The sequence below is a fragment of the Centroberyx affinis genome, unplaced genomic scaffold (genome assembly GCF_046629955.1).
Source record: "Centroberyx affinis isolate AG114_WGS23_722 - 3 ecotype Tasmania unplaced genomic scaffold, CSIRO-AGI_Caff_v1 ptg000824l_1, whole genome shotgun sequence".
NCBI lineage: Eukaryota > Metazoa > Chordata > Actinopteri > Beryciformes > Berycidae > Centroberyx > Centroberyx affinis.
Window position 1 is genome coordinate 204,771 of NW_027279424.1, and position 224,512 is coordinate 429,282.

Below are 224,512 nucleotides of genomic sequence, written 5' to 3' on the forward strand. Positions count from 1 at the left end.
TACAAAAATGAATGGCAGCCCTGATATCTCCGACTCTGCAGAGACCACCAGGAATAATGTAATGCAGCGGGGCAACCTAGACAATTCTAGACAAACACTGAAAAAATACACTGGGATTATCCTTTGACTGATTTTAAAAATGGAGGATATTTGGACTAGTGAGATTTCTGATACAAATACTGAGCTAAAGCCATACACACATCTTCCTAAATGCCTAAATGCCTTTTGATGAATCAACAAGGGATGTTCAACAATTTTACACAATTATAGAATATATTTTCCCATGTTAAATTACTTCAGGTGTCTGACGTTTGGATAAACAAAGTTGTCGTGTACTGGTATTTCAAGTTGTAGCTGAGGTGTGTCTGATGTCACATGGTCTGTGCAGGATCTGAGTTCGGCGCTGCCACAGGGGCAGGTGTGTCATGACGAACAGCGGCTGGAGGTGATCTTCAGCGACCTCGCCCGACACCGGGACGATTCGCAGCAGCGTAGCTGGGCCCTTCATGAAGACCACGCTCTCATCACCTGCTACCTAGAGGAGCTGCTGAAGATACTGGTATGATGCAGTGCAATATTATCTGATCTTTCTCTTACCTTTAAAGCTTCATGTTTATATCAGTTGGCAGGGTGTCTGTCTTCTGATTGAAGAAGACTAAGACTGGGAAGGCACTAGAAGACTTTCCCAGCATTGTTATCATTAATTATTATCATAATTAATGATAACAATGTCATCATATTATCATTGTTGTAGATATCAGACATGTTTCATATGATTGGGCTGACTTAGATCAGTCTGAGAGTCGAAGGGTGTGGTTAAGATTGACTCTTCAAACCCTTCACACTACCAGATATTCTTAGCTGACAATCCATCCTGACCGAACCTCAGACGGCGGGTTCCCCTCCTGATTGTCGGGATGTCCAAATGTGGCGTTAATCGTCCCGATAATCCTCTAATCTGCCCAGGGCCTAAGAGTCTCCAATAGATTTACTGTTACAAAGTTTGTACATGTTCATGTTTCCCCAGACTGATGCAGATCCTGAGGTGTGCAAGAGGATGTGCAAGGCCAACCACTCAGAGCCAGTGCTGTCTCTAGTGTCATATTATCAGATGGTAAGATGCAATAATAACTTATAATAACCTATAACTTAATAATAACCTTTTATTTATAACACTTTGCATTCAACACAAATCTCAAAGTGTTAAAGAAAAACGATTAAACACAACAGCAAAGATGCAAAGCAGTGGCAATATAATAAATCACAGATGAGATGGGTTTTTAGGCATCATGTTCTGTTTCTGTTGCAAAATTTATCAAAGTTTCACCATGACCATCATCATCATCATCATCATCATCATCATCATCATGTCGGAATATATCAGTATGATACTTATGAAAAACAGTGTTGGTTTTATAGTATGCCCTTTTAAAATGGTATTGTTGTTTCTTTCTATTGTCATATCATATTGTATTTATGTTGTTGGTTACATATTCGATTTTGTGAATACTTCTATCTAAACTTCCTCACATGAGTACACACATTATTCATCATGGGTGGCCCAGTGGGGATTGTTAGTGCTACACCCCACCTGTTGGTGATGTGCAGTGTGCAGTCGGTTGGCAGTGGCTCATTGTTGCCATGTAAACCACACAGGAGCATCGTGTTTCTTTGCGCCTGCTGCTGCTCAAGGTGTTTGGGGCGATGTGTAGCCTGGATGCCGCCCTCATCTCCACCCTCCTCAACTCCATCCTGCCTATGGAGCTGGCTAGGGATCTGCAAACTGACACACAAGGTGAGAACATCTGCTTTTTACCCTCTCCCCTTGTCTTCTCTCTGTTACAACTCCCTGTATTCCTAGTTTCCTCACTTTTCACACATAATGCCAAAGCCAAATGTAACCCCTGTTCTGTACAATTATTCTCATGTTTTCCATGTTTTTCCTCTCCTCAGAGCACCAGAAGATGTGTTACACCGCCCTGGTACTTACCATGATATTCTCAATGGGTGAACAGGTGCCATATCATCACTATGGTACGATCTTTCTGAGAGTATATGATGCTGCTATGATACTATAGCCTGTAACTTTGCACAATAACATTGCGGGTGAAAACCTTGTATCAAACAAAAATTCAAAATGTCAACGTTTCAGCGACTAAGAAAAACAGCCTTGTTTGTAGCTTGATGACAATGATATTTTGGACATTATCCAGTGGGTTTTGAAAGGGTTCCATAAGCCCAAGAGGTCAGAGAATTTTCTGCATGTAATCCTTAAATTGAAATGAAAAATTAAAATCACCAAAAAATTTAGTTATGAGGCTTTCACACAACAGCAGTGATAGTCACATAACGCACAAACACACACACACACACTCACACACACACAAGCTCTAGACGTTGAAGTGCTTGCGTTAAAAGGCGACACAACGTACCGTACTAAACACATAATCCTGACCCTCTCTGCTCTCAGTACACTTGAATGCTGAGTTTGTTGAGTTTCTCCTGGGTGTGGTGGAGGACGGGCTTCCCTCCGACCCCACAGAGCAGCTTCCTGACCTCTTCCTGAATCTTCTCCTGGCCTTCAATCTGCACCACACAGGTGAGAACCAGGAGCGGAGAACAGCTTTCTCCACTGCTAAATTTTTAGTCCCCAGCTTCAGTTTACCTACAAAAAAGGTTGGAAGAGGGTTTATTGTTATACTGTAATTAAAATATGTGTGTTGCATGTGTGTGGTGTTTCCCGTCTGTCTCACCCAGTGCCCAGCAACAATGTGATTATGCAGGAACTGATAAAGAAAAATGTGAAGATCCTTTCGGAGAAAGTGCTGCTGCTTCTAAACAGAGGCGGTAAAACACCATTCTTTTGTCTTTTTTCGCCTTTTTTCATCTGTATATTTCATCAACTTTCATCAACTGTTTTTTGTTATGAATTCACTCTCTGTCCTCCCCTCTCCAGACGACCCTGTGTGTGTCTTCAAACACACCCCACCTGCCCCACACTCGGTACTTAAGTTTCTGCAGGATGTGTTTGCCAGCCGAGAGTCTGCGGACATCTTCTACCGCACGGACATGATGGTGATGATTGACATCGCTGTTCGACAAATATCTGACCTCTCACCTGGAGACAAGGTGAGACCTGGACACACTGCAGTGAGACCTGTTACATCAACAGCTTTAAAGTCACAATGAAACGGCATTTTGAGAGCAGCTTGCTGCCTTAATTTGATGCATCTCTTGTTGAAACAGGATATTGGATATACAGATTTGTACACTCCTGCCCCTCTGCCCCTCTGACCCTCTGCCCCTGCCATCAAATAAAACTGCCTTTCTCTCCCTGATATCCCATTGAATGATCCCGCTTTATGTCTCGCCCCAACATCCTGTTTCAACAGGAATTATGTCAAATTATTCCAAAAATGACGCTTCATTGTGACTTTAAAGATGCACTGTTTTCCAGGAATATAATGGGATTTTGATAGTAAAACACAGGAAAATAAAGAATGTTGTACATTTTTTTGGCATTTAATGTTAAATTGGTATATATTATGCCATGGAAAATTAGCTAACAAAGTGAAAAAGTCCTTTTTTATTACATTGTGACTTTAACCATAGTTGAATCTGATGCCTTGTGTGATTCTGATCTCCTCTCCCACCTTTCATATGTGAAGCTGAGGATGGAGTATCTCTCCCTCATGCACTCCATCATGCGCTCGACAGACTACCTGGAGCACCAGCACCGCCTCTCCGACCTGCAGGCCGCCCTGCAGAGGATTCTCAGGGAGGAGGACGATGCAGGAGAGGAGGAAGGCAGCGCCACAGCCAAACAGATGGATAAGCTAGTTGTAAAGGAGATCTACAGGGAGTTCCCACAGATCAGTGAGAATTAGGACTAACCATATCAGTATCATGCTCCCACACTGTAGTCTGCTCCCGTCTATTGCAGGGTGGTACAGTCAAGCTTGAAAAAAGAAGAACTGACATTTACTAGGATGCTCTGTGTTCTGTGCCAATCCATACTGAGAAGAGCAAATCCATTTGAGAACATTTTCTCAGACTCATAGTCTAAGGCTGCAGCATGTGCTCACTGCTTATGATGGTGATGTAAAAAAAATCGAGTTTCACAACTTTTCCCATCTCAAATTATTTATTTGATCAAAGATTGTGAGGTTTTCTCCTTCAGTGCATTTGGAGAAGGCAAAAATAATAAATGCACGAAAATAAGCTTTTGAAGTTCAGTCATACTTGGAGGTTGAGCGTAGCTGAAATCCACGAGGCCGACCCTTGATGTGCTCCCTTTAGTGGGACCAAACTACTGTGTGTTACTGAGGGCATGTTTTCTTCATACAGCACTGTACTCTTAAACTGACTTCTTCCACAGTATTCATGTTTCTCTGTCCCCCACTCCCCCCCTTTGTCCTTATGAACTGGCATGGCCAGTCAAATAGAACAAGTCAAACAAGTTAACTAATATAGTGAGAAAAGCAGATCCTGATTAATTAGTTACAAGCTTTTAGCTGAGTAAATTGAAATTACTGGCAGTGCTGCTATGTAATGAGTCTCCTTTATACCTACGGCCCTGTCTCTAATTGACCTTGTATTATACATGTTGTCCTCATTGCTGTTTAACCAGTGATCACTTCAAAAATGTAATTTAAGATGAACTTCTTACTTGCATATGCAAAATAATCGGTTACTAAAACATCAGAAGTAATATACTGTTTACAGATTTCTTTCCAGGTTACTGTCGGTTGGACTTAGGTGTTTTTTTATCCATATGCTGCATTGATATTGAAACTAACTGTGCTGCATTAAGGCTTTATTGCAACTAATAGCATTGCTGTAACATACTAAGTCTTGACTGACATGAGCTGCGGCTTTCTGGAAGGGAAAGATATTCCAGTCTTATTATCAGAGATAAATTTGTCAATATTGGTTAACTTCCTCGTGAAAATCACACAAGAGGAAACACAGGGTGTTCAGTTTATCTCCTCATGGTCTAATACTTAAACAGCAAAATGTGCCATTGTACTTATCCTTGTTTTCCCCCATTATCTATTGCTTGCTTTTGGTAATTTATTGGTCACTTCCCATCTTTCACTTCTTCTTATCTATTTTTGTCCCTGACATGGCTTCTGCTTCTGGAAACGGTTCTGACAAGACAGACACACACACCTTCTCCAGAAGTGATAGCAGTGTAGTTTGTTTTTAGTTAGTGTCCAAGCATTGACATTCATCTGTGTGTGTGCCTGTTCCTTTATTGTTGGTTGCTTACGGTGTGTGTGTGTGTGTGTGTGTGTGTGTGTGTATGTGTGTGTGTGTGTGAGAGATGAGTGTCTCCTCATTGTCTGCAAAACTCACTTTTTTCCCTCGAGCTACGACTGTGTTATAATAAAACTAATAAAACTATATTTTACCAATGGAAGTGGTTGGAATGGTTAAGAGGGTGGTTGTATGAAAGTGTATTTTCGTAATGTTTACAATATAATAAAAATCTTAATGAACAGTTGTGTGATGCTGTTGTAGTTAGTACTGTATCCAGACACAGTTTGTTGATTATAACTTTGTTTATTATAAAGAAGCATCTAAATGGGAGGCATGATTATACTGATGAGATGAATTAAAGATATATTTAGAAGACTTAAAGGGGATTTATGCTATAATTTATTTTCTCAATACTTGAGCAGGATTAATACATAGGATTTAAGAGTAGTATAGGTTTTTTCATTATTATTTTTGTTATTATCATTATATCCATATACCATAGACTAAAATGCTACATCCCCTTTGGTCTTCATATATATGGAGAGCATATACACTCACAGAGCACTTTATTAGGAACATCTGTACACCTTCATATTCATGCAATTATCCAATCAGACATTCATGTGGCAGCAGTGCAATGTATAAGATCATGCAGATACAGGTCAGCAGCTTCAGTTCATGTTCACATCAAACATCAGAATGGGGAAAAAATGTGATCTCAGTGACTTTGACCGTGGCATGGCTGTTGGTGCCAGACGGGCTGGTTTGAGTATTTCTGAAACTGATGATCTCCTGGGATTGTCACGCACAACAGTCTCTACACAGAATGGTGTGAAAAACAAAAAACATCCAGTGAGCAGCAGTTCTGCGGACAGAAACACCTTGTTGATGAGAGAGGTCAGAGGAGAATGACCAGACTAGTTGGAGCTGACAGAAAGGCTTCAGTAACTCAGATAACCTCTTTACAAATCTGGTGAGTAGAAAAGCGTCTCACAATGCCACACGTCAAACCTTGAACCGGTTGACACTGAGCTGAAAGCTGATACCTACCCAGTATTAGTATGGCGTTCCTAATAAAGTGCCCAGTGAGTGTATATATATATATATATATATATATATATATACATTTATTTATTTATTTTTGTAAATAAACACAATTAAATAAATGTAATTTTACAGTATATTAATTTGCATAATAAGAATACAAATAATAAATAGATTTTTTTTTGGAAGAAGAAGAAGAAGAACACCAAGGGGGTTGTAGCATTTTATAATACCTCTGAATAAGACGATTGGAAGAACACAGTTCAACCCGGACATCCAATAGAGGCGTACCAGAGCAAAGTTGTGTTCCTGCCTGACAGGTCCGGGTAGTAAATAATTGGGTGAAAGGTCTACCTGCCTGCCAGAAGTGACAGCTAAGAAACACATTATTTCAGACAGCGGGAACCGATCAGGTTTGTTTTGTTCGTGCTTTCTGGTTCACCGCCGCAGACGCCGCGGTGTGTCCCGCTGTGTCCCGGTGTGTCCCGGTGTGTCCCGGTGTGTTTCAGTCTCCTTCACCGCTGCTGTTGTCTCTTCCAGAGCAGGAACTATGTCCAAGCAGCCGCAGCCGATAAGTCCGGGGAAGAACTTCTTCGCTGGGGGGTTTGGAGGTGTTTGCCTCGTCTTCGCCGGGCATCCACTCGACACCATAAAAGTAATCGACTTACTGTTGTCCATTTTATAGCCTACATCATGTTACAGTACAAAACACAGGGAGGGAAACACTCTGCAGAGTGCATCCGCCTAGCGCTGCAGCCCCGGTGACAAGGGGACAAACGTTAATAGCTGTCACATTTGGGATATTTGATTGTGGTATCAGTCAGAGTTAGGCAACGTGGATATTATCGGCCTACATTTGGTGTTAATATATATATATGTTGGGCCTGCAGAGTACTCAGAGTATTCGTTCAGATTACTGTAGCCCTTTGACCCACATTCAGCTGCTCGTGCCTGGATGACTCCATGACTCAGGTAAAGGAGGGCTGGTGTTACGGCAGAATATGTAACCTCTGATAGCTTCTCCTTAGTACCACACATTATCATTAGACCTAATTTTCTCAAGTATTCTTTATTAAATCCATACAATGCAGAGGTGGAGTCACATGACTTGCTTGAGACTTGACTTGATGCACGAAGAGAACCCTTGAGTCTTGACTTGACTTGGGTTCTGGTGACTTGGGACTTGACTTTGACTTGTACTTTGATGACTTGAAAAAGTTTCTAAAGTTTTGACAAAAGATCTTGTGTTTGTGTAAATGACTTCGATTGAAAGTGATGAAATTTGTTCTTCAATTTATTGAAGTTGAAACATCTGGGATGGCATGGACCTCTTCCTGCATCATGGCAACATATTTTCTATGTGAGTTGTAGAAATATTTTCAAACACTAGCCGGTTTTATACTTTGGCCTGGGTATAGGATTCTTGGCTGCAGGGCTTCATTACATTCACAACAGCAGTTTTTTTTCTTGCCACTACTGGAACTACAACTACTTCAACAGTAGCAGTAATAGCAGCAGCAGTGTTTTTTTCTTTGCCACTAGTGGAACTACTACTACTTCATCAGTAGCAGTAGTAGTGGTAGCAGCAGCAGCCTTGTCAGTAGGTGAAGCTCTGCCTCTCACAACTTACTTAGGTAAAGCACTCACCTGGTAAGTTGTGAAACTGAAGACCTCCAGTGGGGCCTTTTATACTCCAAACTGGCCCAGCCAACGACGTCAACATTCTAATTAGATTGTGGCGTGTTATAGCTGCAACAGGCTCTGATTGGTGTAGCAGATACAGAGTCCTGGTCCATTATGACGTCATAATCAGAAGAAACACAGGGTCAAGCCGCGATTCCACCACTTGAGAGAGTCATAGGCGCCCAGGGATAGCATGGACCTCTTCCTGCATCATGACTACATATTTTCTATTTGAGTTGTAGAAATAATTTCAAACACTAGCCAGTTTTATACCATGGCCTGGGAATAAGATTCTTGGCTGCAGGGCTTGATTAAATTCACAACAGCAGGTTTTTCTTTTTTTTGAGAGTCATAGGCACCCTGGGATGGCATGGACCTCTTCCTGCATCGTGACTAGATATTTTGTTTCCTTTAAGATATTAAATTGACACTGGACTCTTGGTTTCTTCTACATTTAGACTTGAGAGTTGACATTAATGACATGGACCTGACATGGACTTGACTTGGGACTTGAGCAAAGTTGACTTGGTCACAGCTCTGATACGATGTAATAACACTAACACTAGTTATGTTTACATGGTGAAGTTTTTGTGTGTGAAGCATATTAAATACAGGCGTGCATCCTCTTTTCTCTCAGGTGCGTTTACAGACTCAGCCAAAACCTAAACCCGGAGAGATCCCCTTGTATGCCGGCACCATTGACTGTTGCAGAAAAACCCTTGCGAAAGAGGTGGGGGTGCATGGTTGCCTAAATCTGTTACTCGGGGCAATGTTTTTGTGATTTTGTTCAAAATATCTTTCAAGAAATTTCTTCTTCCTCCCTCACACCCACATTTCCTTATGATCTCTTTCCTTTACAGGGTGTGAAAGGACTATATAAAGGCATGGCAGCCCCTATAATTGGAGTTACACCCATGTTTGCTGTGTGTTTCTTTGGATTTGGCCTGGGCAAGAAATTGCAACAGAAAACCCCTGACGATATCCTTACGTAGGTGATTGCTCAGTCGTAGGTTGTGTTACTGTTCACTTGTTCTAAGCGTCCTGTGGGTGATGCTATGTAGGCACATTAGCATCTTTTATTTCCCTTCTGCAGGTATCCACAGCTGTTCGCTGCGGGGATGTTGTCTGGTGTGTTCACCACAGCCATCATGGCTCCAGGAGAGCGCATCAAATGCCTCCTACAGGTCAGAGGCACTTATGTTTATTTGCATACACAGGATCTAATGTAACTTATCCCCTGTGCTATTACACTAGCAAAATAAACTACATAGAAAGACAGTGGGTATGTCATGGGGCTTATAAAGTAGGCACCTCCCATCACATCACAGATGTAGTGGCAAACTCATACCAAACTCTTACTTGTGCCACTCATGCAGGATGGAGAGTTTTTTGACTCGCTGTGTTTCCCAAAAATATTCCAGAAAGTGTTAGGCTAATAATCCAAGCATAAAACGAGGCCAGTGTACAGATAAAAAGGGCCTGGTTTATACCCCAAATGTTGAAAAATTACAACAATAAAACAAAGCATCTCCACACTTTATAACTGACCAATTCAGCGTAAAACAGAGTAGCATATGCGTGCGTGCAGTCAGAAAACTGTAGCTCCCCATCCTTCTCCCTTGGGCATGTAGTGGAAAATCATGCTTATAGCTTATAAGCATGATTGCCACACTGACAAATGGACCGGCTTGTTAATTTTTCAATGAAGATTAAGGATTCAGTGTTTCAATAAAGGTTAGACTAGCAGAACACAATTGTAAATCTTACACAGTAAATCACAGGAAAATATCGCAAATTATAGACTATTCCAAACAATGAAATTGTATTAATTACTACAAAAACTACAAATCACCTAAACAATGTCAAATACTTGCTGCAACAAAGCACAATTTTAATCATCACCTTCAATATGCAAAATAGTATACAGTATGGCTCTTGACAACAAATATTTTGTTGAATTACACCGGCAAAATCTGCAGTAGGTGCAAACTGTGGGAATGGCTGCTGCTGTTGGAGACAAATCAGTGTAACATGATGTGTGTCTGTGTGCAGATCCAGGCAGCATCTGGGGAAGTGAAATACGCCGGACCCATGGATTGTGTCAAACAGCTGTACAGAGAGAATGGGATCAGGGGAATCTACAAAGGCACGGCTCTAACTCTCATGAGAGGTACTGGTTGTCTTGTAATGAATTTTACATGTGAGCAGAAGTCACAGCTTGTCATTAAGTTTGATTTACGTCCCGCCACCATGGTGCATGCTGCGGGATGGTATGTTGTCATAATGGTGTGTGTGTGTGTGTGTGTGTGTTTCTGTCTGTCTGTGTGTAGACACATTTGTGTGAACACAATAACTTAAGAACAATACATTCATGTGGAGCACCTTGCTGCATTCATTTGCATAATAATGAGGGAAAATAATTTTCTTGAAACTACTGTAAGTCTTTAATTCTTTAATACAGTTCGTATTAATACCGCCCATGTGTTATGTGTTGAGACAAGTATGTTGACAGAAATATTTGCTAATTAATGCATTCATTTGATTAATTAATGACCTCATTAGCATAATGTGTTTCGTTTAATATATCATGGTGATTATGGAAGGCCATTAAGTAGCTTAAGTGCCTCTTGTTCTGTAATGCAGATGTGCCAGCAAGTGGGATGTACTTCATGACCTATGAATGGCTGAAGCACAGTCTCACACCAGCTGGAAAGAGGTGAATGGTTTTTGTTTGTTTGTTTTTGCAGTAGCATTTGCAGTTATCTATCGTATTGTGAAATTATTCATATCATCTGTTATTGATTGTTCACTTTTCCCACAGCCCTAACGAGCTCAGTGTTCCCAGTGTGCTCTTTGCTGGAGGGATGGCTGGAATCTTTAACTGGGCGGTGGCAATTCCACCCGACGTTCTCAAGTCTCGTTTCCAGACAGGTATGCTTTTAGAGTCTGCAGTATATTAAGGCTGAAAATCGCCATGTGCATGGAAACTGTTTAAGCTAAGAGCTGCAGAACAAAAAAAAGGAACAAAACTGAAAATCTGAAGTATGCTGTGGGGGAAAAACATTTCACATGAAGACACTGAAATAGCCCCTCAGAATGGTCTCATGCATCTGGACAGAGTTTACAGTAATCCATAGCAGACATTTCTTGAGTTTTGTTATGTTGCAAACTATTGATGAGAAACTGCCTTTTACAGGAAGGTTTGTTTATCTGTTAACGTGTATATGTGACTGATTTCCATAATACATTTTCAGCTCCTGAGGGAAAGTATCCAAATGGTTTCCGGGACGTTCTACGTGAGCTGATCAGGGAGGAGGGTGTGGCCTCTCTGTATAAAGGTTTCACTGCTGTCATGCTTAGAGCCTTCCCCGCCAACGCAGTGAGTGCACTACCGTATTTTGGTTAGGGGATTCTGTGAACCGTTTATATACAGTGTAAGCTAGATGGTTTGTCTGGGCATCAAGCAGTCTTCAGTTTGAGAAGTTATGAAAATGTTGTTCAGCGCCTCAGTCACCATGTAGGTATGTCAGTGGCTCAAATTTGTTAGCTGTGCTTCAACAGACATTTAATCAAAACTTGAACAGAGAGAGTGAAGAAAAGAAATATTGTCATGAGCAATTCTGCAATATAAGGTATACACACATACACAGGCACAGACACCTTATCACTAAGCTGTAGAGTTCAGTGTAGCCAACATGTTTTCTAGTGACTGTGCTTTAAAGGAAACATGAAAACACGTGATTAATATTCTTTATACAGTACTGTGCAAAAGTCCTAGGCACCCTTTTTTATGTAAATTTTGTCTTAGATGTTTATTTATTTGTTTTCTGCATTAGTGTGTCAGTAGACTGCTCTTTATAGTAATTTCCTTTATATTTAGAAACTTTTCTTTTCATTATTTTTGAAAGCATCTTCACTTTATGGATTTTTTTTTACATGTGCCCAAGACTTTTGCACGGTAATGGATCTGGTCTGCTATGTATATTTTAAGACCTTTTAAGATCTACGTTTCCCCCTCCCACCACAATCAGTTTTGAGTAGATGTGGTGCTTTATGGAAAATGTAGGTGGGATCAAAGTATGTTGCCAATTTCCAAACCAATAAACTTGCACCTTGCTCCAATTATTTCAGGTCAAATTTACTTAAGTACTTTCAGAAATATGCGTTCATCTGAAAGTGCTTTACAGAGGAACAAAGGACACAAATGGATGTAAATAAAAACATGGCCACAAGTATTGTTTATATAGCTCTGCTTTGTTAAAACAGTACATTTTACATTGTACATACTTAACTCTCTCTCTCTCTCTCTCTCTCTCTCTCTCTCTCTCTCTCTCTCTCTCTCTCTCTCTCTTCTCTTCTCTTCTCTTCTCTTCTCTTCTCTTTCTTTAGGCTTGCTTCCTTGGATTTGAGGTTGCTATGAAGTTCCTGAACTGGTTGGCACCTAACCTGTGATGAAGGCACAATGCAGATTTGTATCCGGATCACAGGAGCAGAACTCTCTAACAAGACAGTGGAGTGGCCACATACACAGTCAACAGTATCTCTCACACACACACACACACACACACACACACACACACACACACACACACAATGTCAAACATATCGACAGATTCTAACACACAAATTTACACCAATGTGCTCATTTGTGTTTGAGAGACTTGTGGTACTACAGGGCACATGGATCATTCAGACCTGCAGAGAAGCTATACTGATGATTCTGTGCAGCCTACACACACACACACACATGAATGTTCTCACTCCCTTTGTTTTACTTAGGTTTGTTTTTTTTTGTTTTTTTTGTTTGAAGGAGTGAACATGTGCCTTACCTTTGTTATCTGCGAGCAGGTGTGCATATCAGGGAAAAGGTGCATTTTCTTGTACTGTGTGTGTTCAGTCTCTCAGCAATAAATGCCTTTCAAATTTTCTGCTCCCTGTATGGTCACATTCCACTCAGTGATCCAGTTACCAAATGCTTACATCACTTTCTATCTGTTTAATGTTAAATGATTAGAGCCTAGCTAAGGTCAAACTGATTCAATGGTGGATCATGTCTGTGAATGTGAGAATGTATATAAATAAAATGCAGAATCCGTCTTCAGAAATCAGATTATCCTGTGCACTTTTTTCCCCCATAAACAGTTGAAAAATCCTCCCTCAAAGTCAAAAGATAATTAGGACCTCAATTATTTTGCATTGCCAAATCATCAAGTTCCAAGGCCTTTAATTATATGTGATGTGAAAAGTCCTGGTCAATACTTTCCGATAGGCTGTTCTAAATAAAGAAATCAATACCCTGCTGAATGTGAGAGGGAGTGGGACAGGAGGAGGGGATAGTTTGGATAGTTAGGAGGGGGTAGTTTGCTTATGGGACGATGGTCTAGGCAGAAGCACAGACAGTATATCAGACGTGTGGGACATATAATGTAGCTGATGACCAAAAGTCAACTGCTCGGTAGGCGTAGGTTCTTTTTGTTATTTGTGCAATAGCTGAAATTCAGTATCTCAGGTATTAATGACTGAGTTTCTAATAAGTGTCATAGACCTAGATTTAAGGGAGATGCAAGTCTCACTATTTTCAAAATGGCATACACAGTTTTGATCTAGAAATTAGTACCTTAAAGTATTAAGCCTTTTTTTGTCACAGGTAAATTCTAGACTGGTTTGGCCTTCAAAACTGAATGATGAGTAGTGCTGAGATACCAATTGGTTTGAAAGAGTTGTTGCAAGGATATACATTGGAAGTACTACGCCGCAGGCCACCAAACTTGGTTGAATTTGCCGTGCAACATTTCACACGTATTCAAGAGAGCCAAAGGAATGACCAACATGCTAAAAAACGCACCGTTAAATCTGCTCGGAAAGGGGTAACTTTTGATACAAATCCAAGTAAGTCCACAAAGGATGATGAAGAGGAGGAGGAGGCCATTATCAGTGAGTAATATTCCATAATTGTCACAAAAAGTGTTGCGTGTTTGTCAAAAAAACTTGGTTTATCACTGCTCCCTCTACTTGTCCTCCCTCTGCAGTTGATTAAAATTTTGTGTCACAGATATTCCATTCCCTAAACATATCTGTGTCATGGTACCCCTGCAACACTTGAAAATGTATAACTAGCATATGCCATTTGCTAGATGCATTTAGCCAAAGTGCATACATTTTTAGCATTAGTTGCTCCATTGGGAATCAAACCCCTAAGCCTGATGGTGTCAGTGCCACACTAAGTTCACAAACCCACAGCAGCATATATATAATAAAGAACGTAGCAATAAAGCCGTTGCCCACAGGACAGTTTGCTGCATGATGGCCTTCCTTACTCCGTGATTGGCTTGTCAAATCCAGTCACACATAATCATATGTAGTGTGAGCTGCTGTATTTTTTATTTCTTATACACACCTTTTTTTCTTCTGCAGAGTCCACTTCCAGTAAATACAACCGCAGAGTATCAGGTCAGCAACTGGAACAACACGTATAATGAATTCCAAATAGTGTTCATGTATCATGGTAGAGTGTTTTGTTGTGTTTGTGCTGCTGCAGTCTGCGCAGAGGCTTATAACCCAGATGATGATGAGGATGATGAGTCGGAGCCTCGTGTTGTGCATCCCAAAACAGATGAGCAGCGTCAGAGACTTCAGGACGCATGCAAAGATATCTTGCTGTTTAAAACCTTGGACCAGGTAATAATAATAATAATATGATAATAATAACTTTATTTGTATAGCACTTTTCTAAAAACAATGTTTACAAATTGCTTTACATACAATAAAATCCAAAAGCAGCAATAAAAGAAAATAGGCATAAAAGGTAATGTATGAGATAGACAGGTAAAACTAAAAACACACAAACAAACAGAGATACAATTAAAAACAGATCGAACTTTACATAAAAGTGCGTCCCGAAAAGAAATGATAAAAAATAGGAATAAAAGGTAATACAAGAGATAAACAGGTGCAACTAAAAATAAACAAACAGAGATACAATTAAAAACAGATTGAACTTTACATAAGTGTGCCGAAAAGAAATTATAAAAAATAGGAATAAAAGGTAATACAGGAGATAAACAGGTGCAACTAAAATAAACAAACAAACAAACAGAGATACAATTAAAAACGGATGGAACTTTAAATAAAAGTGTGTGCCAAAACACAAAAAGGCAATAAAATGGACATACAGGTACAAGTACGCTACACTAGAGCAGTTCATATGAGCATTTGAAGCAAGATATTAAGAAGGATGTAAACAACTGGCTGTCCCCTTGATGATGATTCTTCTTTTTTTTTATGTAATGTCCTCCAGGAGCAGTTATCTGAGGTGTTAGACGGCATGTTTGAGGTGCTGGTCAAACCACAGGAGCACATCATAGACCAAGGGGACGATGGAGACAATTTCTATGTCATAGAGAGGTGAGTGAGAGATTGTGTTCATAATTTCAAACTAGATGCTGTTGTCTCTCTCTTGTGATGTCTTCTCCTCTCCTTAAGTAGTTTACCTTTCTGTCTCTGCCTTCTCTTCCAGGGGTGTGTATGATATTGTTGTGCAGAAGGATGGAGGGAGTGTGTGTGTTGGACAGTATGACAATAAGGGTAGTTTTGGTGAGCTGGCTCTCATGTACAACACCCCGCGAGCTGCCACCATCATTGCAACGCAGGAAGGTGCCCTGTGGGGCCTGGTAAGTTGGACAAAGGACAACAGCTTTCTCTGCTCTATTATATCATGCAGTATTTACAAGCGTGGATGAAATGTTTATAACTATAGTCCCCACTCATAGTGTTATTGCAGGAGCACAATGGATGAAAACTTAAACTAGCCCTGTCATATGATTTAACTGTAGTGAAGCATTTCTGAAAAATAAAAAATAAACTAAACTACAATAGCAAACCCACTCTGAAAACTGAAACAAAACTAAAACTGAAATCAAACTTGGAAAAAAAAGAAAAGAAAAGAAAACCTGAACTAATATTACCTGGGTGGGTCTCTTCCAGGATCGAGCCACCTTCCATAGACTCATTGTGAAAAATAACGCTAAGAAGAGGAGGATGTATGAGGCCTTTATCGAGTGTGTTCCTCTCCTAAAGTCTCTTGAGGTATGCATTAAAAACACTAATTCTAAATGCAAACAAAGTAATAATCAGATATCTCTGTATATCACCTTTCACCTGATCTGTGTAACATGACATGGCATATGGACATTATGATATTGTTAGTTACAATATTATACTTCAGCCATCCTTTGGCAAAAACAATAAATGTTTTTGTATTTTTTTTACTATCACTATGTTTCTCGTTTTCCCCTTCATAAGCTTTCTGAGAGAATGAGGATTGTAGATGTATTGGGAGCAAAAGTGTTCAAAGCTGGGGAGCGCATTTTGATGCAGGTACAGTATTGGGACATTTCTTACATTATCTTTGGATGCTATTACATTTACTAATGGTTAGGATGGACTATAGATATGGAGTTTCTGCTGCTTTCTGTACTTGCAGGGGGAGCTGGCTGACTGTTTCTACATTGTGGAGTCAGGAGAGGTGAAGATTATGATAAAAAGCAAAGTAAGTAGGCTGTCTGACATACTACACATTGAATTGCTCATTTAAAATTAAAAAAAAGTTTTATCTTATTCTTCACCATGTCTTATCTATTCTAGTTCTTGCCGTAGGTGCCTGTAAAATTTTACATTTTTGTGTCTGGTAATGTTTGGTGTTATTGTTACGATTGCCATTGGTTCCTTTAAAGCTTTTTCATCTGTTACAGACAAAGGCTGGCCAGCAGGATAACACAGAGGTTGAGGTTGCTCGTTGCACTAGAGGCCAGTATTTTGGGGAGCTGGCACTGGTTACCAACAAACCACGAGCAGCTTCAGTTTATGCTGTGGGAGAAACTAAATGCTTAGGTATGTTATACACTCACCATCATTTTTCAGAAGTTAGAGCACATTCACATTCAGCTTTCTCCACCTCATTTTCAGTTTGAAAGATGCAAATGAACAGGATTGGTCCATTGTCAGAGCCAGGAGGAAAATGCATCATCATGCAGCAATGAAACAAGAAGGAGTTCACTGCTTCCTTGCTGCCACTAATGTGAAATCCATATATATCGCACATAGCTACTTATATGTAACCAAATATTCTATCAAATAATTAGCACACCAGAAATACACTTTCATGTTTAGAGCACAGCAAGTTAAATTGGCTCCTCTTACTCCTACTGAATAGGCCCGACTCCCCAACAAAACGACTCCCACTTTATATTAAGTCAGACAAGGGGAGTTCCTGTTGAAGCTATAATCCCTTGTTGATTCCCTATGTTAACTCTAGTTAAATTAGTTTAAATGCAGGGGGGGGATGACATAATAACAAACAAACATATAATAAGAACAAAAATTGCATGTGTGCCATTTAGAAGATGAATGACTGAGCTTTAAGTTTCTTTGACGGTATGGTAGTAGGTGCTATGTGGCTGGTTTGAGTGTCTCAAAAGCTACAATGCTGCTGTTTTTTTAGCTTGTGAATGAAGAATTGACCATCACATCCGGCCAACAGCAAGGGCCATAGTCAAAAATGGCTCATTGATTAAAGAGGCCAAAGTAGGCAGGAAATGTGACAAGCTACAGTTAGTCAACTAACAAGTGGACCAGTACAACATTGGTGTGGAAAGACCAGTATAAGAATGCACAACCCATCGTACTTTGACACGAACGGGGTGTAACTGCCGACAACCAGAGATCCACTTCAGTGGGCTATAGAACAAAAACTTTGGACGTTGGACAAATATTGCTATCTGATATTGGTTCCTGCTGTTTAACTGATGGAAAGATTAGGGTATTTAAAAAAAAAAAATCTGCATTGATCATCATAATTTGGGTATTTTCCAAATATGGTGTTTGATTTCCCTCTGCTGAAAAATGATTTATTTATAAACTGTTTTTGTTTTTTTTACAGTCGTGACTCATTTTTGGAGGCTGCTACAGGCCTTTTTTGAAAATTATGTATTCCAATATATCCAACACACTAATCTGTTTAACAGAACAAATAAATATGAGGCTGCAGTGGGTTAAGTTATTCTTAATGTACTCCTTCCCCCTCGTCTCGTCTTCTTTCTCAGTAATAGACATCCAAGCCTTTGAGCGTTTGCTGGGCCCCTGCAAGGAGATTATGAAGAGGAACATCTCCCAATACGAAGACCAGCTGGTGGCACTGTTTGGCTCCAGTGTAGATTTGAAACACTAGTAAATTGACTTGTAAGATTAATAGCTTGATAATTAAATCAAACATAGAGACAGCGCATGTAACACGAGAATGATGCCTTTCCTTTGAGTTGTAAGATATACAGTGTTTCTTGTACAACATTTGAGGTAGAATGTATAACCTGTGAGTAGGATATTTTGTGTTTTTTGTATGACATTGCTCATCACCACTGAAAGGACATCTAGGCTAGTTAGTCAACTGACAGTCCAGTACAACATTGATGTGGAAGACCAGTATAAGAATGCACAACCCATCATACCTCAACATGAACGGGGCATAACAGCCGACAACCAGAGATCCCCTTCTGTCAACAACACTACAATTTACACTTACAGGACGATAATTACCTTAAGAATACGTTTTGTAACGGTTGCTTCGAGTTGAAATCCACCTGTTTATGGATTCTTTCATTGGAGATTTTTTTTCTCTAGGCGTGATCTGTTGCTGTTGTTACTGATTTGCCAATTTTATATTGGATTGAATGTTTTTTAGAAGTTGAAACAGTACTTAAAAATTAAGTTTATGCTGAAATGTTCAAATTAGATTTTACATCCAAGCTATCATGAGAATGTTGTATACCGATGAATCAAATTATACATTTAAACTGAATAGATGGACTTAATGTTTTACAATAGTTTAACACTGTTCCATTAACATTATGCAATTACTGTACAGTTCCATCACCAAATTATTGAATATAGCTTCCAAATTATATATTTAATTTGATGGACATGAATTTTTTTTTTTTTTTTAATTGTTGCTGCAGAGTTCCATTCATGTTAATAGGTAATTATTATAAATGTCCAAACCACTTTCATTATTTAAGTGATATGCTGTGCCATCAAGAACATAACATTTCAACATACCCAAATCTGCTACACTAGAAAATCCTAATTGCCTGATATGCAATGCAAGGGTAGAAGACCTATTTTTAATAAATGCAGTGTTTTGAAAAGTGCACCACAAATAGTTAGTTTATGATAAACAAATTTCTTGCCAAAAATGCATGTACATGTCTTCCCACATCTCTTCAGACTAAATTTTGGCATTCTCAATATCCTACAAAATTGAAGCATCAGCTGCAAACAGCTTTCCAAAGATGAACAACAATCATATACATGAAATAAAAGATTGACTTTAATATTCAAGTTTTCTGGATTTTTTTTTTATTTGAGTTACAAAATGTGAAGTGCCATCAGCAGACTCCACAGGAGAGCTTGCCAACCTGCTGTGTTACAAGTATTTACACCCCAAAAATCAAGGATATCCATCTAAATTTCCACACTTTGCGTTCCTGTGTCCATGAGTTGAAGTCTCTGTCAAGTTGTCCAAGTTCCATTGTCAAAGTTTAAATATTTAAAATATTTACAAAGTCCAGTATTCCAAAACTCCCAAATCACACTGTAGCTTGTTCAATGCAAAGGCAGGTGCAAGAGCTTTATCTGCTTCAGTAGTGTGTGAAAATGAGCAGAGCTGGTGGAATTAAGGAGCTGTTAATGGACACGTTCCTCTCTACAAGGTCTGAGTTTTAGAAGTTAATTCTTCCTCCTCTGAAAGGACAGGCTGGGCAAGGAAGTCTGTACAGAATTACTTAAAATTACATGTTGAAATGTCTTTGTATGATCCCTCTCTATGATCCTTTCTTGTGAAAAACTGAATATGACAATCATTAAAAAGACAGATGAAAGAAAAAGGCCACCCAGATCATTCGTCTTCAAACTTCCTGATTTTTTTCTTCAGAGTATCTCCGGACATTAAAATAAAACTTCCCAATAAATACAAATACAGCAGAGAAATGGTCATATAAGACTGCACAGAGTTCTGGTTTGGTCCATCCCTGAGTTCTTTTGAGAAGGACAAAAATACCAGACAGGAGTGACAAAAAAAAAAAAAAAAGACTGATATGGAAAAAGCAAAAGTTCTGATAGGGCATTTCCTACACATTCCCATTGTGTCCAGGAAAAACAAATTATCATATTCCTCTCTTTTCCTGAGGCTCATCATTGAGAACATCCACCGATGAGGCAGTTCCCAGCCGTGAAGGTTACACAGAGGTGATGACAATCATGAGGTGGGGCGAGATGCTGGAGATCCGGTTGAGGAGGTCGGGAGCTAGCTGGGATAAGTGGCTTTCTGAAAATTCGCACGGTGGGAATATCTGTAGCACATAAGCAGGCTAGAGAGAAAGAAAATCATCAATTAAACACACAGATTTAATATTTAGTCATTTGGAGCTTTTGCTTTAGATGAGCAATGACAAAGCAGCACTAAATGAAAATCTGCCACTCACATCCTATTTGAGATTAAAAATCTAGTTTTAACTATGACTTGCACTTAAAGATCACAATTCAAGATAATTTATGAATTTAATATGTGCAAGTTTTAACTTCTGTACAAAAAAAAGCTCCCTATGAATCAGGCTTACAAGCCATTTCTTCAAAAGCAGTCTCTTTTCATTTAATTAAAATCAACTAATTTTAATATCCAAAAGGAAGAAAACATGTATTAAAAACATAACAGAGCAGAACTTATTCAAACAGCAACAATCGTGTCTTACCTGATTGGAACCTGGGTTGGGGATGTTGATGATACCAGCAGCCAACTTGGCCTGCAAGTAGTTGATGAAGGCAGCCTTAAGAGCCTGGGTCTGGTTTAGGACATCATCTTGGTCTCGTCCACATGGCAGAGCTAGGAGAAGACAGAACTCTGTGTCCCCCTGAAGAAAAAGGAAATTGTGTTAGCAGACCTCCCAAATTCAACATAATGAAAAGTGACAATAATAATAATACAGACTTAAGGACATGTATACTTCATGGCAGCTTACTACACAAACTTATATAGAACACCTAAATTCAAGGAGGGCAACTGAAATGTACCGTCATTCTTCTGGCTACACTCTCCAGTTGTGAAGCCTCGAGCCTCATTCTCTGGACAATTCGAAGCAGTGCTCCTCCCTCTTGTAGGGGCAGCGATCGATGAGCCAAAGCTTTATTGCCACAGACAAAATGCAGCTGGACTGCAGCTGTGTCGTTTTTCAGCGCCAGCAGGCCTTGCCACACAATAGGGTACTTCTGTTTAAATGGACAAAAAAAAAAAAAAAACACAAAACAATTAGACATGTCAGAGTTTCTCAGACATACCAGACTCTTGTTCAAACCTTTCAAGCTTCAACACTGTTTAAATTCTCCCATATTTCTTGATGAATTTTATCTTACTTTGAGTAGCTGCACCATGTTGACTGGCTGCGTCATCTTGCCATCAGTTTTTGCTTGGAGGTCTGTACCCTAAGGATCCAAGAAAAAAAACATTGTTATGTTACTTACAAATACTTCCTGAAACATGAAGACAGACACACATACTAGCATATGCAGTGTATAAACTCACCATGGCTGGTGTGACATTCAGTGACGGCTGGTTAAGTCCAACAGGAGATGTCTCTGTCATTTGAGAATGGATGCCCCTTGGGTTTGAGTACATCCCTGAATACTCCGGGAAGGAGCCACTAGGTCCCGGTGGCATTAGCTGAACTCTCTGGGGAGAGGCAATAGCAGGCCCAGATGGTCGAATCCCCATTATTCCATCCTTATTAAGAGGGGAGTGTGGCCTCTTTGCTTCCAATGGCTTTGTAATATCCTTCTCAGACACACCTTTAGCCAACACGTGCGCTCTCGGAGACAAGGATAAAGGGATGCTAGAGGATGTTGACGAGGGGGGAAGAGCCTCTTGAATGTGTCCAGCATGTGGGTCTGGGGCTGAACGCTCTCCCTGTTGGTGCAAGAGCACACGCATATCTCTTTGTGTCATGTATGTGTCCAACTGTAGGCTACTGCGCAGAGACCCACGGGGATCTGACTGTATAGTCTCTGGTTTCAGCTGTGTGGCAGGTTGTCGCCCAGCAGCCTGATGGAAGCGTCTAGCATCTTCCTGTTCTCCCTCATGGCTCCTTACAGAACTGGGGTTGACCTTGAGAACCATGTCTCTGCCAACAGCCTGGGGTGAGGTGGGCCGTTGCTGCATGGGACCAGACCAGGGAGAGGCATGAGGCTCACTATGCATTCCAAAACCCATCACAGAGAGAGGTGGAGTATTGACTCGAACATCTGCTTGAACAAGATGCCCCATGGGAATTGGTTGGGTAACACGGTGAGGAGACATCCGTCCTAAACCACCATGGGTGCTGTGAGGAGGCATGATAACTGATTGTTCTGGGTGATGCACACCAGTAACATACTGTTGCATGGCAGGAAGGCCAGAAGGCAACATCACTGGGATGCCTTTGGGGGATGAGGAGCCTATGGGTGAAGACACTTTAGCAAATGGAGAGTGTGGATGACCTGACTTGCGGGGGGAACGCGGTTCCTGTTTGGCCCCACCGAGATGCGAAGGAGCTCTGTCACCAGCAGCTGTAACAAAACCTACATGGTTGCCAGGTGGAGACGGCAAATGGGGGCTTATTGCAGGACTTATGGCAGAGGTCCAAGATGGTTTAGTACCATCTGCACTGTGAGGATCAGCACCCTCTACTTTCTTTTGATGTTTCATCAGCATGTACTCTGGATGATGGTAACTCATTACTTGCTGGTTACCAACTCCCTGTGGCAGACGCTTCACTACTCCTTGAGGCCCAGATTGGTAAGGAGAGTCCATCTTTTCCAAACCTGTGCTTTCTTGTTTAATAGAAGACGAAGCTGACTGTGGCTTACCAGGATGCCCATGGTCTGTCTGTGATGGAGGCCCCTTTTGTGTTCCAGACTGAGAATGAGTGTACAACTCCTGTTTTATCTGGGGCATGGATACCAACTGCTGAGATTCCATGTCACCTGCTGTTGCTTGTGGGATCTGGCTTATTTTTGCACTGATCCGCTGTGGTCCCTCAATTTTCTGGCCTGAATGGCTCAATACTACCACTCCTTCAGATGTATTTACCCTCAGACCTGGGCTAGATCCAGTACTTAGAGTGGGGCTCTCAACAATGAAGCGCCCACCCTCCTCACCGACAGATGGCCCATGATATGATCCACTATCATCAGTGCTAGGCCTGTAGGTCTGTTTGGGAAGACTCATGTCCACACAGGGATTTCCAGTGTTCATGTTCAACTTCTCTTCAGGGTCAGGAGGATTGCAAACACGACTGATAACAGAAGTAGCAGTGGATGCAATAACAGAGATGACAGACTTTGTCTCAGGAGATGGTAGTGAGGCTGGAGGTCGGACAATAGGTGGAGTTGGATGAGTTGGCATTCTACTATCGGGTAGTGGTGACTTATTTGGCACAACAGCTGATGGAGTATTACTTTCAGATAGGTGTTCTTGGGGGTGCTGATCTCGGGAGGTGGGTAGGTTACTAGGAACAGAACTACTGCCTGGCAGTGAAACATTTTTGTGTTTCATTAGAATCCGTCGCAAGTCACTAGTGCCATGATCAGTATCCATGTTTTCAGTGTCAAGGGGTAAAGACATGTTCTCAGATGGTGCTACTTGCAAGACAGGTGAAGAGGGGACTCCTGTGTCTTTAGAGTGATTGAGCCAATCTGGTGGGGATACAGGAATTCTACTTGGTTGAATGGGCCTGATATTTGGCCGGTTTGGAGGCGGAGACAGGGATGGGGAGATGCACTCAGGTGGTAGCTGTTGAGGCTTTGAGCAGGTTGGACTCTTAGACTGGGGGCAGACAGATTTAAGATTTTGAAGCTGCTCTTTGGGAGATGATTCCGACTCCATGTTCACATCTGCAACCTTTACAGCCACAGGCTCAGGTTCTGGCTTCCATGTAGTGGCAGTAATGACAGCAGCTGCAGCTGCTGATGGAGCCATCTCTGGAAGAATCTTTATATTGGAAGGTGTGCCATCTGATGAAGGATCTGAGGATTCCTCAGGTAATGACTGTCTTTCCTTTGAGTCTTTTTTGACTGGCTTTTGGCTTTTAGAACGCTTAGGTGTTTTAGGTCTTCCCTTGGTGCCCTTCTTGGGTGTGGCTGGGAAGAGAGGCCCCTCCGGTATAGTGGATGCATCCGTTTCAGGTTCATCTTCCTTGTCTGGCGGAATGAATACTTGCATCTCTGGTTCTGAATCCACATCTGCACTAATCACTGGAGCTGCTTGGGGTAAGGCTACAGTTACTTCCTCTGCAGTAATGGAATCAATAGCAGCCATAAGTTCTGTCTCGCTTGCAGGATTAGATGGTTTTTCTTCCTCTGTGTCACATTTAATCTCCGTCTGTGGGACAGGTGGTGTCGGTGGCTCTGCTGGCAAGGCTGGGTCTGTAAATTTAGCAATATTCTCCACAGCCTGCTCTAATTCCAGCTCTTGAGAGAGCAAGCTTTTTGGTGTATCCAGTGGTTGCTTGTTTTCAAGAGTAGCATCCTCCTTATCTTCATTGCCAGAGCCCACTCTGTTACCACTACTAGACTCCAAAACTTGATCAGTGTGGTCACCAGGTTTGACCTTTTTTGAGCAATCCTCTTGATTCCCAAGCTCTTCATCCCCTAACTGAAGTAGATCTTTCACCTCTGTGACATTTAGTCTGATTTTGAGGTTCTTGAGGACAGGAGACTTTGGAGTCCGTGTCAACTTGGTTTTTCCTCTAACAACCTTGTCCCTCTCTAAAGTGGGTTTCTCTTCCAAGACTGGGGAATCTGTTTCTTTCCCATTTGATTTACCTTCACAAGCCTTCTCAGTGAGGATATTTTTCTCTTTGCCCATTTCTCTTCCTTGTTTGTCTTTCTCCTCTTTCTTTGGGTCAACCTTTATCGAGAGATCTTCTTTACATGAACTTGATGAATCCTGCAAAGCTAAGCTGTCTTCATCTGTAAAATCCATTTCCTGATCATCATCCTCAGCCAGCTCAGTTTTATCCCCCTTTCTAGTTGGTCCAGTTCCTGTGGACATGGAGATTTGATTTGATTGACCCTTCGGGATATAAGGAGAATGTTTTCCTTTTAACACTCTAGGTATTCGCTCACCACTTTCTGATTCATTTGAGTCGATATCTTTAGTGTCCATTTTGGATTTTTCTACTTTAACTGTTGAACTCTCTTCACCCTGTCGGCGATTCTTAGGGGGACGGCCTCGTCTTGAGGACGAGACTGGAGCAGGTGAATCCTGTTCCATATTTTGTTGTAGGCTTGCATCTTTATCTGTACCACGTTTTCGTGCAGAGCGTGGTGACTCAGTAATTTCCTTTCCAGGCCGCAATGGAGCATCATCTTCAACTGGGGTGGCATACACAGATTTGACATTTCTTCGTCTTGCTCTGCCCACTGATATGCTCTGCTCTGAGACATTATCAGAATCTGGTCCATGAATAGGAGATTTACCTGTCGACTTAGAATCTGAACTGACCTTCAAAGATTCAGCTCTTGGGGATGACCCACGTTTGAGCTTCTCTTTGTCAATGCGTTCACTCTTGCGGGTGGCTTGTTTCTCAGAAGTAGAGCCACCATAAATGACATAGGCGGGAGCAACTTGAGCAGAGGATTGTTTATACTTTTTATTCTTCATTTCTTTTGCTCTTTGTTCTTTCTGAAGTGATGCTGGCTCCTCATTTGTGTCATTGTCAACAGGCACCTGCACTTTATTGACTTGATGTTTCTTTTCAACTTCCGGTTCGGTTATTGCTTTGTAAGTGTACTGAGCCTCTTTCTTTAATACATCCATCTCCTCTACAGGACTGGGTGGTGTGGGGCTTGTGGTTTCAGGCAGTTCTTGTTGGGTTATCTCAGGATCCAGCTCTGGTTCAGAACTACTGACAAACTCCTCATGAGCATCGTTGTGACATAGTTGTTTTGTACTCTGAGGTTTTACATCTTCGATAACATCAGATTTTACTTCAAATGGAGATAGTTTAACTCTACCCACTGAATAACTGGGCTCTGGAGCTGCTAAAGATACAGGATCAGAATCAGTTGGCATCTCAACTGGTGGGTAGCGTGTGGATAGAAGATGTTCATTTTCTTTTACCTCTTCCTTTATCAAAGATGCAGGCAGCAGTGGCTCAGGGGATGGATTCAACACAACACATTTCTCTTCTCGTGGAGACAATTCCTTGAGCACAGGTTCGGGAACAAAAGGGGGTGCTAGTCTGGGTTCAGAACTCAGCTCCTCAGCAGGGCTAATGGGTTTAATTTCTGGCTCCATGACAGGTTCTGTGGTTCCAGGTGATAGCAAAGCTTGTTGCTCTTGATTAGGTGCTTTTTCAACTTTATTCTCATCTGTCAGCATTGCATCTCCTTCTTTAGCTTCTTGCAGCAACTGGTCTTTTCCCTTCTGTTGCTGCAGTCGTGTAAGTTCCAAAAAACGACTGTGGAAAAGGACAACTGGCTCAGAGTCAAGTTGGCCATCTGTTGTCCCTTGTTGACCAGTTTGTTGGTTTTGTGTATGCTCAGGTTCTTCATGCTTGCGTTCCAGGTGTTGAAGCCGTCTTGAGTCCTGCTCAAAGATAGAGCTGTGGAGGAAGCGTGAGGCAAAAAGTTCCCTGTGTTCCTGTTCTTCTGACTTGGGCTCCTCCTTCCTGTCATCTAGCTTGTCTTCAGATCCACTTCGAATTTTCTTCTTTTTCATGTACCAGGAGGGCATAGCTCGTGGTGCTGATTCTACCTTCTCAGTATCTTTTCTGTTGCGAAAACTTGCAAAGTGAGAATCATAGTCCAAGAATGACCAGTTGTCTTCTCTGGAGGATGAGAGGGATTTTGCACGTTCGAGCAGAGCCTTTGTATCTGGTGTGATGGTCTGGTCAAGTGCAATGGAATAGAATTTGTTCCTCTCAAGATTAGCTAGTTTGGGGTCTGAAAACCTGTCACCCCTTGGCCTCTCAGAAAAAGGCATAGATGTGGAGGGCATAGGAGAGTGGGGTTTGGTGTCTCTGTCCTCTTCCGAGTCTGAACGTACCTCCCCAGGTTCCAAGTCATGCCAAATGCCGTACTCCAAACGCTTGCGATTGTGAATGTTTTTGCTCAGACTTCTAGAAAAGTTTAGGACAGGTAATAAATCTTGCTTGACTCTGCTCTCCCAACGCTTTTGTTGCTCTTCGTCACCACCAGGTAATGGAGTGTTGAGCTTGTTTATCTGTGTGTTGTGTGTCCGTTTGACTGATAGCTCCAGATCTGAGTGAATTTTGTCATCATTTCTACTGAATTCTTTCTGAAGAGAAGGATCCACAATCTCCTCATCTGCATGGTGAGGAAAGTGCTGGTGCCCTGGAGAGGAAGTGTTGTTCCAGTCAGGATCCTCACTTTTTTGTTTAAAGCTCCTGTAGACACGCTCCCTCTTGACTCCTGAATCAGTGTCAAATTGATCTAGTTTCTTGAGTTTATGAGATGGGAAATTATCTGTGACATCTTCAGGTGGTTTACCCACTTCATGGACAAGACTGCGGTGTTCAAAGTCCTCTGTTTCACTTCCTTGGGGACTTCCAGGTTTATCAGGTTTGTCAGATTCCTGCTGCTGCTGCTGGTGGAGCCTTCTATTTTGCTCCATTTGCTTGCGGTAACTCTGAGAGAGGTCAATGTCCACATGGTCTTCCCTGTCCTTAGCACCTCTGTCAATATCAGCAGTCGGAGCACCATATTTGAAAACATGTTGTTCTTGATCTCTTGTACTTCCTTGGTCTATATTCCCCTCATGTGAAAACCTTCTCGATGAATTGTGCCCTGGGTGTCGTTTTGCTTCCAATGGGTCCAAATACCCCTCTGATTTCTCCCTCTGTCCTCTCAGCTCCTCTTGACCATCCTTCTGAGTGCCAGTTTTTTCAGTTTTGAACCTTGAGTCCCTACGTTGAGAATCTTTCTGTTGTTTGTCAGTATCCATCTCTTTCAAATATACTGAACTACCGCCAAATTCTGAGGGTGGATTACCATCTTCCTCCTCAAGCCTACTTCTCTTCTGTCTAATGGTCCTTCCACTGGCATCAGCAAAGCGCCTTTTTCTTGCAGCAAGGCGATCAGAATCCACCGACGAATCTTTTCCATCATTAATATCAGTCTTAAGATGTTTCTTGGGTCGATTTTTTCCATCCAGGTCTGAATTGTCACCTTTCCCCATTTCAGATCTCTCATTTTTTAGTGTGTCATGGTGAGCAGTTGATAACTGATTTCCAGTGAGAGGGTCACTGTCCCCTTTATATTTCTGCCTCTCGTGTGTATCTTGGTCTGATCCCTTTACCCGTCCAGACCCTCCATCAAAACCGGTGTCAAGCTCTGTTTCAGGGAGCAGGTTGCAGGGGGACTGCCCCTTGACTTTTCTTGATTTAACCTTGTCAGCTTTGTCTTTGTCACCTTTCTCTTTCCGTTTGGCACGCTTGGTTTTCTCAGCACCTGCCACACGCTCAGGTTGAGTGTTCTTATCAGTTTTGTCACTCTTTGAGCCATGTTCCAGTGGGGTTTTTTCAGATTTGTCAAAGTGAGGTGGTGAGAGCGAGCTCACACTTCCACTTCGCTCAGAGGACTGGCTATAAACCCGTCGTTCCGAGTCTCTGGGGGCACGTTCAGATGGTGATGGGGAGACTGTAGGAGTAATAGGTCGCCGTGGATGGGAGGGGCTCCACCTACTACGGTCAGCCTCAAAACGTTCTCGCTCTCTTTCACGCTCCCTTTGAATGTATGTGTATTTTCGAATGTCCTGCTCAAAGGGGTCTCTGTAATCCCTGTACTCTCTAGGGTCTTCGTGGTAACGTGGGTCAAAGTGATCCCCTTGATAATGTTCCAGTTCAGGAAAACGCTCTCGGCTGCGAGCAGGATAATCCCTTCGAGCATCTTCTGGATAGAGGCCAGGGGTTCGTACATTCTCATAGTAAGCCCTTTCTGCTGTAAATTCATGGTATGGAGGTCTGCGCTCCTCTCTGTAAAGAGGGAATTCAGGGAATGGGAAGAGAAGAAAAGAAGCAATGAATTCTGTGCTCATCAAGTCAATTTATTTAGATTTCAGTTGTACTGATACTTCCAGATTCAGTACAATATTTATCTATGGGATTGTAATTCTAAGGATTAGCCTACATCATACAAATCTTACCAATATACACCTGTACCCATCAGTTGACTAATTGGTCATTATATAATGTAATTTTTGCATATGAATCATTTTCCTTCAAATAAACACATCACAACAATGTTATTAAATATTTAGTGGTCATTGATGGTCCTTTTGCTGGATTACCTTTATTTGAAAAGGAGAATATTATATATATTATGGTACTAACAGTTGTCTTGTTGTAATTGGTAATTCTAATTTTATATACATGTTTAACTTTGACTGTTTTGTATTGATGTTTTAAAATGGACCCCAGGAAGACTAGTCGGTCGCTTGTGCGTCGAATAATGGGAATCCACAATAAACAATAAAGTGCAAAACAGCATTTTTACACATTTGCTGGTTGAGTGGCCTAATTCATTATTTGACAGAATTCCAACTATTCCAACTGAGTTTCTTTAGTTGTGGACATTACAATTCATTACATGCAAAAATTAGTATTTTACCGTCGTTCAGGAGGAATTTCATAGAAGTCTCTGATGTCTTGTCCTGATGACTGCATAGACCGGTAGAATGCCATCTGACTCTCTTGACTGGCAAAATCCACCTATCAAGAGAAACAACATTGAATCAAAATGATTCCAACTGAATGAATCAAAAGTCCAAGGCACTTTATTTCATGGGCTCATAGGGACATGGGCTCGCTAGGGACATTAAAAACACTTACAATACTCCCAACACATTTTGGCATTGGCCTTCATCAGGGAGCTTCAAACAATTCATGTTCAAAAGTAAAAAATACTTTTGCTTCATCAACACAAGGATTTTTGTTTTTTACCTTTATTTTATTGCCACCAATCTTCCAGCCTTTGGTCTCCCTTACAGCTGTCTGAGCAAAATCTGTGTTGTTGTACAAGATGAGAGCCATCCCTTTCAATCTATCAAACACAACCTAAAAAGGAACAATTCAAATTTGGTTTAGAATCTTGACAAATTAACAGCACCATCAAATTCAGAAGGAGCAAGACCTTTGGCAAGAGAGAAAATATTAACCTTGACTACATGTCCATAGCGGCAGAAATGTCGGGTGAGGTATTGCTCTGTAATGTTGGAGGCCAACCCATCCAGCCAAACACATGTTGTGGGCATACTCTTCCCAAAACCAAGCTACAAAGGAGAAAAAATGATATGCAGATGATATACACTGATTGAATTTGATATAAAAAGGTATGCAGATCGTGACAATGTTTGTATTGTTCACTGTAAAAACACTACCTTAAGTCTGTTGCTTCCCAGATACTCTCCATCCATCTTCTTTATGGCTTTGCAAACGCTGGCAATATCAGAATACTGCACAAAAGCATACTGAGGAACTCCATTTACTTTCTTGATGTCAATGTCCTTAGTGAGAGAAGACAAAACATTTAAGAGGCCATACTCAAATGTAAAATGTATGCATTCACTTGTACAGTACTTTGTACCATAGTAACATACCACAATTTCTCCAAAGCGCTGAAATATGTCAAGGAGTTGTTGATAGCTGGTGGTCTTCTCAAGGTTGCCTATAAACAGTGTCCTTGTGGCCTTGGGGTGGAACTCGTCTATCCGTCCGTCCAACGGCCTGAACTCATTTTCACTCTCCGTTTCTGAGGGGAGGAAAGGGTTTATCATAAATATCACATATACAAAAAATACAACTAAAACCCAACCTTGTAACCCCACCAACACACATACATAGTCCAGACAATTTTATTCCACAAAAGTTGTTCGACAAAATTTTGGATATTCATCACAGTAATTAATGTATTTAATTATATTATATACATTATATTACAGTTATCACATACCAGGACCGTTCCAGGCAGTGACCTCAATGAGCATGCCAAAGAACAGCTTTCCTTTGGAGACTGTAAGGGCTTTCTCTTGATCCTCTTGTTGTCTAAAGAACACCAAACCATAACGGTCCTCTGATGCTCCATGAATCTGCACAGATGTCACTTTCCCATGTTTCTTGAATTCATGGAAGAGTCCATCTTTTAAACTTGTGTCTGAATAGGAAAAACATGCATGCGTGTTATTTTAATGTTCCATCTTTAAAATAAACAGAAGATTATGAAAACATAGCAAAAAGTAACTTTTCCACATGATGCTAGATCTTAATAACTATCCCAATCTGCGCCCTATCTATATGCATCTTTTCAAAAGAACTTATGTTTCCAAATTGCACCAAAAACAAAGCATGTTATACCCAATTTAAAAAATGGACTACAATGGGCCAAAACCTGCAAATTTCAAACGCTCTTATTCCCTGGTGGTCACACATCATGTGATATGAACATATGGGAGTGTTTTTCTCTAAAATTGATTTTCATTCTTGTGTCAGTCATTTTTTCATGTTCTGCATGTGCTGAGCTTAATAGATTAATAAAGTTATTTTGCTCTCATCATTGAGAGTTTCTGAGTGGCAATGTCACTGATAAAAACACAAAAACAAAACACCTTTGAGTTAAAATTTTACAGAGAAGGACAAAAGCCCAATTTAATTACTCTTTACTTAGAACAACATATCCATACTGCATCTTTTTGTAGGGCATGAATAATAAACTCACAATTTGGTCAAGTATGCATAAAATGGGGAAGGTTTAGGCTTGGAGGGCACCATGAGTCACAAACTGGATAAAATATGTATTATTTTACCATACAGGAATTTATAACTCAGCCGGTGATGATTAATAGCAGCTCACTAAGGCCGTGGACAGTTACAATTACTTGCATAGATTCTTAGACAGCATATTAAGCTTCCCTTGGAGTACAGATTACATTTCCAAGAAAAACATCTACACCATAACCTTCTTGGGAGCAAAATAGCTCTGGGGTGAGCTAGAAACAAGCTGCATAAATCCTTGAATACAAATGTCAAATCTTAGAAGATAATATTTTTGTATGGAAACGTTCGCTGTAATCACAGGAGTAAACTGGCAAGAGCAAAATTGTGTGGAAATCTAAGAATTAGGGTGACCTGTAATTTTGAAATTGGGTCCAAAATTAACACCCGCCAAATGCCGGTAAAATTTGTCTTTGGTGGATAGAGTCACCAGCCACACCTGGACTATATAGAGTCTTTGCAGGGTTCAACAGTAACGGTTGCCTGCGACAACCACATTTGGGCCACTGTCAACCATTACATGTCGTATGGTTGTCCCTGTTGGCAAACACGTTTTCTGTGTAAAAAAAATCGTCACTACAAGACAAAAACTGGGGCTACATTGTGTTCATGTGCAGTAAACAATTTTGTAACACTTGAACATTCTGTAGCTAGTTAGTAATTACCTACTCGCATGTTAGATGTTTTAAGTTATCCCAGTAATTCTAGCAAACTATCAAATGTATCATTAATCCTTCTCAACGGCTGACTGCAAGACGTGTTGCTTCTTTTTGCTTATTATGAATATTCACACAGTACCTGATTCCATCCATGATAGAGCATTGTAAAACGATAGGGCAATATGTTTCTAAGAAAAATTTATTATATTGGCTATTAAAAAATATTCTTGGCAGGTATATTTTTTTTAGTTTACCAGCCCTTAGCAGGCAAGTCAAAAGTTAATTTCGGAGACTGGGTGTAATGAAAAACTGCATACAGAGGGCACTCAATGGCACATGGTTGGAGACCACTGTTGTATAAACTGCACATTAACTATTCCAGATGATGAATCATACCTCTGTTCCCACAATTTTATACTGGAAAGCACTACAAGCTGCCATGGGCAGTTAAAGCCCATAACAAGATTTTCACTCCAAATGTAAACTTATATATGTGTAAATACCACAGCTGAACTTATTAAACATGGCCAAATTTTGTATACCACTCTGGAAAATGATTTTGTTTTATGTTCAATGTGTATTTTGTGTTGTGCAGTTACATCCACTTTGTATCCCAATTTAGTGGCACAATAATTTGTCACTGTGTGTGGACAAGGAAAAGTCTTCTACTCCATTCAGAACATCACAATCTACTGTTAGCTCTGTGTAAGTATGAAAAATGAAATGGGTTACTGGACTGAGCAGTTGAGATGCCGACTTACTTAACTGTTACCCAGCCCTACACAACAGTAGGCTACTATATACATGGTACATTCCATCTTAGAAAATGCAAACTATATTGTTTAAATATCAAATTCCTGCATTAATCAAAAGTTTATAATGACGGGAGTATTAAGTACAGCCACTGGGCAAGCTAGCACAGCATAACAGTCATGTTACACTGCCGCGTTTGTTACCACCATAGCCCTTAGAAACCCTGTCGAGGATGTAAAACTCACCTGTGGAGCGCACTGGTAGGTTTTGCACCTTAATTCCAAAGCTTCTACGTGGCTCATCTGAATCCAGCACCATAGAAGACTGGGTAGGTGCATGTGCGGCAGATGACTGAACAGAACGTGCACGAGATCCATCACTTGAGCTGCTGTTTGAATCACTGCTGCCAAACATGAGAAAACCAGAGGACAATGATCAGAGACTTCAGTCTGAATCAGAGTACCATTTGCTCATATACAATGTTTGAGACTGGGGTTTCTCCACCGATAGAATTTTTTCCATCCAGTCAATAAAGCTATGAAACGCAAAGCGCTAATATCATATGGCACATAACAAATCAAAGCATGTCGAACCTGCCACTGCCTGTACTGCTGGTGCTGCTGACTGAATCAGAGCTTGAGGATCTGCTGCGGGATCGAGATCGTGGGCCTCTCCCAGGGGACAGAGGAGCTCTTTTAGGGGAGTGGGGAGCTTTGGGGGTTTGTCCCGTGGTCCGTTGTGGGGAAGGGTGTCGTGACTGTGAGGAATGAGACGATCGGCTTCGTCGGTGATGGTAAGTTCTATCAATACGTCGGCCTCTGTCGTCTCTGTAGAGGTCACGCCGTGCGGCACTGGTAAGAGTGAAGGGGTCTCGGATTCTGGAATCAAAATGTGGGTCTGATGCCTCAAAGCTTCCACCCATAGCACTGCTTCCAGGCCCGGCAGCAGCAAACATAGAACGATCACGGTAATAATCAGCGTTGTAGTGACGTTGTCTGTCAAAAGTGCCACTGCGCTCATGGTGTCCATACGGGCTGTGATCATAAGCACGTTCCCGGCTTTCTGAGCTACTGTAAAATAAGAACAGGATAGAGGGGAAAAGGGGGAGACGCAGTGTTATTTTGATTCCAAACAGAAATGGCAAACAACTTATTTTTTGTCAAAGATTTTTTTTAAATAATGCACAACAGTGAAAATCCAAATGGGTAGTAGTCTGTTAAAATGTCATCTTTTCATGATAATGCAGAGGCCCAGCTGAGAGCAGGCCAGATAAAAAGTGGGGTCAATTAAAGTAGCTAAATAACTGTGTAAAGTGCAGGGTAACTGTTGTTAATGTGCAGATCCTGTCATTTGTGCCTTGACAAGAGTTAATACCTCCGGCCATTACTCTGCATCTTTGTCCATTTTTGAAGAACATTCTTAACCGTAATGTGCAGATTCATAATTTTTCATAGCGTTCCAATGTGTCAATGTACTTTAAATTCCCTTAAACCATAAATACCACATTTAATGTAACTACCATGCTCAGCGGGGTCACCTTTTGATTAAAACTTGCTCCATTTTCATTTAGTGTAGCATCTAAGGAGAAAGAAGTGGTCCTCTTCCTGGGGCTAAAGCCCTAATCTTCTAACAACACTTCAGAAAGAAGCTGACACCGCAATGTTGGTATGGTATTTTCATTAAAATGTGGTTTGGAGGTTTTCAAGGTTTCTGAAGGCACAATGGAAGCCTATGATAGCGATGAATTAACACAAAAAGACTACCAAAATCCTCACAACTGGAGAAAGAAGCAGAACAGTTTGATTAATTTACTTCTATCAAGACATGAATGACATAGGTAGAAGCTGCATGTCAAATACTGGCATTGTCTTTGTATACTGAATTGGTCGACTTATGTGGCGCTTTTCTGATATCTAGACTGACAGTAAACTAAAATTACCTTTTCACTTTCTAACAACATTAACACTTAGCACACACAATTCCACATAAGTTCATAAACAGTCATGTGAAATTAGCTGCCCTGGACATCCAAAGGCACTAGAACCCACTTGCATCCATTTTGAAAATCTACAATTCAGCATCAAATCGTACAATTCAGCAATGCTGAATTGTTTTATTCTGTGTCTAGAGCAATTACTCTTATTTGCAATCATCGATGGGAGTCAAAAATAAAACCCTGAGCACTTTTGGTGCCTAGGGATGTCCAGGGGAGGTGATGTCAGAGGTTGACTGTTCATTAACTCTGCTAGTCAAAAAGACAAAATGTCAAAATGAAATAGTGCTTTTAAAAAGGACTCAACTGGACAAGTCTGCTATCAAGGAGCCCCTTGGTTTTGAAGCTTAAATTTAATGCCATGCAGATATTCAAAAAGACCTATCTATTCTACGTGATGCTGGGAAAAAAAGCGCTTAGATAACAAAATGACAAACAGCACTGAATTTCTAACCTAAGCCTACACCTAAAAAACAAATAAATCAATAAGTAGAGTATTTGTCTGACTTTTAAATAAAGCAAAGAAAAAGAGAAGAGTGACAGATACTGAGAGAAAGAGCGAGCTAAGAGTAAAAGCCACTTAAGAAGCATTCTGAATCAAAACATCTTCCCTAAAAGCAGTGCAAAATGTAAGAAAATGAGACAAGGTGCTAAGTGAGGTTAGAAAAAGAAAGATGCAGAGGGCAGAACAATACCAACCTTTTTGAAAAGAAGTTACCGAACCTAATCCAAATAAAATCTAGGTGGTCAGAATGTGAGAGCCCGAATGAAAAACAAAAGGGAAAAATCATTTGATCTAATTAGGCAAAAACTGTTCCCTTGAATCGTACTGCACGTAATCTTCAAATATTGAGTAGAGCACCAGGCCAGTAGGTTGTTGATGTATAATCCACAATTAGGCTACTTAATTTTCTTCATTGGATGGAAAAAGGGAAAACAAAACAACCAAAGAAATGGATCTCTTAATGGATTTCAGGATATGCAAAAAACACAGCAATATATGGTTTTAATACATAAATGTGAAAAAAAAAAAAAAAGATGACTTAAACTTCTGGGTATTTCAGCACATTCCAAGTGGGACATACAGTAAGTTGTCAGCCGGATGGAAAATATATCCACCTGGGTCAGTCTTGTCTTCTAGTACGAGAAAGTAGTAAGCTCCAATAGTTATGCTTCACCTTCAAAAAGGTCAAATATTTATTCCTCTTTGGATAATGTCAATGTAGTTAAATGGCACACAAGCTTGCAAACCCTCGAACACTATGATCACCGGCGTATATAAAATCCCTGCTCATGGGCATGATATAAATTCCAATTTCATGGATCCTATCAGGCGTATGGATTGGCAGGCTTCATCTTTTCGCAATAATTCAAATTACTTTGAAAAAGCAGACTTCAGCTCTCTGTAGCAAGTACATATTTTGAGTTTTCTTTTCTTCAGCCCAGATATTGAGGCCTGACAGCTAAATCCACACTTGAGTAGAGTAATCCAAAGGAATGGAAGTTACTCCTATCCATACTATGGTCCACATCGATACATCCAACATGAGGTATCGTATTGCGTACTTCCAAGAGGATACATCCAAACAATGTCGTCTTCAGGTGTCTTCATGGCCATCAAGCCAAAACAAAAATAGCTCCACAAACTCTGGTGGTTCGTTGTTTGGATCCTCAATGTTCTTGCAAATTCTTCTTGGTATAGCCTCCATACTTAGGACAAATAAAATTTAAATCTTGTCATAAAGTGATTGAGATAACCTAGGCAATATTCACTAATGGGCCTTGGCTATGATGCCTGACAAGTGTAAACTTCTTCCATCCATTAGTTTAAAACGTTTAAATCCAGAACAGCGCGTATCCAAAGGTGCAAAGCTGGTAAAAGTAGTCCAACCATCAAATGGTGCCAAGAGGAAAAACAATTCTACACATCGAGATGTGAGGTGATAATATTAATGATACTACCTGAATAGATTTATCAAAGAAAAGTGTATCCTTCAACAGTGAAGATTTGCTTCCAGTTTCAAGCGATCCCAGGTAAAAATCAAGGTTAGATCCCATGTTGCGGAGGAAAAAAATATATAAAAATCCAATAACTGACCAGGATAGATTCCCACAAAATGTAATAAATCCAAAACTCACCAGGATATTCCTCATAGATGTAATATCCAAACCAGAAGCCAAACCTTGAATTATAGTTACCTTACTAAATGATAATGTGTAGTTATTTTACTTAGATCCCGTGGGCAAGGTGAGCCGATTAGGATGAAAAGTGGAACGATCCCTAGATTACCTTTGCGTAACCCCTTGAGGCATCTATACTCTAATAACCCAACTATGTGATTAAAGGATAACACCTATCTGATACCTAGATTCCCCAGGACTTTAAGGGGAGACCATGTCCACTTACCCATCTATTCTCCGTTCATAACGTCCCTCTCTGGTGTGGAGGGACACAGGGGGGCCAAACACTGGACCAACTGTTCCCCTAGAGAATCCTGTAACGTCTCGACTGCTCGAGGGGGGGGTGTCTTCAAGGCCCCGAACAGCACTAGGGACTGACCCAGGTTCATTGTAGTCAGTTCGGAGGTCCCTGTCTCCCATCTTGTTGACAGCATTGTGAGCCTTCTGAGCACTTTTGATATCCACAAAATCCACAAAGGCTGCCACGCCACCCTCTGACCCCCGCTTCCGCAGAACTTTAACACTCTCCACACGCCCATACCTAAGAGGGAAATGCAATGAAACAAAGAAGAAATTACATACACCAGCTAGGAACAGAAGGAACAGGAACAGAGGAAGTGCAGTTGTTTGCCATCCATCCTGCTTGCTAAAGTCTGGCAAATAAGAGCAAGAAAGGTAATCACTCTACAGGCAAACAGTAATGAAGCACAAGCGATAATGAATCCATCCAAGAATAAACCAAATCCAGTCTTCCTTTAACTATTGTTTCCTTTAAGGACACCAAGCAGGACTGAACTGTCTGAAACGTCTTTTAAAGTGGGGCTGCATCTACAGTGAACACACTGGATGATTATGTTTTGTGTTATGAGTAGTACCGGGAGGATTCCTAACATTGAATTTAAAGTTATACTAACGTTAGCTAAACGTCCTTCCGGGACCTAACACATGTCAAAGGTCAATGTCTGACAAGTGCAAAAAAAACATATTTTCAAATATATACCATTGGCTGGCTAATGTCAGCAAGACACTGTTGACGAGGCACTGTGATTGTTGCCATTAAAGCGAGACAGACTGTAATGTTAGTTGTGTGTAGTTTGTAGAGACTGCGTTTGTTGATCGGCTGCTCGAGCGGCCTTTGCTTTACTTAGCCAGTAAACGCTAGCGAGATGAGTTAACGTTAGCTTTCAATCGCGATTTCTGTGAAAACAGAAACACTAATGACAAGTGTGCATTGATGGCTCCATTTAAAATCAGTTACTTTATTTTAGCGAAAGCTAAAGCTGCTTTGCAATTTCGTATCCTGGCCAGATTAGCTACAAAATAACACTGTCTAGCTGAAGTTACACAGCGATGGCTACCGACGTCAGGCAGCTCTACCACTTGCTAACGCTAGGTAATTAGCTACGGTCGCCGTCTGTAGCTGTTTACGTACATCAATGTAATCCTCATCACATGGCTGACTCGACATATATATGTCAGATGATTTCACGGGATCAAATAACTGTTTACACAAGCCATTTAGCTAACTTGCTAACAAGCTAACATTAGCTAGATCTTTACTGAACATGGAAACGTCTTGACTTGAGCCTTCCCACAAAATGGTTGGTTGGGTGGTAGATAGGTAGCTAGCAAACGTAGCTAGCTACTTGCCTCTTGGCATTAGCAAAAGTTAGCTAAACATTAGAAAACGTAAACATTTGTATTTTGGTGATTTGTTTTTCGTGCAGTACACGTTACTTTATAAATACAGTCTAGCTGCAATCTTAGATAGGCAGCGCACCTGAAACTCCTTTGACTAGAAAACTCCAAAGACAGCTAGATATATTAGCTTAGTCGCAAGCTAGCCATTGGAACTAGCTAATGTTAGTATTGAACCTAGCGCGCGCTACCTCACCAAAAGAACCCTCTTGCGTAACCTACCGTTTAAAATGTTCGACAATTTTCTCCTCTCGAACATGTTCGGGTAAATTTCCCACCCAAAGGTGTCTGGTTTCCCGAACCATCTTGCACTACACTTTCCCCCGTTATACACATATGCTCTCGCACGTTTTAATCCCCGCCGGTCGGAGGTCCGCCTCACAAAATGAACGACGATGGATTCCGTAAATGTTCTCGGCCTGGTTGCCTGGCCGTTTAGCTGCGTCCCCGATCTCTGCGTGTGGATGTGTGCGCTTCCAGATGGGGTGCGAGCTGCGCGGCTCCCGGACTGATCTACCGTGAATTTGCGCGTGCTCGAGAATAAGCACAACAGTCAACATGCATGCGATTTATTGGCAGCCTGAGACGTTGCAGTGTTCTTCGATAGTTAACGTTACTGATTAGAATAACTGCCTTTAGCCTAAAGGTCCATTCGTGGAAAACATCTACTGATATATGGATTAACATTAGTGTCTATACCTCAAAGCTGGAAATATAAAAAGGCAAGACAAAATTATTATTTGGCTGTAGCTCACTGTACTGTTTATTTCTGTGCAAGGACTGATGATGATCAACAACCACAAAATGAAATAAGTTTTACAACCCCAAACTATTTTAAAATGTTTTTCACGTAATTATTTACACGCCAACTGTACCGTAGTCGTTTTTTTATGGATTTGATACACAGGACAGGTCTTTGGCCAACTCTGATGAACAATTGTCCCAATGCATTACCTCAACATTACTGCTTCAGTAACATAGGCCTAGGACTTCCCTGTTGTCAGGAAACATTTGAATACATTTTGACCATGTTGCTCACTTTGTTGCCTGTCTGTTGCTAGGAGTGTTGCCCATCTATAAGCTATTGGACAGTTGAATATCTTCTATTTTGGTTCATCAAAAAGCAATGCAATAGGCTATTAGATGCCCTGTCCAAATTGTCCACTATGCCATGGCATGTAGATGTACCTGCTGTTATAGGCTGAAGTTTTCTGGACTGGGCTGAGTGTAAGGTATCAGGTTATGTCCAGTTAATCCACAACATATGTTGTGCAGATTGGCAGTAGACTATATGTTACTGAATGTGAATTTAGTGATATAGTGGGCATATTTCCTTACATTTAACTTACATCCATACAATATCAATGAAACCAAAATGCTGATGCATATCTTGCTTTAGCTATATTGTTGTTTTCTGTAATTTGTTAAGTATACCATTAATTATGTCACACTGAATTATGGGTACTTGTTTCTTCCACCATTTTCCCAGTGTAGGAAAAAAACAATACTTGCTGACACAGATGGAAATGAATATCCTTTGAATATTTAATATTTCCCACTGACCCCTTTAAGAATCAGTTGAATTTTAAGCTTGGCATAGACAGAGAAAAAAAGTTTTGGGTTTTTAAACACCATCAAACCATCAAAAAAAGTCATTTTTGGACCATATAAAGACATAAAGTACAGCAGGTTAGTTAACCATTCCAGCAATATGTGGAAATTAATTAGCACAGGCCTCTTAGCTGAGCTTGAAGCTCAATAAGAGATTTAAAAAAAAAAAAGATGCATTGGTAATTGTCAATAGGGCAAAGAGGTCAAAAATGTCATTTTCTGAAAACATAGACCAAATTTATATGGGACAAACATTAATTTTTTCCAGAACAATGTTTTAATAAATGTTTCTTTTATACATGGAAGTATAATTCCAGAAAGGAGTCATTTTGAAATACAAAACATAAATAACAAAATTCAGTTGGGGTCTTATTATAGTCAGAATAAGACTGTGACATCACAATGACAAATTAATGTGTTGATAAAGCCTATTATGGGTGAGTCAAAAGACAATAAAGGCCATTGGGTTCAAAGTACAGGTGTAATCACATTTAAACCTAAAACACTTTAGAGCATTGGGCGTTAATGAGTTCTTTGGAACGTGTTATATTATGCTCTGTCACATTATATTTGATGAAAACACAAAGAAAAAAAACAGATTCATATCAAACTTAAAACATTTTATACAAATTTATGGCATCATTTTTTATCATCATTTTTTAAGCTTCATAGGAATATATTGTTTTTTTAAAGATCTTATCTCAAGTTTTCATTTTGGTGCCAACAACCTGAAACTGCAAGTCCTATGTTTGGCCAGGTTTTGTGAAAGCGTGGAGCAAATTTATCCTTGTGAGGACTATAGCCTACAGTTAAGTGAATTGTTGAGTTGAATCAGTGGCCTGAAGGTTATTTATTTCTTATATCTGTGAAATTGTAATCTTTTTTTTGTAAACTGATAATTATTGATATTGTATTTGCAACCTGAAAGCAATGTTATTAAAAAATGGTGCCAGACTCTAGATAAAATATATTAGTTTATTTTTTATATAAAAGTTTTTTTTGTTGTTGTTTTTTTTTATAAAGGTTTATTTTTTGATATAAAAGGCTATACTGATCGATATATATTGGTTGAGATTTACAAAATTGAGCTTAAAATGCTTACCACATTGTTTTTGCAATTTTTGTTGCATAAATATAGGCTATTTGGTGCATTTTGTAGTGTTTAATGAGTGCAAAATGATCAAGTACAAAAGAAGAATAGGATTTCCATTAGAAAGCATGATATATTGTAAAAAAATAACCATATTTAGTTATTATTTCTGTTGAAAAAGGAAGACTGTGACATTCATATTTGCTAGTGTTAAACGCACATGGACTGTCCCCCATCTTCTTGAATCAGGACTCTTGCCACTTTTCCATTGGCTACATCTCATCCTGGGCTACGAGGCCAATGTTAGTGCTGGCCAGAAACCAGGGTCAGATGACAAGATTTGCAAAGAATCTTCCCATCCAAGGGATAGCAGCCATGGTCGTTCGGTTCAGAAGAGAGCTGGATGGCACAGATCTGCAGACAACATGGAAGAATTTCAGACTATAGCACTGAATACCTTGTGAGTTATTTTTCACTGAATGGCTGAATGGGGTGTGTGTGTGTGTGTGTGTGTGTGTGTGTGTGTGCGCGTGTATGTGTGTGTGTGTGTGTGTGTGTGTGTGTGTGTGTGTGTGCGTGCATGCGTGCGTGTGTGTGTGGGTACATGCATGCACACATTTGTAAATGTCTCCCTGCATTGTATGCATGCATGAACATCTGCACAGCATGCGTACCTCACAGCGGTAGCAGTCCTCATGGAAGGAGCGTCCCACACACTCCACAGTGTAGATATCAGTGCCATCTTCTTTTGGAATGATTAGCTGTTTGCAGACGCTACACTGTGGAGCGTATTTCCTTCATGGACCAAATTCCAGAGCAAACAGAATATTAGTTTTATCATTACAATTAAAAAGGTAATTTCTATAAATACAACACATTTTGCCATTTTTTTAAGCTCATAATTGCATTTCCATTCAGTGTGTGCTCTCGTAGATTGATTGCTCAAGTGTCAATTTTATTTGGTGGTGTATTATCCCAAGCCTTTCGTGAGACCTCTCCCTTACTGCTATGTGGTGGATTGTAAGGAGGGTTTTTTATCTTGTTGTGCTCATCATTTTTAATTCTAATACCTGTAGTAGTCCTGGAGACAATAAACTTCCCCAACTTCTCCCTGAGCAAATTGTTGCTTTCCAATTTGTTGATTACATGTTGTACAGGTGAAGCAAGTAGGATGGTACGCTCGCTCCAGTGCACGGATCATCTTGTCCTTGATAACTTCACCACATGCCCAACAAAGTTCCAAACTGGCCTAAGGGAGATATACGGTTATTGATAAAAAGTTATGTGTTAAAATGTTATGTGTGTATTATGTATTGGCAACCTTGATTACGTCCTGTTGGGAAAGTTGTATTGAAGTCGTCCCTACCTGGTGGCAGTCTTCACACAGAGGGATTCCTGCCTTGTTGTAGTACTGTTTACCAGCCAATGGAGTGTGGCAATATCTACACTGGAAGCAACTGTCATGGTAAGTCCTGTTTAAGGCCTCTATTGCAGGTTGAGTAAGAGCCACAGTCTTCCGACAGAAGCCACACACGTCTGCATAGTACACAAACATCAAATGCCAGAGCGTGTTAGAATATGTGTGCTGTCAAAAATGAATAGTTTAAAGCCTGGTTGGTAAAAATGCAAATAGAGATCATGTTACCTTTACTGTCTTGACTCATGTCTTGGCCATTTTTGTGGATCCCATGGGATTGTTCATTTTGATCCACCCCACTAGATGGTGTTCTTGTCTTTGGCTTGAATGTAAAGCATCATCATTAAAAGTTAACGCTGAACTGGAAAATGTGCCAACAAAGGCAAAATATTAGTCCACATTTTAGTTTAGCCTCATAAGGTGCACAACACAATTTTGCAATGATTGACTTGAACATTCAGTTCAGTCAAGTTTGATGTTAGAGGGGAAATGGATAGAGAGTGGGTATGCATTAGGGTTAAGTGGCTTGCCTATTCTTATCACCGTTCAAAATCTGGTCCAGAAGAGGCAAAGGCTATCTCTTCCACACCAAATGTTTTATAATATTGAAGACATCTGACAGAATTAGGAATGGGGTCACATGTCAATTAGGGCTGGGTATCGTTTAAAAAATTACGATACCAGTACCAATACCAGTACCCTTAAAGTGATACCGATACCAATAGAGTACTTCATTAGATACAATTTTTTTTAACGTTTTGGTGGCATCTCGGCACGCTGAACTGCCAACTCCGTCACATACACCGCGCTCAACTTCACCACCACAGACTGTATGGGTTGTAGCTGCTGCGGTAGTGGGCCAATCACACGTCGCATTAAATCGAAGAACGCTTATGGTGATTGGCTGCGAGCAAAACCATACAAATAGTCATTTTTTTCTAGATCTGTGCACAAAAAGTATCGAATGCAGGTATCGTTTGACTGGAGAAGTTTTGATACTACTTGGTACTTGGTTATTTCGGTCGATACCTTAAAGGTATCGAGTACCGATACCCAGCCCTAATGTCAATAGAATCTCATGGCATGTAGGCTTTTTGGGGCCTTGAAGATTGTGGAGATGGTTAAAAAATGTTGCTGAATTACTTTGCTCCAAAAAAAACCTGCTACATACCTTTCTACACCTTTGATTAAGAAAACCTTTTCCACTAAGTCTTAAAGATCATCTTTTACAGTATTTACCAGTCTAAAAATGCCATCAACTGTGGATGCAGACCTTGGTCTATCAGCTTAAAACTTAATAAACCAATGTCAGATTCATAGCTGAGCAAGCTCGAGCTTTTCCAAGGTGGAGACACAATGTCATTTACATTTTTACACTCTCTATACTCAATATTTGAATTAACTAATATTGTAATATTGCAATATTTTTCCATAATGATCCCTATATGGCAACTAGTTACTAATATGATTACACCTCTAATAAACTCAGCAGAAATCCAAAAATGTGTCGCCTCTTAATTAAATATAATATGATAATCGGGATATGCAAGTAATCCGCATTAAACTCCATTATTTAATACAATGAAATGACAAGCAATAAATATATGGATTATGGTAATCATTGTAATAGGTATTAGATATTTTGAAGCACAGATAGCTATTAATATTTATTTTCTACTCCCTTTCTGGATAGAGATGGAATACACCTCATGCTATTGAAGGGGCCCCATCCATTGTGAGTGCTCTCATCAAAATACATAAATTCCCCTGTGACCAAGAAAGGGAAAGGCTGCCTATATCCAAAGCTCCTGCTCCAACTCTACCAGCTTTATTGCTCTGTGTTTTCATTGTTTCTACAGAGGAGCTGTACTAGAGGCAACAAAAAGGCAAAGTGTATATGTGATATCAACAGTTTGGAAACATTCTGGTTTTGAAGGGAAAATGTGTATAGGTCACAATGTGTTTTTGTTTCATTTAGCCATATCCAAAAGACAGCTGTTTTTTTCTATTAATGTGTTTTGCAGATGATTCCTTACAACTGCTGCCCAACACGATACAACGTTTGTGAAAGTTGTGGAAAGTTGTATTCCTTCAGAATGAGCAAGCTACAATATTAAAACAGCAACTTATTAAGTAAAGGTTAATAGCAGTAAAGATTAAGTTATAGGTGATGTGATTGAATTTTATCAGCATGGCAAGAGAAGTCTGCATACCTGTTTGTTATAAACTGTCAATTGGCCTGGGGGCAAAGGGTGGGAGAGAAGCTCTTGGGGAGGAGGAGGCAGTGGAGGTGCTGAATCCTCAGATGGCGTTTTCCCCCGAGATGAGAGCAGTGAGGGAGGTGGAGGGAAGGGCTCTGTTGGTCAGGGAAAAGACACAGCAATTTCAAGTCAATTTGTAGTTGCTCACACAGAAAAACAGAATTTGTCATTAACACCTGTTCCCAGTTACCTTCAGTACGCCTGTCAGCTTTGCCCCTTTGCTGGGTGGCGGTGGGGCTTCTGTCTGAGGCTCTGGCCAAGCCACCTGCATGAGTCCGACCGATGCTGTCTGTGCTGCCGCACGACTCAGACGGTGAGCCACCCTCTTTCTTACGTCTTTGACTGAGTGCATAGGTGCTGTCTCTTGGGTTAACGCGCACAGCAGCATGCTGCTTGTCTCTCGCAAGGGCATCGTGAGTTTGGAGGGCGTGCTGCTGCTGTGTCACAGTGGCTCCGTGAGGAGATGCCAGAGTGATGACGACAGAGGACACCATCCTCTTTGGTGATGCTGCTGATGCCATGTCTCTGTAACACTCACATACAGACTAACAGAAACACAGAGAAGTTAGTCTCAAGACTCTTTACACCACATACTGTTTTGTAAAACTACCACACATCATAGAATCAGCACCTGACCGTATCTTTTTTAGCAACATTACAATGTAATTCTACAATAAAATATTTTAATAACAGGCTAGAGCTAATTGCAGCAAGGCATGTTGTTGAACATGACATTTAATCCCTATCATCTAAATAATATTTAATCAAAGCAAACGCCCTCTCAGTCAACTTTGTGGGAGCACTCACTCTCACTATAGAGAAGAATACACACACACTCACAGCTCTCATTACCCATAATGAATGGTTTTAGAGGCATTATAGCACAAATCTGAATCATCTGTTTTCTTTAAACCCACTCAGAATCATCTCGGCTGTTAGGTGCCATTACATACCTGAGAGAAAAATGTGGTTTGAGGTTAGCTCTTTTCTTCTTTCTCTTTCTCCCTCTGTATCTCAACACTTCTGGTTTGTTTCTCTGTTTTCCCTCCTAAGCTGCCACTGAGAAGACTTACTCCGGTAGAAAGGGCGACTATCTACAGAAAGCCACTCCTTTTCCTTCTGTACCTCCCTCCCCAAATCTCTCTCCCATCGACCCCTCCTCCTTCTCTGGCCGAATGACAAATCCTCCCTCCCAGCCGTAAAAGGTGAACAGTTAATCTCTGGCAAAGTGCAGTAAAAAACATGACACATCTATCCACTAGGAAATCTTGGGCAGGCCCCCACACACACAGACACACACACATACATACACACACACACACACACACAGACACACACACATGCAAGTCATGCAACAGTTGTGCAATCTAATCACAAACACGTAGTCAAACTTTTACAGTTGTAATATACAGTATCACACAAAGTGCTCACCCATAAATAGACAGAACACACAGCCCCTCCCTCTTTCCAGCTCTTTATCTTTTGAAAGCTAGAAGGATGTGACTGTACCTGCCTTTTCCAGTAACCCTCTATCTCAAACTGTCCTCTCCCTCTCTCTGCCTCTCTCTCTCTCTCTTCCTCTCTCTCCCTTGCAGCTCTCCCTTATTGTTCTGTCAGCTTTATTTTCCCTACCTCCCTCAATGAGTCTGCCTTCTTTTTTCTTCTCCCTCTTTCCTTCTTCCCTTCCCCCACTACATTATATCACTTAGTCTTTAGCCTTGACTTACTATCAGTGTCACAGGCATTGCTTTCATTTATGACTTACTGACATGTAGATAGAGCATTCTGAGCACTGGCTGATAATATGAGGGGGACTTCTTGCCATCTAATGAAATTCTCAATGCTTGATAAACCTTTGTATTAAAAGTAACTGTAAATGGGCAACAGCATTACAGTACAATGAATCAGGGCATTGTGCAAGAGGAGATGGTGGTACATGAGGGAGAGGGGGAATGGTGAGTGATGTCTGTGAGAGCTATGAACAAGCTGCTTTGTTGTGTTTGCTGCTCTCCACAGAGCGTCTAGCAGTATCAGCTCTACTGATCAGCAAATATTTAGGTATTTTCTGGAGCCGGACCTTGTGAAGTCTACTCCCTCCTAAGAGTCAAAAAGGAGGAGGAAGTGAATGTTGAAGAGGAGCGCAGGACAATGTTAAATAAAAGCTTTCTGTGCAGGAAAAGATCAAGATGGATGTAGGTCAACATGAAAGAAAATTGAGACAGGAATGTGTGAGAGAGGGTTAACTGGAGAAGGGGATACAGAATGAGGGAGGCAGATGGGGGTCTCTGTTGTTCCAGGCTCTGAGGAATGGAATGCTGCAGTGATGTCACAGCTGCAGGAGGGAGCATGCCTAGTGATGACACAATCCCCAGAGTTCTAAGCTCCTCCTCCCACAACCAAAATCTTCATCAAAACCTCTAAAACTCAGGAAACAGCATAACTTGTCATTTTATCAGCTGTTAGTATAAACTGATGCGGCGAGAATGTGCATGAGTTTTAACAATTTGTTGGACGGAGAGTACAACAATGAAATGTATTTTCAAGGTCAAATAAGATGAAGGAAAAGGAAAAGGAAAAGGAAAAGGAACAGAAAGGAATTGGGAAGGAAAAACATGTTCTCAAATACTGCTGATGCTGATTTCTGTAACCATAAAACAATAAAAAAGATAAACAGATAAGAAGTAGCTTGAATGCAAAAAGTAAGTTTATTAATACTTCATGTAAGCCCACAAATGAACAAAAGCACATAAGTGCGCAAGGGACAAACACAAAAAAAGGCTTATATACATTCAGCTATGTGAAACTAACTGTAACCATACCACTGGTTATTTTATAGGTTTTCATACTGACTTTGTTGACAACACGTCACTCTCTCCTCGTGCGGGTCCAAAGCCATTCACTCTTTTTACTGTATAGCTACTTTTCACCATCTTTCCACTTTAACTTGGTTTGGTTTAGTTATCTTGTGTTGGTACAGAAAAACGTATGTATGCAGTGTTATGCAGTATTTTTTTTCTGTTGGTAGAGTAGTAGAGTAACAATGTAAAATAAGGTAAAATTACTCACTCAAATCACACTTGCTGAAGCGAATAATGACCCCATTAATAATGCAAAGAGACCTGTGAGCAGGGCAGTGAGCAGTTGCTATATGGTGAAAATGGTGTGTGTGGTGGTGGCATATTCTTCATTGTTTCTTTCTGTTCAAAACAGCTGTGAGAAATAAATAAGTCAGTATATGGTTTATGCCAGGTATAGCGCCAATTTTATTAATGGTAACGATGTGGTATGTATACAGTATGTTTACATTAGAGGTGGTCATTGGTATTTGAGGTAGACCACATGTTTACCATCAGCTGCCGTCTGATGATGTTGTGGCTGTTCTTCCCCTTGTTATGTGACTGGAACTCGAGTCCAATTCAGGTTTGCTCGGGCTTGTGTCTTCTTCTTCTTCCTAAAGATGGAGAAAGACAATTAAACATCACCTCTCATTTTCACATTCCTCATCATTATTAATAAATCATAACTATATGTTGAGAGTATTGAAGCAATCAGTATGTAGAAACAGTAATATAAACAATAATTACATAAGTAGAGGAAACATAATGAAAAGACACTATGGTAAAGGGAAGAGGTGTATGTTTCCCACAGACCTTTAACATGGCTTGCTGTAGATCCCGAGAGTTCAGCAGGCAGACTGCTTCTCCCAGGAATGTGATGAGGACATGGAGAACATCGGACCAGTGACCCACCGTCAGCAGGAGCACCAACAAGGCCCCGAGCCGCAGCACCACAGAGTGCAGCAGGGCCTCTGCACCAGTCTGCCGATGTTGCTCCTCTGTGTAGCAAAATGAAAAAATATATATATTTTAATAGCAATGCTAAGAGGTTTTCATGACAGAATTCTGTCTCTCCCCACAAAGTCTTCCTGAAAAACCCTTTTTCCATTCCCAAATTGTTGCCCTCACCCTCACCTTGAACATAGACCACCAGCATAGCGTAGCAGAGAGTCAGAGGAGTCCAAAACTTTAGGGCATCCTTTTGGGACAGGAAGTGGTCATACACAGTAGCAGTGGAAGCCACAGTTGCTATTGCAAAGGCCAAGACAACCACCCTCTGCAGGGAAGCCAGGATGGTGTGTCCAGAGGTCAGGAGGGTGATGCACTTCCCACAGTAGCGCTCTGTGCTGTGCAGAGGGTAGAGCCTTTCCACATGGCTCCAGAGCTGCTGGCAGACGCCCGCCAGCGCCCAGCTGAGCCCCGCTGCCAGCAACAAGCTGAGGGAGCTGTGTAGCGCCCCCTGCTGGAGGAAGACCAGAATGCAGGTGAGGGCACAGCCCAGGGAAAACTGGCATTGGATCAGGAGCAACTGTGGGCCTCTGCCAGGGGCATCCTGGGTAAAAATAGATTGAAGAGGCCGGGTGAAAATGGGTCAATTCAGTATTAGAAAGATCTACACGGTGAACACAGAGAATAAATGCCAGAAGCACACACTGATATAGGTGTATAAAAAGCAAAATCCATTCACAGCTTGTTTGTCAACTCGTCTGTTCATGTGTCCGAGGAACTCACCAATCCTGCGGTGGCCCAGGCAGAAACGGCCCTGAGGGAAAACTCCAGCACTATCAGTGAGGAAACCCGCGAGCCCACCAGAGACAGGAGGGCAGTGAGGCACCAGAACTGAAACACTGTTCTCCAACGCTCTCTCAGCAGCCGGCCTGTCCAAGATGACCTCTGTTTGCTCTCATTTTCAGAATCAGAATCACTGTTTGGAGAGAACAGGGAGAGAATCACTGCATAACTGCTACCCGCAAACCTACATATGAACACACAACTAGAAAATATGATCTGACATTAAATTTTCTCCTCTCAAACATTCCAAAATAAACTCACCTGCATGTTTGAATGAATAGATGAACTCGCATGATATTACACAGCACTGAGATTCCACATGCACCCACCAGACCTAAAAAACATAGACAACACCACAGTGACAACACAGTGCAGTGCATCCCACTTGGAGACATCTATGGTATAAGAACACTATAAGTGTACTGAGAATTTAATGATCAAAAATATATCTTTTGTTTTCTTGCCAGAAGAAAGAAAAACATGTTGTTGACTCACCTTGAAAAAAGCAATCGATTGGGCTTGATTCAAAAGGCGTCCATTCAGAAGTTCCCAGGATCCAGGAGAAAGGGAAAAACATTTTTATGTTTTCCTTGCAGGACACACACAATGTGTTATGATCTGTTGCTCATGCTATTTCAATTTGAAACCCAATTAAAAACTACAGTGAAGAATTCTGCTTTGACAAGACAAGTGAGTTTATGTTGAATTCCTCTGAACGAAACCTTTGGGAGAGATTTCAAGTCGTCTTTATTTCCTCCAATTGATCATGTCTGAGTGTTCCCCATGCTCAAGTTCCAAAGGTCAAATGTGATTTGAGTTGGGTTGCTAGTCTAATCAATCCCTGATGTCTTTCATCAGGCTGATAGTCCTGTCAAAAGGATGATTAGGCCTATAGAGCAATCACACACATTTTTAGATTATTCAAAATAAAATCAGACTTTGGTTACAGTGACTCTTACACATCATAGATTTCAGAGATGTAGTGCTTCTGTCCCTCAGTGTACAAAATACAAATTGAGATTTAATGCACTTCTTTATTAAATTGTCTTTATTAATTGCTGTTCAAACGCTTAAAATAACAATTGTTCAAATTTCAGAAAATAAAAAGATCGTTCACATCAAATCTCATTCTTTACATACAACAGTCAAGGCAATTAGACTTACAATCTGTAAAATCAGAGCAGCCACAATGTTGGACTATAAACGTGGAATACAGAGCATGTGCCTTATAATCCAAACTGGATCTTCAGGCCATCAGCATTCCATCGATAGGCATGTCATATGGGTCTCACAGCTCTAGTTCAACTCTGCTGCAAGTTGAAAAGAAAGCGCAATGGATCCAGATGCCTTGCAAACTCATCCTCTGAGGTATTAAGGTAAAACCTGACAGTTCAACACTACTCAACAACTTCATATATTTGAGAATTTCACAGAAGCTCATCAGGCTGTTTAAGAGTCTGTGCAATATGTATCCATTTCTGTCAAGTAATTGAATGTCCATCCATCATCCTCACTTTCTTGGACAAGACAGTTAGAAAATTCAGTGTTTTTCTTTTATTAATGGACCATTCAGATGGCGAAAACTCAGCCCACTCAATCTGGTGAATGTATTTGGGTGTTTTAGGTCCTTCCCTGGCTTTGGTTGTCCTGCAAGGCCTGGCGCCTCATCAGATCCCAGAACAGCATGCTGAGTACGGTGTGTGGGGCCAAACGCAGAAACACGGGGCCCATGCCTTTATACAACCCCAGCAGGCCCTCCATTTGGCAAACCTTCAGCATACAATCTGAAAATCCATGGTACAGACGACCCTAAAAGGCAGACACGGAAAACAATAATGCTTCACAACCTTCATTCACCAGTGTATGTATTTACCAGTAAACTGTCTCTGACAACAATCTCTTGTGCTAGAATTTAGCAAAGTTGGGGGAAAGAGAATGTAAGCAGCAAGATGGTGGCAAGAGTAAAAGCAAGGAACTGGTTATACAGGTCACTTAAACTCACCCTACGAAACTCATCTACTGGCTGGTTGTAGAGCCGCGTGCTGATGACGTCAAATGGTGTCATAGTGATCGTCACGGCAACTCCACTGATCATGGCAGCTATCAAAGCGATGAGCCAGCTGTTTGGACTAAACCACTACAAGGACAGAGAGGAACTATGATTAACTGGATGGTGGAAACATGGGAGAGTTTTGCCGGTTCAACGTGACTGTCACACACACTACAAATGTCAGCTGTTTGTCACAGTTACCTGGGAATGTGACACCCAGTCCTTGGCAGAGCTGAAGGTTGCCAGTTGGGCAGCTGATCCCACCATGACCCGAGGCACAGCCCCATTCACACCCCTCCACAGGCCAATGAGGCCCTCTCTTCTATAGATAGTAGCAAAAGCATCAGACACCCCCTGAAATGGAAAAAAACAATAAAAGCACTGGTGAATTTGAAGTAGCAGATAATATTACCTAAGAAATATTTTGATTTGATTTGAACCTCCCTCCCCAACAAAAAGGTTTGTTTTTCCATTATATGGTAAATAGTGTGAGACAGTGACATAGAGTGACAGATAGCTGACTTTCTTTTTGTCAGCAATTTGCTGATATATTGTTAAAAGGCTTTTTGATGCATATAACCGTGAGGCATACCAAAGTAGTAGTCTGCTTATCTCCAAGTGTAATGCTGTTAATCAATGGTATGTGAATGGGGATAAATGTATATTGTTGAAGCCTGAGAGGCCACTCCTGGTCTCTTCAGTGAATCTGTATTGCATTTCTGTGTTTGTATTCATCCACCCCTCCCAATGGGATTGTCTTATTGTGTAAATGTCACACCCTACCTATGTTTGAATACAGCTAGTTGGCCTGACTTTGGTGGTTACATTCTGGACACGTGGCACACAGTTCAAACACCTGAAGCTGTCCTGAAGCTGCTGCTCATCCATTGGCTGTAAAATTCAGATTCAACCCAAAAAATCTATGTATGTATAAAATGAAAGAATTCCAGAAAAAAATGTTCAGAATGCCACACATGCCCATCTTACCACATGGTTATGCTGGTGGCCTACTGCTATGGTTTCAACAGACTGTGCCTGCAGATGGGTCTTCACCTATGAAGGAAACAAAGGACACACGGTTCACTGTGTATTCTATATATCACTGTACTAAGTACTGTAACAAAAATAATCTAATTAAAGAGAAAACAAGACTTACTAAATAGGACAATGTCTGAGTCAGACACCAGGTGTGAGTTATATAACAGTTACACTCAGCTCTGTCAATGCACACCAGGTATGACATTTGCTTTGTGAAGAATTCATCTAAAATAATTTCTCAGGAAAACATTTGCACCACACCTTGACTGTCAAACTAGTGTAGAGGTTCACTTTCATCTATCATTGCATCTCCAAGAATGACCTTTACTTAAGGTGACACCACAAGTCAGTTGTGAAACAGGAGTTTGGCTCTCATGTTACACATGCACACACTTAAGAGCCGCTGTACAGTGTAAATGAAATAACCTTCACCTTTCTTTCCTTCATTCATGCCAAAGAGGAGGGACAAGATATATTTTTGGCAGCAGTGAGTAGCTTGAAGCTACGTGCCGGGTATATTTAGCGACCCTAGATATAGACAAATATGTCATTACATGTATTGTGTTTCTGTGACGCTGCAAAACGTTAGATGGCTATAATGATGTATGGACTGACAGCTGAGGAAGAAAAACAACAACAGTGCCCTAACAGTAAACAAGGGGACATGAAGGAGACATTCATAAAAGCGTACAGTACATGGGCAGACTGTGAAATTTGACTCTGGTGTGACGTCAAAACACGTTAAACTTTAATATGAAGAGCCGATTTGCATCCATCTTGACTATGAAATGAATTTTTATAGCATAGCATCAGTGGATACATTACTCATCCATCTGCACAAAACATGGATTGACCCAGTTAAAGGTCATACATGTTGTATTCTTTCAGACATGTGTTCAACATTACATCCTATGTGTGACTAGTCTGATCCTGCTATTCACATCCATGCTACTGTATGTTATAGTCATTCCCTAGCATGACCCCTTACTAGATAAAAATAGATTTAGGACCTTCAGATGGCTTTGAAACCGAGCCATGTGCTTTATTCTCTCTGTTTGGACTGACTCCTCTTACAATGCATCTTCTGTTTTTAATTTTAATTGCTGTTGGCTCAAAGAATTATACTACTGAACTGGAAATGTAATAGGGTTAGCACACAAAGATGGCTATAAAAATCATCATGTACTTTCAATAACGGGAAAAATGACATTTACCTTACAAAATAGATCTGTTTTATAATGCATGGGAATATTTTATAAAGTATGCCAAAGAGCAACTGTCTGATGTAAATTAACTGTGAACACCTCTCTGCTTTGCGCTGTTGTATAAGCCTTGGGGTGTGCAAGTTAACAATGTAATGTTCATTCTCTTTGTAAAACAAATATCACCTGTCATAATGCAAGTTGATATATTGTCACTTATCTATTGCCACAGTAGGGAAGCCTTTGTTATGCATGGTCCCATAGAAGCAATTATGGTCTTGCTGATTCATTTATCACTACAGGGAATGCTGACCTTAATGATGATCTGTGTGTTTTAATACTGTAGCTACATTGAAGGTTCATAGTCCAGGATCCAGTGGGTGTAAACATCTGAATACTTTATGTTCATGGATGCATGTGCTTTGGCATTATGCATATTACAGTCTGGTTGCATGACAACAGTGTTATGCTGAAACCTTTTGCATTATGTATCAGACTGCTTCCCTTGGAAGATGACAATGTATCTCTCTTAGCCCTATCATATTACCACAGTAGCTCTCTATAATGCAGCTGTCTTTTTTATTTTTAGCTAATGTCAGCTGTTTGGCTGTTAATTATCCTGTTTGTTTTTCTTTCAAATGTGTGAGTGAGGTTGTGTGTGCTGGGTGTATTTATGTTAAAGGCGATTGCATTAAGTATATAATCCCCAAAGGTGATCTGGATGTGAATGTAACCCCTCAATCTGACATGATTGTACACTGTCAAGTGCATTTATGTTGCATTTATCTTCAGATTAACTAAAAGGTTTTTGAACTGCCTAATGTCCTGCCGTAATCTGCATGATATATTAAACATAATGTATGCTAATGAGGTCATTCAATAAGATAATTAATGCAGTAATTAGAAAATATTTGTTATACTTGTCTTCATATAAGAAATGGGGCAGCATTAACATTAACTCTATCTTAAAGCATTAAGGAGACATAATAGTTTCAAGAAAACCAGTCAAGAAAATCAATTTTCCTAATTAATATGCAAATTTATGTAGCTAGGTTTTCACCTGTGTTCTGTGATGTAAGTATGGAGTTTCTACCATGTGTTGTTCTTGCGTTACTGTGTCTACAGACAGACAGACAGACAGACAGAATGACGACATAATGTCCCACATGATAAAAACTTATCTACCATAAAAAATGCATACAAGAAAAAGGAGGACAATACATAATCTCCAAGACTCACATACAACACTGTGCACAAATGGCCTTGACTACACAACCTGAACACAAAGTGAATTTATAAAATGTGTGACTCTATTCCTTGGATAGATCTTTGTTTTGTGATTAGGCCACATTATTAATAATCTACAGATACTTGTAGCACCATAGTGACTCAGAGTATCCCTCAGACAAAAGACTTAGAGGACGCAATATAAAAAGAAATCTTAGACAACTTACCAGATAGGCAGGAGAGGCAATGAAGGCACCCAGCGCCCCGGCCGCCGCCCCGGACACCAGACTCCCCCCATGGACTGTGGTGAAGCCCAAAGCTTCACAGCACGAGTAGGAGCCGAGCCTCACACCGTTCATGAGGCCTTGGTATATCAGCCCAACTGAGAGCCCCTTCTGCAGGCCCCGGAGCCCGTCTGTGCGCCCCACCACCCAGAGGGCCTGCAGGACGCCGCGGTAGTGTCTCTGGTAGGATCCCTGCGCACGCAGCTCTCCCTGGAGCTGCAGCCGGGTCTTCACCACCTCCAGAGGGTTGGTAAAGACACAGGCGCCGCAGCACGCCAGGGCACCGAAGGCAAAGTCCAGAGGAGGCCAAACACCTGGAGGAGGTGGCGAGGAGCTCCAAACGCCAAACGGAGAGTCTTTGGGGGAATATTTCAGGAGCTGTGTGCTGGTCATCCCTGAGAAGTGATCTTCACAAACTGTGCTGGGAATCCTGGTGATGACTTTGTCCACCTTTCTCAGTTTAGGAGGGACTGGGGAGAGTGTATCTTACTCGGTATAGAACACACTGAGAGTTGACATCAACTTTTATGGTAAGACATTTTAATATCTGTTATGTGCTTGACTGATACGACTCCACATGTCACTGTCCTTCCTTGGGTGATTAGTGCTTTTTGTGTTAGTTTCCCTGAATGTCACTCTGGACAAAAGAAGCAGTATCTGCAAGAGAACTTATTCATGTATAATTTAACATTTTGGAGCTACATTGAGAAAGTCCAGGCGAGTTGTAGAAAGAGCAAAGACAAACCAGGAAAGAGGAGTGTTTGTGTCGAGAACAAGAATCAGTGGAATCCTGTTGGGCAAAGGAAACATTCCGGTTTTAGTTCAGATAACAGGCACGTTAAAAAAACAAAACAAGTCAGAGAGCAAAATATCTTGGTGTAACTCACTGAACAACACTGCATTTAAGAATGCCAACTATGGGACATAATATAGGGCTTTACTTGATACTAAATCAAATATAAAAGGTTGCATCCTCAGAGCACAAACCCTCACGCACAAAGTCACTTCATTCAGACAACTCACACACCAGCCCCAGTCAAATTCATTCAAACCCACATACAACTTCGCAAACAAGCACGGCACATTTAGCGGAGACACGCACACACACACAAATCCCTTCTCACGTAGCTGTCCTACAATTAGAAAATCTCGTGAATTTGGTTACTTCAGTCAGAAACTCACAGTGATTTGTGATGCAGTTTAGCTCCATTCTTCCTCTCTCCCCCAACATTGTAAACATGTGTCCTCAGCGCGTTCATTGTCGAAGTCTCCGCCCACAGCCTTGCGCCAGGGCCAATACAGATCCGACCCCGTCTGCCACCTCACCACATCCCTCCCTCTGCGCCAATCGCACGGCTTTGCTCTTACTGCCCCCTGCCTCGCTCCTATAGGATCTCTCTGGGTAAAAGGTTATTGTTGGTCAGAGAGGGGGTGGACTGTCTCGTGGAAAATGGAGAAATTGTCCAAGCTCTAATGACTAAAATTACACTGCATGTGATTCATCTACCAAATTTTGACGTTGGATACAACTAGCATGTGCCTGTTGCCTGTACTAGCTGGGTCTTGGCCACAAAGCTGTCAAAAGAAACAAAACAATGTAGGCTATATTATGCTACAGTGTTTGTTTTTATTTCCGACCGAGAAGCACATGAACGCGCACGTCGTGTGTCCCACTTTGCACGTGAATGCGCCATGAGACAGATGTCAGAACAGGGTTAATCTGACATGGGTGTAAATTGTTAGTCTGAGAGCCAAAACAAAGAACTACTATAAATACTTAAATTAATGGAAGTATTTTCTGCTGGGAGAATAAACATTTTGTACATGAGTGAACTAAGTAGCCTATCCCATTACCCACATTTGCGGTTTCTTAATTATTATTACTATTATTATTATTATCAATAATAATAATAATGTCCAAAAGATACAACATCAGGCAGTACAAAAACATGACAGAAAAATCATTACATCATTCATCTGTGGTTCACAAAATAAAAAGGATAAATACAAGGGATAAACAAACTGGCAAGTACAAAAAAGGAATATAATGGCTATGATACAAAATTCATTGGAAAGTTTTCTTTCCCGTCATCTTGGCAATTCTCCCTTCACCGTTTAGGAAGACTGGACTGCGGACTCCTGAACGTGATGAATTGTGGGATACACTTAGCACCAAATACCGCTCCGAAGCGGTATTATGGGTCCATTAAATATGGGATAAGTGTACTGCGTGTTGCCATTTTTCAGACATGGGACATACTCGGTGCCGCGTGAACACGCACTTCAGTACCCAAAACCGCAAGTGTGGGTAATGGGACAGGGTCTCTGTCTCAGTTTTCTTCCTGTGTTATACGCCTAGAACCACTAGAGGCTGATATTCTTCAGCTAGAAACTAATGTCACTCCCAACAGCATCATCCATTACTGACAGCACAGAGTTCTGAATTCATGTATCTAAGTACTATATCATGCATTTCTGTTTGATAGACAACAGACATTGTGAGACTGTGACAGAGAAGACATGGAGGCCTTTATTGTTTAACTATGTTTATCGTACAATGCAACATCTCTCACCCGCCATGGCCCCCCTACACACATTAGTCAACAAACAACTTTTAACGACCACCATGCTCACATAATAACACACACACACGCACACACACTCTCACACTTTGTTGTCAATGTAAACAATGCAGGCTTAAAGAGTGATAAAAAAGCAAGGTAGTCATCAACCGTTCCTCTTAACAATGTCCATTCTTCCAACTTTTCTCTCTTGAGAGTTCAGAGCAGGGAGATACAGAAAAACAAATGTCACTCTATGGTAGATCACCTTTTGGGAACAACAAAATAGTCCTGTCCTTTCTAATCACTGCATACACACACTCACACAGATGCACACACACACGGTCAAGTCAGGATGCTCATTCAACCAAATGCTTCTTATCAAAGTGTAGTTAAACTGTATTATTTTGAACGCTTGCAGTAGGCAGAAGGGAGAGTAGTGTAAGTCTGAAGTGGAACATCTAACAATGATTATGTTCATTTCCCATAATCCTTTCTACAGGAAAAAGGCCTTGTGTGTCAATTCCCTTGTGTGGCCACAGGGTGGAGCGTCTGTCATCCTATTCCCGCCTGTGGCTGCATTACCTTTTAGCACGAACAAAGTACAAGGCATTGGTTTTAGGGTAGTACTTCACATTCTGTTTTTTGTCCATGAGGCCCCCAAAAATAATGAGCTCCCCCCTGCCCTGCACCACCGTGTGAAGGCTGGTCTCGGGTGGGCCTGTGACGGCAGCGGGAGTCCCGTTCCCGTACACTCTCCAGGAGACCACGCCAACCGTTTTGGCCCGGGACACGTCCAGAACATACATCTGCATAGGCTTGCAGTTGAGTGACTGGTACAGTGGTTTCCCTACGTTCAGGCTCTGAGGTGGGTGATGGCCAAGACGCCGTGCAATAGGTGGAATAGCATGTCCATCAGCTCCAGCAGCCTGCGGAGGACTGGAGGATGATGAAGGGGGCGTTCCAGGAGGAGCTGCCCCTCCTCCACCACTTCCTCCCTGTGTCTGGAGGGATGATGATGATGATGATGAAGATGGTAAAGATGAAGAAGATTTCACTGCCTCCAGACCCCGTCGTAAGGCAGCAGGGGACACTGCTCCTGGGGGAGTGCGTGGGGAACCTGTAGGAGGTGTGTGTAGGCCGTTGGTGCTGGGCACCTCAGGGTGGTGTGTGGCAGATGGGGGAGACTCCCAGCCATAGTCCGAGGAGGCAGGCGGGTGAGGGCGAGAGGGCGGAGATGCAGCCTGGGCTGGGCTGGTCCGGGGTGAGGGGGAGGATCCATTTAGTAACGGGGGAAGTGGAGGGAGAGGCGGGCTATCCGGCCCCTGGGAAGGAGAAGGCTGCTGGGAAGAGGATGGGCTCCCATCTCTGGCACTTCCTCTGGCCGAAGGCCGGGGTCTCAGGGTGCCCCATCGGCCGTTTACACACGGAGCCTCCTCAACGGCTCCCAGGACCACACCGGCAGCCCCACTCCGTACAGGAGACTGAGAGCGCAGGGAAGGCGGTTCGGGACCCAGAGGGGCAGGTGTGGCACTTATGGGGGAGGGCCGAGAGTTAAGACTTGGGCTGAGCGGTGCGCGACCGCATGGAGCCTGTGAGAAAACCACCACACACTGGCCAACCTGGAGGTACAGTTTAACATAAGAGAAGCATGTGAGCCATGGACTTAATGATCATGCACAAAAAAGAAGGAACAGTAAGACCCACACTTACCCTACAAGCTGGGTGACACCAAAGCTCAGGGGCTCCATGGTCGTCATTTTCCACCTGCAGCTGCTGCCACGTCCAAGGTGGCGCACCCATGTGGAGGAGCCAGGCATCCTTCAGGAGCTGGGGGAGACAAGACCAGAGACAAAGTCCAAATTAAAGTGTCTTTGCATATGCAACCTTTGCTGGCAGATACAAATTAAATTGCTCTGATTCTACAATAGAGGAAAAAAAAAGAAACTTACTGCATTAGGGCCACCACAGCCTCCCAAGATAAGCAAAGTCTCATTGTCAATCACAATCTAAGAAAAAAGGGAGACATTTAAAGGTACAATTCTATTTCATGTGTCACATAACACCCAACATCATTTAATTTATGGAAATGGTCAACATGTAGAATACACTGTACCCTGATGAAGGAAGAGACCTGGTAGCCTAGTCCAATAAATGGTTTATTTCTTTTGCATGAGATGTTAATGGCCTGATACCTTTCTTTTGGATTTAACTGGACCTGCACCTTCTTTGGGTGTGCGTTCTCAACATTTCAATATACATGTAGAATACTCAGAGATTTTGTCTTTATTTTAAGAGTAGTATTTACAGTATTTTATATATTGCCTAGCCTAATTGTTGACGCCTCCTTACTTGAGACTGGCCTCCTCGTGGGTGGGGGGATGGACCAGATATGGGAGGCTTGGACCAGGACCACTGCTCCAGATCCAGAACCCAGACCTCGTTACTCCTGATCAGGGACCAGCAGAGAGCACAGTAACATGGTAAGGTATGACAGCAATTGTTTACATTCACTAATAAGCTTATTAGTACAAATTAATAACGGATTCTAAGCTTTAACTCAAGCCACCGAGTTTCCTTAATTATTTTGTATAAAATGTAATAAAATGCAAAGAATGGCATACATTTGGCGTGCGCCTAGTGATCCCCCAAACACCACCATGGTGTTGCCAATTACAGAGGAAGAGTGGCCAGCCATGGGTGGAGGTCCATGAGTTGTTACTATACAGTTCCACCTGAGACAACAGACAAACAGATGAATCACAGAAAGACTGAGGAAAAGTACTAATGAAAAAGCTAAACATTGAGGTTCAACTTCTCCATCAGCAGGTACGAGCACATCCTCTAACTTCCAGCACTGCGTTCTCCCTCACCAGTTCTTTGAAGGAGAGTATGTGTGGATTTCGTCAAAGAACCTCTCTGGCTGATGCAGTGGATAAGGGCTAGGGCGAGTCCAGCCCCCAAACAGCACTAGCAGGTCTTTGTGCATCACCAGGGTTGCTCCCGCTTTAGGAGATGGGTAAGAGCCTGTTTAAGAAAAGAGCAAAAGTGTGATTCTTTCTATTTTTACCTAAAAATTCAAATATTTGTATATGCATCCATAGATACTGGTGTCTATGTATAATTCTTAAATCAAGCTAAATATAGTACAAAATATAACTTTATTGAAAAAAGGATTTGGGAAATCCATAAAAAAAATTTTTATCGAGACTTGAACTTTGCTTTCCTAATGTGAAAATGATCAAATGGAAAAGGAAAACTTGGCAGACAGCCACAATGTCAAGTAATGCTTTTCATCTCCCTTCATATAAAAGTGACAAGGAATCGCATAGGCATCATGTTTAAAACCCTCATGACATGAAAATGTACTTTTTGATGACATCAGCCAAAAACAAAAACATTTGCAAAATAATTATGCCTACAAAGAAGTTTGCATCAAATCCAGCCCTCTCACGGTAAATGCTGTTTGAAGCCAACTCATCCTGCATTCGGAGTGCAACATTTTCACTGACATCTCTTAGCAGCTCTGGGTTTCCATGGTGACATATGTACAGTGTTCTCTTAGATCATCTTTAGCATGCAATTTCAAAAGAGGCACAATAATCCAAAAAGGCTCCAGCAATAAAATGCAAGTGCACCAATAAAATCTGTTTGACTACAATCTTATTTCACCACTGTTTCTTCGTTTTTTATTGCCACCTCCTCAAATGCTGTGTAATCATTTGCTGCCGTTAAGCATTTCACTAGCAGCTGACAGTACAACTTACATGAGTCCCATGCTTAGTTACTTTTTACCAGAGCCACATATCATGAAATGAGCTCCTGGGGTCTTTAAACCTTGTAAAGCACTCGTACCTGAGGCTAAAGGGCGGATCCACTCCTTGCTATTGAGGTCGAGTCTCCAAAGATCGTTGAAGGCAGCATTGCAGCTACTCTGAGTGCAACCCCCAAACACATACATGGACTGGTTTGAGTCATAATAACATGCACCTGCAACCAAAAAAGATAAACATCAGCCATTAATGGAAAAAAAATACAATTTCTCCATATACAATCAGCAGTAGAAATACTGGAACAGCAGAGTAAATTCTTGATTCTGAGGTGAAAATCAAAAGGTGTGCACAAGGCAAAAGTATGTAATGTTTTCTAGTGATTATATCCATATATATGACCACTGTTCAGCATATAAACTAAATTGCCTATAAACCTTGAGGAATGGTGGAAGAATAGGACAATGTAACTGGCTGATTCACAAGCTCAAACATCTGCATCAACATGAAAAATATAAAAATGCCAGTGTGAAAACTCTCTCTCTATGTTAACACAGTTGAAGTCCAGCTGATTAGCAAACTGATTGCATAAATATACATCCTTCACACATGCTCAAACATAGCAAAAATTGAGGAAAAACAGTTTCATTCTACACTGTGTAAATCAAATCATGAAGTGTTGTAAAGCAGCATATACTGACTGTGTGAAAAGCGCTGAGTGATAGGTGTTCCCGGATATGGGTATGTGCGACTTTCCCATTGAATATTTCCCTCCTGGACTGCCCTCAGGAAACCATGGTAGCACTGATAAGCAACACCTAGGTAGGAGAAAATATTAATATGCAACAGAAAAACATTTTAAAGTATTTACATTAGGAGGTCTGCAAGTGGTCACCTGCAAACTATCCAGGGTGAAGGATGAGCAGATTTGATTTGAGTCACAATACTTTCTGAACTCTCCTTGTTAACGGTTTATAAATGGCCTTTCAACACCTACTGATAGTAGTATAATGTCAATGCGCACACAATGGAGTTCACCAGTCCACCTCCTGACTTAAGTTCATGCAAATATGACTGGCGTACCTTTGATGAGGCGATACCACTGCTTGCATACAAGTGCAGCAGTCTTGTGCTCCTGGTAAGGTGAGAGGAAGGATAGAATGTATTCGAGAACTTCCTCTGGCAACTCCACCATTGTTCTCCCGCCTTTGGCACCACTTTCCATGTTCCCCTCTTGTCTGCTGGACCCCATATTTGCCTCTGCTTCTTCTGTTATCCCAGCAGGCTCTGAACCATCTTCCTCTGTATCCATGGCAACAAAGTATCCATCCTCATTGTCAGAGGAGTGGGACATTATTGTCTGTTGAGATATAAAAGAGATATGGTAATGATGGAGTCACTAACGTTCATGATGATGGAGGATGTTCAGCATCACCCACCATCAACTATATTCAGTTTACCAGAGAGATGAAAACAGCTCATTGCAACTCTCATTGCAGATGAGCAATTCCTAGATTACTTGCCTATTTTATTTCACACCTAAACCATATGTTCTTTGTTGGATTATTGCGCCGGAGTTGTCGTGGATAGAAGGGTTAAACATACATTTGGAACACATTTTGTCCCAGCTAAACTAAATGAAACTACAAAGCGGTACTAAAAGATTTAGTGTGCATAACTCTTCATTTTTTCACCCTTTGTCTGAGACGGGTGGTGCCCTTTCTTTGGACTGAGCAGCTGCCCCCTCCACACAGCACCTAGGTCTGAGCACGTCCCTGACATATCGTTAGCTACAGCTAGCTGTCGTTAGCTGCCACCTCATGAACGAAACGATGGATGGCTAATGCTAGCTAACACCCAAAGCTAACTAGCTAGCAAATACATGATTCCTGTGAAATTTCCTTGGCCAAAAGACGCAACTAAAATAACATTTCACTGACTAGTCGTTGTTAATCGGTTGTATAACACAACATATGGGGCTTGGTCCTTAGAGACGAACTAGGACTAGCGTTAGCTGACTTAACGTTAACATTACATCGTCAGCTAACATCAAATGGGTCTTTAAAGGAGTTTATAAATTACGCGTTTTCTAGTTAAAGATTCTGCGTTGCAAAACTTGGCAAAACGTCACTTTTAACGCTAGGTAAATGTGCCCATCATTGAACATGACATGATATCCACCCAGGAAACAGTCAAAATCTGAGTTGCACGCTAGCTAACGTTAGCTATATTGGCTACTGCTGATAATCTTTGCTAACGTTAGCTAGCTAAGGCAGGTTGTGTACAGTAATTAGATCCTCTAACGTTAGATACTTTGTCAGGCATTCTCGGTGTAGTGTTATCCATTTAAGTGTACAACTATGGCAGAGTTAATAGTCACCGTTATTTTAGACGTGGTCTTTTACGGGCTCGAAATGTGCGTCTTCCCTCTCCTCCTCCCCTATATCAGCTTCGGTGGTTCATCTGCAGACTCCAAACAGTCGCCATCTTCCGCTCTGGAACAGCATCCTCCGCAACATGAAGGGCGCGCGCACGCAGGCAGAAGTCGCCGTGTCTGTGACGGTTGGTGGTACCAAGGTGGGTCCCCTGGTCCCAAACACTGTACAGCTTGAATTTACTTACTATCATCACCTGGACCACCCCTCGCCACCTCTGCCTGGTAATTCATTAAATCTTTAACATAATTTAATATCCAGATTGATTTTTGTTTCAATAGGTAGGTGTCTGTCACACCTCATTTATCTCTGAACCCTGGAATGATGTCCAAAACAGCAAAGTCCGTTGAAAAAAAATCAACTTGCAATTATGATGCTTACACATGCTACATGGGTTCATTACGGCCAACCGGGCACAAGCCCAGGGGCCCAAGAGCTCAGGGGGGCCCCTAAGCCAGAGCCTGATACACGATGATGCTGTCACTAACTTTACATTTACTGCCCTGCAGTCAAAGGGCCCTGCAGCCCCAAAATCCCCCCTATAATAACCTAAACATTTGTTTTGAAGGTGTCACCATTGCACTGTCAAAGTGAGTGTTCCCCCTCAGTCTATAGTGCAGCAGTACAAGCGCTGGATTATTGTCCAAAGGCCTCATTATGTAAAGTCATGGTTTACGAAGACCCCAAAATGTTGTTTTCCACTCCTGATCTGTCAGAATAGGGCCCACTGAGTCATAAACCATGCAGCTACTGTGTGGCCATACAGTAGATTTTAGGGCATTGCAGGCAATCAGAGGCACTTTGCACTTTAAAATATGTTTTTTATGGCTAGAATAATATGTATTTGCACCTTGTAATTCCTTTGTAATTGTTTATTTAGTTTTCTCTCCCATAAGTGCAATAACAAAAAAAGATAATAGGCATAGCAATATTATATATGCAATGAGGGCATACAATAGTTTTTTATGTTCATCTCACTTTTGTATTTAAACATTTTGAATATGAATTTGAAGGGATAGGGTTAGGGTTCCCATCACACTAAACACTCACCTCCCACTGCTGCTTTTAACGTTTGTTCATCTGGAACAGTCAACATATAGAGATGTGTAGCCTCGATCTGAAAATTAAGCTAACATGGACCGTAGACTCACCTTGCTAAAAAAAAAAAAGTGCAACTCAGCAAAGTGGAACTCACTGTGTTCCTTTGCTTTCCCTCTCTTTCTTTCTTTTCTCTTCTGATACCAGATTATTAACTTTTTAAGTATTTCTGCTCTAAGATTTTCCATTTCTGATGTGACAGAGTTGCTGCTCCCACCGGAAAGACACTGCCGTCGACCTAAAAAATAACACTGCTGACAAACAACTTGGTGGCGGGTTAGAAGTCATGGATATTTTGGGCATGATTAACATTATGTTATGTTACATAGGCGGCATTTTAGCCATTTGAGACAGCCATATAACTTCACTGGAGTTAAAATTGTGCATCTTTTGATTCTTTGGAATCTTCCCAACTTTTCTCAACTGTCACTGACATCACACTGCCTGCTCACGCTCTTCTTTATGACACAATTGGAACTCAAACATAAAACAGCATGCAGCAGTGACAGAGGTTCATTTTGTGCAAAGACGGTGACCGTTTACATTGAGAAAAGAGAGAAGCGCGCTTTTCTGAGAAACAGGATATTTTTAGAGACAGATTATTGCTGAGGCTTTACAGATTATTATTTGAGGCTTCCTCAAAGAGAAGGAGGTTCTTCTCAAGACATGGAGCGGAAAGAACAACTCAACAATGAGGAGACCATGGATCCCTATGAGCTAGCCAGGTAGCTGAAGGCGTGTGAAGCAGAGAAGGCAGGCATCCGGCGAAACTATAAGGAACTTGCCCCCGAACTTGAGGACTGTGCTATGGAAAATATGGGCCTGCAGCAACAACTGAAGGCACTCAAGAAAAGAGATGGCCAAAAGCAGACGCGGGCAGGAATATGAGTTCCTCTGCCAAGAGAACGAGGACCTCCGCAGGAAAATGAAGGAGCAGGCCATTAAACTTGAGGCCTGCGAGAATGAGAATATGGCTCTCCAGAAAGAAAAGGAGTGGCCAGAATTCCCCAGAGAGAGAGGAGGCCTTTTGCAGACATGAGCAGTCTAAGGCAGACAAGGAGAATGAGTTCCTCTGCCGGGAGAATGACGACCTCCACTGGAAAATTAAAGGGCAGGCCATGAAACTCAAGGCCTGTGAGAAGGAGAATATGGCCTTCCAGAAAGAACGTGAGCAGGCCACTAACCTTCAGGCAGAGAACTCCTCTGCAGAGAGAACGAGGACCTCCGCAAAGAAATCGAGGAACTCAGAGAAAGGCTCCGTAAGGGCTGATTCACATACAGCGCTCTAAAACGCTTGGAAAATGCGAGGTGCGCTGAGTGGACAGTGAACACCAAACTTTTATCAAGTGTGCTTGGACGGTTGCACTACAGGAGCGCCTGCCGTTGCCAAGCAGCCAAAGACAACAACTTCACACAACGTTTGTTAGTAGTTATCTGAAATAATGGATTACCATCACAGTAAAACTGTCATAGTAGCTTTACTTCTTGATCTACATATGGAGCAGAAAAAGATCTCACCATGAATGCATCCCTCTCTCCAAGCCTGCAAAAATACAAGAGTGCGGAAATATCACCGGTAGATCCTGGACGCATGCGCGTCGCTACCGCTTCGCCCTCGCATTTGCGTGCATCTGCCACGCGCCCCCATTGAAATGAATTTGGATTGGATTGGATTTGAGCGAGCAAAAGACGCAGCATGTGAACCGGCCCTAACACCGACGAGCTGGCCAGGAAACTCCAGACATGTCGGTTGGAGATGATTGACCTCCACCAAGTGATATTGGATAAGAGACTTCTCCTGAGAAGGATGGGAAAAGAGCTTTCCACCAAGCTTAAGTCAGAGAAGGAGGAGAAGGAGGTCCTGCACCAACAGAATGAGGACCTCCACAAAGAAATGAAGGAGTGCCAAGAAAAGCTCCAGAGTGCCCATGAGCTGGCCATGACAAACAAGATCTGTGAGATGAAGCAGGCACACTGGCAAGAAATCGATGATCTCCAGACAGTTTGTGACTGAGTTCAAGACACAGAGGGAGGAGACGGAGGCCCTCCACCAGGAGAAGGAAGCCCTCCAACGAAAAATGGAGGAAATACTCAAGAAAGACCATGAGCAGACCATGAGGCTCAAGGCAGTGGAGAAGCTGGTGATCAAGCTGAGGGAACAGAATGAGGAGAAGGAGGCCCTCCACCAGGAGATGCTCGAGAAAGAGAAGGCAGAGGAGGCCTTGACCACCCAGAATCTTTTCAGCGATCTCAAGGCTGATGAGATGGAAAAGGAGGCCCTCAAATCTAACAACAGAGAGGCAGAGGTGGGAGGCTCTGGAGAAAAAGATGGAAAAGAGGTGGGAGAAAAACTCCACAAAAAGCCCAAGGAGCCTTCCATGATGAGGAGATTGATTAAGCTCGTTACCGCCTTTACAACATTGCATCCAGAGAATTTAAGACAGCTGGACATACAATGTTGTAGAGAAAATACAAAAGCTGTGTTGGATCTATAGTTGTTGTTATGTTTTTATCGTATCAATTGTGTGTTTTTGCAATTTATATACTGTTGTCAAACTCAGAAATGAAAGTGGAACTGGTGTGGTACATTTACCTCATCCTGATGTCACATCATGACCTTAGAATAATAAGGTCGCATTTGACATTTTAGTCAAACATAAGTTATTTATATAATGCAGCTCTAAACATGTCTTAACATATTGCTGAATATAGATAGGATAAGTATGTGATTGAGACAGATTTAGACGGAGGATGGTATTGTTCCTACATTGTTATATTTTACATAAAACTCTGTCTGACCATGTAACTAATGGTCAGTTATCTGTTAGTTGTTGCAGTGGGTCTGATGTCAACCACAAAGCTGCATTCAGATCATTATTCTGTACATCCACTGTTGAAGAAATGAGCCTCTCTCTGGTTAGGTGTTGTTCAGCAAAGTCTTTATTATTACATCTATGGAGAACAGCATACAGAAACAGAACAAGTGAACTGAACTTGTGGGAAACTACAATAGTTTTATACAAAGAGACAAACAAGGGTGGAAACAAGTTTGGGGAGTATAGTTAGACCATTGGTATAGTTAGAGCCGAGTGTGTGTGTGTGTCTGTTATGAGTTGTGCCTCCTTCTCTACCAGGACAGAGATGTCCGCCTGTCAAAGTCCATGTCCCACGCTCTGTGCCATGGAGTGAACTAGATGGGTCTTCAGATGAGTGCAGGTGAGATGCTCACAAACTGGTCTAGGTAAACACCAAGATCACTTTGTATTGCTGGTGCTGCTTCTGACACAATTTTGATAGCAAGCGTGGGTCTAAGACGGTTTTATTTTTTCAATTGAATACCTACACACTTAATGAGACATAGTATTACTGCACCACACAACTCTACCTCGTTATACTAACACCAAAGCTTAATAGAGGCTGCCAGCTTGTAAACTATGAAAAGATATAGCGTAGGCCTACTGTGCATTGAAAGGATTCCAACTGGGGGCCCTTACTAGGTATCTGTGCCCAGGGGCCCTTGTCTGAACTTGGGTGGCACGGTGGCGCTTGCTGTGAGGCGACAGCCCCTCCCCGCCTGGGTCGCTGTTGGCACTGGGGGCATGCCTTCGGTGCCTAGTGCCCAGGTGGGTTATCTCGTAAAAAACAAGGGCCTTTCTGTGTGGAGTTTGCATGTTCTCCTCGTGCTCACCTGGGGTTTCCTCCATATAACACCGATAAAAACATGCAAGAAGATTGTCGCCTGACCAGCGATGGTCAAAAAAGGAGTTGGTCCCCGGGCGCTGCGCTGCAAGCTGCCCACTGCTCCTGGCCTGCCTGTGGAGGAGGACGAGCCAGGATGGGATAAATGCGGAGGAGACATTTCATGGCGCCATTGGAAAGAAGTGTGTGTGTGTGTGCAAAGCCGCCATGCACATGTATGTGCATGCATTGTGAAAAATGGTTGCTTATGACAGTAATAAATAAATAAATTTTGCCTCATCTCTTTTTTCTCTTCATTGTAATCAAAACACTGTTACAAGGTGTTTCATAAACAATAAAATAACAAATAGGCTAGGACAAAAAGTGACATTTGATTTAATTTAGTAACGCTTACTCAAGTAGACAAATGTGACAAGCACAAACAAGGGAAAACCAATTATATGAAAGCCTGTCTGTCAAAATGCGTTGCAAGAAGCTCTTTAAAAACATTGCTAAGATCAGGACGTTTCAAACGCCAGACAGCATAAGCACGATCGGCCGTTTAATGGTTTACATTCCAGTTGGTGGCGGTAATGCCCCGAGAAGTTACTGACCAACATAACGTATTAGTAAGAAGAAGATGGCTGGCGGTAAATTCCCACTCCCACAGAGGACCGTGCGCGCTCTCGACGCCGCAGCCTCGGTAACCCAATGCAAGCAACGACTCTGTGTTGTTGACAGTGGTGATGTGTGTGTCACCTAGTATTCAGAGTCACATAAACATACGAGTAGGTAGTGAAGTTGAGCTTCGCAGGCACTCGTCTCCTAAACACTGTCAATGTCAGTACTACAACTATTTCAGAGTTTGGACGATAACCTCATGGTTGAATGCGAGCTGTCCGTTAATAATACACTAGCTATGTCCAACTCATTTTCCTTGCGACCGTTTCGGCAATAAGTTCTGAAGATATCAGAAAGCCAAATCTAACCAACAACAATCACATACGACAATGAGGAACTTTTTGGTCCGCCTGAACAGTGTGTAGACGACACCAGAGACCATTTTAGAAATAACCGAGGTGGATGTGACGCTGAATTTAAAGTAACAGGCATTTAGGGAGACAGCGTTCAGCGGAGCAGTAACACAGCGAGACAAACCTTTGCAATTCTGTTCATTTAATATTCAGCGGCCTCCTGTGTATTTTTAACATAAAAGTTGTCTAGTGAACCCTCACCCGCAGGGCTGCTGCGGTCTCCATTGCCTGAACGCCGAGGACCGTCCTCTGCACGGATGGGAACTAACGTTAGCCAGAACCGAGGAGGAAACAAACCAGTGCTGTAAACATGGAGGACGAAGAGGTTGCAGAGAGCTGGGAAGAAGCGGCGGACAGCGGGGTGAGGAAGGCTACGTGTTGTGCTTACTAGATTGCAATCTGACTTTAGTTTGGCAGCCGGGTAGCTTGTAATGCTCAAAGTGCTGGGGCTTTCAAAGGCATAAATAGTGTTTTAGTAGCCTGTTCTCTCATCAAAAACAGTCGGCTTGCTTCCTGGCTGTGCCTTGCGGGCCACTCGGCCCCACAGTGGGGTTAAGGCAACCGATCCTGCGTTCATTTCATGTGCTGGAAAACGAGTTCCCGACTTGGAAAACCCGACAAAACACCTACCAAGTTGCATTTAAATTAGCTGGCAAATTTGCGAGGTTTTCGATATCACAATTTCTCTCCCAATTGTTTGGACCCGCCCATTGCGGAAATGACAGCCTGAATTTCAGCGTAATGTTACTGAGTGTAATAGGCTACATCCATGAATGTTACCTTTACAATGTAGACTTGGCCCATTAGGTTAGGGTCATTGAACAGAGACAGTTGAAATATTACTCTCATTTAGATCCAATAGATATTTCCCTGTGCAAAAGATTGAAGATCAAGACATTTTGTTTGATTTCTGACACATGAAGAAAGTCTTCTGTACTGATACCCTGGTATTTGAGTGCATGGTGCATAAAAGACCTGAAACCTTCAGTGTGTCACTGAAAGACAAAGTTTGGTACTCTTTACAAGATAAAGCATTTTGAAGTAGTTGCTCCGAGATATCCAAACCACATTGTGCTATACCAGTACCCCATATGGTGTGAATAGAAAGTTTTTTTCATACCCATTGATAAGTTTTGAAAGTTTGAAAGGTTTTGTTTGCACTCCAATATCACGTCAATATTTGGGATTTTCAAGTATTCCATATTAGAGTTGCTGCATGTTAACATGATATCCTGTTTTTAATAACCCAGATAAGCTCTTACCTGGGTCATTAAATTATCCTGATTATGAGAAACCTGAATCGGATAGCTGGGATAAGCTTATATTATCTGATACTGAGATATTCATGTAGCTTGTCCTGTTCACTGATTGTTTGTTTCCATGGTGATCTTTTGAATACTCATTAGTATAAAGAGATTGTTGTGAACAAGATATGACATGAAGCTGCATGTAACTGCTTACCCTAGATAAGACATTGAACTACTATCAGAAATATTATGTGAAAGTAAACACAAAGAAAGAGAATCACAATTTTAAGTGTTCTTTTAGTCCCTGACTAAAGAAGCATGTTTGCATAGAAATTATGCAACAGTCTGTTAAAAAATGTACAAAAAATGGTCCAAACTGCCTACAGATAAAATCCAGTGTAGATGCACACTTGATGTGAAAAAGAAAACATCTCTTAGTAAATTAAATTTGTTTTCTTCGTGAGCGCCTCCCTGTGGTCCTATGGGTGCAGTTTGTGGCTATTTCTGAGCACCTAGGGTGCAAGAAACACATCAAAATATCAGCACATTTGACCTGCCTAACTTTGCTTAGTAGCTGCTACTCTAACAGGGACCAGAGATTTAATGGGTGATTATCCCCTACCATAGGTAATTTGGTATTTTTGGTTTGTGATGATTGAATTATGTCCTAACCGCTTTGAAATGTATGTTTTTTCAGGTGTCAGCAACTGATCAGCAACTTAAAAATCTTGATTTTGTCTTGTTTGTTATACAGAACAGTGAGGCAAAGCTATGAATATGTTACAGTCATTTATAGATGACACGTCATACATTCATTTCAATCTCTCTTTCATTGCATTTGTTTTCTCTGCAGGAAATAGAGAGACGACTTGAGGCTAAGCTGAAAATAAATCAGGAAGCAAAGTAAGCAAACAGAAAATAATTTATAAGCAAACAGAAAATAGGTAAGGTGTAGATGCAAAGTTTTTCACCATTAATTGTATTCTTCTCGCACTTTATTCTCACTTCCCCACTATGCAGGAAGTCCAGCTTGAGTTCGGGTGGCTCACCTATGCGGACTGCTATTGTAATCCAGGACGACTCTCTGCCTGCAGCCCCCCCACCGCAAATTAGAATTTTGAAGCGTCCTTCAAATAATGGCACTGCAGGAAACCCTGCATCCTCCTCCCGCCCTTCTCAGCAGATGAAGTCTTTGGCCCAGAGGGAGGCAGAGTATGCAGAAGCCCGAAAACGAATTTTGGGTAGTGCGACTTCTGACGACACGCCTCAGGACAAACCATGCCAGGACAGGTAAGACATTATTTTTTGAAAATCCCCAAAAAATAACCTCCACGTCAGTTCTAAGTTAAGAAGAACAGATCTAGATTTACAAGTTCAAAGTAGAAAAAGCACTAATTTATTCTTCATCTCCCCTCCTGTCGTCAGGCAAATTCGTGTGAGTGCGCAGCAACAACCATCAGAACCAGTTCGTCCAAATAACCATGTGCTCCGCCAACCGACTGGCCCGGACGGCACCTCAGGCTTCCGCCTCTGCAGATAAACACGAGCCGGCTGCTGTGAGGAATCCGTCTCTCCTGAGAGGGCATGTAGGGTGGCAGTTACAGGGGCTGTGTGAGCGGCATTGTGTATGAAGAGCAGAGTGGTGGGATGACATAAAGGTTGACAGACGTTAGAGATATGGACATGAGACAAACTATTCTGTCCTCTCCACTCTGCTCACTGGCATGCGCTTTGCCATTCGCCTTGTCTCCTCCCTGTGTGGAACGTTGCAAGGGGCTGGCGGAAATCAGCCGGGGATCGTAAACCCCTTGTGTTCCACACTGTGAACAGGGTTTTGCCTCAGGTCCCTACACACTGTGATACTTCCTATGACGTACCATGAGGTGCCCTATGATTCCCCTTCTCTGTCATTGGCCTTCTGAGAGCCAGGGCATCGGGTTTCTAACCCTCCAGGGAGAATAAGAAGAGTTAGTGAATTTGTGGGAATTCTCTGGAGACATGAAAACGAATGAGCTGGCCTTTCCGCTGATGGAAAGTGGATGATGGCTGCGTGTCCACCGGGGCTCTGCCTCCACAGCGCTGCCTTCTCTGTCTTCTTTTCAGTGGAAATGAAGTGCTGAAGTGCTCGACAGTGCTGACAGTTTACTATGTTTTCAGCACTCAGAGAGGAAGGCGCTGGAAACTCAAAGCAATTACACTTTTAGTAAAAGTGCACCGTGCTCAAATGGGTTTTTTTAATAGTTGCTTAGCAACAGCAGTGGCCAGAACCAGCACTTTCCACAGGCGTCTGTTTTGGCACTGCTGGCTAGAAAAGAAACGCCCGGTGGGCACACAGCCTGTGGCCAAAGATTATGGACGAGAGAGACAGAGTGTCACTAAGTCTAAGCTTGTTCAAGCAATAATTATTACATTACTCCCGGGATTATTTTTACCAATTGCCTAACTACCTGTGCTGTGTTTTGTTTCGAATTATCTTTTGTTTTAAACAGTTTACATTGTTTCTTAATGTCTGTGTCAGGACGTCAGTGGTGTATAAGAAACTAGATGGTGTAGCCTGCATAGAAAAATTATATTGGTAGTGTCATATTGAAGTTTTTACAGATTGGAAAAAGTTGAACTGATTAATGGAGTGAAAATCTCAAGTAATCCTTTGCAAATGTCTGCATTTATGTTGCCTTCCTGTTTTTAATCCGTCTAACCGGGCTTGACCTCTTTCACAGCCAACTGTAACGCATCTGTCTAGCAAAGAAGAGTCTGATCTCTTTTAGCAGCAGTTATATTCCCTTTCTTGTGTGTTATGGAAAAGATGGTTAGTAAATTATTCAAAAATAACTAGTTGGTGCCCAGTATGGAGGGTGATGGCTGTGATGATGATGGCTTCATTGAGTTGGGTGCTTCAATCAGAACAAAATTAACCTTATTACTGACTCCAAACTGTTGGTTGCATCAAAGAGGCTTGTCAGGCTCTGTCTTTTTTCGCAAACATTCTGTTTAGGGTCAGGTAAATCTGGGATGAAAACCGAAAAAATTGATGCAAAAAATATTGGAAGGCCAAAGTAAACTTTTTATCAGTCTCTTTTCGAATGAAATCAAATTCTCCACTGCCAAGCTTTGGTGCATGTCGTTCCTGTGTTGTTTTTCATTTAACATGATTAACACCAGGATTTCTTGTTGTGGAAATGACTTGGAACAAGAGTTGGCAAACCATGAATTCAGCAAGAGGGGAGTCTAATCGAATACTGTTGTTAGTTGGCAAACAAAGTGCCAGCTTGTTAGAAAACCTAATAGGAGAGTAATAATTTTCAATTTGGTAGAAATTCAAACTTGAGGGATCTGGAAAGTAATAAACTTAATGTGTTGAGTCTTATATGCCTTAAACGATCTCTGTTTTAACAACAACAGTTACAAATGTCATTCAAGCTGGTACTCTTGGATGTTATGGTTTTTACTCCCCCACTACACCCTACTATTCCAGCAATACGGCAATAGAATACCATAAGAAATATTTTTTTTCAGGTACTTTCGAGTGGACAGTGATGGTAGTGCTGGTTGAATGTTGCACTAGTTGTATTTCTTAGGGCACTAGTGGTAGGTTGACCGTTTGGAATAACTCATTTAATGAACCCAACTTGATTCAGACACTATATTTAGAGCTGCACTAAGCAAGATTAGTAAAAATACACCCATCTTGTTAGCCTAAATCACAAAGTGGGGCTGCAACTGAGAGTAGTGTCAGTTGTTTTGCCCTATTTGCCCAAACTAATTTCTGGTCACTGATGGGAAGTCTTATCAGTGCACAGGGAGTGAAGAATCAAAACTTAAAGAGTGGGTAAAAAACTCTCAATTTCCACCTCCTCCAGCCACTAAGAATGAGAAAGTTAGGGTCAGAGGAGTGCACAGATTACTGACATCACGTCACATGATTTCTGGGTATTGAAGTCCTCAAAATTCAAACGGTTACCTTTTGAGGCCACTAGTGTGCGAAGCTGCCAAGTGCAGCTGTGATAGTATTTTTGCTTTAGATAATATACAATGAAGAGAGACAGCAACACGAGAAGGGGGGTGACATGCAAGGTTGTAAACTGGATTTGGACCCACAATGTTATGGAGAGTGCGTGCTCTGGAGCCACCAGGATGCCCAGGGGTCAGTTAAAATACTGAGATTAAAAGGATTTATAGTCATTTAAATTGAGAATTGGAAGTAGATAACCATCATGATCTACCTATTGAGCTCTGTTTCTGTCCAATCTGAAGCTGAATTGATGTCATTTTCTTGTCATTTTGAAACTTGAAAAACACTAATGAGATTTGAGTACCCTTTAATAAAGACACTAAAAATAAGAGATACAACTTTGCAGGTGTTTTTGTTTTTATATTTTGTGAAACAACCTGGGATGTCTTACTGTACAAACATGAGACCTTGAGCAGAACACAGCAGCTGTAGGACACGTTTAAATATTAAAACATTTTGTGTGTGATAAGGCAGATATTATCAACATTCAAAAAGGATGTGAGCCAAACATCCACATATGAAATATATATAATTGCTTGTCTTTCTTACCATTAATCCTATTGGTGATGAGACCTGCGAATAACTGATTGGAAAGTTAAAATTAACACATATAAGTTAACCTCATTTAGATTGAGACATCACTGAATTTATTATAGAGTTCAATAAAGATTTGAGATAACCTCTTCATGTTTCAGAGTGAAATCAGTGTGAAGGGGGCTTAAAGAGAGATTGCTAAATGGAGAGAGAGAGGGGGAGAGAGAGAGAGAGAGAGAGAGAGGGAGGTGCACGAACCATCCTCACCAGGTGAGGCGCTGTTTTAACTGAGAACCTCACCTCGTCTTCTCCCGTCTGTCGTCTCTCCAGTCAAGACGAGGTCGTCCATTGAATTTCGGGAAGTTGGTCTAGTTAGTGAAACTTGACAAAATGGCAGAAGACAACAGTTATGAGTCGATACTCTGTGTAAAGCCAGAGGTTCATGTGTATCGGATTCCGCCGCGGGCCTCTAACCGGGGATATCGGTAAGCTGATCGGGTTCGCTCAGAACTAGTAACGTTAGTAACTGACAAGCGTGCAAGACAAGTGTCGATCAGCAAGCTAATTTAACAAAATGCGTCCAATATCGGACAACCAAAGCTTTCATATTCCCCACAAAATGTGGACAAACACCTCCACCCAAACAGCCAGTTTACAGTATTTAACATAAACAGGTTTACCAATGTATAAACCAGTTTTTGTACCGATGCAGAAACGAGTACAAATTAAATTGATTTGCTTACCAAAATTGGACAGGCGCATCCTAGCCAAATGGCCATCTTGTTAGCAAGTAGTTGTGGGAAAAAAAATTATAAATTATACCATTGATGTTCTGGTTGGAAAAGGTCCAAAACGATAACAGGCACTCAATAGCCGCGTCAGGACTTGTGTTCTTGTCCGATAACGGACCCAGGGTCTCTGCTCGAAGTTTATTCGGCATCGGCAATCGTCCACAAAATATGTGTAGGTTACATAAACGAACGATAAACACACAGTTTAGTGCGATTGTTAATTAGCTGATCAGTGGTTTGTTTGCGGATACACTGACAAAATTGTTGGGCTTCCTGGAAAGGTTGAAATGTCACCCGAGCCAGCAAAAGCGTGTCCGATAATGGGCCTTGGGACGTTAAGCTAACATGTTACGCTATCTAACTTTAGCTAACCGACTGTGTGACTGAGTATCAGGAAGCTATCTATCTAACCTACCTATGTCGCTTGCTTACTGTTAGTGACCGTGTTTGTACCTGCAAGTCAGGCAGCTAAGGTTAAAGGGCATCATTATACAGTTCATATACAACTAATTAGGTTACACAACATGTTCAGTCTTTGAGGGTTTAACCGCGTGCTTAATGTCACATGAAATATGTTTTCTTAAAATCGGCTAATTTTCCATTATCATGTGACAGGCCCAAGTGATAATGTCATCAAGCCTAAACAGGAGGCGTTTGGCTCATCTGACGTGTGTGTGTGCACCAGGTTGCAGCCTGCTTAAGATTTTATTTTGTTCTTTCCACCTAAAGGAAAATCCACACTGTCATGCAACCATTTAATATTTGTTTGCACACAATTTTCAGAACAATGTCCAGGAGTGTCGTTTCCTTGCAGGCTCAGTAGTTGTATGTCTGTCCCCAAAGGTTGTTTTTGTGCTCCAAGAAAGTCTTGAAGCCCTGTATTCCCATGCAAAACCTACCACACTTGTGACCATAGAAAGATAATACTATCAAAAATCTTGTAATTGAATTCTTTTGTCCAGTACAGAGAGAGTGCCTTGGGTCTTGCCATCCTTAAGTGAACCACATGTTCCACACTATACTCATGTTTTTGAACAGAGTCTCCTGCTCTATATCTAAATCCCAATGAGATATATTGAAAGGACCTAGTAGCAGCTTTGCCTGCAAAAGTGTAGAAATAAAACAATTTTGAATGGAAATAGTTCAGTAGTTCAGACCTTCTAACTACAAGCTAAATATGAAGTTACCTCAAGTGAAACGAGAGGGGTCTATTCTGTTGGTCACTAGATTTATCTTTGTTTTTTTAGTTTTATACCTTCAAATATGTAGAATTTTCTTTTTACATTGATAGAATCAAATACTACATGTAGATCTCAGACAAAAATTCCAAATCGTAGAATTTTTAAAAAATATTTTCTAGCACAGCAAATTGTAAAAAAAAAAAAAAAAAAAGGCTTATAGGCCACACAACTGTATAATGGCACTCTAAGAGATCATATTGGTGTGCAAAATTATTATTTGATATAATTTGTTTGTCCACACACAATGGATTAAATGCTGTCAGATTAGAACTTGACCATATGTACTTTGTTCCCAGTCAGTTTGTGATTCTGTCTCCCATATTAATGGAGTGCAGAGCTGCAGCCTCAAAAAATGGGTCCCTGTCCAAAAATTTGAGGGCTCACTGTTCAAGAAAGGGCAAAACAAAAGAAGTGAGGAATTAAAACAGTTGAGACACACCTATTCTCCACTGTCCACACTCTAAAGGCTTGGTCTACTCAAATAACATCAGAATAAAAGAGATCTTTGTTTCTGTGGATCTCTTATTTAGCCATCTTGAAGAGCGTGACAGACGAGTACATTCCCCTGGATCTCACTTCCTCTTGTCAAAGGCTATAGGCGCCTGACTGAAAATAATCTGAATGACAGTCACATGAACTACTTTCATATTCAGATTTGGTTTTTTTTGTGGTTTTCTAGGGCTGCTGACTGGAAGCTAGACGAGCCTGCGTGGAGCGGTAGGATGAAAATCACCTCCAAAGGCAAGGTAGCCTTGATCAAGCTAGAGGACAAAAACACAGGTAAACAAACATGGCATCTCCCTGCTGTGTGGACCACTGAATGTCCTGTTATCTCTGTGCTATGTGTGTCAGTATGTACTGAAGTCACCACATGAATTGTTGATATGTCTCTTGGCCAATGTCACCAAGGCAATTTCCTATAAATTTATTGGAGTTGGTGAATTGGGGCCCCCTTTATACCTGACATTAAATGTGTCATTTATCCAGATTGTGTCTCTAAATGATAGCCACTTAAACCTTGCATTAATATACTGTATGTCTCTCATGTTCATGGTGAAATTGGTTAGCTCTTTTCCTTGCAAAACAAAGATTCCTGTGCACATCACCTCCTCATGTATGTTGATCCTTTAGAAAGATGACAAGCACAGCGAAAATGGCATTATGTGCACAAAACATAGGAAAATTACATGTTTACAAAAGGCAACACCTGAGCAGAACAGTTTTATCCAGCTGTTGTCATTACTATTAACAGTTTCATCAGACTAATTGGCCTTGCTTGTTTCCCCTTCACTAGTTTCCTGATTGTCCTTTTCACCTGCCACCTGTTTGCTCAGTGTGTGCTTCTTTGCTTCTTAGTTGGATGTGAACATTTCTTACCATTAACATAGCTGAATGTGGATTGGAGATGCAATTGCATTTACACATTCTTAATGTGGCCAAATGTGTTTCTGGTCACCTCCAGAGGTGGTTTGTGTGATGAGATTGTTAATGGCTTGTGGTTGCATTTACACCTGGATTTTTATTCTCTATCCGAATACAGTCTGAACAACCAGGATGCGTGTTAACACCAGATGTAAAGGGGATCAAAGTAAATCAGATTTTGGGAGCATTGTACTCACTCTAGAAGATAATCCTGCATATTAAAATGTATATTGCCTGCCCACATCTACAGTCATGATGTAATTATTTCTTAAAAACCATAAACAATTTTGTTATACTTATACAATGACAATAAAAGGAAATCTTTAATCTTAACATTGGAATGGCTGGCAAGTGACCATTTCCTTCACATTTATCACAGAAAACTCTTCAAATCCTTTAAGAGAATAAGTACTACATAAATCAGCACATTTTTATCACAGTTCAGTGTGATCAACAAACTTGTTATCACAGCTTTGTCCTTTTTCACCAACCTTTGCACTTGCCTGCATATAATATAGAAAATATTCTCTGAGGGACTGATTGGTATAACTGTTTTCTTTGCAGGAGAGCTGTTTGCCCAAGCCCCAGTCGAACAGTATCCTGGCTGTGTTGTTGAAGCAGTCACAGACTCCAGCAGGTATTTTGTGGTCCGGATACAGGATGACAATGGTAAGACACTTTCATCAAGAATTACATCCATTGAAATCATATACTAATACAGCGTGGTACTCTGTAACACCACAAAAATGAAAACCATCAAAACAAAACGATTTAATTCAAATGTGAGGCATGGAATTGCTTTTATTTTGAAAACATTGTTCGAAAAAGGTGCACTTATAACATGTACATATTATGGCAATGCCACCCAAATTGTCTTTTTTTTTTTTTTCGGCATTCTGTGACAAACTTTATTCATAAGTTTAAATGTTGGACTATGAATTATCACAACAGCTAATGTCAGATGTTGACAGTTCTATAAGTCATACTGAGGTATGCATGCTTAATAAATGTGATACTGAATTGAAATATCACTTTAAGGTCTTTTCAGCTGCCTAGTTTAATTAATACTCATTTGCGTGAGGCCTATTGATATAGGATTATTTCTGTTCAACATGCGATCCAGTAGGCAAGAAGTGCTCTAATGTGTTTGTGTCTCTGTAATGGCTTTGATTAAAGGACGGCACGCTTTTATCGGCCTGGGTTTTGCTGACCGTGGAGACTCCTTTGACTTCAACGTGGCTTTACAAGACCATTTTAAGTGAGTTACCCTCTCTTACATAGCCTTTTGATGACCTGATCTGCATTTATGCACATGACCTGTACATGTTTCTATGCATACCTTTCTACATGAGCCGGTTCATATTTGGGGACACATCTCTGTACATTTGTTCCTCCATCTATAAGTGTGATGAGGTGAACAAACTAATAACAAACTCTCTTTTGTCATTCCTACAGGTGGGTGAAGCAAGAAGGTGAGCTTGCAAAACTAGAAGCTTCTCAGAGCGCAGCACCGAAGCTGGATCTTGGCTTCAAAGAGGGACAGACTATCAAGATCAGCATTGGGGTGAGCGTTAGCCCTAACATCACAGACAGAGACATGAACAAGGATGAAATAATACATTGAACAGCAAAATATCTTAGGAGGAAGAGAGGAACTAATTTAGGAGGACATTTTAAAAGCTCCCATGCCTTTCTCTGTCCCAGAACATCAAAAAGAAGGATGCAGGCGGTGCAAAATCGCGGCCCATGGGTGGGGGTCTTCTCCCTCCGCCACCGGGAGCGAAGGCTGGAGGCCTTGCATCGCCTCCTGCAGCCCAGCACACAGCCCCAGCTGCACAAACAAACACTGGTGATCACTGTGTTTTTCTACCCATTCTTCAAACTTCTTCGTAGCTCGACGTAAACGATATTCATGGCTTTCATATTAACACCTAATCTGATTGCCGTCACCAACTGTGTCCCCCCCCCCCAGCCCCAGCCCCAGCCCCAGCCACTCTTTTAGACTTCGGGTCTCCTGTCCCTGCAGCCCAGCCCGCTCCTGACGTGTGGGGAGATTTCACATCTGCAGGTTCCAAGTAAGTTTTGTAGCAGCTGCCACCTGTATTTTGTTTTTGTTTTTTTCTGTGCAGTAATCCATCCTATAAATGTTTGTTTGTCTTGATTCGTTTTTGTGGATTTTTCTTCCTCGCTCCATCATTACTCTCATCTTCCATCACCTCTTCTCCACAGCTCCAGTAAAGACACTGTCAAATCAGGATGGGTGCAGTTTTAGTTGAGTCGTGGAAAAAACACATTCTCACACTTGAGCTCCATACATTCCACGGACAGAATGATTGTGGCTAAAGAAATAAAAAAACGGTGAACTATTAGCAAACTTGACTGGTTCATTCGCTGCACTAGTTCTGAAAAGAGTTGATTTGTTCAGATAAACTGTAGCCCAATGACCAACAGAAAGCAAAATGTTCATGTTTTAGAAACTTTTTGATACCCAGCTATGCAACAGGAGCTGTCTTTTTACTTTAGTAGTCAGAATACCACTAAACTTGTCATCATTTGCCTCTAAGAGTTTCTGCTCTCTTAGAGACAGGTGAGCATATTAATGGTGGAAGTGAAAGGTTGTCTTGTCACGCTAATCAGGTGAAAAGATCTATGAGTTTCCTTAAATTAGAGGTTCCCTTGTTTTCTTTGTATCTAGTCCTTTCTCTGATCTTTTCCCTGTTTAGCTGTGCAAAATTAGATCTGATTGTGTCCTTCTGTTCCTTTTCATTCCTACGACTGTTTTCCTCTGTTATCATTGTACAGATTTTTCTCATCATACCAGCACTACTCATCTCAAGGTTTATTTTTGCCATTGGTGAAAGTTAAATGGTTTTACTATTGAAGTATCCATGTTTTGTTTACCTTTCTATGTGTGTTGTATTTTCTGTTCATAACTAGCTTTCTCTTCTTACTTTTGCTTGTTAAAGATTGTGAAGGAAACCTTACAAAGCTGAGATGATTTGAAAAATGTTTTTTACATTAACCTCTTAAGCCCTTATCAAATATACTAAGATTTTTTTCATCATGGTGTTGGGAAGAAGACATGATTACTATTTTGTTTGAACATTTTTTGGTTGTGTTTGTTTTAGTTTTTATATACCCCCTTCATATGATCTTGCCTCACGTCTGTTCTTTCACATTTCAAAATGTGCCTTTTACCAAATTGAAATTTTTCAGAATCTTGTGTCTATAATTTGCAGTGAATATTTGCTTAAGTGCCTTTCTGAGAAACACATAAATAAAAAGTATAAATGTAAGCCTATGCTCTCTTGTAAATAAACAATATATTGTTATTTCGGCCTTGTTTTTATTTTGCTATAACTTGACAATCTGCCTGTGACATTGTAGAGAGGAGAAACCATAGACCTTTAAGTAACCAGCATGCTCTTGTCTCCATGGCTCTGTTGCTGTTGCCATTGGACAAATGCATCAGCTCTGCAGCAGTTCTTCCTCTTCTCAGCTGCAGCAAGTTCTCCAAGCATCAGACAAATAGCCTGGTACAGCTTTGGTGGTGCAGGAAAGGTGTTGATACTGCATGGGGATCCGGTGGCTTTTAAAATGTATTCCATTACAGTTATTAGTTGCCTCATCATCCAAGGGATTACCCAAACTCATGAATGCATTTTGAAAAGAAGATGAACACCTACCACTACTGAAATAATTCTGAGTTCATCCCTTTCACTTTAAAAGTAATCCTGTAGTTTTTCTGTCTGCAATCGCATTATTTTGTTTTAGGTAGTGTAACACATACAGTTACATTTTTGGCTGCTCTGGCAGAAATAAATGGTTACTATGGACACTCACACACTTTAATAAAAACACTGACACTTAATTGTCACGTCAGTGCACAGTACATAATTTGCACTGCATTCTTATGCTTTTTTTCCCTCCTGATTTTTCTATTTTAATTGGATTTCTTATTTTAATTCTTTATCTTTGTGAATTATACGTTTCTATTCTTTTTAATAAGAGGACCCAGCATACAAGCATGCAGTGTATATAACAAATATACACACTTCATCTTGATTTTTCTGTAACGCATACGTACATAACGCCTTTACAAGTATTTGCGTAATTACCCAATCCCGCATAGAAGCTTATTTAATGCCATAATCGTCTCTAATGCACAATAAAAACAGAAACATGTAGGAAACGAGTAGTTTGGAAAGCATGGCGGGGAGATTTTTTATTGTTTATTTATTATTATAATCTTTGGCGACGTGGGTTCTCCAATACAATATAATAGCCTATAACTGTATTAAGCTACTAAAGATGTGATCATATGACAACATGATGACAAACCTATCATCATGCTGTGTTCGTTACTGTGCTTGTGGTCAGACTGTTACTCGCTATGAACTGGAAGTCCCTCCCCGGAAAAAGCATGGAGAAGATTTCGGAGCAAGGCAACATTATGCCTGCAAACTGCCGATACCACTAACTACTGTGTGTCTTTTTTTCCCCTGCTGTAGCTAAAAAAAAAAAAAGCCCGTTTTGAAGAATGGAGGGAAGACAGAATAATGCGCAACAGGCCGATCAGTCGAGGTGAGGATCTAATAATAATTCACATATAGGGAAGTAAGTGTGTATCGCTGCGTAGGCTGATGTGGACATCTCGATATGATATTTACATCCAGGATGTGATTGTGATTTACAATGACGAGAGATCATGTGAGCCTGTCCGCTGTTTAGGTTGCAGCTGTTTGTGTTAAACCGAACAAATGTCTACATTCACCCTCAGTTTCATTGAGTTGGGTGCTGTGTCCACCCCCATCCTCCCCCGACGTAAACTTTTTAAAAATTGGGCGTGTCCTTTCTGTTAGTCGGGAGTTGTAGGATTTAGATGATGGGTTGATGACAGAAATTGACACAGTATACAATAAAACCTCCTTGAGTAGACACCATAGTAAGTGGCATCAAAGTGTTGTAAAGAGGACAAAAAGGGGGAGGCAGTTGATTTTGTTTATATTGATGGCTGTTTGTCTTATGATGGAGTGGAGGTCACAGTTCACCCAGCTGTCTATTTATCACTACATACTGGTGATGGACATTGGTTGTGAAACACATTACTGCTCATTCATTCTAGCAAGTACAACTCAGCAGCAGCAGTTTCGGCTATAGTCCGGTTTAGTCAGGTCATGATGATGATGAGCCTGCAACAGGTGTCATTTACTCCATTAGATGGTATAATATGAGTTCAGACTGTGCGAGTCTTGAATTCCCACTGTTGACCTCTGACCTCAGCAGTACAGAGCTCCGCTATCTAGGATTATATTTAGGCTATGTCAGAGGAGCAGCACTTTTCATATTACAGTATTAGCAGGCTATCATTACATAATGTTCTCTCACACATCTATCTATCTATCTATCTATCTATCTATCTATCTATCTATCTATCCATGCATCCATACATCCATACATGCATCCATCCATCCATCAATCACTCAGTATGGTCACGGCTATCTCACACATAAATCAGTGCTAACCATGATGTCAACAGACCAATAGGGGGCGCCACATATGTTAACAAAGTGAATCTGGTTGACCGAAAGATGGGGCATAAACTATGCAAGATGGTCAATATATGTGATATAATTGGTGCATGAAGGCAGGTCACATCACATAATAGCTTGTAAATCACTTACTTGTAAGGTTGTGTGTGTGTGTGTGTGTGTGTGGTGAGGGATGGAGGAGGGGGTGCTGCTTTGAGGCAAGGGGGGTCTGGTACTGACATAATGAACCTCTTGTCTGTAACTATGGCAATCCAAACAGACAGCCTCATGCTCTAGATGGGTATGTATGAGTCTGTACTACTCAGTGCTTGTGTTATAGTTTTTCATTCACAACTGTTTAGACTTTTATAAATATGAGTTTGGAATGATACGTTTCTATCTGGGTGGAGTGCAGTTCTGATCTCTGAACATTTGACATCTCAGCTGGCAACACTGTTATATACTTTCATTTTCTTTAAATATTAGGCTATAGATATTAATATTAAAGAACCCCAAAAGCGTATTTGAAAAACAACAACAAAAAAAGCAAACAACAAAAGCATAAAGTAACATTCAACGATCACAAATAGCCTATGTGGATAACTCAATTTTGATTAAAAAAAATAAAATAAAAATCAGATAGAACCTTATAATTCCAAGATCACGATTGGCTAAATTTGGCTAAACCATAAGCTTCGAGTTTATTCGATTTTAATCACATCAGCTAACAAGACCCAAGAGCAATCTGACAAGAAAAAGATGAGAAAAACATCAGAAAAACATCAGAGAAACAGCATGACTGACTGAATTATCTGGCTGCTTAGCCTAGGCTACTGTCGATGCTTGAGGAATGTCACTTATTTTACAGCTGCACTCACTGTAAGTCGCTCTGAATAAGAGCGTCTGCTAAATGACTAAATTGTAAATTGTAATTGTAATAACAGCGCATTCTACTTGGTAAATCGTGGCGTTTTGTAGAACTAGCTTTTAAATCTGTCTAAATGAAAAATCACTATAATCCCATGTGTGTTTGAGCTACTCGTTTAGTTTAATATCGCACTTTATGGTAGTTTTAACCTCCTATGGTATTCCTATTCCTATTTTTTACTTAAGCAGCGTGATAAGGAGTTGCTATATTTGTGTAGTAGCCTATCCTTTTAAAAAAAATATAGGATTGTTTTTTTTTTTGGTGAAAGCATATTTAGATATTGGTCGATTTCACCTCCCCCTTCTTCTGCAGCTGAATAGCGGTAGTCTGCCCCTTTTTACACGACTGGAGGTGTTTAAATGCGCACAGCGAGAGTGGAGTGAGGGGGGGTGCATCTTAAAACCTGCTAATCCTGCTGTCCCCAATCTCTCCCTGGCTCTGTCTTGGAGCGGAGGGGACGCGCGCAGGACGCTCACTTGCTCACTTTATTCAAGGCGAGCAGGACCAAACTTTCTCCGGTCCACCTGCGAGCGGCAATAGGTTATGAACTTTTTTTCTTCTTCTTTATTACCCCGGTTGGACAACAAAAGTCGGTCAAACTCGTTAAGGCGTTGTGTTAATCGAGGGGTTAATCCTATTTGACTACAGACAGGCAGCAGTGACTGTAGGAGTTGAGGATATTATTATCTGCTGCCACCGCGATGAGCGCCGCGGAGAATTCAGACACCGACTCCAAACTGGAGTCTGTGATACAGGTGATGTAGTTTGCACTCCCTCATCACTTATAACACATACATTAAGTGCTATCTGGTGTATTGTGGCGCACTGTGACACACACACCTGCTGATGGCTGTGTCTGTGTGTGTGTGTGTGTGTGGTAGGGGATCAGTATTGTATTTTCATTAGGCAGCAGTTTTGGTGTGGTGTGACTGCTGTGACGCCACCTGGTCTCACGCTACTGGCTGCGTAATGAAAGCTTTTGTATCATATCATCATCATCTTTCAGTTCATCGAGCGTCATTTCCATTTCTTGTGTATGAACTTTGCTCTGTGTTTGACTCAGGTGTAAGCAGCAGTCTCTCGTCCCTCTCTCTCTCTGTCTAAATGTTAACGGCCAAATGTCTGTGTTTCTTTTAAATATCAGAGGTTGGAGGAGAGTGTTCTGTCTGAGGAGAAGAGGCTGACGGTCCGAGGCCCTTCACCAGATGCCACTCCTACATGTCTACCAGCACGAGTTCGAGAAATTGTGACAAAGAACCTCAACGACAGCTGTGAGTTGCCGCAGTTCCCTCAGATCCAAATAACATGATTTTAAAAGTCTGACGGTAACACTGGCATGGCCGAAGCAAGAATGCTTTTGACTCTTTTCTTGCCTAATCTCTGTCTCTCTCTCTCTCTCTCTCTCTCTCTCTCTCTCTCTCTCTCTCAGCAGCAGGAGCCATGTCCTCCGTCATGTCGCTCCAGGAGGAGAACCGTGTGCTGCAGGGAGAGCTGGGAAGGCTGGAGGACCTGCTGGCTCACAGCAGAGCGGATCGAGACGAGCTCGCCATCAAGTATGGTGCCATTAGCGAGAGGGTAAGGCAGACACAGTGACAACAACAACAACAACAACAGCAACAGGCAGAGATGGCTAGAAGAGCAGAGGTACATAAAGACCAGAAACAGTGAGAAGTTGTCATTACCAGTTGGATAAAGGGTTTTTATGAAGGACTGGGTTAGAGAGAGAGCGAGAGAGAGTTGTCAGATATGATTGGGGTTTAGGTCCTAGTCTATTACTCTATCCTGACTTCTACACATGATTGACCAATGTGCGTCATCTGCACTCTTTGTACAGATAGCGTTAATGCAAGACTTTTTGTTAAATACACATTGGAAAGACAAGGTTGGCCAGGTAATACAGACATTTACATCTAAAGGGAACACTGTGCCGCTTTCCCCCTTTTTCCCGTTCCAGTATTTTCTTTGTCTGTTCAGGAGAGATTTGTTGGTCTCCCTGGTGACGGGGGCTGGAATGAACTGAAGTGGCATGTTGCTATGGCGTTTGTCACCCTGGGTGATTGTAAACAGGGGCTTCAGTGGAGAGGAGACGTGGTCTAGTGGGTGGGTGCTGTACGTCATTTAGATTGAACATTACTAAGGTTGGCGTGCAAGTCAGCGTTCAAAAACAAACGGCAGCGCTAATGGAGAAATAGTTTCCTCCGAATAAATGAGTTTCTTTTAAAATTCTTGACCCGTATGAACGCAAACTAAATGAAACAGTCTTACAGGTTCATGGCGACAGCTCTGTGGTACTGTAGCTCCTCCTACAGTATGATGTTTGAGATGTTTTTCTCAGCAGCTTTCTCTGCAACATCTTTGTCTTTCTTTTTCTAAAGCTTCTTTGACTTGACTAATCAACGCCAATCATAAGTTCCCAAAGTGTTTAGTATGCCAATGCAACTTCACAGACATATCCATTACCACAATAAAGACTTTGGTATTAATGCCATACTGTGTTTAACTAAGCAGCTTTAGAGATGCTTATCAACTGAAGAGATGGGTCAGGGACTTATAGTTACTTCTTATAGATATTTACAGTGAACATGGTGTATGGATCGTCACACACATGTTTGGACATACAGTATGTATCATGTATCATGAGTACTGGGGCCGGCAATTTTTTTCTTCTTTTTTTTTTAAGAAAAAGTAAATTAAACCAAGTGTAAATAGTATCAAACTTTATTTATTCTTTTAAAAAATGCACATTTCTTTTCATCATTACACATAATTTTTGAATAAAATGGAGTACTGAGTGAGAGCAACGATTTATACAGAATCAGTAATAAGTCACTGTAAAAGAACAATAATGAACTGCCTCTGGTCTACTGCCTTCGTGTACACTAGTCAGTATGTTGGAATTTGCAGTACATTTATGTGTATTGGTTGAATTCAGACAGTGCCAACACATCTATGTACTGTAGGTCTATCAGGACTGTGACTGCCCTGGAAAATGTGCAAAATTAAACATCAACCCCCCCTCTTACTTTTAATTAAATCCACAGCTGGAGCAGGCGTTACGTTTTGAGACGGGAAACAGGGAGCATGATTCACCGGAGTCCCGCAGCCTGGCACAGCAGAATGTGGATTTGCGCAGGAGACTGGATGAGGAACAAGCGGCCTACAAGCGCAAACTCACTGCCTACCAGGAGGGTCAGCAGAGGCAGGCGCAGCTTGTGCAGAAGTTGCAGGCCAAGGTATGCCTGTTTCATTTTTAATTTGGCTGAGACGTGGTCATCTAAAGCATCACAGACTGTAATATTTTTCTTGCCATTTCAGGTACTTCAGTACAAAAAGAGGTGTGGAGATCTAGAGCAGACCCTGCAGGAGCGCTCCTCCGAGTTGGAGCAACACAGGCTAAGTGTAAGTGCCATTTATGAATTTGTCATAGCATTAGACAAGGCTGCCATATTTTATACATTTTCCATACACAATGTTTTTCATAATCAAATCTCATTTAGGGTCACAGTGAAATATCAAACAGTCGCCATCAAGACGAACCAAGCAGCAACCTAGAAGATGCTTTAATCCGACTGGAGGAAGAACAACAAAGGTGACTAATCATTTTGACGAACATGCATTAATGTAGAAGAAGATTTTAATCTCCTGGCTTGTGTATGTATCAAACATCTCAAAATATCTAGAGTATAGACAGGCCCTGATAGGTATAATTAAAGGAGTCATCTGGCAAAATATATGACAGAGCAGAACACTTCTCCATTGTTGTTTTTTAATTCCTGTCTAGTATATAAGAAGTTGATGAGTCACTGACGTGTTTTGTTGTTGTTTTTGCAGGAGCAGCAGTTTGTCTGCAGTGAACGCCATGCTGAGAGAGCAGTTGGAGCAGGCCAGTCTGGCCAATGAAGCTCTCAGCCAGGACATACGCAGGCTCACTGCTGATTGGACAAAAGCCAGGGAGGAACTGGAGCAAAAGGAGTCTGACTGGAGGAGAGAGGAAGAGGTGGGGGATGGATGTTTTTCAAAAAGTAAAGCACTTTAATCGAAGAAATGTGAAGTCAAGATTATTTGTCTTATTTTTTCCCTCTCCCCTGTCTCCGGCTTCCCTTCTAGTCTTTCCACAGTTATTTCAGCAGTGAGCATAGTCGTCTGCTGACGCTGTGGCGGCAAGTGGTCGGCTTCCGTAGGCATTTCTGTGAACTGAAGAGCACCACCGAAAGGTTAAGATCAACAATTTGGAAAACGCAAACTATTTGTCAACTGATACTATAGCAGAACCTTATTGATCTGAATCTTAGTTAAATTATAGCTCTGAGTAAGTGACACAGAACAAAATGTGACAATGTTTTAATACAAATGCAAAATGAGTGGATGTATTTAATGTTGATACAAGCAATTACTTCAGGCTACAAAGACCATTTTGGAACGTGTGCACATGCATGTTTCATATTTTGGATTAGGTTTCCTGCAGTGTTTTCAGTGTTGGTGTATTTGGAAAGACCGGACAATCCTGTCTTCCCGAACTTCTCTTTTTCCAAGGGCAGGTTTTACTTAAAATCCGATAATATGGTGCTAATATTATGACATTGTCCCCTCTCCCCTCCCTCCCTCTCACTCTCAGGGACCTGTCAGATATGCGTAATGAGCTGTCGCGGGCGTCCCACTCCGCTCAGGTGTCCTGTGCGGGTCTGTCTGCCACGCTGCAGAGCCGGGAGGGAGGCACCGCTCTGGCACTGGAGCGGGAGACGGCTCTGCGGGCTCAGCTGGAGCAGCAGCTCAGAGAACGAGTGGCAGAGATGATGAGTCTTCAGACCAGAACAGATGCTGAGAGAAGTGAGCTCAACGTCAGGTCAGTGGGATGAAATGCTCAGGCTCAGGTCATGTCAAGCTCTCTTGCCAGTTTTGTCGTTGGATCAGTCAACAGTTTTTTAAGATAGTCTTTTTCATGTTTTTCAACTATCAGGTTGTCAGATTCAGTGCGAGAGGGGGAGAGGCTGAAGGGCCAAATTGAGGAGAGAGACAGAGATATTGCCATCTTGACGAGGAGGCTAGAGGTAAGAGACTGGCCGCTGTGGCTCTGGCTGTAAGTTTCCTATTGGTCAGCTGCGTTCATCCCCGTCTCCAGGTGACTGAGGTCTCTGTGCTTCATTTCTCTTTCTCTCATTCAGGAGCAGAGTGGTAACGATGAGACGGACATGCAGATGATGAGAGCACACACTGAGACACTGCTGGACACACTGCGGGACATTGCTCAGGTAAACACACACACACGCACACACACACACACACACACACACACACACACACACACACATTTTCATATCAGGAGACGCCACATGTGGATGGGAATGCCTCATTTTAATCTTGTTTTCTAGACGGTCTTGTCGGATGGAGAGTCATCATCAGAAGCGGACCAGGACAACTCTGGGGCTCCACTGTTGGCTTTGATCCGTGGCTCCTCCCCTCACCGCTCCTCATCTCCTCGCAGATCCTCCTCCCCCTCTCGGCTCTCCTCACTGGCTCCTCTGCCAGAGGCAGGTCTGTCCGCTCTGCGCTCTGCCGTCACCAGCAGGCAGCTCCAGCTGCAGGTATCAAGTCCAGTTTTAAACCTTCAATATGCACATTGCTCTTGCAATAAACTGTTCTTATTTATTCACTTTGCACTCAGCTTTATGTACAGATTTCATTAGGTATGTTAAAGCTCAGATAGCTGGTGCTTAAGCTATATATACACATGGTCCTGTTTATGGACATTTTACACTCTGAGGGAGGTCCGATTGGACTGAAATGTAAGTGAATAAATGAAAAGAGTGTTGTATTATAAGAGCAGTATGCAAAATCTTTTGTGTTATTAAGAGCCTACTTTCATGCTTCATTCTGACACACCTGCGCTAAGAAGGTTTGGATGTCTGTGTTTTCCTATTAGTCATTTTTTAACCTTTAATTTGCCCAGGGTAGACTTGCTGCACCAGTACTCTCTTCTTCAGCAATAATGCTTCACACTCAGTTACACACATTCACACCTGGGAGCTGCCCAGTGCAACCACAATCTTCCACTGTTGACCTGTAAGCACTGCAGCAGTCTGGAGTTGAGTGCCTTGCTCAATGGCACCTTGACAGTAGTTGCTGAGAGAGATGGGACTTTGCTTCATTCACTTCACCTGCTCAGTTTTTTTCCAGCCAGGATTCGAACTGACAACCCTCATAACCTTACTTCTCTAACCTTTCGGCTTCCACTGCCCAAACACTATACAAGCCACACTGCCGCGTTGAGAGCAGCCATCCACACACTAATAGAGCAAAAACCCTGTTATTGTTGTGTGCATATAATAAGTTAGTGTGAATCTAGAGTAAATTGATTATTTAGCATTTACCTCTTAACAGCTAATCATCTACTCAACTGTCTTGTTCTGTTGTTCACAGGATGTTCGAGGCCGTTTGTTCTCAGCCCAGTCATCGGTACAGCAGCTGCGCAGGCAGCTTACAGAGGCCGAGTCGACTAAAAGAGATGCAGAGCAGCGCAACCAAACACTACAGGGAGAGAGAGACGCTGCTCAGAGAGAGAGGGAGACCACACAGAGAGAAAAGGAGCGTCTGAAGCAGGAGAGAGATGTGCTGGCCAGGTAAACAGATAATTACATTAGTGTTTACAAAGTGCTTCCCATTAGTCACTTGCTTAGGCCTCTAATAACTCAAGCTACAACATACTTTGTCTTATGTCCTGATGTCCAGTCCTATAATATCTGTTCTACTCATGTCTCATTATGCACCTCCCAGTGAGAAGGTGAGCTTGGAGAAGACAGCGCAGGCAGCACAGAGCAGCTCCCAGATCCTACAGATGGACTGTGAGAAGCTGCAGTTGGCTGTGACATCCGCACAGCGAGAGCGAGATCATGAGAGGGAGGAGAAGGAGGCTGCCATTCAGGAGAGAGACCGTGCCAAGGCAGAGTCTCAGAGAGTGTAAGTAACCTAATTGACACTGATTAAGTGAATGCGATGAGGAGACACTAATCCACTAACTCCAGTAAAACCAAACTGCTGCAGTCCATATGCTCACCATTCAGTCATTCAGAAGACCACAGAATGACCCAGATACCATGCAGGCATACCATAATTAAGCACTGCGCATGGTAAAAAACATTACAAATGAACAAACGAACACACACACAGAGCACGGCTTTTATAGAGGTGGCACCTAAAAATGTATTGTTATTGTTTATGTGATGTTTTGTTACAGTCAGCGGCAGTGGGAGCAGAGTGAGAGTCGAGCCTCGGCCCAGCGTGGGGAGCTCTCTACAGCGAGAGAGGCTCACCAGCAGGGGGAGGTTGAGAGGCTGCTGCTGGAGCGAGAAAAGACCCAACTCTCCGAAGCGCTCGCTCGGGTAAGAAAAAGTCAGAGCTGGTGTCAGCTTGCAAGGTTTTGCTAATCATTTATTTGAATTCTACTGATTTAATTTTCAAAATGTATTTTCTGTGCTCTTCTGTTGTGTGTGACCTTTGTATAACTCTTCCTTTCTCTCCAGGCTGAGGGCAATAACGCAGAACTCTCTCTGCTGGTTAACAAGCTCCAGTCTGAGGATGCAGCTCTCAGAGACTCTCTGGCCAAGATGGGCAGCATGAATGAGGGCCTGGCACAGGACAAAACTGACCTCAACACCATCATCATGCAGGTAGGGGGATTTCATGACAGTGCCTGACCTCTTATGGGGCGCACAAGTGTCGACCATATGTGAGTTTACCCCCTAAGCCTCGTCCTTGTCTCTGTCTCTAAGCTGGAGGAGGAGAAGGCCCTTCTGCAGGCTCAGAAACGGGATGCGGAGCAAGAGAAGCTGACCATCAGAGATGAGCTCGTCCGGTTGGAGCAGGACAGGCTGGAGCTCAGCTCTGCCCGTATCTCTCTGCAGCAGTCGCTGCAGGACACTGAGCTGAGCCGGGTGGGGATGGAGACAGAGCTCCACAGTCTCAGGGCTGAGAGACTTAAGCTACAGGATAAAGTCACTCAGGTACATAATAGATTATGATACATTCCACCACTGTTAGAAAAACAGCTATTGGCAATATACCTTGCATTTCTGAGCCCATTTTGTATTTTTCTTATTCCTGTGGATAACTGGCCAAACATAGAGGGTGTGATATCATTTAGAGATATTTCCTGAGCAGCTACAATGGAATTTGATAGCATGGAATTTTTCAACTGTATAAAACATCAACAGTAAACGTTTCAGTCCCTGTCAGTCCCTTATAATCAAAGAGTAAGTGCTTCTCTCTAGACTCACTATTTTGCACCGATGTTCAACAATCATACAGGGAGAAATCCATCGAGGCAGAGATACAAATTTAAGTAAATTACAACACAAAATAACTCATGGAAGACATTCAGTACTACAGATTGACTGAGAGTGTAAGAGTATCTGAGGGACATGTTTCTAACATGTTTCTTTTCTTCTCAACTCCACTTCGTACCTATGTAGACCCTAGTTTTCTTTCTCTTTATTCATTTTGTGTCTGTCTGGCCTGGTTGATAGCTGTGTGGCGAGGTGACCTCTCTGGGATCAGAATTAGGCCTTGCCAGAGGAGAGGGCCAGCGGCAGGAAGTGGCCTTAGAGGAAGTGGGCCGCGGTCGGGCAGACCTGGCCCGAGAGAGAGCAGCACTGGTGGTCCAGCTGACGGCATCCGAGAGAGAGAACACTATGCTGTCAGAGGAGCTGACTGCCTTCAGGTCTGTGTGTGTGGCTGTGTGTGCATGTGGGTTGTTCATGTGCATGACATTGTGTGCTTAAGTTTACATGTATGTCTGTCTATGTTACTAGTGTTTGACTCCCCGCCCCTGCAGGTCGGAGCGGGAGTCCCTGGAGACCAGTCTGTTCGAGGTGCAGCAGCAGCTCGTGCAGGTGGAGTCTCGCAGAGAGCAGCTGGAAACAGAGAACCAAAATCTTCGAGTCCGCTGTGAGACCGCAACAGGTGAAAGACAAGGCGACAGCAGAGGAGCAGAGGCTGGCAGAAATATGTAAAGAAAGCATGTAAAACCAAAGAAAGAGGAGGGATTGTGAACTGAGGATTATATTTATAGAGTTAAACAGCAAAAGGGCAGAAGAGAGAAACAGCTGGAAATCATGAGACAAATATGCCTCTTGATCCCAAAGTTCTAAACCGGAGACGTTTGGTAAACTGGGAAAGACAATTGGTCAGTAACATAATGACAGAATAACACGAAACTAAAAATATTGAGATTGTGACTGTGATTGTCCCTCTCTGCTACTTTCCTGGATGGGACTTGCAGCTGAACTGAGGCGTGTGCGTTCAGATGTGGAGAATGCGCTGGCCCAGGCTGAGAGGGAAAGACAGGCTCTGACTCAGACTCTGAACGCTGCACAGCTGGAAGCCCAGCAGGCCTTACGCAACGCCATCTCTGAACATCAGGAGGAGCTGGAGAGACTGGCCTCGGAAAAGGTGAGAAGCTTCAGCAACTGCACTGTGTTTTTTAAGCACTGCATGTAGGCCTATTTTTACATTTAGGCTGTTGATACAGATGATTCTTTAATCCATGTTTGGTCCCACAGGAAGCCCTGCGCCACAGCCTGCTGACGGAGCACGAGGGCTCTCTGCGGAAGCTCAGACAGGAGGCCGAGGATCAGCATCTCAGAGCTGAGAGAGAAAGGGAGGAGCTGAGGGATGAAGTGAGGAGTCTTCAGCACGACAGAGATCAGTGTCTGCTGCAGGCAGAGACTGAAAAACAACAGGTCTGAATCGGGTCCAAGGCTCTGAGAGACCATACAGAGTGCTGTCATGGTACTGAATCACATATGCAGATACAGCGTAGCTACTCTCTGGTTCATCTAGGTTCCACCTCTATGTCAACCAGACCTCTTGTCCTATTCCCAGGCCCTTTCCCTAAAGGAGGCAGAGAAAGCAGTGCTGTCTGACAGGGTGTCCACCCTACAGGCTGAGCTGTCAGCTACAGCGCTGGAGGCCGAGCGAATGTTCAGAGAAGCAACTCATTACAAAGAACAGGAGCAGGTAATGGAGCAAACAACACAGGGCTTTTGTCTGGCTGTCTGAATTCAGGTCCCAGCACAATAGCAAAAGGACGATTAATTTGAGTTGACTCTCTGTTGTTTTTTCTGCAGACCAGAGTAGGTGCTCTGACCAACGAGCTACTGGAGCTTCGCTCTCAGCTGGAGGATGCGACCGGTGTTCATGAGCGGGAAGTGCATAGTCTGCGGGAGACTTGCACTGACTTACAGTCACACGCTGATGTTGCTCTCAAAGAGGTAGAGGATCCTACATAGGAAAGCATGAAAGTGATATAATAGAAACTGAAAGTATCCTGCTCAGTTATGTCACCCAAACACTTCTCCCTTCCAGTTGGAGCAGTGCAGAGCTTCTCTCTCTGCTAGTGAGGAGAGCCGAGACCAGTTGAGGCGGGACGTGCTGGAGATTGAGCGGCGTCTCAACCAAACCCAGGACACTGGAGAGGGCCACAGAAGAGGCGGGATAGAGCTACGGCGCAGCCTTGGTGATGTCACCAAGGAGAGGGACACTCTCAGCCAGTCAAATACCCAGCTAAGGGAAACTCTAAGAAGTGCAGAAACAGAGAGAATCAGGTAAAACTCTGCTTTGTCAATGAATCCAACGCAGTGATAATAGAATTGAGAGAAATGCATATTAAAAGCCATAATCATCATGTGTGTACACGTGTGTGTGTGTGTGTGTGTGTGTCAGTGTGAAGCGACAGTGTGAGGAGAAGGAGCAGAGGCTGGCTGTGCTGGAAGAGAGTTTGTTATCTGCTCAGAAGGAGGTGACTGAGCTGCGCAGCTGCCTGAGAGAGGTTGAAAGGTCACGACTGGAGGCCCGACGAGAGCTGCAGGAGCTGCGCAGACAGGTCAGTCTCATTCATACCTCTGTAACAAAAAGAGTAGATCAGTATGAGTTAGAAATAGGCCTATTTCATTGGAAATATGCGCTTTACATGCATAATCCCATTCAGCTTTGGTTTTCAGTCTAGACTTATAGTCAATAGAAAATAGGCAACTGTGAAATTTTCATGTTTTTCTCAGTAGAGTGAGTGTGCGATGATGTGTGGTTTCCTTGGCTCCAGGTGAAGGTTCTGGATGGAGAGAAGGAGCAGAAAGGGAGGGAGGTGGCAGAGCTGCAGACTCGCCTGTCGCTGGAGGAGCAGAAAGAGGAGGAGAGAGGGAAAGAGTTTTTCACTCTCAAGCAGAAGTTAGTTGAAGCCGAAACAGCCAGAAACTCCATCAAGAAAGAGGTGAGGAGGGGGGAAGAGACTGAAAAGAGTTTTCCAGACTCTACTCATTTCGCCTGTGACTTGTAATTGCTGTGTTTACTGTGTCATGATTTCTCTCTCTCTGTTTTTTTTATACCCTAGCTTTCCTTCATTCAAAAGCGTCTGGTGGAGTCTGAGTCGGGTTGGCGGTGCTGCGAGAGAGAACTGACCGCTCAGCTGCAGGAGGCGCGCGGCTGTGAGAAGAAGCTGCAGGACGAAGCCAAGAACCTGGCCCTGCGCACCCAGACGGCTCAGGACTCCTCTGCTCAGTCCAGCCTGCAGCTGAGCGAAGCCCAGGGCCGCCTGGCCGCCACTGAGGCGGAGCTGGTCCGGGCCGAGACCGGCAGGAGGGAGCTGGAGTTTCGTCTCGGCAGCCTCCAGTCGACGCTGACGAGGACACTGGGCATCGGAGCGGGGGGCAGGGGCAGTGTTGGGGGGGGCAGGGGCAGGAGCCCAAGGGGAAGCTCCCCGGCACCCAGCTTCATCTCTCGCCACCGCAGCGCCTCGCCCCGACGCTCCTCACTATCGCCTCCTAAAGGTAAGAATGGAACAGGCAGAGTTACATATCACAGCCGTCAGGTGAAAGCCTTGTTATCTCCAAATTGTCAGCTTTTCAGGAACTAAGAAAAACAGCCTTGTTTTTTGCTTGCCCAAGGGTAATAGAATTTTCTCAACCCATAAAGGAGCATGCAATCCTTCAACTGAGATTAAAATATGAAAATCACTCAATCAGTTGGAATTACAAGGTTTTCATCTGACAGCAATGACATGCCACATGGGATTTGGATGTATATCTTTGGAAAGCTAACTTTTAATTTGATGACAATATGTTTCTTTAGATGCTGCAACACAAAATACAACAGCCTGCTCCACACAATGTTTGTAATTCTGGATATTTCATTTCGTTCTTCAGAGTTTGCGGTAAATACCCCTGATAATACTTTTGGCTCAGGGGCCGTCTCTCCTGAGAGGGGGGATACGCCCCTTCCTCTGCCTCTGCCAGAGCTGGACCCTGAGACGCTGCGCAGCGGTCTGAGAGACTTCCTCCAAGAGCTCCGTGACGCACACAAAGAGCGGGTAACACAGCAGTACAGCATGACAAAATAACCAGTAAAGATTCATCATAATGCGAGGATATTTCTGTCTTCACATGGTTCAAGCCTTTGGTTATTGCTGGTTTTAAAGGATGATGCCCGATGCCAGTTGGGGGCTCTCCAACGAGAGCTGGAGGAGGCTGCTGCGGAAAGAGACTCTGCTCAGATCCGTCTTACTCAGCTACAAAACACCTTGCAGGAATGCCAAGAAGGTAGAACATAGTTTTATTAATCCATGCACGCTCTCAGAGGAAAGAAAAGTGGTTCCTTAACCATGAGACAGTATAAATATACATTATATACTGTCAAACACTCCATTCTGTGTTTTTGCAGCATATACAAGTGATCTTCAATGTGTGTTACTGTGCTTGTGTTGCTAGGGAAGCGTGGTGTGGACGGGCGTCTGACGGCCACTCAGACTCTGCTCCAGCAGCAGGAGGAGGTGGTGAGGAGAGGAGAGAGGGAGAGAAGAGCTCTTACTGACAGAGTGAAGGATTTAGAGAGAGCCCTGCAAGCCTCCGAGACGGATAAGAAACACACGCAGGTGCACACGCCCATGCCCTTTTGTGCACATATACACACACTACGCGAGTGTACTGCAACATGCACTGTAGTGACCACTGATCTGCCAAGACTACCATATGCCAGCACTCAACGGTAGTGCAAGGTGTAGAGGGAAAAACGAGTGGGGAATGTAATAACAACAGATGCCACACACAATGTGACGCCCCTTGTGATGTTCCATGTCAGCTCTCTCCATATGTCTGTTTTTGTGATGCCAACCTTCACACACCATGCAAAACAATTCACATTTTGAACAACAGGAGGAGCATGGACATAAAGGGAAACATGTGGGTGAAAGTGAGGGAGTGAGTGGGATAAGGGGAATAGGGATAGGCAAAGCTGGAGGGGGAGGGAGGGGGGGCTATGCAGAAAGAAGTGTGGATTTGAACACTTTGAGAACAAAGACGTATTTTTGGAAAGGTCTCAGCAAGATTTATTAGAAGCCAAAAAGTAAAACCTGGAGCTTAAAGGTAAATGCAGAAGAGGAGGGTAGCCAGCTGTGGATCATCTGTGTGTGTCTGTGTGCTTTATGTCTGTCTGGCCTCTTAGTTACAGTGTTTGTGTCTGTGCATGCCTCTGGAGTCTGGTTCTGAAACTCAGGTCCCTGTTAGACAACAACAATATCTGCTGCCTAAACGTACACCAGCAAGTCACACATATTCAAATATTTCTCTACTCCCTCCTGTCTCTGCAGGATCAGTTAAGTAAGCAGCGTGCCGCTGAAATGCGTCTGGAGGCAGAGAGGAGACGTCTGAGGGAGGCGCTGGACGCTGCTGAGGCCCGGGCCACCAGGGTGGAGCTGGGGAGGCGCAGTCTGGAGGGGGAGCTGCAGAGACTCAAACTGAGCCTGGGAGACAGGGAGGCTGAGAGCCAGGCCTCCCAGGAGCGCCATGACTCTCTGCTCAAACAGGTAGAGCAGGCATGCAGCAAGCAGCTGATGAAGAAGAGAACTGGCCAAACACTTCTTTTGATGTGTTTGAGTGCTACAGTATATTTGATTATTTTGGCTTTAAATGTATGTATTCATTGAATGATTTTGGATGTAAATACATCATATATGTGCCTCAGCATTGGGCATGTAAGAAGCACTGTTTTGTATGAAATGATACTGGAATCATCAGGCCTGGGGGGCATAGGAAAAATGTACCTACATGCAATAGCAAAATTGAGCAGAGGGCTGCCTTTTGTGTGAGCATACTGCATGTGACAGTTATATTGGAAGCAGCTCCAAAATCCCTCACTCACCACACCCTGTGTGGTGAGTAACTACAATGACTAAAAAAAGAATTGTTCGTGATGTTTGTTTTTTCTCTTTGTTGGATTGCTCACTGAATCATACATTGATTCAAGAAAATTAAAGGGTGTCTACATTTTTTCAGGTAGCAGAGGGAGAAACCCGCGTGGCTTTGCTCCAGAGAGAGGTGGAGAGGTTGAACCACGTCCTGCTCAGAGCACAGGACGGTGAATCCTCACTCAAAGACAAGACCCAGTGCCTCAACACGAGCCTTCAGGAGGCCGCTGCTGCTCACAGTGCCACGCAGAGCCGCCTGGCTACACTACAGAAGAGTCTGAGTGCAGCAGAACAGGACAAAAGGCATCTACAGGTGGGTTACAGAGAGGGAAAAACGGGCCTTGGCTGATGTGGAAGATAGCTGAACAGTGATGGGATAATTCTTCTGTGCCATTCAGGAGCGAATGGACGAAGCCCGGGCGTCCTTGGCTGAGGGGAAGAGAAACATGGCTGCCATCAATGAGCGTGTGCAAAGCCTGCAGAGTGAGCTGAACCAGAGTGAGCTGAGACGAGAGGAACTGGAGGCTGAGCTCTCCAACACTCAAGAGGTGAGGGAGATGGAGAGTGGGAAAGATTCTTAGTTGGGGCAGCAGGGTGGTGTGGTGAGTATGGAGACCTTCCTTTAACCGTAGGACCCTGGTTTAGGCCTTAGTGTCGGCAAGCATCCGCCCTGCTGAAGTGTTCTTGCACAAGACACTGGATCTTTACCAGCTGCAGGGCCGCTCTTTTTATACCCAATGTAACTATTCTGCAACTACTTTTATATGCTTGCCCCTATAAATCCCCCTGAAGAGTCACATCTTTGTACAATCTCCCTTTCCATCCTGCAGGCCCTGAGGCAGCGCTTGTCCAGTCTCACGGAGGCCCAGCGCTGTGCCCAGTCTGCTCAGACAGAGCGCGTCTCCGCAGAGGAGAGACTGCGTGGGCTGCAAAGAGCAGTCGCCATGCTTGAGACTGAGAAAAAAGATGCTGAGAGACAGGCTGTCAGGCTGGAGAAAGATAAAAATGCACTGAGGAATACACTGGATAAGGTCAGCACCATAATCATCATCAGCACCATAATCATGCACAACAAATGCAAGACTTGTCTAGTATATGTTTATCCATTGCAGTATGTGGCTTCACCTCGGCACTTTCAGTCGTTCTCATTCTAAACTCAGTCGTTCTCATTAGGTTGAACGCCAGAAGCTGAAGACGGAGGAAGACAGCATGCGCCTCAATGCAGAGAAAAGCCGTTTGGACCGCTCTCTAAACACTACTGAGCAAGAGCTGCAGGAAGCACAGCAACAGATAATTCTGCTGCAGGTGGGGAGGAGCCACTGATGCACACAACACTTATGGATTCCCTCACAAATGCCGGCATAAATGTAACAGAAGCACTCATACGCTCAAAAACAGCAAAAATATACAGCTCAAGTCACAATATTCAGACCCTTATTGTTGTCCTTAAGGTTTGCATTGGGGTCAAAACCAGGGGGCAAGGAGAGCCAAAATGTTGTTGAAAAGCAGCGTGATTCCTGGCGACACCAACCTGTTTTCTTAGCTGTTGTTTTCACACCTCTGCTTGTGAGGTGAGCGCTTGAGAGAGGGTGCAGACTGAATTGCCTGGACCCAATCATACTTGACTGCGAAGGACACAGCCAAACATGCATGCTTTTGAGTGAGAAAATGTCTTTAATCAGCCAAATACATTCCATAGAATAGGCTTTATGTGTTTGTGTGGTGCATACATTCTTTCCCCTTCACTGATTCTCAAACCACACATAACCGCCAGTTAAAAGATTGGTTTACATTGTGCAAGTCTCTATTTCTTTACTGCTTTGAGAAACGAGGGGTTGGTTAGCATGAGAAAGAAGATATTGCATATAAAGTCTGGTGAGTGTAAGTGACAACCTGTCAGTCGTTGCCGTCGTAATAGACAAGGATGGCTTGTGCTTGATAGTTGTAGCAGAAAGTCTTACTTTTGCATTCTTTATTCATTTCACCCTCCCAACGTTCCTGTAGATTATTCCTGAAGCTTAAGGGGGGTCCTGGTAGTTTAAAGCTAGGCCAATGCTACCCCATTCGTAAGTGGCTTGGAAGCTTTACAAAATAATTGCAGCCTGCTAGCCTGAGGCCTCCAGCTCTGGATACATCTGCTCTCTGTTAGACACTAAATGATGAGCAGTTGAGAACTGTTTTGCTTTTATTCTTCATCTCTGCCCCAATCAAACTTTACTGCTTCATTCAAAAGAGGCCTGAAAGTACACGCAATAGGTGACTGACATTTAAGGCAGTAAAGCACATGGTTAGGCCTAAAAGATTACATACTTCTGGGGAGGCTTCACTTTGCACTAGTTATAATGCTAAACAACAGTTATGGCTCGATCATGCTTTCATGTTTATACCGCAAACATGCTATAAAGAAGCAGAAAAATAACGCTGGAGTGAGCGCCACAAGAATTTGGAAACAGCCATTAAAGTTATTTAAATCTATGTTAATGCTCTGCAGCAGGAGTGTGATGGTTCAAGCTTGATATCTCAGATCATTGTTTACTTCTCATTTAGCCAAACTCCATCCTGCCTCAGAGTCATTTAAAACCAAGCTTATCACAACTGAAAACTTGCAATGTAATACAATACTATGAGTTTAAAAGAAAACCATCAGTCATTATCAGTCTGGTGATGTTCATCAGTTTCAGAGTCCCAAACATTCACTACACCAAAGAATTTTTAGCTACATGCAAAAATGTCTTCTTTATTCTTCTTTATTAAATGTAATATTAAAATGGGGGACTGTGCACAAAGAGGGCAATAGTATTTTCTTTCCAGGCTGCGGAACTAAAATAGAGCAGAAAGTAACCTCACTGAAGTAGAGAATCTACATTTTGTGTTATTTAACGTGGAGCCAACACGTCTGTGTTGCTGTCCTTATGGAGGCCTTTCTACAAGGAGCAGTTGACCATTTGTCAGAGGAGCTTCTCCAGCCTAATAAATAGCCTAGGTGTTTATAGCGTCCCGGAAATGTGCACAACGCCAGATTTGTGATGTTTATTACTCTGTAGTTGCTGCAACAAAATACCTGATTATAGGCTTTGGGAATGAACACAATATTTGTTCTCATTATTTGTTAAAATTTCCTGCCAGCTGTTAATCACACTATTTTTCAAAGAAACTTGTGTCTTATAGCACGTGTTCTTGGTACCTGGATGATTTATGGTATAGTGAATTTCTACCTGTTGCCCTTGTTCACATCTGTGTCTCTTCCATCTGTGTGTGCGCGTGTGCGTGTGTGTGTGTGTGTGTGTGTGTGTGTGTGCATCTGAGTAGACTCAGCTGGCTGAGATGGAGCAGTCGCACAGTGTGTGTGAGAGTTCGGTGAGGCAGCGTGACGAGGCCCAGCGTGAGGCAGAGAGGCTGAAGACCAACTACAGGGAGATTGAGCGGACACTCGCTGCCAGAGAGAGAGCCCACCGCCACCGGGTCAAAGGCCTGGAGGAACAGGTACAGACATCGTGTCAAAGGTCAAGCAGAACACTCCTCACTGGCTAAGTTTACGTAGTTTAAGTCTTATTCAGGGTCAGCTGTTTACATGCATCTTTGATACCCTGTGTTTGAGTAACCCTGTTGCCATGAATAAACCAGTTAACAGAATATTTCCAGAGATAGGACAATCCACCAGGAAGAAAGTATGAAAAAGTGAAGCTGCCAGCTACCCCCTCCTTAATTGACTGAAGTTACCACTAATACAGGGAAAGAATGATGATCTCTATAGTAATTCTAATAGAAAATATTGCTTGCCGCTGTTGACATCAAAATGTACCCATAATGCTGTGCGAGTCTGCACAGACTGCAAAAGTGAAAACAGACGGCAAAAGTGAAAGCAGTAAGACATTTACATGCCACCCGTTTAATATTAGAGTAAGCCAGGCTTCTGAACCAGGTTTCTCATAATCCGATTTAAGAGCAGAGTTTTCCCTGCAGGTAAACATAGCCACTGTCTGGTCCTTCATTTCACATTTATCTGAAGAAGAGCCATGTATGCAGCCTGGATTATGGTCTCAATCTACAATCTTGCGTGCTATAGATTGGTAATTTAGAAAACATTTTGTCACCCACTGTCCGTACCACAGGTTTCCACTCTGAAGGAGCAGCTGCAGCAGGAGATGAAACGACGGCAGCCTTCCCTTCCCTCCTCCTTGCTGTCTGGAGGGAACTGAGAGGCAGTTCCCTCCACTTACAGATTCAAAGATGGACCAGCATATTGCCTTCTATCAGGGAGAAGCCAGGGAGAATACTCTCAATCTGAATGTCTAATAGCAATATTTATCCTGTGGAAACATTCCTAAAATCATAACCTGCATTTGTAACTCTACTGTTGAATATATGATTAGTTTTATCAAGTGAAAAAGAAATGAGCACTACTATAATGTTGTTGATGATTTTCTACAGTGAAAAATACTTTACTCAACCTATGACATACATAAGCACACAACAGGCTGGAAAGTAGAGCAGTGTAATATGCACAGCAGCAGTACTGTGCGGTAAGTGCCAGCAGTCTGCTGATTACTGGCAACCGTCTATTACTTGATCCTTGCTCAACATCTTCCCTAACTTCCTCCTCTTATTCAAGAAGAAACTCAAATCACCACAGGATTCTCCTCCAGACAGAATCTGGATGTAGTGCAGGAATGAAAATCACAACTCTGCCAGTTTGCAGTTGGCCTTTGTTCCTTCACATTCATATTAACAGTTGAGGACACAAAGGGAAGGTCTTCACTATGCGCAAGTGCCAGGAAACAAACGAATTGACCATATGAAGGAACTGTGCTGCATTTTCCCTGAGAAACTGGTGCAGATTTGACTGATTATCTGGACTTTGATATATAGATACTGTTGTATAGAGCTCAAAAAGTCCTGTACTTACCTGTGGTGGTAAATCTATAGTATGTGTTTGTAGTGTTAGTTGTATATACGTTTTACTAATGAAAGTTGGCAGACTGAGATATCATCATAGATGATAACAACAGTATGGCTTTGTATGGAGAATACACATGGATCCAATATGTTTGCAAGAGAATAAACAAGCTGTGTGTACACCATAATTTATGTCTTGCATAAATGCCTTTCATCACACTATGCTGGAGCCTGAAATTACATTATAGTAATGAGTGTGTGACTTCATGTTTGGATCTATCACACCGCTGAACAGTTGTAGTAAAAAAAAGTTTATTTTTTTCTCAGTCTTTATAGTGACAGTTTTACAAAGCAGTAGTACAGAGGCCATTTGTGAGATGCCTTTTCAAAGCACTTCTTGCCACTGGAATATGAATATATAATATACTATATATGCTTGCTGCTTGGTTGCTAAGCACAGATCCAAGTGGCAGTAGTACATAAACTGAGGTCACTCAGCACCTATTTCTTCACACGTCTCATGATCTTTACCTCCCAGTCAATGATGAGATTATTGACGACCATATATTGATTATTTGTGTGTCCGATGTCAGTGCACAGTGGCCACCATTGTAGAGTTGATCATGACAATGACTGCTTTTCAACACACAAGTACAGTAAAATAACAACACACACAATAAAAGGATGAGATTAATATGGTACAATATGCCAAAAAGTATAAAAAGCTGTTCTGCAGTTTTATGTGCATCTCTAATAGTGAGCTACTTCTTATAGCACCAGTGTGATGATTTTATAGCACCAGTGAATTATACAATCATCAATGTTCCTTTGAGTATATTTATCCATACACACATGATCTACAGGTCTGACATATATGGGTAAGGGCAAAGATAAGAAAGTGGAGAAACAAAAGTAGAACAAAAACTGATGATACAGAAGTGTTTTGGCACAGGAGTTAATGTGTAGTATAGGAAGAGTCAGAGGTGAGGCCAAGTGAGGCGTGACTGGGAGGAAGAGGACAAGGGAGAGGATGTTGGGATGTGGGTGGCTGAAATGCGGCAGTATTTGGGCAGGTAGCGTCCCTGATCTCCCATTTTCAATCAGCAACCACCGCAGCTCTTCCCACAGCTGCTCCCTAGTGATCCACACTGGCCGGTCACTGCCGCCACACCGCAGCGAGAGAACTGGTCACGGCACAGGTCCGCTAAACACACAGAGGGTGGGGGATTGGGTTAAAAATGCATATACACATACACACACACACACACACACACACACACACACACACACACTCTGCTGAACCCACCTCTGAGCAGTTCTTCATGTGCACACACGGTCCTTACACACACCTCCTTGTTGATAACGTACACTCGTCGCAAACTGAATAGAAAGGAATGTGGGGTCACTTGGTGAGGCTGACATACTTAAGCGCTAATGACGTTAAAGGAATAGTTCACAGCGAAATGAAAATACAGTCATTATCTTCTTACCCTCATGTCAGTGCAAACTCCATTGAAGTTGGTAGGATCACCAAACACACAGCGAGTTTGCCCCCGTAGTTCCTTCTCAGCTTTTTCCCAAACTATTAGCGTTAATGGGGCCTTCTTTTACAGCTCCAAAAAAAAAAACGTAAAACATCCATCAAATGTCTTTAAACAGCCCATGCAGCAAAGTCCAAGTGTTTTGTAGCCAAATTATTGCAATGCGGATCCAAAAGTGCAATATTTACCTCATTATCGCTATTATTTTCCTCACTGACTGCTTTGCTGTAGAATGTGCCAGCAGTTGTGTGCCTGGTGGCCAGAACGATGTCAGTGAGGAAAGATAATGAGGTAAATACTGGACTTTTGGAACCACAGTGCAATCGTGTGGCTACAAAACATTATGCTGCATGAGCTGTTTGGAGAAATTTGATGGACATTTTATGCTTTTTTTTTGGAGTTGTAAAATGATGTAGTTTGGTGAAAAGCTGAGATGGAACTATTGGGGCTGCAGTGGAGTTTCGACTGACATAGGGCTTCGTTTTGGGATGAGCTATTCTTTTGAAAATACCCAAGTCACATCAGGTTGTACATACCTGTAGAAGCAGAGGCTATTCAGGCACTGCTTGCATGGCTTGTGGACAGAGTAGAGTCTGGTGCAGGGGTACTGCTCCTCTCTGCAATCTAGAAATCACCAAATAATACAGCCAAATATATAGCAAAATACTTCTTTACTCAAATAATCAACGGATCATCTTTCCACTTCTCCCCAGCTTTCTTACCAAGAGGGCCCGGTTCTGTGGGCTCCGTCTCCAATCTGAAACCCACACAGAAAAAGGTAGACACTGGTTTAAAAAAAATGAGTTATAGATACTGTACAAGGGAGAGCTGTGAATCGGACCACAGGAGAATTCAGCAGATATACAGCATATAACATGTAAATGTACCTGACTGCTCTGGACGGACCGCCGGGTCCAGTCGAACCTGTTGCTGATAAGTTCCAGAAAGAGATTCGGAATTCTCATTAAGAGAGTCTGGATTCTCTAAACAGAGAGAAATGGAGTGAGCGAGAGAGAGAAAGAGAGAGATACTTTTCGTCAAATACATTGGTGTTTAAATATGAAAGTAAACCACCAAATTTGGAGTACATTTCTACAAACTCAAATACATCTCACCTGGGAAATAATCAGGTCCATAGTCCTCTGTGAAGCAAAAAAGAGGAAGAAATTGGGTTTCATGAGATGAACATTGTGAAAGTAATTAGTTCTACAGCTCCACTCCAACTCTCTCCCCCCCCCCCCCCCCCCACACACACACATAACAAAGCACCATATAAAATGAACCACCTGCATGCCAAAACTGAGGAAAATGAGTAGACTGCAAGGGACTCCGGGGTCTAATGCATGACTTCATATGCAAGATGTTTACAAATAATAACATGCTTCATGGTCAAAGCACTATTTACACTATGACAACAGTTCCTATCCGTGTGGTAAACAAATGGAGAAGGAAAAAACTCCCCGAGGCTAGGTGACACATCAGAGGACACAAGAAAATAGTGAACAGATGTGGAAAGCTCTGATATAAACTGATGCTGAGCTGGAACAATTCAAGCCAATATTCCCTTAATGAACTCACCCAAAAAGGAAATGGTTCCTGGTACTGGGCCTGGGCAAGAAGCAGCACTGTTGATGAGAATGTAAAAAAAAAAAAAAAAAGTCACAAAACGGCGGTGTTGAGCAAAATCAAGTATGTGTATTAAATACAAAGGAACATGGGGGATTTTGAGTGGAAAGCTGGACTTTTCTGGAGTTACCTGGCATGCAGATTAGTAGGAGGACTCTCATGGTCACTCTGGGAGGTAGACTGACTTTGACACTGGAGGGAAGATGAGGAGAGTATTACATGAAAAATAAAGCAATATGAGGGGAAAAAAAGTACTTGGTGCCACAAAAGGTTTGATATTCCTTTGGTCTTCTTTCCCCACATTAAACTCACTTCTCTCCTTTCCCCTCCACTATTTCTCTCTGCCCTCCATCACCTTTTCCAACCCCTCCCACCACTCTCCTCCCTCTCTCTGCCCTCCTTCACCCTCATCCACCGCCCCTCCACTGGCCCCAAACAGTCAAGGGAAGAAAGGGAAAACTCTGACAGCAAGAATGTGGCACGTCTGTCTTCCTTAACAATCTCTCTGTTTTCCTACTTTGCTCCGTCCCACTGCAAGAGCTCGCTGCAGCAGACAGTCTCGGGGCTGCATTCCAGGAAAAGAAACGCTGGACCCCTCTAACCCACCCCACCCCTCCCCATATCCCTCCCTCCCGCTCTCTTTCTCTCTCCCCACATCTTTCATTTCCCTTCTGTCGCCCTCACTGGTCATTTCCTCCAACCCCTCCCCCTCCCTTCTCCCCTCTTTCTTTCTTCCTTCACTCGACCAAGCAAAGGGCTTCTCAGTTTGAGTCCTTGACTCAAAATGACATGTGGGCGTACTGACATGAAAACTGACAGTGTTCTCAAGACACCGCTCAGTAATAAACCATTCTACAATTACCATTCGTTTTCTTTCTCGTTTAGATTAGATTAGTTTTGGTTATCAATGAAATCCAGCAAGTCATAGTGAGACTTGAGACTTGTATGTATGAATGCTTCTCCTCCACAGCACTATACTCCACACACACTTTTTTTTTTTATCTTTGTGCTTTGTATTTTTTTACACATCATACAGTATTAAGTTTTGTGGTCGACAACTCAGCCATTCTCTCCCAGTCTCTCTGTGGTTGCGTGTAGATGTTTGTGAGGCCACATTGTACACAGCCTATGTGATGTAAACACGTCTGCACAAGGTTTGCCTGTGTATCAATAACTGTGTTTGTGCACACACACACACACACACACACACACACACACACACACACACACACACACACACACGTGACTGCGCTCAGACATTCTTCTTGTGCATCACAGTGGCTATCGGAAACCATATGTTTTCACAGCACACATCTGGGAGCGATTAGCCCCCCTCTCCCCATTCAGTCCTCCCCTTCCCTAAGACCCCCCTCCCACCCCCCAAACCAAGAAAAAGCTGGGAGGATTTGGGAACAACGGGAGGAGGTGCATTGCTGTCACTTATTTCCCAAAAGTATGGCTTTTGTTTTCACGCAACAAACTAAAGAAATCCAATTTCTCCATCTCTCTCCCTGCGCCCTCACCGACCTCCCACCCGCTGGACGCGACTGTTTTCTAATGTTGGCCACCTCGCTCCATTGTAGTGCCATTGCCGCAGGCTGAGCTGCGAAGTGAAGTCCCTCCTCCTGGATTACTGAGTCTTCTCTCCAGTGAAAACACAGGACCACATGTCAATTCTCAAGAACCATTAGGCTACACGAAAATTAGCCTCAATTAAGACATTATGCCGATAGATCAGCGCATCGGGGACAATAGTGTCGTTGAGACCTGCGCGTCCTTTAAGATGACAAGGCAGAATGCAACAGGAATCACAAGATGTGCTTTGAGTTTGTTCCTCCATAACTTTCAGCACAACTGGAGTTCAAATGAAGTCGGCTTAACTCCCTGAACCTGAATCTGAATCTAATGACCACTAGTGCATTTGAATACAAAAAAGATGCACCCAACTAAACCAACAACTTGATATCAACATCAAAACATCTTGCATTTCAAGATGACATAAAAGAAATTGGAGTTCTTACCTAACTTTGATTCAGTTTGCTCCGACTATCCTCAGATCTCATGCGTCCGCGGAGTGCTGGATAACCTAGCGCCACATTGTACCACCCCGCATCTCTGTCTCCTCCCCGTCCCAGCCTCCAGCCCCCGGTCCCAGCACCGACCATGAACAAGCCCAGCACACACAAGAAAATCAACTATACCTGTCCTACTTATACAGTACGGAAGAGGATTAGGGCCATTATGTGAAATGTTTGAGTTCTGAGAATAATCTCAGAATTCTGAGAAAAAAAGTCTGAATTCTGAGTTTATTCTCACAATTCTGACTTTATTTTCACAATACTGGCTGTATTCTCACAATTCTGAATTTAAACTCATAAGTCAAATAAACGTTTCACATGTGACCCTCATCCTCCTAATACAGCAGCAAAGTCCCAGATGGCAAAGCATTTTCTTTTGACTGTCGGAGTTCTTCACACCAGTCAGTTCGATTCTGTTTAGTGATATGTGATCAGGTAGGCCTAATTAAACTTTAATAATAATAGGCTACCTACCAAGCATATGGCCCACTGTTTATCCATAACCATGGTTTCTTTTGGCATTAACATATTTTGCTGTTATCCACAATTCTTGAATTGTTTCAGTTCAAGTAAGCAAGCAGGTAAAGTCTACATCCTGCAAAACACTATTAAATAAAAAGGTGTACTTGACATATACATCTAAACAATATCTGCCTTTGTGACAGGCTCGAGGCAAAAAAAACAACTCTTTTAGAGCTAATATAAACTGAAGAGCAGAGGGTCTGCACAAGGTTGACATCTAGAGGACACTGATTGCTAATCACTATGGATATGTATTGCACATAACATCTCAGCTTGCATGGAAAGGACTGATGTGAAGTGAGATTAGTGTCATGGATCAAAACAGCAGAGGAAGAAAGACACACAAGCAAACATAATAACCAATGAAACAATGGCAGACATTGCAACTATTTATTGTACATTAAAACAAAGACTGCTGTTGGTGGGATGGTGGAAGAGCTGCGGGATCATACACACTGTATGTCTGCCACTTGCTTAACTGAAACGCATGAAGCTAAAAAATGGACATTAACTGGAGAATGCCTCATTTTTATTATAGTATGCTGCCTCATGTCTCTCAAACACACAAACACACTCACACCTGAGTCAGTGATAAATACCTATGTTTTATATCTATGACTCTGACACACTTTCTCTCCTGCATACATACAAATACATTGTGCGCTGGCGTATCACAAAGTCCCCAAACCACATACACACATACACACCCATTTCCATTGCTGTTCACTGTCTCCTGTGCCTGTGGAGTGTGGTGATGTTGAAGCTGACAATCCCATCAGACCTCACTAAGCATTTGAATCAATATATAATTTAATGATGGAGGGAAAGGTTGTAAAGAAGTAGAACTGAGGCTTCAAACTGCAGCTGCCTTCTTCTCCTTGTAAGTGGCCATCATCTTCTTAATCTCAGCTATGGCCTTTCCTGGGTTCAGTCCCTAGAAGGGAGACAAGCATGAGGATGAAGAGAGACGACAATAAGAATAATTTTGAAATACCCTATGAATGAATAGCACGACGCCTCATCTGCAGAGCACACATTCTGTTAGAGCAGCATGAGATGTGAGAGCCATACAGAGATTGTGGTGCGGTGGTGTACTTTTGTATTGGCAGGTTACCTTGGGGCAGGTCTTGGTGCAGTTCATGATAGTGTGACAGCGGTACAGGGAGAAAGGATCCTGCAGCTTGGACAGACGCTCCTCTGTAAACTCGTCTCGTGAGTCGATCATCCAACGGTAAGCCTGGGAGAGAACAGGATGTAAACCTAGAAACTCTTCATCTGCACGGCAATTTTTTAATGCTCATTCAGAAGATGATCAAATGTCCCAGATGTGCATGTAACTGCACATATACAGACGCACACGTACCTGCATAAGGACAGCGGGCCCAAGGTATTTGTCTCCATTCCACCAGTAGCTGGGACAGCTTGTGCTGCAGCAGGCGCACAGGATACACTCATACAGCCCATCCTGCACGGAAGAGGGGGAAAAAGGGATATTTTCAGACGACTGCAACGACTGGAAAACTCGTTACCTGTTCGTTTTTTCACCAAAATGCAAATATTGGTATACCAGTTTTTGTCTGTCCTCCACAGACTGCAGGTACTGTTCCTTCCCCTCTTTTGACTCGTCCTTCTTCTTCAGATAGGGCTCAATGGACTTGTACTGAGCGTAGAAGTTACTCATATCCTGTAATCACAATTCTGTAATCAAAACTCCATCCAGCACAACCCCAAAGAAAATGACAAAATGACACTTTGTAAAATGCCTTGAAAACTGTGATGACAGGCAAAAACACAATGGATATGAAAATTGTTATTCTGACGTTTTTTAAATTGATCCATATGGGGGACCACAAATCCTACAAATTGATATCTCTGTATCTGGTAATTTCATAACATCTGTTACAAGTATATTACAAAATGTATCAAGTTTGGCTAACTGGATTGAAAGTGTCATTTTACCTGATAGCTTATAGCCACATAAAGACTTGTATTTGCACCAAATTTCATGTAAATTTACCAAATGAGGAGCCAGATGGCAGCATTTTGAGTGTTTTATCCCCATTCATAGCGATGTTAATGCAACAATGGATGCATATGTTACGGTAAATGTGGAAGGTGGTAGGAAAAGCTGGTAAATGTATACATTAGTGAGGAGGAATTAATATTCTTACTCACAGGGACCAGATCCTTGACCACATACATGTGTGGCAGGGGGTATATCTTCGTTGGCTTGCTGATGTTGGTGTCAATCTTGTTGAGACAGGCAAGTGTGTTGCCCCCATTGATGTTCATTGCACAGGATCCACAAATACCTATATTTACACATAAAAAGTAGTTCTAGTGCTAGTACAATAACAGACATTTCTTTGACATATACAATTTGATTCCACAAATCAATGTCAATAAAGTTGAGTAGAGATCTTAAATGGAGTTTTTAAGAGATTGGCCTGTTGGTAAACTCACCCCTTGGTCTATTCCTTTAAATACACAAGCCTGATGTTTTCTTTAATTTCTCAGTAGTAAACGAGCCACATGACGGTTACTGACCTTCTCTGCAGGACCGACGGAAGGTCAGAGTGGAGTCCATCTCATTCTTGATCTTGATTAGAGCATCAAGAACCATTGGGCCACAGCTGTTCAAAGGAAGAACACAGCCAGTCAGTAAGTCTAGTAAGCTTTTTATTTGACCAAAAGGAAAACCCTGACAGTTGTTATAGCTGAAGTGCATTTTCGATTTTGGCTGCAGTGTCTCGTTGACAGAGGAGAGTTGAGAGTCTCCCAAGCTAATTAAAGGACCAGTTAGAGAAAAGGACTGGGAAGGTGCCAGGCTGTCAGAGCCATCTGCCTTAAATCCACCTGGAGGCTGTTCTCTGTTTCCATGTGCTCAGTCACTGCTTCTTGAACACCCTAATCACCATGCATCCATCAGTGCAAGTGAACATGACCAACCAGGACAATCACCATTTTATTACTAGTATAAACTATTATCAGTGTAGCAAAAGGTTATAGTTTACAGCAGACATTATACAAGATAAGCAGCAATATGTCAGAGTGTTAATGCTCATTGAGACCAAGCGCTCCTCAATGCAAAGGAGAAAAGCAAATCCAAGGCACTCTTCTCTTAGAAATAAGTTTAAAAGCCTTTATGTTAATGGCACATTAGCATCATGGCATGCAGCACATGACGGCACTTCCTCATCCTCCTCATTGCAATTGGAAAAGTCTGTATCACATACGCATTGAGGTCGATGTCATAGGTCTGCATGCGGGGCTTGTCTCCTGGAGTGTCTGGGTCCCATCGGTACACCTGGAACTTCTTTATTCTGGGCTGTGCGGCCGGAGCTGCTGCTGTTTGGGCATACCGCACCGCCTGACAGGAGGGACAACAATCAGCACAATCTCCTCCCTATTTTTGCCCTAACAGGCCATCTCACCGCAGCTAAGCTACATTCATCTGCATAGCTTCATGATGCACTTACAAAAGAATAATAATAGTTCCTTATGAAATCTCAGCGGACAGTAATCATTTAGATTTAAAAACCATCCATGTATGTGACTGAACAGAGTTCGAGCTAGCAATAGTGTTACATTACCACTCTATCACTGCTTATTATTCCAATAAATAGTTTATAGTTTTGCAGTTCTTTCCAGGAAACTCTTGTAGAAATTGACAGTATCTTATCTACTCCACCAAACAGACTGCTTACATTTTCTACTACATAATTTCATGGTTCTTTCCAATAAACTCCCCAAGAAATTAACAGTTCCTTTCTAGGAAAATATTAGGAAATTGGGGACCCATAAAATGAAGCATTACCAAAAGTATAGTTATAAAGCATACAACTGCGCAGATACAAATAAATAAATTAAAGTCTTACAGGATCAGCAAACACAATCACTGTGACAATGTCGTGAACTACTGAACATGGCTCAACATGGCTGATAATTTTAAATGGTGTTTATATTTGAATCAAGTAAAAGTTTTGTGTGACATAATTGTATTTAACATTTAAGAAAAGTCTCAAGCTGTTTTCTACTTTTGCTAGACAGCCCACTACCTGAAATGAGCTTGTCAGCCGGTAGCCGGTGGCCAATGTTTACAAGTTAGGTAACTCTTCCTGTCACGTGGGTGTTACAGCTTTTGGTTTTCACCTTCTACTTAAATAAACACAAGCTACAGATTAAACAACAAAATATACAATGAAAGTGTTGGATCCGTGTAACGATAGATGACAGGGGCTAAGGTTTATGTTTACAGGTGACCTGGACCTCCTCTACCTTTACATTAAGTAACGCAAGTGTCAGACTCCACTGCATAGACAGAGCCTTCTGCTATCAAAAGAGGATTTACTGTCCGCTGAGCTGAGCGATAAGCGCGTGTCTTCCTAACAAGCAGTAACAGTAACCGTTCGTTTAAACGTTTTATTTGTTCGTATAAATGTCACCATACCACCAGTCCGGCGGGGGAACGGAATGCCAACACACCACAGCGACTCAAGGACGAGAGACCAGCAACCGACATTTTGGAGTATCTCTGACCTCCAGTTCCTGCTATCCCAGGATCCACCGTAGCTGCGTCACGACCCTGGTGGGAGCGCGTATTTTGTTGACCGACGTCTCCCGGTTTTACAATCGGATACAAAAGAAATACTGTCTATTAGCAAACCATTCCTAGTCATTTGACTTGAATGTGACCATTTAAAAAAACTATTTTCGGCTGTGTATTTCCCACATGTTCTCCAGGGTAAGGGTCACGCACCTGCGATGAAACAGATCTGCTCCTTTCTAAAGAGTAGGTAAACCAATGTAATGTAACTCAAACCAAACAAACCCAACAGCATTCGTAAAGCACTGCAGTTACAATGGTTGAGTTTGATTCAATAACCAGTCGGACTCTTTCTTAGGTGTGTTATGCCAGCAAGCCCGGGCGGAGTATGGCACGCCACTCAAAAATGCCCCGGTGTATAAATCGAACATACTCAGTGCGCCGCTATGTCAGTCAGGCGGCGTGCAAAATTGAACTCACACACTGACACACCACACACACACATACAGTTGGAGCTGGATTAAGGTCACCTAATCCAGCGTTTCATATTCCGAAAAAGAGCCTGTGGCCAAGTTGACCGAAAACAAAAAATGGTATTTCTGACGTTGTCGTGTTGGATACGAAACCGCGGACCCGACAGATACTGGAAGGTTCAAGAACTTCTCAGACATGCACGGGTAAGGCTCGGACTAGTTCCTGGACCAGAAGGGCGAACGCTATAGCCATCCTACTGTCAAAGTGGTGTGCTGTCTCCATCATCAAGTGTAATTATCATGAAATATTGGCTAATCTTGTGATAACTTTGAATTGTTAATTATAATAGATCATGTGTACGCTTGTGTACTCATTCTCCTGCTCGTTAGAGATGCCCTACATGCTCGATCCGGTTAGAGAGATGACCCATCATCTTAATCTAATGTAACTAGCCTGATGATGACAGTAACCGGTAGTCATTCTCCCACAGCATTTCAGAGGCAGAAAGAACCGATGCTACGGTTTGGCTGTGCGGGCGGTGCGGAGGGCTTTCGTCTACGCCACCAAAGCTCGGAAGCTCAAGAAACGTAACATGCGAACGGTAAGATTGGGTCTGTAACAAATTGTTGATAAGTGTACGTGGGGGTTTAACGTTAACGTCCTCTTCGGCCCTAAATATGATGATGCTGGTCTGGGTGAGAACCTGAGGATGGAGCTGGATGCAGGGTGGCTCCTTTTCATCATGAGGCTCTCTCAGTAATTCAGTTCAGTAATATCTGGGGGGGGGAAATGGATTCAAAATGAGTGCATATACCAGATGACCTCACTGTTCCCTTACTTGAAATGTCCTAGTATTCTCCCTCATTTTAATAAATCCAATCTTTGACTTAATGCGGAATGGTTCAGAATCATGTGTTTCGTGAGGGAATCTTTGGGAATGTCATGGATTGGACACCACATCCCACCAAGCCCCATTAGTTGCAGCAGCGACTGCTGTAGATTCCCAAAGTCACCTTGTGGCACTTCTCATCAGGCTGTGTTATTAACTGTTCCTCTCTTCCAGCCACACCTTGCCTGTAATGTAGTCAGGTGCCACAATAAACCACTACGTTTTTATATTTGCTACACAGGGCAGCGTAGCAAGTAGGCAGACCGCCTTTAACCAGATGACCCAGTTTTAAGCTTCGGTGACGGCAACATCCACCCTGCCAAAGTGTCTCTCAGCGAAACAGCTGGATCCCTACCAGCTTCAGGGGCGCTGTTCTGACGCTGTTTCATCTGAGCACATCAACATGCTGCTAGATAGCTGACAGTGTGGTGTGCCGCTCACTATTCAAGTCAATTATTCTTCTAATCAGAGTCTTGCTAGGTACCCCTTATTCTAGAGAACAAAATTAACCTTTCATCCTGGCATCATGCAATCTCAGGTTTCTAGAAATGGGATGTGGAGCACAAGGGTCTAATATTGCAAATTTTAATTGATAATCTGTCACTAATCACGGTAAGTAATTTCTTGGGTGTTCATCGTTTGTTGTGGTCTATTTCTTCAGCTCTGGATCTCACGTATTGCAGCAGCATCACGAGAGCACGGCATGAAGTATCCTGCCCTTATGCACAACCTGATAAAGGTTAGTAGTCTTTCACCTCTTTATCCACCTTTTTTTTCCAGTTAACAGTGCTGAATATTGTACTAAGTCTCTCTACTCTCTTTATACAGTTGAAGACTCCTTAGGCTTTATTTCACGCTACCTGTATCTCACAGTTCCTCTTTTCTCCCCATATAGAGCAGCGTTCAAGTCAATCGTCGGATCCTCAGTGATCTTGCCATCACAGAACCTCGGTCATTCCTCGCGCTTGCGAAGCTGGCACAGGCTCGGCAAGAGGAAGGTTTCCGTGCAGCGCTGGGTGACGGCAAAGAGCCTGCTGGTGTCTTCTCACGTGTTGTTCTGCTACAGTAATGGACCTGCTGTAGTTATGGACTCACAATTACTGTGTTGTATAGACAGTTTGCTCTTGGATTGTGGAGATGTGCACACAGTAGATGCTTCTTCTTAGCAAATTCTTCAGAAAAATCACTGGAGTTCAGTGTGTATTTAGTTGACTTTTATGATACTGTGTTGATCCTCAAAGGATGAAGTCTCCTTGTCACTTGCCCCGCCCCCCCCTGCCCCCTGCAGTGTCTTGTTCAAGGACACTGCACTCCAGCTGGGCAGATGCTTACTGTCACAGGGGCTTGAAGGACAGTCTCCCTACTCACTGTGCTAGCCTGCACCCATGCTGGGTTAGTGCTGTCCAAATGTATTATATTTGTGAAAAAAGAATGTCACAATCCTGAATTTTCCTTCACGGACACTAAGGTGAGACCATTGACTGAAGTGATCTGGTGCCCCTGGGTGTTTTTTTTCCACTTGGCATTTCACGCTGCTGGCTTCGTTAACACTGTCGTAACTTGTTGGACTTCTTCCAGAAAAGCCCAGGTCAGGTCCGAGAATATGCAATGACATTGTAGCTTTAGAAGTGATTGAGAGCCTAATGTTATGTTAGAAATGTATTGTATGTTCTGATAAGTCATCGCATGCACATCGCCTGCACATCGCCATAATCCAAGATGGCAACTGACACTAAACACCAGAGTGATTGCGGGTCCATAGACAGACCTGCTCATGCCCCTTCCACTGATTTCAGTGCAACATCTCCCTCATCAATGCCAGATTCCCTGCTGCAGTGTTACCAGCTCAATGCTCCTCAGCAAAGTCCCCTCAAAATTATGTTAGAGGATGTGATTGTTAATTGCCATAATCCTACCTCTGTATACCATATGCATCCATTTGTTAAGGTATGATATGATGCTTCTGGATTGTGAGTTTTTACGGGTGGGAGGGAGCAAGAAGTGTCTCAACTTCACTTTGTAATGCCTTTTGTCTCTGTGTAAATATATGTATTTTACCTAGTCTTCTGGTAAAGTTGTGTTCATTAAATGTTTTGGTTCATTAAACATTTTGGTATATTTAAATGTTTTTTGTCTTGACTCCATTTAATGATAATGTCATGAGCAATTTCAAGGATATTGTATTTTAGGAAGTTATTTTACTCTAAACTATTTGTAGCTTTCAGGTTCAATAGTGATGTTTCTCTAATGGTCCTGTCTTGACCGAGCTCAGCTGATGCTCCTTGTTAGATGCTGTACAGAGATACAATAGAAGAGACATCACAGCAATGACAAGTTAGAAATGTGAGTTACTAAACCAGATGCAGCATGATGCAACTAGAGCAAAATCATTGTCCTTTCTTGCGCGTTTCACTATATTAGTCCTCCGCGGCCACCGTATGGTTTGTGGGCGGGGTTAACTGAATGACCTCTACCGGAGACAGCCACTGAGACTACCAATGAAAAGACGACGTACTTGCTGCTAACCAATCGGAGTTGCTGTTATTCAGGGAATTATGTTCTCTCTTCTGCACTTGCGCAAAAGGTTGCGGCGTGACACTCGTGTGGAGGAAGTGAAGTGACAGATCGGCAGCAGGCAGAGCCTCACGCTCCAGACCGGCCCAGCTAAACAGTGTATAATCTATTCTGTGGAAAATGTCCTGGCTGTTTGGCCTGAACAAGGGGCAGCCTGAAGCTCCCCCTGGTCTCCCGGTTCCGCCTCCACCACCTCCGCCGGCTGGTGGCTCCGGCGGCTCCGGCGGCGGCGGAGATAAACCCAAGGACAAATGGAGCAACTTCGATCCCACCGGGCTGGAGCGAGCGGCCAATGCGGCCAAGGAGCTCGACAAGTCCCGTAAGTGTTCAGGATGGCAGATGGTTCTGCAGTGCCACCGGAGCCGAGCCTTCCTCCTGATTAGATTGCATGCCTTTTTTCCACATTACTGACCTGTGTAAAGTCATGCTACACATCAGCCAGGAGAAGCAGGTGCCACCCTCACTGGTTCATGGTGCTGCTCGCCTCAGTGATACTCATGCAGCATCTTAGCTCACCTGGCCCGCACGGGCAGGCAGCATTAATACATTGTTTGGCATCATAAACCTATTGGTTGGCTATGAGAGTGACGCTGTGCTGCACTCACTCACCTTCATCCAAGGGGATGGGTTCAAAGGTCATCAGTTTGCTGTCAGGCTTGCATCACCCACATTCAACCTGTGCCAAATACATGCAAGCATTCACCATTTGTATATTGCTTTCTTTTTTTAAAGATTGCCAGCTCACTATCATGTTAGCTAGCCTGACACTGGATGATGTGGTATAGTGATGTTCATCTGATAGAGTGTTAGACCTGCCTCACCTGTGAGTTGTGTGTTGTCTCTCTCCTCTCATCTCAATCCAGGACATGCCAAAGAAGCTCTGGATTTGGCTCGCATGCAGGAGCAGACTGTTCAGATGGAGCACCAGAGCAAAATGAAGGTACAGCAGAAACTGAACCTTCGCTCCACAGATTCCTATGGAAGTGATGCTTCCCTCTTTTGATCTGGTGTACATTCGACCTTCTAGTGGTTCTCTCTGCGAATGAAGTTAATTTTGCTACTATTCAGTTACATCAACTAGAGAATATGTAGGAATCAAGTGATTCACTCTCCCTCCTGTTACCCACCCGCTAATAACATAGACGTATGCAGTTATACAGACTATTAAATGAAATCTGTAAACAAAAATGGTTTCAGATTGGTGTTCCTGAAGTAAAGCCTAATAAGATGGCCTAATGTGTACATATTTATGTATCTTTGGTTGTAAAATGGTTGAGTCATTGATGGGGACACAATGCATATACACAATGTTCATATGTGTAGTGCTTTGATCTAACAGGCTTTTGGCACTCCTTGTGATGCTACTCCTTTGTGTCACATGACAGGAGTACGAGGCAGCAGTGGAACAGCTCAAAGGTGACCAGGTACGAATCCAGGCCGAGGAGCGGAGGAAAACTCTGAACGAGGAGACCAAGCAGCATCAAGCGGTGAGAGCAGAACATCATGAGGGTTTACTTATAACAGTAGAAAGTAGAAAATGCTGCAATACATGCAGGATCACTTCAGCTTCTCTTTTTTAGTATTCTGAAGTGAAAAAAAAGATGATTTTTCTGTCCGATCACAGAGAGCTCAGTACCAAGACAAGCTGGCCAGACAGCGATATGAGGACCAACTTAGGCAACAGGTGAGGTCATCTCCTGGAGATTGAATGTAAAACGTTTTTGATTAAAGTGTAGGACAAATCTGACAATTTTCTTTTTCGTACAGCAAGCCCTGAATGAGGATAACCTCCGCAAACAGGAGGAGTCAGTACAGAAACAGGAGGCCATGAGGAAAGGTACGGACTTAGCACGACTGACAGAATCTCTGTGGAAGTGACCGACTGATACTGTGGAGTGGAGTTTTATGTACTTGTCTTGTGTCCTGGTGTCTTTAGCAACGATAGAACATGAGATGGAGTTGAGGCACAAGAATGAGCTCCTACGCATCGAGGCGGAGTCTAAAGCTCGGGGCCGCGTGGAGAGAGAGAACGCCGACATAATCCGCGAGCAGATCCGTCTGAAGGCAGCAGAACACAGGCAGACTGTCCTGGAGTCTATAAAGTAAGACGCACCGACTCATGAGTCTTGTTGCAGTATAGTATTTCTATGGATGATTAGAGTGTCCCAAAATCATCTTGGCAGTTGGCACTAACATCATCTTTAGAGAATGGTATATTTACTCATCTGTATCTAAAAACATTGTACACATGGTAGCAACCAGACTGGATTACATGTATAATTACACAGTAAGTATGTAAGACCACATAACATAGAAGCATACTAAACAAACGCGGGCACCAGCACACCAGTGCATCGTATAGAAATAGTCAGTTTTGTATGTCAAGTAATCGGGTGATGTAGAGAATAGCGCTGCACATAGATAAGAGTGGTGATGATGCGGCATAAAGGCCACGCCTACAAAGTACGGTACAAGTGCGAAACTCTAAATTTTCTATGGGCAAAACAATAACTCAACATTTTCTGTGGTTGCTTTTTCTGTGTTCTAATAATTTATGTGAAATGCATATGGTGTAAATAATATGTCGTTACTGTTTCATGGTTGTCAAACAACAGCAATATCATAAAATGTTTTTTTCTTGAAGTCTCAAAATGCTAGCATGACTCCTCGGGGAATACCACTTGCACCGCACTTTGTGGGCGTGGCCCATTTGACACGTCACGCCATTCTTATCTACTGTCAACACCCAGAAGGCATGCTGACTGTAAATGTGCATTTGCTTTCAGGACAGCAGGTGCTGTGTTTGGAGAGGGATTCAGGGCCTTTGTGTCAGACTGGGACAAAGTCACAGCAACGGTGAGACCTTTGTTTCCCTCCACAATCACTTTATGTGTATGAGTATGCAAGATAATAAGTGCTTACAGGGGTGCTTACAGGGGTGCTTACAGGGGTGCTTACAGGGGTGCTTACACTGAATTTCACTGAAGAAAAGTCTGAGCACCCAGAAGAATTTTCTGGTCCTAATGAAGTAATCACTACTATAAAATCATTATTTACTACTATAAAATAGTTATTTAGGTGTGAAAGCCTACACAAATATTATGTGAAACCACAAATGCACCAGACACCTCCCATTCACATTTATTTAAGCCATTCAGTTGTCTGTAATTAGATTCACTCCATTCTAAGTTAAGTTTTATTTTATCTTATTATCCATATTTCCATTTGCTAGTATAACATAGTTGTTAACAGACACATTGGTAACCTTGAATTTTCATTTAAAATTTTGCACTCTAGATGTGGGCAATACTTGAGTGTAGTATAAATGGTGAAATTGAGAGTTATTCCCCTTTATTATTATGGGCTCTTTGCAATGACCAATATTGTGTTGCATTTTTGAATGTTGTGTAATTGTTCCATCACATCACCAGGTGGCAGGACTGACCCTTTTAGCTGTGGGAGTGTATACAGCCCGGAACGCAACAGCGGTGGCAGGACGCTACATTGAGGCTCGGCTTGGGAAGCCGTCGTTGGTCAGGGAGACGTCCCGCATCACTGTGGGAGAGGCAATCAAGCATCCCATCAAGGTAGCTACTTGGGAACTGGCTTTGGTTCCTAGTTAACACTATGTTGCTCCAGTGAACGTAAACATAGATGTTTTATTGACCCATTGCACCCATTTTTTTTTTATCTGATATCTCCTCCCCTGTCCTTTCTCCTCATCCACTTAGATGACCAAACGGCTGAAGAGCAAACCTCAGGATGCCCTTGAGGGAGTTGTGCTCAGTGTAAGTGGCAGCATTTAAAGCTAGTGAGTCTTTACACCACATATTGGAAAGGTGCAACAAATACGTTCTATACATTTTATTGTTCATTTTGTACCCACCTACAACAGATGCTTTTTTTTCTGTCCACTTAGCCTACCCTGGAAGAGCGTGTGCGTGACATTGCCATAGCAACCAGAAACACCAGGCAGAACCACGGCCTGTACAGGAACATTCTCATGTACGGCCCTCCAGGCACGGGGAAAACTCTGTTCGCCAAGGTACACCCCAAGATTTAGATCAGTGTCAGAAAGATGAATGATGTCAACTGGGATACATAGGAAGTGATGCTTTGCCTAATTGTGAGGTATTTCTCTTTGCATTGAGCAGAAGCTGGCAATGCATTCTGGGATGGACTACGCAATTATGACAGGGGGTGATGTGGCACCCATGGGCCGGGATGGTGTGACTGCCATGCACAAAGTTTTCGACTGGGCCAACACAAGTCGTCGCGGGTACGCTAAGATTCATAATCAAACCATACTTTATGTTACTGACATGGAAATTAAGATCATGTGCATAGAAATAGCAATACCGTCCTCATCAGTTATAGTATCAACAGTCATAAAGTAATAACCGTATCAGCACTTCAGTTATCTTGTCTCTCTCCTGTCACAGACTGCTGCTGTTTGTTGATGAAGCTGATGCATTCCTTCGCAAGAGATCCACTGTAAGTCTTTGTGTATTTCATTAGCCAGAGCCCTTGCAGTTTCCTCCCTTATTAACACTTCCAAAATTCACTCTACATTTTCCTTTATTCCAGTTAATTACATCATGTGCAATCTGCATTCTCTTTGTTTTTTAGGAGAAGATTAGTGAAGACCTTAGAGCCACTTTGAACGCATTTTTGTATCGCACTGGAGAACAGAGCAACAAGTAAATATTTACATTCTGCACTCCAACATGAACCTTAAATGTGTACGCACTACTTATAACATTTTCACTTGTGTGTACCACACTAGCTACTCTCCAACTCCGACTCTAAGCAGCTTGATTTCTGGTCATTTCCCGCAGGTTTATGATGGTGCTGGCCAGCAACCAGCCGGAGCAGTTTGACTGGGCCATAAATGACCGTATAGATGAAATTGTGAACTTTGCTCTGCCGGGTCCTGAGGAGAGGGAGAGGCTGGTGCGACTGTACTTTGACAGATACGTGCTGGAGCCCGCCACTGGAGGGAGGCAGTGAGTACAACACCACACAGCAGTACAGCTGTTAAAATAGGGCACTAATCCAAGTCACTGCACACTGAGATGCATATTGAAACAAGTAATTAGTTTCACTTTGACAATTTAAAAGATAAGTGTGTGTGTGTGTGTGTGTGCGCAAACCAGCAAACACACACAGCATGCACACATCTACCAACCCAGATTTAGAGATATTAATTCTGAGTGATTTTTTCAGGAGACTTTTGAGGTTTGACAGTGTGATCCTTGGCTGAAGGGCTGTGCCAGGATCAGGATTAGATCCAGGCCCTTTGAGGTGGAGGCCCAGAAACAGCCTGCTGGGCATGTGGAGCCCAGCCAGCCATGCTGAGGCATTAATTACAAAGGAGTCAGATGGGTGTTGGAGGCTGATAGGTGGGGGGTGACACACGTACAGGGCAGAAGGCAATGAGCTGAGCTGCAGAAGCAGAACATTCTAATAACAAAGTCAGATAAATTGGTGTCCAGACTAACAAATCTGCATTCACTTTGTTCGCCCCCTCACTGTGTCGTCTCTGTGTTCCCTGTTGTGTTTGTGTGCACCTTTCTGCAGGAGGATGAAGCTGGCACAGTTTGACTACGGTCAGAAGTGCTCTGATATTGCAAAGCGCACAGAAGGCATGTCAGGCAGAGAGATCTCCAAACTGGGCGTGGCCTGGCAGGTACGACCCCTGCATCCGCCATGGATCATCATATATCGTCATATGTAGAATTCTTGTATTTATAAAGGAAGCTAATGTGTAAATCTTAATTACATGATGCTGTATATCAAAATGCTACATCATTTTCATTAAGTAATTGAATGTGTGGACCATGTGTGCTGTGTTTCACGTTCTTGTAGGCGGCAGCATATTCCTCTGAAGATGGGGTCCTGACTGAGGCTATGATTGATGCTCGGGTTGATGACGCTGTCAAGCAGCATCTTCAGAAGATGGACTGGCTGCATGGAGAGGGGGCAGAGGCGGAAGGCAAGAGCACTCCACCTCCGCAAGCTGGGGCCGCAGGGAGCAAGATGGGCTTTACTCTGCCCCTCAGTGAGGCTCCCCAGGCTCAGGAGGTGATCGCTCCGGTCCTTGAGATAAATGCAAAGGAAGAAGGTGAAAGTACACCACCTCCTTCAGACATCGAGCCATCAGCAGAGGGCAAAAGTGCCATCCCAGAAGAAGAGCTGGTGTGTGAAGATGCTGTCAAAGTAGAAGCTGAGACAACAGCCCAACCTGCTGCCTCCACTCCCAGTGAGGGTGGGGCGGAAAAGGAGGGCAAGACTGTACCTTCTCCTCCAAAGGATGGAACCCCAGTTTGAGTTTTAGGGTTTAATCGGTGGGGCTGCCTGGATTAAAAAAAGGTTACAGCGTGCTGCCCCCTTTTTCTTAGTAGTGTCTGTCAGTGTATGTCCACAAGTCTGACTCTGTCTTTATGACAGGAGGGGGGATGGGGGAGAAAAATGTTAACATTTCATAACACAAATGACGCCTGAGACTGGAGTTTGATCATTCTAATATATTATATGTAAAGATTGTAAAAGTGTACTTTACATGGAAACCATATGTCTGTAATTATATAAATGTCGTGCAGAGTGGGAATTCGCTGTTGAAATGATTAAATGGATGTCTGTGTTTTATATACAGTAAAAGCTCCAATGTTTCTTACAAACTTGATTTTTGTGGTAAATCATAATTGCTATATGACAATACAGAAGCTGTAGCTAGAATTGGCTAATCAGACACAAATTGAAATCACGTTTCTTGGAAAGCTACATTTTAGTCTCTAAAGTGGAAATGTATATTTATTATGCGCTCGTGCTGTCACACAAAAACTTGGCATGTGCAATATTTGTAGAAAAAAAAATCTTATAGAATAAGCTAAAGAAAAGATGATGTATTTACAGTGACCGATCCTGGCAGTGACACTCACTGTGGTTAAATCCGGTGTCAAGCGTTAATAATATATATGGCTCTGAGAGGCAGAGAGCATAGGACAAGCACAATGCATAATGGTGAAGGTGCGGCAGAAGAGGAGGGGTCAAGATTGGATGAGGCAGCGATCCGCTCCCTAGAGACCATTTCCTATGGGAATCCACTTGGGATTTCAATATTTCACAGTAATGGCTGAGGGCTTGAGACAGCTTTCTTTTACAAAGCCAAGTCAAGGGCAGGAAGATGTCCCTGGCATATGGGATAGGCTACGTAATAAAGCTCTGTCACTGTCAGACATCGGATGTCTTCAAGTGCTATCATGCATGAGTTCAGTGCACATAAACAACCAACAATTGTGAGTGGGAAAGTCAGATTTGATATGATATCCAAGTTTCTATGAGGTCTAGAGGAGCAGTGTCAATTAATAGCTAATAACATGATTAAAACATCAGTTACAAACCTGAGGCATTTAAAAATAAACAAAGACAAAAACAGTTGTTACGGCATCTATTTTAATATTTTCATCTAAAAGCAAACACATGATGTAATCTCAATTTCTAAACTCAGAAGTAGGAACTTGCATCAAAAATCTGGAGGTGACAGACTGGATCTTCTTGACCTTTTTTTTGACAGAAAATCCCTCGTGACAGTCCAGCCTTATCCTGAAGTCTTTGTTTAGCTACACTAGTGTTTAGAGTCTGGTTGACCAGAATTGCCAGGAAGGCAGACTGTTCTTTTCAGGCAAGTGTTCATTTGGCACATAACAGGAGAGAACTAACGCACATCATCATTATAACTACTGTATATCATCATATCACAGTAATTGCCGAATTTCATCGGCGTCTTGGTCCTTTAAGTGTCACATGCTTTGATGGCCATTGTGGTACAGTTTTTGCTTGATGTGCACCATGTTGCCACCAGAGTCCTCAGTGTGGTTTAGGTGCACCCGTCTGCACAAGTCCCTAAGGTTAGAGAATCTGGGGACCCATGACCAGAAATCCACATCTGGAGAGAAAGACAAGCAAACTGGGTTGGTGAAAGGCAAAGCCGCAATTGTGGATTAGAGAGAAATGCATGAATGATAGAAGTCATATATATGAATTATCAAGTTATTAGTCAATCCTGTTTTGGTTTTGGGGATTTTGCATTTCCAGTTCCTCCAATATAACACATACACATTTGAATGAGGGTGAAAGACGCCTCTACCATTCCAGTAAAGCCCATAGAGAGTTTCCACATGGCAGAATAGAGAACAGGAGGAGAATTAAATGGCATGAATTTGGTAGAAAATTAGGATAGTGGATTTGATTTTCAGAAAGAGAGAGGGTGATATTAAAATTTTCTTACAGACAGCACTAGAGAAATGAGAAGAAATGAGCAGATGAAGCTAAAGCTCTAGATACAAAGCTTTGAAACAAACGACCCAGCTGTGTTTGTGTGTGAGGGCTGAGTGTGTATGCACATATGTCTGATGGTGGATGGGGGTGTAAAGGAAGAGGTTAATGGGGCTTACAGAAAACACTAATGATGAGAAGAGATGAATGAGAGAGGAAAGAAGAGGCTCATTCATTCACATTCTGTATCTTTTCCCCCACAAAAATAAGTTTTAAACTAGATTTTTGGCCAAATAATACTACATACTTGAAAAGGCAGTTTCACTTACAGCAATACCATACTAGAGCTTATATTTCTTACACTCTTAACACAATGGCTCTCAACGTGGGGTTCGGGGACCACCAGGGGTCCTTGAGGGAGTTCCAGGGGGTCCCCAGCAAATTGATGAATTGTTAAACTTCACCAATATTTCATTTACAAGAACTTAACACTATTACAGAATGCAGAAGAATGATTTTTTTTTTTATCATAGTTTCACTGTTATCTCTCTGCCTACAATACAGATAGTCATGGAATTCTGAACAAAATCATATACTCAGATTTGGGTTAGAGAGACAAAATCTCATCAAATGGAGTTGCGTGGCCGTAATGTGGACTAAATTAGGGTCCTTGATATGAAAAAGGTTGAGAATCACTGCTCTACCATATAACCACAGTACAGAACCTATCTCCAGAAACCCATAGACTTTCTCCACAAGTCTCAGTCCGTCTACTCCAACTTTCCTCTCCTTTTGTCCAGTTAACATCCCACTGACTCACCGTGCTGCTGGTTTGCCCTCCAGGCTCTGAGGGCAGAGTGCCGAACCCCGTCCAGCCACATCAAGGACCAGCTGATGCAGAGGCCCAGGAGCAGTCCAAGTATCAAATCCATCTCCTGCTTGGTCACACTGTCGCTCACCAAGTAGTTCTCTGTGGAATCCACCGTGGACTGACCCCCGTCATACGGGAGGACGTGGTAAACGTGGTGCCTGCAGCAGATGGAGCGGTAGGGGAAAGGGTGGACATGATGCCGGTGGGGGGGAGGTTTGGTACACAGGAAAGTAAAGTGGCAATGACGGTTGGGGTGGTTAGGGAATGATGGATTCAGCATAGTGGAAAGCACAGAGAGAAGAAATGACGTAAGAAGGAAACAAAATTCATGGTTTATGAATGCTATGGCAGTTCAATAGCAAAAAAAACATATTCACATGATGCTGAAAGATGCTTTGGATAACGGCGTCCATGAAATGGCATATAGCACTAAGTTGCAGGGGTGGGAATAGATCTGCTCAGTCCTGATCTGAACAGCAGGTCAGGAAGCACATCACCAACAGCTGGCCTCTGTGTGCCCAGTGGGCTTTAACTGGGCCCATGGGCTGCATTCATACACAACCACAGAAACTATAGAGAGCAGTTGGGATGTATACTGTATACTCTGTGTGTGTGTGTGTGTGTGTGTGTGTGTGTGTGTGTGTGTGTGTGTGTGTGTGTGTGTGCTGGGGCTTAAATTGCTGACAGGTACTGGGTGCTCCAAACAGTTCATCAGCAGCACACAGTCTGAAAATCTGTTTGACACATGCAGAAAAACCAGGAACCCAGCACCTCACACCCTACAGAAAACTGCTGATCTGAAATGAGAGTAAAGATAAAGGCTCATGGTTGAGTATGGAAAAAAAAAGTCATAATCACAGAGTGTGTGAATTCAGGTTCACAGTTCAATGGAAATGCACTAAGCCGCTTTGGAGATCACTGTCAACCATTCTGGTCGTAGCTGGAAGCAGCTCTACCCATTTAAACCAGTCATACAAGCAAGTTTGAGAATAGTGACGTCTTCCAGTTATTTAAGCTCATAGAACATGTCTTTGGTTTGCATTTTACCTTCCACAGTTGCAGGCACAGACGCGGTCTTCCCCTCGTACAAACGGTAAGATGTAGTTGTGAAATCGGTCCAGGAGCGCGTTCATGTTCAACACACAAGTTACAGTCTGCAACAAAAGAGCCACAGAAGTCAACTGGGAGATACTGGAAATTGCAGGTTATCATCTGGAGATGCGTTTCCGACCACACTGAGAAAAATCCACGCGTTTAAACGTTGATTATTTCTCATTTCGCAGCTTTCGGCGAATGTAATTTACGCGCAAAATAAAAAGCCACAGAGGAACAACTGTGATCTGACATCAGCTCTCTTACCATCACAATCGAAGACCCTAAAATCACGAAGATCATGGTGGCCGGGGCGCCCTCCTATCCAAACTCTTCAGTAAACACACATGTCCGTGCGCTTAATCCGACAAAAACGAGCCTAGGACGGGAGGGGCTCCTGAGTCTCCAACCATCCGTCCGTCTCCATACATACATCCCATCCCACCTGCTGTTACCGTCTCCTCCACCGTACGACCCACTCAGCTGCCCAGATGTCTTCTCCAGCAATATTAGCAGGGATTCCGTGCTGGGTGGCAATCCGTTACTTCCCCCAGTAACAGGTTTACTGTAAGGTTTACCATAGATTTACTTTAATCGCTATTTTCCTACAGCTACCAATCAAAGAAGTCGTTACCTTTATCGCCTCCTCTAAGTATCAGATTGAAGTGAAATTATTAAAAACTAGCAGTTATATCCACCTCGATCCGAAGACATGCAGGTCAGGTGAACTGAAGACGCCAAATGGTATATGACATGTATATGATGCTGTGTAAAGCCCTTTGTGACTTCACTGTGATAAATGACAGTATAAATAAACAGGACTAGACTCCGAATTTACGTTAGTCGTTTCCCTCTCACAGTAGCTAGCTTGGATGAGAAACGGCAGCTAGCTAGTTAACTTTAAGATACTTTCTCCGGGCATTAAGTATTCTCACTACTTGGATTTTTATCGCGCAAAAGGATGCTGTGCCAGGAAGTAAGTAAATAGGTAGATAGATATTTGGCAGTTCCTCTACTGACTCTTACCAACTATCCAGATAACATAAATAGCCTACCTGGACATACACTCTCTTAAATCAAGCAACCATGTAGCCTACAAATTCATATATACATGCACACGCACTGGATGCTTCATCCAGTCAGGCTTAAAGCTTTATTTAGCATATCCCAATCATATCTGTCAGTGAAACACAACCTGGAGAAGAGCAGTAAATGCTGTCCAAAGCCAGAGGACATGGCCTGTTTGAACGATTTAAAAATAAAACTCTGTCTTGCCCCTATCCTTGTATGTCCCAAAGATGCCTCGCCTGTCCTCGCAAAATGGCTTTATAATATAATACGATAATACATCAAAGACTAATGACCAGGTAGTCCAGACATTTCTAAGTAGCCTAATTGGTAATATAATATAATGGGATTGTAATAGTGCACGTGCTTCAATAACAATAGACATTTTCAATGTAACATCAATGATGAAGTATGGAACAACCTTGAACTGTGAAACACTCCAATAATAATAATAACAAAAAAATAAAAAAGAGTCGTGAAATGTTTTTTATAGAGATGTTTGTTTCTTTAGTGGATTCATATGTACATACAGAAATTCAGGCACTCTGGACTGAGCTCGCAGTTTGCAAATAATTACAATGTTTCAATTCTTTAACATTTACAAAAGAAAAAAAAATACTATGCCCTGAAAGATAGCAAATCTGAGTTTAAATATGAATCAACACATTATAATGGAAACGGTGGGGGAGAGCCTTAAGGTCTCAGTTTGGTTATTGATCATTATTAGCCCCCACGTTAAATTATTCTCACTAATCTACAACACACGGTCGCACGAAAACACGCATTCACCTCAAACAGATCTCCTCTCTGATCCCAATAAACACATGTACACTATCCCCGATCAGGAATAAAAATCTGACATATCATCTTATGAATTACAATTATAATATCATTTGGAAAAAAGAAATTCAATCAGCATCAATATGCAATACTTAACAAAATCAGAGTGACTTAATGAGGAGCTGTTTGACGGAGGGGCTGGCTCTCCCTGAGGAGACATGGTTGAGTGGTTTCACCGGACAGGGATGGAGGGAGGACCTTGGCCTGACCTTGATCCAGAGGAGTAAAGGCAGAGCGAGAGCGACGAGCCTGTCCTCTGCACAGAGGACAAACCCTTCATCATCATTTGTCCAACAACAGCGATTTGTGACCTGACCAAAAGCTGTGTGTGTGTGTGTGTGTGTGTGTGTGTGCGTGGCCATGCAGGCACTGTGTGCGTACTGTATTAGTGTAGATCAGTGGTTCGCAATCCTGGTTCTTGAGTACCACAGCCCTGGCGTAATCAGGGGCTGAATGAGACCGGGGACACCAGGTGAATGTAATCAACTACCAGGTAAAACAGAAAAGCAGCAGAGCCGTGGTACTGAGGACCAGGACTGACAACCACTGGTGTAGATGACTGAGGAGGATGCAGCTCTGTGTGTGTGTGTGTGTGTGTGTGTGCGTGTGTGCGTCCATATACTAATGTTTGTTTGTTTGTGGTCTGGGGGTACTGTATGTTTTATTGCAAATTTGGATTGGGGGTATCAGTAGAAGCAGACAGTGTGGAGAAAAGGCCTGTTGCTCTTATCCTCAAACTCCTGTAGCAGCTCATCAATTTCATTCTCCATGTCGTCGGTGTGCTGGATCTAAAGGGGGAGGAGGAAAGACATTCAACAGCCTGCAGGCACAAATAGCCAATACAGCTGACCTCCAATCAATCTTTCTAGCACATATCTGTGAATCTACAGTGCCCATTATGTCATCATTTATACAATTTATTCATAGTATTCTGTTACATCACTAATGGCCATCTTGGTAGAAAAATAACAGGTGACTGTAATAAATTAACAGCCACAGCCAATGAGCTGCTGATGCATGATGACATCATAGGAATACTATGAATACATGACGCCTTTTTCCATTACGTCATAATGTGATCTCCTGTCTCAGAACTATATTGCTTGGCAGAAGATATAACATTTTAATTACTATTTAATTAATATTTTCTTAACAGAAATAAACATTTACGAGCAATAAGCCACTCATTACTTCAGTGCTTTGACTTCACATCGTGCCTAACAACACCTGTTGGCTGTTGTAAAATTACTGTAAAGCCCGGCCTTTCCTGGCTTAATTGCTTAATGGTATTCTTCCCCAGAGTGGCTGTATATGAAATCCAGGCTGGCAGACACTCACACACTGACACAGCTCACAGATGAGGAAGGCCCCCAGTGTGGCTTCCTCATGGTTATCCTGGATGTCTACGTTGATGACGTGCACTGGCTGTAAAGTCTCCTGCTCTCTGGAGCTCAGATCTGTGGAGCAAAAAAAAAAAAAAAGTCATACCATCAAGTGTTTTGGAGAAAAAGGGCCTGCATACAAGGGGAAGGAGGTGCTTAATTTCCCCTCATATATTCGTCACGGTTGCTCACTGTCTAAACTGAAGCCACCATCATCTTTGGTTGTTTGAAAACACGCCATGCTTAGATATTTACATCAGATATAAAAGGCTCACCCTCCAGCACTTGGTCGTACACCCTCTCTTCACAGGTGATGACGAGGTCAAACTGGTCCTTGCAGCTCTGAAAGCGCTCCGGTCTCGTTTTGATGCGCTTGTTGCGGTCCAGCATGTGCAGGATCCCATTCTGTGTGTATCTGAGGAGTTTGGGAGGTTAAGGAGCACAGCAGGGGGAAGAGGAATAATTCACGACAACACAACACCCTCTTCACAACCCCAGAAACAGGACTTCACTCATCTTGGGAAGGACGGAAGGAGGTGTGTGCAAACACCTGGAACATCTTGTGAGAATATATTAATTTGTGTTGTGTCATAATCAAATAAGCCTGTGTGTTGTTTCCTTTGTGGGTCGACTTTTCAGAAAAATCGTAGAAAAGGACACAAATAAACCCAAATAAACAGCATCAAATGGTGAGGTGCTCAGTGTATTCATTACAGAAGCCACAGCGCCCTCTAGTGGAGACCAACATTCATTAGTGAGTCAGCTGTAAAAAGGGTGGATGAAGGATTGGACAGCAATTTCTGCAGAACCTATCTAATCAATATAAAACTTATATGAATGTAACCAACATACTTAACACCAGAGGCCCATGCAAACATACTTCAATCACCATTATGTTCACAACAGATCTTATGCAAAAGTATAATTTTGATAATAATTTGAGCCAGAGTTGCCCCAGGGGACTCGACATGATGATGATTGTCCAAAATTCTTTCATGTTTACCCTAAAATTTAGCAAGAGTAATCCATACTACTCCATTACATCAGGGCAAATCCAGTTTGGGAGGCAAAGGAGGTTTTGTAATGAAGGGAAAAAAAAGTTTTCAGTTAAACAGCTACAGCCACTGAGTCGTTATGGCATTGCACCATATTGGTAAGAAATCCACACTATATCATGACAATACTAAAAATACGGAGCTTTATGGAAGGTAGTGAGTACGTACCATTACATGTTCCAATTACAATACTGCACCTTTTCATCATGACAATTCATTTGCAATTTCTCTTTAAGGTGGTACCTTTGTTGTCTAAGAACAAACTGTTAACCATTTGGGAACTTCTGTTTACCCAACCTATTTTGTCGGTTTAGAAACTATAATACAGATGAATGTTTGTCATATATTTAATTAAAATCCCTGCAAGCGAGTTACCCATCTGTGAACTCCCGTCTCCTGTGCTGCTCCAATGCCATCACCACGCGCACAAAGATGAATATCTAGTCAAGACATATGTAAGTGGGCTGTGGGCTACTTATCTGTCTTCCACTTGTGTGTGTGTGTTAGTGTGTGTGAGAGAGTGAGTGTGGAGGGGATACAGTTCCTTGTCCTTGCGGACCAAGTCGTTGTACATCTGTTCATAAGTCGTTTTGAAGTCATACACATTTGGCTTATCCGGGGCAGGACCGGGTAGCTTCACATGAGACCCTGTCCCGAATGAACGCACATCAAATCCACGTTTGCTGCAAAGAGGAAGGGACAAGAAAGTAAATTACATGACATTTCTTGGCATCATCATATACAATAAAACAGATACAGAAACAGATAGATACAAGTGTAATGCAAATCAGTCTCTCATACAAGTTAACTGAATGTTAAAGCAACGTTGTGGCCTACTACTCAGTCTATTGATCAATATTAGTTGTCACAGTTAGGATTAAAATATCACTGTGCACATTTAAGTGTAGAGAAGGCTGTGTCCAGCTGGTCACTGTCATACAATGGTGTGTCAATCCATCAAAACCTACATCGCTGTTACCTACACCAGAGAACAGGCAACAAATTATTTTTATTTCAGTTGAGCACATGGGTGACAGTCTGCCAGCAACAAACTTGTCTTGATCTGTCAACCAAAAATAGGACATTTTTGTTGGAGTTTTTTGTTTCCACTCCAGTCCTGTTAAGCAGCAGTTGTCCTATATGTGGACTGGACAGCTAATTGGGATGAGGCCAAGTGTGCGGTGTCTTGACTACAAAACTTGCACATCCCTGCCTAATTTAAGAATTTAGGTACAAAACTCCCTGATGGTGTGATGGATGAGGGGACTGGTCCAGGTAGGGCTGACTAAGCTACAAATGAAGTTCCTCCCTTCCGGAATATTTTAAGAGGGGGGCGCTCTTGTCAGACTGAGGAAAAAAAAAACTAACAAGAAAATAACTATCAAGAATAACTGGTAGGCCTATTCTTGAAGACCTGTATTTGTTTGAAAGGCTAATCCTGGAGTGAACGTTTCGCTTTGGCGACCATGAATATAAAACCTAGTCACAGTCCAGCGTGAAAGTGCGCTACAGCCCTGGTGTAACACCCAGAGGTGCGGGTCCATTGTTGAAGCCGTGCTGAGGCCGACGAAGTGTCATCAAGCCATGTCGGTACGACTTGTGAGGGGGCTGAAAGCGGTACGGCGACACAGATTTGTTTACTTCGCGGTGCGGCATAGCGGTCGTCTTTCTCCTCTTCTCGGCGGGTCGTTTTTACCTGAGGATATTGTGCGCTTCCATACTGCGGTTCTGGTTGCTCGAGCACACAACCGCCACACGCAGCGGGTGGCTCGGCATTGCGACTCTTCCGTAGAAACTAATCGATTACTGGTATTAACAATCGAGTCGGCTGGAAATGGAGGTAGTTCGTTTGAGCTCTGTAAAATAAAACAAACACGACGAACCCCTAGGTCGAATTGGATAAAACACAATATGTGTAGAACGACTGTACGGTGAACTTCTCTTCTGTAAGAGGAGGAAGTTAAAATGGCGGAGCCCCGCGAGAGAGTTCCGAGTACGGCTTTAAACAGTGATGTCATGTGGGGGCGGAGTTTCCAAGTTATCAAGTAGAAACGTAGTTGTGACGTCAGTAAACGAACAAGCTGTGAAAAATATGGCTTTCTTTATGGTTATTCTTGTAATTTTGTTATGCAGCCGTAGCTATTTTGTATGGTATGTATTCTATGAATACTTGTCTTTTTTTTTCAAATAATAAAGCTTGATCTATGAAACATTCAAAATGGCAACCCTGAAAAAATAAATAGCAGGCTTCTTTTTTAGTTAGGCCCAGTCCTATTATTAGCAGATATTATTGGAAAATTGACGAACAACTATTTTAAATACACCAGCAGTACTGGATAGCTTATGCTATAGTAACTTGTTAGAGTAAGTTCTCATATTTACCCGACATTTTTTACTTTGCAACTACTGTATATAGGCACTACATATTTAGTGGCTTGTAGTAAATATTTTGATTTATACATGTCCTAGTTTACTTTGTTTAGGTTTGTCAGTAGCCTGCACATACTGTATATTAATATATATTCCTAGAAGGCCTACTGTTTCATATAGAAATTGCTGATATTGTTGTATTCTTTTATAGAGTCGTATACAATTACAAAACAACTTTTCTATATGGATGTACATTTTATATGTTAACATTACATCATTAGTTAGTCTCTATTTGAATTCATTTTGACATTTACCAATACACAGGATTTGTGATGTAACAATCCCTTGGGCCATAATCCAAGGAGCATTCATACAGAAGCCCATTCAGATGTCAAAAAATGATGTACTAACCCACCAATGGTGACTAGAGGACATCAGGCTGCACTGTTGTAAATCTACAGGACCGTCAGACAGGCAGCACTATTTACCAGCTACCTAATCTAAATGTTACAGGGTTGAGTGTGTGAGTGCAGGTCTGTCAATGGGGTTATCAAGTGTCCTCCCATCACAGATGTTTCATTTAAATGAATCCCACAAGAGAAGGCTTAATTTAAATGAAGAATGCTCAACAGTGAATTCTGGTGACCCAGAACCCCTCAACACCCACTCAACACCAACACAAACCTACAATACCCTGTACCTACCCTTTGGCTTATCCCTCATTCCCAACATTACTCACCAAATTAAACTCACTATTGTTCTCAACAATAATAAGCTAATGGACTGGCTGACCCACTGGCTTGAAACAACCTGCTCAGCAACATCAAAGAATACCAGATGGGAATTAATTTGTGATGCTTATGGTCTGAGAATGTAAAATCATTATTTTTTATGTTACCATATAAGAAAGTATGGAGCTGACAGTAAAGGTGACTGTAAGAGCACTCAGGGGGATTTTCTAAGGACAGGGATACACTTTATGATTCAGAACTAATGACACTAGAAAATACTAACACTACTACTAAAGCCTATTTGAATGTAAAAACACAAAAAAACATTACATGGATCCACAAAATTAGTCTCAAACTCATTGAGTAGCTCTGGACTAACATATTTAGTAGACACTGCTGTATAATACATTTACCATACAGCTTAATGCCACGTTTGGTCATATTTATTTTCCTTTTATTAATTTCTTCTATTAATTCAATATTCAATACTAATGCTTTTGCTGTATCTACTGTATGTTACCTAGTATGTAGGTATCTCCATCCACAAATCTCTTCTGATTATGATAGTGAGAACAGAAATCAGTCCTTGCATATTGTAACTTTTCCTGTGCTGTGTCATATGCTACCTCCATCTGGAGTTTTTGAAAAGGTGGATGGGCAGCTAGTAATGCACATATCCCAATCTGCATGTTCTGTACACATTATCTACATCTGTAAAGTTAATTATTTACTTTATTTGGCTTTGTTGTGTCCCATTACCATTTGCTGCTTCAACAGCTAGATTTCCCTACAGGGGATATTTAAAGTCTCATTTCATCTTATCTTGCTAATCCTATTTTAACTTTGTGAGTTTATACCCAGTTTAACCATCCAAATAGGCATCCTTCATAGAGTAACAAAACAAGAGAATACATGGGAATAAGCTCCATTTCCTGTTTTGTGATTGCCACACATCACACAACCGGTCAGGGTTTTTTTCTTTATACTGTACAATTCTTTTTCATTTTTGTCTGCCTTCGATTTTTGTAAATTGCCATGGAGTGTATGCTAACACACACACACACACACACACACACACACACACACACACACACTCACACACACACACACACACACACACACACACACACACACACTCAGACAGAAAAAGGAGAGATGTAAATCATTACAAATGACCTCTCATGGTACTTTATTGACTGACTGTTGGACATGAAGGCATTATAACTTAGATATTTGGCACAGTATTTGCAGATTATAGACCAGATTGGTATTGTCTCTGACAAACATGGTACAAATACATACTCCATAGACCTAACGCCCAAACTAGACTAAGGTGGCATCGTTTGTAAGTAGGTGAAGTCGAGATGTGTAATTATGTTTTCCTGTGCAACAGTAAGGACATGTATGTCGGTCTCAAAACCTTTCACGGGTTACACATTTAGCTCTTGTACTCAAATCCATTTCATTATTTGTATTGCAGTGTAGACACTGCCAGCACACAGACTGATGGACTGACTCACAGACAACCTTGAACACAAAATAACATAGTGGTCACACTAAACTATACGCTAAATGTAGGTATTCAACAGTTTTGGTTCAGTGTGTCCTTGCAGAGGTTTACAATACATATTTGCGTTTCTTCCAGAGCCACCCTCAATTTCAGTCTGGACGTGTATACCGTATTATGTGGCTGATTCAAACATAATGATGTTAGTTATGAGTTGCTATGTGTGTGAGATTAGATATGGTCATTAAGGAGATCATGATATGTGTAGGCTATTCTTTGTTTATTTAGCAGTGCATGTGCAGAGTACCATCAGTGGCGTGAGTGTGTGTGATAGTATGTGTGCTGTGTTGTGGGGCTCATGATGTTTTCTGTGATATATGCCACCAACAAGCAGATGATGACCAGCATCACGCAAATAGCGCCTCCCACTGTTGTCATGGCAATCACAATGTCCTGCATCCCAGAGGGTGTCACAGTAAACTCTACACAGTCCCCTTGGTCTCCTCTCTGGGCCGGGTCTGAGCCGGCCAGGGAACGCAGGCAGATGCGGTAGGGGACGTTCTCATGCAGCTCAGTGAAGAGAAAGTCCCTGCAGCCAGATCCAAGATGGACACCAGCACACTCAAACTGAGTGTAGCTTCCATTCCACCAGCAGCTTAACTCATAGCCTCCCCTTCTGTGGCGTCTGCCACTGAAAACAGTCTTTGGTTGGGGAGTAAACAGCCGGTTTCCCTCCCCTGCCAAGCCTGTCCCAGGATCCCCACCACTCTTCTGTCCAGTTGCAGTCTCTTTTGCCTTTACATCATGGCCGGTCATTTTGGATTCCCCTTGGATCTTTTTCCTGGGACCCTCATGTGTCCACTGTAACAGTACGCTGCCATTGGTAAGAATATTTGCCACCAGAGTCCCCAAAGACATTACTGTCCTGCAATCTCCTTGACGACACTCGAACCCAAACTGAGTGTGTCGAAAACAAAGCTGCCCCCCGATGCCTCCCTCGATCACTCGGTAGGCACACATGGGTGCAGCTCCTTCCTCCGGGATCCAGCTTGGTCTGCTGGACCTTTCGGATATCACAGTAGGAGTATTGCCTCTGCTGGTGTTGAAAGAGAAGCCATTCACGTGGCCGGATTCCTCTTTAAGCTTTGGTGTAGGCCTGCTTTCACTGCCGGGATTGCCAAAGGTGTCATTGCTAAAATAGTTCAAAGTGATGTTAGTCTGTTTTAGCCCGTTTTGGGGCGCACCCAAATTATTCCTGCCCCTCACCTCTGATGGAGATGATGTTGATGTTGATGTTGAGGATGCTGAGCTGCTGCGAGTTCTGCTGGACCCGGCTGTCTGGTGTAATGTGCAGAGGAGGACTGCCGATAAGGCGAGCAGTGATGGTCGTTGTTGCCTTTTCATGTCCCTTCCTTTCGTCGAATTATTTTCACACACAGTGAATCAGATCGACGATGATACAAGGCGGGCTGACGTCTGCCATAAGAAGATCAGTTCTGCCTCGCTGCACACGACGGAATCTGTCTGAAGCTCAAAATCGCGTCCATGGGCGAGAGGAGTCTGCATCTGCGACAAAAATAACAATTAATCATCCGGCCAATACAGCCAGTACGAGATCCAAGTATGACCTTGCACAGGCTAAACATAGCTTGTAGTGCAGCAAGGATGATGAACTCAATATATAACCTGCTTTGCGATCGAGGTCACCTAATTATCACAGACAGCAGCACTATAGCGCGCGATTCACAGGCTTTTAGGAAAATAACTTACTTTCAGTGGAATGAAAGGATCCGGCTACCGTGCCATCAGATTTGCTCTCTTCTTCCTGTCTGGCTTGACGATGCCTGGTGTGTGAGTGCGTGTGCAGGAGTGCGCGCCCGAGTGCTTGAGTGTGTGTGCGTGAGCAAAATAGTTGTAGTCATCATCAGTCAGTTTATGAGTCACCATCATCCCCACTCTGTCCAGATGTGTGTTGACGTGGGAGCCGGGGTATCTGAGGTGGAACAGTCCTGGTCACACTGATGGAGGGTTTTCTGTATACGAACCCTTCCTGCCTCCCACCTGTGGTGCTCATATCCGCCTACCTCCATCACGTAGCCTCCAAGTGGGCAAGGTAATCACCTATCAAAGTGCTTTTGTTACCTGTGCAAATCAACCCCTACTGCAATATCCAGAGTGAAATAACACATTTCTCATAAAAATCCGGCTCAGTCTAAAGAATGGCTTTTCCTTTTTATCGAATTCTCTCGTCATTTTTAACCTTTAATTATGCTATGCAGGGATGTCGACTGAGCACCATGCTGTTTTAAAGCATCGCCTTGCTTCACATTCACACTTGGAGCTGCTCAATAGAGTCTTGTCTTGAAAGGACAGGTCTGCAAATCACGTTTGCACCAAATTCTCTGCAACAATTGTAGCAAAAGAGAGAGTGGACATCTGTGGTGCGGAAGAAACCATCTGAGAGGCTTTAATGACGATGTAATTCGAGAAGTTGTAATCACCGAGTTGTAGCCTACTAGAAAAATATATTCAAAAAAAAATGTGATGAAATATATTACAAATTTGTAGTTGCCATTGCATTCATTCAAATGTTGACTTGCACATTTGTAAATTCCTTGTGACTTCAAATTTAGAATATGATAAAATATTATAATTTTGAATATTTTCTGTGAGTGTAAATTCCAATCTTGCAAGTTCTCAGGTGTTTTGCTACAAAAATACTAAAATCCAAAAGCTCCTGCATCAATGGCTATCCTACCAAAATATGTCCCACAGACAAATGTTGCCACACCAAATGAGCCTCATGCGTGAAATGTGGCCGTCTGGCCAAGGGGCTGCAAGGTGCTGCAAGAGGCTGTGACTGACAAGAGGAAAGGCTGCGTAGACACATAGTTAAAAAATGGGCAACAAAAAGAAATAGGAATTCAGTTTCAGACTCACTATTCATCCACTTTCCCTCATAATAGGGGTATTAACTGGTATTGCTAAATAGAGAATGGATTCTACCTATTCTTGCCCAGTCTAATCAGATTTATTTTAGTATCAAATTGTACATATATTAATGTTTATATCTACCTGCAGCTCATATTACTGTTAAGCGAGTGAGGTTATAGTCAGTTCTTTATTCAGTAGCACCATGATCTATCGAGGCAGTTATTATGGATAGTCAGGATAAAAGAATAAGCTTAGTTTGTGCTGATGAATATTTTGTGACATGAAGGGCTTTTAAATGAAGAAAAATATTCTGATAATGGAGAACAATTTTAAGCACAGTGTAAAAAAAAACATTATCGATTTACTATCAACAAGAAGCAGCATTGTTTTCAAAACTGTCATATTTGTTCAATTATAATCCATGATACATTTAATTAAGCAGTGCTTTTCTTAGATTATTCTGAGCAATCATTATGTCCATTCCCAAAAGAGAAACTTGGCAACCCAGCAAACAATCAGTACCAAGGGAAAGCATGTAAGGCTGACTAATAAGAGAAAGTGCAGCATCAGTGGGATTGTCCTAACACCACCTGTCCCTAAAAGTCCCAGGAGAGAATACTGGTTAAATCTGTCTGATCCATAATTTTATCCTCCGGTTGTCTGGCACCCACCAATGTTATCCAACCTAAACCAGACTGTTAGCAGAACAAGGGAAAATAAACAACCCCACAGTCCTGGACTTATGTGAAAGATGGTTATTATACCTAATGCTCACAGGGCAACAAAACAAACAAACAAAAGGTTTTTGGTAAAGATTAACAATATACATTCATTTATTCATTTTCAATACTTGTTTATTCCTATTCAGGCTCAGGCAGGGAAACACCCTGGAAAGGTTGCCAGTCCATCACAGGGCTCACAACATACACTTTGCATAAATAAGTGATGATTGGTGTAAATATGATAATGTGCACGAGCTGGAACGAACAGAAAGAAATAATTGTATCTATAAATATCAACCATACACACCTGTTTATGTGAACTTTCAGTTGACAGGAGTGTTGAATTGCAGTTTCAGTTGATGGGAGTGTTGCGTGTTTCTGTGATGCGGAAAAAAAACCTGTGGAAAAAGTTTTCCTTTGCTAGTAGAGTATCCAAGCAACAACATATTTAAGTAAATTGACCTTGAGCATGGTCAGCAAAGGCACTGAGCTTTGTGTGGGATGGATCTGTTTGTCTGTGCATGTACATGTAGGTATATATAAAACACCATGAGGGACAGCATCACACTAGTGTTACCATGTGAAGTGGTTCAGTAAGGACAATGGCTCTCACACAAAGACACATGTTTGTCACAGAGAAAAAACAAATTGTATTGCCATGCTGAGGACGATGCCATGTCGGAGGTCCTCACTGTAGATGCTATTTTGTTTGGGCTCCTGGTCTTTTCTGGCATCCTGGGAAACTTCTTGGTCATCCATGTGGTAAGGGAACACAGAACATTTCACGTGTCAATCAAACAGAATGTTTTGGGGAAGATTATTTCCAGTGATTTTAAGATATTGCTAAATTTAACATTGTTGCTGTCTGTCTTCCCTGTACTCTCAGGTGTTTCAGTCAGCCATCGAGAGTCCCTCTCGGCGACTCCCTCCCTCGGACACTATTCTGGTGCACCTGTCCTTGGCCAACTTGTTGACTTCACTTTTCCGCACAGTGCCCATCTTTGTGTCTGACCTGGGCTTGGATGTGTCCCTGGCCCCAGGCTGGTGTCGCCTCTTCATGCTCCTATGGGTGTGGTGGCGAGCCGTGGGCTGCTGGGTGACTCTGGCCCTCAGCGCCTTCCACTGCGCCACCCTGAGGCGCCAGCACGTGGCCTTCGGCCCATTGGCTCAGCAGCGGGAGAGGCGACGGGTGTGGGTGGCTCTGGGGCTGGTGTGGGGGGCGAACCTGGCTTTCTCTCTCCCGGCTCTGGTGTACACCACTCACGTTCACGGCAACGCCACCGTGGAGCTGATGGTGATCAGCTGCACCACCAGGCCTCTGCTGGGCTGCGTCTGGGAGTTCCCATCAGCGGAGCAGGGCTCAGCCTTCGCCTCCACCTCGCTGGCACTCAATGAGGTGGCACCACTGCTGCTGATGGTCTGCACCAACCTGGCCACGCTGCACGCTCTGGCCAAGCACATCCGGGCCGTCACCTCCGGGGGAGAGTCCGGAGGGCCCCACGGCGAGCTGGACAGACATGTGGCCAGCGAGCGGAAGGCAGGTCATGTCATCATGTCGCTGGTGTCGCTCTTTGTGGTCTGCTGGGCGCTGCAGGTTGCCGCGGTGACATACTACAACCACGATGGGGGACACCACGCCGAGGGGCTGCTGACCGTGTCCCATTTCTCTGCCTCGCTGTTTGTAGGATTCAGTCCCATGGTGGTGGCGCTGGGACACGGCAAGCTGAGGAGAAGAATCATGGGTATGATACAAGGGTGGTCAGATGTTGTCAAATGTCGCCATGAGGACACTGAGGAAGAGAGTAAATCCCCAGAGACTACAGGGAAGAAGGCAAAACAAACCATTTTTGTTGTTCAAAAAGAGAGAGAGGTCATAAAAGTGGAGGAGAAAGTTAAAGGAAACAAATGATTAAAATAAAATGTGAATGCATTAATACTCCTTTAAACACTGAATAATACAACAGTTTATACCCACAAACGCACTGGTGCATCATCTATTTGAATCCAGACCCACCTAATGTTTACTCTGGGTAGAATTGTTGTTACACCGTTGTTAAGTATTAAGTTACCTTATTTTGAAACATTTCAATACAAGCAGGCATTTAATGGAAAAGTCCAATTGAGATATTTGTTTGCTGAGCCTGAAAACATTATAGTGCACTGCAGCAGTTTCTACAGAGCGTTTGTTTTAGGTTTTCATGTCCTTTTGCCATTTAGATTCTTTTATCCAATTCACACAGCTGAGATGTTTTTTAATAAGCCCTTGTTTTGTTTTGTTTTTATCTAACCTGCACAAATGTACAAATGTTTCTCTTGCTTTTGTGTTTTATCATTGTGCGTTGTCACTATTTTTAACCACTTTGTTTTTATGTTTTTATCACTAAACTAAACTAAACTCACAATATTGTCCCAAAAAATTTGCCCCCCCCAATGTTATTTTACTGTTTTACATATAGGGTGACAACAGTGGGTAGAGATGCTAATTAGTATGCCATCATGTAAAATAGTAAATTTAATAAAAGTGAGCATATTCATTTTGTTGGGGACCCTTGTAATAACCCCTCAAAGGGCCCTGGGGGTCCACTAACACCACTTTAAAATTTGAGCAAAATAAATCTTTATAATGTTTGTGTTGATTTTTCTTTGGACCTTTTATTTGGATTGGCTTGCAAAATAAAGAAGTCACACCACCAGCTACATAGATACTTTCAGCTGAATTCAGTTGAAGTGGACTGGACGAGGGGGATGCGGCACAACTCCCAGCAATCTTACTTATATAATTGATAATTACTCTGTTGTAGGCTACTGTTGCACTCTCCTTTTACATCCAGTACCTCAGCACTGTTTTCACACACAGACATGGTGGTCGGCATGGAGAAACATCTTATCTTCACAATTATGACCATAAAGTTTCAAATGTTTGAACTTTGAAATGTTTTTTTCAAGGAAAGATGGTACAACTTCTCGTTTATGATTAGCAGTATTGTGTGAGCTGAGCCTCCAATGCTTCAACAGAACATACTGTAGGCCGCAATGCACGAAGAGGTCCTGCAACATCAGTGACTGTGGGCACACCGACCGCACCGAGCTCCGTCAGTGAGAGAGTAAAGACTTGATGACAGAACGCAGCCGCCTGTGACCAATTGTCAGAACAACAGGTGACATGGCAATGAAGATGATGTTGGCAAAACGAGCGATAACCAGAAGAAATTCAGCTGAGGAGCCGCGGCTGTAATTGAAATAGTTGACGGAGATAATGCTGGTTCCCCAGGATGCAATGAAGAGCATGATGAGAGCGAGAATCACCTGGAGGGATGCAGAGGGGAAAGAATTAGTGATGTACAAAAGTTTTGACGTGATGATGAAGTTTGTTTTAACCCTTGACCCCAATAAAAAGTTGATAAGACAGTTGTATGTTGCCTATTGTATTGATCCTTTAGTACAGTAATGTTTCAGATCTATATTAGACGCATTTCACTTTATCCATCTATTACTGACAATTTATCCTGATTTCAATATAGAGCTCCTTCCAGCCACAAAACTCCAGCCACCCCTCTTCCCCTCACCTTGGCTGCTCGTCTCTCAGCTGGCACCCGTTTTATGGCGGGTGCCACCGAGCTGCGCATCCTGCCGTGGGTGTAGAGTGTATAAAGGGAGCCCAGGTTGGTAAAGGCCATCAAGATGATGGGAATTGTTTCATGGATCACCATGGATGTGGTAGCGTAGGCCAGGCCGCTGTAGCTGGAGGGGAAGTTCCACACACAGCCCAGCAGGGGGCGTGTGGTGCTGCTCACCAGCATCAGAGTCTGGGACAGGAGGAGGAGGGGAGAGTGAGAGAGAGAGAGAGAGAGAGCGAGAGAGAGCGAGAGAGAGCAAGAGAGGGAGAGAGGAGTTAGGGTTAAAGTGGAGTCAAGAAGGGAAGAAAGGAGTACGGTTTGTCAAGAGAGGGATTGGTGATGTGACAGTGTGGTTCCCCTTGAGATAAAGAATAGAAAGAGGCAGTTATCCACAAATAAGAAAAATATCCCAAACTTTTTTTTAACCTTATTTAACTTCAACTGAGCACTTCATTTGCAGGGGTGATGGATCATAACAGTTTATGCACAATCCCACCTGAAAGATGTTGGACGACCAGCACAACCTCAGTCTGGATGTTTGTCCCCAGTTCAAATTTTCCAGTTACTAATTCACACCCTGAGCCAAACTTTCTTAGTACAGGGATTTTGAACTTGCTTCTCATCACAATTTGCCTCACTGACCTTAAAGCTAATGCTGGCCTGGCTCTTACCTCTGTGCTGTTCGCGTTGCCACTAGTGGAGAACATGTGAGCAGGAATGGAGTAGATGAAGTTGACGAGCCAGATGAGACCCAGAGCCAGTAGCAGGGATCTGGGGGGACCCCGGGGCCCGTGGAGGTTCGCCATTGGAGGAGCCACGCGCCTCAGGGTCTGGAGGTGGAACGCACTGAGGAAGAGTGTTGACCACACGTTGACCGAGCGGAGCCAGACCCAGACCCCCATGAGGACCTGACACCACTCTTTGGATGAGTACAGCTAAAAGGGAGAGAGGTGGGTGTAAGTTTCTGTTGATTCCGATCAGAAATTGATGTCCCCTACATACAATCATCTTTTGAATATATAAAGAACTCCCTTCCCACCAAGCTAATTCAAACAATCAAGCTGCCACATTGATACCCTTGTCTCTACTTAACAAGTTAGGCTGGTTAGTGGCAAATACAAATTTCACAGACATTGCTTTCTTGTCACACACTGTACTCTGCACAAATCTGTACTTACTTTGGCATAGTCAGCAAACATTATAGTTGGTGTAAAAAGCCAAGTCAATATACAGTTTGAACTAGATCTCTGCTCTGCAAATATTTTATATTAACCTTAACCTTAACCCGCCCTCGTCTTCGACTACATACCTCGAGTCCCAGGTCTGAGATGATCAGCAGTGTGTTCCTCATTACGGACACCAGCAGGTTGGACAGTGCCATGTTAATGATGATGATGTCCGAGTTACGTCCCCCGCTGGGGTCCGTGCATACGCTCTCACCGATCACCCCGATCACAGTGGCATTGCCCAGAACGCCCAACAGCACCAGAAAGATGTAGAAGGCAGTTTGTGCAGGGGACACAGAGACACGGAGTCCCATCCCAACCAGCTCCGTTTCTCCATTCTCCTCCATGACACCTTTCATTCCAGCCAGAGTCAAGAATTAACCTTTTTTGTTAAGGAATTTGAATAGCCTATATATTATTCCTCATAGCACACTCCATTTTCGTTGTATCTCAGGTGAATATCACTTAGTTTTCATCCTACATGCTGCCAGTTGTTATTCCAGATGTAAATATCTCTTTGTTATGCACCAGCATAATCAACCTAGGAATATTTTGTGCTTCTTGGTTTTTGTAGGTGCAGCAAATATGGACACTCCCTCATTTAAGGGGCTATATGGTCCTTGTTGTATCATCATAACCTAAACTGACAGCAAAGGTGTTTTTCCTGGTACATTTAGGTCATACTGAATGCCCACAGGAAGCCACAAAGCAGCACTATATGATATGCCTTGGGGAACTCGGGGTGCATGTTAATAAAACACAAGAGATTAATCAGTTTGCCTTATTGAAACATGCTTCCTTTGCAACTTGATTCATTACGGTGTCACCCTCAGGGAAGTGGAAGCCTGTTTGTTTGTGTGCATGCATGTACTTGCATGTGTGGGTGGGATTTCAGCAAATTAACAAAAAGGGCTGTAGCGCTTCCGTCCCATGCTTTGACTTTCAGTGGCCAGGCTAGTGGTAGGCACCGATACAATCTATCATCAAACATCATACAAAATATGGAGGTTAAACAGCAAAACAAGTGAGAATCTCAAACATGCAATTTGCCCTCTCATATGATCCCTTTCAACTCCAACTAGGCTCATGTGAGGGAGTTTCAATAGGTGTGCAAGGAATATAAGCAGATAGTTAAGAGTGAATCTTATTGCTCAGAATGATTAGCAAAACACTGATGAGCTTCAATCAAAAACACAAAAGTGGGGTGCCAATTATAATTTTTTAAATGGTAAGAGAGCAACATCTAAACTAAGTGCAGGAGACATTTTAATGATGTTTTTAATGAAGGATTTGCAGCAAGTGAGCAAACTTTGCTCACTTGCTTGCAGGATTTTCTCCTGCCAACACAACTGATTTTTTATCAAATAAGAATATTCATCAATGTTTCAACGCTAAAATGCAACTGATATCAATATGGAATTTCCATATCAGTGCACTTTTAATATTTTGAATTTAAAAATTACAATCACACAACACATATTAAATATAAACATGTTTTAATAAAAAAAATAATTAGCTTCAGCTCATGATGTAACAGCACAATGAGTACAAACATGTACAAAAGTGAAAATGACTTCCCAAAAAGACTAAAAAAGGGATTTGCTTGGTCCACAATTTGCTTTTCCATTATTTCGAGTGACGATTATCATCTTCTGCGTGAGTATTCATCTCTCCTTCCTCTTCCTCGATCCTTTTCACGTTCTCTCCGCTCCCTCTCTCTGTCTCTTCCTCTATCTCTTCCTCTGTCCTTTTCTTTATGGCTGATGCGCGTTTTCCGATGAATGGGAGAGATGGAGCGTGAGGGAGAAGAAACACTGCGGCTGCGTCTGAAAAAAGGAAAATAAAGCACACGTCCAGTCGGTACAGAATACAAACTACCTATGCTGAATAGTTTGGCAAAGCACATGGGTGATCTTTTCTACCTGCGTTTCGGTGGGGTGATGGAATGAGTCTCCCTTCTTTCAGCACTGCGACTCACTTTGGTCTTTCTGAAAATTAGAGCAACCAGGTAACATTTAATATTCATCAAAATCATGCAAGCAAAACAAGCTGAGGTTGGTAAATGAAATTTTCTGTAATCAATTCCAACCAATACACAGAGAGAAAGAAACAGACTTACCCATCCCCATTGGTGAGTTTTCGGCAGGCATTTTTGAGGGCAACTTGGGACAGTGGAGACTTCTTACTGTGATTTGTTACAGCAGGCGACACTGAAGGGAAGGAATGGAAAAGGGTCAAAGTCCAGATCTGGGGCCTAGGACCAGTCAGTGTGTAGTGTCTAGTGTACGCATAATGAAAAGGTACATATCAGTGTGTGTGTGTGTGTGTTAATGTGTTGTGGATAAAAGGAGTTGAAGCAGTAGGATTGACAATGCTAGTTTAAAACTCAACTTAACTAGAATTATAAATGTAAAAGTAATGATATGCAAATGCAAAAACGCATGTGGGCACTGAAACCCAAAACCTGCAGTGTCGTTTCCCATTTTTGCTCCATATCCAAACATTTCTTATCTGTCAAAGGATTTGAACTAAGGACTTTTCTATCATACGCTTCATATGCTTGCTTCTCTGAACTCTTGAGTGCATTGCTGCCTGAAAAACACTATAAAACAATAAAGCCATTTGTTAGTTACCTGCTTTGGAAGCTGGAGAGAAGTTTGAGGGGGTCTCTAAAGTCGGGGTTCCCATGGCAAGCAGTGCCCCCTCTCCTAGTTTGGCTTTGGCAGCCATGGCATCCAGAGCCTGACGGCGCTGGTCCACCTGCTGCAGTAAGCTGGAGAAGGAGACCAGCGGGAGGCAGTACAGTCTGAGAATCCTCCGACAGATCTCCTTCAGGTCCTCTTCCAAAGCCCCGAACAGCTGGAACCAGGGGGGCTGATCCGGTAGAGGGATCTGAGGGAGAGACTCGAAATGTTACTCAAACGTTTACGCTGGCAAAATAAAGGTGGAAGCAGGAATGCCATGGCCAACAGTCTAGAGTGGAAACTGCTATGATTTGTTTCACCTAAAATCTTATTGTGTCTCTGTTGATCTACATCAACTGTATGCCGACTGGAATGAGCAATTTCCAACACACAGGATCTGATGTAAAATATCTGTTGTTATGCCAGTGGTTCCCAACTCCAGTCCTGCTGGTTTTCTATCCTACCAGGTAGTTAATTACATTCAGCTGGCATCCCAGGTCTGAATCAGTCCTTATGAAAACCTGACATTTACTGTCTTAGATAGCTGAAAATCTTCCGGCATCAAACTCCATTGTATCTGTACTGGAAATATCTTGATGTGATGTCACGCACTCTATGTTTGACCGGTTATCCAATTAACAATACCCACCGGTATTAACAATACCCACTGAAATTGAAATGAATTACGCATGCCCACAAAACCGTACTTATCCGAGTTTCTGGAACTGATACCTGTAGTGATCTGGCCGACAAATAGATACAAGCACAGGCCACCGTCTCTGCGCTGAACCTCAGAAACACATCGGTCCTCAAGCCATCATTCATGTAGTTCCTAGTCAGTAGAAAAGGAAACCAATGTGTAATCACTGCAGGAACACCTTGTACATGTTACACCAACTACCTCATGACTTTGCAGCAATTTGGACTATTAAACATAACTGGAATAGAGCTGATCAAAGAGGTACAGATTCAACCACAAACATGCTTTACAACATTACCAAGTTATTACAGTGTTACTACACAGAAAAAGAAAAATCCTAAATGTCAATAATCAACTTCTGACAACACAAACATTAGAACAGGGATCTACATGTTGAAAATAGTGTAGGAACAGTTAATTACTTACCAAGCAATCTGTACCAGTTTAGCATTCTTCTCACACTCCAGCACCTGAAGGTACATGACGATTATCTGTGACAGACAGGACAGAAACTCTTAATTAATTAGTTCATGTAGAGAAATGGGATGAAATTAGGAGCCTTTGTTGCACTATTAGAATCAACAAATCATCCCAGCATTGTAGACCGTATATCAAACATCAGGTCATTAATTAAGCTAATTAATGCAGTAATTATTAATATTTCTATGTCAACATACTTGTCTTCACATAACACATGGGTGGTAATCTCTGTATCTTAAAGCATTAAGGAGTTCTAGTAGTTTCAATCAGAAAATCAGTTTTCTCTCATTAATATGCAAATTTATGTAGCAAGGTGCTTCAAGATTTAATCAGATCATCTATGCTAAAGGGGGAAACTGTGGTGTCAGTATGAAGTTTCTTTCTATCGTGTTGTTTTTTGAATTATAATGTTCACAAGAATGTATCTACACACAGACAGACACACAGAAGCCACCATGACGACATAATGTCCATAAAAACGGCGTGTTGTGACATAATGAATAAATTCAAAATGCATGGGGGTAAATGGACAGATGTGCCGCCTACAGCCAAGCTTGTGACAGAGAATGCTGCTCATGCTTGCCTTGTGAGGATGTTTGACATGCACACAGAAGCCCAGCTCCTTCAGAACTCGCCTCTCTGCTTTGATCACCTGTGCCTTCATATTGATGTAGGCAGCATCCAGAGGCATGGGAGCCCGAGTCCTACGGACCAAACAGACAGACTAACTTAAGGGCGGTGCCGGTCCGTATGTGAGACACAGGTGACAGAGAGAAACTTGGGACAGAACAAACTGAGATGGAACGGATCAAGTGAAGAATAAGTGTGAAAGATAAGAGTCTTACTTTCCCCCTTTGCTGTTCTTGAGATGATAGAAAACATTGAGCACATCTCGTACCCTGCGCGGCTCCTCCTCTATCTTGGAGGCCAAGTGCACACATGCCATTGCAACCATCTGGAAGCAAAGTGTACATGAGACAAATGATCACAGCATTCTAGGAAAGTGTGATTTTTAAGTCACAGCCTGCGTCAAGGTGCATCCACAAAAATCAAAACAGCACAATCATGGAGATGAGGTGCGACTCTTGCTCAGAGGATAAAAAAAATAGTATCTTTAACATTGGTCGGTTAAAAAACATGATGTTTCGGCCATCAAGGGCTTCATCAGGTTAAGAAGAGGAAGACAGGGAACAGGTAGAAATAGGTAAAAATTCTCAATTAGGAGCAGCTGGTGACCATTTTCTTATTATGCCCAGGGAGCAGGTAGGTGGGTAGGCAGTGTAGGTGGAAAGGAGGGGGAAAGGAGAATATCACAGCAATAGATAGGCACAGAGAATAAAAGGGATATATACTGTACATACAGCTTACAGCTCTTTATTTCAAAGTGCAAGAAATAAAAAATTATGAGCATAGTTGTATAAGCCTATGTGTGTGCATGGTGGATGTGGGCCATCAAAACAATATATCCTACCTCTGCACAGTGTCGAACAAATGACTTGCAGTAATAGAACCTCTGGAAGAGCACCTGTCCTGTGGCCATGGCGACCTGGAGGGAGGAATCCATCAAGGATTAAATATATCCAATGACAAGTGATAGTAGACAGTGAATATTGGAGGCTGTTCAGCTCTTGGAGCTCCCACAGCTCCATTAGTTAGTGTGCGGAACGCAGCTCATTTCAGTTCTCTTACATACTAATACTTCCCTTCAAATAATTGCTCACCAACTATAGGCTTGATTGTCATGCTGAACACTTATCATACATCAAAACATGAATGATGACTAGATTAATGCTTTTAGTGCTGAAGTAATGGATTTTGTAATGTTGTGGCTATATCTTTGTTGCTTTTTTGCTCATCAGCTCAAAGTGCTCACAATTATAGCATTTCTGTCTGGAACCTCACACTTACACTCTACTCAACAGATGGCTGATTACCATAATTATAACTTGGTCACTGCATAACGATAAACTGCAAAAATGCTTAGTTTGGTAGGCTACTCCAGTTGCAGGTCAGTGCTGAGCACAAAAGGCAAATACTTCATCCTAGTTAGGGGTGCTCCAATATGCACAGTGGTATCCAGCCAAATACCAGGCAGATCCCAGGCTAAACTATTTCTACCTGACAAATGGCAATGGTCACACAAACAAAGACCTAATTTGAGAATACACAAATCATTTTATATCCATTAAAACAAACAAAGGTTTACATTTGATCAGATTCACTTCAGTGACAATCCCCAAATTGTATAACAAAAGTTGTCAGTGTGAACATAAGTACTAAGTCTTGGGCCCAGTAGAGAGCAAGGGTACACCATGCTGCCCTTACATTTCCAATGGTGCTTTGAAGCCAACTCTACAGGTTACTGGCTTATGCCTTTTCAAAAATATCACAGATATGTTGGTAGTGAGTTGCCCAAATAAAATCTTGCAGTGGCACTTTTCTACATCAATCTATTATTATCTTCAATCATGACATCAGACCTCAAACTGTCATTTTTTCTACCCGGTCTTGGCTTCTGTGGCCAAAAATAACTTACCAGCACTACACTACCCCAGTTAGCAAACTAGCTAGTTTGACCACAAAGCTAATGTTTGTAGCTAACATTTAGCCACAAACATTAGCTCACATGACTATTATTAAGTTAAGGCATGGTCGTCGTACTATGGCGAGTCGGGAATGGCTGTAAAGTGCAGCAGAAAAACGGCTCATAAGGTAAATAAACTAATTTAAACAGAGCTGTTAGCCTGCTAGCTACCAACCTGCGGCAGTCTGAGCAGTATGCCCGCGGCTTGGATCATCTCGCAGCCCCGCATCCTCAGCTGCTCCTCGGTGTCCGCCGACAGTCCGTGCTCGGCGGACGGACTCCTCTGCAGCCGCTCCGGGGGCAGCTGGCAGTAATCTAGAGTCAGGGTCACTTCGGAGTACATCTTGTCTCCGATCAGGATCCCTTCTCCGGGAATTCTCAGATCCCCAGCCGCCATGGAGTGCTCTATTTTGGGCTGCATTGCCAGGCGAAACCGGGGATCTACGACCTTCTGCTTCTTCTTCTTCTTCGTCTTCTTCTCTGTGTTTATTGGCGGGTCGCAAACCAACTTCAGGGTGCACACCGCCACCTACTGTCCCGGGAAGTGTAGATTAAGCCGTGACTGTGACTATCTAATCTTGAAAAAGGGAAATTGCTAGAATCATACTGTCTAAACCTGTTTAAAAAAAAACAAAACTAAAATTAACTAAAAGTGCCCTATTTATTTCCCTTGTGTCATAACTCAATAACAACCAAAGGGTATCAGAGGCTCATCATTCAGTGCCAGGACACAGATGTGCTGGTGTTACTTCTTGTGTTTGCACACCAACTGAGCCAAGAAATTTGGATGAAAGCAGGAACAGCCAAGAAACCACGCTACATCAAAGTTCATAATATCAAAATGTCAAATGATATGCTTAATGGTCTGTTGGCATTCCATGCTATCACTGGATGTGACACTACCAGCCAGTTCACCGGAATAGGAAAAAGGACTGCATGGAAAGTGTTCCAGCAGTGCCCTCACCTTCTCCACAACTTTGGTGAGGATGAAGTACCAAGTCCAGCTACTCTATCCTTGGCAGAACAGTTTGTATGCAAACTGTATGACCCAAAATCAACCAACAACTCAATCCATGTAGTTCGCTGTGCCCTGTTTCGGAAACTGAAAGCCAATGTTGATACGTTACCACCAACAAGGGATGCCTTGACTCTGCACATCATGAGGGCCCACTATGAAACAAAGGTTTGGAAACAGTCACTATCCACAGTTGCCCTCACCAATCAATTGTGGTTGGCACATGGTGGATGGCATGCTGGTCCCCCAACTTTTAACCAAGGAACCTGTACAGGCCAGATGCTTAGAGCTGACAATCTGTGGGTGCCCTTGCAGCTTGGTGCAAGAACTCATTTGACAAAGAAGAAATTGACAACAAAGAAATAGACCTTGACCAGGATTAGTGCCCTGAAGTATGATGTGAAACTCACAGAGCCGTTGTGTTAAATGTACACAGAAATTGTATTACATTTGATTATTTTTGTTTTCAAATTTGACCATACTATAGACTGCAGAGATGCTTCTTATTTATTGATTACATAGAATGTTTCCATTACTGGTGAGATAATACTCAGGTACAGTTAGCCACATCAGTATTGAGTGTTGTCACATTATATCCATTTGTATTGTTTCAGCCTATTTAGCATGACAATGTTCTGAATGTTCATATTTTCAAAGTCTTGTCTTAGGCCTATGTTATCCCTTTTGGTGTGATGCATGTTTTGCATTGTGTATGTTAATGTACACTCAAAACAAAACAGAGTAAACAATCTGTTTATGTCAAAAACGCCCCTAAAGAAGTTGCCTCAAATGTATCTTTTACCATAATGTTTACAAAAATATTGCAATAACATGCAAAATAACTTTCCTTATTGATCTTTTATCTATGTCCTTTAATATAAAATAAAAAAAATATTTCAAAATGAAAAATTAAGCACATGCATGTTATGTTAAATTGGACCATTTGACCATATAGCATGAATTGAGTATTCGAATAATAAAGGGTATGAAATAAAATTTCAACATGACAACCACCCTAGAACTTCTTCTATGTGTCCCTTCTAACCAAAAAAATGTTGTCAGCTTTTACCCAAACATGTTAGCAAAAGTCATATCGGAAGCACTATTCTGAATTGGCCCCCTGACTACCTGTCTATATTAGCCTACAGTGTAAAATTGTGTTCAATATATCTACTTCATTACAACATATAGCCTACCTGTGATTATCTTGTACATTATAGTGCGTGATAACGCAACTTAGTTGATTTATGTTATGTCATGTCATGTTACGATATTGAAGTTAAATATTATATTTGATTGAATTAAATTGTATTTATTTCAGTTAAATTCATTGCAAACATACAGAGGTACAAACAATGCTGGTGTTACATGTCTTATCAATCAAGTACAAGGATTTGAAACATCCTTTAACAAGTTAAACATGGCCTTAGTTTTCAAGGGTCACAAAGGCATCATTCAACATTTTTGCTTATTTATTTTTCATAAGTTTAAGAGAGTTTGAAAATGATCACAGTTTTTTTTTTTTTTAGAACACTGGTAGTTTGTGTTGTTTGTTTAATCATTTGCATTTATGAACGAAGAATTTGGCTAAACGAAGTCAATTGTTGATTAGTGGATATGGTAATCTAGATTTACACCACATTTTAGACAGAAAAAGGCTTCCTGTTTGGGTGCATTTTGGTCTTGGTGCATTGTTTGTTTATTCTTTGACAGATCACTTTCCCCAAACAAAATATTCATAGGCTACTATAATAACGGCAGGCTGTATAGTTTTCCACCTGCCATTCAGTCCCATATGAGGCCAAATTAACAGCATTATCATGTTAATTAATATCCATGTATTTATGTTTCAATTGAAGAATGTGTAGCCTAATGAAAAGGGTTTGGGAGTGGTAAGGTAATAAAATCTACTCTTGACGGAACATGTGCTTTGACCATTACAAGGGAATAAAGTTGCTTTTCTTTGTTTTTTTTTTGTTTGTTTTTTGTCCATGGGATGGGACAGCGTGAAGTTTGCTATTATACAGCTTAAACTTCTGATTACAATCAATAGCCACTAGATGGCCCTATAAACAACCAAATACCAGACTAAGTTTATAGATGAGTCTTGTCTCACCTTTAATTTAACAGGGAACAAAGGAAATCTACAACGAAATATAAAACGTTTAAAACATATTCACAATACACATTCACAATTATCAGTGGCTGTTGATCCAGCATGGGCTTTAATTTGATCTCATTACCCAGGACATGATATGCAATAATCATCTTCCTGCCTTACAAGCACCGTATCACCTCTGCTTATCATCACTGACAACAATGCAGAAACACACCTGACTGTCAATATGCTGCCAGTGTGGCATTACAGATGCAGTGGCTAACTTTTCTCCACTGGGTGAAACTTGGCAGCCGAGAGCAAAAAAAAAGGTTCTCATCAAAACTTGTCTGGTCCCATTCGCGATTGGCTGCAAAGTAAAACACATTTAAAATTGTCCATGAACTGAATAATCCATCCAGTGGACAGTTGTGATTTGCCACAAACGAGACATAACCAGTTGACATTTGGTCATCAAAGATCAATTAAATTTATCTGAAATATTCTGAAGCATGCTAGTCTGTCTCATAAACTGCATTCCATCGTACTCAGAACTCAGAAAAAAACGACTTGAAAAGTGCAAAGGATCGGTCGTTCAAGTCGGAGTTCCCAGTCGGAAACTCGGACAAAATTATTTCCGCCCGAGTTGCCCGACATAAACACAGCTGACGTCACAGCATCAATTTGTACTTAATAAAACTTGATTTTACTTGATATGTAGTTTTTGTGTTGTTGAAAACATGTTGTAACAACTTTGTAGTTTCCATTTGTAACATAATTCAGTTGACTTGTGCTTTGTTACTAGTCTTTGCTGTATGAACTCGCTGCTAACGTAACTAGAGGTGTCAGATAGCTACCGTTAACGTTAACGGGCAAAGGCTGTCCATGCGTCCATGTTTTACCGAGAAGTTACAGTTACAGTTACTTCCAATGGACTGCACCATAAGAGCCAAAACTGGCCTTGGCTTTTGAATCCAATGGAGGTCTTTGGAGAGCCCGAGACAGCCCCTCTATCGCCCTCTACTGGCTGGCTGCAGAACAACTCCAACCTCCACCCACCTCAATATAAATCAATGGGACTGGGGCCACACTTTTGCTTCTGCGTTGCAGCTAGGCTGTAGGTCTCTGCGGTATCAAGCAGAGGCTGCCGCTGTAACTTACGTGCACCTCTCCAAAAATGTGCCATCAGGATGATATTTGAGTGAATTTCAGTGCATGTGGGGGGCTTGTCTGCATAATTTACATGGGGAAGTGCCTTGACCACATAAGGATATAGGGGCTGTTTTTTCCTGCAGTTGTGGGCTTCACCCTGGCTCCACCTTTTTACTCTACTGCACAACCTCTTGCTCCAAATATACAACATGCTGGCACCCAAAACTTGGGATTCAAAAGGAAGTTAGCGGGACGTCTCAGTCACTTTGTCCATTATTTAGAAGATGACTGAAACTGGAAGAAAGACAGGAAGCATTATCATGGGTCCCACCAGTTTTCTGGGCAAGACTCGCCAAAGTGCTATCTAGACAGATCTTGTGTTTACAAGGAAAGAAAGGAAATAAATATTAAAGTAGCTTTTATGGAGATGTAAGCAAGCCTGTTGTATGGCAGACAGAAGTGACAATTGGTGCTCTTGTACATAGAAGAAAAACTAGTGAAGTTCTCGGGTTTATAGATGCTCATTGGCAACAGGAATCAAATCTGTAGAAAACTGAGATTCTAGCTCTAAGACTGAAAACCCTGAAAAGTAAACTCTTTAGCTGTATACACAAAGTCTAAGGCATTGCAAATCCAGTAAGGAGGGAAGAAACTAAGAGCTTTAAATTTAAAAAGCCTAAGCCATGACAATAAAGGCTTTTACAGTAAAGGCTTTTAGTGTCTTCTCTCCTTATTGGATTTTCCAATGCATTGGACATTGTGCATATAGCTTAAGAGTTTACTTTTTTCTCACTGGAGGTTTTCAATATTAGAGCTAGTATCTCAGTTTTCTACACACTTGTGCTATGTTTCCATTTCTGGGGTGAAACACACATTTTAGCACATTTCACTTTATTATTTTTACATGGCATTTAAATGTTTTTTTTTAGGGAATGTTTACCTAGTTGTGGGCTGACCAACAGTTGGTAGGCACTGTGAGAATGTACACAAAATTGTGTGATTTTGTTTCTTTCATAATGCAGGCTTCTCCTCACTAATGATGATAATTATGAAGATTGTGGCTGAAATGTGAAATAATACAGCATGGTTATTTGATAAAGCCTTTACTTGTCACCATAATTAATTTCTAGATGCAATGTGAACTTTAAGAAATAATATCTAGTTCTGCAAAAGTTATGTAATATGTCTTTAGGGCCCTTAAAATGGTTGATTTCACCAATTTTCTTTGCTTCAGCTGCCAGATTGCAGCAGACTCTCATTGTTAACTCCAGTTCCTGGAATCTATTAGACAGAAGAGACAGAGAAGGAGGCAATTACTCTCCGGCGGTACACTTTTTCTTAGCACTAATGAACCAAAGCCATTACTGCATGCATTGAAATGCCGTATTCATAAATAATTAGATGTTCATATTCAGCTTGACCAACCTGTCTGCTACTCTGCAGAACAGCATATCCCATCTCCTCGGCCCGAGCTGTAGACCGGGGACACACACACTCGGCTGCTAGGGGCGAGGTGTGTGAGCTGCGTGGAAAGAGACCCGGGGGGCAGATACATAGAGGAGCTCTGGGTGTTTCCTCCCTCCCAGCTGAGCCAGTAGCCTCTCAGGCCCTCCGCATGGCCCTGCCACTCCACCTGCATGGCCTCTCGCCCCACTGGGGTCAGCTGCAGGTCGGCCAGGGCAGGGAGTGCTGGAGTCATGGGGAAACATGGAAGGAAACAGGGAAAAGACTGAAATGACCTGGTCCAGTAAAGCTGACCCAGTTACAAATGTGGTGTGGATGAAAAACTAGGAGCGATGTGTTAGAAATCTGGGATAATGTACTAAATTTCAGCATTCACTAAAGAACAATACACAGAACAATGATACTGAAAGAAATACAGGTGAAAGACACTTGCCCATACACACACACACACACACACACACACGCATGATATGCAGACATCAAACTGAAACCGTACCCTCCTGAGTGCACGCTTTAACAGACATGGTCCTTTCTTTGCCTGTCACATGCAGAGCGCTGACTGTGACCAGGTACTGAGTGTCCGGCTCGAGGCCGGTGAGCAAGGTGGAGTTCTGATGGCCGTGTAACGTCACGGTGTGGACCCGTCCGCTGGGGATCGCTCCGTACTCCACCCTGTACCTCTGGACCCGCGCCGGCTGCAGCGGTCCCCAGCTCACACGCACCTGACGAGGGCCGGAGTCTGACAGCGAGACCACCGCTGGGCTTAACACCTCTGACGTGAGAGCAGGCAGGGGGGGAATGAGGAAGAAAAAGGTGAGATGACAACCACTAATACAATTATGCTAGATACAAGGAACTTAGGCCTATTTGAATCTGGTACAAAAATATTGGAAGTTGTCTGTTTGCACACCTGCCTTGAGATAAACACACACAGCAGATTGCAAGCTTTCCTTAAAGTACACAGTACAGGGTTCAGCGCTTTGCTCAAAATTAATATTGTGTCTTCACAAGGGCAATATCGATACACTTTGTAAATGTACAGACAAGCACCCTCCAGGATCTAACTTAAATCCACACCCTTCCCAATGGTCACGATAAGCTGTAGAAACAAACCAGCAACCCTCTGACAAGCGTTCAGCCTACTGAACAATTGTATCTGCTTTTCATGTTTTTCTACCTAGTCGTTCCTTTCCATTCCCTTTTTATTATTTAATGGCCTGTCTGTTCAAAGCCCTTTACAGCATCATACACATACAAATAATTTAGCATAGGTTCCCCCTATGGGACTTGAACTTCCAATCTTGGCAATGTTAGTGCCGTAGGTACTTTGATATCGTATTTGTTACTGTGTTCCCTTTGCCCTATATAAGCCTGTTCCCCACGCACAAATCCCACCTGTTTGTACGTATCTACACTTTTCCTATTTTGCACCATGGTAAATCCTCTCACCAGGAAGTGTGGTGAAGGTAACGGAGAGTGTGTTGAAGAGCTCCTGGTTGGACTCCGGGCTGAGGGAAGCTGTGTATGTGGTGTCTGGCTGCAGGTTGGTTAGCTCTTCCCAGCTGGAGTCTCCTGGCAGAGTGCGTCGGTGGTACTGCCCAGTGTTACAGCTGGCCCCCGAGTCAGGATGGGCGGTTCCCTCCATTTTCCACACACAGTTATACCGTAGCTCGTAGTAACCATTGTCTGCACTCAGGACAGGACGCCATTGCAGCACAGCACTGTGGGAAGTCAAATGTGCCACGCGCAGCCGTTCTGCACGAATAATTTCTGTAGATAAGACAACAGGAGAGGAGAGTGGGAGAGCAGAGAGGAAAGCAAGATAACATACAGAAACTGCAGTGGAAGCTCACACACAGATTACAGCCTGTAGTTGACAATCACAAGTTCTGTCTAAAAATACTTTATTTTTACAACTCTGTCAGCCGCCTCAATAACTGCTCAGTCTCACATCTGGTGTAGTGTTGCTATTTCTACTGGGCTTAATTAAACCCTATGTAAACAAACTCATAGCCTTCCTACTTTAGCACAACAGCCTGTGTACGTCTTTGACTAATACAAACATGCACAGGAGCTCACGTGCACACACACACACAAACACACACACACACACGCACACACCAATGATGGCCTCCCTCAGGTCCTCTGTGATTATGTTGATGTCATCTATGTCCACAAAGTAGAGGTGGGACTCGACAGGTGGCGTCACCGCTCGTCGCAGCACCTGGTAGTTGCCGTGTCCCGTCGACACAGCCAGCACAGACACTCCCTCCTCCTTTAGCGCTGACATCGGCCCGTCCACGTCTCCAGGCTGCACGCCGTCAGTCAGCCACACCAGTATCTTCGGCAGCTCCGTCTCCACTCCTGCGAGGAGCCGCCGGGCCAGCTGGAGGGCGGCCTCGGTGTTGGTGTCTCCCTGCAGCTGCCTGGTGCCGCGCAGAGCTTTCTGCAGACTCGCCTGATCGCTGTGGACATCCAGGTCAAACTCCAAGTGAGGACTGGTGCCCACCTGCAGCAGCCCAACTCTTACCTGCCCCCGCCCCAAAGAAAAGGGGCGAAGCAGCTCGGTGAGGAAGAGCAGCAGGCGTGAGAACTCATAGGATGACACGCTTCCTGAAGAGTCCAGCAAGAGCAGAATGTCCCCCTCACAGCAGTTCAACACTGGCACAAAAGGAGGAAAATATGTGGGTTTCATTTTGATGTGGGTGCTATGTCATTCATGTGCGTCCTATGTCACTAGTAATACCCCTGACCTTTTTTCTAATCTAAAAATCAAGGTCTGAGGTATCTATTCCTAGACAAGGAGCTAGGCAAGAATGATCTCATGAATGTCACAAACACTGTTAGTGTCCTTGAAGAAACACTTATACAAAGAATGCAGGGCAATATGAGGAGTATGCAAGTATGGTATGTCATGGATACCGCTAAAATGCTGACCTAAATCTTTGCTGTGCTATCCACACCATGTAAAATTGTGTTGTGAATGCTTAAAATGGAGCTATAGCAGAAGACTTATTTACCTACTTATTGGTAGGAACAAAGAAATATGAACACAGGAGTCAGCTGATGAAATGAAACTGGACTGAGATTTACATGGGAGATAAAAGACAGAGGAGTAAAAAATATGCAGTGCAGAGCATTAGAGAAAGAAGCAGAGAGAGTGTGCCTCGGCTGTGGTTATCTCCACTCGTATGAACACATCGTTGCTAGACCTCATACCTTGTTTCTAAGAAGCAATTGTGCTCCATTTCAGCATGAAAAAATCGACTTACTCAAATTATTTTCAGTGAAAAGAATCACTGCTACCTACGCTCCTGGCTCAAAACGGGGGGAAGCAGTCACAGTGGCACATTTTGTCAAATACATTTTTATCCCACTGACTCACTCATCTCTTCATCCCTGGAAACCAGTATGACAAAGCAATAAAGGCTCCTATAAAAAGCAATAAATGTCACTGTCTGCTAAGACAGACAGTGACATTTGGTGCATTTGGTGTGTGTAATTTATGAAATAATAGCAATGTCTGTCACCACAAACACAGCATCTTCTCCCACAGCCTGTTTTAAGAGAGATGTACTGACATTTTGTTTTGGTAAGAATAATGTAGAAGGACATTGAAGATGGAAGCTGGAAGTAATCCAGTTACACACACACACAGAGTCATTCTTACTTTGTCCCCTACAAATGTAACCATACATATGTACATTTCAGGCTTATTGCATCACTTCTTCCACCTGCAGCTCCTCCGCAGAACACACCCAAGATTCTCTTGAAAACAATGGTCCATAATCATTCAACTTTTATAGGGAGACAGAAAATAAACAGGCAGGCGAACAACACAGGGAGAGAGGAAATGAGGGAGAGCAATCAGAGGAAGAGGAGTCAGCCAGTGTCTACAAGCGCTGATAATTTCGCCAGATTAGAGAGACAGGGGGAGAGAGATGTGAGGGAAAAGGCAGAAGCATCAGGAAAATAAAATCACTGTTTAAACAAGCAGATATATGGTGAGCGAGGGTGAAAGATGGCTATAGAGAAAATAAGACGGACAGAGAGAGAGAGAGAGGAGAGGTGGTGGGATTAGTGTTGTTGATGGAGATGTTGAGGAATGCAGCTTTTTTCTGTCTTTGCATTCCTCAGAGGAAAGGTGCATGTGAATGTGTGTGTGTGTGAGAGAGAGAGAGAGAGAGAGAGGGAGAGAGAGCAAGAGAGAGTAACAGAAAGAGAAAGAGAGAGGGAGAGAGAGATTTGAGCATGTCATCTGTCACTTGCTTGGTTTCAAGCTGTGCCAAACGCCTATGCCACACTGGAGAGCTGCACAGATGTATGAAAAATATGTTCATGTTTTCTGTGAAGTTTATGTGTGAACGCAGGCTGACAACAAGTACACCGCCAACATTTAAACATCAAAACAAAACCATGTCTTCATCTAAATTTATGCACGTTTCAAAGTGTACAATCCTGTTTTAAGTAGACGATGGTACACTTTTTAAAAGGCAGCAGGATTCTACAGTTATTTCCTTACAGATTTCCAGCGGAAACTGAAACAGAAAATTAATAAAAATTCCACAAATACCATGTGGGCTTTTTCAGCAACTCTAACTAAGCTAATAGGTCTCAATATTTACTTTTAATTAGATGTGGCTACCAATTCACCTTTATCACAGTTTACCCCCCACTTTCCAACATGGTCTTTGTCAAAGTCAGCATTAGCTAAATGGGCATTGATTTCTGAATACCAATGAAAGAACAAAACTCCCATTGTCCTTAAAAGTACAGTACTGCACAGCTCCCTATAATGAAGTATCTGAATTCAGTCTGAACAAAAAAAAATCTAACCTGTATTACTGATATAATGTGGAGGACTTTAGTTGAAGAGATACCCTGTTCATTTTATTCATGTTTATTCCTTCAGGTTAACTAGTTAGCTTGGTCTTGGTTTCACTCAGTTATACTAACTATGCCAACAAGCTTGTACTTGTGTAGAAACGTTTTTCACCAAATGAGAACAATGGCTGGTGTAAAATCCTGAACTAAAATTCAGATTCATGCTTTGATAGATACAAGTGACTCTTGACACCAGACAGCCTCTCTGTGACTGCAGTGGAATCAAAATCACAATGCAGACAGGAAAAGCATCCGGGCTCTAAGCTGCATCTAAACACATGAAACAGATAATGTGTTCAGGAATCATTCGGTCAATCAGACACCATCAGATAGCCTATGCAACTGAAACCTGGTCGGACAGACCAGGGCTGGTTGTCACTTTTTACTTGCATATGTTTCTCTGAATTGGCTGTCATTTGAGATCCAATTCTGAGGTGATTATTTAAGTTTTGTCATATTTTGGATATGATTACTTTTTCCATAACTTATGTTAACTGACAATTTTCCCCATACTAAGGTTACAAATAACAATTGTCTTGTTAAAGCAAAAACAATCAGCAAACAGGCTGCTTCATATTCACCTTCTAAAAACCTAACAACTGATGTGACTCTTAATTGTATCATTTGATCCAATGAAGAGGATAAAATCAACAGTTTGGTAACAGTGACCTTTTATATTATATGACAGCGATTATTTACACTCACCAAAGTTATTACAATGATGTAAACATTGTGAATACGAATTTCATACTATGAATTGACACAATAGTTTTAAATTAATCTTATACAGGTACATAGTTACACAATGACCGGTTCCTGAATAGAATACAATGGAAAATACCTGTGCAATATACCGCTGGTTTTTATTTGTTTCCAGTGACAACACTGTCCATGTGACAACTTGCCCCAACCAGACTTATTGGGAAAATGTTTTTGCTTCACCCAGCCAAGTATTAAGTCAGTGATAGTTAACCTTTGCCTTTATATGCCACACAAGTGGTTTAGTTACCAAACACTTATGACTTCAAGACAAACATGACAACCTCAAATCTCATATTCCACCACTAATTCTGTGGGAAAACAAGATTCAAATCTACCATGACTGTATTTTGTATCTATAGCCTACTGAGAGTATGTTGTCACTCACCTGTGTCAGGTCCAGCAACCTGCATGTTGCTCGGCTGCAGCTTTGCCCCGAGGATAATACAGGCGAGTAAAAACCACTTCATCGTGGCAAGGCAGCATCAAAATAGCATGGATCTGATTAGAAACAGCAAACGGGTGAAATAACCAAAACTGTATCTTACTTCACCAGTTCCCATCGCATAACTCGCTCTCCTACAGCGACACCCACATAGAGACGTTCATTTAAAACTCCTTTCGACGAAACATTTCACAAATGTTGCCGTCTTTTATATTAAGAAGATCTATTTCCTCTTCAATAGACTTTTGCTCAGCTTAACTTTCCTCCAGCAAACACCTGCGTCGTGCGTAATGATTCTCTGTTCTCCGGGCATGTATATTTCCGCGCTGCAATCCTTTCCTTTATAGGATAATGTAATGATATTTCTCTCTCTTGTCCTAGTCCGATATACTGTTTCAGTATATGGTACCCCGTCCGATTTACTGTAGCCCAACTTCCCCCTCCTCCGCTTCCTCCTCCTTCTGGCTCAGCAACTTTTCAGAGTCACTTTTTGCCGGACTTTGGTCCTTGATGGGACCTCCATGCATGCGTAACGCACGACAGGAGGAGATGCTTTCCCTACTGGTTGAATGTTAAGCTGTTCATCCGCTTCCTAAATTCACAGTGGTTCCCACACTGATTCATGCGAAAAACGCCCGAAAAGACAAGAGCAAGGTTTCAGTTTTTAGATATGACTAGGTGCAGAATTAAATAACTGTCTATAGTGTACAGCGGCTGCATTGAAATCTATTATCAAATCTGTCATCTGTCATTCCATCATTCTGATAAGGAAACAACAGGGAAATATATAATATATACTGTACTATTCCCAATTTTCCCTGGACGCCCTGGAAGCCCCCCAATGACCCTTGGGTGGGGGACCCCAGTCTGGGAACCACTGCTCTCAGACACCACAGTACCCGATGCCCAGGGCAGGACACCATTTGGACGGAGCAGCGAAATAAACCATTCACTCAGTCCATTAGACAGGATTACAGTAAATACCACAGCTGCCACTTATCAGAAAGATAACTTGGATCAAGTGTGGGCTATTCACACACATTTATTACAGTGTAGTTGGTCTCTCTCTCTCTCTCTCTCTCTCTCTCTCTCTCTGTGTGTGTGTGTGTGTGTGTGTGTGTGTGTGTGACCAGATAAAAGGCAGACTAAATGGAGGGCATTGCAGAGGACTGAATGGCCTTCTTGAGTTACTTGGCACTTTGCTTACATACCATTTTTTGTTTGCGTGTATCTCTCATCTGTTGCCAGTTTAAACTCTGACCAAAACTTTGATCTAATCTCATTTACAGTGAGTCTGCTTGCAGGTTCATGTCCACATGGATTCTTAAGTCTGAATTCCTTCATGCCTCATTTTGGTTGGAGAGGAATTAATTCCTGTGAACCCTCTCTAGGTGGTTTCCAGAGTCTTTAATGCTTGCTCACTGTTCCTCCTCATTATGCATACTCATAAACTCGAGCCATCACTTGGCCCAGATTAAATTTGGAGAGACACATTTTGATATGCTGAAATTCACACCATCGCCCTTTAAGACCTGGATTCTGTTGAGTCTCTGTAATATGTTCCTCCCCAAACAGTGATATTCAATATCTGAGGCTATACTGCATGTAGCAGGAAATCCAGTTTGACTCCACAATCTTGAAGTAATCAGACATCCCATAATTTGTGTCCATAGGTATGTCTACTTATTTTATTTTTCTGCTCTTATGTGTTTTTATTTGTCTTGCATTTTTATTCTTGTCTTGTTTTTGTCTTTGCCGTTTTATTCTTGTCTTTTATAATCAATTTCTGTGAAGCACTTTGGTGCAAACTCATTTTGTTGTTTAAAGCGCTATATAAATAAACTTGAACTTGAACTTGATAATTTAACTGAACAATTATGGTTTCACACACCGGGATCTGACAGGATCAATTACTTTCATTTACAATGACATTTTGGGACTTATGTATGTTCAAACATAATTAGAATCTACTTTGCAGTGAGTTGTCATAGATTTGATATATTCAAATGAACTGAGTTTTTTCCTTAGTGAACACAGATGTCTTTAACTGCGGTAAAGTGAATGGTATCTTTCTTGTAGACAGGAATGTAGCAAGTCTGGAAGTCAGGTCTTTCCAGATATTCCTAATGAAGTCTCCAGGTTTCCAATTCTATACTCAGATAAATTAAGTTGTATATGTGTCCTCTCCTCCGTCTTCAGCGGCTCGCTATTCTAAACATTCCTATAGTGCCCCGAAAGCAATTTCTTTGGTGTGGATTTGAAACTATTTCATTTGTAGATAATAAGCGAGACAGCATGTCCTAGCACCCAAACTTGTTGTACATGTGTAAGTGTGTGTGTGGGTGTGTGTGTGTGCATGCGCCTAACTCAATTAAACTATAGGAAGATTGTGCAAGCAATATTATAAATTCCTTCTGTGCATGCAGCATGAAGAGGTACTTGATTAACAAACTACCAGCACATATACTGTACAGTCTAAAAAGACATAGCCTGGTTGTGCAGAGTGTCCGCACTGCACAAAGAGGGGAGCTGTGCCATTAAAAAGCCATTTTATTAGCACCATGTTGATGAGCTCTGCCTCTGCAGAGGAGGCCTGCTGATTAACTTCCAGATTAATGTGCTGTCGGCTCTCTGGCTGTGCTGCACAAATTAGAAGAGGATTTGTTAGCACAACAGCTCAGCGATACACCAGTTACAACAATATTTATCACACAGGACAGGAATTAAGTGGTAACCTATTTTTCGCTAAGTTAGCATGCTTTCACTATAAAAATGTTTAAAAAATTTATTCAATTTCCTAATTTTCAATAATGCCGATGATCTGATCTGTCTCCCTTTCTCATTACACTCATAATGAATGTCAGTGGCATTGAAAGTCCTCAAAAAACCCCTCTCTACAATAGAGAACACTTGATTGGAGGCAATGATTCAGAAGACCATTAGGATAAGGATGGAGCCTTCCTTCTCCCCCCATGCCCACCCTCTATCTGGTGCGTGTTGGGACAGGCAGCATCACCAGCCGGCCCATACTTCACTGGCTCAGAGTAAAAATGGAGAATTAGAAATTCCCATAAACAAGACTTGGGCAAAGGCAGCTCTCTTTTGCTGTTTATGTGGGCATATATGAGTGTATGTGTGTGTTTGTGAGTCTGTACGTGTGTGTGAGTCATTGTGTGAAGATTTTTGCTTAAGAGCCAAAGGGTGCAATGTGTACACCTGTAATTCTGTGAGACATTTATGGGTTTTCCAAATCGGCAATGTTTAACAAGCATCCGTTTTATGACATTGTTGGTTATTGTTGACAGGTTTTGAAATACACCTTCCTCTCAAGAGCAATAACTTGGGAAGAGGCAAATACCCACTGTTGCATTTCTTTTCAAAACAGACTGTGAATGGTGAAGGGGAAAAAAGTGACAATAAGAGAATTTATCACAGAGGGAAAAAAGATGAAGAGGAACAAAACCAGCAGAAGAGGAGAGAATGAAAGACGGAGATGTCATTTTATAACTTTGGCAACTTTCCCCAGTTGTGTTGATGCAAAGCATTTTTCGTTTTGTGACTGGAGCTGTGTGAGGATACCTACACTCTGAGGGAAATGAGAAAGCCCAGCAGGACACACAAACCCCTCATTTACACAAACAAAACAGTGTTTTACTCCAATCTAAATGTCCAAAGTGTGAAATGATTTCACCAGCCTGTGTGTGTTGGAAGTTGGCACAGTGGAAAATCCAATCACGATTTTCAGAGCTCTGTCGGGATGACTCCCAGGGAGCAAATAATGCTCTTCAGTGTCAGAGAACAGCAACCTTCGGCTGCCTCATAAAATACAGAAAACACCATGCATCCTGTTTTTGGCTGCATTTGAAGGCTAAAGGCATTTTGCCAATTAGTTACTCTGACAGCACACTCTGAAAACATAGTCAACTCCCATCTATCTAGAGCAGTGGTAGGCAAATAGCGGCCCGTGGGCCAAATTCGGCCCTGCAGAAAAAATATTTGGCCCCCTGATGAAAGTTTTGACTATAATAGTTTACATCAAATCTTTTACATATTTTTTTCACAAATCTACTGTAGATAACATAAACACAAGGCTCCTGTAAATCCCAATTATTGCAATATAACCTTGTTACATCTATACATTTATCCCCCACACCATAAAACTAAGGCTGCTATTTGAACAGTGCATGGTGCTGAAATTAAACCTACCAGAAATTAAAGTTTAATGTGTGAATTCTAACAACTGTTTTAATTCCACAGCTTTAGCCTATATAACCATAACAGATTTGTTCTTCACAAACACAAATGGTTGGCAGTCAAACAGACATGGTGTGTTGATGCCATTTATTCCCCCTCAGATACAGTCCTTAACACTGTTATAAATCTATTTAATCTATTTAATTCGTAAATGAATTAAAAGAAATAAATAAAAAAAACATATAGGCCTGCGTAACGGCCCCCCAATGAAAAATCATGAAAAAACTGGCCCATGGTTGAACCTAATTGCTGACCCCTGATCTAGAGGCTGATTTGGTTGACTGAAATGCAACAGATAACATCAAGATTCAGATCCTAACACCATTTAAGTAATGGAGCAGTCAAAATCATGTAATGGATTTTTAATGTCCGTCAGATAGCATTCTCTACCACAATTATGCAGATGACACTCAGCTCTATATATCTCTTTCTTCAAGTGACTTTGGTCCTGTAGATTCTCTGATTCAGTGTATTGAGGAAATTAATGACTGGATGTGCCAAAACTTTCGTCAGCTAAATAAAGACAAAACTGAGGTAATTATCTTTGGTACTAAGGAAAAGAGGCAGACAATTAGGGCTCACCTTGACTCCCTGTCTCTCAAGAGTAAAGTCCAAGCTAGGAATCTTGGTGTTATTATGGCTGCTGATCATAATTTTAACAAACATATCAATACCATTACAAGATCAGCCTTTTATCATCTTAAAAATATAGCCAAAGTAAGGGGTCTTATGTCAAAACCTAATTTAGAAAAGCTGATACACGCTTTCATTACCAGCAGGTTAGACTACTGCAATGGTCTTTTCTCCAGTCTCCCCAAAAAAACTCTGGGGCGGTTACAGCTCATTCAGAATGCTACTGCCAGAGTTCTGACTAAGACTAAGAAAACAGAACACATTACACCAGTTCTTAGGTCACTGCATTGGCCATAGAATTGATTTTAAAATCCTGCTGCTTGTCTATAAAGCGCTAAATTGGTTTAGCTCCAAAATACATTTCTGACCTGCTCCTAGGATATGAGCCACCCAGACCTCTGAGGTCATCTGGGACTGGTCTGTTAGTTGTTCCCAGGGTGAAAACTAAATCAGGTAAAGCTGCTTCTAGTAATTATGCTCCCAATTACTGGAATAAACTTCCAGAAGCACTGAGATGTGCTCCCACTGTCAGCTCTTTTAAAAGTCGGCTCAAAACATTCCTTTTCTCTGTGGCCTTCTGTTAAATTATCTGTATGTAGATGTAACAGGTGTTATCTTTATTTATTTCTTTTATTTATGTTTTACCTATTTTATAGCTACAAAATTATTCATCAATTGGCGTCACGAACAGGATCCCAACAGGAGTCTAGAGGAACTCTGGTGAGTAATAATTATTCGCTCTGATGGGATCCTCAAACCTGTATTGAGAATTGAAGGATTTCTTGAAGTTTATAATTGTAATTGTTTAGATGATCTGTGTATTGTTCTACAGGAACATTTACAAGTCCTATAGGGGCTGTGGGGCCTGCCTATAGGGTGGGGTAAGACCACTGGAAAGACTCTAGGCTCCATCGAAGAATCCTTCGAAGAATCCTTCAAGATCTCATCTAAATTGATTTCCTTTTGAGAGGAAAAACTGAGGGAGTCACTCTCAGAGAAGTTATAATGGCTGACCAGAGGTGTCACCAGTGTGAGATTGACTGCTCAATATCTTTTTCTTTCGTTTTTAATGTCATTTTATGTATTTTTTCTGTTTTATGTGAAGCACATTGTATTTGCCTTGTGTATGAAATGTGCTATATAAATAAAGTTTGCCTTGCCTTGCCTTGCCTTGCCTTGTCAGTCACTACTAGTATAACATTTCTTATCAGATAAAAATATTAGTGAGGTCACTATGAAGAAAGAGGCAAGATTTTTTAGGACAGGACACAGGAAGGGGGGCGTGAGAGAGAGAGAGAGAGAGAGAGAGAGAGAGAGAGAGAGAGAGAGAGAGAGAGAGAGAGAGAGAGACCCACTGCACCGTAATACAGACAACTGGGAGAGGAAATAGAGAAATAGAGGTCAAAACCATAGTGAGGCCAACACTAAGTAGCTCTCTTCTGACGCAAGGCCTGGGAAATCAGCCTGGTCGCTGAGTGAGAGCGGAAAAAAGCAGCAGCGGAGAGGAGGGAAGGAATGCTGCAGAGGAGAGAAAACTGTATCTGAATGCTGTAAAGCGTTTTGTGCCTCGTCCTTCTACGCCACCTCTGCTGTGACCTGCGGTGGAAGGCACAGTGATGATATGAAAAGGAGAATATTATGTTGTTCTTGAAGATTCTTTGGTCACACTTTATTTTGTAGTCAACTTAGTATCAAGTGACTATAACGTGCCACTAAAGAGTCTGCTGAGTTTAAGGCGATACAATAGACAGTGTCTGGGTTAGGGTTAACCTCAGGGTTGGGTTTAGGATTTCAAATGGGGTCAGGGTTAAGGTTACATAGTCTGTAGAGATGCAACAAATAGGCAAGTGACATCTACTTCCCTCTGAGCAATTTTATGTTAATTAGCCATTTAAAAGATGTCTAAATGGTTATAGAGGTCTAGGCTAAAATGAGGCTATACAGGGTTTAAAAGTGAAGGTTTAGCAGAGGTCTCTGTCTTTGACTACATCCTCTGGGGTAAATGACAAAAACAAAACAAAAAAAATATCTTGTACATATGGACTTTGGTGAATATATTTTTTATATTTACAGCCATTCATGCATTGTTAAAATATGTAATCATGTATCCTTTGCTTGGTCTAAAACTGGGGCATTCATTGCCAAAGATCCTGGGCGATATGAGAGATAAAGCGTAGACACAACATTGAAATGACGTATAGTGCTCAGTGGATTTGTTTATCACCTAATAGTTGAGTATCAACATTGAACTATTCAAATAAAGTGTTGCTGTTTCTTCTTTGTCTGGTAGAGTTTCAGATTTCATGTGCTATGGTTAGGATACAGAGAAGTCCTGCACCTCTGTTATGAAATACTGAAACACTGATAGGGCGACTCCTTTTACAGTACATTCCTTAGCAACGGAACAAGTGGGGCAATCTGAGCTCATTTTCCAGTGAATCCTAACTTGCTGTCAGTGTTTCTTCCAGCGGTGATTTTCCAACTCAGAAAGACACTTTGGTGCACATGAGAGAGGTACATTAAAGCGGTTTATGTATTTTTTTCTCTGTACCTTTTATCTTCACACTTCAGGCCTGGAAAAGACAAACTGCAGATTTACCGAATCTAGAAATGCACTCAAAAGAAAACTGTTTAAAAACATACTACCTATTTTCATATTAGACTGTTTCATATTCATGAAAGCAATAACAATAATGTTTATTAATGCTTGTTGTTGTCAAAAGCGTTGAACTTCACAACATTTTATCTTCAAGGGCTGGGAAAAGGGTTTCTGAATGCCCAGACTCTTTCATGGAGGCTTAATTCTCATCAGTGAAAAGCTATTATGTCAAGAGAAATTCAAGGGCTTCCTTTGTGGGTGAGAAAGCAATTCATTTGGCTTGAACTTGAACTAAAGTGCATGATGGACTGGTAATTTCTTATTGCTGTTTTTTTGTACATGCCATTTCAGTCTAATCTCCAGCAGACTGACTGTCAGATACCTGCAGATGCAGTAGATCAAAGATATTATTTTCACCTTTGTAAGCTTTATGGAAAGCATCGCCTAATACTATTCTGTTTTCATCGTTAACTAACTGAACACACACAGCAAATTTCCAAATGGATTTCTCAACAGACAGTTAAGAAATATAGCCCAGTGACACATACAACCATAAAAAAACAGTAAGGTCAATATAGTCGTCACATACACTATATTTCCCTGTCAGCGCTAAACCTCCATTGATGATAAATAAGGGAAAAGGAACATATTTCCTGCTCTCCCCTGGCACACAAACGCACGCACTGATTCGCTTAAGCAATATCACACGAGAGGGAGTGCTGTTGTACTGGATATCAGCATGGCTGTGATCGTAGATAAACCAAAGATAATCACAGCACAACATCACAACAGCACAACCTCAAATGTGATATTGCTTTTATACAACAGTTGTATAAACAAAGCTATTCATCAAGTAATAATAGTAATTTTTAAAAGTAATTTGAGACAACAGATGATTTTTGTCTGTTATTTGTCTCTGCCAACAAAAACAGTTCCCTCAGGATTGCGCTACCAAGTGCTGCCAAGCAACAGGTAAACTGTTTCCCGACTGCAAGCTAGCTAAGCTAGCTACTTTGAGGTTAGCACAGACGATTTCAGCTTATTTTCTTCCCAATCTTCCGCCTCGGCCGACCGTTCATAATTAAGGTCAGATGTATCCATATCGCTGTCACTACTAGGTGCGAATGAAGGTAGAGTTTTGCGTAGACATGTACTGGGAATATCTGGTAAGCATTTGTTTGCTGCACAACACTGTATTGTCTGCTAGAAGTGCTAACCAGTTGGTTAGCTAGCCAGCTACTCAGCTAACGTCAGATGACGTTGTCATGATGCGCTTTTTATTTCTCCTCAAAAGAAGTCCTCCAGGCAGCGTTTTCTCCACACAGAAGAATGCTATGTGTGAACGCAGCCTAATCAAGGTTACATTACAACACCTGTGAAGCGGAGTGATACATACAGTACAGTGTCCCAGTGCTGTTATACTGAATATCAGCACTCTGAATATCAAATTGCTCGACCGGAACTAACTGTTGTATAATTTATTTTAGAGCATTGAACAGGACGTGATCTGTCAATCTGAGCATTTCAGGATCATCAGAGATCAGTCAACCCCTGGTTTCTGTGTGCTTGACATGCTAATCGCACCTCAGTGTCGAGGGGAGCTGTAACAATGTGTAGAGTCAGCCTGTTCACCACTACAAAGCCTCGGGCGCGTTTCTACCACAAAAAGGATAGTTGACTTGACACGAAGGTAGAGGCCGACAGCTACGCCAAGATGAAACTTTAATGATTCTGGTGGGGGAATTAGCGGAGATTTTGTCCTCACCCAAAGCTCCCTCTTGAATGCATTTGCAAATACATAGTTTCACGTTTCATGAGGTCAGTTTGGCCTGAAGCATTCACCTCTATCAAGGCCGGAAGGACCTACTTTTCTCACACTAACTACATGGTCAGACAGCCTCATGGCGGCACAGCAAAAATACAAGTTGCTGCTGAATGTTTCAGTAGCAAAAAGTAACACTGTGCGGATGCCAGCAAGCCAGGTTTGACTTGACGCCTTTCTGACTCACATCAGAAAGGAGATGGAATCTGGCTGCCATTCACTGTTAAGCAGGATGTGTTTAATAAAAATTTACACTGAAGGGTGAAGTGAAAATAGGAAATCGAGGTTGGTGTGCTAATGTGAAAATAGTCAGTTTTTTGACACAGGAGATCAGCACCTTGGGTATCACCTTGGTTCCCCAGTGACATCATCATCAGGAGTCACATGGTGCACTACACTCTGCCAGTCCATAGGTTCTTTTTTTTCAAAGATTTATTTTTGGCATTTTATGCCTTATTGGACAGATATAGTGAGAGAGACAGGAAGGTATAGGAGAGAGAGCAAGGGGAGGACATGCAGCAAAGGACCGCAGGCAGGATTCGAACCCAGGTCGCTGCGGGAAGGACTGAGCCTTACGCGTTCTACTCGGTGAGCCACCGGGGTGCCCCCAGTCCACAGTTTCTTGTCCAGGTTTTCCATATCATCCAGCTCATCTGTTTTTTGAAGCCCCAGTCCCAATTATTTGGTCTCCAACATCTGTTCGATTCAGTGTTCATGTTGAAGTCTCCGGGGCCCTTCATGCATTCTTCTCATTTAATGTCCTCATTCTGGCAGTTTGGAGGTTCGGTCATACGCACAGCAGTGGGCTTCTTGTTTTTTCACGCTCTTCCTAGAGTTTCTTGTTATTTTATGTCCATGCTTGTAATGCATCAATCTTTCCAAATCTTGTATTAGCAATGGCCTGAACAGCTGAAATTGAAAATTACTGAATAGAAATTGCCTCCAATAGTGTCATTGTATAGTTGTTTTTATTTGATGGAATTTTATTTTGCTCCTGGTGTCATGCAGAATAAATGCACACCATTCATCACAAGCAATCTTAAAAGAAAAGTAAATAACACGTACAGACTATATTTAACAAAGGAGTTAGCGTAGTCAAAAAACATTCAGATGCAAATACTTTTAGATGCCTACAATCTGTCAAAGTGTCTCCGGAGTCTGGCTATCATAACTTTAGATACAATTTTGTATTTCACTGGATTCCGATGATGATAATTGGCCACAACTTACTCTGCAGCAGTATGAATTATTTAACATTCAGGTGCTCTTCCAAGAATTGTTGCATTTCAATATATCTTTGAGGATTCAGCCTCCCTGAGGCAGTCTCAGTCTTTCTTTAGTCAATAATCCTCGAACAACTTAAACTTCCATTTCTTGTCCAGTTTTTTCCCTTGAGTTCCCCTGAATCCAGAATTCATATTTGGCAGTTTATTTTTTATTTAATATCTGATTGTAGCAACATTACTGTTATACCAATTTAGTAACTTTTGTCAAATGTGAAGTTAAAACAGTCACTTCATTAGTTATATGAAGACAAGCACTTAAGTTTCCTCAACCCGCCCCCCAAAACACCAATTCACAGCTACAGAAAAGGACCTGGATCGTCCAGAACCTGGGCTTTTGATATACTTTCAGTGTGTGTGTGTGTGTGTGTGTGTGTGTGTGTGTCTGTGTGTGTCTGTTTGTGTATACACTAATAGCACTGCCCTAAGGCTGTCTTTATCCTGGAGCATAAGAGCAACTCCCTCATAAGCCTACCTGTCTCAGCCCCACACACGAACGCGCGCGCGCACACACACACACACACACACACACACACACACACACACACACACACACACACACTGCACCCTTTGGCTCTTTATCAAAATAATTGACACACTAACTCTCTCTCTCTCTCTCCCTCTCTCTCTCTCTCTCTGTCAAATACACACACACACACACACACACACACAGAAGCAAAATGTGCTTTGGTGTTGACTGAGGCAGACTGACGACGGGCGATAAAAGCTGTTCAGTCTGAGTCCGGTAGTATTTGCCTATCTGCCTGAGGGGAAAACAAACACAGGAGAGGGAGGAAGGCTGATTCTGTTTGGGTTTAGGAGAGGATTTTTTTTAATCCAAAGAATAATCGATGCTTCAAACACCTTAAACCTATTGGCAAATCAATATTTATCTATATATGTGTTTGTTATTCTCACAGACCTTTGAAAGGAGGGACTTATACTGATGGAAAATAATCTCTTTACAATTTTCTTGTAAAACATTTTGCTCAAATGTTTACAGTATGCATGTAAACCATTTACAGGTTTACAGTAAAATATATATATAAAAAAACATGTTTAACTGTCAGCTACTTTCCACTCCTGTATCTATAGCTCAGCCAATCATTTTGAGAGTATAAAGTCAAAGTGTAAATATACCAGCAGTGGGGTAACACTGATCCCGGTTCCCGAACTCCTTTAAAAGTAGAACAGCATCTCTGCACCTCTGTAGATTGTTACTGTGCCACTCATCTTATTCTCATAAATGTCATTTCCAAGCGGATGTTACTATAAAACTTCCTCAGTGGAGCTCATAAACCCCTGAATGAAAGGGTAAGCATGCTTGAAATTTGGTTTGTACAAACTATCAAGTAAGAAGTGTAATAAAACATCAAATGTGTGTTTAAAAGGTGAGAACAAGACAGGAGTGAGTGGCACACACAAAGTCAATGAATTAGTTTCTTTGCACAAAATAAATGTGCATGCTCACCTGTTTTTTTGTTTTTAGAAGGTCCCATTTGAATTACTTTGTGTCATGAAAATTTGTAAGCTGATGTATATTGTATGCCAATACACTGTGATAATGTCCTTTTTTTAGATGATTCTCAAGACTATTGAGTCTCAAAACACCAACAAAAATATGGATGAAACCCACTTTGTTGTGGCAGCTGAGTGGCTACCAGATATGGTGAGACACTTTCGTTCAGCTGTGAAGACACAGACAGTAAGGAAACTTTATAGCATTCTGTACACACAGTCTCGTTCAGCATGACTTCATATAATGTGCTTAGGAAGGCAGATGATGTGGCAGATACGCTGGTTTTCCAGGTGTGTCCGTGTTGCAGTCAGTGGCGAGGAGTGTGTACTGAGCAGCTGATGACAGCCTGACATATTTTGTTAGTATTTTGTTGTACTGGGTTTCAAACCGCTTCTCTCATCTGACCTTTCAGTCCTCTCAACCTCATTCTCAATTCCCACCTTCACTTCACTCTCTGACATCCATCAGCTCCTGTTTGTCTCCTCCTCTTATGCCGCTGAGCTCCTCCTCATCAGTATTTCTCTTTCATCTGCCCCCGGGGCCGACTGAGGAGTCTGGCGCTCCTCGCGATGTGGCAGAACCCGAGTGGGAAATCGCAGAGAGGGAGAGTGTTTATTTATGGGTGTTCTCTGTTTGCCCGGTGTGTTGCGTTTCAGGAGATTGCTCCAAGGCTTATATGTATCTGTTTGTGTGTGTGTGTGTGTGTGTGTGTGTGTGTGTGTGATGTGTGCATGTGTGTGGCTAGGATGGCAGGTACGCTGCTAGAAGAAAATATGTCAAAACACTATTACTGGTGACAATGTATACTCAGTGCTGGAAGAGCCCTTTTCACTTGAGTATGTAGAGAGAAAACTCGGTAGACAAGTGAGATGTGGCTCACAAGAATAAATTCAGAAAACTTGACACTTTTCAGGGCTTTGGCAACATATTGTGTTAGAAATAGAAACACTCTCTTCACAAGGGTTAGAAACTCCACTGGGTTGAAGATTTGAATATATTGGGTTTTGTGTGGAAGTTACACTTTTCTTTGAACACACAAAGTTGTATGTTCACAAATATTATTAGACTGTCAGAGATTATTCCCAACACAGTGAATGGTATCTGACATTATGAATGTTACAATAATATACATATATATTTTTTAAATCTTTTTTTTTTTAACCCTTATTTAACTAGGAAAAGCCTCATTGAGATAAAAAATCTCTTTTTCAAGAGTGTCCTGGCCAAGACAGGCAGCAGTGCAGTTACCATATTACAGACAGACAACGTGTAACAAATTACAGACAATAAAAGCTATTTAACAAACCCTGCCAGTTTCCAAAAGTGCCTCAACCCCGAGGTTTTCAACCTTCAACATGTTTTCTCTCTGTCAAATTTAGTATGTATTGAACCATTAGAAATGGCTTAAGAAAAGGGTTGAACCTCCCACACCTTCAGTTTATGATTGATCATTTGTTTTTAGAAAACACAGTTACAGTGTTTAGAAGTCTGTTTCTTGTTTTAATACACCTGTTTTTTCTTATTTTGGTTAGACCCAAAACAGCACTTCTCAGATACAGAACACTATTTCTACTATCTGTAAACCAGAAACTGGGCTTGTAATATACTATATAATCTCTTTCTCTCTCTCTCTCTCTCTCTCTCTCTCTCTCCTCTCTCTCTCTCTCTCTCTCTCTCTCTCTCTGCCCCTCTTTCTCTGTTTGTGTGTGTGTGTGTGTGTTGATGTGTTGATGTATGCTTAAATGTGTGTACACTGATAGCACTAGGGCCATCTTTATTCTGGAAGAGATGAACAACTCCCTCGTAAGTCTTCCTGCCTCAGCCCTGGACACACGCACACACACACACACACACACACACACACACACACACACACACACAGATCACATGCGCTAAAGGTGCTGACTGAGGCGATGCAGAGCTGAGACAGGTAGAATGACGAGAGACGATAAAAGGTGTTCAGTCACTGAGACTCCGGCAGTATTTGCCTCTCTGCCAGAGGGGGAAACAGACCCAGAGGAGAGGGAAGAGGGAAGAGGGAAGAGGGAAGAGGGAAGAGGGAAGAGGGAAGATGGCTGCTTCTGTTTGGGTTTCAGCTTTTCTCTGTGTGCATGCCTGTGGGAGTTAACATCAGATGTGTGTTTGTGGTGGGACATGTTTCTACATGTATATGTGTAGCTGGGCATGTTTTCACAGTAAGAATACCAGCGGTTTGTTTCTGATATGTTACAACCACCCACTTGCCTTTTGGGAGCTGGGAGCCCTACAAACTGATTTCCAGGGGACAGTCCGACCTCACCCATGGTTCAACCGACCTCATGATGAACCAACCAATCATAATCGAGTTGAGACATGATTATTTCTTTTATTTATCCTTTATTTAACCAGGAAAGTCACACTGAGATTTACATCTCTTGGCCAAGAAGGCAGCATACGTTGTTTCACAATTATAAAACGTAAAATATAAAACATAAGACATAAGACATATGAAGTAAAATAGATCAACAGATAAAAACAGTGCAAACATCTCCAAGCCTAATACATCAATAAAAACACGTGCATTCCAAAGATAGCAGTTCATCAATCTGGACTTTAAAATCAGAAATTGGTAGGAAATGGTCCAGTTGTAATTCCATTTGTAAATTATTCCTGGATGACGGGGCTGCATAACTAAAAAACACTTTTTCCAAACTCTGTCTTTGTGTTTGGAACATTCTGAGGCCAGATCATGACAGATTACAGATTACTAATTATCTGATTAGAATTACAGTCTGTAACATTTTCCATTAGATTGCTCCCAGTCAGTGATGCAACCTGATGACTTTCAGTTCACTTTTGGATTACTTTAGCTGAATCTAAATCTCTAGAACATTAAATCAGTATTTTTAAGATTATTTTTGCAGCATTTCTGCTCTTTTGGACAGTTGCAGTGGAGAGAGACGGGACAGACAGGGCAGAGAGGGCACGACATTCAGCAACGGACTCAGTCTTAATGGCACATGCTCTACTGGCTGAGGCACCGGGCGCCCATAGATCATTATGAAGTGTAATTTCAGTAGCATGACTATCACACAACCATAATTAAGATTCATAAAATGTCTGCAATCGCCTGATCAAAATGTCATTTTTCCTTTGACCTTATTTAAAGCATTCCTCACTGTTAATAATCAAATAATATCTTATTTTTTTAGAATCTGATATTTTCTGGGGTTTTTTTTGTAATTACTGAATTGCATATACCATGCTTGTCATCAGATTACTATATTCCTGTTAATTGTGACCCATTATTCCCTAAACCTGCCTATGCACACACTTTGGGTACAGGAGGAGGTGCTTTCCATGAAAAGACAAAAAACAACGGGATCCCAGAGGAACTTCTTACTCTCACAGCTACAGCTCTGTTCCTCTATCGGTGATGGAATGTGCCGACATGTCTCGATGTGAAACTGCACAAAGAGACAACAAGGGCCTCTGAGCCTCATGATTATCATACGCTGTCAATCACGGTGTGTCCTGAGAATCTGAATGGAGCGGCTTCACCCACTCACCGAGCACGTGGCTGCTGAACCATGTGATGAAACATTGATACTATGGCACTTTCATCATCTTTAAATAAGATGAAAAGCCTAATAAATTAGTGAAATAGTGGAAGTATTGCAGCGGATTGTAGGTTCATCACCAAATGAGAAAGCTTCAGTTTTTTCTTGTGTGCTTGAGCAATGTATGTATGGTAGAAGAAAAAGAAGAAAAAATAATTGTTCTGATTGTTGTTTTTCATTGTTTGGGTCAAATGAAGTTCCTCATTGAGAATCACCAGTACTCATGATCTGATGTAAATATGCCTTGTGTCATAATCTGAGAGTGAGTGTTTGCAGAGAAATCTGGATTAGGTGTTAGAGGAAAGGGATTAAGTGTGTGTCTGTCACTGGGTTTATCACGTAGGAAGAGGTTTTGTTGAATTAGACACATGACAACTCCAGGAGGCTCAACATGAAATTTTGCTGACCAAGAATAAGAAACCACAAATTTAAAAAAATTCTATTCTATTTGTTATGACTAGTGCCTCCTTCAGCTCCTTGGTACTACCTTATTTCAAATAAAGCCCCTGTATTTTATATAGAAACGATAATTCAGAGCACATCAATGTTATCTTTAGTAGCACAAGGATACTCTGTAGTAGATATACTTGTGTTCGTTATATGTGCAATATGTTTATTGTTACTGATTATGCTAATAACACATTTATTTGTGGCACAGTAGCAACACCGTATCTCCACAGTGGATTCATGTATATGCATTTTTAATCTATCAATAGTAAGATTGTTTAGATAGGTCTAACTAGCCCAGTTATCTATATTAACATCTAGAGCCTTTACTTCAAGAGCTGAAATGGCCATGTGAGTTTACACAATTACAGGCTGAAGAGTTTTTCAGCATAAAAGCCTCTTTAAAAAAGGAATATTTTCCAACTTTTTTATTAAAAGGTGATAAGCTTTTTTGTTTGACATTGGTTTATTGTCTGTTTTATGCCAGTGATTCAAAATTACTGCACAAATAACTGATTACTACTGACTAACTGGTAATACTAATTAGACTAACTAATCACAAAACATTGTTTCATTGGTTCATCAATGTAACAGAATTTCCATGCTCAGAAAACAAGTAAGCAAAGGTGCAGCCTTAGAAATTCATAGCAATTAGTTAAATCTTTCAGAGCAATATACTGCTGTCATTCAGTGCATATCAACAAGTCCATTCCTCATAACACTGATAGCACAGAAATTATCCTCCGCCTCTGTGATATGCGAGTTGTGGTCTGTGTGACCCCATGATGTGTATTTGAAACCTTGTCTGGCAGCTACAGGTCATTTGCTGGGGATGGCATTAGAGGTAGCCTACTTATCTTGTTGAAAGGCCTGTGTTAGTCACATGGCTGCTCTTTTCATCCTTGAGCCACAGGAGAGGGGAACATAAACTGTAATGAGACAAGAGCAGAACGATGAAAATGGATTTTAATTTTCTGAAAATGGGAAAGACGACAGAGGGCCGCGGTGTTCGGTAAAGAGCCAAAGTATTAAGCTGTAAATTGAAAGGAAATTAATGAAAGAAAAAGCTGGAGGAGAAAGGAGAGATAATATATAATAGTGGGAGCCCTCTTTTCCTCCCAGGTGGGGGTAATGAGAGCGGGAGCGTGGCTGACACTGGAGGCAGACTCTGTTGTGCTCAGAGGTTAATTTGGGTCGAAAATCCGAGAGAAAAAGCTGTCTGTGTGGTGTAACCTGACCAGAGTGGCTAGGAAGGTGGTAGGAGGCAGACTCAAGAAACTTTGTCCAGGTATAACAAAAGGTGTTTTATTTACAAAAAAAGTGGCACCATGCCACACGTGTAACCAAAAATATGTACAAAAACAAAAAAACAAATAAACCGTTAACTTGGCTTAACTGAACAAAACTCAGCTCATAATAACGCAACATATATTAACTTAACATTACGTGCACACAGCTACACACTGACGTCCAACCCCCGTAAGAGCCAAAAAGCAACTGCTTAAATAGACCCTTCCATCAGCAGGAGTCAATCTAGGCTGTACCATTCCTGCAGGTAAATCCCATGCCTCTCCTGAAAACAGGTAAATGATTAAGTTATTCATTCTTACTAACCTCCAAGTAGAAACACTTTCACATAGCTTACCATATAACATACATTTGCAACCATACATAAACAGATCACAATCAACATAATTAACTTACTTAACATAATTTACAACTACCCCCCCCATCTCACCCAGTGACATCACTGATGATGTCACCCAGTGTATAAATACAGGAAGTGGTTGGGTGCCTCCTCCTTTTGTATAAACAACTACTAAACTTAACAATACGTATCATTTTGCTTAACCAGAAATGTTGATGGTATGTGAACTGTACTCAAACATAATGCAAAACACAAACAAACCCCGGATAGTATGTGTCTGCAAGTTACAGATCAATGATGGAACTATGGCTAAAACAAACAATTAACAAGCATGGTTAAATTAGTAAGCAATATGGCACTGATGGTGAAAATGGGGACAAATGGCGTGTTCTCACCCACTTTGTCACAGTCTGTCTGCCAGGCATAGGGAAGCATTAAAAATCACTGTAGAACGCGGAAGGAGAAAGCTATTGCAGGCGAGCTGAAACCCACAAAGGTTGAAAAAAAGACAATGGGAAGGGAGAGAGAGCAGGAATTTAGAGAGACAGATGTGTGTGAGAGAATTCTTGATAGGTGACAACAATAAAAAAAAATCTGAGTCAGAGTTGATGGAAAGACAGGACACAAATGAGCTTCTTCTTCTTCTTCTTCTTCTTCTTCTTCTTCGTCTTCTTCTTAAGGAAGGGACAGAGGAAGAGTATGAGGATGAGAGAGTGTTCGTGGAAGTGAGGGAGGTATGGAGGGAGAGATAGTGGAAATGGGAGTTGGAGACGGTAAATACTAGAATAACAGTAATTTTCTGTACCAGGAAATTGAGAGGAAAGAGGCTGAGAGGGAGGGAGGGGGATAGGGGCGTAGGTGGAGGGGGGTGGGGGTGGGGGTGGGGGGTGTGCAAGAGTGGAAAATGGAGTGAGAGAGCAACATGTACATGGCTCACAGGGCAGATTCATTTTCACAAGAGTGCTTCAGAGAGCAGTGGAGAAAGGGACTTAAAGTGAGAGAGAGGGGGGGGGGGGGGGAGGACAGATGGGACAAAAAGCATGTTGATGACCGGATTTGCTCATTGAAATCACATCTGTGTTTGTTTATTCTTTTAGCTTGTGTTTGCCTGATTTTAAAATTTTGACACTTCCAGCATTATGTTCCTTTTTAGAAAGCCACATTCATATTTTCTGCACCAACCGCAGAGAGTTTTGAGCTCCACACAGCAGACAGAGGAGGATAGATGAGTATTATACCAATTGGTACTGTAAATACTCTCTCATGATTGCCTGTGATTGTGACTGCAATTTGCGATACAGAACACACTGATTTTAAGTAGTGAGCATGATTAGCTGTTATTACATCTGTAAGCTAGAAAGGGATGATATGGCTCTGTAACGGTGGATTATAACAGCAGGAGGAATATGTGTTCTATTCCACAATGATTGCGGCCCAGTCTTGAAATCGCACACACACACTCTCTCTGCAGCCACTTTTAGCCAGCCAGCCCTGAACAGAAACTCTGAAGATACGGCTCTGACTGCCTTTTCCTGGATCACTGAGCACTGAGAACAATGCCTGTGTTGTGATCCATTTGGTACAGTCTGTCCGCGGCTGGTCAGTTTGGTACCACATCTACAGCTCTTGACATCGCCTCCCACCTTCTGTCTCCTCCAAAGTCCTAAGGGTCTCTATACCGCCAGTGGCTAATTGGATGAGCGAGTATAAATGAACCCTATTCGACAAAACTAGGATTCATTATTCCAATTAAAAGCCTTCATTCCCCCTCCACGTCCCCCCCTGAAAGTGTTGTCTCCTCTGACAGCCTGCTGCCACCGCGCCTCGCTGCCTATCTGATTAACTAGGTAATTATCACTCTGTATTCCAGTGCTTTAGCACCAGCAGTTGGCCACAACAGGATGTGCAGAGAAAATGAGGAATCTGAATTTGTTTGCATGTTAGTGCTGGGGAACATCTGTGTACTAACATGCCGGCTATTCGTTTGGGCACTTGTCGTCAGTGTGCCCTGAGCAGTAGGACACACTGAGCACAGCTCCGACACACACATTATCTTATTATACTGCATACACAAAGTAAGCACAAGAACAAACAAACACCCTGCACACACACATGAAGCACAAGAACGTATTAGCAGAGTGAGACACAAACGGTTGCTGCCATAGAGACAGGTTGGTTATATAAACTGTACAATGTCTGGTCAAGGTCTGCGTCAGCCTTTCAGCCACTTGCAGTATAAGGTTCAGAAACCGTAACAGTCCAAAACTGCAAAACAGCATCAATTATGTTTTTTTTTCAGCCCTCCTTGAACTGAGGTGTTTGGGAGTTTAGTTGGAAGTGGCGTTTATGTGCACTATTATGAGTCTGAAGCATAATTGGCAGGAAAATTGCGGGAGCAGGGGACTGGGAGGTGAGGGAGGGGGTGGGGGGGTGGGGTCACAGAGAGAGACTTATTCACTCTCTCCTGCATTTCCCTAAATACACTGATGCAGTACAGAGTGAAGCCCGCCGCACCGCTCGCAGCCAACCTCATCCTGAGCTAATCCTTTTGTGTACTGGTGCTAAGGCTAAAGCCAGTCTTCAGTCCTCATGTAGTCTGAGATAAGGCAAGATCATGGGTTTAGGGCTTTTGTAGCTTGGAGACAGCTACAATGTCCTGCAGGTTCATTTGTTGACAGCAGACAATTATTTATATTCCTTTGAATTGCATTGATTTGGGACTGAATTCAGAAACCCATTTTTCATGCTGTATTTGTTCATTTTCAATATATGTAGTGGTTTGTTTAAATGTTTTAAATGTGTTTCATCTGGTTCTATTTAACTGCAATTTTTCACATACATTTTTCCTCTTCAGTGGAATGTGTTGACAAAACATTATACATATTGACTACAAAGTTATTGTCACATTGTTTATTATTATTGTTTATTATTATTATTGGGGGTTTTTTCCCCCCACATTTTTCTTGCATTCAGCAGAAAGGTGGTACTGTCCTTAGACATGATTATGTATGGGCTAGGCTGAAGCTGGGTTGGACAAAACAGCTGTTATATTTTTTCCTGCAGTTATAGCCATGGCATCTTAATTATTCAAAGGCCTTGCTCCTGGGACACACACAGACACACACACTCAGCTAAAACTTAACTACACATAACAGCTCAACAGGTTTTCAACAGGGCGACCGGGCCACACATTGTCCTTCCCTGGGTCATAAATTATGTATAATCTGTATTCCCTCTCATATAATGTGGTTGCCATGGAAAATACCTGATAATTCCAAGTCGCCATGGAGACAAATCAGTATGGAGTCTGTGTGAATGTGATATCAAAATATATATTATCGCAATAATAACTGAGAGTCTGTTATTTACTGTGATTGTGACAACAGTGATTTAGCTCATCGGCAGCAGCAAAGCATCCATATATTCATAGGTAAGAATGTCCAAAAGGGGATTATAACTCTTATAAAACAGTTACTGCTGCATGTGCACCAATTTAAAAATGTTCTTAAAAGTAGAAGTAGTAGTGTAGACTAAAGACTAAAAAACAGAAGAAAATGAGGAAGATCAACAACTAGTTCCCTGGTTACCACAAGAGTGGGTGTAACAGCCAATAAAGCATGGTTAGCTGTGCTTTATGGGAATTAACAGCATGGGTGGAGCGGGTCTTTGAATAGCTTGGCTGAAGCTATCCATTGTATAAAAACAAATATTACACAGTTAATTCTTGAACCATTAGCACATTAAAAGTCCTTGTACATTTCAGACAGCACTTTACATGCATCATCCTCCTGAAAACCATTGCTTTGAATTGTTGCCTAAGAGACTGTCCTTGTAAAAGCAATATTCAGGTAACAGAACCATCCATTACACAATCCACTTTAAAACGGAGCTACATTTAATAGTAGAACATCAGAGGAAACTACAATACACCCCAGTGAAGAGTTAATGAGTTATTCAAAGAATGAATAACTTTACATATTGAATTGGATTTAATCATCTATTTTTGTCTTTCACCAAGCACTTGTCACATAAAAGGTGTTAGATGTTAGTATTTTTAGCATTCATCACTGACACTAATAGGTGCCATTAGCTGCAAGGACAGCTAACAATGATATGATGATGCTTTTTTTTGGCAATACAAGTGGCAGTAGGGGGATTTTTCTACTCCTGGCATGTAGTTTAAAGGGTCAATAAGTAAGACTTTACTGCCCCACAGCACAAGACGACCATAACACATCTGCAGGGGGTTGATAGGGTTGTCAATCAACACCCATGGCTCAATGATTACTTTGCCAGGTGCTGCGGTTTCTGGCTTCCAAACCTCACTGTCTGGCTCACCCACTGGAATTTCAAGACACTGCCAGACATTTTGTTATTAAGACAAAAAAGATTATGACAAAGCAATATTATTTTCACAGTATTTTTGCTTTGTGATATATTACATCTTCATTAGACATCTCTGTCTCTGCTCTAATTAACAAGCTTAGTCTTTGTGAGCTTAGTTGAAACTCTACTGTTTGTCTTAATTGCAGGCCACCGTGACTCAAGGGGACAAGAGAGGTGAGAGGGGTAAAGGGGTTGTGCCAGACATTTGCTGATGTTGTTGTAATTGCTACTGGTGGCCTATAGAAGTCATAGATTACCTGATGCCCCTTTAAGTGTGTTATGCATTTGTGTCTTCATGCGTGATTGAGAGAGAGAGATAGACCATGTCACAGCAGAATGTCAGTGTCATTCACTGAGAAGGATCTATATGTCACTAATCATTGGTGATTTCCATACCATTAGATAAATTACATCACAAGAGGACACACTGGACCAAAAGTCTTCTCTCTTTATTACAGTAATGTCACAAAGGATGGAATGTCTGGGCGGAATGTCTTAACATCACAATGTGTCACTGGTGCATACAGTGTCACGTACCAAGGTCCTGGTATAATAATCACACTGAAATGACTGCCTCAAAGCACAAGCTGGGGAAGAAACATCTCCCCCAATTAGCCTCTTTAATCTTTCCAATGAATTTTTTCAGAGGTAATTAGTTACTGGCATACGCCCCAGCCAAAATGAAAGGAATGACATTTCACCACCCATCTCCTTTACAGTGGCCTAAAGTACTGTAACCAACAGTGCTACGTTCTTGTAAACAAACCATTTACATACCATGGAGTATCAATGAGAGGACAGACAAGACAGGCAGACAAAAACAATACAACAATAAATTAATAAATAAATAAATAACTGTTCAATCTGATAATAATAATATAACAAATAATCGTGTTAAAACATGTTTCAAGGTTTTCTTCTTGGAAATGAAACCTCAAATTTGAACACTTAATTACAGTCCAAAGACAAACAAACAAAAGCACGCCTGTGGGAACATCAGTCTGTGCCACTGATGAATTTCAATGAACTGAAAGCAAGAGGCAAACCAAAGGGTCTGATGAATCAAATCACCCTTTCACTATCTTGTGGCCCCCACTAAGCAGGTCATTACTTTGATGTACAGTGAACTAATTACATTTTATCCAGAATGAAGGGTGGTATTTTATGGCACAATGTAATCTACAAGATCTACTAAAATGAAATATGTAAACATCTACTCCCTCCCTCCCATTAGAAATGACAGCTAATGATGCTACATCAGGTATACAGCAAGTTAAAGGTAATATTTCAGATTTTCTCTAAATATGTTATTGTCAAATTAACTGGGATTGCAACAGTTACTATGTTCAATAGACACTTAAAGTCCTTGTATGCTGCTTTTTTCCCCCACCCTTAAATCCCAGGGATTGAGCCCAAGATGTTCCAAGTTGGATGAAGTTTAAAGTCAAAGCACATCACAGGATCTGATGTTTATAATGCGTCCATTATGTTTTTATGTTTTCATTTTTTGCTAACATTTTAATGTGCCACCACAACTAATTTCACAGCAACATACTTATGAGAAAATTCTACATGTACCCATTTCAACATTAACAAATACGTGATACAAAATCACAAAAATATTATTTTCATACACCAAATCAACTTGAATACTGCCATCATAAATCAACTCATATAGGTTAACACCTTACTGTTGACATGTTACTCTCCTCAAACTACTGCAAACAATCATTTCCTTGAAACATTTGATTGGATTGCTATATATTCACCTCACCAAGATTTCCTGTTCTGTTTGCTGTTGGAACATAATCTGAAGTGTGTGTGTATGTATATATAAATACATAGATTTATATAAATATATACACACCCACATACACATATATATGAAAATGGTTGATGAAACATATGAAATAAATTATGATGATGCATTGAAATACTAGCTACAAAGTAGTGATGTAAGGTTTACTAATCTACCAAAAGGGATTTTTCACAGATAATCAAACCTGAGCACTCTCAGATTATACATATTAAATGCAACCATCATAATTTTTGTTTGTTAGAGCAAGTCATCATAACTTACTTCATAGTAGAATATTAATGTGAAAATCCTACACATAGGCTTTACTTAAAAAAACCAACTTACATAGTAAATATTTTTCTGTACCGTCTAATCCCAAAACTAATTTTGTCCACTCAAATAAAACCAGTGAGTGCAGAGTATGTTTTGTCTTCTATGGCAGTGGTTCTCAATCCTGTACTGATGGGCTCTTTATCAATATGTGTTTTTGTGCATTTTTGTGTCCTCCATGATACGTTTTATGTAATATCTAACCGCTGAAGCACGATTCCAAAACAAAGGATGAAAGGACGGAGGACGGGGAAAGATCCTGGAAGTTTACTTGCCAGGATGCATTGGATGGTGACTTGACCGACAAGAATTTGAATTGAAAGTCCCAAGATTCATTGTGAGAACAACGCATCACATCCGAGCAGCGCTGTAGTCTACAGCAGTGGTTCTCAACGTGGGGCCTGGGGACCACCAGGGGTCCTTGACGGGGTTCCAGGGGGTCCTCAGCAAATTGATGAATTGTTAAACTTCAGAATTATTTAATTTACAAGAAGTTAACACAATTAGAGAATGTAGAAGAATGACTGTTTTGATCATAGTTTCACTGACATCTCTCTACCTACAATACAGATATTCTTGGATCGTTCTTCCCAAGACGACTTGGCAAGAACTTTCTCCACAAGGTCACAAGCATCAACTTGCCATTCTTGAATTTAATAATCAGCTCTGATTTTCTCTCCTACCAGGCGGTAATTTGCATTCACCTGACATCCCAGGTGTATCTCATTCGCTGATTAGATGGCTAGAATGAAAACCAGCAGGACTCTGGGCTCCGAGGACCAGGACTGAGAACCACTGCTGTTTGGGAACTGTAGGCGAAGGTGAAATGCAAATAGTTCTCTCTTTGTATCACAAATTGTTCTTCAATTTCTAATATAAAGCCAAATAAACCAGAGGTGGAAATTGCTACAATGGACTTTTGCACAATATTTTCTGTTACTTAACAAACAACAAAACGACCAGAAATGTATGTCCCAAGTTGATTTTGTACTGATCTTAATTTTGAGACTTCCTACTCCCTGCTGACTGTTGACTTGTTCACCTTTACCCTCTCCTGCTGTGCCTGCCATGGCTCCATCAGACCCAGGCATGGACGCTGCCTGCCAAGTCCAACAGCCGTCCGCGGTACCGGGCACGTGTGAGCGGCTGAATGAGAAGCAGGAGCTGAAACCTTCGGAGCAGCCCGCAGAAGATGGCAGCCGCCACGACCACCAGCGGTGACATCATCACAAAGCCCAGGATGATGAGGGCGGAGCAGCTGTTATCGTCAAGGTAACGGCAGATGGCAGAAGGGGCGTCTAGGACCTATGAGGAAAAACAGAGAAGGAATCATATGAGAGACAGACAGGCTATGGCTGTCATTATGGACATTATGGTGTTTTCTGTCATAAAGCAAATGGGTATGTGTGTGTGTGTGTGTGTGTGTGTGTGTGTGTGTATGTGTGTGTGTGTGTGTGTGCGCGTGCGTGTGTGTGTGTGTGTGTTTGCATGCCTGCACACACATGCTCAGGCATGGCAGGGTGCAGAAGAGGGACCGTGTGGCTAGTGGGGTGTGACAGACTTTCCCCCAGCCTCCCTCTACAGTTCAGATAAGGAGCAGCTCAGAACTGTCAATAACCCTCTGAGCTGTCAATCACCTGTGATGGCTGCTGAGAGGCAGGAAGAGGACAGGGAGAGAGAGAGAGAGATAAAAAGAGAGAGAACAAAACAGAGGAATGGACAAGCAGAGAGAGAAAGAGAGAGAGGTGAGAGATCAGAGTGCACCTGAGGCTAATGGCTGAAAGTCACAGCTACAGAGAGAGTCACTTTCAAACTGACAAGTGCATGCAAACACTATGGATATGCACACACATGCACACACACATACACACACACACACACACACACACACACACACACACACACACACACATAAAGTACATGCATACTCACTGTCTTTCTCTCTCAAACACACACACATACACACGCACGCAAAGTTCAAGTACACTCTTTTTCTATCAAATGTGCACACGCACACACACAGACACACACACACACACACACACACACACACACACACACACACGTAAAGCACAAGCACACACTGTCTATTTCTCTTTCTCTCTCATGCACACACACACACACACACACACACACACACACACACACACACACACACACACACACATATACACACACACACACACAGAATGATTTGGTTATAGCTGAAGCTCTCTTGCTAAGCGTTTTCCCATTGTAAGCTCTTTCAAAAGGAACTTCGCCTCCCACAAATGTACCCTAGCAACTGTAGTATTTAACATAACACACACACACACACACACACACACACACACACACACACACACACACGCACACCTCTGTCAAGTGCACACCATGCTTTCAGTGAGTACATTTTCCTGCTCATCCTGCTGTCAGTATGCCTGAGCACAGCTGGGACTGGCTCCAATTCAGACAGTCGTGTCTCCTCAGCTGGTCCCTCTCTCCCTGTTCAATCAATCACTACAATAGGAAGAACTTACTGAGTGACATCTTCTATAATTGTTCGCTCTGCACTGACATGTGTTCTACAGTAATGGTGATTATTCTCATTCCACACGTGCACTTTGCATGTCCTTAATTTGACTGCAATTGCAATTTATATTTTGTTCTACAGCAGAGACATGCGCTGCGGTGCCTTCACAAACGTTGAAAATTATTATAAAATCTATGCAGAGTTAAAGCCTTGGCATGACATTTCACTGAACCATTCATAACAACCAAGGCCCCCGGCAAGGTTCCAACTTTATCAGAGGAGGAGGCAAAGCGATGTAATGTTACGACCTGTCACCAGCTGAACCAGGAGGCCCGCTGTGAGCCAAGGACATAGCTGTAGATCTTTACAGGGTGATATGGCTCTTTCCAAGATGGATCACCTTTTACTGATGAGTTCACTTTATCCGTCTGGTCCTTATGTGACTCACAAGTAATAAAATGCCCCATTCTCTTCACCTCATTACAAATAATACTGACTGACAGGCTCTGACATTCAAGTGTAGTTATTATCTTTTTTGGACCAGCTTGCTGTTGATCAAAGAATGAGTATAAACACCGTAGGAGTATAAATTATGTTGCAGAGAATATTGTAGCCCTGAGGCGTATGGGTGTGTTTGTCTGTTTTCCTCCAGCAGAGGTTAGGTGCCATTGCTGTTCTTAATGAGAGATAATCCTCCCGTTCTTTAGAGATGACATAGACTTGATTGCCTAGGGTGGCAGTAAAGTGCAAGGAGTGGGAGTAGCTAGGAGTGGTGCAGATTCTTTCATGTAAATTCTTGTCAGAAAACTGTCATGTTCAGGCACAGTGCTATCCTCTTCTAGCGTTCTTACAGTAACATGTACACAAAGGTTATTGTTCCGTATTGTCAGCGTCCTGCAGAAACTTTGAATCTCCACAAAGCCTACTTTTCAGGAATTGAGAAGAAACAATCCACGATGCCCAGGCATTTTTGACATATTACAACGTGTATTAAATGGGTTGGCTTGATCCCAGGGTGAAGTGGGAAACAATGTCAGCCGTCATCAAAAGAAGGCAAAATTACGGATACAAGATTTTTCAGTATGTTGACAATATGGAGATTAGGGTAATCAAGTCTGGTATGACCTGATTAATGACTGTTGAAGATGATTGGTCAGTAAACAGGGTCCTGTGTCTGACATAGATCCTGTGCCAGTGAGTCAGTGGCCATCTCAGTACAGTATCCAATAAGAGTCACTCAGAGCTGCAGCTGCAATTTTGCAACATTGACCTGAATTTTGGAGCTGAAAACCTCATCAATGGATTAGCTGTCAAACACTCTCGTCTCTCAGCCTGTCTCTGCTGCAACAAAGGACAGAATAATAGCAGATGAGATGAAACCACAATAACTGGTGACAGCTCACCCTGGAATGGCAGAGGAACCCGGCGTAGAGCAGCAGCGTCGCGGGCAGCAGCACCACAGAGAAGACCGCCGCCAGCAGCAGAGCGCTCGCCGCCACCACGCCGAGGTTCCACAGGACCAGAGCCGCCCCGCAGGCCACGCAGCCGCCCCGGCCTCTGCGGCTGCCCCACGCGCTGCCCTCGGTGTGGGCCACCGGAGGGGGTAGCATCTTCACCCCCTCCCCCACCCAGAACTCGTCCTCTTTTTCCTCCTCGCCCGAACCCCCGTCGTCCAGGTCAACGTCCATGCCACACATCCTGGGGAAAGAGGGGGGGGGGAGGGAGAGAGAAAGAGAGGGCGAGAGAGGGAGAGTGGGAGAGAGAGAGAGAGAGAGAGGGAGAGTGGGAGAGAGGGAGAGAGAGAGAGAGAGAGAGAGGGGGGGAGGGGGCAAGAGATAGAGAGAGATTATTTCAGGAAAGGTTAAGAAGAGTTTGGGGGTGAATATTTTTGTTGTTTGGGTCAAGTAAATATCAGCACAGAACTGTTGTAAACTGTTACCAAGCCACTTGCATCACTGACCCATTCCTTGGTGTAAATGTATTAATCAGGCCTAAAATAATTTAATAAAGACGAAGAGGGGGAGCGTAATGAAGGGATGGGGTGCAGAATGATGCTGTAGTGTTTCCTGTACACTTGTACTCTAAGTGTAAGCCTAAGTTCACATGTCTTCATGTGTTCATGTTGTCTACATGTAAATTGTGCATAGTGGAAAACAGCACAAAATTGATGGAAAAGAAAGTGCTTTCTCTGTTTATACCCCTCCATCACTTTCATATTAAATCATAGAAAAACTACAGTGTGTCTTTCCTTTGTGTCTCCGCTCTCCAGGCTGGATACCTACTGTCTGCTTCAGTTGCAGCTAATTTATGCATGCTCGCACATTTTGAAACCCTAAATAATGAATAGTGACAGACAGACAGACAGACAGAGCATTGTCCCCTCAAGCAGCCCATCATTTTTTACAGACGGCAGCCGGTAGCTCATTATGTAAATCAAGACCCTATAGAACTGTCTTGATTTCCTGCCACCTCCACACCCCGACCCCCCGACCCCCCTCGCTGCTGTCTTCCCGTCGGTCAGCAGGTCGATCACATCGATCACGGTTCTGCCACTAAGCCGAGACTGTACAGCCCATTGTAAATTCAATCAGTCAGAAACCTTTACCCAAAAGCTGAGCTGTAGTGATGTTATAACATCACCAAATATACTGAACACATGCTCGGCTCCTCTCAGCTGAGTGTTACAGCGCACTGAGATGTTTATTAGCCTACAGGTTAGTCATCATGAACTGAATACCTTATCTTTCATTGTAGGCTATAGGATATAGGATACCAAATAGTGATCTGGATATATTTGTGCACCCAATGTAAAATTTTTCCACATTTAGTCTGCTCCTCTTTTGCTTTCTGTGGCAACAACTGCTGGAAGCTGCGTTATATACATATTGTTATTGTTGTATTGTGTCACAATGCATGGTGACACAATAGCCTGCATCAGTAACAATATGCATGTTATAGACTAGGCTGTATGAGGATATGATAGAGCATAATTTAATCACATATTATAAATAAGAAATTTACTTGCCTACCTCGAAATGCAAATTTTGTTTTCCCCTCGGGTGTGTTTCTGGAATTTGTTGACCTCTGAGAGTGCCGGTGGTGTTGGACTGAAACTCCTGATTAAAAAATAAGATGAACCACAATGACAAATAATTAAATACTTCGCCAAATGTTAAAGAGCGGAGGAAAAGAGCACCTCTGAGTTGTGCCCCGTCCCGCTGGAGCGATGCTGCGGTGCGATTTTTGTGCGTCTGTCGGAGTGAACGAGTCCGGCTCTGGCCAGCGCGCACTGGAGCTTGCTGTTCTGTGCGCGCTCACGCAGTCTGGTGATAATGCGGTTACACAGGGGTCACTTGAGTATGTCAAGGTATGCTAGTGCAAATTTGATCCTGTATTTTTGTTTCATTACATTGGAGAGCAATGAAATCTATTTGGAAACCTTATGTAAAAAAAAAAAAAAAGAAAAAAAGGAAAAGAAAAGAAATCACATTGGAGCATTCAGGACCGATGTTCCCTGGGCAAGACAGTTTGCTGACTTGCATCTAATAATTTCTAACAATGGTCAAATAATATCTCGTCAGTGAACAAGTAGGCTATTGCTCCATGCACTTTGTCCCGACAAATTGATTTAAACTGGGTTTAGTGTTTTGATGGCAAACGGGCTATTAAATGCAAGGACTATAATTGACCCTCCTGACAATTATCTCAGTTTACAGCAAATATCTGTAACATATGGTATCATTAATGTAGTCTAAAAGTAGGCTATTTTTGTGTTCAAATAGTGATATTCAAATAAGCATATTTTCATAGGCTATAGGCTCACTTATCTACATCTCTCAAAACAAGCCACCTTTGTGGATTCGTTTTTTTGTATTACATTGGCAATACCGAGCATCATGTCAGACTTGTCAGATTATTGGCTATTGGCTCCCAGAGCATCTCCCGACTGTGAGATGCTCTGGGCTACACTTTGATTTATAGATGTCAGCCAAGCACAGATGGGAGTAAAACAGCGCACACCTGCGTGCCTGTCTAGACGTCACAGATGGAAATTAATCATCACTCAATACATCTAAATCCGTATCAAAATAAATCTAATGGATCATAAGGGGGAAAAATGAGGAAGACGTGTATACCTGTTGATATTTAATGTACCATGAAGGCCAATGTGTGTGAAGACAGAACACTGTAAAAAGGTTGAAGAAGAAACTTCTGCATGAAAGGTTGATAAACAAGTTAATAGGATCTGTGACAATAAACTGTGATGCACAGAGAAATATACTTGTGAGATTTTCCTTCTGCAATCTTCTCTCACTAACCTCCGACCATAATCAACTCTGTTGCTGTGAGATAAGGGATGATCGATTTGCTTTGCAGCACAGACAGTCAACCTTTCACTGCTCAAATTTAATTACACAGAACAGAGAAAAAGATAGGAGGATATGGGACAGAAAGCTGAGGAGAAATGGAGGAAAAGATACTGGACAGACATGGGGGGAAATGATTGATGGAGAGAAAAGATGCTGTAAATTCAGGGAGGGGGATGTAATTAGATGGCTGCCGGAAAGATGTTATTACCTCAAAGAGAGTTGAGGGAGGATCAGTTAGTCGAGAGAGATAAACATAACCTTTCTACCTGTGAAGTCTACTGACATCTGCTGGACTGTCTGTACACTTTTTAGAGAAAATATGTGATGTGTGTGTGTGTGTGTGTGTGTGTCCATTCTGATATGTTACAGCTCATTCATTAGCAGCTCTGCAAAATTCACCCCCAAACTCCTCTGAACATGTCCTGAAATAATCTCTCTCTCTCTCTCTCTCTCTCTCTCTCTCACACACACACACACACACACACACACATCACACACGTCATTTCAAACAATGGTCTTCGGAAATGTCTTCCAGATCATTCTCTCCCCCTCTACCTGCTTCATTTCCCTCTGCTACCATTTGTTCCATTTGTTCCTCTCTGTCTCAAGCCACATGGTAGTCACTCATCTTGATCCATTTACTGAACACCACCCCAGGGGTTGCTATGGCAATTCATCATAAAAGTTACTCCTTCAGTGTCATTATAGGCCAAGAGCGCAGTGCTTTGACAAACCCGGTTGCTGTTAACCTTTAAGAGGAGAAAGCACTTGATCACAAACCATGAACCCAGTTAAGCGGGGAAAGATCACTTGCAATCTGGAAGTAATGTGATGTGTGTGTGAGTGCAGTTTCCTTGGTGAGCAAAATGCAAATGTGCATCTTAATGTAATCTATCTATCTATCTATCTATCTATCTATCTATCTGTCTATCTATCTATCTATCTATCTATCTTTGGTGAGTATTTAACTTTTCAATGCATCAGAAAGTATGATTTGTCAGAGGACATGACATAATTTAGAAGATATGATGTCATCATTAAATCCATCCTTAATTAGTCGTTAATTTAAGTTATTGTTATTGTATATTGGAACTAATAATTACAGGCTGTACATGGGTTTATGATTGGCACATGGTTATCACAATGACATTTTCAACAATTGCACTAGCAGCAATTACACAGTCTAGTAATCACGTGAATTAAATCATGTTATTAATGTTCACTTCGTTTATTAATGTTAAAGTTAATAATGTGTTACATCTTGTTTATGCAAGCTTCCCTACAAATTAAAGCCACAATTTGTAGTATTTGGGTATGAAAGTCTAGATATTTAGTATTGCATTAACAGAGAGGCAAACTGGATCCTTAAACCACTGCTGGAAGCTGGAAGCTGGAAGGGGAATTGTGGGGAATCTACCCTGTTGTTTATAAAAGCGTCATTATCAGTGTTTTTTCCTTTTATGCATGTTTTTGTCCTTGATTTTGTTGCATATTTGCATTTGCATATGCATGTATATTATATTTTTGTCTTCCATAAAACAATATATTCCAACTTTAATGTCCTTCATTATGCAAATTACAACTATTACTGAGATCCAATAAATGGAATTGAATCTCTTAAAGTCTTTGTCTATATTCCTCTACAGTGTACTTGTCACACATCCATTCTGATTTAGCATTAGGCTTTGCTTTATTATGCATTATTCTCTGAATTGTCAAGACATTTCAAAAGTAGATGTGGATAAGTGATTCAAGCAACAGGATCTAGGATAGTCTTCCTGTGGCTCCAACTCTCAGCATCTCATAAGACTTTGAGATCTGACAAAGTGAGATTAGCCACAGGCAAGTAAGGCACTAAACAGCAGTGCCCCTTCCCCCCTTGTAGTACTCCTTTGGGTCAGTAAGGGGCACCAAAATCTATTAAATGTTTGTCCATGACTACAATTTGGTTGGTCGATGAACACAACACAATCTATGCAGGCCCACATCACACAGCAGCCACATGATCGTAAAGAAAGAGCTTAATTAGCGAAAAGAAGTATTCCTTTGGGTCAGCACAAAGAAACCATTTTCCCAGTTCCTCTCTTTATGCTGGACAACCAATTGTAAACATGGAGAAGGAGAGAGAAAGAGAGAGAAAGAGACAACTGCCTTGTGATAAGTTCTGATGTAGCACTTGTATGAACACAACAAAAGACAACGAGACAGTAATCATTTTTTAAACAACAGAATTTATTGCATTCAAAGCAGATTAAAAGTAACGAGACTACAGCTTGTTAACAGACTATAGTCATGTCTGGGTGCGCCAATGCATGTATGCATGTGTTAATCAGCGAACAAAAAGAGTGCATAGGCTGGTGTGTTTGTATGAGTTTATATACAGTGGGGCGTATTCTGTAGCATGGCTGTGTGTGCGTGCCTTTAGGAGAACGTTTTAACACAAAGTGAAGTCATATCTTCAAAGTGCAATACTACAGGTGGGTAGAGAGGATGAAATGTGGTGCTGAGGGAGGGAGACATATGGAGGGGAGGAGAGGGGGGAATAAGAGATGAGTAGAATGAGGGACGATGGGTCTACCCTCCATCAGATGTGTGTGGCAGTGCGTGGTGCTCTGTGTGTGGGTGAGCATGCTTGGAGTGTAGCTCTGTATGGGGCTGAGGGTGAGGCTGCACCCCGCTGAGGGCGTCAGATAGAGACGGCGTGTCCAGGCCACTGTCTGACGGGTAGAGCTGCATCACCGCCCCCTCCTGGCCACCTTCCTTACTGCAGGACTGGCAGCTACAGTGGAAGATCCTCTCCACCAGTTTATCCACGCGAGGAGTGTCTTCGCTGCCCGGGCACTCCAGCGTCACCTGCTCGCACACACACACACACACACACACACACACACACACACACACACACACACACACACACAGAGATAGTTGAGTGTTTACGTCCCCCGTTTGTGGAACCACATGTGTACCCATTCTGGCCTAGGATTGAATCCAGCGCTTTCTTTCCTCTGTCTTCCCCCCCTCTCTTCTTTGCCATTGGCTGAATAAGACTGGTTAAAAACAGATGACTAAAAGGTGAGTGAACTACCCTCTCTCCTTTTAAAACAACATACACTGATCCAGTAAACACAAAATGAACACGAAACCTCAGCGTTGCACAAGCTCAGCTGACCCTCATAACCTTAAACAAATTTCCCCTCAGTGTTTGTATTTTCCATCCCAAATAATTATATAATAAATAAATATATAATAATTATAATAATCTATCACATCTGCCAAACCAACACTGAGCACTATCCTGTTTCATGAGAGTTGAGAGTTGTTGCGTTTCAAACTGAATATGGTTTAAATTCTGCAACAACCATCATGACCACAGACATAAACATCCATTTCCATTTAATTAAAAGTAAAGGGAGGCTTCTACAGCATTTCTCAGACAGGGAGCTGATAAAAAAATTATTAATTAACTTATCAAGTAACAGCTGTACACTCCAAGAGATGTTTTCCATTGAAACATGAGGTGACCTCACCTGCTGTCCCACCCTCCTAGCCAACCTGGCAGCTCTCCAAACTACATACACCTCACCACAAAGCCTTTGTTGTCGCAAGACTGGGTGCCCTCTGGCTAGGAGGGACAATGAACTTCAGACAAATATAAAATACAGGCTTAAGTTGCATGGGGTACCACAGAAATTGAGACAGAAGTCTGCTTAAAACCCTCCATTTATATTTTTGCTTCTGCTGGCTCTGTGTTCGCTAGTGTGTGTCATTATCAGCTTTCGTATTGGAAATTTGTGGTTTGTGTGTCTGACAAGTCAGTGTTGGTGTGTCTTTGCTACATGAACCAATTTGTAGTCAGACTTACCACTTCCCACTGTGTCTGGGCAGGCATGCAGGAGTCACAGTGCACCAGAGACTCAGTTGACTGTGGAAAGGTGTTGGGCACGCTGTAACTGAAACACTGGCCCAGACAAGCTCTGAGAGGGGGACAGAAGGGATTATTTCCTTGTGCCTATAGAGACATGAGATGTTTGATTCAGGTGCCTGGCCAGAGCTCTGATGCTCTGTACAAATGCCCAAGTAAACAAGAGCTGCAGGGAGACATATCTGAAAGTTGAACTGATTATCGAGTCTGAGGATGCCCAGACTGCCTGCAAGGGGCCCCAGGGCAAGCTCACAGTTACAGGAAGGAGCCTTGTTATGCATGCATGTTAGGTGAATCATAGGCCAACTTGGGATTAAAAATAAAAATCATAACAATGATGAAAATTAGTATTCAGTTAAATCCCTATCCCCAATACTCTGAAACCTTTAGAAAAGGCAAGTAGTGTAGTAGTCCACTGCCTTCTTTTTTGCCACATGGTATAATAATTTTGTGACACATGATCAGCTGACACTAAAAACCTCACTGGTGAAAGAATAAATAGCACTGTTCCCTCAGCGAGCTTTACTACATTAGAACAACTAATGAATTTTGACTGGTCTGTACTATTTCAGTCGACTTACAAGTTCAAGGCAACAAGGAAACTTTTGTGCCTTAATATTTTTAGCAGTATACTGTCAAGTACCTACTCAGTACCAATGCTACATAAGGTAGCCCAGATAGTATACAGATTTGTATGATACATGGGTCTTAGGATATAAGTGTACCACTTATTGAAATCTGGACATTGCAGCTTTATTTAGAGTATTTTTGCATAGATAGAGAGACGGAAAGAGCGAGACAGAGAGACCCTTCATCCTGACCTGTTTTGAATAGAGCGAGGCTGACATCCCGTGTGCCCAACTATCTGTGTGATGTTCTTGGCTTCGCACCAAGCGCTCTTGTCAGGGAACAGCGCCAGACGGTTGATGTGCGCAGGCGGTGCCGCTGAATACAGTGCAAACAGTGCGCAGCAAATCACTATTCTCTGCCACATGACTGCACCTAAAGGGCAGAAAAAAACGTTACATTATGGTTACTTGAGACAAAAACTGCACGCTTAAGATTAGTGACAAACCTCTTGATGACTACTGCTATATTCAATCACCAAAACAAAATCTGAACTTTGCCTATGCCTGCTGGTGTGGATTGACAACTTCCTGGTGATTATCAACTTGTTACCTAAAGGGCTACCTGTGCACAGACTGTCTGGTTACCGGCTTTAGCTCATTTGAATGCATAAAGACACAATCTTCACGTCCACGTGGTCAAATTAGCTGAACCTCACCGGCTGCAGAGAAACAATATACTGGGTTCATACTGTCCCGGAGAGACAAGAGGGGGAGGGAGAGAAATGTCTGCTCCATACCACCTGACTCCAGTACCATGAGCGTCCTCTGTTTGACTCTCTTCTTTAAAAATACTTTGACCAGTCACGTCATTTACAACCTACAAAAGCGTTTTCTCCTGCTGCTTATAAAAAGTGGTAGGTGGTGGTCACCCACGTCGTTTAGGCCCTACTTCACACATTTTTGCAGCACTTTGGCTCCCAGGACGTTAAAGTGGCCTCTAACTCAAATAAAAATAAAAATAAAAATAAAAATAAAAATAAAAAAATTCAATGGAGCTGTGTTAGTTCATCTGTAAAACACAAAACTGAATGATCTGCTACACTGGTGCAGAAGGACTTTGGGCTATCAGGCAGACAAGCTATGACTTTTAGACTGCAAACATAAACATAACAGCATAATTATGAGACTTAAAAACCCTTCCATCTATTCCGCTAGGCCTATTATTGATTAACATGCGATGATCAGGGAATTAGCCTACTTCAAACACCTTCATCAACCCATAGTGCACGGAACGGAAAATTGGCTGTTTGATTACAAGCCAGGGTTTTGTTACAATCACATTGGTCCAAACAGTTCTGCTAGGCAACTATATTGTCAAATCGAGAGACTGTGAGGGGGAAGAAATAAACTCCGCAGAACTAAAAGACTTCATTCACCCAAGTGTCGAAATAAGCGTGAAGTGGTAACGCGTTACAGTTCACTTTCCTCAGTAACGAATACGCTCCTGCAACGAATTACTATTTCAGTTTCAGTAATGTTAACAAACAACAAGCAAGTCGTTGCCTTTGTTATCCACCGTGTAGGCCTGAATATAAATTTGAAGTTGAATTATCCAAACACTTCATCAGCCTCATAACCTCGATAATCGAGTCGATTTTCATTAGAATTAGCCGTCGTTCTCTCACATTGAGCTGATTTAAAAAATGGCAGAAAAGTTTCTTTCTCCGGTTGTTAGTAGGCTACTCGCAGTGCTTTGATTTATATGGCGCAAAAGAATGACAACAACATGGACATAAACCCTATCTGGTTTTCCTGATTTTCCACTGGTGAGGTCGCTGAGTTATCCCCCAACTTTTTAAGGTAAGAAAAGTTGCACCCGTCATTTTTCAGGGGTGTAACGGAAAAGTAATAGGAGTCGCGTGATCCCAAGGACTGGGAGTAATAAATCAATTAATAACGTTACTTCTGAAACGAGTAACGAGTAATCCAGTAGCCTACTTTGTGAGTAACGGGACCCCAACACTGGTCGTCGTGGTAGGCTACACTTACCCCCGCTCACCAGCCCCGGGCAACAGCCGTTCGCCAGTTGAGCACTGCGCAACGTCCCGCTGACCCTGACCGAAGATTAAACACAGGCTCCTCCGGCAGGATAGAGGAAGAGGATGCGAGGAGTCGTCAAATATCACCGCGGATAATTACAGGAAAATATGACCACTTTGTGAGCAGCGGCAAGGATAAATCCGAGCGGAGTCTCCCGTAAAACAGTTACATCATCCGGAAAGAAAAGAGCCTGCCCGTCCGATGCAGAAGGATGGGGAGATAGGGGAGGTTATGTGCGCTATCTCATCTCCGAGTCCATCAACTCAGACTGTCCCTCCCCTTTGTTCTCTTTCCGTCCAGCGTTAAATTCCCCTGGAACTTCACTAAAAAACAGTTTAACTCTCACGCGGAGTTTGAAAGCTTCATGTCGGGCAGGGTTTAGGCGCGGCTGAGCCCCAGACAGACAGACAGGGCTCCTGCTGTGCCGTTTTTGGAGGAAAGAAAACGGGGAGGGAAGATTGGTTTGGAAGGTTTCAAATGTTTCCCCGACAAATGAAACCCTCATGCGGATCAGGTTATTGGGCAGAAATGATAACGTGGGCTCTGCGTTGTGCATAAAATAACCACATTACAAAACAGGCCTATATTAACGTCGCAGTTAGGCCTACATCTGGGGTTACTTTATAAATTATTGATACGTTTTCAGGATTTAAAATAGAAAATGCTGTAGCCTACAACTGGAAAACAGATGTGAATCAATTCCCGTTCTGATCTCTCTGACACATTCTCCCGTATTGGGCATCTAGAGCACCTTTTTTTGTTTTTTGTTTTTATTAGATTGAGATTATTAGATTGAGATAATATGACAAGCAGGCTACTCAGCCGTAAGATCACGACAAGTTATTTAATTAAGATCCTCACTATGTTTCTAGTGAGATCACTGACAGACTCGTAATGAGAGTCATAAGTCAGAAATAATAATGCAATTTTAAAAACGCCCGCATATTAGATGGGTCCATTGTGAGAAATTGTATTTAAATCATAATTTAAACAGGAATACCATAATTAAGATTAAATGTGTAGGCTAATTAAACAGTGTGCCATAGCCGCTCCTTAATAATCGATGATATCACACTGACATATTGCTGTATAGACAAATAGCCTAATTGGAAAAAGTTGATACAGTGACACTTTGTGATTAATGTCAGTCGGCTATATTTTCTGGTTTGAAACTAACAACATCACTGTAGCATCAGAGTCATTTGCATGGTAAAGTAACATCAAACAAACACTGTATGAGTTCACAAAGTCAGTCTCCTACAGCAACAAGCTGTAAACAGTTATGCAGCTACACACACTGGTTGTCTGGATTCATCTTTTTTTTTTTTTTTTTTGGGAGATTTGTTAACATTCACCATTACTAACTGATCAGTTCTGGGCCTTCAGAAAAACAAATGTGAATTCTTTGATTTTCCTTTTTGATTTTGGTAGTATGCCCCTTTAAGTTATTAGACTGGTGATGATTTCATCATGGAGAATTTTTCAGGCAGGCACAGGCATAGCCCATAGGTATAGGCAACCCTATTACACCCCCCCCCCCCCAACACATACACACACACCCTCCACTTCATCCTACCAGTGCAACATTGCTCGCAGGTGTTCAGTCTGGCTCCTGTCCATAAGCACCCCTATCAGTGTTGCGCGCTTCACTTGCAAACAAATATTTTAATGGACAGGGGAGGAGTGACAAGGCTTAATTTCTGGCAGGGTTACTTTGTGACTGATGCACTGCAGTAGGTGAGTATGTGAGTGTGGAAGACGCAGGCCTTTGTGCATGTGGGAATGCATTTTATTCTATTGTGTGCAGGAATGTATGTGCTTACATTACTGACAAATGTTGAACTGTTACTGTGTGATGGAGAGGGAAACTTGTGTGAATACGTGCAGGCTGCGCAACCAGCAGCAGGTCTGGAAGTGTGCTGAGCTTGAAATGAGCGAGAAGGAGAAAAGAAAAAATGAAAGACAGAGAGAGAGAGAGAGAGAGAGAGAGAGAGAGAAAGAGAGAGAGAGAGAGAGAGAGAGAGAGAGAGAGAGCATGTACCAATATTTTCTTTGATGTGAAAGTGTACAATGTGTGTTATGTTCAGACGTGCACAGTGCAGAACTCACCTGTTAGTAATAAGACTGAGCTCCAGTCCAGAAATGGCATTCCATTGCATTCCACAAATTCTGCTGCACCAGGGGGCTGGACAACGTGTGCATGCTCACACACACACACACACACACACACACACACACACACACACACACATTTACTCTTTAACAGGCCCTTGCAACCACACATAAGTGATCAATCAGACTCAAACAATCTTGCCAAACGGATACACAGCCAATGAATACACAAGACACACAAGATTTCTTCTAATACAGAGACGTAGGCTTAACCTCTCTGAACCCCCTGTGACGAAAACACTCGCAATCACAGCAAACATTCATGTCCAACACACACACACACACACACAACTTGAAACTGCACTACAGAACATGGCGGAGCCTCATTTGCAGATGTGTTGATGTTTGGTGCTGCGTGAGTGAAGACCCTATTGGAATAATGCCTGTCTTGATAGTGGAATGGAGTCTACCTGTCCATGGTGTGCTGATAAACCTAAATCTATAAATAGGAAAAGAAATTGGTTGTTGTTGCCACTCAACCAAGTTCATGCGGTACCAAACTATGAAAATACAGCTTCTTTCTTCTTTGTCGACCTTTCTCTACATAAAACTTTTCTTCCACCAACTGTATTTTTCTTTACTCCATCATTCTATGCAACACTCCTTTTCTTCCTCCCACTCTCTTACAGGGCTGCAGATGCTGAACCTGGCCCCCATTCCAAAACAGCAGGAGTTCGAGTCTCCCAACTCATTAACACACAAAATTACGTCCCACCCCCAAACCACATCTCATTCTTCACAAACACACACACACACACACACACAGAAAGAGAGTGGGAGGAGAGAAAATATTCCATAATAACTTTATTAAATATACACTGACTGCCCTTTTATATACACACTTAGTATGTCAGATAGTGCCAGGACAGGAATGAGCAGCAAAAACAACAAGGACGGCACAAAACAAGGACAAGCAACTCCTCAGCAAATCCTCATCGTCCTCAGTCCTTCCCTACTGCTCCTGAAAAAGAAAACACACACATACAGAATTCATGTATCATGAGTTACTGTGTCATAAACCTGTAATAGATTATAAACTCGATCCTGTCTACATACTCACCTTAACCATGTGGCCGTGAAGCAGGCTGGGTGACCTGAAGTCATGCTGGCAGTTGGAGTATCCCATGCCCAGTCCCAGACCTGAGCCTAACGACACGGGCCATGTGCGTCCTGGGGGAGAAATACATTCAACCCATTCATGGCTTTTTATAGTACTGCTTGAAAAAATAAATACTGACATTTTACCCATTGCCCTCAAGAATAAACACTTACGTTTAAAGAAAAGGACTGAGAACACAATGCCCACACCAAGGCCAGTTACTGCAAAGAGAGAGAAGCGGAGAGAAAGCATGAATGACTTTATTAAGTTACACATACAGAATCACATTTACATCCGAACGATTCAACCCTGGTGCCATGGTTTAAGTGATCATGTTTGATATGAAACTCCCTAGTGGGCGTAAAAGTAAATCTGCTGCAATGAGGTGAGCAGGGCGCTGCCGTTACCTTCGACGCACGAGTTGTGGTAAACAGCACCCATTTAGCCAGACGGTGTTCATTAGAAATACAGAGAGGTGAGAGAATGAGTAGCAAGAGCGTGAACTTCGAGAAAGGAATAAAACATCAAAAGGGGTGCGAGAGAGGGGGGAGCTCGGCTAGGAGGGGCGATGACAGTGGGAACGAGGCAGAAGGCGGCAGGAGAGACTGCAGGCCAAGTGCTGTACGTGCAGGTGAGCGTCGTCTAGATCCAGTGTGGTCAGGCTGAAGGTGAGGCTGACGGCACAAAAGGCCATGGCAGCGTGTTTGTTTGACAGACCCAGATCCAGAACTGCCGAAACCAGAGCGGGATCTTGAGGAGGAATGTGTTTGTGCGCTTAACTTCACCTCGCTGCAGGCCACACCACACCCAACTCCAGGCCAGCCAGCACAGAAAACACATAAAAACAGCCATTTGGGCCCCTCTGAATCTTAATTGGATTCAGAGAGCTATGCAGCATGACCGATTTGCCTCAACCAGAACACTCAGACTGCTCTCTATTACACAACCGACAAATGTCAAACAAGACCACAAGAACAACAAAAATATCCCACACATCCTCATTATTGGTACAGATCAACAATAAATCTTTCTCCTCTCCCCTTCTTCCATTTCAAGCTAAGATTTACTTGTTAAATTCAAGATTCCTTTCTGTAATAGCTTTCTTTTGCTCTTCAGCCATTCTCATTTTCAAGCCTCTTTCCCAGTGATTTTTGCCCTGCAGTCAGAGAGTTGGCAAAACTTGAGGGCAGATCAACATCTCATCTTGGCTCCCTTTCTCTTTGTCTGAACGTCTCCAAGAGGGATGGATTATAACAAAAACATTGGAGCTGAAGTAGAATGAAATGTACATGTATAACCCCCGGGCATGAAAATACTTAGCAGGTTTTGCCTGCCAGAAATGGAGTCCAGAGCTAGTTAATGCTCAGTTTGAATAAAACGAGGACAAGGACTTTGTCCAACATATAACTAGATTTGGACAAGGACTCTGTGCAGCACAAGTCCTTGTTTAGGAGAGCAACTGATGCACCTATCCCTAGAAGAAAACTGCAACCACTTGCAATGTGGAGTCACTATTACAATGTTGTATATACTGTACATACACTCTGTCCGTCAAAAGTTTGGGGACACCTTGCCTTTTTTTTCCCCAAGTAATGTTTGATGTTCTCTGTTACTTTTCAAGTAAGTTAGAAACATATGCCTGCCTGCGAAGGCAACACTTAGCTTCATGTTCATCAAAGTGTCTTCCTTGGTATGAAGACTAGGTTTTGCCTAATTAATGATTTAGGATTGGTGCACCTCTAGCAAATCTGAAACAACACCCTGCATAAAATCCCCTGGTGACCTGAACAACAGTGAAAAACAGATAGTTCTGGTCATGTTTAAAGGTGTTGGGAGATACCCAATGAATGCACACTTGTGACTGCATAATAAACTATTAATTTAAATCAATGCCCTGACTGAAAATCACCACTAATGTTGTTACTTAATAATATATGATTTTTTATTTTTAAACACTTTGTTTAGCTACTGTTCAACTGACTAAATTGCTTGGCAAAAGCAATATATTTATTATCAATAGAAAAAAACATAAAGATTTAAACATTTGTGTTCTTTTTTATTACTATGTTGTGTTACCGCCTCACCTCTGCTTCACATCATGCATGACAATTTAAAACACTGTAAAGCGCAGCCTCTCGTGGCTTATTGCATAGTTTTGGCCGAGTGGGGTACACGCTACTACACTCAGATTCCCCACCAAAATGCATATTTACATCATTGGTGAACCAAATAAAAACAGCTATTTTGTTAGCTTATGACAATGGTAGCGATGTCAACATTTTCATATTTGGCTGTTTACAATGTCAGCTGACTGTACAACAATAGGAAATTATAATTATAATTTCTTCTTTGTGACATTTTGTGACTTGAAACATTTCTTTGTGAAGCTAACCAAAAAAAGAGAGACTTGTAGCAGCGCTGGTCAGTTAGTTACCTCACAACTATATAGATTTTCTGTGTGTATCAATCGAATCACCTGTTACTTAGCAAGGCTATGGAGCATTGCTATGGACTATGCACTGAAACATGTGAAAATTGTAGTATTACGCATGTTATTTTAACTAGCATGAGCTAGACTGTTCAAGCACTCTGATGCTACCTTCAAGTCCTATTGGATTTTCTGTACATACTGGGACTGGGAAAGACTGTTCACGTCAACCTTCTGATGGTTATAAGTAGGTAATAAGTAGGATATGTGGGAATTTTTTGCAGGCTCCGATATCTCCCACCCGGCATCACATATTGTGGAAGTGTGTAAACACAAGCAGTCCAAGGTATTAAAAGTCAAAATTATCAGTTATATTCACACTAATCAACCACACTAACATAGTTCATTTGATAACAAATGATTTTGGATGTGGGTGTTCCAGTGAGTAAAACAAGTAAAGAACACTTTCATACTGAAGCAACAAAATCCTGTTCTGCTTTTTCTTATATGACATGAACACAACAGAAGACCTGCAGTTAGCAAAGCAAACAAGGAAGTGTGTGTGCAACATTAAAAAAAAGCTGCATTGGATAGTAAAGCTCACTGATTGGACAGTCAAAAGAGTCGGCTAGTAGATTCCCTCAGCAAAACAGGGTCAAAATTCATGCTTGTAACCTCTATGTCACATGAACAGGTTAAAACTTTGAGCGCCTTTTTTTTTACTCCCAATCTTTTATTACACATTCACAAAACTGTATCTGTTTGCTACAAATCTTTTCTACACAATTACAAATTAGTTTTGTTTGCTGAAATCTTTTTTACAGTCACACAACTTTTTCACATGTTCGCAAATGGTGATATACAACTGTGAGTCTCAAATTATTTGCAAAAATCATTTCACAAGCTCAGAATCTTTTTTACAAGCTCTTTTTGACCCTTTATCGAGCCCATACAAATTGTAACTGAAATATTGTGCTAATTGTTCGACTACAACTATAACATGTAACATGCAGTGTGAGTGTTACTGTGATGAAAAGACATGTTTTAATCACTTTTTTGGAGATTGCATTGCATTTGAACACAATCAATCGTCATGGTGGCAAAACTAGGAAAATAAGGCCCAGGTTGAAAATAATCAGAATTATCTTTTAAGGTTATATTGCAGCCCCTGTTGAAATACTGTCACAGTCACCCAACCACTGACTTTGTTTACATAATGTGTTCAGTCTGAAGTGTGTGTCTACGCTTTTCATTCAAGGAATGACAGTATGTGACATTCAATACATTTATAAAGGTTAACATCCACTAGACCTGTATTCTGAGTTATGATGAGTAGGGGAATTTAGGGAATTAGGGAATTATGGAATTTTAACAGGTTTCATTTACCACTGACAAAGTCACCTTCAAAAACATTCAAACATACTCATATATAGATTATCGCTTAAATCTCACGTTATTTATTTACTGAAAGATACACGCATGATCGCAACGTTACAGGACCCAAACATGGAAGTATTACGTTATGTCAACAGGATGCTGGGTCACACATGGCCATAGGTGATGCACTAGCTTTATCAAAACACAAACCCCTAATGCGCCAACAATATGTGGTCAGTTATTTCATTGGGAAGTTTTCTCACCATCAAACAAAAACATGTAGCTTTACCCATTTAATTTCAGATTTAGCGCCCACTTGACCTCGCCAGTAAACTGTCCCAGGATGGTTTAGCAAGAGCGGAGAGGAGCTCGGCTCCTCAGCTCCAGCTCAGACCTGGAGCCGAGCCTGTTTACCGCGTATAATATAAAGCAAACATATATAAAGCAAGCCGAATTCATGAATATATCGTGTAAGCGTGATTATTACCGGTTTTCACTGCGGTGTCAGCAAGACAGCGGTCCCATTTCCGTCCATATTCATCTGCCATGTTTTCAGCTGTCAGGAAGCGCTACTGAATGTCGCGAGATGTACACTAGATCACGTGACCCCCTCCCTCCTCCCATATAGGCAAGTAGTAGGTGCAGGTTGGCTTGCCTTGCACCTACAGTTTGTGGCTTGGTTTGCCCTCCTCTGTATTCGTGTATTTCTATTCAATTCTATTCTATTGTATTCTATTCTATTCTATTCTATTCGTGTTCAGTCCCTAAGATTTTGAATTAATTAGTGAGCATCATTCCTTGGTACCTCACTCACTTATCTGACAAAATACCCAATTATACCCAAAATACAGCTATGGGTATGTTGCCCAGGGATTCTACATTGCATCAGATTTCCTCGTCTAGAAAGCGGCCTGAAACACTGATCCCACTATTTAATGAAAGTTGCAATTTAGAAGTCGCCGTTGTCAGTATTTTTTTGTTGTTGCTTTTATTGCAAAACATATAGTACAAACGCACAAAGGTGATACTCAAGTAACAAAAATCAAGCACCGATATGCGAAGAACCAGAGGTAGGGGATGCAAATAACATGATATCTGCACATTCATAAAAAGAAATTAAATAAAGCTCACTGTCTTAATAGCTTTCTTATTGTTATATTGTAATATATTATTTGGTACTGTTGAATTTGGTTTTATGAATGTGAATTTTGCTAAAATAATGTTTATGTTTTTATTCACTGATTCATTGATTATCAATAACAAACCTACTCAAGTCTCTCCAAGATGTTTTGGTATGGGTACAGTGCCACAATAAGGGGCACAATTTACACTGCTGTCGTTGGTGTTGATACTTTTCTTTTTTTCTTTCTTTTTCTTTTTATTAATCGTGAGGACATTGTTGATTATTTAACCATCATCATAGATAATGTTGTTTCCTGTACATTTTTCCCCGGCATCCTCTCATTTGTAAAGCAAGATGCTCATAAGCATAAGGGGAAAAAACTGATTATAGCAGGCCTGGGAACTTCTTTACTCCAGCAGCGCATCCCTCTATCGCCCTCTCTGACTGCCTCTGCCTCGTATCCACTGCACCACTCCTCTCTTTCCATACTTGGCAATGCCTTACTTGCTTCTTTGCCATTGGCTGCTGCGGAGAAAGACCAGAGTGACCCGGATGTGCAACCGCCGCTTGTTTTCCCCAGCCTCCTTCCTGTACCCCGGTTGAGGAAGTGAATTCGCTGACAGGGTTGGGTTCTGTGAGGGAGGCGAAAAAGAAACATCTCATAATCGGTGGGGACGAGAAAACAACAATAGCCGAGAGGAGCGATTTCTGAAAGCACAGTAAAGCTAAAGTGTAAAGTCATCGGTGAAATCATACTCCCCCCCACTGAGATCGCCACAGACCGCCGCAGACATGGTAAGGGCCGCGGGCTGGACAGACGGGGATCGGGTAGGGTTTTGGTGGGGCTGTTTGCTAGTGCTAACTAAGCGTTATTGGCTAGCTGTGCTAAGCTAGGCTAACGTTAGCTGCCCTTTATAGGAAGTGCTGGGTGGTAACTTGAGAGTAGCAGGGGATCCGAGTATATTAATCACCGTTGCATCTACACAGTTTGCAAAACTACTACCAGGGATATAAATGAGTTAGCTTCATAAAGAGTAGCGTCTAGCAAGTGCATCTCCCAGCTAGTTGGCTAGCTGGCTAGTTAGCTATCCAGCTACTGTCAGCTTGATGCTCCGTGGGCTGCAGCATAAAGTTAGCACAGGATGTTTTGGATTTGAAACAACTTCGTGAATACCATAAGAGAGTAGCCCCGACACACACACACACGCACACTGCCCACCAGCCGTGCGCACTACACGCACACGCGGTTAAAATAGACAAGCGCCGGGTTGCCTGTCGCTATAATAAGACTGCTTGCTCCTCCTATTCCTAACCATGACGAGCGGTTACCGTCTTATTCAACGTTTTTCCTGTCTTGCGAGTTTGGTCATGCCTTTTGACCATAGTTTACCAAGGAGTTGTTAAGCTCTGGCACTTGCTATAGACCATACAAGCAAAACACCCATTGATTTGTTATTTTCTGACCCTTCTCGTATCTCTTAAGCTCATATGACAGCTGTATCATTGTGACTGCTTATTTATTTATGCATGTCAAAAAGCATTGTTTGACTTGTACTATTCTTGCATGATGGGAAACCATCTTGTGCATTGACATTGTTTAGACTAAGTATTACTGTGGTAGTACTTAGTAGTGCTGTTTGGTTCTTCCATATGGTCTTGTCTGATGCGTGTGTTGGGAAGACCAGGTGGTTTTCCTCCCCAGTCGCCCACTCTCCTCCTCAGCCTCACCTCATCCATCCTGTTGGCCCAGCCTAAGCGCTCTCCCTTGACCCCAGGGGTTGTTGGTCTGAGCTAGTGTTTACATGGAGACAGGAGCGTTGGTAAACACAGCGTCAAGGAGCGCAGGTGCCTGATGGAACAGACTGATTCATCAGCTGAGAAAGATTTTAAGACAGTCGAAAAGCAACTTGGAGGAGAGGAAAAGGCATGGGAGACATGGTCAAGAAACTTCTGTTATGTTCAGGGTCACCCTTAAGAAAAAATGTTTATGGAAAGAAGGGTCTCTTTTTTTTTACATGTTATTCTTCTTTGACCAGCTAGCAGCTGCACATAATTTGTTAGGTCTACGTACTTGAATGCAGTAATTTCATAGATAAGATGTGGCCAAGGGTTTTGCAGGGAAACTCAGACTTTTAAATGGCAGGTCTATGGTAGATGCATAACACATGCAAATTTTGTGGCAGTGCAGAAAATATTCTAAGAATTACATGCAGTTGTTGATAATTTCCTCACTGATACATGCAATTTTAAATAATTTCCAATGCAAATACAGCCTCTTTTCTCAAAGGACTTGGATTTGCAATGTTAAACTGTACTTTGTATTCAGCCTTTTTGACTGCCGTTGGTCATGGCTGTACATTTCTGTTTGTCCATTATGGCACATGAGAGGTGATCTGCAAATATGTTACTATAGGCTGGTAAAACTAAAAATTCACACTGTGGTTAAAACACGCAAAAGATTTAAAGTCCTGTAACATCCTGTAATTACTACAGTCATGATGAAATATGTTTAGATTGTTATTCCCTTTGACAAGACCTAGGCCCAAGGTAATGTGAGTTTGATGGTACTATTTGATAATGACTAGAATAAAATGTTTGACTAGCCGTTTAGTTGCTAGGATTAGTTGGAAAACATATTTTGACCCTCTCTAGTGTTACACACTCCTACATCTTCCTGCACATTTCTCAGGGGTTTCATGTTGTGGCTGGCCTGTCCTGCCCTGCACACTGATATCCTGCTGCTCACTGCGTATTTAAGTGAGAGAAACCCCTGAGGGAAGGCTCTGCTATGCGGCCTTGTCTGTTCCGCTTGTTCCCAGGCTTTCATTATGAATAAGAATTTGGTTTTTAACGGACTTCCCTTGTTAAAGAAAAGTTAAATGTATTGCATTCCACAAAACTGCTGTACAACCAAGATTGTCTCAGTGAAAGGGCAGACATTTTTTTTGTGAAGAATTTGAACATTATACAGTAACTTGAATTCTGCAAGAGTTGCCAGGCTAAGCCCACTTCACAAACAATAGTTTATTGGGAAGCTTGACCATGGTGTCACACCCGCCTTAAGTATAATAAAACTAGCCTGAATGCTAGTCTCAGCAAACAAGTCAAATATTACTGCAACCAGAAAATGAATCAGCTTAATTTAGTGACTTGCTGTAATGTAGACACTGAAGTGTTTTTAGGGGTTGCTGGTGTTGTAGGCTGTAATGACATTACTTAATGGCCTAACTATTGGGGGCCCGTTCAGAACTTCATCTCCAATAGCATTTTTTTGCTTTGCAAAATAGTCATACAACAAATCATGAGTGCTGTTCAGTCCAGTGACCTGGAAATGTTGTCTGTAATCTCAAGGTTCATGCAGAGATTGCTTGTCAGGGTGTGAATGTTTCCTACACAGCCACCAGGCTGACTCCTCTCGTACCCTCATACAGAATGTAGCAGGCCTTCATTACCCTTACAGTGTTGTGGTGAAAAGTTTGCTCCCTCCACTGTCACAACACCCCAAATGGTCAGTTGTCAATATTTCAACAGAGTGATTTATTGTAGTGTTGTGTATATTCTTTGAAAAGAAAAAGAAATTAGGGTCTGTGACATTACATATCAAATGTATTTGAATGAAATGGCCTGCTTTCTAAAATCAATAAAATAGCCTATATATAGGTAGATTTGTCATATAATGGTCTTTTATCTCTTCTACACACATGTGTAAGGCAATTAATTTTGAACAATTTAAATCAAACACTTGGTGCTCCAGAGTGAAAAAAAGTAATTGGGAGCAATTCTCTGAAGGCAATTAGAATCTACTCAAATGTTAATGAATTTCATAATTAGGATGAAAAAGTAATACTGTTATCCTGGCAGCATAATTGTAGCAGGGTCTGTTGCCTTTCTACTGCTACTGTAGTGAGAAACGCAGTGCAGAATATTTCATTTTTGGGGAACTTCGTTTGGAGAAAAAGTGTTTATGTGCCCATACAAAAGTTGAGACAAATCCAATAATGTGGCCTTTTCTACACCACAGAAGGCTATATCACTCTCAGTAAACATGAGCTATCAACTCTGTATACTTTATATTATTGCATTTAATGGCCAATTAATCTGGAGCTGTTTGCTTACCATTTGTGTCAAAACATAAGTATTACCACTCATTCCTCCCACAGCTTTGTCCATGTTCATGTCGTCTGATTTTACTTTTGACAGCAAAGGATATCACAGTCTTAATTTGCCTTTGAGTGTATTGTAAATACAGTATTTCTCATTTCTTTTTCTTTACAAGCGTCAAATGCATTTTAGTCATATTTTACTTCATATGTTGCTTTATATCATTCAGTGCAGCTGGTTATTGTCTTGGGTACATCAGTTTGTTTACATGTCAGATACAATCATGTTTTTGTAATGTCAGAACATTACATTTATTATTAATTTGAGTTTATTTTCATTTTGTGATAATTTGTAAAAATAAGAATGTTGTATAAAGTGTGGATGAATTTTTGGCAAATGATTTGGCAAAACATTCCTAAACAGTGATAAATGTACTCCTCATTTTTTGGAAGTGAATTCATTGATTAATATTTAGACCCACTTGCCCCATAAAAAACAAAAGAGCTTTACAGTGTCATTTAGATTGACAAGAAGGCAGCTCGTTTGTAAAACTTTGACCTGATGTGTGTAACTATATTCTTTGACAGGTTAGTGTAATGACTGTGTGATCTGTGTGTCTTTCAGAATGACCAGCAGCTAGACTGTGCCCTGGACCTGATGAGGCGCCTGCCTCCCCAGCAGATTGAGAAGAACCTCAGCGACCTCATCGACCTGGTGAGTTCCTGTCCTGTGGTATCTTATCAAATTCCCTTACGCACAAAACACACACGACCACATCAGGGTATGTGTTAACCTCCAAATGGAATGTGAATAAACTGCTGTTATGTTTATTGTAAAATAGCCAAGCATTTCCATGGTAGGGTCTCGTAGGGCTGCCAACCCTCTCAGGTTGGAATCAGCCTCAGTTTGCCAAGTTGGAGGAGTGAGAGAGTTTTGACAAGATGAAAAAGTGAGGGGATGAAATATTAAAGCCGCGGTAGGTAAGTTTGAAGGAAACCAGGAAGACTTAACACACTTAGCCCCCCTCTCCCCTCCCTCCACTACCCACCGAGCCAATAGCAAGCGGCGTGCAGTTGATTGACAACTGGGTGCGAAGCTCTCCTGCTCCAGAGTTTACCTCAACTGGTCCAATGTTCACCCAACATGGGGAATTGGGGATTACTCTTGCTGAATTCAAGCAAAATGTCAACTTGTAAAACCAGCCTTTAACACAAGCCTTAATTGTGCTAATGTGTTGTGGATCGGTTTCTGTTGTCTCAAAACTCCTAAACAATCGGGTGCAAGCATTGTCATGTTGCCTGGTTTGTGTCCTGGGAGTCTTCTTCGACAGATCTAAAGTAGGCTCAGCAGTATCAGAAGGGAGTGTGTGTGTGTGTGTGTGTGTTGGGGGTGGGGGTGGGGGTGGGGGTGTTATGTGTCTGTGGTTTTGTTGGTGTGTAACTGTTCGTTTGTTTTTCTATATTATGCAAGTGCGACTATTGGAAAGGTCTTGGTAACTTAAGCTATTTTTAGCATGTTCTGTTGCACTGTGTATTATGTTTGTGCATAGTGTGGGCTCACAGGCATTTTTGCAGACTTCCCTGTGCTCACATAGCAACACTCAAAACAACTTGCATTGTTGCCTGTAAAATGGCCTTCATTTGATTCTTCCCTTTTTAGTTTGCTGCATGGGGAAATTAATTGCATGCTTGGAAACTGTTAGATCTGTGCTGTGCATTTTAACAGTGTAGTTCTGACTGAGTCTGACAAATTAAGCTGAATCAGACACAAATCAAATCACACTTTGACCAGTGTTTGCACGGCACCTTGTTTCATGGGTATATCCGTTCTTCCCGCCAGACCCCCACCTGTTCATCTTCCTCTTTCTTCACCTTTAACCTCTCTCTCTCTTGGGCATCAGCATTCGCCTCGCCCACTTTATTGTGTCCGGTTGTTAGTGATTATTAACGCAGCTGTCAATCACCGTGACTGCCAGGCACTTGTTGGATCTGCCGCCTCTGCTCATACTGTCCTGAGTGCTCCGAATCACCTGAGTTCACCTCCTTAGCCTTTCTGTTCTGTCTCTCCCACATCTCCCTCCTGTCTCTACCTCCCTGGTCTCCATTTTCTCCTTTTTCTTCCCTGCCACACTCTCCCTACCAGCTTTTGTCTCCCCCCTCCCTGTCTCACCCAGTCGAAGTTGCCAGGTGTGGGGGACTGTGTCAGGGGAACAGGGCCTCCTTTGTGTCTGTGTTCTGATGGAGGGGGATATAGAGGAGGGGTCCATGTCAGTCTGTGAGAAGTAATTTGTACCCCCTTATCCTCTAAATATTATGTTACCCATTGATACCCCCCCCCCTCCCTCTACTATTTCCCCAAACCATCTCTGCTTATCGAGTGGAGTTGGAATGTGAGGGAAAGAAAAGAGCTTATAGCCATTTTCTACCTAAAATGAGTCAAGGATATCAAATGCCGGGATTCTCCTGTCTTGCTGTCTGCTTCTCTTGAACAGTGATCTCTCTACAGTCTCGTCCATTTTTCTTTCGCAAAGAGTTGGCATCTGTTACTGGCAGACTGAATTGACAAAGACAACTTTTTAGTTTACTTGTTCACGTCTCAATACGTGTGAAACGCATTTAATTGGATGTTTGAGAATAGGAGCTTAGATGTGCTAGAAACTGATGCAGAATGTTTTTTGGGAGGCTGAGACAAAGCAGCTGTCTTGACGTGACTGTGCATTAGAAAACCTTGTGCTAATGCAGTGAGCTCTTTCTCTCTCTGTCTCTGTCCAGGTGCCCAGTCTGTGCGAGGACCTCCTCTCCTCTGTGGACCAGCCTCTGAAGATCGCCCGGGACAAGGTGGTGGGGAAAGACTACCTGCTCTGTGATTACAACCGAGACGGCGACTCCTACAGGTTCATTCCATAACTACACAACTACACATTAATTGCATTACTATCAGCTAATCTCTGATGGGAATATGGGCCACACACTGAATATGAAATTAACTATTTGGCTCACCTGCCAAGGGCTGGCAAACTAAATCAAATTACCTGCCAAGAATAGAAATATAGAAAATGTCATTCTGCCCATTTTCAATGCTATTTCATTTACCTGCCAAGATTAGAAATATAGAAACATGTCTCTCTGCCCATTTTCAATGCTAATTCATGTATAGAACCAGAGTGTTAATTTAAAAGTTTGTCATTCAGTGCAACAGAAGTCAAAATTACACAAGAACATTTTGAAGCATACTGACACACACTCTGTTGAAGTTAGGAGGCTTAATCCTCAAGTAATGTTAGGCTAGTGAACCATCCAGACAGTGTAGAAACTGTTGGAAAGGTTTGCAGAAATTTAGTCGCTGCTGCTTTATGTAAAGCCAGTGCAGCAGGCAGCCAATCAGGCTTTGCTTTGATGTGTTTGGCTCACCGTCAGACAGCGTGTACGATGATCAGCAGGGACAAAGACTGAAAACAGGCAGAGACCAAAGACTGTATATAATGGAGGAATTTAAATCTTAATGTCTCAAAAAGTTACAGACCAGTGTGGCAGGTAACCTGTACTGATTTATCCACCATAGACAAAGTTTACTGGCAAACTGACGAGTTTTAATTTCAGACCCTTGCCACATATAAACTACAGCTGAACCTTTAGTTGGATACAAAGTAACACTGTGGATCGTTACGTGTGTTAATCATTCTGTTGTGCCCTTTAATTCATCAGATCCCCATGGAGTAATAAGTATGAACCTCCCATCGATGACGGTGCAATGCCTTCAGCCCGCCTGAGGAAACTTGAGGTGGAAGCCAACAATGCCTTCGACCAGTACAGAGACCTGTGAGTACCAACACACCACTAGATCTCATAGGGAGCACAAGTCTTTTGTTTGAGCTTGAGAAAAAAAATGGTCATGTGACTCCTGAAATCTGCTGTTGCCAGGTACTTTGAGGGTGGTGTGTCCTCTGTGTACCTTTGGGACTTGGATCATGGCTTCGCCGGGGTTATCCTCATCAAGAAGGCCGGGGATGGATCCAAGAAGATCAAAGGGTGCTGGGACTCCATCCATGTGGTGGAGGTGCAGGTGAGAATCCAGTCCATGTGAAATAGTTTGACATTTGACCCCACCTTTGCCTGGTTTATTTTAAGAAAAAGTGGTATCTCACTGCTCGGTGTGTCTGTTCTGCGATCAGGAGAAGTCTAGCGGACGCACCGCTCACTACAAACTCACCTCCACTGTGATGCTGTGGCTCCAGACAACCAAGACTGGCTCTGGTACCATGAACTTGGGTGGCAGCCTTACAAGACAGGTAAGTGTGTGTGTGTGTGTTTGTTGAAGTGAGTGAAAAACCAACAGACTCACCCAGCTATGGCTTATTCGTCCATTAATTTCCTCCTCCTCCTTTTCCCACAGATGGAAAAAGATGAGACAGTCGGAGAGTCCTCACCACACATCGCCAACATCGGCCGCCTTGTGGAAGTGAGTAGACCTACAGCAAGCAGTGATGTATTCTGTTCAGCTGCAATGAAGTCACTGCAGTGTATTATAATATTCTCAAGAACAGGTTTCCTACACACCATTTTGTTGATAGTTTCTAGGGCTTATGTACACACATTCATTTCACACACTGCAACACTTGTTATGAAGAAGTTATGACCTATTTGCCAATCATATCGCCCAGCCACCACCATGCATCGTATTTAACAATCAAATTTCATTTCAAACATTTCAAATCTAGACAAGAAACAAAGGTCTGGAAAAGGTTTGCTAAGAATCGTACTAAAATTCAAGAATGTCTCTGTCCTTGCCCCAGGATATGGAGAACAAGATTCGCTCCACACTGAATGAAATCTACTTTGGGAAGACCAAGGACATTGTCAACGGCCTAAGGTAATACCATACGTATGGTTCGGATGGCTTGGATCAGTTGCTCTCCGTTTACAGCACTGCCAGTCAGCAGAGTCTGCAGGAGCTCAGTTCTAGTTCTACCTCTCTTACCCATTACTTTTATTTCATCCTGCATTACCCATGTCTCTCCATCTGTTGACCTGTTTATCTTAGATATTTTCTTACTTCTTTTTACTTTTTTCTCTTCTGATATTTTATTCGTATTTGCACCTTCCATTGCTGCCCTTTTTTCTTCATTTTTTTCTGCATACACGTCATTTAATCCTCCTTTCCCAATCCCTCTGTTCGTCCTCTCCTTCTCTCATCCCTACCCTCTCTCATTGCCTATTCTTCCCTCAACTCTCCTGCTATTCTTATCAATTTCCTTTCCCCTGTCCACCCTCTGTTGCCTCTCCTCCCCTGCTGCCTCTCCTCTGTGCTCCAGATCTATTGACTCTTTGCCTGATAACCAAAAGTACCGGCAGCTCCAGAAGGAGCTGTCGCAGGTCCTCACCCAGCGCCAGATCTTCATTGACTAGGGTCAGAGGTACAACCTGGCATGGGAGGTGTGTGTGAGTGTGTGTGTCAGTGCTTGTGAGTGGAGTTAAACTCATTACTCATAACGTTTTACATACGCTCCCCTCTATTGTTCGTCATCCTCACCTGTATTCTACCTGCTCAGATGCCACTCCGCACTCTAAGGGGGAAACAGGTTGAGAAGAAACCTGAAACCTGAGAACTCAAAATATGTTCAGGTGTTTTCCCAAAGCATCATAATGCAAAAGTTAGAATTTAAATAGACAGTTTAATCAATGTCTGTCTATGTTCAGTGTTCTTCACACTGCAAGATAATGTCATTTTTACAGATTTTCCGGGCCTTCATACAATCTTAAGAGGTCTCACTAATTTTAAGCTGATAAACCAAAGACAGTCCCGTCAACTGCATTTTACAAGGAAAAAAAGGCCAAAACATAAATGGAAAATATCGGCTACTAAAAAAAAAGCCGAGAAAATTGTTTTGTTGGATGTCTTCTAGAGATTTGCTGTAGCTGAGAAATTTCAAGCCTATTAATAATCTCACACTGTATTATATGGTCAGGCAAAAATAGGAACAGAATGTTGGATACCCAGCTTCAATCCCACTTTTCATCCACTTTTTCTTTAATTATACAAGTACAAACGTAGATACCTTTATGGATTTGGTACCTTTTTTAACATAATTTTCCATTATATGGACAATGACAAAAATCAACAGACTTGGTTAGTAGTGGAGTTACCTGAAGTGCATGTCAGATTTCAGGCTCATGTAGTGTGAAGTTCGTATCAGTCCAGGCCACAGTCCACTGAAAAGGATTAAAAAGAAACATTTCCAATGTTAAAAATGTCTTCCTGACTTGAATTAAATTATGGCCACCCATTCCTCACTCTGCCTGTACAACACGTGTGTGTGCACAGTGTGTGTATACAGTGTGTGCGTGTTTGTATGCTGTGTGAACACGCTCGCATGCTCCCTAGCGTGTCTGAGAGATTGAGCAACTGTGTGTGCATGTTGTGCAGGTTTTGTTTACCGTTTAGTCTGTTAGCGTCTCATAAACAAATCTCTCTGTGTGAGGGAATGTTACCCTTATAAGCCAATGGTAGATCAAGGAAAAGGATATTACTCAACCGCATGTCAAATAACTGTAAAGATTAGATTAATTTGCCTGACATTAACGTCACACGCGTTGTGTGTGTGTATATACATGTATAATAAACTAGATTTTCAATGAGTGTAACCGTTTTCTCTCCACAGTGAAGGAGAGTTGGACTGTGATGTTTGCATAACTAACATTTTTGAAGGAACTAATTGCTTTTCCCTCGGATGTACAGACTTTCTCTGGAAACACTTTCCACTCTAGTCCGCTGTATTCACGTTTGATGCCGCACACACTGACTGTCTTTCTCTCTCTCTCTCTCTCTTTGTCTTTTCCACGCAGGAGTGTTCAGACTCTGGCTGACAAGTCGAAGCAGGAGGCTCTGAAGAATGACCTGATGGAGGCACTCAAACGCAAACAGCAAAGCTAGAGATGCTATTGTTCTTTTTTTTCTGTCTCTCTGTCTGTTTCTCTCACTCTCTCCGCCTCATTTCTGCCATCTTTTCTCTGTTTCTTTACGTCTCTCCCTCCATGCCTGTTTCCGTGCTGCACTCTTGTTCATTTGTGGAAAACAAAAAAGGAGAAAATGCTTAGCTTTTTATTTGTTTTTTTTGTTTTGTTTTTGTTTTTGTCATGCATTGTTTTTATGCATCTCATCCGCCATGAAGCCATTCACTCACACTCTCTCTGTCTCTCTCTCTCTCTTTCACCCCCCCCCCTCTCTCGTGCTATGAATATAATGATAGTATTACGACGGTTAATGATAATCTTACAGTGTGAGGGTAATTTTAATAATAATAATCCCTGATGCTCTCACAGCTGATGTGTCCTCGGCCAGTTTGAAATGAACGACATTGGCCCTGCTCTCGCATACGACTGGGGAACGAGGGCGGACACAGACCGTACTGTAGGTGGGGTAGGCTTGGCAGGGCTATCAGATAGTCACCATGTAGATCACATTTATTTCTTGCACCTATTTTGTCACACATGTCTAAGCCACCCCCTGATATATCTGTAGAAACATGTAACTGTCAGTGTAACTGTCATTCTTCTTCTGGGTGATGTAACGGCGGTGATGAGAGAGGACGGCCCCGGGTTTGTGTCGTGAGGATCACTCGATGGTTTACTCTTCATTCCACTCTGTCCACATGCATGTGAGCCTGTGGGAGCATGGGGCTGCAGTCAGTGGAAATGTAGACTTACAAAACATGGGGATGGACTGTTATATTCACTGTGTATACCCACGTCTTCAACCCCCCCCCCCCCCCCCCCTCTTTACACTGTGTATAACATGACAATTTGCCTCCCCTCTGTTTGGCTATTCAACTCTATCTCTCCTCACCTCTGTCTTTGTTGGGGGTCACAGTTTGTCTTTGCGTCTCAATGGAAACCTTTGACCGTTTCCATTTCGGAGGGGAATCTTTTGTTGTATTTTGTTTTGTTTTTATTTTGTAAAGCTTATGATTCATATTGTATTAGAGCCTCCAGCAACAATAAAAACAGTAAAAAGCTATGGTTGTTCCTCTTGTTATCTACTCCACATTTATTATTAATGTTCTGTGTTTTCTATAAAGGGATAGCCAACTAAAATATGCAATTTCTCATTAAAATAGCGATTTTCATCATCCTGGGGTGTGAATAACATTACTAAACACTGAAGTCATTTCTATGCTGAGAGAAGCCTATCTGATTAATTTTGCTGATCCCAGAAACTGTTTTTTGTGGGCCACAATAAAAAAAAAGAAAAAAAGACTTTCACAGTAACAAGTGGGGTGATCCTATCAAAATGTGACCTTTCAGATACAAGCTGCCAAATGCTGGGTTTGAATAGGCATGTCAGTCAACTCGGGCCGCGCCCACAAAGCTATTGGCAAGGGTAAAGCCCACACAGGCCCTCCAAATTATATCACAGTAGAAAATGCCCCAAAACAAGTTTCATTTTATTACAGTTACTGAATATTGAGAATGCTGGCATTTTGGTAAATGAAGATAAGTCAAATGATGGTAAATTAAAAGCGCAGATTCTTAAACTGGGTTGTCAATCCCTTTTAATCCCTTTTTTGTTGCTGTTACATTGATATGCTGATGAGTTTTTTTTCCTGCTTGACACTGAGATACATGCTTAGAGCAGATGTCAAATTATTACTTGCATGTCTAAAGAAAAGCAAGACCGGTCTTTCATTTACCATAAAGTTTTAATGGATAAAAGTAGACTCTAACATATGGATTCTCATGAAATCGGCCTAATTTGCCTGCAACTTGCGTGCGCTTTTGATTCTACTCACATCACTTTTATTTATTTAACATATTCCTTATCTGACCCCAGAGTTTTTAAGGTCAGGCAGCTAGTTTTTCTCTTCT

General features: G+C 42.1%; 25 protein-coding genes across 37 annotated transcripts in view; 9 read left to right on the forward strand and 16 right to left on the reverse strand.

Annotated features, from left to right (window-relative positions):
• The window catches only part of nckipsd (NCK interacting protein with SH3 domain), a 7,274-nt gene extending 3,243 nt beyond the window's left edge, over positions 1–4,031 (forward strand). For all 3 annotated transcript variants that reach the window (XM_071520748.1, XM_071520749.1, XM_071520750.1), the window contains exons 6-13: positions 389–559; positions 1,028–1,114; positions 1,657–1,795; positions 1,954–2,034; positions 2,471–2,599; positions 2,758–2,847; positions 2,957–3,129; positions 3,669–4,031. In XM_071520748.1, the coding sequence (XP_071376849.1) occupies positions 389–559; positions 1,028–1,114; positions 1,657–1,795; positions 1,954–2,034; positions 2,471–2,599; positions 2,758–2,847; positions 2,957–3,129; positions 3,669–3,887 (1,089 nt within the window). In that variant the 3' untranslated portion in view covers positions 3,888–4,031. The remainder of the gene's footprint in view (positions 1–388; positions 560–1,027; positions 1,115–1,656; positions 1,796–1,953; positions 2,035–2,470; positions 2,600–2,757; positions 2,848–2,956; positions 3,130–3,668) is intronic.
• Positions 4,032–6,599: 2,568 nt separating this feature from the next.
• On the forward strand, positions 6,600–18,214 carry slc25a20 (solute carrier family 25 member 20). Of its 2 annotated transcripts, XM_071520721.1 has the most exons (16): positions 6,600–6,719; positions 6,847–6,961; positions 8,627–8,732; positions 10,064–10,159; positions 10,633–10,705; positions 13,259–13,261; positions 13,679–13,923; positions 14,404–14,439; positions 14,528–14,667; positions 15,287–15,393; positions 15,506–15,659; positions 15,973–16,074; positions 16,291–16,365; positions 16,472–16,537; positions 16,740–16,878; positions 18,090–18,214. In XM_071520721.1, exons 2-16 carry the CDS (start codon positions 6,857–6,859, stop codon positions 18,212–18,214), a joined length of 1,572 nt encoding a protein of 523 aa, XP_071376822.1. In that variant the 5' UTR covers positions 6,600–6,719; positions 6,847–6,856. The 2 variants fall into 2 exon arrangements, with proteins under 2 accessions (XP_071376822.1, XP_071376823.1); XM_071520722.1 differs by lacking the exons at positions 13,259–13,261; positions 13,679–13,923; positions 14,404–14,439; ... (6 more) ...; positions 16,740–16,878; positions 18,090–18,214 and adding exons at positions 8,850–8,977; positions 9,083–9,173; positions 10,811–10,920; positions 11,244–11,368; positions 12,379–13,113 and having other exon boundaries at positions 8,627–8,719; positions 10,042–10,159.
• A 1,158-nt stretch (positions 18,215–19,372) lies between these two features.
• LOC139645100 (msx2-interacting protein) lies at positions 19,373–39,565 on the reverse strand. Of its 4 annotated transcripts, none has more exons than XM_071520706.1 (15): positions 39,366–39,565; positions 37,672–37,986; positions 33,865–34,341; positions 33,517–33,671; positions 31,042–31,242; positions 30,689–30,840; positions 30,470–30,595; positions 30,248–30,361; positions 30,033–30,146; positions 29,701–29,801; positions 21,617–29,066; positions 21,448–21,516; positions 21,109–21,303; positions 20,790–20,948; positions 19,373–20,408 (listed from the first exon to the last, which is right to left on the reverse strand). In XM_071520706.1, the coding sequence occupies exons 1-15, from the start codon at positions 39,446–39,448 to the stop codon at positions 20,277–20,279; spliced, it is 9,843 nt and encodes a 3,280-aa protein (XP_071376807.1). In that variant the 5' UTR covers positions 39,449–39,565; the 3' UTR covers positions 19,373–20,276. The 4 variants fall into 4 exon arrangements, with proteins under 4 accessions (XP_071376807.1, XP_071376806.1, XP_071376810.1 ...); XM_071520705.1 differs by having other exon boundaries at positions 33,517–33,674; XM_071520709.1 differs by lacking the exons at positions 37,672–37,986; positions 39,366–39,565 and adding an exon at positions 35,964–36,060 and having other exon boundaries at positions 33,517–33,674; positions 33,865–34,338.
• Positions 39,566–41,008: 1,443 nt separating this feature from the next.
• On the reverse strand, positions 41,009–46,643 carry fblim1 (filamin binding LIM protein 1). Of its 2 annotated transcripts, none has more exons than XM_071520752.1 (8): positions 46,476–46,643; positions 45,713–46,067; positions 45,475–45,617; positions 43,490–43,583; positions 43,211–43,380; positions 42,915–43,093; positions 42,519–42,639; positions 41,009–42,258 (listed from the first exon to the last, which is right to left on the reverse strand). In XM_071520752.1, the coding sequence occupies exons 2-8, from the start codon at positions 46,041–46,043 to the stop codon at positions 42,148–42,150; spliced, it is 1,149 nt and encodes a 382-aa protein (XP_071376853.1). In that variant the 5' UTR covers positions 46,044–46,067; positions 46,476–46,643; the 3' UTR covers positions 41,009–42,147. The 2 variants fall into 2 exon arrangements, with proteins under 2 accessions (XP_071376853.1, XP_071376852.1); XM_071520751.1 differs by having other exon boundaries at positions 45,713–46,045; positions 46,476–46,640.
• A 1,609-nt stretch (positions 46,644–48,252) lies between these two features.
• Positions 48,253–50,727, reverse strand: LOC139645147 (transmembrane protein 82-like). The gene is made up of 6 exons (XM_071520773.1): positions 50,646–50,727; positions 50,412–50,484; positions 50,091–50,259; positions 49,494–49,911; positions 49,173–49,357; positions 48,253–48,973 (listed from the first exon to the last, which is right to left on the reverse strand). The coding sequence occupies exons 1-6, from the start codon at positions 50,725–50,727 to the stop codon at positions 48,872–48,874; spliced, it is 1,029 nt and encodes a 342-aa protein (XP_071376874.1). The 3' UTR covers positions 48,253–48,871.
• Positions 50,728–51,199: 472 nt separating this feature from the next.
• On the reverse strand, positions 51,200–57,180 carry slc25a34 (solute carrier family 25 member 34). Its single transcript, XM_071520741.1, has 6 exons — positions 57,134–57,180; positions 55,895–56,741; positions 53,188–53,253; positions 52,402–52,554; positions 52,153–52,287; positions 51,200–51,959 (listed from the first exon to the last, which is right to left on the reverse strand). The coding sequence occupies exons 2-6, from the start codon at positions 56,342–56,344 to the stop codon at positions 51,771–51,773; spliced, it is 993 nt and encodes a 330-aa protein (XP_071376842.1). The 5' UTR covers positions 56,345–56,741; positions 57,134–57,180; the 3' UTR covers positions 51,200–51,770.
• Positions 57,181–58,478: 1,298 nt separating this feature from the next.
• On the reverse strand, positions 58,479–64,788 carry fbxo42 (F-box protein 42). Its single transcript, XM_071520757.1, has 10 exons — positions 64,663–64,788; positions 63,366–63,642; positions 62,984–63,100; positions 62,368–62,502; positions 61,386–61,539; positions 61,137–61,247; positions 60,865–60,961; positions 60,465–60,521; positions 60,226–60,342; positions 58,479–60,134 (listed from the first exon to the last, which is right to left on the reverse strand). Exons 2-10 carry the CDS (start codon positions 63,634–63,636, stop codon positions 59,094–59,096), a joined length of 2,100 nt encoding a protein of 699 aa, XP_071376858.1. The 5' UTR covers positions 63,637–63,642; positions 64,663–64,788; the 3' UTR covers positions 58,479–59,093.
• A 5,853-nt stretch (positions 64,789–70,641) lies between these two features.
• Positions 70,642–76,214, forward strand: LOC139645123 (SUZ RNA-binding domain-containing-like). 2 transcript variants are annotated; one of them, XM_071520739.1, is made up of 4 exons: positions 70,642–70,888; positions 72,628–72,677; positions 72,795–73,064; positions 73,200–76,214. In XM_071520739.1, the coding sequence occupies exons 1-4, from the start codon at positions 70,838–70,840 to the stop codon at positions 73,312–73,314; spliced, it is 486 nt and encodes a 161-aa protein (XP_071376840.1). In that variant the 5' UTR covers positions 70,642–70,837; the 3' UTR covers positions 73,315–76,214. The 2 variants fall into 2 exon arrangements, with proteins under 2 accessions (XP_071376840.1, XP_071376841.1); XM_071520740.1 differs by having other exon boundaries at positions 72,810–73,064.
• Positions 76,215–76,645: 431 nt separating this feature from the next.
• Positions 76,646–83,067, forward strand: necap2 (NECAP endocytosis associated 2). Of its 4 annotated transcripts, none has more exons than XM_071520742.1 (8): positions 76,646–76,805; positions 79,032–79,132; positions 80,339–80,443; positions 80,951–81,032; positions 81,230–81,338; positions 81,479–81,623; positions 81,741–81,849; positions 82,004–83,067. In XM_071520742.1, exons 1-8 carry the CDS (start codon positions 76,711–76,713, stop codon positions 82,044–82,046), a joined length of 789 nt encoding a protein of 262 aa, XP_071376843.1. In that variant the 5' UTR covers positions 76,646–76,710; the 3' UTR covers positions 82,047–83,067. The 4 variants fall into 4 exon arrangements, with proteins under 4 accessions (XP_071376843.1, XP_071376844.1, XP_071376847.1 ...); XM_071520743.1 differs by having other exon boundaries at positions 81,747–81,849; XM_071520746.1 differs by having other exon boundaries at positions 81,753–81,849.
• A 3,867-nt stretch (positions 83,068–86,934) lies between these two features.
• Positions 86,935–105,534, forward strand: LOC139645118 (rootletin). Its single transcript, XM_071520734.1, has 37 exons — positions 86,935–86,988; positions 87,378–87,501; positions 87,663–87,808; positions 89,275–89,466; positions 89,549–89,632; positions 89,731–89,822; positions 90,065–90,230; positions 90,341–90,447; positions 90,849–91,076; positions 91,191–91,281; positions 91,396–91,482; positions 91,603–91,815; positions 92,651–92,850; positions 93,005–93,187; positions 93,465–93,609; positions 93,751–93,897; positions 94,000–94,230; positions 94,753–94,946; positions 95,061–95,188; positions 95,508–95,677; positions 95,788–95,967; positions 96,110–96,244; positions 96,355–96,498; positions 96,593–96,831; positions 96,950–97,109; positions 97,326–97,493; positions 97,614–98,049; positions 98,425–98,588; positions 98,697–98,817; positions 98,986–99,149; positions 99,864–100,079; positions 100,549–100,773; positions 100,859–101,008; positions 101,291–101,491; positions 101,634–101,765; positions 103,770–103,943; positions 104,573–105,534. Exons 1-37 carry the CDS (start codon positions 86,935–86,937, stop codon positions 104,657–104,659), a joined length of 6,078 nt encoding a protein of 2,025 aa, XP_071376835.1. The 3' UTR covers positions 104,660–105,534.
• A 117-nt stretch (positions 105,535–105,651) lies between these two features.
• mfap2 (microfibril associated protein 2) lies at positions 105,652–108,711 on the reverse strand. The gene is made up of 8 exons (XM_071520760.1): positions 108,654–108,711; positions 108,476–108,522; positions 108,013–108,037; positions 107,790–107,871; positions 107,620–107,654; positions 107,434–107,521; positions 106,663–106,736; positions 105,652–106,560 (listed from the first exon to the last, which is right to left on the reverse strand). Exons 1-8 carry the CDS (start codon positions 108,682–108,684, stop codon positions 106,457–106,459), a joined length of 486 nt encoding a protein of 161 aa, XP_071376861.1. The 5' UTR covers positions 108,685–108,711; the 3' UTR covers positions 105,652–106,456.
• Positions 108,712–111,499: 2,788 nt separating this feature from the next.
• sdhb (succinate dehydrogenase complex, subunit B, iron sulfur (Ip)) lies at positions 111,500–115,684 on the reverse strand. The gene is made up of 8 exons (XM_071520738.1): positions 115,574–115,684; positions 114,360–114,493; positions 113,671–113,756; positions 113,299–113,435; positions 112,691–112,807; positions 112,487–112,588; positions 112,238–112,360; positions 111,500–112,057 (listed from the first exon to the last, which is right to left on the reverse strand). The coding sequence occupies exons 1-8, from the start codon at positions 115,643–115,645 to the stop codon at positions 111,977–111,979; spliced, it is 852 nt and encodes a 283-aa protein (XP_071376839.1). The 5' UTR covers positions 115,646–115,684; the 3' UTR covers positions 111,500–111,976.
• Positions 115,685–116,133: 449 nt separating this feature from the next.
• Positions 116,134–119,133, forward strand: mrpl20 (mitochondrial ribosomal protein L20). The gene is made up of 4 exons (XM_071520761.1): positions 116,134–116,346; positions 116,634–116,744; positions 117,694–117,771; positions 117,928–119,133. Exons 1-4 carry the CDS (start codon positions 116,260–116,262, stop codon positions 118,099–118,101), a joined length of 450 nt encoding a protein of 149 aa, XP_071376862.1. The 5' UTR covers positions 116,134–116,259; the 3' UTR covers positions 118,102–119,133.
• A 508-nt stretch (positions 119,134–119,641) lies between these two features.
• atad3 (ATPase family AAA domain containing 3) lies at positions 119,642–126,262 on the forward strand. Its single transcript, XM_071520737.1, has 16 exons — positions 119,642–119,925; positions 120,470–120,546; positions 120,992–121,093; positions 121,231–121,290; positions 121,374–121,443; positions 121,543–121,708; positions 122,393–122,462; positions 123,038–123,193; positions 123,338–123,394; positions 123,526–123,651; positions 123,761–123,885; positions 124,049–124,100; positions 124,236–124,306; positions 124,445–124,612; positions 125,187–125,295; positions 125,475–126,262. Exons 1-16 carry the CDS (start codon positions 119,727–119,729, stop codon positions 125,934–125,936), a joined length of 2,070 nt encoding a protein of 689 aa, XP_071376838.1. The 5' UTR covers positions 119,642–119,726; the 3' UTR covers positions 125,937–126,262.
• A 1,146-nt stretch (positions 126,263–127,408) lies between these two features.
• LOC139645142 (transmembrane protein 240-like) lies at positions 127,409–130,149 on the reverse strand. The gene is made up of 4 exons (XM_071520767.1): positions 130,114–130,149; positions 129,802–129,908; positions 128,704–128,912; positions 127,409–127,554 (listed from the first exon to the last, which is right to left on the reverse strand). Exons 1-4 carry the CDS (start codon positions 130,147–130,149, stop codon positions 127,409–127,411), a joined length of 498 nt encoding a protein of 165 aa, XP_071376868.1.
• A 1,245-nt stretch (positions 130,150–131,394) lies between these two features.
• On the reverse strand, positions 131,395–136,156 carry ssu72 (SSU72 homolog, RNA polymerase II CTD phosphatase). The gene is made up of 5 exons (XM_071520724.1): positions 135,888–136,156; positions 134,731–134,874; positions 133,412–133,551; positions 133,093–133,211; positions 131,395–132,542 (listed from the first exon to the last, which is right to left on the reverse strand). Exons 1-5 carry the CDS (start codon positions 135,965–135,967, stop codon positions 132,441–132,443), a joined length of 585 nt encoding a protein of 194 aa, XP_071376825.1. The 5' UTR covers positions 135,968–136,156; the 3' UTR covers positions 131,395–132,440.
• A 2,952-nt stretch (positions 136,157–139,108) lies between these two features.
• On the reverse strand, positions 139,109–139,819 carry fndc10 (fibronectin type III domain containing 10). Its single transcript, XM_071520768.1, has one exon. The coding sequence runs from the start codon at positions 139,817–139,819 to the stop codon at positions 139,109–139,111; it is 711 nt and encodes a 236-aa protein (XP_071376869.1).
• Positions 139,820–143,130: 3,311 nt separating this feature from the next.
• Positions 143,131–144,364, forward strand: ora4 (olfactory receptor class A related 4). Its single transcript, XM_071520770.1, has 2 exons — positions 143,131–143,217; positions 143,342–144,364. The coding sequence occupies exons 1-2, from the start codon at positions 143,131–143,133 to the stop codon at positions 144,362–144,364; spliced, it is 1,110 nt and encodes a 369-aa protein (XP_071376871.1).
• A 1,184-nt stretch (positions 144,365–145,548) lies between these two features.
• Positions 145,549–158,698, reverse strand: LOC139645104 (olfactory receptor class A-like protein 4). Its single transcript, XM_071520714.1, has 5 exons — positions 156,480–158,698; positions 147,382–147,629; positions 146,744–147,007; positions 146,022–146,261; positions 145,549–145,761 (listed from the first exon to the last, which is right to left on the reverse strand). Exons 1-5 carry the CDS (start codon positions 156,499–156,501, stop codon positions 145,549–145,551), a joined length of 987 nt encoding a protein of 328 aa, XP_071376815.1. The 5' UTR covers positions 156,502–158,698.
• Positions 148,778–154,211, reverse strand: LOC139645103 (cyclin-L2-like). Its single transcript, XM_071520713.1, has 10 exons — positions 153,922–154,211; positions 152,634–152,708; positions 152,008–152,117; positions 151,746–151,866; positions 151,109–151,173; positions 150,715–150,814; positions 149,932–150,190; positions 149,418–149,508; positions 149,221–149,286; positions 148,778–149,124 (listed from the first exon to the last, which is right to left on the reverse strand). The coding sequence occupies exons 1-10, from the start codon at positions 154,165–154,167 to the stop codon at positions 148,944–148,946; spliced, it is 1,314 nt and encodes a 437-aa protein (XP_071376814.1). The 5' UTR covers positions 154,168–154,211; the 3' UTR covers positions 148,778–148,943.
• A 100-nt stretch (positions 158,699–158,798) lies between the features above and the next one.
• Positions 158,799–166,052, reverse strand: LOC139645102 (von Willebrand factor A domain-containing protein 1-like). The gene is made up of 6 exons (XM_071520712.1): positions 165,504–166,052; positions 161,594–162,133; positions 160,922–161,242; positions 159,969–160,244; positions 159,434–159,697; positions 158,799–159,289 (listed from the first exon to the last, which is right to left on the reverse strand). The coding sequence occupies exons 1-5, from the start codon at positions 165,583–165,585 to the stop codon at positions 159,441–159,443; spliced, it is 1,476 nt and encodes a 491-aa protein (XP_071376813.1). The 5' UTR covers positions 165,586–166,052; the 3' UTR covers positions 158,799–159,289; positions 159,434–159,440.
• Positions 166,053–190,955: 24,903 nt separating this feature from the next.
• Positions 190,956–195,450, reverse strand: LOC139645092 (transmembrane protein 88-like). Its single transcript, XM_071520698.1, has 3 exons — positions 195,420–195,450; positions 193,794–194,088; positions 190,956–191,183 (listed from the first exon to the last, which is right to left on the reverse strand). The coding sequence occupies exons 2-3, from the start codon at positions 194,085–194,087 to the stop codon at positions 190,956–190,958; spliced, it is 522 nt and encodes a 173-aa protein (XP_071376799.1). The 5' UTR covers position 194,088; positions 195,420–195,450.
• Positions 195,451–199,000: 3,550 nt separating this feature from the next.
• Positions 199,001–203,739, reverse strand: nbl1 (NBL1, DAN family BMP antagonist). Its single transcript, XM_071520763.1, has 4 exons — positions 203,301–203,739; positions 201,504–201,684; positions 200,623–200,734; positions 199,001–199,613 (listed from the first exon to the last, which is right to left on the reverse strand). Exons 2-4 carry the CDS (start codon positions 201,674–201,676, stop codon positions 199,335–199,337), a joined length of 564 nt encoding a protein of 187 aa, XP_071376864.1. The 5' UTR covers positions 201,677–201,684; positions 203,301–203,739; the 3' UTR covers positions 199,001–199,334.
• A 2,571-nt stretch (positions 203,740–206,310) lies between these two features.
• On the reverse strand, positions 206,311–210,992 carry LOC139645139 (MICOS complex subunit Mic10-like). Its single transcript, XM_071520764.1, has 4 exons — positions 210,915–210,992; positions 206,796–206,843; positions 206,584–206,693; positions 206,311–206,484 (listed from the first exon to the last, which is right to left on the reverse strand). The coding sequence occupies exons 1-4, from the start codon at positions 210,973–210,975 to the stop codon at positions 206,476–206,478; spliced, it is 228 nt and encodes a 75-aa protein (XP_071376865.1). The 5' UTR covers positions 210,976–210,992; the 3' UTR covers positions 206,311–206,475.
• A 1,158-nt stretch (positions 210,993–212,150) lies between these two features.
• On the forward strand, positions 212,151–223,664 carry capzb (capping actin protein of muscle Z-line subunit beta). 2 transcript variants are annotated; one of them, XM_071520710.1, is made up of 9 exons: positions 212,151–212,345; positions 216,276–216,365; positions 218,423–218,544; positions 219,356–219,469; positions 219,572–219,713; positions 219,823–219,939; positions 220,044–220,109; positions 220,444–220,520; positions 222,494–223,664. In XM_071520710.1, exons 1-9 carry the CDS (start codon positions 212,343–212,345, stop codon positions 222,579–222,581), a joined length of 819 nt encoding a protein of 272 aa, XP_071376811.1. In that variant the 5' UTR covers positions 212,151–212,342; the 3' UTR covers positions 222,582–223,664. The 2 variants fall into 2 exon arrangements, with proteins under 2 accessions (XP_071376811.1, XP_071376812.1); XM_071520711.1 differs by lacking the exon at positions 222,494–223,664 and adding an exon at positions 220,963–221,071.
• Positions 223,665–224,512: the final 848 nt, after the last annotated feature.

What these genes read in the sequence shown, in the direction of transcription:
- LOC139645100 (XM_071520705.1), bottom strand. Translation starts at nt 39,448, where the DNA reads ATGGTTCGGGAAACCAGACACCTTTGGGTGGGAAATTTACCCGAACAT. An exon ending in TGGGAAGCAACAGACTTAAG is followed by an intron (nt 30,362 to 30,469) that starts GTAGTGTTTTTA and finishes TCTCCTTTGTAG; the next exon opens with CTTGGTTTTGGGAAGAGTAT. An exon ending in GAAATTCCTCCTGAACGACG is followed by an intron (nt 29,067 to 29,700) that starts GTAAAATACTAA and finishes CCCTCTTTACAG; the next exon opens with AGAGGAGCGCAGACCTCCAT.
- LOC139645142 (XM_071520767.1), bottom strand. Translation starts at nt 130,149, where the DNA reads ATGATCTTCGTGATTTTAGGGTCTTCGATTGTGATG. An exon ending in TAGGGTCTTCGATTGTGATG is followed by an intron (nt 129,909 to 130,113) that starts GTAAGAGAGCTG and finishes CTTTTGTTGCAG; the next exon opens with ACTGTAACTTGTGTGTTGAA. An exon ending in TGTGCCTGCAACTGTGGAAG is followed by an intron (nt 128,913 to 129,801) that starts GTAAAATGCAAA and finishes CATCTGCTGCAG; the next exon opens with GCACCACGTTTACCACGTCC.
- LOC139645139 (XM_071520764.1), bottom strand. Translation starts at nt 210,975, where the DNA reads ATGGCAGATGAATATGGACGGAAATGGGACCGCTGTCTTGCTGACACC. An exon ending in TGACACCGCAGTGAAAACCG is followed by an intron (nt 206,844 to 210,914) that starts GTAATAATCACG and finishes CTCTCTTTGCAG; the next exon opens with TAACTGGCCTTGGTGTGGGC. An exon ending in CTCAGTCCTTTTCTTTAAAC is followed by an intron (nt 206,694 to 206,795) that starts GTAAGTGTTTAT and finishes TTTCTCCCCCAG; the next exon opens with GACGCACATGGCCCGTGTCG.
- LOC139645104 (XM_071520714.1), bottom strand. Translation starts at nt 156,501, where the DNA reads ATGAATATTTTGTTTGGGGAAA. An exon ending in TCTCAGACCTGGGACTCGAG is followed by an intron (nt 147,008 to 147,381) that starts GTATGTAGTCGA and finishes TCTCCCTTTTAG; the next exon opens with CTGTACTCATCCAAAGAGTG. An exon ending in GCAACGCGAACAGCACAGAG is followed by an intron (nt 146,262 to 146,743) that starts GTAAGAGCCAGG and finishes CTCCTGTCCCAG; the next exon opens with ACTCTGATGCTGGTGAGCAG.
- fbxo42 (XM_071520757.1), bottom strand. Translation starts at nt 63,636, where the DNA reads ATGTCCCACTCCTCTGACAATGAGGATGGATACTTTGTTGCCATGGAT. An exon ending in CACTCAGCGCTTTTCACACA is followed by an intron (nt 62,503 to 62,983) that starts GTCAGTATATGC and finishes TTTTGGTTGCAG; the next exon opens with GTGCATGTTATTATGACTCA. An exon ending in GATCCGCCCTTTAGCCTCAG is followed by an intron (nt 61,540 to 62,367) that starts GTACGAGTGCTT and finishes TTTCTTAAACAG; the next exon opens with GCTCTTACCCATCTCCTAAA.
- necap2 (XM_071520742.1), top strand. Translation starts at nt 76,711, where the DNA reads ATGGCAGAAGACAACAGTTATGAGTCGATACTCTGTGTAAAGCCAGAG. An exon ending in GCCTCTAACCGGGGATATCG is followed by an intron (nt 76,806 to 79,031) that starts GTAAGCTGATCG and finishes GTGGTTTTCTAG; the next exon opens with GGCTGCTGACTGGAAGCTAG. An exon ending in GCTTTACAAGACCATTTTAA is followed by an intron (nt 81,033 to 81,229) that starts GTGAGTTACCCT and finishes TCATTCCTACAG; the next exon opens with GTGGGTGAAGCAAGAAGGTG.
- atad3 (XM_071520737.1), top strand. Translation starts at nt 119,727, where the DNA reads ATGTCCTGGCTGTTTGGCCTGAACAAGGGGCAGCCTGAAGCTCCCCCT. An exon ending in AGGACCAACTTAGGCAACAG is followed by an intron (nt 121,291 to 121,373) that starts GTGAGGTCATCT and finishes TTTTTCGTACAG; the next exon opens with CAAGCCCTGAATGAGGATAA. An exon ending in GGGACAAAGTCACAGCAACG is followed by an intron (nt 122,463 to 123,037) that starts GTGAGACCTTTG and finishes TCACATCACCAG; the next exon opens with GTGGCAGGACTGACCCTTTT.
- LOC139645103 (XM_071520713.1), bottom strand. Translation starts at nt 154,167, where the DNA reads ATGCAGCCCAAAATAGAGCACTCCATGGCGGCTGGGGATCTGAGAATT. An exon ending in TACTGCTCAGACTGCCGCAG is followed by an intron (nt 152,709 to 153,921) that starts GTTGGTAGCTAG and finishes TCCTCCCTCCAG; the next exon opens with GTCGCCATGGCCACAGGACA. An exon ending in AAGAACAGCAAAGGGGGAAA is followed by an intron (nt 151,867 to 152,007) that starts GTAAGACTCTTA and finishes TTTGGTCCGTAG; the next exon opens with GACTCGGGCTCCCATGCCTC.
- fndc10 (XM_071520768.1), bottom strand. Translation starts at nt 139,819, where the DNA reads ATGTGTGCCTACCGAGTGATCGAGGGAGGCATCGGGGGGCAGCTTTGT.
- LOC139645123 (XM_071520739.1), top strand. Translation starts at nt 70,838, where the DNA reads ATGGAGGACGAAGAGGTTGCAGAGAGCTGGGAAGAAGCGGCGGACAGC. An exon ending in AAGAAGCGGCGGACAGCGGG is followed by an intron (nt 70,889 to 72,627) that starts GTGAGGAAGGCT and finishes TTTTCTCTGCAG; the next exon opens with GAAATAGAGAGACGACTTGA. An exon ending in AAAATAAATCAGGAAGCAAA is followed by an intron (nt 72,678 to 72,794) that starts GTAAGCAAACAG and finishes CCCACTATGCAG; the next exon opens with GAAGTCCAGCTTGAGTTCGG.
- LOC139645118 (XM_071520734.1), top strand. Translation starts at nt 86,935, where the DNA reads ATGAGCGCCGCGGAGAATTCAGACACCGACTCCAAACTGGAGTCTGTG. An exon ending in AGAGACTGGCCTCGGAAAAG is followed by an intron (nt 95,678 to 95,787) that starts GTGAGAAGCTTC and finishes TTGGTCCCACAG; the next exon opens with GAAGCCCTGCGCCACAGCCT. An exon ending in AGCTCTCCAACACTCAAGAG is followed by an intron (nt 101,009 to 101,290) that starts GTGAGGGAGATG and finishes TCCATCCTGCAG; the next exon opens with GCCCTGAGGCAGCGCTTGTC.
- nbl1 (XM_071520763.1), bottom strand. Translation starts at nt 201,676, where the DNA reads ATGTGGCAGAGAATAGTGATTTGCTGCGCACTGTTTGCACTGTATTCA. An exon ending in CCTCGCTCTATTCAAAACAG is followed by an intron (nt 200,735 to 201,503) that starts GTCAGGATGAAG and finishes TCCCCCTCTCAG; the next exon opens with AGCTTGTCTGGGCCAGTGTT. An exon ending in CCCAGACACAGTGGGAAGTG is followed by an intron (nt 199,614 to 200,622) that starts GTAAGTCTGACT and finishes GTGTGCGAGCAG; the next exon opens with GTGACGCTGGAGTGCCCGGG.
- ora4 (XM_071520770.1), top strand. Translation starts at nt 143,131, where the DNA reads ATGTCGGAGGTCCTCACTGTAGATGCTATTTTGTTTGGGCTCCTGGTC. An exon ending in ACTTCTTGGTCATCCATGTG is followed by an intron (nt 143,218 to 143,341) that starts GTAAGGGAACAC and finishes CTGTACTCTCAG; the next exon opens with GTGTTTCAGTCAGCCATCGA.
- sdhb (XM_071520738.1), bottom strand. Translation starts at nt 115,645, where the DNA reads ATGTCGGTTGCTGGTCTCTCGTCCTTGAGTCGCTGTGGTGTGTTGGCA. An exon ending in TATGACATCGACCTCAATGC is followed by an intron (nt 113,757 to 114,359) that starts GTATGTGATACA and finishes TCCTTTGAACAG; the next exon opens with CTGTGGCCCAATGGTTCTTG. An exon ending in GCACCAAGACCTGCCCCAAG is followed by an intron (nt 112,058 to 112,237) that starts GTAACCTGCCAA and finishes TCTCCCTTCTAG; the next exon opens with GGACTGAACCCAGGAAAGGC.
- capzb (XM_071520711.1), top strand. An exon ending in TCAGCGACCTCATCGACCTG is followed by an intron (nt 216,366 to 218,422) that starts GTGAGTTCCTGT and finishes GTCTCTGTCCAG; the next exon opens with GTGCCCAGTCTGTGCGAGGA. An exon ending in TCCATGTGGTGGAGGTGCAG is followed by an intron (nt 219,714 to 219,822) that starts GTGAGAATCCAG and finishes TTCTGCGATCAG; the next exon opens with GAGAAGTCTAGCGGACGCAC.
- mrpl20 (XM_071520761.1), top strand. Translation starts at nt 116,260, where the DNA reads ATGGTATTTCTGACGTTGTCGTGTTGGATACGAAACCGCGGACCCGAC. An exon ending in AGAAACGTAACATGCGAACG is followed by an intron (nt 116,745 to 117,693) that starts GTAAGATTGGGT and finishes CTATTTCTTCAG; the next exon opens with CTCTGGATCTCACGTATTGC. An exon ending in TTATGCACAACCTGATAAAG is followed by an intron (nt 117,772 to 117,927) that starts GTTAGTAGTCTT and finishes CTCCCCATATAG; the next exon opens with AGCAGCGTTCAAGTCAATCG.
- LOC139645147 (XM_071520773.1), bottom strand. Translation starts at nt 50,727, where the DNA reads ATGTTTTTCCCTTTCTCCTGGATCCTGGGAACTTCTGAATGGACGCCT. An exon ending in AATCGATTGCTTTTTTCAAG is followed by an intron (nt 50,485 to 50,645) that starts GTGAGTCAACAA and finishes TATGTTTTTTAG; the next exon opens with GTCTGGTGGGTGCATGTGGA. An exon ending in TACAGCAAGCCATGTTAAAG is followed by an intron (nt 48,974 to 49,172) that starts GTCTGTGGGAAA and finishes CTCCATCTTTAG; the next exon opens with GAAGAAGAAGAAGACACAAG.
- fblim1 (XM_071520752.1), bottom strand. Translation starts at nt 46,043, where the DNA reads ATGGCATCAGCAGCATCACCAAAGAGGATGGTGTCCTCTGTCGTCATC. An exon ending in TGTCTCCAGGACTACTACAG is followed by an intron (nt 42,640 to 42,914) that starts GTATTAGAATTA and finishes TGGTCCATGAAG; the next exon opens with GAAATACGCTCCACAGTGTA. An exon ending in AGGACTGCTACCGCTGTGAG is followed by an intron (nt 42,259 to 42,518) that starts GTACGCATGCTG and finishes TGTTGTCTGCAG; the next exon opens with ATCTGTGCCATCCAGCTCTC.
- slc25a34 (XM_071520741.1), bottom strand. Translation starts at nt 56,344, where the DNA reads ATGACCAGCACACAGCTCCTGAAATATTCCCCCAAAGACTCTCCGTTT. An exon ending in GCCACCAGCATAACCATGTG is followed by an intron (nt 52,555 to 53,187) that starts GTAAGATGGGCA and finishes TTTCCATTTCAG; the next exon opens with GGGGTGTCTGATGCTTTTGC. An exon ending in ACTGGGTGTCACATTCCCAG is followed by an intron (nt 52,288 to 52,401) that starts GTAACTGTGACA and finishes CTGTCCTTGTAG; the next exon opens with TGGTTTAGTCCAAACAGCTG.
- slc25a20 (XM_071520721.1), top strand. Translation starts at nt 6,857, where the DNA reads ATGTCCAAGCAGCCGCAGCCGATAAGTCCGGGGAAGAACTTCTTCGCT. An exon ending in ATCCACTCGACACCATAAAA is followed by an intron (nt 6,962 to 8,626) that starts GTAATCGACTTA and finishes CTTTTCTCTCAG; the next exon opens with GTGCGTTTACAGACTCAGCC. An exon ending in AATTTCTATGTCATAGAGAG is followed by an intron (nt 15,394 to 15,505) that starts GTGAGTGAGAGA and finishes CTTCTCTTCCAG; the next exon opens with GGGTGTGTATGATATTGTTG.
- ssu72 (XM_071520724.1), bottom strand. Translation starts at nt 135,967, where the DNA reads ATGCCGAGCCACCCGCTGCGTGTGGCGGTTGTGTGCTCGAGCAACCAG. An exon ending in GAAGCGCACAATATCCTCAG is followed by an intron (nt 134,875 to 135,887) that starts GTAAAAACGACC and finishes TCCTCTTTGCAG; the next exon opens with CAAACGTGGATTTGATGTGC. An exon ending in GTACGACCAAGTGCTGGAGG is followed by an intron (nt 133,212 to 133,411) that starts GTGAGCCTTTTA and finishes TTTGCTCCACAG; the next exon opens with ATCTGAGCTCCAGAGAGCAG.
- LOC139645102 (XM_071520712.1), bottom strand. Translation starts at nt 165,585, where the DNA reads ATGAAGTGGTTTTTACTCGCCTGTATTATCCTCGGGGCAAAGCTGCAG. An exon ending in GGTTGCTGGACCTGACACAG is followed by an intron (nt 162,134 to 165,503) that starts GTGAGTGACAAC and finishes CTTTTGTGCCAG; the next exon opens with TGTTGAACTGCTGTGAGGGG. An exon ending in TACCTTCACCACACTTCCTG is followed by an intron (nt 160,245 to 160,921) that starts GTGAGAGGATTT and finishes CTCTCACGTCAG; the next exon opens with AGGTGTTAAGCCCAGCGGTG.
- LOC139645092 (XM_071520698.1), bottom strand. Translation starts at nt 194,087, where the DNA reads ATGTGTGGCATGGACGTTGACCTGGACGACGGGGGTTCGGGCGAGGAG. An exon ending in GGTTCCTCTGCCATTCCAGG is followed by an intron (nt 191,184 to 193,793) that starts GTGAGCTGTCAC and finishes TTTTCCTCATAG; the next exon opens with GTCCTAGACGCCCCTTCTGC.
- mfap2 (XM_071520760.1), bottom strand. Translation starts at nt 108,684, where the DNA reads ATGAGAGTCCTCCTACTAATCTGCATGCCAG. An exon ending in TGGACCTGATTATTTCCCAG is followed by an intron (nt 107,872 to 108,012) that starts GTGAGATGTATT and finishes TAGAGAATCCAG; the next exon opens with ACTCTCTTAATGAGAATTCC. An exon ending in AATAGCCTCTGCTTCTACAG is followed by an intron (nt 106,737 to 107,433) that starts GTATGTACAACC and finishes CTTTCTATTCAG; the next exon opens with TTTGCGACGAGTGTACGTTA.